Genomic DNA, 247,195 nt, shown 5'->3' on the forward strand with positions numbered 1-247,195 from the left:
AAGCCCCGATGCCAGACTGCCTGGGGTTTCTTTTTAGACCAGCACTCACCAGTTCTGTTTCCTTGAGCAAGTAACTATCCTCTCTGGGTCTCAGTTCTGACGTCTGTAAAATGGGATGGTATTCAGGGCACCTACATCAAAGGGCTATTGTTACTCCACCACCTGAGTCAGCTAAGCTTTGTGCGGTACTTGCACTGTGTGTGCAGCAAGAACTCAATAAACACTGTCTTCTTTACGACTGATAGACACCTCTACAGCTAGGGGAGGAGCTGTCCAACCAGAGCCCCACCAAACCAGTGGAGGGACTTCTTAGACCCCACAACCTGGTGAAGCCTGAACACAACCACAACACTTGTCATCATCCCAGTCCATGGGAAGCCCAGACATCAGGACCTCAGGATCCCAACTATTCTACTCCGTTCTATATCCCTAGGTAGACAGATGTCCAACAGAAAGTTACATGCATGACCACCATAAAACATACATGAGAATGCCCCAAAAGACTAGAATGATTGATTGAGGTGTGTGTGTGTGTGTGTGTGTGTGTGTGTGTGTGTGTGTGTGTGTGTGTAAGAGAGAGACAGGCAGAGAGCCAGAATGAGACAGAAAGAGCACACTTCCTCAGCAGTGGGAATAAGTGAATTAAAGCTGCATGCAACCATGCAGGATAGGTAAATCTCACACAATGCTGAAGAAAGGAGGGAGCAGTCACTGATGACTCCAGTTACATAAAGTTCACGTCCACAACCAGATAACACTAATTTATGCTGTTAGGTGAGAGGAGAGGCCAGTCTTTGGAGGACATAGGAAGAACTCCTGGGTTCCTGGTGGTGGGTGGAATGCAGTCCTTCTCATGCTGAACGAGGGCTCCAATGCTAAGCTGCATCCCTAGTCTTTAGACTCTGTTTCCAGGTGTGGATGACTTCCGAGGCACAGTCTCTTGGTAAAAATTCATCCACAGTTACAGGTAGGTGTTATGCATCAATACTTATTTTTGTAATGGCTGGAAATGTAGGCTCTTGATTTGCTCATTTCCAACCAAGTTATTTGCTCTCCCCCGCCCCCAATTAAGTACCAGGCATACCATTAACTATAGAAGGGTCCTGCGGGCTCCAGACACAGCCCTTGTTTCTGCTGGGCTCTGATAGAGCCTCCAAATTTGGTCCAAGCTCTCCCTGCAGGAGCAACAGTTTAGAGCTGCTGGAGCAGACTGTTCTGGAGCAGGCTGTTCAGCCGCAGACATCGCAGTCGCTCCAGACATCCTCTATCTCCTGGTGTCAGCTCCTTCCCTCTCCAGCTTCCTGGGGCTTCTCCCACAAGCTCTGCCCTCCTCCAGCACCTTGTAGAAGGGCAAGAAGCAGATGTTTGGCATTACACAGACGTGCCTTCATGTGAGGAAGAGGAAATCTCGTTCTTCCCTACCCCTCAGTGTTGGTGGGAGCCCAGGAAGGGCTAAAAGCTCAAGCATAGGGCCGGACACAGAACCAGGGTAGTGACAGCTGTTCAAGTGCCCTGAGTATACAGAACCTCACGTTTCACCGGGGGTGTCTCAACCAGACAGCCTCGTGATGAGAAAAGTCATATTCAGAGACTGAACGAGAAAGAGGCGGAGAGCGAACAGGGGCCCTCTGTGGGTCTCTGCCCTCTGCGCCAATAACGCGGGGAGAAAGGCACTCATGGCACTGCTAGCAGACTGTGTGAGCACTCTGTGACTGATGGACGGTATCCAGTGATGCTGGGTACCCTGTGAGTCAGTACAGGGGCCCAAAGACCTGCAGGTGTGTCTTTTCTCTTAGTAAATAAAGTTTTTATTGGAAAAGCTATGCATATTCATTCGCACGTAACCTATGGCTGCCATTATGCAACAACCACAAATCTAAGAAGTTGTCACCGAAGTTGTATGTCCATGGAACCAGAGGTATTTTACAGAAAGTGTGCTGGGGCTGGAAAGTTGGCTCAGCGGTTAAGAACATTTGCTATTCTCGCAGTGGGCCCAGGTTCAATTCCCAGTACCCAAACGGCAGATCACAACCATCTGTAACTCCAGTCCCAGGGGTTACAGATCTTCTGACCTTCATGGGCATTAGGCATAGTACACATACATATACAGAGGCAAAACATTCATAGATAGATAGATAGATAGATAATGGTGATCATGATGAGATAGATAGATAATAAATAGAGAGGAAAAGAAAAGAACAAAAGAAATAGAGACAGACAAAGGAAGGAAGGAAGGAAGGAAGGAAGGAAGGAAGGAAGGAAGGAAGGAAGGAAGGAAGGAAGGAAGAGTGCTGATCTTTAATCCAGGACCTGCTTCCAGGAGAGAATTCCTTCCACTGGCCTGCAAAAGGGGTGCTTGTGACTTCATTGTGGACAAGTCATTAGTGCTTGGGGGATCAGTAACTTCAATGTAAGCAACGCATCCCGTGGGATACAGTTTGTGGCCCAGAACCAGCTGCACACACGGCAAGCAGCACGTGTGGCCCTGGACAGCACTGCTGACAGAGCAAAAGGAACTGCCAGAGTGGGCGGAGCCTTCACTCCACGCGGGTTGGTCCTCTGATGACTGTTCAAGTGTTAACTCTGCGTCGCTTCATTTCCTCATTGTACAGCCCGAGGGAAGAAAGACTTCCTTTGGCTCATGGCTGGAATCCAGATTGGAAGGTCTGGTGGTAGGAGCCTGTGCCAGTGACTGTTCACGCACCAGCATACCAGGAAGCAGCAGGCAGACAGAACCAGAAGCCCTTTCAAAGGTCCCGCCTAGAGGCTTGCTTCTGCCAGCTAAGCCCTGCCTCATAATGGCGCCACAGCCTAAAACAGTGTCAACTTCTGGGGAGAGGTGTCGGACAATCATTCAAAACAGGAAGATTCCGATCATAACCAACTCACTTAGGCTTCTCATTTAGCCAACTCTATGAAGTAGGAGAAAATTTCCCCCCAAACATGGGGAAACTGAGGCACCAAGCCTAAGTAACTTCTAGCAAGTGGCAGAGCTGGAGTTCTGACCTCAGATGAGACCTCAGCCTGTGTAACCTCTTAACTGTTATCTCCAACACAATCCAGCTGATGGGCTCCAGGGTCCCCTGCAGATACTGAGCTCCAGAACCTTGCACTTATAGCTCATGCATATTCTCCCAAGGGCTTCGAATGATCTCTGGATGACTTACAATACACTGTGTAAATAATTGTCTGTTCAAACACAAACATCAAACACTTTGGGAGGGGCTAGAACTAAAGCAGGGACCACGGAAGAATGGTAGTTAGTGGCTTGCTCCCCATGACTTGCTCAGCCTGCTTTCTTACACAACTCAGGACCACCTGCCCAGGGGTGGCACCACCCAGAGTAGGCTGGGTCCTCCCACATCAGTCTTTGATCAAGAAAGCGATACCACTTCCCATTCTCTTTCAAATTCAACTTTTTTACTAATTGTTATTGCATGCATACATGTACATACATATATATTTCTAAAGATAACCTGTTTGATCCATATAAAGTTAGTGTGTTGTTTCTCTTTGTTGTTGTTGTTTTTGGTTATGTATTTTTTTAGGTATGAGTGCTCTGTCTACATATATGCCTGCATGCCAGAAGAGGATATCAAATCTCATTATAGATGGTATGAGCCACCATGTGGTTGTTGAGACTTGAACTCGGAACCCAGAACCTCTGGAAGAATAGCCAGTGTGCTTAACCACTGAGCCATCTCTCCAGCCCCATAATGTGTTATTTCTTGAGAGCAATACATCAGCGTGTGTGCTGCAGGGTGTGTGGAGTAGTGAGATGCTGGATCTTGGGTATTTTGGTCCTGGGTTTCTTACCTTCTTTGTTTAAGGGCTTTCTGGCAACATATTGGCAGATATCATCTTTAAAGAGACTGAAAAGCTTCCAGATTCTTCTTGCTCTTTTAGGCCCCAAACTACTGAGGTCAATACAGGAATATCCTTCTCTCCTTATTTACTTATTTATTACAATAACTGTTGGAGCCCACTAGGTTTCCTAGTGGCTATACCCAGCAGGATTGCATGGGAGGTTGATTGGACCACAGGCCTGGGTACCAGGTGTTTGTAAGGTCTAACTAGCAAGGGGGAGGTCTTTTGCTCCATCCCTTGGCATTGTTATAAATAGACCTTTGGAATAAAGTTCTGGGCTGGTGGATAAGGATCCAGGCCCACCTGAGTCTGTCCTGTGTTTCTCTCTGTTTCTCTCCCCTCTCAGTTTCTAACTAAGTTTCTTATTCCTCATTCCTCAAGAGTCCTGGGGTAAAAAATAGTGGGATCTGGTCCCCCACAAATAACCAAGTTAAGAACACTCAGATTGGCATCCATGATGCATCTGTGAACAAACTTCCTCTCTGCAATTCTCCTTGGCCTATAACAAGAGCACCCCTTACTCAACACCAGTCCAAACACCTTGCTTTGTGGAAAAACTTTCTTTGTGATCCAGACTACGGAAACCATTTTTCACCCACAGCATCAGCAGCTGCTTCTGTGGCCATGAGCTTCTCATAGAAAGTACGAAGCTTATGTTCATCATCCACTTCAATGAGTTTCTGATAGCTGGTGTCTGGGAGAAAGATATTCAGTTTCATCTTGACACAGCCAACTGCCTAGGAGGCACCACAAAAAAAAAAAAGAGTCATTTTTCATTTTTATTTTTTAATGCATATGGGTGTTTTGTCTGCATGTATGTATGTATGTGCACCATATGCATGCAGTGCCCAAGGAATCCAGAAGAGGGCATCAGATGCCCTGGAACCAGAATACAGACAGTTGTGAAAGCCTTGTGAGGACTCGGACTCAATTCCAGCAGCAACTGGCTCTTCACTGTGGAGCTCTCTCTCCACGGTGTTTTGTTTTGTTTTGTTTTGTTTTGTTTTGTTTTGTTTTGTTTTGTTTTGTTTTGTTTTGTTTTGTTTTGTTTGTTTTGTTTGTTTTGTTTGTTTTGTTTGTTTTGTTTGTTTTGTTTGTTTTGTTTGTTTTGTTTTGTTTTTAAATGCCATAAGTGTTTGGTTGAGTCTGTAGTCATGGAACTCCTGACTTAGAAAGGACCAGCTGTCCCTTTCTATATATATAAAAAGGTAAGTGGTATATGTATTTTACCACAATCAAAACGATACATACAGGGTGAAGATGTAACCCAATTGGTATGGGCGGCCAGCTCCCACCTTTTACAGGGTTCCTATGAGGAAGAGAGAGGAATAAGGAATTTGTAGATAGAAAGATAGCAGAGATGAGACAGACAGAAACACAGATAGCTTCAGGAGGACCTAGATCAAAATCCATCATCCCCTTCTAGCTCTTCAAAAGGACTTTTTATAACAATGCCAAGGGGCAGGGCAAAAGACATCTCCCTTGATAGATCAAAGCACACCACACAGCCAAGTGTAGACCCTTCCAAACACCTGGTAACCACGCCCATGGTCAAATCATCCCCTTATGCAGCCCTGCTGGGTAAAGCAAGCTCAGATCTCACTAGGAAATCTCTGTAGGCCTCCACGGATTGGTAGAGCACTTGCTTGACATACAGAAAGCCAGGGGTTCAGTTCTTAGCACTCCATAAAACCAGATGTGGCGGCAAACATCTGTTGTTTCAGTACTCAGGAAATAGAGGCAGGAGGATCAGAAGTTGGAGGTTGTGACTGGGTATGTGGCAAGTTTGAGGTCAACATGGGCTATTTGAGATTCTGAAATAAATACAAAAATAACACTCATTCACATCTATGTTCAAAGCCACGTTGTGTATTTAAGGCTGTTCCCCTAATGCATTGGAGGGCTGGGAGGATGGGGGAAGAAGCAAGGGGTGTATATGAAAGCAGACAAATGGCAAGGAACCAAGAGGGTGGCAAACTAGTCTGAGCACCGGAGTGTCATATTCTTCAACTTCAAAAATCCTCACGGCTCAGCTCAGTGTCAGGGTGCTTGCCTAGCATGTGAGAGGCCTTGGGTTTGAACCCCAACACCATAGAAAAATAAAATAAAGGAAAAAAAATGAAGTTGCGTACAATTTTAACATGGCTAGTCAGGTGAAACTGGCCCATCCACAAAAATCATTTTAAAATCAAAAAGAATCTTAAAGAAAATTCTGGCACGCCAAGCCCAACACAGGGGTCCAGCCCAAGGTTGCCACCAGCATGGCTGGCTCCATGCCTGGCCTTCTCTGCTCTCCTGCAGCCAGCAGCTCCGTAGGTATCCCTGCAGCTGCCGGAAACCATGGGCCCGGCCGGGCACCACAGGCTGGCCGCCTTATCACACCGGGTAGAAGAAGCAGCGTGGGGCCTGCCACGGGCCCTCCCGTGGCCGCAGCGGGGCAGCTGGCTTCCTTTCCCCCTGACCATCTTTGAGCTGGAGATCAGACACAGGGAAAGATTAAAACAAATATGAATTTAATCAAGGGATTCTGCTGTCCTGGGGTGGAAACAGGAGCCTGCTGACATAAAGAGGGGCCGGAACGCTAGGGAGCCAGAGCGGAATCAAAGCTGCTTGCTTACCACTAACCGCTCAGATGATCCATATCATAACAACAAAAAAGAAAAACAATTATTTATTCTTTTTGATGTTGCAGCTCAGCAGCAACTTGCTTTTTGAAGAGAGCAAGGTCAGAACCAAGTTATTGTTTTTGCCTGAAACTTTGACAGGGACTCTGAGTTCTTCTGTGTGACTCTCGGACAAGAGATGAGAGAGACTTGCAGACGCATTTCTTCCAGGCCATGGAGCGGCTCCTTTAGTCCCCCTCCTGCCCTCCCTCCTCCTGGCCATTTCTCTCTCCCTTCTCTTCCTCAAGGACCTGAGGGCACAAAGGCTACCAAGCAGGAGTTCTTCCTCCTCTGGATCGGAGTTCTCTGATTCACGCCTGTGAGCGGACTGGGGAAAGTCTTTTAGCCCTCTGATAGACTCCCCACACATTGGCAATGCAGCTCAGGGATGAGGTGTTCCGCGACTGGTGTGTAGCACAAACACCATCAGTCGTGACTCGGACCTGTGAGTTTATCGTTCAGCAGAAAGACACGATTAACCATTCAGGCCCATCCCAGCAAGCACAGGCCATGCCCGGGGCTTCAGGAGAACATGGGATTCAAAAGCACCTGCTCCATGGAAGTCACATTTAAGCTAATCTGGGTAGATACAACAGAACTTGCCAGGGGAAGAAATATGTCGGAACAGAGGGAAGAGACCACACAGCAGCATGGAGGTAAGAGAGCTCAGGTTCAAAGAACCAGAGTAGTTGGATTCTGCAGGTAGGGGAAGGCTGTTGGAATAGCAAATCCCTGAGATCTACAGGTCCAGCTCCTGCAGGCTCTTGTGGAGCCACAGGAGTCAAGTCCCTCTCCACAGCAACAGAGCCACCGCTAAGGCCTTTCAGCCGGGCGTCACATGATCAAGGTGCTTCCTGAAGTTGGTAGAACCACAGACAGCACCAGCAGGGACCAGAGACGTGTCGGGATGCTGGAGACGAGAGGAAAACTTGAGAAAGGTTCACACTGGAACAACATAGGCTTGTGTGCCACTGGGCACGAGCAGAGTAGAGGCCAGAGCCTCTCTCCACACCTGAGAACAGCCATGCAGGAGAGGTAGCCAAGGATGGGAGGAATGGTCATCTCACAGATGGGGCTCAGGAGACAGGGGCCAGATATGCAGATATGCAGATAGATATGCAGATATGCAGATATTCAGGTATGCAGGTTCCTTTCTGCCTTTAGCGCCTGCTTGCTGGTTTTGGATTTTTACAATCTTTGATTCTTCTCCCAGATGTTAAAACTGATAAGCCCTTCAAGCTGTACTATACTTAGGGGTAGAAGATGGGACAAAAGCCACCACTGGTAGGACATCTAGCTCAAAAGCCAAAAGGGCTGACATACTGTGTGACATATTGAATCCAAATCACCTCCAAGGCCCTATCTCCAAAGACCACTAACACTGGGAAGTGAGGATTTGTTCACAACGTGGAGTCTGGGAGAGACACTGAAACCAGAGGAGGAATCCTAGAAGCAGGTCTTTGGGGAACAGGCCCAGGAGGAGTAGAGGAGATCGAGTCATGGGATGGTAGCCAAAGGTGTCGTCACTACCTCCACGAGGAGGTTAGTATATGGGTGAGACAGGTCCATCCCTACGGAGCCTCAGACATACCTGAGGAGCATCCTGCCTGGCCGATTACCCACCATTGCCTGGTGCTCAACCTAGAGGGCCATTCCTGTCCCTGACACATCAAGGCTGGCCATGCTCCTATGTCCCGAAATGAGTTCAACAACCATAGTTCTTCATGTTAGTGAGTCAGGACACCAGAGGCAGGAGCAGGATGCAGGAGGGTCAGTGTCTATGCGACACAGCAAGCCACCAGTCGGCAAGTTGTCAACTAATGACTGGAGTTGAGTTTTTAAAGAAAACAGAGCTGAGCGTGACAGTACACACCTGTGATCCCATCACACCGGAGGCTGAAGCAGGGTGCTCCTGAGTTCCAGCCTAAGCTACACAGAGATCCAGTCTCAAAAAACAAGCAAAGCGCAAGAGCAACAGAAAAGAACGTTTTCTCTGGAGCCCGTGGGAATTTAATCCTGCAAAGCCCATCGTGATATGTCCCTCACCGCTACCCTTACATAACTGAGCGACCTGGAAGAAACCCCACAAACCCAGAGAGCAGAAAAATGGCATTGGAGTGCTAAAGAGGCTTTCTCGCCTCACAGGAAGGCAGACCTGGTGGAGACAGCTGTAAGATGCTCAGAAGGAAGACCTTGCCTGCTGCTGGTGAAGTCCAAGGACCCCACTTCCTCCCACTCTGACCCAGCTTGCCGGCTAGCCCCCGTGTCTTTGTCTGGCAGAAACAGCCCTGGCCTGGGGAAGAGCCTCAGTCCCTGACATGGGGGCTCAGTGGGGATCTGCAGTCCAGCCCATGGGTGGAATGACGTAAGTGTGCATCCCTTCCACTCCCCATCAGCATGAAGCCCCAGATGCTCACAGGTGATTGGCTCAATTAGCACACCCCTTCTGACCACCTTCCTCCCTCCCCTTTCTTGCTTCCCAGGATGTGCCAAAGCCAGCTAATACCAGTGCATGGGAACCATCTCTGTGGACCGTCCCCGAAGACCCCTGTGCTAGAAGCCATTCTAGCCTTGAATATTCTGTTATAGCCACAGAAAACAGACCATCATGCCCTACATCTCTCCTAATTCTTCACTCAACTAGCCTACATTAGCAGCTTAAATCAAACATGGTGGGACCACTGTCATCATGAAAATGGGAAAACATTTTTAAAGGGCTAGTTCCCCCCTTTACTAGCACATGTCTGTTCATCTTCCTAATCTCTTAGCACGGTTGCCTGGCATTATCTACCAAATAAATTACCTTGTAGAGGGCTGATGGTCCTGGCTATTTGGAAGGCTGAGGCAGGAGGGTCACCAATTCAAGGCCTTCTTGGGCTATGGAATGAGTCTGAGGCCAAGGTGTATAAATTAGTGAGACACTGTCTCCAAATAAAAAGTAAAAATAGGGGGCTGGAGAGAGGGTCAGTAGTTAGGAGAGCTTGCCGCAGGAGAACTGAGGCCCCAAGTTCAGATCCCAGCACCCAAACCAGGCGGTTCACAGACAACTGTACCTCAGCTCCAGAGGAGCCAATGTCCTCCTCCAGCCTCCACAGGCCCTGCACATGCATGCCGTGCGCACACACACACACACACACACACACACATACCACACACATATACAGCACACACACACACACACACATACCACACACATATACAACACACACACACCACACACACACACATACCACACACACACAACACACACATACACACCACACACACCACACACACACACATACCACACACATACACACCACACACACACACACACCACACACACCACACACACACCACACACACACCACACACACCACACACACACACACCACACACACACCACACACACACCACACACACACACACACACACACACACACACACACACACACACACACGAAAATAATGAAATAAATAGATTTCTATTTAACGTGAAAGCAGGACTGGAATACAGCTCAATTGTAGAGGTCATGCCAAAAACAGACAAGACACTAGCTTCGACCCTGGGCACCACACAAAAATTAAAATTAAGTCATTAGTTACATTAAATCCTTGCTCAGTGTCAGCTCCTGAGGGTGACTAGCCCACCAGGGTGATGGCCCAGAGTCCGAGATTGTCCTCACCCTACCCTCTAGCCTCTCTTCCCACCAGTCCGTGTCCTGGCCCTCATCCCTCCCTCACACATTCCCAGCTCCCACCCACTTACAGTCCACCCCTGCCTGGCCCCTTCAGTGACAGTCTTACTTACACCTGTCATAGGGGCTCCGTCCTCAGAAGGGGTGGGTGTTGGTCTAGTGGAATTCTAGGAAGTACAAAATGGGATTAAAAAGACCAGACCCGAGGCCTGGGAGGATGGCTCAGTCAGAAATTCAGCCAGGATGGAGCTTGCTACTAGTCAAGTCCTCGGGACCAGCATAGCCTTCTGGAATATTTACTTCTTTCTCCCAACAGTGGGGAGCAGCCACCATTGGCACATCCAGCTGTGAGATTCTAGTAGGGTCCACACTCCCTGTAAAAATGGCTTCTCTCATGTGCCTGCTAGCAAAATAATCCTTCTTTTGGATACTCAGGCTTAGACATGTCTTTCTACCATGGCTCTCCCTTTCCCCTTGTGGACAGCCAAGACCTCATGAGTCTCAGGACCCTTCACAGCAAACAAGAGAAAGCTCAATCCATAGTCATTGCCTCGGGTGCCTGAACTGCCCAGGGAGAGACCTAACTCAGGAGTTTCAACAGTGGCCTCGGGCCTGGGTCTCACCTCTTATCTATCACAGTTTTCATCTGTAGACTCTATTGAGCCTTGCAAGAGCCCCAGAGGCCCCGGCCTCACTTCCTGTCAGGCCCATACCCACTAGATCACAGAATTCCCTTTCTATAGCTCACCTGACCAAAACAGCTGGCCTGACTGCCATGGTCCAAGTGGACACATCATTGCAATAAGCACTGAGCTGGAAGGGTGGATCTATGGTCAGCTCATTCTAGGGTCATAAGCCACACTCTTTGTAGGTGTGAAGTCCGTCCCACTCAAACAAACCACAAGGACTGAGGTAGAAGAAAGGGGTTCATTGAGGAAAATGGAGTGATTCCTCCAAGAAGCAAGCTCAGCTGACATATGACCAACTCCTGTGAGTTGGAGATTCCCATCTCCAACCAAGACCACCATCCAAATCACACCACCATGGTTTCTTCTGCCCTGCACATCAGCCTCCCCATCTTAACCATCTTCTAAAGAGCCCTGACTCACTTCAACTTTGAAACAAAACAAAGCTGGGCTTGAGAGATGTCTGGTGGAAAGGTGCTTATGGCATAAGCCTGGCCACCTGGATTTGGTCCTCAAAACCCACACAGAGATGGGAGGAGAGAACCAAAACTCCACGGAATTGCCCTCTGACCTCCACACACTCACACACGTCATACACGTGCACACATAAACACACACAAAACGTTAAAAAAAATAAAAGTACCTCTGTGGCACCTATTGTCCAGCCCATAAAACCCAAGATACAAGAAACTCAATAGCTCTGTGCCCTGATACTATCATTATTCACCTGCCCAATTCACCTTTCATCACTCAGTTGACTGGCATTTCAGCTAGGCAAGCCTGGCTACTGCTCTTCTCTAGTCTCTCCTTGGAAGGCATCTCTAGCCAGAGTTCCACCGTTTCCTGAGAATGCCAGCCTCTCCGTTATCTATTCCGCATGCCAGGAACCAGCTCAACACAGTGACTACACCCTCAGGAAGACCTGGTGCCACTGCAGCCACACCAACAACACTGAACACCACTTCAGTGCAGCAGATCCCGTGGCTGATGCCACTCTCTCGTGGTGCAGCTCGTCCGAGACTGGAAGCTTCTAGGTAAGAAAGAATTGTAAACATGATTAAAATGGGTGAGCCTTGGTCCTCAAGCCAGTCTCTATAGGTAGATCTGTAGATCAGGACCCTTTGAACTTCAAGCATCTCAACCGGGTCCTCTCTAATGCACAGGTGTTTGGATCTGCCAAGGGCATGAACAGGGGCCGGGCTCCTTCCCACCATTCTTCACGCCTCCCCCACCTGATTTCACTTTCTTCGTAGACCATGGTCTCAGTTGTTCCTACTGTCAACACTGCCTTTACAAAGCTGGAGAAGATGGCATTGCATCTCTGTAGACCAGACCGACCTTGAACTCCAGATGCTCCTGACTCTGCACTGAGTGCTGGAATGACGGGCGTGCACCCCCCCCCCCACGCCAGCTTGGAAGTATATCTTTTCCAATACTCTGGCACCAAAATTCTGGGAAGATTCGCTTGGCGTGGGTCACAGATCTTCCTGAGCCAATCACTGTGGGCTGAGGAATGGGGTCACGTGGCCACAGTAGGCTCAGCCCCACTTTAGAACTGTAGGAAGTCTGTAAAATTGGGGTGTGTGGCCAGAGGACAAGGAAGAATGAGAAGCAAAGAGTCTTTTACTGGAGGACCCTCCCAACACTCAAGCCTGGCCTGGGGATAGGATCTCTGGCAGATGGTCAGCCCTGTTCTGGCAAACATTGCAGCCTGAAAGCTCCACAGGGCACAGCACTGACCACAGCCAAAGCAACTCTGGCTGTTAGGTACCCATTCAAGATACTGCTATGCAACACATTTATTCCCATGACAACCCTTGAGGAACGGGAAATTATCAGTCCCTTTTCATGGATGAGGAAAATGAGGTACAAAGAAAGGGCAATCCATTTGTTCAAAGTTCCCAGATAAGAAGCTGAGGAGCCAGGATTCAAACCTCAGGAGGCATTGGCAGTACCTGAGCCTCCCCACCGCACAGTACCGCTGCTTTCAAGGCCCGCTTGATCAGGCCTATGAGCCCTGTAGAGGCGGGAGAGCATGGGCAATGTGCCTCCCCACAGGGTCACAACCTGAAGTCTCCCCCACTCAAACAGCCCAGAGCTGTGACAACCTGGCCAGAGCAGCCAGCTCTGACCTCTGCCCCAGGGGAAGGGTCGTGATGCGAACCCAGACCTCATCACCTCAGAACCCTATCCCCGCAGCTGGCCTCAGGTCCTTAGTCACCGTGGGGTCCTCCTCTGCTCCACATCACAGCTCCCCACTCAGCCATGGGTGCCCCAAGAAATGAGGTACCTGAAGAGTTAAATCATGGGAAACAGGCAGTGGGCCCATGACCTTGGCACCCTGCAAAGTGGCCCCGAGTAGGGGAGGGTGCCAGACCCCTCCATCTCCCTCTCCTGCAGGACGTGAACCTTCCTCTGACCACACTTTACACAAAAGCTCCCCACACTCAGCATCTGAATCCTCCAGTACATTTATTACTATGTCCCCCACCAGCTGTGTGGCCTTGGTTAACCCTTTCCCAGCTGGAGCCCCAGACTAAGTACTGCTCCATACTACAGCCCTGTGGGGAGGCACATCTCAGTCCTGGGATTGGTGGTCCTCACCAACTTCCAGACCAGTGAGTGGAGCCCTGACAAGGATGCTCAGGGGCCAGTCTTGTCCACCCGACTTCCTCAGGAAGCCCTCATCCTGTCCAGTTCCACCTCTCCTGCCTGCCTGCCCATCAAACCTTGCCATACACAGGAATTCCCATGACTTCAATGAAGTGGGAGGAGGCGGACACAGGAGGGACCCCCTGAGCTCTCCCAGGTTTCTTAGGCCTGCCATTTTGGTTTTAAGACATTACTGTTTCAGGAGCTGGAGAGATGGCTCAGCAGTTAAGAGCACAGGCTGCTCTTGCAGAGGACCTGGCTTTGATTCTTAGTTCCCACACGTGGCTCACAACCTTTTAGAACTCCAACCCCAGGGGATTCGACACCCCCTTCTGGTTTCTTCCAGGTACTGCATGCATATGGTGTACAGGCATACATGCAGACGAAACGCCCATACATGTTAAATAAATAAATGAAACTTTATTTAGGGGGGGAAAAAAGACATTACATAACCCAGATAGACAACCAGTAACTAAAACCAATGGCTTTCCTCCTCTTCTCCTCGTACCCAAGAACAAGAGGGAAGGCTGGGGTTGTGGGTCAGACAATTCTGCCCTGGGCCTCTAGACAAGGACCTGGAAACCCTAAAGCCCGCAGAAGGAGATCCATCCACATCCAGCTCACCTGTGACAGGGTATTGGCAGTCCCCAGGGGGCACTCGGGCCCTAACGTGGCAGAGAGGCACAAGGCACATTATTCCTAGCCTGCATCCAATGTCAGTCACGTTGCCTGGTACCCCACCCTGTTCCCGAAAACCAAAGGCGCCCCTTCCAGAGAAGAAAGGAGACAGCCTCTTCATTAATAGTGCTGGCGGCAAGGTAAGGCCGGCCGCCCGCCCCAAGCCCGCGCCCCTAATTATGACACGCGCCTTTCATCCCCACGCACACACGCGGAAAGTTTATTGTTGTATTTCGGCCTTTCTTCAGTCTCCTCTGCCTTTCATGCAAGGGGAAGGGTGCTGAGGGGTCAAAGCTTCCTCCCCCAGCGCCTCTCCCTGCTTCAGTCCTTTAGAAAAACACCCAAAGCCATAATTTGTCTTAGAATTTCTTTTGAAACAGCTACAAGAAAGACTAACGACTGCTCTTTTCCCTCTGTTTCTGATTCCAACCATCCCTTTATCTGGCTTTCATTAGAGCCTGGGCCGCGCCTCTTTTGTGGGAGAGACTTGAGGGAGCCGAGGCAGTTTCCCGCCGCTGTGATGTTGCTAAAGATTAAAAAGGAGCTTTGAAGCTGCACCCGCTCTGCCTGCGCCCCCTCGGAACAGGACCTCAGAAAGACCCGCGCCATCTGGCAAACCTGACATAAAGACAAAATAAAGTGATTGAAACAGTCTCTTCAAAGCCACAATGGCAGATTTGTTGATTTGGGCGTTATCTTTCATGCGAGGCCCTCAGAAGTCACCAGAACACCTAGGTAATCTCGGGCAGGCCTGACTGGAGTGGATGGAGCCTTCCAGGCTGAATCTTGACGAGCAAGTGGACTGGCTGTAGCTGGTGGGGGCTGAGGGACAGACTGATGGCCACCGGAGGTGGCTTTGAATGAAATCACTCAACAATTGAATCTAGAGGTCTGCTCACTGGGATTCCTCCCCACCTGTGCGTCCCCTCGGGAGGAGCACCTGACACCCGCCCGCGCCAGCCGAAGTAGAGCCCAGGCAGGAAGCTGATGCAGGGACGTCCTGAGCAGGTGGGGACTGGTGAGAGATGAAAGGCCTCTGCCCCGATGGCAGCTGACAGTCCATTAGCAATGCCATAGCACTGTGGTCAGTGACGATCCCGGCTGGGCAGGTGCCTGTCTGCTGGGTCCCTCTGGAGAGTCGCTCTCAGCCAACTGAGTCCAGCTACAGTCCTGCAGAGGTACCGCTGAGCGTCGTTCGCATACACTCCGGCTGGAATCTGGCTCCCTGTGTGCCCGAGCCTGGGCTCCTTCAAAGGAGAAGTCGCTGTCACGATCAGACACGTTAGTTAATATTGTGTTAGGTGGCTCCCGGTCTCGGATCGAGAATGTTTGGTTGAGCTAGTATGGTGGTGGACACCCGTGAGGCCAGCACTTCAGAGGAAGCGATAGAAGAGCTACGAGTTCAAGGGTCTCTGGAGAACATAGGTCTCTGTCTCCAAAAAAACAAAACAAAATAAAATAAATTTAATTTAAAAAAAAAACTGTCTTGGACAGCAGTCTGGAGAGGACAACATAAATAGACCCTCCTGCACTGAGTTTCAGGCCAGGAGTTTGGGGTCACCATCCGCATATCTGTCACCCGGGTAACTTGGAGTGAGAAAATGCCAGGGGTGGAATGGGAGGAAGTAGAGCTCCATAAGCACTACTTAGGGAGCTCAGGTGGAGTCCGGGGAGCAGAACAGATGCCCCCCTCTTTCCTCACCTGACTGCCTCAGCTGATTTGTCTGTCTCCACATGGGACACCTGATTCAACCTCTGGCTTTATTTTAAGGCTTTGCTAGCCAAACATGTGCACAATGTAAAAGGTTAAGGCCTGGAGGCCTCCAATCCTTCTTCCTGGTCCCTTTAAATCTGGGGTTCGGGCAGATGCTGATGAACTCAGTAAAAAATGAATTGCAGTCTACCATGTTTTTAGCAAAATTGTCAATTCACAAACAATCTGGCTACTGCTCAGCCTCCGATAATCTATTGAAGACCTACTGCACACACGCACACAGGCAGAAGTGATGCCTAGCTGTCCTCGGATCCCAGGCACAGAGGGAGGCGCACCAGCGGGAGGCGCACCAGCAGGAGGCGCTGGTGAGCCGCTTCTGCATTCAGAACCGAGGCCGGGTCCTAGTCACACACACAGGCTCTAGAGGCAGCTTTGCCTCCCCACGCGGGCCAGAAGCACCGCTGCCTCAGCCGCAGCCCTCCCTGCTCCCCCGTCCTCTCCAGAGAAAGCGTCTTGTCCGTCACAGGTGGCCCACACCACCCTTCCTTCCTCTCAGAAGCACAGCTGGCTTGGCATAGGGCTTGGGGAGGGGCTCACAACACATTTCCTGGCGTGAGATTAGGGTCCTATCTGTTTCCTCCCAAAGGGAAGCGAGAGTCATCTCCCCTGAGAGGCAGCACGGCTGAGGAGAACAAGCAGAATCGGCTCCCGACTCGCCAGTTCCTTCAGAGAACCTTCCAAATGTAAAATCCGCCCTCCTTTGCTGGCTTCCATGTCCTCACTGTCTGATGAACTCCTACTCACCCTTGGAAACCCGCGTCTAATGACCCTCCTCTGAAGCCCTTCTGAGCATCCTTCTCTCTCAGCTCACATGCCACATCTCCATCTGTCTTCGGGGCCTCTGAAATAAAAATTATAATATTTTTCCAGAAAAAGTATGCATGTCAGAAGTCAGAAAACTTAGACCAGATGTCAGCTCCCCTAGCCATCAGCTGTGACATTTGAGCAGGTCACTTAGCCGGCTTGGTCCCCAATTTCCTCACTTGTGAGTAGAGAAAATAAAATGTGTCCTCCTGGGTTGTTTTGGAGACTAAATGAGGTAATATGGGGCAGGGGAGACGGGTCAGTGGGCAAAGAGTAGAGGCTGCTCTTGCAGAGGACCTAGGTTCAGTTCCCACCCCTCACACTGTGGCTCACAACTGTCTCTAACTCAAGTTACTGAAGGTCCCATGCCCTTTTCTGGCCTCTGCAGGTGCCAGGAACACACAGGCGGATAAAACATCTGTACACATCAGTTAAATAAGGTAGTATGTAAAAGAGCCTGAAATGGTAGCTTACACATAGTGGGACTCCAGGAATGTGAACTCCACTTCTTCCTTGATAGAACCCAGGTCTCACTCACTCAGTCACTTCAGTAGTCCATCCAGCCTGGGCCCCCCGGAGCTCTGGGGTCTGAGCTCCCAGCCATGAGCTGGGTTACACAGCAGGTCACAGTACAAACTGTGTCCCAGTGCCAAGCCATCCCTTAGATGGTTCTTTTTCATGCAGCCTCAGCACCTGCTTGGACTGGCACTGTTCCTATGGCCCCATGACCCCCGAGGGGGTTGGCAAAAGTCGGTCTTCACAATCCCTAGTAGTGCATCTGGTCAGAGCAAAGAAAGATGGGGTAGACAAGTCGTTTCCAGGGCCTGTGACCAGGACTTGCTTTGGGAGTGGATGACAATGTCTCTCTGGGTCCCACTGAGTATACTATCCTTTAGGCATCTTTCCTGTGCCTAGCGTCTGAGGACAGGCAGTTACTACATTTTTCTGTGTGGGAGCACACAGTAGGTGTTCAGAGCTGAACCTTCCACCCCCTGGGGTGGTCAGCAACCATCTCCCTGAGTTAAGCATCTGTTTTTTCAGTTTGCTTACCTGAGAGAAAGACCTGGGGGGGGGGGTTGTTTTACTCAGTTTCAGCACTTTCGACTCATGGTTGACTCCATGGATGTTAGGCTAAGTAGACTTATGGTAGCAGAAGGCCATAGTGGACAGCAGCAAATCTGAGGACAGACAGGAGGCAGAGAGCAGAAGAAGGTCCAAGGACAAGACACATCCTTCAGAGACATGCCCCAGCTCCCAGTCTGCTATGAATTATTACATAGATTATCCATTGAGGATATGAGCATCCTCACAACCCCAACATCTCTCAGCATCAGCGGCAACTGAGGACCAAACCTTTGGGGAGGACATTTCATATCCAATCTAAACCAGCATCCTTCAGGAAGCAGAGCCTCATCTGAACCCTGGAGAAGACAGAGAGGGACCACTATCCACTCTTTGGGAGCTCCCAATCTGCTGGAGACGATGCTCAGTTCATCCCTGGAGAATATGACACAGATAGAAGACACAGGCACATCATTCTCAGTCTTGAAACCTGACAGCCTTGGGGCTAGGACTGTAGCTCATGAATAGAGTATTTGCCTAGCATGCAGAAGGCCCTGGGTTCAATCCCCAGCACAACATTTTTAGGAAAAATGAAACTAAGGCTCTTGCTTTATTTAAACCCAAAGCTGAAATGTTTTTAATTTGAAAGAAAGAAAGGAAGGGAGAGAGGGAGGGAGGGAAGGAGGGAGGGAAGAAACAGCTGATTTGATGGAAGTGTCGTGTTTTCCAGATTGAAGAAAGTTCCAGTCTGACAGCAGACAGCAGTTTCATCCCTGACAGTGTTAACTTGCGACCTGAAGGAGAAGACATAGTTTCTGACTCTGGCCCAGTTCCTCACTATGCGATAGAATTGCTCCTATCACAGAGGACCCCTCCTCTGATGGAAGAGACAGCCCTGTACTCATAGGTAAGCATGTATAGGAAAGCAATCCATCCCACATCCCTCTGAGAAGCTAGGTGTGCAGCATCTGTGTGAGCGCAGAGAGATGTACCATCCTGAGCCACACGCTGGACACAGGTGACCCAGGATCACGTTCCTCTCGGGCTCCCAGCCAAGTCTTCTCACTAGAGAATCAAACCGGAGGAACGGGCCTGGGGCCTCATCCCTGGCATCTCATGCCAGCCTAGCCAGGGGAGGCTTTCTCACGATCAGGGACATCTGGGCTGGCGCAGCTCCCAGAGGCCACTGACATGAAAAGCAAGGGGCTTGGCGGAAACACCATCTGCACATCATAAAGCTGCTGGTAGTTCCCAGGGGCTGCCTCCAGCTGCGCTGGGCTGCCAGGATAGAGGAGGGGGCAGGGTGAGAACAAGGGTGACCAGAGCGGAGCAGGAGGAAACTCCCCCACCTGGCATCCCGGCACTGTGACAGCCAGTGCACCAGGTTTGTCTCTCTGTGGCAACAGGGACAACCCTGGGAGTTTCCTGTCCCAGAGGGTAACTTGGTCATGGCAGGCAGTGACCAGTAGGGTGGCTTGGCACTCTGTCCTAGACTGCACTTCTTGATTCAACCCCTAGACCATTCCTAGGATGAGTGGATTGAGTTCTTCCGTGGTCACGTGTGTGCAGATACATCTGAATGACTGCAGGCTTGCCATGAGGATCAAAAGTAACACAAGCATGGAGCGCACTTAACATCGGAGCATCGGTTATACTCCGGGGAACCTCATTACCAAAGAGGTCACATGGATGTGAAGGGGGTGCCCCATCACTGTGGGCTCTTATTACCTCCCTTGCTGCTGTCTTGTCCCATCCTGAAGCTGCCAGCAAGCTTAGCTCGCAGAGCACTCGTCTGTGATGGGATTTGGGGAGTGGATAAGAGACGTCGAGGCTATCTCACTGGACCTGCTGTCAATCACCTGCCACCGCACCAAGGCTACAGCTGATCGGGCAAGAGGCTGGACCTGGTAAGTTCGTCTCTTGGCAGCTGAGCAGAGCCCAGCAGGTTCTTTGTGGAGAACTTGAGTGGGGGTCAGAGCATTTGAACTGATGATTCTGCTCGGTTCTGAAGAAGCAGAGAACGGAGCCAGGAGGAGGAGGCCGCCCCCATTCCTCTTTGGGCTCCCACGTGAGTTCTATGTGGGACAAAGCTGTACCTGAGAAATGAGTCTGGCCAAGAAGCATAAACCCAAACACATGTCCCTTCCACCCACGGCCAATCATATTTACATATAGGAACTCTTTCTCTTCCTTTACATCCCAGCAACTGAACCACAGCTGAACAGCTTCCAAAATAGAGAACCCCAAGGGAGAGCGACCGGCGTGAGACTTAGAAGCTCTGAGCATGCGGACTAGCTGTGGACAAAGGGATTTCTGGAGGGGTGGGGGTGGCGGCTGTGGGAGGAAAGGCACAGGTGCGCAGCAATTGCAATTCTATTGAGCATCTGAGCAGAGGTGTGTGGTCCTTAGAGAGCATCAAAATCCTACCACCTGCCACCTCTGGCTTTGCTCTCCCAGCCTGGCTCGATTCCCCCAAGTGTGTTACTCCTGACAGCTAATGAGAGAGGGGGTAATCACATAACCACAGACAACAAAAGGAGTCCCATGTCTTTGTCGGGGCTCCCCTCAGGAAGTCCTGAGTCAAGGACTCAAATACAAGCAGTACACCCCCTGGGAAACGATGACAGAGCATCAGCAGGATGAGGATGTGGGCCAGAGAAGATCTGGTGCCAGCGAGGGGTGGTCTAACCCCACCAAGAATCTGGGAGGTCCAAGGTAGAAGATGTGTCTCAGAGGAATTGAGGTGCTCACCACCACCCTCTTTAACTGAGGGGAACCCCAAGGCCTGAACTAAGAATTCCTTAGATTTTTCAACCCTAGGCATCCTTACACGCTCTTCAACTCCCCTGGCTGCTCCCCTGTCGCACACATGGACAGAACAGGCTCCAGTTGCCTGCAGGTGCCCTCAGGCAGAGACCAAGGCTGAGCAGCTGGAAATTGAGTCAGCATGAATGCAAATGGAAGGTGTCAAGGGGCTGCCACGGAGCCCGATCAGCGGCTGCCACACAGAGCAAAACCTCCTCCCACCTGTCCAGCCCTGGACTGACCTCTGAGGCCAGAGGATGGGATATATGTGGACTGAATTGCTCATGGAGCAGGATGGGAGAGCAAGATGATGGGAGGATGTGACGGCCCGGGTGTGCTCCTGCAGCCCACCCTGCGGCAGGGAGGAGGGGGGCAGCTCCAGCAGAAAAAGACATGCAGTGACCACTCCTTAGCCACAAGCTTCTCAGTTCCCTGGCAGGTGAGAGGATTGGGTTGGACCTGACAAAAACCCTTCCGGGGCTGGCTCTGTACCTCAGTGGTGGAGCATTTGTCTAGCATTTGTGAAGCCCTGGGCCGGGTCCCCAGCACTGCAAAAACAAAATCAGATCCCTTCAACCAACTTGTCCTAATCAGAATTAGAAGGAATTATCGATGGTTCTCAACCTTTCTAATGCTGCAACCCTTGAATGCAGTTCCTTATGTTGTGGCGACCCTCAACATGAAATTATTTTCCTTGCTACTTCATAACTGTAATTTTGCTACTGTTGTGAATCATAATGTAAATATCTGTGATTTCAATAATCAAGACCTACAGGTTGAGAACTGCTGGGTGAAGTCCTAACACTGTACCAGGATCTGAGGGCACAAAGGAAAAGGTACCATTTCTGTTCTCTGGAAGATGAGGGCGGCGTGCTCTCTAGAAGCTGACATGGTCATGACAACCATTTCTATTCTCATCCCACCCAGGCTGTGGGTGAGGTGGTACTGACTGCAGAAAAAAACGTACCCAGAAAAAAACGATAAGTTGCTAATGAAATACTGTTACACTGTAGATTACAAAATTCAACCTAATTTTAGAGTTATGAAATGTAAAAAATAGATGTATTTTAGAACATATGGATCATAGCCATACTGTTATAGTTTATATTAAAAAAAATCCATAGGCATCGTCACATTTGTTGCTCATGGCAAACTTGCTGGAAGTTATATTGCACCGCCTGGCATGTCGCTGCATGCAGCTGCATCGATAACCTGCCTGAGGTCACTGAGCTCCTAGGTGGACAGAGGGGAGCTCAACATCACAGAGCCGTGACTTCACTGTGGACCTCTGCCTAGCTCCGCTTCTCCTAATCCCCTTGAACCAACTCGGAACTCTTCCACATCTGTTCTTCTCCCAGCTGCAAACAAGAAGCCCACTGAGCACCCTGCTCACTGCCCCCGCATGCCATGGGCACCCATGTGAGGTATTTCTTGTTCCGAGAAACCTCTTCCTTCTAGGAAAGGCATTTCCTTTTTAACCACAAGAGAGTACAAGTGACTCCTTCCCTTCTACCCTCCCTCAAGGCCACAGTCACCTGAGTCTTCATCAGGGATTTGAGATGGGCTAGGCACACAGTCCCGAAAGTACCTTCACTTAGGCCTGTTTGATAATGGCTAATATGATAATCCTCTCACGTATATGCCTAACCAATCCCAAACTGAGAATCCCACCGGTGTGTATGTATCTGATGTGTGTGTGTGTGTGTGTGTGTGTGTGTGTGTGTGTGTGTGTGTGTGTGTGTGTGTGTGTGTGTACTGAGCTCTCCCTGGACCTCTTTTTACTTTTTCTTTTTTTAAAAAGAGATTTTACCATTTACTTTTTGTCATGCAGTGTGTGGGGAGGTACATGTGTGTGAGTCCAGATGCCCACAGAGACCAGAAGGTCGGATTCCCTGAAGCTCCAGTTACAGGTGATTGTGAACCGCCCAACACGGGTGCTGGGGACTGAACTACAGTCCTCAGTAAGAGCAGCAAGCATTCTGGCTGTGGTGGTCTCGTTGGCCAGACCTCAGTCACATGGCTACTCATGGACCAGTCAATCATAGGCAGTTTTGCTGCCCTTACTGACTGACTGTGGCAGAGGAAGAGGGGACCGCGCTGGATGCTCAGAACACCAGTGTCAGGTGGGACCCCTAGAGTGGGGAGCAGAATGGACGAACTGATACAGCTCAAGTGTCTGGAGCAGGGACCAGAAAAACAGACATAGTTTAGGCAACTAGAGCAGAGTCCATACTGCAATGTGCTATTTAAAAACAAAGCAAAACAGGAGGAGCTGATGATGTAGCCCACTGGTAGATCACTTGCTTAGCTTATACAAGGCCTGGCTTCCATGCCCAGCACAGCAATCAATCAATCAATAAGAAAGGAGAAGTAAAGACAGCAGAACAAGGCAAGAGTGTACAATGCTGAGGAGCCAGAAGAGGACATACTTGAGCAGGTTGCACGGATGCCTTCCTGAGATAGTGAAAGATGGGAAGGATCTGGAATTTCAGAGTGAGGAAGCAGCACTCCAGAGCCCGGGAACAGCATGCATAAAGGCCTGTGGTCAAGGGAGGCTTGTTCAAAGACTAAGATTAGACAGAGTAAGTCTAATCATGGATGATAAGTCAAGTCTATTATGAAATAAGATGCTTTCGGGGAGCCAGGCATGTGTCCAGGGCATCCAGAGCTTTGTGAACTGTGGGAAGAGGTAGAGCCTGGCCTGAGTAAGATGGGAGATCCTAGAAGGGAGTGACCAGGCAGTGGTGTGGTCTTCTCCAATGAATGTTTCCAGGTTACTCTGACTGTGGTGGACAGAGTACATGGACAGTGGGAGAGAGTAGATCCCCCCCCCCTTTTCAATGGTGTAGTGGCTCTTACCAAGCCAACACCAAGGGTAGACAGAGACAGGTACAATTCTGTCCTTATAGGGCATCAGGGACACCTTTGAGGAGGGAAAAGTTGGACTGCTGAGCCAGAAGCAGCCATCATTTCCCCCTCAAAGATTTTTCCTCCTGAGAAGTGGTGAGATTTGGTTTTCTTTCTTATTTTTCCCCTTCTTTGACAGTTAATCATGATTGTCATCTTGGCTGGGTTAACAAACACCCCGGGGATCATTAGAGCAGAGTGTTGTGAGAGTGTTTCCAGGGAGATCAGATCACAAAGATTTGGACCTAACTGGTGATTGGTCCTGTGATGGATTCAAAATCTGACGGTGTCCTTGGGAGGTAGTGGGAGAAAGGAGGCGGAGCCCTGCTGGAGGAAATAGGTCACTGGGGCCAGTCCTGGCGGCTCTACCTTGCTCTTTCCGGTCTCCCCTTCTCTCTACTTCCTGCCTTCCATGAAGATGTTCTTCCACCATAGGCTTTTGCCAAGCACACAGGTTCAAGTGACCAGGAAGTGAACCGTCTGAGACTGTGAACTGAAAACCTTGCTTCTCTCAAGTGTTTGCTCACAGAAGCAAACATCATCTCAGAACAGAACATGAAAGAGCCTGAGAAGCTAGAAGGAAGCCCCCACTCATCTGAGCCTTCCCATATGCACATGTGTAGGGCAAAACAATTCTAACAAGCCACCCACAGTCACAAGTGCCAATAACCCAATGATTTTGCCCAACTTGGCCTAAGTAGATCTGGCTGAGCCAAAATAGATTGAGTTGACAATGTCAGCAACTCCAATTCTGGCCTTCTGGGCCTCAAAAAGTCACAGGGGAGAAGGGAGGAAAATGCCTCCCTGCCTCACTCATGATGCCACACTCACAGTGCCACACTTACGGTACAGCCTCCCTACGGCTCTTTACTGTGACCTATCTCATGAAGAGCACTAGTCAATATTCTGCCTCATATGGTCCAGGCTGGCCTCAAACTCATTATATAGTTGAGGATGACCCTGAACTTATGACTGCTGCATCTACCTCTTGCGTTCTGAGATTATAGGTGGGCACTACCTTACCCAGTTTGTGTGGTGCTGGGGATCAAACCCAGGGCTTCATGTATTCTGGACAGACACTCACGAACTAAGTTACACCCCAGCCCATGAGTTAACATTCTATGAAGCATGTGGTATTTCTTACACAAACTGGGTCTCTAGTTAGCAAAGAACTCGCCTGTCAGCCTTTATTTGAGTAGCACCAACCAGGTACCCACGGATCCCTCTCCTTTCAGGATAGATGTCCCATTGTTCCCATGAAGATCATCTAAAGATCATCCCCTTGGGCAGATACAGAACCGAGTTTAGAAACCGTTTTGGTTGTGTTTGTGTTTGGTTTGCTGTCTACTCAGCATCCATTCTCCAACCTTGAGAGGTCAGCACCCTATGTTTTCCTGTGAAGCCCGTGTAGTTTAAGTGGCACTTGCCTCCCCCAGGTTCTGGGACCTGTGATTTAGGTTTGACTTAGACCTGGATAATGCAGGGATCTAACAAGGCAACTCCACGTAGCTTATCTGGTAGTTAAAAGGAGGTGTATTTTGGGGTAACTTACAACCAGTAAAGGGATTAGTTATAGGATCCGGGGAAGGTGAGGTGCAGTCCAACATGGTTCTCTGGAGAACTCTGAAACTCTGGCTTGGTCTGCAATCCAGCATCCAGGATCACGAGGAGCCAAGAGCACCAGCATGTAAGGATCTCAGGTCTTAAGGGGTCCCATCTTGGCCACGCCCCAGAGGCAGGTCATATGTAGGTGTGGTAGTTAATGGCTGCCTCACTAGGGGCAGTGCTTCAAGGTCAAAGCTGAAACAGCTACCCACTACACTGGATTCTATGGCTACCACTCTGGCCACTCTGCTAACCCCACTATTGCCTCTTAGTGGTGACTGGTTCTAGGAAAGCATATGACCTGAGACAACCCCATGAGACAACCCCATGACTTTTGATGGCCTTTTGGGGAAAGAAACGCTTGTTTCTCTGGACTGGGATTCATGAGGAGGTCACTGGAGTTGGACTGATGCTAGAACAATTGAAGAAGGGGCTTCAACAAGGAGAGAACCTTGTGATATTAGCTGAGCTGCTGGATGCATCCCTAACCAAAGCTCACATCACCCAAGATGAGTTTCTGTCACACGGGAGCCTAGCAATACCAGGATAAGAACCAGGTAGGTAAGTAGGTAGGTAGGTAGTTTGTTGGCTGGTTCAAGAAATGAGCTTAGGCCAGGGAGAGGGGTTAGTAGGGAAAGGCATTTGCCGCCAAGCCTGATGACTTGAACTCAATCTCTGGGATCCACAGGTAGAGAGAACCAACTTCTGTACATTGTCCTCTGACATTCACACAGCATAAATAAATAAATGTCTTTTTTTTGTTTTTTTTTTTCAAGACAGGGTTTCTTTGTGTAACATTCCTGGCTGTTCTGGAACTCACTTTGTAGACTGGACTGGTCTCGAACTCACTGAGATCCTCCTGCCTTTGCCTCTTAAGTGCTGAGATTAAAGGCATGTACCACCACTGCCTGATGTAAATGTCATTTTTTAAAAAGAGAAAGAAAGGACCTCACCCTGTAGCCCAGGACGGCTTTGAATTTTTGATTCTCTAGTCTCAAGTGCTGGGATTGTGTGTATGTACCATACACCTAGCTATCATCATTCTTTTAATAATCAGAAGTATTTGAAAATAAACGAAAAGACCCCTGGCTCCTCTCCATCTTTCCTTGAGCTTGTGAGTAAAAACAAACTCATCTGAGACTGTCTGCCCTTCAGAGTTCCCCTGTGGGTGTCCAGTTGCTCTGACTTAACAGAAAGGCTCTCCTTCTCTTGTTCAAGAAAACAGAGTCTAGGAGTGACCTAATGCTCTAGAATGTTACTTCTCAAACTTCAATACCTATGTGTGCATTGCTGTGGGATCTTGTTGAAAACATGACTCCAGTCCCACAGCTCTGAAGTGGGCCCTGCTATTACCCAGTTCTCAGGGCACGCAGACGGACCTGCCCACTGCTTTATACCTGTCCATAGAAAGCCAGGCTCTAGAATATTCCATTAAGGAGCATTATGGATATATTGCCAAGGCAGAAAGAGGAAAATCACTACTAAATTCTAGTGTGGGAAAAAAATTGGAAAGTCTCTGGAATGACATATTCCAAATATTACAGAAAGTGGTGAGGTTCTGAGCAATTTAAATGTTCTCCCTCTTTCTTGACTGTATTTTCAAATCTATAAGGAGCGTGTACTGCTTAGGAGGAAGTTTAAAACTGTTCCAGCTTGAATCAGAAATGTTCCTAGGTCATGTTTTGAATGGATGTTCTTCAGCTGGTAGAACTTTCCTGGGAGGGTATGAAAATCTTGAGGAGGTGAGGTCTGGCTGAGGGAAGGAGGTCATTGGGGGTGGGACTTTTTTTGGGGGGGGGGTTTGAGACAGAGTTTCTCTGTGTAGTTTTGGTGCCTGTCCTGGATCTCACTCTGTAGACCAGGCTGGCCTCGAACTCACAGAGATCCACCTGGCTCTGCCTCCCAAGTGCTGGGATCAAAGGCATGCGCCACCACCCCAGCATGGAGATGGGATTTTGAAGGTTCCTGTCTTGAGCGCTCTCTCTGTCTCTCTGTCTCTCTCTGTCTCTCTGTCTGTGTGTGTGTGTGTGTGTGTGTGTGTGTGTGTGTGTGTGTGTGTGTGTGTGTGTTGAGCTCCCTGTCTCTCCCTTTGTCTCCCTCTTTCATTTTGAGCTCTCTGCCTTCCTCCTTCTCTCCCTCCTAACTTCCCTCTGTCTTTCTGCCATGCAGTGAACTACCTCCACCTCAGGCTCCTGTGGACCTTCTCCACCACAGTCCCATGGAGTACCTCCACCACAGGCTCCCGTGGACTACCTCCACCGCAGACTCCCGTGGACTACCTCCACCACAGGCTCCCGTGGACTACCTCCACCACAGGCTCCCGTGGACTACCTCCACCACAGGCTCCCGTGGACTACCTCCACCGCAGGCTCCCGTGGACTACCTCCACCGCAGGCTCCCGTGGATTACCTCCACCGCAGGCTCCCGTGGACTACCCTCACACAGGCTCCCACTGCCATGCTTCCCACCATGATGGACTAAACCCCCACAAACCCATGAGCCACAAACTGCCCCCTCAAGCTCTTTCTTTCAGATATTATGGTCCAGCAATGTGAACGTCACCAATACAAAATCTAAATAGCTAAATCAAGGGAAAAAATCTAAAATACACACAATTTTCTCTTCTGAGACCGGGTCACGGCAGTCCAAGCACTCCTCAATCCTGCTGTGTAGCCAAGGATGAAGTTAAACTCCATACTATTGGAGTTTTCTCACTTTACACAAGGAAGTCCACCCTGTACCCGCTAGCTTCAAACCCCTCAGACCCCACTTCTGCTTTTCTTTCCCGGACCTCCTCTCACCCAGCCTCCTGCCTCAGTGCCCTGGCATACATGATTCTGCTTGCTTGGACCAGCCCTGAAGACTGGTCCTGCGCTCTGAGTCCTCTCCACGCTCCTAACTGGTCTTCCTCAGCTTCCCGGGATGACACCTTGTCCTTCTCTGACCTGTCTGCTCCCTATGGCCCCTTCTCCTCTGGTCGCTCTCCTCTCTTCTCCTCCAGTCTCACTCCCTCCTGAGGTCCCGAATTATCCCTGTGCTAGCCTATCAGCACAGCTGGCCTCTCCTCCAGGCCTCACCTCTAGGATCATTCCTTTGCCCCACCAAACGCCCCGTCCTTTATGACTCAATTACCCCATCGGACCAAGCCATACTCCCCAGCCCCTTCCCTTCGGGACTGCACCAGCAACATGGGTCCCTCCGCCATGGGTCCCTCCACCACGTCTCCAAAGCACCATTTCTTACATTGTGAAGCTGGCCGTCATCCCCGGGCCCACCTTTGTTTCCTACGAAATCACAGACCTGAGCCATGCCTCCCGAGGCTCCGTCCAGCCCAGTCTGGCCTCCTTCCTGCCTTGACTTTGCAGAAGGACATAGCCAGTAACCGAGAGTGTTGCCTGCTCAAGGGAGGGGCCGTAGCCACCTCCAAAGTCCTGGGACACCTGCGTGGACTCTGTTGATGACCCAGGGCAGACCTCACTGTCTGACTGGGGCTGTGAGAAACCAGCCCTGCCCCTTGAGGTGACGTTTATTCTCTGCACCCCATCACTGTGCCGCCTTGGGGCCTAGCCAAGCCAAACCCGCCTCACTCTGTGTCAGCCAGCCTCTCTCACTCCCCTTTGATTTTCTCCTGGACCTCAATTCCTCTAGGACACTCCCCTCTAACCCAAGCCTCTTCACGTCAAGAAGGGCTTCCTCAGGAGACCTTGCGGGAACCCCAGGCTGAGACAAAGTCCCATCCTAGCTGCTCTGGGTTCTTCGTAAGAGCGGGGACAGCTGCAGCTGACTGGTGACCAATGCCACCACTCATGAGGCACATGTCTCCCTCTTGGGCTTGCCAACTCCATGAAGCCAAAGCCATTCTAGTTCTCCCAGCATCCTCCTCATTCCTAGGGGCACCTGGGAGATATGCAGTGAACGCTAGGTGGATGCACGGGACAAAGGGGAGGGACAGAGGGAGTCCTTGTGTTGCCTTTCATAGTGGGTCCAGGGCTCCACATTTATCTGTCTTGGCGGGGACTGAGGCTGGCTGTGGCCTTCAGGTTGGCAGCAAGGAGCGTTTGTGTGCAAGCTCGTGGCACAACCCCACCCCCAAGCAGCCCCCGTAAGACCACACAGTAGAGGTGGCACAGGATCCCCATGTAGACAGCTGCCACCTGCTGCCTCCTCTCTGCGCACTCAGAAGCAGGAGGCTTGGCTGTTCCACCAGTGACTGAAAGCCCTGGAAGCTGCAGGGCCAGCTGCAAAGTCACCACACATCACCTCAGGCTGGTGCGTTTCCAAAGAGATGCCCGTTAACCGGCCTCAGCCCCTAAGCCTCGGGGTCTCTCCCAGCAGAGATGGCAGGCTGGCACCAAGAAGACACCTACCCTGTCAAACTGGGACACATACTTAGCTATTTCCTGGGCTCTGGAAAATGCTACCTTTCTCCCTCTGTGGGAGACAGGACTCCCTAAGAAAAGTATGCAGGAAAACCCGGCCTTCCCCACCCATCCTATTCCCTTACATCTGGAAAGGGCCAAGAACGCTCACCCCTCCTTTTGCCCATCCTCAGGCTGGTCACACACAAGTGTGTCACTCACTCCTCAGATGAGCAAACTGAGGTGAGACCAAGGAGAGGAGACACAGCTAGGAACGGGAACTCCCAAGCTCTAGAGCTCCTCACCTGCCTTCCTGCCACAAGAGCGAGCTTTAAGGAGCAAGGCAGAGGTGAGGACAGGGGCCACACTGTGCAGAGCTTCGGGTCCTCAGGAAAACCCAGGAGGGCTCCATAGGATCTCCCAGAACCAGGCCAAGGAGTTCAGTCCTAGCTACAGGAGACGGAGGCCATCGTCTATCCCAGGATCAGGTGGCCAGGACAGCAGATGTGGCCTGAAGGGTGCCCTCCATGGGAGCACAACAGCTGAAGCCCTCAGGCCAGCCTCCACACAGCAACTCTTCCCCAAGGGGCAGGGCACAGGGTGGAGGCTGAGCTGGGCAGATTTTCTGGGAATGCCACGCCCCCCAGTGGCCACCTGCACAGTGCCTCTCCCCTTCACAGGCTCCCTTCCTAAGATGCTCATAGCCCGTTACCCCAGAAAAGACCCCAGGCAAGGAAAGAGGGAGGGGTTCATAATCACAACATGGGGAAGCTCAATCATTCATTCATTCATTTATTCAACAAAGATGGCCTGTTTTCCACCCAGTTCTGCAGAAGGTACAGGGTCCCTGTCCTGAAGGTCCTCATCCTCAGGATGTTGAAAGTCCAATGGAGCAGAGACAGTGTGCCAGAAGCAAGTGAGGAGAGGAGGCCAGTGTGGAGGGGGGGGGCAAAGAGGCTGGAGAGACAATGGGGTAGAAGTAAGTGAGGAGGCCAGCGTGGAGGGCTGAGATGATGGGGTGGGGTGGGGAGTAGAGAGACAATGGGGTAGAAGTGAGGAGGCCAGCGTGGAGGGGCTGAGATGATGGGGTGGGGTGGGGAGTAGAGAGACAATGGGGTAGAAGTGAGGAGGCCAGCGTGGAGGGGCTGAGATGATGGGGTGGGGTGGGGGGTAGAGACAGTGGAGTAGAAGTGAGGAGGCCAGCGTGGAGGGGCTGAGATGATGGGGTGGGGTGGGGGGTAGAGACAGTGGAGTAGAAGTGAGGAGGCCAGCGTGGAGGGCTGAGATGATGGGGTGGGGTGGGGGGTAGAGACAGTGGAGCAGTTCAGGCCCTAAGAGCCCGGATGTGGATCTGGAATTGACTGGGACAGAAATAGTGACGCAGCACTGATGCCCCCTGAATTACATTTTGAAAGGACCACAAATATTTAAAACGTAATGTTAGCGGTGACATTTCCCAAGCCCTCTCTATATATTAGGCGTTGCCCGTGGTGCACTGGCCTCATTTTCCTTCATCCTTACACCCATCACATTGCTGTGGCAAGCCTGGCCACTTCGCCTTTGTTTGAGGAGACAGAGAGGTCCAGAGTCAGGGAGCACTGGATGTACCCAAGGTCACACAGGACGTAAGTATGACGCCTGGACTTGGGCCAGCTCTGTCCCTCCCCAGAGCTACTGTAGGATCTCCCTGGCCCGAGACTCATTTCTAACTCATCATCTAAGTAACTGCTGTTCAGTATATTCTTCCAGGGCTGGGGATGAACCCCAGGCCGTGTGCATACCAGACGCTCCACTGCTGAGCTACAGGCCCAGTCCTGCTCACTACTGTCACCGTCACAGCAAGGTATTCTCAACCCTACAGAGGGGACCTGTAGGCAGGTCCATCTAGATGGCTTTCAGGAGGTACTGCCGATACCGTGTCCACCCTCAGCAAGACGGAGGTTCTGCCCTCCTGTGTTGTGTGACAAACTTTTCCTGGGGAGACACAGCACACATAGATAGAAAACCCATGAGAGATCAGTACTGTTACCACTAAAGCCCAACCTGGTAAACCAGTCAGTTTTACTGGGATGACTTACAGGAATATGGATGAGGAGTAGAGATGACCCAGAGACAGCTGCATCACCAAAGCCCACCCCAGCATGGGTGAGAGTGCACAAAGCTGGGAATCTGGAGCCCACTGCACAGCCTGCAGGCAGCTCCAAGGGTTGGAGAGCATCCTTTCCAGGTGACACAGTCGGTCTAAACCTCTTTTAGGCATCTGAGCTGGCTTCTGTTTCCTCCTGGCAGCTGGTCTGGTCTCGGAGTTGAGTCTTCTCAGCTTAGCTTCTCTTCTCTGAGAAGGACTCTCAGCTTTGTTTTCCCTGGCAGGGTGGGGTCTGGTGAATCTGATCGGTTGCAGGGACTTCCTGAAGCTACTTTGAGATGCTGGCCTTGCTGTTGAAAGAGCTTCCCTGCAAGGTGGGATGTTTCGATTTTGGAGGAAACTGTTACACCACATCCTGGAGTCGAAAGAAAACCGGGCACAACCTCTGGGCTGCCTGTGGGGACACAGTAGATGCTCTACAGAGTCAAAGCAGTGACTGGGAATCTGGCCAGCTCAGACCACCTGGATAAAGAAGGCATCCCTCAGCCTCCATGTTGGATCACAGAGGTCAGCCAGCTGCAAAGGAATAGCCAAGGCCAGAGATGGAAGCTGGAGCTAGGAGATTAATGAAAGCCTGGGGCTGGGCTGAGCCCCTCCCAGAACTGCCCCCTTGCTCGTCTGTAAGGTAGTACTTGGAAACGGTGAAGTTGCCTTCTCCCTGTCTCCAGAAAGCTTCCGTTTCAGGCAGATCAGAATCACGGGTACCATGAGATGTCACCAGAGCTGACATCCTGCCATCACAGAATTACTCCAGTGAGGAAAACAGTCCCCTTCTCTCAGCACAGGTCCCTTGGTCCATTTTCCTTGTCTACAGGGCCCACAAAAATCTGTCGATAGCACTACACCTTGCACCCCTCACACTGTCTTCCACTGCCCCTTAGCAGGTGTACACCAGCATATGCATCCTCTTCCCAACCTTGCTTGAGGCTGGGAAGGTGTAGAAGCCCAGCTGACCCTGTCTGCAAAGAGCTGTGTGGCATATAGTTTAGGAAGTGGGACTTGGGAGAAAGCAGACACAACTCAAGTCTCAGGCAAACAAGTTATGCGACCTGCAATAAGCCACCTGACTTCTCCAGACCTTAGTTTCTCCACCTGTTAAACGGAGATGAAATAATCTTCCTCCTGCTAGGTCAGAATACAAGTGGGAGGGAACCATGTGTACAACAATTTCGAGCATCTCCCATGTACCATGACAATGTTCTTTTAATTCGTTTTGCAGATCCAGAGCAGGCATGGAGCTTCCCTACTGGGGATATTACTTTATTTAGCTGCCTGCTACATAGCAAGTTATCCCTAACTTAGTGGCTTAAGAAAATATAAGCAACACCTCCAAGTTTCCTTGCATCAGGAGTCTGGACACAGCTGTGTCCTGTGCTTCTGGATCTGTCCAAGACTATGATTGGGATATTGGCCAGGGCTGAGGTCTTATCTGAATGTTCTAAGCAGGAAAATTCAGTTTGACACACAACACAAGTGGTATGTGCCAGGTACAGGGTTTAAGCTAGGAATTCTAAAGTGGATGCCTTAGGGTTCTGATTTATAGAATTTTTTGTGTGTGTGTGTAAGCAGTGATTTCTGTTTTGTGCTCTTATTTCCCCTACTGTGAAATGTGGAGGATCGTTCTCAAAAGAGGAAGCTACTAACCCCACAGTATAAATGAGGCAAGCAGGTCCTCTTCCCCACCACAGGTGGCAGAGTGGGGAGGGAGAGGAGAGGAGAGAGGCCTCTAAGAAACATGGTGGTTGACTTGCATATGTTCCCAGAGAACAGAGCCATCCCTGCTCTCAGAGAACATGGAGAGTACAGAGCAGGCAGGAAAGCTGAATCCAGCCTGGAGGAGGAGGCATGCCAGAGGTGTGCTGGCAGAGACTCATCTTCACAAAGAAAGAGTTGCACCCAGCAGCTGGGGAGTCTGAGCTCTCTTTAGAGGGTCCTGGGGGCTTGACTTCACTGTACCAGAGTCCCCTTGCCCCCACAATGCCCAGTTTTCCAACCTGTGACTTCCACCTCACAGATGCCAAAGAGGCTATGGCTGGCTATAAAGTAAAAGAGTCCGATTTGGCTTTTGTGAAAATGCAGCTGTCACTAGAGCTGGGGAGTCACCTTCCCTGGCCCAGCCCCAGACCCTATTCCTTTTGGCAATAAGACCAGACTTGGTACCTAAGCTGGATCAGTCTCCTGTTCCCTACAAAACCATGTCTCAAGTGAGCCAACCACAGTCCTTCCCTGGAATTTTTTTTTTTTTTCTGGGTGAAACTAAGATCTCTTCCCCAGCTGTCAGGACACATCAAAATCCTAGAGACAGCTGGTGGCCATGTCTCCAACTATACGGGGTAGGGGTGGGCAGAAGCTCAAGGAGAGGGGGGACAACAGCACCCAATTCCTGTTTACCACCCTCCCCTGTCAGTTGAGTAGATCGATAAATGCTTGACACCATTCCAGTTGGGTTTTCTATCACTTGCCAACAGAAGGGGCCTAAAATATCAGCCCTTCATCTCACCACTGGAATTCCAGACCAAGCTACAGGCCCAGAGGTGTAGCTCAGCAGTGGAGTGTTGTTGCTTGTTTTTACTCTTTGGGGGGGGGGAGCGGGGGGGGGGGGAGGAGCGGGGGGGGGGCCGCGCGCGCCACCCAGCTCCCAAATAAATCACATACGGAGGCTTATTCCTAATTATAAATTCTTGGCCTTAGCTTGGCTTATTTCTTGCCAGCTTTCCCTAACTTTAAATGATTCCATCTACCTTTTGCCTCTGGGCTTTTCCCATTTCTTACTTCAGTAAATCTTACTCTTATTCCGTGACTTGCTGTGTAGCTGGGGGGCCCCTGATGTCCTACTCCTTCTCTGGCTACTTTTTTTTTCTCCTCCCAGATTTCTCCTTCTATATATTCTCTCTGCCTGCCAGCCCCGCCTATCCTTTCTCCTGCCTTGCTATTGGCTGTTTAGTTCTTTATTGAGACCATCAAGTGTTTTAGACAGGGACAGTAACACAGCTTCTCAGACTTAAACAACTGCAACATTAACAAAAGTAACACACCTTAAAATAATATCCTACAGCAGTAAAGCAGTTACTTAAAATGCACAAAGCTGGGGTCCTATCCCTAGCAGACCATGCACAAAGATAAATAGACCTTGGGAGAGATCATCTAGGATTCCAAGTTGGGTTTTTTTAAATTTATGTGTGTATGACTGCATGTATGTATATGCACTGGATACATGGAGGTGTCCAAAGAGCTGGAAGAGTGTATCAGGCCGCCTGGAACTGGACTTACAGGCACTGTGAGCTGCTGGATGTGGGTACTGGGTCTTCTACAAGAACAGTAAGTGGTCTTAACTCATCACCATCTCTGCAGTCCCAGATCCAGCTTCTTACAGTAGAAATGATTGCTTTCAGATTCCTTCTTCAGGAAAAAAAAAATGGAATTATAAGCTTATTACAGAACATATAGGGCACTATAAGGTTAAAAGTGCAGTAAAGACGTCTTTCACTGTGTACACTAATGAAAAGGATTTTGACTCTAATTCAGGCCTGGATTTCGAATCTACATCTGCCCTACCTCACCTCTCTGGGCCTCCACTTCCTCATCTATAAAATGGGAATACAAATACTACCCACCCTTCATATTTTATAAAGATCTCTCTCTCTCTCTCTCTCTCTCTCTCTCTCTCTCACACACACACACACACACACACACACACACACACACACACACCACAAAACACTGACACAGCTTTGTTATGCCTGGACATGCAAAAGCAAACACTATTTTTAGATTACTTCTCACTATGTAGCCCTGGCTAGTCCAGAATTCAGTCTTCCTGCCTCAACCTGAGTGCTGGGATTACAGTCATGCACTACCATACCCAATACAAGGAGATCTTAACATGGCATATCTGGGAAATGCCAGTGGACGAAGCTGTCAGTGAGCCACTGCCCAGAAGGGCTGGGCATCCAGAGATAAAGGAGCAGGAAGGGCATTGGCAGGAGAGAAGCAGACAAGGGCTACAGAGTAGCTGTCAGTCGGCGCCTCCCTTTTCCGACTTAAGTGCTAGCGAGTTTCTAGATTTTTATCTTTCTTTCCTTTCCAGTTACTTTAGTATACGAGTTAAACAGCAGAGAAAAGCATAAAACTAAAAGAATCCACCCCCACTGGGTTCTGGTCACCAAGATAATCAAGTTAAGCCGTGCTGTGTGTTTCCAGCCTTCGACTGCAGATGCCACCTTCACCTCAGGTCTCACTTTTAAAAGCACTGCTCCATGCTTGGTGGGTTTTATTTAATTAACACCTTAGGGGATGTATCCCATCATCAATAAGGCTTTGTTTTCCTCCCTCCCTTCCTTCCTTCCTTCCTTCCTTCCTTCCTTCCTTCCTTCCTTCCCTCTCTCCCTCCCTCCCTCCCTCCTTCCTCCTTCCCTCTTTCTTTCTTCCTTTCTTTCTTTCTACATTTATTTATTTGCATAAGGGACGTGTGTGGATATACATTAGAGGTGTCAAAGAACAACTTTTCAGAAGTCGATTCTCCTTCATTCATGTGGGTCCCAGAGATTAAAAGAAGATCGGTGGACATGGCAGAATAAATGTTTCTTGCGTTTTCCAGATCCGGTACAGATGGAGTTCAATAATATCGTTAAAGAGAAGAAACAAAAGCAAAGGAAAGTGAAAAGGAGTCAGGAATGTGGGGAAGAAAGGAGAGGACACAGGGATGGGGAAAAAAAAGTCAGAGACCCAGGCTCCGCCTCCGAGCCCGCCCCCAGACGAGGCCCCGCCCTCGACCGCAGGCTGCAGCGCCGCCTCCGGCCGCCAGGAGCCGCCACAGCGCGGCAGCCTGCACCCGGCGCGCTCCGCGGCGCCTCTCTCCCGCCGGTGCGCCGGCCTCCCGCCCTCCCGCCCTCCCGCCCTCCCGCCACGGCTCTCGCGCTTCGGCCGCGGCTCGCGCGTGGTCTTCTCGGGAGGGGCGTCGCGCCGCTGGGCGCGTGCCGTCCCCCTGCCTCGCGGCGCGGGCTCTCGCGGGCCCCGCTCCCGCCCTCCGCTCGCCTGGCCCGGACCGGAAGCGGCGCCGCACGGCCTGGGCCTGGCGCGGGGGGCGGGCTCTGGGGCCCGGTCGGACATGGGCAAGAAGCACAAGAAGCACAAGTCGGACCGCCACTTCTACGAGGGTGAGGAGCGGCCGTCCTGCCCGCTGAGCCGCGCCGCCCCGGCCCGCAAGGCCCCGGCCCGCAGAGATGCCCCGGCGGGGCGGCGTTCGACCCGGGCCTGCCGGCCCCGGCGGGTGTTCGTGGGGCGCTGGGAGGTGGGGCGCCCGCCCTCGGTCTGCCCCGCGTCAGCCCGCGCCCTGCTGTTGTTTCAGAGTACGTGGAGAAGCCCCTGAAGCTCGTCCTCAAAGTGGGTGGGAGCGAAGTCACTGAGCTCTCCACGGGCAGCTCCGGGCACGACTCGAGCCTCTTCGAAGACAGAAGCGACCATGACAAACACAAGGACAGAAAACGGAAAAAGAGGAAGAAAGGGGAGAAACAGGCTCCGGGGGAAGAGAAGGGGAGGAAACGGAGAAGAGTCAAGGTAAAGGTGGCCCCGTCAACAGCTCCCAGCCTCCTTGTCCTCGGTCCAGGGGGGACACCAGGGCGCCTGGGGAGTCTGGCTTTGTGGAGAAGTAGGACAGACGAGAAGCCTGAATCACCCGGGAGCTCAGCGAGTCTTGCCTTAATAATTCTCTTGAGCACTTGTGCTGCCCCCACACATCACATAAGCAGCTGAGCCCTGGTCTTTCGGAGCTGCTTCAAAGGATGCTTTTATAATTGTTTTGGAAGGATAAGAAGTCATTCCCCAGAAAGCCGTGGAGGTTTGGCCGGCCTAGCCGTCTTTCAGAAGTGAATGGGATCCACGGGTGTTCAGATGTTGTTCTGAAATAAGTATTTTAATACCAAATTGAGCTGTGACGAGATGGCACGTGCCTGTAATCCCAGCCCTCAGGAGACTGAGGCCTGTGTTGCTTAATGCAACTGTCTCAAAGAAAAAAAAAAGTTTGAGTATGTTGAAGAGAATGATTAGAAGCCTGAAATATACCAAGAGTAAAAACAACCAACCATTTTCACTTAATAAGAAAGAATAAGTAGCTGATGTCTTTGATTTACAAAATAGGCTGAATAGTAAGAACTTCCTTCGCAAAGGTGAGCCCCTCCGTATCTGGAATTGTCCTAGAATTCTGCACAAAGTTTTAGCTGCCTCTAAGTGGCTAACTAAAATTGATTGGCGTTACTTGAAAGTGATACTTTCCGTGGTTTGGTTCTAGAATTCTTTTGCTCTGTACAGCCAAAGTGCCCTATTCCTTGTCAGTAATCACATTGGTGAGTAACCAAGCCTTAGAGATTGGCTCTTGAAGATGTCTTAGATTATTCAGGGGAAGGAAATGTCAAAAATGGATTTCTTTCTGACCAGGTTTTTATTGCTTTTAGGTAGACTGTGACAATAGTCACCGTCTTTGGTCAGACTGACATTTTCTTTTCCTAAATTACAAAAACCACAGAAGCATAGTCTTTTTGTGTTAACTGAGAGCTTTGGAAGTGAACATGTTGTCAATTGTTTTACCTGTCAGCTCAACAAGTCTTGTCTTGACTATGTTCTTGGGCACTTGGACATCAGGCAAGCAGCCGGCCTAGAACTCAGAATAGTGTGATCATCCTGTTTTCATCCTCCCTATTGCTAGGGTTGTAGATGCCTGCCACCAACCCTGGTTAAGCCTTCCACATTTAGAAGTGTTTGCCCTTGGGTAGAATTCTCATTCAGATTCAGAGTTTGAGTCAATATAGAAATGTAAATTGAAAAGTATTTTCTCTCAGAATTTGGAAGTGTAGCAGCACATGTGTGTGCATGGTGCATGCAGGTCCTTGTGGAGCCCAGAAGAGGATGTGTCCCACCCCTTGGAGCTGGAGTCCCAGACCATTGTGAGCTGTGCAATACAGGGACCAAACGGGTCCTCTGGAGGGACAAGGGCTCTTCATTGTTGACCACCTTTCCATTCCCCTTCTCTCGGAATCGTAAAAGCATTTTAAAATTAAACAGATTTCAGATGGTGTCTGGCTGTCGTTCAGAAGTTGATCTGCTGCATTCGAATTGGTAGTTCTTAGTTTGTGACCAGTATATGCTTTCGTGCGATTTTGGGGATTGACCCCCTTTGTTGTGATTGTTCTAACATTTCACAATGCATACCTGTACCTTCAATTCTGAGGCAATTGCTAAAGTATCTGTGGTCATTTTCTTCCCTCTATTTCCTCTTCCTTTAGAACCTCTGCCATGTAGATGTTGGACTCCTAGATTGAAACTCTCGTTTGCCTATTTTTTCTCTCTTTTTTTTTTGAAACGGGGTTTATCTGTGTACTTTTGATGCCTGTCCTAAATCTCGCTCTGTAGACCAGGCTGGCCTTGAACTCACAGAGATCCACCCGGCTCTGCCTCCCAAATAGTAGGATTAAAGGCATGCACCAACCACTGCCTGGCTAGTTTTTTGTATTCTTTAAGGAAGAACTCAACTTTATCTTTTGAGCCTGAGAATGTGCATATAAAAGTTTCCAGGTTACCTGGGTATTTCTGGTATAGGGGGTCACTTTGGGAGTCACTGATAAAAAGCTTTCTGTCTATTCTTAGGCTCTACTTTGTATCATGAGTAACTCTGGGGACCCTGACTAGCCACCTCTGTTTTAACAAGGCCTTCAGATGATTCTGATGCACATGTCAGCTTAAGAACCATAATAGGAAGCCAGGCCTGGTAGCACACACCTTTAATCCCAGCACTGGGGAGGCAGAGGAAGGCAGACTCTTGTTCAAGGCCAGCCTGTTCTACATAGTGAGTTCCATGACAGCCAGGACTACACAGAGAAAACCTGTCTTGAAAAACCAAAAAAGAAAAAAAAAAAAGAAAGAACCATTCTATGTATTTCTCTATATATCATGTTGTGAAGTTTCTCTAGACTATATATGGACAAAGGAGTAGCTGAGAATGGGGTGAAAGCTTCTGCAAGCTTTGTAATTATAATTGCTCTCCTAATTGTACCTACTCAACTAGCTGGAACACAGTGGTTCTCAACCTGTGGGTCACAACCCCTTTGGGTCAACTGACCTTTTCACAGGTCACCTAAGACCATTGGAAAACAGATATTTGCATTATGATTCATAATAGTAGCAAAATTACATTAAGAAGTAGCATGAAAATAATAGTTGTGGGTCACCACACCATGAGGCACTGTAATAGAGTCACAGAATTAGGAAGGTTGAGAACCAGTGATTGAAAGGTATTAGAGTCTTATTTCTCTACATTTTTATTAAAACTTGTTCAGACATTTAAGTTTTGCCCATCAGAAAGACTATCTTCTAAGTTTTTATTTTATTTTTTAATGTGGGTGGGTGTTTGTGTGTGTGTATATCACTGCGTGTCTGCTGCCCATTAGAGGTAGAAGAAGGCATTGGATATCCTGGATCTGGAGTTGTGAGCCACCCTGTGAATCAAAGCCAGGTCCTCTGGAAGCAGTCAGTCTTCTTAACTGCTAAGGTGTCTTTCTAGCCCTGTCTTGTAGTTTTTAAGTTTATAATTCCTGAATCTTAGGGAGCCTGAGCTAGTTTTCACATCCCTTCTGTGAATTTCCTGTGATGTCCTTTTTCTTTTGGTTCTTATTCTCTTTCTATGATTTTGTAAATATTTTGCATCTTGCTCTCCCTTTTATGATTTTTTATGTTTTAAGTACTTCACCCCAGTCTATGGCTAGATATTTTAGCTTGGACTAATTATTGGCTTTATTGAGGTACTAAAATTTGTAAGTTAAATTTCAAATTTCTACTGGAGAGACAGCTGTTAAGAGACTTGTTCTTCTGAGGGACCTGAGTTCTGTTCCTAGTACCCATATCAGGTAGCTCACAACCACCTGTAACTCCAGTTCCAGAATATCTATCCAATTCCCTCATCTGGCCTCCATGGGCACTGTGTGCATGTGATGTACATCTATATACCCAGGCATACATGTGTACATAAATAAGTCCTTATGTCAGATTTATTGAATTTGTCCTTTAAGAATCAATCTTTTTGTGTTTCACTTAAGGAAAAATTTCCTTACTCTTGGGCCTCCAAGAACCATTTATGTGACGTTCTGAAGGTTTGCTTTGTACAGTTAAGTCTTTGGAGTTGGCTGTGTTGGTTGGTGTCTGGATTCAGAGTCCATTCTGTTCTGCTTGTCTGTCTCTGCGTCCACATTGTCTTTACAGTCACACTGTACTGATGCTTAGTGCCATGAAGGCTTACTGTCTTTTATAGCCTTGCTTCCTTGCTTGTTTGGTTGCTAGTTGTTTGGTGCTGGGAATCGAACCTAACCAAGCCCTCTCAGCTGGTAGGCAAGTGCTTTACCAGGGATCTACATCCTTGGTTCCTCATGATCTCACTATGACCTTTTCAAAACTGTTCTGCTTTTAATCATTCACTCTTTAAGAAAAAGTATATAATTGGTTTGCAGATTTAATGAAAAACTGATTTACAGTTTGAGTGGCATTACACTGAATTTGAAGACTTTGAATAGAACTGACTGACTTCATGGATGTGGTGTTGTATCTCCTTTAGTCAAGTCTTCTGTTTATTGGGTCACTAATGTTTCATGGTTTTTCCCAGAAGGTTATGGGAGTCTTTTAGGTTTGCTCTGACATATTATTATATTGTGTGTGTGAATAGTATTATTATTTTTCTAATCAATTATTTCTGGCATAGAGAAATGCAGTTCTTTTCCTTGATGAACATGTTCTCTTTGTCCAGTAGATGGCAGCAAAATACACTAGGATTTCTTAATTTAGAATTTATTGTTTTCAGTAGTACTTTTTTCCCTTCAAAACTAAAATGATATGTATTTAAAGATGTTGATTATGAAATATTTCTAAATTTCTTTCCTTTGTTCACTTTAGGAGGATAAAAAGAAACGAGATCGAGACCGTGTGGAGAGTGAGGCAGAAAAAGATCTCCAGTGCCATGTCCCTATGAGATTAGACTCTCCTCCCGAGAAGCCTCTCACAAGCTCTCTAGCCAGACAAGAAGGTTGGAGTTACTCTGAGCTGTCTGTCCTGAGTGAGGAGGGAAAGGGACTGAGCATTAGCTTCTGAGTTATAACTAAAAGACTTGTCCAGTTGATTCTAAGTTCTCTATGTCTCTTGCTGCATAAGAGCTCTGAGTTAGCCTCAGTGTTGATTTGGTATTCTCAGCCTTTAATATTTTTGTGAGAAATGGAATTCCTGTGTGAGATGTTTGAAACGTAGATAGAAAACTGAAGTGCTAGATTATGCCTTTTTAACACATGTTTCCTATTTGCTTTAGAAGTAGAACAGACACCCCTTCAGGAAGCTTTGAATCAACTCATGAGACAATTGCAGAGGTAAATGTTTTCCAGCTTTCTTTAAGATGGTAATTCAAAGGGTAAACAGAGAGATCCAAACCGTGTCTGTTTTGGTTATCTAAAGTCATTGTATGGCCTAAACGCAAGCTTACTGGATTTTAAAGTAGACAGTAAGTACCTTTCCTGGCAACAGAAGTAGTCCCAAGAGGGTGACACGTACTCTACTTGGTTTGTTTGAACTGGCAACTGTAAGGGTGTTAGGAAATGTCTAGTTCTCCTTTCTAAATTAGTTTCTCGTGTTAAAACTTGAAACTAGGAATAACAGTACAGATACTCCCCCAACCCCCACCCTCACTAGTAGTGCAGGACAGTCTTTTCTGTGTGTTTGTGCGGCACCTAGGCCCTGTGTTCAGCAGTGATTAAGTCTGGAAGAGAAAATGAAGTACTGTAAGTTTTATGCCCCTTATTTGAGTATGTTGATTTAGAGACAGGCTGTCAGAATCTGAGGCTAACCTGGAATTCATCATCCTCCTACCTCAACCTCCCGAATGCTGGGATTGTAGGTATATGCCACCATGCCTGGCTTTATGTTCCTTTTAAGTGTAGTGATTGTTGTCTAAAACATGCTGGTAGGTAGAGTAAACCAATTTAAGTTCATAAGAAGAAAAGAGCTTAGCTGTGACTAAAACTGTTATTTTGATGCATCTTTTTACTCTAAATTTGAATTCCAACTCAAAGATATTTACATTACTTAAGAAGATTGACAGTTGTGGGACTTGCATTCTAATAGGGAACTTTTCTCCTAGCTGTATTACCTGTTACCTGCAGAACACATCCTTTTTTTAGCCAAAGTCTGATACGGTTTGTAGTCTCAACATCTGTCTGGCTATTCAATGAAAATCAGCAGTTACTAGCCTCTTTGGGTTTTTTGAGACAAGTAGCTCTGGCTGGCCTGGAACTCACAGAGATCTGCCTACCTCTGCCTCCCGAGTGCTGGTATTAAAGGCAAGTGCTATTGTACCAGGCTTTGGTTACCTTCTTTTTAGTTGTTGGACTAGCTAAGAAAATGGTATCTCTAATCTTTGCATTTGAGTAACTCATCTGCTTGTCGGTCCAGCAGAGAAGAGTCAAGTATTGCTGTTGTATACCAGTTGGGTGCTGTGACTATCAAGTGTCTTGCCTTTGTAACAAAAGAGCAGAATATTTGCCGATAATATCACCCTAAAAAATAAAGTCTACTTCAGGAAATATTTAAAGTCAGAGAAACTGACATTGATCAGAACATTTAGAACCCAGAACCACATTCTGGGACTAGCCTTAGTTATTAGATGATTCTTCATCCTTAAGGCTCAGAACTACACATGATTTTTTAAAAATGTATTTGATCAATTCTGGTGGTGCCATTTTTGGTGGTCTCTATATTAAAATGATTGATTTAGATTTGTAGCCCATACATATTATTCGTTTCTCTTTCTTTTTGATTTTTCAAGACAAGATTTCTCTGTGTAACCCGGGCTGTCCTGGAATTCTGCCTGTAGACCAAGCTAGCCTCGAACTCAGAGATCCTCCTGCCTCTGCCTCTGTAGTGCTGAGATTAAAGGCTTGTGCCACCACTGCCCAGCTACAAATTATTCTTACTCCTGAGTTTCTGTCATCATCTATCCGTGAGAAAACCACCAGTTTGATATGCCAATTCTGTCAATGGGCCTGGCAAGATAATAAACAGGTTTTAAAAATTGTTGCTGTAACATATTATGTTTTTAATCACTTACTATGGCTGTTATTTGAAGTTAAAAAAAAAAAAATCTGATATGCCAAGTTTGCAGGGTAGTAGTCAATTTAATGACCTAATCTTATAAAGAAGGGCTTAAATTTTTTTTCACTGAAGAAATTTTTATGTAGTCTCAAATGTATAAGAACATAAGGTAGATAAATAGGTCAAACATGCAAGCATAAAAATCCATGGAATTTATTTATTTATTTATTTACTTATTTATTTATTTATTTATTTATTTTTTAGTTTTTTGAGATAGGGTCTCTACACACCCCTAACTGTCCTGGAACTCACTGTGTAGATCAGGCTGGCCTGGAACTCAAAGAAATCCTCCTGCCTCTGCCTCTACCTTCAACCATGTTGGTCCTGGGGATTGAACTCAGATGTTCAGTATCTAGTCAAGAAACAGTATCCCTCCTTCCATTATATTTATATAGCATTCATAGGCCTTGCTCTGTGATGAGATGCTCTGATGATTAGAGTCCCTGAAGGCACTGTGTGCACATGTCAATATCACCCTTTTCATTGAGTTAGGATGTCCTCCTCCATTTGCCTCTCATGTTGTGTGCTCTGACCTCTTCAAGCCTGAGCATCTGCAGCTGGATGACACAGGCAGGCCAGGACCTATAGGCTATGGCTCCTAGTCAGCACAAGGCTGACAGCACAGGAGGGTCACACAGACTGCCTCCAGTCCCTTTCTGGAGGGGACAACAGACCAACCAAAGAAATGCTGCGGCAGAGTGAACCCAAGCAGGCTGTCCTTGTGCCCAGTCCCAGCCCTGCCCCATATCCCATCAGTTCCCACCACAATCCAATAGGAACTTTTTAAAAAAAGATTTGTATTTATTATATATATATATATATATATAAAATGTTCTGCCTGCAGGCCAGAAGAGGGCACCAGATCTCATTATAGATGGTTGTGAGCCACCATGTGGTTGCTGGGAATTGAACTTGGACCTCCAGAAGGGTAGCCAGTGCTCTTAACCTATGAGTTATCTCTCTAGCCCCCCAATAGGAACTTTTTAAATGTCTTTTGGAAGCGGGTGCTCCACATGTATGTAATAGAAAGTGATTGGGAAAGTATTCTTTTATGGACCAGGAGTGAGTGCAAACCTGTTAGGTATAGAACCAGAAAGAAAGGTTGCAGGTATGTATTCATAGTTAAACCAGGCTGAGTCACTGGACAGTTAATCTAGATTACTCATAGAAGCTACTGATAGTTAGGTGGCTTCTCTAAAAGAGAGGTTCTGTGTCTTAAGAGTACTGCTGTTAGCCAGGTGGTGATGGTATTCGCCTTAATCCCAGTACTTGGGAGGCAGAGGCAGGCAGGTAGACCTCTGAGTTTGAAGCTAGCCTGGTCTACAGAGTGAGTTCCAGGACAGCCAAAGCTATGCAGTGAGAAGAGGGGTTGGGGGTGGGAGGGTGTCACTGTTTAAAGGATTTGACCCTTATTAAGTTAGCTGGTCTTGAAAATCATTTCTTCAATTTTTAATGAAAATCATGTATAAATTTTTTCTGTACATGAGAGTTTATTATTCTGACTTTGGTTCTGTAACAGTAGGTTGTGGTAGACATAATATAACATTACCTTTTATGTGTGTACACAGGAAAGACCCAAGTGCTTTCTTTTCATTTCCTGTGACGGATTTTATTGCTCCTGGCTACTCCATGATAATTAAACACCCAATGGATTTTAGTACTATGAAAGAAAAGATCAAGAATAATGACTACCAATCCATAGAAGAACTAAAGGTAACTGTAATTAGTAGTTGCATTTTATTTTATGATAGGATCTTATTTAGCCCAGCCTGGTCTTGAACCGATCCTCCTGCCTCCACTTACCAAGGACTAGGATTATAGATGGGTGCCACCAGATGTGGTTCACTAGCTATTTATTAGAGAAGTAGACTAAAGTATAATGCATTTGAATGGAGAGTCAAACTCTTGGATCCTGTGTAAAATAGAAAATCATGTTAAAAGTTTGCAAATATGTGTTAGATTCCCAAGATCACCATGATGGAGGAGAGAACATACTCCACAGAGTTATCCTGTGACTTCTACATGTGCTGTAGTGGGTGATGACGTGTGTGTGTGTGTGTGTGTGTGTGTGTGTGTGTGTGTGTGTGTGTGTAAATACACACAAAATAGGTAAATGTGATTTTTTAAAATGTATTTAGTTGCCAGGCATGGTGGTGCACATCTTTAATCCCAGCACTAGAGAGGCAGAGGCAAGTGGATCTCTGTGACTTTAAGGCCTACCTGCCTACATAATGAGTTCTGGGACAGCTGGGGCTATGTAAAGACCCTGCCTCAAAAAAAAAAAAAAAAAAAAATTATTGGGGGGGCGGGGCTTAGTAATCTGCAAATCTGTACCACCAAGATGACTAAGCAGATGAAGACACTTGCTCCACAGGCCTGGTGACCTGAAGTCAATCTCTGGAACACACAGAAAGGTAGAAGGAGAGAACTAAGTTCATAAAGCTGTCTTCTCAACTCCAGTGCACATGCCTGTACTTACGGATCATGCAAATACACAAGTATTTCAAAACCTAGTATTTAGTCTTTTTTGTTTGTTTTTGTTTTTCAAGACAGGTTTCTCTATGTAGCCCTGGCTGTCCTGAAACTCACTCTGTAGACCAGACTGATCTCGAACTCAGAGGTCTCCCTGCCTCTGCCTCCCAAGTACTGGGATTAAAGGCATGCGCTGTGCTCCACTGCCGTCACCTAGCAATCTGATATTTAGTCTTTATTTTTAACTTCATTTTAAAATAATTTTACTTATTTTGAATGTCCAAAAACTTCAGAAACTCTTGGGCTGGCAGAGTGGATCAACGGGTACTTGCACAGACCTTGATCGCTAAGGTCCCATAAGGGATCAGGAGAGGACCTACCCCCTAGAGTTGTCCTGGCTGTCAAACATGAACACATAAACACATTATTTTATTAATAAATTAAATTAAAATATCGAAAGTTTCATTGTATTCTCCAGTTTGATGAAAGTGAATTGTTCCCTGAGTTTACTCTGGCTGTTAATAAATTCTCAACTTTTGAAGAGAAGAGGGCTGAGAGTGCATGGCTTAATGGTAGAGGAGAGCTCTCACCTCACATACCTAAGGCCCTGGATGTGACCCCAGTGTGCGGGAGGAAGAGAGGATAAAGATGACATGTGGGGAATCTAGGGCGGTTGGGTAGAAGTTTCAGTGGCTGAAACACTTGCTACACAAGCAAGAGGACTTTGAGTTTAAATCACTAACACCTACATAAAGCAGGTAACTGTTTACCTCAGCACTTTGTGGGAGGGGCTGTGTGGAAAGGGCCTGTTGGCCAGCTAGTCTAGTGGAAATAGTGAGCTCCCAGTTTAGTGAGAGAGCCTGTCTCAAAACCCAAGGTGAGAAAGAAAGACACTGACGTCTACCTATGACCTACACACAGACCCCCCCCCCAAAAAAAACAACCTAGAAGCCACCAGGACAGTATATGTGTTTCTTGTTTTAATTTTTTTTCCTCTTCAAATAATCTGAGTATATATTCATTTCAGAGATGTGCTTTCATGTTACTCTTGTAAATTAACCTTGTGTGATTAAACTTTGCATTAGACCACACACACATACTTAACCTGGCTTCAGTAATTTACCTTAATTTTTGGGCAGGGGGGTCCCACATAGTTGTGTTCAACCAACCTAAAAGATGGACACTAATCAGTTGCAAAAGGAATGGAACAGTAAACAGCTTTATTTAGTCCTGTTCTCTTTTAATTCACATGTTAATCAACTAAAATTTATGCAGACTACCAGCATAGAATTCTCTTCAGTTTTAGTTTGAATGTATAGGTAATAATGGACTTAGTTGGAAAACCTGGATTCCACCATCTTACCTAAATAGACATTTTTTTTTTTCTGACATATTTTCTTTTTTTCTTACAGATTTTTAATTAAAGATTTTTTTTTTTCTTAAAGATACAGTGTTCTGCCTTCATGTATGCTTGCAGGTCAGAAGAGGGCGCCAGATCTCATTACAGATGGTTGTGAGCCACCATGTGGTTGTTGGGAATTGAACTCAGGACCTTTGGAAGAACATCCAGTGTTCTTAACCACTGAGCCATCTCTCCAGCCCCGACATATTTTCATCTAGTGAAAATTTGTATGAAAGTTTATTTCAGACGTTATTACTCAGTAGAAAAGAGTTTTATAGTTGTGGGTTTGTTTGTTATTGGTCTTTCTCTTTGGTCACAGGAGAGAGCAGAAGTTTGTCCCCTTAGTATGTTTTAAGTAAGTCCAAGCTTTTCAGCACTTAAATGGGACATTTTAGCCTTCTGGAGTTTTCCACAGGAAGAAAAGTGTACAAAAAGATTCAGCCTTTTGAGTGGCCAAGTGCCATCACACAAAGTATAGTAGTGCCGGCTTACCACATGACAGCTACAATTTAAGGAATCTGAAAATCACCTAGGGCTGGAGATAGAGCAGGTTCCTAGGTTTAACCCCAACACCACAAAGAAAATAAAAATTAATTACTTTAACAGACAAGACATAGAATCATTAAAGTGATCTGCTGCCAATTCATAAATCCTGATTCTCTTGTCAGATGAGCCAACTGCTCGTTTCCTGAGGGTACAAGGCAGTCTAATGTCTCACTCACTGCATTCCTCCTTAGCTCACCTAAGATTCTGGGAGGTCCAGAATTTAGGAAAGTCCTTGACGAGAGCTAAGTATCCACATACACTTCATTCGATTTTAACTTGATAGCAAACTTACTGTGGACTTGGAATCTGCTTATAAATTTTTAAAAGAACTTTGCCTGTTTTGATTTCGTTGAAGTGTTCTAAACTGTCATCACTATAACAGTGAGATCTGAGTGGTTTGGGTTGGGATTTGGAAGTTTGTGGGGCGTTTCTTTCCATTTTAATAGTAAGGCAGTGGCATGATCATACATGATACAGATGTGAAAATGTCTCCCCAGGAAAAAGTGCAGGGCTCATGCGTCAGCACATACACATCTTTGAAATGTAATGTAAGCCCCAAGTACAGTTCTGATAATTTAGCTACTCCAGTTACATGTTGTAACTCCTTGAGGTTGTATGGTTTATTTCATGTTGACATGATTTTATAATATCTGAAAATTATGTTTAATTTATGGAAGTGTCTATAAACACTTTTAACATAGTGTAAATATTTCAACGTTTTTACTCAGTTTATTTGCATTTGATAGAAAAAAGTTATAACTTAGCTCTGGTCCCAGTTTTTAATTAAAATTTGAAATGAAATATTTAACTCATAAATACAAACTTAAAATTTGTCTTAAAAACTGAGGGTAATATTTGTAATTATATGAACTACCTAGCTTGGATTATTAAATTTGAAATAAAAATATTTTCTCCAAAATTTTTGTGGTTTTGCCTGTACTGAAAAAACTTTAAGTTTATATTCTAGATTGAAAGTTAATATATAGATACTAAAATGCTTAAGAATTTATAAACAAATTAACAAGTATCTATTTTATTAGTCTTAAATTGTTGTTGTAGTTATTTAATAAATGGTGACAGAAAAAGATGTCTTCTTTTGTTTTTGTTTTTCAAATTTTTACAGGGCCTATATGGTTTCAGATAAAGAATTAAGAGTTTGATTCTAATGCATTTTTCCTCTTGATATTCTCTTTGTAGGATAACTTCAAGCTAATGTGTACTAATGCAATGATTTACAACAAGCCAGAGACCATTTATTATAAAGCTGCAAAGAAGCTATTGCACTCAGGGATGAAAATTCTCAGTCAGGTAAAGAAACTATCACAAATTAATGACTACTATAAAATCTATATCTTTGCTAAAGTGATACTTTCCTCATTGGCAAATCATATTGAAGTAGTGAGAACTTAGGAGAAAATTTCTATCAAGAAAAGATAGGAACTGTCAAATGTGAATGGACTAGACATTGTTAATGTAATTCTTGACTTTATTATATATACTTTTTCTTATTTGTTATAACTTTTTTATTTTAAACAAAAAAGGGGGAAATGTGGTTGATATATTGTACACCCAATAAACTTATCTGGGGGTCAGATAGCCACTATATTAAACATAGGTTTAGGCAGTGAGAACACACACCTTTAATCCTAGCATTCAGGAGGCAGAGATCTGTCAGGATCTCTGTGAGTTCAAAGCCACACTGGAAACAGCCAGGCATGGTAACACATGCCTTTAATCCCAGAAAGTGATGGCAGGAAGCAGAAAGGTATATAAGGCGTGAGGACCAGGAACTAGTTGCTTTTTAAGCTTTTTAGGCTTTTAGCAGCAGTTCAGCTGTAATCCATTCAGATGAATACACAGAGGTTTCCAGTTTGAGGAAACAAGATCAGCTGAGGAATTGGTGAGCTGTGTCTTGTTCTGCTTCTCTAATCTTTCAGTGTTCACCCCACCCCCACCCCCCCAAAAAAAAGAAAAGATAGGAAGATGCTCACATTTCTCTTTATTTTTTCTTTTTTTGTTGTTTTTATTTTTGTTTTTGAGATAGAGTTTCTCTGTGTAGCCCTGGCTGTCTTGGAACTCCCTCTGTAGTCCAGACGGGCCTCGAACTCATCGAGATCCGCCTGCCTCTGCCTTCTGGTGCTGGGACCACTGCCTGGCCAGTCATTTCTTTTTCAAAAGGTATACAGTGTGCACACGTGCACCTGTTCACCTGCATGCCACAGCATGTGTGTGGAGGTCAGAGAACAGCTTGTAGGGAGGCAGTTCTCTCTTGATACGTGGGTCCTGAAGATTTAAACTCAGATTGTCAAACCTTCTGAGCCATTTCATAAGCCTTTTTGTTGTTAAGACAAGATTTTCTGTAGCCAAGGCTAGCCCTGAATGGACCATTTAGCCAAGGATGATAGTCCTCCTACCTCCACCTCCTAAGTACTAAAATATAGGCATATGCTACCACTCCCAATTTTATTCAGTGCTGCAACTCAACCCTGGGGCTTTGAGCATGTGTAGGCTCTATCAACTGAGCTACTCCACAGCCCCTTCTTGTAATTATTTCCCTGAAGGCTCTTGATAGACTTAGTTTGCAGTAGGAGAAACAGTGGCCTGAATTTCAGAATATAATTGGATGAAGTATGAAGCCTTTTAGGAGAAAAGTGCCGTTTCCTTTAGTGATGGAATCTAGTGTTCTGATCAGCCCTGTGCTTCCTATTGAAGTACAGGGCTTGTAGTGGTAAAAAACTAAATATACAAATGAGAAAAAACTTGGAATTTTTCAAAGCTCCCTCTGTGCAAGAACAGTCTCTTCCTTGAAGGGTGATAATCAGTGCATAACAAAGAATGTAAGCTATCATCCAGCTGCAGGAAAAAGCTTAAACTGCTGCACATAGGGACTATACAAATAACTGAGTTTAATATGACAGAGACACATGTAGAAGGAGAAAGGAATCAGTGAAGAGCTTCAGCTCAGGCTTGGGGCAAGTAAAGGATGGCAGAAATTAGTCAAGTATTAGGTTTTCTGAATTTGTCTGCTGAGTACCCGTATTAAATTTTTACAGTTGAAGACAGCTTTGGTGTGCAGCTGTCTGGGTGTCTGTATGCTTGGCACTGAGAAATTCTTGGATCAACCTACCCAGGAAAAGGAAAACATTTGAATTGGTGGTCATTCTTACATTCCTAATGTTTAGACATCATTTCCTAAACTCACTTATGTTTAGCAAAATTTGTAAAGGAGAATGTAAAATGTTTGTTTCATTTCTTGCAGACAGACTCTCAGAATCTAGAATAAAACCATATTCCACATTTAAATATCCACATCTGTTTGTTGTAAAAGTACATCGAGCAAATACAGTCTTCATTCATTCCAAAATAAGTATGACAGTGGGAAAGAGGAGGCAAGTGTGTGTTTTGTTGTTTTGAGACAAGGTCTCACTATGTAGTTCTGGCTGTCCTGGAACTTGCTCTGTAGACCAGGATGGCTTTGAATTTACAGAGATCTGCCTGCCTCTGCCTCTTGAGGGCTGGAATTAAAAGTATATGCCACCACCACACCCAATGTGTAATGAATTTTCAATGAAAAGTCTAGTGATGTTTTCTTTTTTCTTTTTTTTTCTTTTTAATCAATTCTGATTTGCCACTATTTTCTCTAAATACTGTAGTCAGCATAACAAGCAAAACATTTTAATGTCTTGTAAAGTTTACTGGGACAAGTAAACTTGACCCCCTTTCTACTTCTCTCTTCTTGTCTTGCTTTTTAAAGATGTCTTGGAGCTGTAACCCTCTGGTCTTCTAGCCTCCTTTTTGACTCTAGATGGAAGGGATCCTTACAACAGTGATTTATAAATCTTTAAACTTTCTGAGTTAACACGACTTAGTCTAGCAGTGTAGACTCCCAAGAAAGTCTACACGCCTTTCCATGAATGGTATCTTTTCAGAGGCAGATCTTATGAGTAGTCGTTGAAAAAATGGTAGCAGTCGTCACTTTTTCCATTACTCTCAATATTAGTACTTAGTACATGTGTTATTTTTATAAACTGATGGCCAGGAATGGGGATATCATCTCAGCACTTGGGAGACGAAAGGATCAGGAGTTTGGGGACAGTATGGGCTACACAGTGATGTTCTTGTCTCTTAAAACAGCAGAGAATGCAAAGGAAAGATCATCGTAAATACTTGAGTAGAATGCTGCATTCTGGTACACGTAGTAGTTCAGTGGCCTTGGAATCAGACTAATGGCATGCCTAGTTCTACTGCTGCTTAGCAGCTGGCTGACATGTAGGTAGGGTTGTGGCTTAACTCAGAGCTGTCTTGTATAGAGGAAAGCACTCCATCAAGTGTTGGGACTCTAAGGCAAATGGTGTCTTGAGCCCAGGATTTAGTGAGACTTATCTTGGAAGGGAGGAAGGCTATATTAAGCAGCATGTCTCCCCCTCCCCCCCCCCCCCGCAAAAAAAAATGCATTACTTTCATAGTAAAATTAAACTTTTTCCTATGACATTTCTAAATTTAGAAATTTTTTTATACTTTAGTGTTATGTACATTATGTTTAACAATATCCATAAATGTTTTTATTGTAGTTTGTGCTTTACAAAATAATGGTATGAAAATTTAAAAATTATTGAGAATTTTGTAATCTGAGCCTGTTTGTCTAGCTGTTTATTAAGTGGCTACAGTGTCAGCCTATTGTTAGTACTATGGATCCACAGATAAATAGACATGACCTAAGAGATGTATACAATGAATAGCCAAATTCACTACTGTTCAGAAGTATGGAGTAAAATAGCACATTTTTTAAAATAGCATACTGGGTGGGATTTTTTTTGTTTTTGTTTTAATAATAATGTTCAGTTTGGCACTGATTCAGAGAAACTGTCGAATACTAGTGCAAACTGATTAAATTTTCCTGGGAGAAAGTTTGACAGTATCTCTTCACCCTCCACTGTAGGAATTTGCCCTGAAGGAATAAATAAGAGGCTCCTAAAGAGATTTATTGACAGTGTTTAGTGGAAATTTGAGTCTAAATGTCTAGTCATATGTTTTTTAGTTAAATAACTATTTATTATACATTGTAATTATTAGCATTCTAAAGACTATAATGATATGGAGGACAAGTGCTGGGCTTAAAGGTGTGCCACGCCACACCCATCTTTAACTACTTTTCTAATCCAAATCCACAAACAGTCCTCCAAACAAAAGCATGGTTAGGCCTATGCTGACCCCAATCCTTGGTACCCCAGTCCTTGGTACCAGCTCCTGTCTTAGTTAAGGTTTCTATTGCTATGAAGAGACACCATGACCACAGCAACTCTTCTAAAGGAAAACACTGAATTGGGGCTGGCTTACAGTTCAGAGGTTCAGTCCATTATCATGATGGGAAGCATGATGGCGTGCAGACAGACATGGTGCTGGAGAAGGAGCTGAGAGTTGTACGTCTGGAACTGCAGGCAGCAGGAAGAGAGACTGCTACACTGGGCTGGCTTGAGCACCTGAGACCTCAAAGACCTCCCCGTCCCTCCCAATGACACGCTTCTTCCAACAAGACCACACCTCCCTCTCCCTATGGGTCTTTGGGGACCATTTTTATTCAAACTACCACAAAGGCCAAGTAAGGGGCTGAAGACAGCTCAATTGGCTGAGTACTTTACAGAGCGTGCCTGAAGCCCTAGGTTCAATTTCCAGTATGTACCACATAAAGGGGAGACAGGAACATCAAGATCTTCAGCTACATGATGAGTTTGGAGCCACCCTGAACTGTTTGAGACCCTGTCTCAAAAACACAAAAATGTTCAGTAAAAACAGGAGTCATGTTCTTGGGCACTGTTGTCTGCACCCCCAATAATGCAGTGAGAGGCGGCATTGTTTCTTTGGCCTTGGGGGTCACTCATTTCTGTTGTTATTTGACTCCTGGTCCTTTCCAGTCTCTGTTATTGCACAAAAGCTTTCCATGCCGTTACAGTGCAGTGCTCAGGAGGTTGTGTTTCAGTTTATCAAGTGGGAATTCTTAGAGCTAAAAGGCAGAGTAGTCTGTGGGGACAGATTTGTCCTTTTTATACCCCCAAACCTCAAACCCCTAATGGAATTTTATAGCACATTATTGCAGTGGAAAATTGAGCATATGCTTCACAAAATAGCTGTCTTTTCTGTTTAGTAAGCACATCATGCACTATGAAAAAGAAAGTATGCTAGCAACCATTTATTTCCCCTATTGCATGTTTCTCACAGCAGAATGCTGGTCATTGGTGATCACCATAGGATTCTGGAATATGACCAGAAAGATCCTTTGGGTGTTCCAGATTTTAAATCCTCAAGTCATTCTTAATCTTCAGGAGATAAGGCTGTCTGAATTCTTAGTCCCACTTCCTACTTTGTGCACTGTTGACTTTCTCCTGTGCTTACATTGGAAACTAAGAGGTCTGAGTTAAGTGGACTCTGCTGTCCTGGTTCCTTTGGTGGACTTCCACCTGCTTTTCTTCCCTCCTTAATAAATGCGGGCTCTCGTAGCAGAAAATGTATTGCTCAGTGGCAGGCAAACATTATTTTTAATACTTTTAGGAGAGAATCCAGAGCCTGAAGCAGAGTATAGACTTCATGGCGGACTTACAGAAAACCCGGAAGCAGAAGGACAGAACAGATGCCTCTCAGAGTGGGGAGGACAGTGGCTGCTGGCAGCGAGAGAGGGAAGACTCTGGAGACGCTGAGGCACAAGCCTTCAGAAGCCCCACTAAGGACAATAAAAAGTAATGTACTTTAGAATATGAAGATTAAACTTTTTCTTGTTTGTAAAGCCAGACAGGACTATTGGCTCAAGTTTGACTTGGGCAAACCAGTCCCCATATGTCAGTGCTGCCTTTCTTGACATAAAAGTCTGTTTTCATGGTCTGATTTCCCTCTTGTCATACAGAGCACTGTGAAGAATTAACCAAACAGCTCACAGAACAGTTCCGAATCGACGCTCTTATTAGTTGTAAGACAGCAAATGAAGGAGGTGGAGTGTCAGGGAGTTTGTTTCAGTAGAACTAGTGTAGAGCTAGAATATAGTGTGTTCCATACCTGCATTCCATAAAGGACATGGGCTGGCACTGAGGTGTGTACATGTCTGCCACTGATTACCCAGCACCTCACTGCCACCCATATGGAAAGTTAGAATTAACAGTAGGGATTTCTGCTCTCGTAATGCAAAGAAAGTTTAAGTTGTATACTTCCCCTTCAAAATAATACCTGAATTAAAATTTATTTTCATGACTGTACTCAAAAAAAAAAAAAAAAAAAATGTGGGCCGGGCGGTGGTGGCGCACGCCTTTAATCCCAGCACTCGGGAGGCAGAGCCAGGCGGATCTCTGTGAGTTCGAGGCCAGCCTGGGCTACCAAGTGAGTTCCAGGAAAGGCGCAAAGCTACATAGAGAAACCCTGTCTCGAAAAACCAAAAAAAAAAAAAAAAAAAAATGTGTAATACAAGTAACACTAGGGCCCTTTGCCAGGTTGCTGGGGAGTGATGTTTTAATTGGTGACTGGAGGACAAGTGTCTCCACTTACTATATTCAGCTTTGGGATGCCTTTTAATAGTTTTCATCTTACTTATTTAGATCCTTCTTTTTAACTTTGTGTTAATATGTGTCTCAGGAAAGACAAAGATGTGCTTGAAGACAAATGGAGAAGCAGCAACTCGGAGAGGGAGCATGAGCAGATTGAGCGAGTTGTCCAGGAGTCGGGGGGCAAGTTGACGAGGCGGCTGGCAAACAGTCAGGTGAGGGCCCTTCTTCCCTCCACCCACTGGCCTGTGTCTCTGAGGACAGGAGCTTTTTGGTTTCTCATGTACTTTTAATTTTGTGTCTGTCGTAGACCATTCCATCCCTACCATATGCACAGAAGGGTCTATAAAGTATGACTATCCTGGTCTCTATTACTGGGGGTTTTCTTCGGGTGTAGGGGGAAATAACATTATTTTGTTTTTTGAGTTGGGGCATCACTATGTAGCCCAGACTGGCCCTAAAGTCATAATCTAATTGTCTTAGCTTCTCAGAATGCTGGAACTACAGGTGTGCATTACCACGCCTGGCAGGGGACTTAAACATTTTGAACTGACCCTATTGATTACATTGGTTTTACAACCAAGTAGAGTTATACATGGCTTTGGGTAAGTTTCCTGCCCCCTCCCGTACCTCATCCCCCAGCAGTCGTGAGTCTGTGGTATTCAAGCCTATGGTGTTCATTTGGTGGCTATGCTCTCTATATATAGACTGTTAAACTTTACTCCACCTGATAACTTTGGTCGTTTCAGTGTGAATTTGAAAGAAGAAAACCAGATGGAACAACAACATTGGGACTTCTCCATCCTGTTGAGCCCGTTGTAGGAGGTAGGATCAGTTTCAAGACTCTGTGTGAGCCTGGTACTATTTGCAAAGAACAATAAACTGGTGTGTTAGTCTGACAGCTCACAGGAAAAGGACTTCTTATTACTGGGTACACAGTTTGAGAGGGTTCTGTCCATAGTTGTTGGCTTCATTGATCCTGAGCCTCTACTGAGGTAGAACAGGTGGTAGGAGAGTGCAGTGATAAATCCAACTGTTAGCCACTAAGAACTTGTCTGGGTGCTGTGTTTCGTGGAACAGCGAGCTTAGCTTCTGCTTCTATTTACATTATTTTGTTTAATAAATAATGCATTTTCATACTGTCATGAGAAACATAGTAGGAAAGTAGAAATGGGTAATAACAGAATTCCTACAATTAGGAAGCAATGTCCACTAGTCATTGTTTGCTGTGGGCTTTGGAACCCAGCATAAGTTAAACAAGGTGTATGAAGGGAGCAAATGAGACAAGTCCCTTACCCTAATACCCTGGAGGTTAGGGTCAAAGGAACACATGAAACATCACAGAAAGAGAGGTCTTCCAGAATTGAGTATTCCTTAAATACTGTCTTCCATTGTAAGTGCCCCAAAGGACTAGTTCAGCCATAATTATAGCTAAGGGAGGTGTGCCTACCTAGCATTTGATAAGAAGAGTGGGCTTCCGTAAGGAGATGATGTTTAGGTTGATGCCATAAGTGAGTTAAGTGGTCAGGGAATAGCTGTAGGACCCCGGCAAGAATCCTGGAAGCAAAGGAAGAGCTTGATGCATTTGGAGACTAATCGGTGAGCCTACATTCAATGACCAGTAATAGGACTAGCTCAGTTGATAGACTGCTTGCCTGGCATGAGCAAAGCCATGCCCAGCACCATAGAAATTAGGTGTGGTGGCAAATATCTCTAATCCCAGTGCAGGAAATGTGGAGGCAGAAAATCAAGAATTTAAGGTCATCCTTGGCTACACAGCAAGTTCAAGGCTAGCCTGGGCTACATGAGATCCTATCTCAAAATGCCTCAGTTTTCTTAAGTGTTGGATTATAGGTACATGCCAGTCTGTCAAGGGGACTATTTTGATAAAAATCTCACTTTTAGATAAAGTGTAACATGATGATGGAGAATTCCACAAAGCAATGGAGTATACTGAAGAGGACCAGGTTTATAGTCTAAGCCACATACCTTTCTGAGTTCAAATTAGCTTAGCTTAGAAATGGGTAGAGTAAAATCTTCCCAACCTCCTTCATATCGCATTGATAACATCTCTGTGGATCACTGCCATGTGTACCTCCTTCATTGTGCTGGGTTCTCTGTCCTAGAGCCAGGCTACTGCCCTGTAAGACTGGGAATGACAACCGGAAGACTGCAGTCTGGAGTGAACACCCTGCAGGGCTTCAAAGAAGATAAAAGGAACAGAGTAACCCCAGGTGAGTCTCCTACCTATTTAAGGGAGTTGGGAAAGGAAAGTGCAGTTATATTCATTGCTTCATTCACTGGCTTTCTTGATGGTATTTTTGCAATAGCAGTTCATCATTAGGTTCAAAAAAAAAACTGAAAAATTGGCTATTAGTAATGCAGAGTTCCTTCCTCCTTCCTTTATGGTAATAACTCATTTGTGTCGATGCTCCGCAGTGCAGGTGGCCCTCTGTATCCAACTCCAACATACTCATACGAACCAATCGGAAATAGGGCAGAGTAACACAGACTATCCTTATCTCTTAAACAATACAGTGTAACAGTTATTTATATCCCACTGGATTCTTCAAGTTGCCTAGATATGATTTGATGTGTAATGGAGGACATGTGTAAACTTCAGGCAAATATATCTGTGGGGACTACAGTCAGTCCCCAAGTCTACTGAGGAATAGCTGTGCCTGTTGGGAGTGTTTCTCAGATTTAAATACAGGTCGGTGAAGTTAGAGAATGCAGTCTTTTAATAAAACCAACAAGTGTATTAACAATTTTAAATGATACTATAGTATTTAATTTTTTAACAGTATTATACTTGAATTATGGACCCTATAGTTCTTATGCCCCACATTACGACTCTACATTTGCCAATATCAGCAAAGATGATTCTGATTTAATCTATTCAACATATGGGGAAGACTCTGACCTTCCAAACAATTTCAGGTAAGCCACCAGTTGGTACGATGAACATGCTTTTTTCTGAAATATTAATATACAATGTGTGATTTGTAGGTAGACCTATAAAGTTATCCAAATGACAGAAAATGTGTTTGTAGTCTTTTAGAGAGAACATATCTTCTTGATACTGGCCTTTGTAGTATTTTCTAATAGAAATACCTTTTCTTTGTAGATTGATTTTATTATTTCTTTTATTAGCACTATTATTATGTGTATGAGTGTTTATTAGCACTATTATTATGTGTATGAGTGTTTTGCCTGCGTGTATGCATATGCCTGGTGCTGGAGTTGGTCACAAGGGGGTATCGGATCCCCTGGGACTGGAGTTACAGACAGTTGTTGGCTGCCGAGTGGGTCAAATCCAGGTTCTCTGCTACAGCAACAAGTGCTCTTATCTACGGAGCCAATTCTCTGATCTCAGAAAGACCTTTTTGATTTGGTTTGGTTTTTGGTTTTTTAAAACAGGGTTTCTCTGTGTTGCTCTGTTCTTGGAACTCACTCTATAGACCACGCTGTCCTCAAACTCAGATTTCTGCCTGCCTCTACCTCCTGAGTACTGGGATTAAAGGTGTGCTCTACCACTGGCTGGCTACAGAAATACCTTTTTAAAGATGCTCCTGATACTCAAGTTTAGGATCTTCTTACATCAGAACCTGTTCTGCTGTAACATTTTTGTCAGTTATGTTTCAGACTTGGTCAGTTTAAGAACTCACAAAGCATTTTCCTAAGCCGCGGCGAAATGTAGGCCATGATGACTTAATTGCTAAAGCAGCCCACATACAGGACAGATTGACTGTTATGTGCCAACCAAACCACTGTAGTCACTCCCAGCCATTCCCTGTACATGTCTCAGTGGGTGGGTAATGTCTGTATTCCTCTTCAGGATGCTGAGTACTTTTTATCTGATCAGCTTAATGAGACACTGTCCTAGTTTACCAGGACCATGGTGGGTGGGGGGGACACGACACATTGAACCTGAATTTTCTCTTCTTGGCACTGGTACCTTTTAACTTTCATTATGTTCAAGAATTTAATCCAGTAGATAAACCAGTCCCCTGGTTTTGGGGTTTTGTTATTGTTTGGGGTTTTTGTTCATTTATATTTGGGGTGGGGGTATTTAACTCTACTCACTCATATGTTAGTGTGTGTGCTTGTGTTGTGTTTCTAGACGGGGTCCCTAAATTAAGAGACTGGCTCTGGTTTCAGATTGAGCAGTTCTTATCCTTGGATGCACAAAATGGAACACGTTGATTCTAGATTACTCATTGAGGCCGTCCACAAGTTAGCAGTGTATGCCCGCTGTGTGCCAGACATTCTTCCAAACACTGAGGATTCTGTAACAGAACCATGCCCTCCTGTCAGTTAGTGACAGAGCTTTGGAGCAAGACAAGGTTGCCCAAGCAGAGGTAATGCTGGGTTCAGGAAAGTGACAGGACAGGGGACCAGCAGTGCTCCTTTCTGAAAGAAGGGCGTCCTGGCTCTGAAGTAGCTGAGCAAGGGACCTAAACTGAGAGTGTGCCCGACCCAGCCAAGAGTATAAGGAAGCAGAACAGGTAGAGGGGAAGCAGTGGTCACAAGGGTCACTGTAGGAGACAGTGCTCTGAGGACTTGGTGTTCTTGGTGCATCAGGAGCTGGTCGGTGGCACACAGACTTGTGACCCAGTCTGGCTTGTAATTCAGAAGGGACTACTTGGACAGGTATACAAAGCATGGGCTACAAGGGCAGAAACCAGGACATGAGCAGTAGACCAGGGAAGCAGCCATTGTGGTGTTGAGGGTTAGTAATTAGTACATTACTGGTTTTTAACTGGAGGGTAAGAGAAGCCGGGATGATATCAGGGTTTTCAGACTTGCAGTCTACTAAAAGAGGGATGATTTTAGAACGTCACTTGGGCAAAGTAGCTGATAGTTCAGTTTGGAGTATGGTAAGCTTGTGATACCTGTTTATGCAAACAAGGGTGTGATTTTTGAGGTTTTGGTACATAGGAAAATCCTGAGTTGAGTAAGATTATTAAGGAGAACTAGCAAGAAGCCCCAAGACTTACTTGAGCCCCATCTTTGACATCTTTGTTTTCTTTGGGATCCTCAGGAACATTTCACTTTTGCTTCATTTTTTTGTGTTCTTTCATGATGGTAAATTATCACTGGTAAGTATGTAGGTACAATGTTGTTTGTGAACAGAACGTTTTATAGTATATATAAACCAAGGGTATCTAATGGGAAGAGGTGGCTGTACTAGGGACTAAGCCATGGAGACTACTTCTATAGAAGTGATTTATCCCAACTCTTGTTTTCCAGCATTTCTGAGTTTTTGGCCACATGCCAAGATTACCCATATGTTATGGCAGATAGTTTACTGGATGTTCTAACCAAAGGAGGACATTCCAGGAGTCTACAAGACTTGGACGTGGTAAGCACACTGCTAAAACAGCAGGCTGTTTATAAATGGCTTTGAAGCCCTAGACAGTCAATGTTATGAGACCAGGGATTAACCAGTGTGACAGCTGAACTCCATTCCCCCTGAAAGGACGGCCTGCCGTGGGTGGAGGACAGTGAACGGAAAGGAATAAGTCAGCTACCAGGATCCAGGAGAGCTAGAACATGGCCATTCTCTACTGATTTTGGTAAGACTCGGAAGTAGGGTTCAGAAGTCAGCAGGTGCTGTGGAGCCTAGTGAAATGAGAAGGAGTCTTGCTGCTGAGCTGGGAACGAAGCTGGCTGACAGGATGGCAAGTGTGCTTTTCCTTGTGTGGAGTCATAGCCCCACACTAGGAGCCTCAGGAAGGAAACCCTTCCCCACTGATTCTGTTGTGAGCAGTTTGTATCTGGAATCATTCAGTCCTGACTCAGAAACTAGACCCCGGAAACATTCCTATTGATGTCTAGAATGTTCTGCTCACCAAATTAAAGGAGTCTTGGAAGTCTTTTTTTTCCCGAGACAGGGTTTCTCTGTGTAGTTTTGGTGGCTGTCCTGGATTTCGCTCTGTAGACCAAACTGGCCTCGAACTCACAGAGATCTGCCTCTGCCTCCCTAGGGCTGGGATTAAAGACGTGTGCCACCGCCGCCTGGTGGCAGTCATTTTTTTTAATGTTTAGATTTATTTATTTTTATGTGTGTGGGCTGCCATGTGGGTGCGGGCCAGCAGACCCAGGCCCCCCCGCAAGAACAAGTGCTCTTAGCCCCGGAAGTCATAACTCTTCATGGTGGCTATGGCCCCAGTGCCTTATCCCCTGGCTGCGACTGCACAGATGGTGATGGTCCCTTGGGTGACTTAGCAAGTAGTCAGTACCTCAGACTCAGCGGCTTCTGCTGCAAATTCCTACACATGAACTACTTTCCTTAGATCCTAAAAGATACCTTTTCATCTGTTCAGCGATTAGATGGACTTAATCCTTCCCCTTAGCTAATTAGAATTCGTGGTTACCTAAAATCGGATTGCTTTGATTTGGTGGCTATAGTAATATATTTAAAATACGGTCTTTCTGCCCTTTGATCTAGCAGTTTCTCTTCTTAGAATTTATCCTAAAAAGTAAAGCAAGGGCTGCACAGGCAAAGAATATATGGCTTACAGTTTTTAGAAATTGGAAATGGGCTAAATCAGAGTATAAACCTTCAAGAAAAGGTAACACTTTTTTTGATGTCCATGATGCATTTTTTGTTTTTTTGTTTGTTTTTTCTTTTTTGTTTTTATTTTTGTTTTTTTCAGAGATAGGATTTCTTTGTGTAACAGCCCTGGCTGCCCTGGAACTCACTCTGTAGACCAGGCTGGTCTCAGACTCACAGAGATCCACCTGCCTCTGCCTCTGCCTCTCTAGTGCTGGGATTAGAGTGTACACTACCACACACCAGCTAGATGTGTTTCTTTTTTTATGTGTGAATTATACTAATGTGCATACAGTCATGGGGGATCACCTACATTCTGTGGCATTTGTGTTTTACAGTAAGCCTCTGTTTCTTTAATGCCTATTAGACTCTAAAGTTTTTTCCTATCCTTGTCAAAGACTGTATATTTAGGTATTTATATACTATTTACCAAATATATTCTTGAATATATAACAGTGTTCTAGAAAAAAATTTTTTTTGAGGCAGGGTCTGTGCAGCCCAAGCTAGCCTCAAACTCATTATACTTCTTCCTCTGTCTCCAGTTGCTAGTTTATAGGCATGTACCACCACACTTGGCTGTGTATAATCAGACATGGGTCTTAGCATCACTAGCGACTCACAAAGACTCAGAATGCTAATAATTAGATTTATTAATTTTGGTTTAAAAAATGTATTCTTGGGGCTGGAGAGAAGGCTCAGTAGTTAGGAACACTGGCTGCTCTTCCAGAGGACCCAGGTTCAGTTCCCAGCAACCACGTGGCGGCTCACAACTGTCAGTAACTCCAGTTCCAAGTGATTCAACACCTCACACTGACATACATACAGGCAAAACACCAATGCACATAAAATTAAAATAAATAAATCATTTAAAATATGTGTATATATATATATATATATATTCTTATAATCTGCATACTTTTCTCTTGCCACAAAGTTTTGTATTTATTTTGATATTTGCATTTACTGCCTGCATAAACAAGTCTTTTCTTTATCCATACAGTCATCACCTGAAGATGAAGGCGGCCAGACCAGAGCCCTGGACACAGCAAGAGAAGCAGAGGTGCTTACATTCCATTCCTTAAATGGAGAATAAGTTAGACCTAAATGATTAGGCATTATTTATTTTAAGATGACAGTACTACTTGGGACTGGTGAGATGGCTCAGCAGGTAAAGATGCTTGTCATATGAGCCTGGGGATAGAGTTCAATCCTCGGAGTCTGTATAAAGGTAGAAGAAGAGAAGGGACTTCACACAGATTCTCTTCTGACTTCCAAAACACCATTATGTGCCATGGCATGTGTATAACCCACCTACCCACACACACACACAAAAAAAAAATTATCTTTATAAAAATGTATTAATTGAGTATCATCTGGAATAAAAGAAGTAATTTGGGGAGTTTAGAAGTAGCTCATGTCATAGACAAGCATTTAAAGAAGGGAGCCCAAAGACATTACCACAGTGTAACTGCCCATCATACACCCTCAAGGTTGGGGGACTCATTGTTCTCAGGAGCAAGAACAGGGCTGGAAGATGCGTACAGGGACACGTGCATACAGGACACATACTCATTGAGCTCAGGGGGCAGGTAACTCAGGATTCCCAAGAAGAGGAAGACAGGGAGTTGGACTGTGTAGGTGGGAACCCAATGAGGAGTTCCCTGTGCAGTGCTAAAAGGCTGAGATTTTCTCCTAGAAGATAGAAAGTGGGCTACTGTGATAAATTATGAAGAGAGGGACCATTAAAAAGCTGTGGTACTTGCTGGGCATAGTGACACATGCTTATGCCTGTACTCAGGAGGCAAAGGTGAGCAGATCTCTGAGTTCAAGGCCAGTCTGGTCTACAGAGTTGAGTCCCAGGGCTACAGGGCTATGTAGAGAGACCCTGGTGTGTGTGTGTGTGTTTGTGTGTGTGTGTTTTTTTAAGGCTTGTGAGACTTCTCTTAAGCAAAAATAACTTAGCTTATCAATATAAAGGAAGAGAATCTGAACTTGGGAAATATACCAGAAGATTCCTCAACTATACAAAAGAGAGACATAATAAAAAATTGACAAAACCTGGTGGGTTTATTAGCTCATGGAGGATGTGCAGGGAAAAGGACCTTTGAGAGAAAAGGCCCAGAGAGTATCTGTTTTGATAGGTGTATTTGGGACATTGCTGGAGGTATGGGCCTGGAAGTCCAAAGTGGGCTATGATATGAATCTGACAGGTGTGATTCAAAATTAATTTTATTTCAGTCATACAAGTGAGACTCTTCAGGGAGAGCATGGAAAGGTTGAAGGATAGAACCGTGGAGAAGTCCACAGTTGAATAATGTATGAATCCCAAGAAAGGATAGTTGGTAGAAATGGAGCAGGTTCGGCAGGATTGAAAGCTGTAGATAAGGCAGTGAGGGGCCCTCGCGAGTGTCATTCATAACCTTGATCAGCGCATCTCAGTAAAATAATAAAGGCAAAGGGTAGACCTCAGTAGGTCACACAGCTTGAGGGCACTGAGCTATATAGCGTGGTCTAAGATTGGACAGACTCTAGCCAAGCCTTAACTGGAGGAAAGAAAACTTGTGACGTGAGGTCCAGATAAAGTAGATGGTACTTAGGTAGCCATGTCTTCCTCAGGGAAAGTGGCTCCTACGAGATCTTGTGTTCAGTGAAAGGACAGGAAAGGAAGTCAGATAAAAAGACGGTTGGGCAGAGTTGTAGGAGCCCGGCTGAAGTGCTGAATCACAGGCACACACTTTTTCTGCACTGCACCCTCCTCAGCCCTGTGTAGGCAGCCGGGGCTTCAGACTGACGGCACTTGGAGCCCAGTCAGCGCCCGAGTAAAAATGGAACCATGAACTTTTGGTTCTTGTTAATTGATGCATTCTTGAAAAGTTGTGTGGAAGTTATGGAAACTGTGAGTCTTAGGATTCCAAAAATAAAATTCTACTCTTACAACTTTGTTCTCTCGTGCAGTCCTGATGATCTAGCTTTGGGGCTTGAGGAAGACCCAGGGAGCTGCTGAAGCTATAGATCTCTAGAAACGCAAGTGGCAAGTGTGGAGTGGCTGGGCTGAAACAGACCTTTGAGGGCATTGCCATCGTCACCAAGCACCTCAGTTTAGACAGTGACAGGCTCTTAGTGCTTTGTCTTCAGAATCAAATGATGCAGATTGCCTAAGCTGGCGTGTCGTTACAGAAAAGTGGATTTATGCATGCTTGCAGCCAGGGTTTGAGAACAACATTTTTAAAAGAGTTCTTGGAAGACATGATCAAAATCATGATTGTAAGGTGACTAGGTGGAATAACTGCTTGTAAGCGCAAGCTATCATACTGATTGTCCTTGGCACTGCCATGGTTTAGCAAGCTCCAGTGATGAACTTTTTTTCCCTTTTGAGCAGATTACACAAGTAGAGCCACCAGGCCGTGTGGAGCCCAGCAGTCAGGACAGGCTCACAGCACTGCAGGCGGTGACAAACTGTGGTGCTCCAGTGGAGGTCTTTGACTCCGAGGGTGAGTGTCGGGGACCACAGACTCCTGGGGACTGTCCGACACAGGCAGTAACCTAATGCTTCCTACAGGAAGAGCTTGGCCATCTGGGTGGAGATACGAGTAGAGCGTAACTCTACTGTTGGTCTCAGTTGGAGTAGAAGCCAACCGTAGCAGAGCCTGGGACCACAGATCAAACAGAGGCTGCCTTGTTTTCTTCAGTGTTGTCTTCTTACCACAGAGGCTGAGGTGTTCCAGAGGAAGCTTGACGAGACTACAAGATTGCTCAGGGAACTCCAGGAGGCACAGAATGAGCGGCTGAGCACCAGGCCTCCTCCCAATATGATCTGCCTCTTGGGTCCTTCTTACAGGGAAATGTACCTTGGTATGTTTGTCCCCGTGATGGGAAGTGGAGCAGGGCTGGGTGTGTGAAAGAAAGGCTTCCAGCAAGTGGCAGGTCTGCAAAGTAACCGCAGTGAACGCCAACCATGAATGTAGTATTCTGCATTTACACATTGACAATTCTGTAGGCATTTTCTTTCTTTAATTAGCAGCAGTTAGGTAAATGGCCCAGTCGGCAAAGTGTTTGTCAGGAAAACATGAGGGCCAGAGTTCGGATGCCCAGCATGTGGAGGTGCAGTGGCATGCACCTCCAGCCTTAGTGAGAGGTGGAATGGGCAGATCCCCTGGAACGCACTGGCCCGTCTAGCCACGTCAGTGTACTTTAGGTTCAGTGAGAGACCCTGTCTCAAAAATAAGATGGACAGTAACTGAAGAAGAGAACTCACGTTAACTTTCAGCCTTCACATGCATGCACACATCTAGGTGGCATACACTTAAAATTCCACCCCTTTGGGGGTCTGAGGCAGAAGGGTTTCTGTGAATCCAAGGCCAGCAAGGGCTACATAACAAGACTCTTTTTAATAATGTCTTAAGGGCCAGGTGGTGGTGGCTCACGCCTTTAATCCCAGCATTCAGAGGCAGAGGCAGGTGGATCTCTGAGTTCAAGGCCAGTCTGGTCTATAGAGTGAGTTCCAGGACAGCCAGGACTACTCAGAGAAACCCTGTCTCGGGGAGCGTGGAGGGGACAGACTGTCTAAATGAACCACTTTGGTACCCTGAGCTTTTCTTGCCCCATTTTTCCTAGCTGAACAAGTGACCAATAACCTTAAAGAGCTCACACAGCAGGTGACCCCGGGGGATGTTGTGAGTGTCCACGGAGTCCGTAAAGCAATGGGGATCTCTGTCCCTCCCCCCGCCGTGGGAAACAGCTTCGTAGATTTGACAGAAGGTAGGTGCCCTGTTTCTGTGGGTGGGAGATGCATACGAATAAAAGGAAAATTGACCCTTTTTCCCTTAATATGAATTAAGAACCCTTATCTGGTTTGATTTTGTTTCATGTAATTTTTGAGATTAACATTCTAAGTCATAGGTTTTATCCTGGCTTTTTTTAGTTTTCTCTCCATCGTGTTTAAAGATTTGATACATTGGTCAACAAGCTACGGCAGTGACTTACCGCCAGGCTTCCCTTAGCTGTGAATGGGACGTGGAGGGCTGGCACGCAGTGCTTCTACTGAACACTAGCTCCCCTTTCTAACCCAGTGGGACAGAGTGCTGAGTGCTGTCTTCCTCCTTCAGAGTGTGAAGAACCTAAGGAGACGCGTGCTGCTGAGTGTGGGCCTGACGGGAGCTGAAGTTGCCTGGTATTTGATTATACTGTGTACATACTTTTTTCATTCTGAACTTGGAGGTGCTTTTCAGAAGATATTAACTATTTGTAAATTGTGTTTTAATTAAGCTTTGGAACAGTTCCTTTCAATGTTCCAGAGATTGGACTTGTATTAGGAAATAAAGCTGAACCTGGGACTGTGAGGCTTGCTGATGTGTCAGCTAATTAATTGCCCCTTGACTTGGTCTGACTTGGGTCTAAGTATAGACGCCTGGAACACACACCAGCCTTTTTTATGATCATCTTTCAAAGGAGCAAGTACTCAAATTAATTCCCCATTTTTCACATTTTCCACACTCAATAAAGAAATTACAAGCAGGTAATTGTAAGATCTGCCTTACCAGAGCTCATCTAAATAACATTCTGAAAGTAGTCTTGTGAGCAGGCTGTATAGTGGCCTTTCAGACTGCCACTAGTGCTGTTTGATTTAACTGACAAAACCCAGCTTTATTATTGTGGTGGTTGTTGTTACTATTGCTGTTGTTGTTGTTGTTGTTATTTATTATTATTATTATTATTATTATTATTATTATTATTATTATTATTATTATTATTGGATGTGTGTTGTGTATACATTGGGCGCATGCATGCCCTGGTGCCTGTGTAGAGGTCAGAGGACAACCCTTGGGAGTTGAGTTTCTGCTTCTGTTGTGGACACCATGGATTAAACTTAGGTCACTAGACTTGTCAGAAAAGGCCTTTTTACTCACAGAACCCTCTCACTGGCCCAGGACCTGGATTTTTAAGCATAGTCCTGTCCAGTGAGATTTTTGTAGTATCACACCATGAAAGTGAACACACTCAAGATTATGTTAAAATTTCCTGGTATGGTTCTGCCCTCTGTGTACCTGGTGGGAATGGTGTCCTCATTTATGGTTATTAGGTACTACAGCTGACCCCAACATACAAAAAGAAAACAAAAAAAGTGGGCTAGGAGATTCATGGTGATAAAACATGTCTAGTGCTGCCGGGCAGTGATGGTACACGCCTTTAATCCCAGCACTCAGCGGGCAGAGGCAGGCGGATCTCTGTGAGTTCGAGGCCAGCCTGGTCTCCAAAGCGAGTTCTAGGAAAAGGCACAAAGCTACACAGAGAAACCCTGTCTCGAAAAACCAAAAAAAAAAAACATGCCTAGTGGGTTTTTATTGTGGGTTGGGTTTGTTTGTTTTTTAGTTATTTGGAGCCATAGCAAAAAGACACACAAATATGACCAAATCATCCTTAGACACATTCGAGTTTAGAGCTTAAAGGAGAGCTTGCCTCTGCTCAGTCTCTCCAGGGCACCTGTTTCACGTGTGAATCATTTCCCTTTATCTGAAATACAAAGCTTAAGTGACCAAGCAGATGAAGTAGGAGACCATCAGATATTTCCCCTTCTATCACTCATCACTGGGCTGAGATGAGTGGTGATTTTTCTAAATCTGGATCAAGATCTAATGTGTTTGAAAAGCAAGCTGGGTATGGTAGCTCACACGTAGAGTCCCAGTACTTGGGAGGCTGAGATAAGAGGATTGCTATGAATTTGAGTCCAGCTGGGTTACATGAGACCCTGCCTCAAAAAAAACAAAGTGGGGATAGGAGCGCTGGAGAGAGGGCCCAGCAGCTAAGTGCACGCACTGCTCTTGCAGAGGACCTGAGTCAAGTTCTTGGCATCCTCATTGGGTAGCTCAAAGACTCCTGTAACTTCAGCTCCAGGGAATCTCATGCCTTTGGCCTGCTCTGCCAGCACTGGCATGTGTGTACATACCCACATGCACACACACATACACATGATTTTAAGATAAATAAAATTTCAATGTTGATATACCCTAGTTTAGTGAACAGATGTAACACCCTTTTACAGAGCCTGTCTGCAGAATATTTAGACCAGAAGACATACCTAATTTTCTTGATCTGAAATCATTATTAAGCCAGAACAAGGAAAGTAAAGAAAAGTTGATTCTCCCAAGAAATTATAGAAGCTGGGCATGGTGGTGCACACCTTTAATCCCAGCACTCAGGTGGCAGAGGCAAGTGGATCTCTGTGAGTTCAAGGCCAGCCTGGTCTACAGAGTAAGTTCGAGGGCAGCCAGAGCTACACAGAGAAACTCTCAAAAAACCAACAAAACAAAAGAAATTATAGTGTGACTCTTTTGTAGATTATTATGCTAATAGAATAAAAAATCAATTCAAGTGTGTTTATATCAAGTCTTTTAGATTTTGATTTTAGTTTTTTTTTTTTTTGGTTTTTTTTTTTTTTTTTTTTTTTTTTGGTTTTTTGAGACAGGGTTTCTCTGTGTAGCTTTGCGCCTTTTCCTGGAACTCACTTGGTAGCCCAGGCTGGCCTCGAACTCACAGAGATCCGCCTGGCTCTGCCTCCCGAGTGCTGGGATTAAAGGCGTGCGCCACCACCACCCGGCTTTGATTTTAGTTTTTAAAATAGAGTTTAAGGGCTGAAGGGTATAAGTCTGTTGGTAGACTGTTTGGGGGTTAGCATTTGTGAGGCCTGGAGTCTGATCCCCAGCACCACAAAAATTGGCCATAATAAGCAGCAAGTGGGGGGTACCTCGGTGGTTAGAGTGCTTGTGCAAGCTTCACAGCCTGAGTTTGGATCCCTAGAACCCAGGTAAAAAGCTGGATGCAGTGGTGTGCATGTATGCAATCTGCAGTCCTATAGGAAGGTGGAAGGCAGAGACCAAGGAACCTGGACATAGGGCAGCTAGCATGAAGCTGGCAGAAGAGAGAAGCCCTGACTCAAGATACCCAAGGTTGTCTTCTTGATTTCCTCCTGAGCCAGCAGATGTAGGCCTGCACACACATGAGCGTGCACACACAGACAGAGACTGGCTTGTGGTGACACGTGCCTGTAGTCCAGCACTCTAGTAGATACTGGGAGATCAGGAGTGGAAGGTTTAAGGACAGCCTGAGTTACAGGAAACCTTGCCAGCTCAAATATGTAGGCAATAAGCCACAATTCACCAGTAGATCTACTTGCCACAGGTCAGTTCCTGGAGACTCAGAAATACTTTAACTCAAAACCCCTTAGGACATTCAGGTTTTTAATTGACGGTTGGACACATAAAAGAGCCAGGCACTGGTTTCTGAAATTGAAACAAAACACTGAGACAGATGTTACAGAGCTATAAATATTAAACATACAGAACAAACCATAGTTATTTGCTTGCACCTGCTCAAGGCATTGACCGTGTATCCATGAAGTACACAGTAATGATCTTTTGTCGGGAAGTGTCCTTAAGTAAGCCAGAAGACTTGGGGTATTACTTCTGTAGTTGGTGAGGGCCACCTTAGTGGATATCGCAAAATGAATCCTTGACCCACAGAAGGGTTTAAAAAAAAGAAGTTCCTATGACAAAACAAGACACTTGTGAAGAAATCACTTGGAAATTAAAAAACAAGTATGTGCATAACTCCCAAGTGACCCTTTTTTTTTTTTTTTTTTTTTTTTGTCAGTTACACTTTTTTTTTTCTTTTTTGGTTTTTTGAGACAGGGTTTCTCTGTGTATCTTTGCGCCTTTCCTAGAACTCACTCTGTAGTCCAGGCTGGCCTCGAACTCACAGAGATCCGCCTGCCTCTGCCTCCTGAGTGCTGGGATTAAAGGTGTGCGCCACCACCGCCCGGCTGTCAGTTACACTCTTAAGACCTGAACAATAACTTAAAAATACTCCTAGCACAGTGCTTCAGATGAAAATAAAGAACAATGTGTGAACAGTAGCCAATTATTTTTCAAGCTAGGATTTCTGTTGCTGGAGGGAACAAGTAACTTGGATGTTGGAAGAGTAGAAGTGTGTCAGCCTCGGGGAGGCTCACTCCTCCTGCTCCTGCTCCTGCTGGATGTGAACTGCATCAGTGGACTCAGCAGGACCCTTCCTAACCCCAGGGGAGCCTTGCTGGGAAGCCCTGACCACTGCGAGATTGCTTTGTGCAAACTAGAGCCAGCCCTCTTCCCTGAGCTCCACAGGACACATGCTGGCAGATAGGTCCTTTCTCCTCCCATCTGCATCCCTGACTCCGCATCCTTGGACTGAAGTCCCAGGTAAACATGGCTAGTCACACACCCAGGCTACACCACTTATACCTTTGCAGACTCCTCTGTGCATCATTTTCTGTACTGGATGTCGGAGGCTCCTTGGCACCTTCTAAGAATACCATGGTGTAGTCAAGTTCTGTGGCAGTCAAGTCACTTCCAAAAAGGAGTGGGATGTTTGGTCATCTCTCAGTTTGAATGGTCTGGAGCTAAAGCACACTAAGACACCATCACACAAAGATGGCTTTTGCCTTGACTCGTTTGAGTGAGAATAACTTGGCATTGGTTGAGGGGCTCAACTCACAGGCCAGGGACCTCAACACAACACATGTTCCTGCCAAGTAGATTGTAGCTGCAGCTCTGCTGTCAGCTGAGAAGATTGGAGAAAGGGCAAGAGGTACAGATTGTCCAAGCCCTCTCTACACAGTCTTTCCCAGGAAAAAAAGCTGGCCATGGTAGTGCACATCTGTATTCGAAGCATTCAGGAAACTGAAGCAGGAAAGTTGAAAGTTTGAGGCCAGCCTAGGCTGACCTTGTTTCCAAAAAAAATAAAGTGCAGACAGAAGACCTGAAACATTATACCTCATTTCTAGACTTTCAGCTTCCTGAACCTTGTCCCAAAAGACTTACATCAAAAAAGCTTGATGCAGATCCAAGGCTTCACTGCTCCTTATGTCTTGCTGTGAGCCCCATTCCTCAGACCTCTATCCTGCAGCCAAGCTAATCCTATAAACTGACACTGAACAGCAGTCCTATTTACATGTAGTCAGTGGTTAAGAAGAGAAAATATACTGGAAAGGAGGTTTTTTTGTCTAGCATCTAAGAGTCCGTAGTAAAGATAAAACTCCATTAATGACATGTCCATTTCTAACATAAGCCAGAGTTGGTAAAAAGTAACATGTCGATGAGAAATTTTTCTCGACTGTTTGAGACTACCTGCCAGTATGCACACTGTTTTCAACTCCGTTTACCAGAATGCCTACAGGAGAGATTACCTTCCATTGTGGGACTGATGGGAAGAGGGAGGCTTCAACCTATGCAAGACAGCCTGGCTGAGCCTGCTGGAACCAGGAGAGAGTTTGTCACCCTGTGTATGCTCTTCACTGGCCACCAGGTGGGTGTTAGTCTTGGTCATGCTCTAAGCTCTCTTCCCCAACACCCGGGAACAACGCCAGCCTGCAGTGGACCAGTGATCTAGCTAACTGGGAACTGCAGAGGCTGAAGCGCAGAGGTTCTCTGGACAACTTAGTAGCTGCTTCAAACAGAATCTGACGCACGTGTCAAAGCCATCCTGTAGTGCAAATCCAAAGAAGCCACACAGCCATCTGCAGCTGGCATAGGCCTGCATTCTTGGCTCCCTCAGGGGAGGAGACTGACTACCAGACACCTCAGTTCAGCCCCAGCCCTTGAAACTTGGCAGTGTCTGTACAAACAAAGTAAGTCCGCAGCTCTCCTTTGCCTTTGACGTTGATCAGCCCTCGGCACTCACAGGAATAGCCTAGTCCCTGGAGGATGGTGCACGTCTCCTCTGTAACCTGACATGAAAAAGAGCAGGCTGTCAGTTGTCTGTTCCTAACAGTGATGGCCAAAGCCACACAGCCAAGTGAGAGAAGGGCCAGGTCCTAAAAGGATACCTCCTTGGAGCGTTTCTTTTCCCCAAGTGGATGCTTCCCCGTGGACTTTACCTGTATTTTCCCAAGCTCTCCAGTGCTCTCCATTCGGCTGGCAACATTGACTGTGTTTCCCCAGATGTCATACTGAGGCTTGCGTGCTCCAATCACTCCAGCAATCACCGGCCCATGGTTTATGCCTAAAGATGGTTTACAGTTAGCCATTTATAGTAACACCGAGGGAGCAAGTTCCCTTGGAACTGTTCTCCTCTGCAAGTTATGCCCCTGAGGTGTGAAAGGCCCCAGCTGTCTCTTGTCCATACTCCTGGACTCATTAGCTCTTCCCCTAGTATCTGCTAATTTCCTTTTTTAAAGCAAAGTAAATAGGTGTTAAGTGCCTACCTGTAAAGCTGACTATAACTGGTTAGTTTAATCTGTTTTCTCTGTATTTTAAGATATTTTATGTGTAGCCATGATTCTGGCCCACATTTATATAGTTATATATTCTTAAATTTTTCATAGGTAAGGGTTGGTGGCTGGCAAGATGGCTTATTGGGTAAAGAAAAGTCTGGTGATCTGAGTTGAATTCCCAGAACCCACACAATGGAAAGAGAACCAGCTCCTATTAAGTTGTTCTCTGACCTCCACACGTGCACTGTGGTATGTCAAACACCAAATAAATGCAATTTTAAATTTACTAATAAGGGGTTGAAGAGATAGCTCAGTTTGTCACACACACACTGGGGACCTCAGTTGGATCCCCAGCACCCTGTGTAAGAAGTGTGATGAGACCTGCAGTCCTAGTATTGGGGATGTGGACACAGGCAGCCTAACCTCATTAGCAAGCCCCAGGTCCCAGGGAGACAGTCAAGAAATAAGATAGCTCCCAAGGTACCTGGCCTCCATACATACATGCTCCCACCAACACATGCACATTTTCCCCCAAAGGTAACTAACTACATGAGCATATGCAAGGGGGGGTCAGTGTTCATGATAACATCAGGGTCTGCTGAAACCTCGTAGCAGAGGACCCAGGACACCCTCCAACCAAGAGAGAGTGCACAAGGCTGAGCTGCCCATGTGTGACCTCACCAACTCGGAGGCGGAAGGAATTGAAGGAGTGCCTGTTGATTCCATCCAGCTTGCTCATCAGGGCCATGCTGAACTCCACCAAGACACCAATATGCACATGCTGCCGCTCCAGGTCCTGCAGGACATGCATTGCATACCCACTCTATGCAGCCTTGACTGAGGGCACACACATCCCGTGGGGATAGGGTTCCCGTTCCCACCATGGGTTGCCAGGCTGCCCCAAAAAAAGGCCTCTGCTGCCTGACATGGAACCTTTAATATAAGGGTTAGGACAAGGGATAGCCTGGAGTACCTGGTTCTCGTGTCCTGAGGGGACACTGAGCCCTGCTGCAGCCATGTAGGTGCTGCCGATGGTTTTGATCTTCTCCACGCCACTGAACTTGGGCTTTAGCAGCAGCTGCAAAACAAAAAGAAGCCACTATAGCCTTGAGAAAAGGAAGAGAGGGCCCACCCGCCTTCCCCTGATGGACAATGCAGACACATCTCATGCATAGCCTTGTCCATCTGAGCTCATGCCTGCAGATGGGGACTCCCGTCATCTCATCCCTTCCCTTCTATGCACTCTGGTCCTTTCTCCTTTTTGTTTTGTTTTGTTGTTTTTGTTTTTGAGATGGTTTCTCCGTGTAGTTTCGGAGCCTGTCCTGGGTCTCGGCTCTGTAGACCAGGTTGGCCCCGAACTCACAGAGATCCACCTGCCTCTGCCTCCCTAGTGCTGGGATTAAAGGCTTGTGCCACCACCACCCGTTGCACTAAGATCCTTTTAAGAGCAACCTATCTAGCATTATTTACTTAGAGGTGGGTCAGTGTCTCCCACAAACCAGCCCAAACTGACTTCCTGAAATGGTTGACAGCATGGGCTCAGCCTGAGTCAAAGTTGTTCTGGAAGGACCTAAATCTGCCTGTTGTCACCTGTCCAATAGAGAGTTAATAAAAGTTCACTTACTCAATAAGAAAGAAAGAAAGAAAGAGAACCCTACCTGTGTCTTGGTGTTTAATGTAATACAGTTCCTAGCCCGCTGGCCTCGTGTTTTCTTTAACTACCGTTTTACAGGACTCAGGATCGAGCCGGAGTCTCACACATAACTAAGCTTGCATTCTACCATTGAGCCCGCCCTGCCCTCCTCCACCACAGGTGACCGGCTCTACGCCCCTTGCAGACTGGCCAGGCGTACCTCGTCAAAATCAGCGATGATCTCATTCAGCAGGCGCAGGCACTCCAGCCCTTCTTTGTTGACATCGCACTCGGTGTAGAACACTTTGAAGTCCGGAACGGATGCGAACATGACGCACACACAGTCATAGGACTGATGGTACCAGTCCTGCGGCAGGGCAGGGCAGGGCAGGGGAGAAACGGACCTAAGCCCACTAACCCAGGGCTGCGGGTGCGGTGGAGTGCCGCTCCAGGCCGGTTAGCTGAGTGAGTGATGACAGCGTGCGTGCAGTGAAGGCGGGAGGAGCCCAGTCAGGAGGGGTTACACTGAGCTAGCTGTCACTGGGCCTGTTTGTCAGAACGGGTCTGCTGTATGCATGCACCTTATAGGAGTACAGGAGTCTTCTCAATGTAGAACATCCAGGTGACAGACACCTCAGCATGTGTCATGAGCTGTTTTCCAGGGCAGAAGTCAAGGCCAGGGTCTTGCCCACAGCCCCTGGTACACAGAGTCCTCTGACTTGACTGCAAGCCTGCATCTAGCACACTCTGGGGGTCCTATGCTAGCACTGGGCAGCTCTGCCCACAGACTAGTACCCCGCCTTCACATACCTCAGCTGCCTTGTCACCAATGAAGTGGGCAGCCACGTGCGCCGGCAACACGTTTTCTAGGAGGAGGCGGTTCACGTTCTCCATTGTTTCAAACTCCTCGTGCTCCTTCTTGAACTTTTTCTTCCACAGACAGTCCAAGCGGCAGTAGTAGTCGATCTGCAGACCAGGGAGCCAGTGTCGTAGCTGTCGCACCTGACCCACCAGCCAGGCCTGGACCTAGGGTACTGCCCAGCCCATGCAGAACAAGACCAGCACCTCCACGGCAGGCCTCTGCCATGTTGGTATCTCAGACCCCAGCCGTCCGCACCCATGTCTGCTCAGCACAGGCTGGGCAAGGAGCCTACACACCTGTCTAGACAGCAAGATGAGGGTGGCATAGAACAGGACCAGGTAGAAGTTGATCATAGTCTTCAGGTCTCTCTCTAAACATCTGCTGGGGAAGGGGGCAGTCGCCTGGGCCCCCAGAGCAGGGGTGTGGCTGTGCGTGCCTTGTGCAGCAGGCAGGGATGGAAGTGTCCTAAGGGGTAGGAAGTGAACAGTTGCAGCCGTGCAGGGAAGCCGAGGGACTGAGGGGGCAGCCTCAGTGAAGGGACTTCTGGGTCACTCAAAAGGCGCGTTTGCTGAGTGAGAAGCCACAACCGTGACTGTAGATTAGCATAAGGAAGGACCTGGCCAGAGGAAGGCGGACGATTTTTTTCTAGGTCCTCAAGCTTCTAACCACATGGACTGGAAGAGATCCAAGTCCTTGAGGGCTGCAGGCCCCTATTCAACCCACAGGAGTGTGCCCCTGCCCAGGAGGCAACAGGCATCAGACTGAGTTGGCTCAAGGCTTCCTTCTCCAGGGGTCTTCACCCCTTGACAGGCTCAGAAAGAGAAGGAGCCTGATTGCTAGGACCTCCCCAAGAACCCATCAGTAAGCCATACACCCAACTCTCGGGACCGGAGACCTGGAGCCTGGACCAGTCCCTGTGGTTCTGTAAAGCAGAACTCCATTTGTCCACAGTGCCTGGTTCCGTGCGACCAGGGACAGAGATGCACCATGCTCTAGCCAGGCGCTAGGTCAAAACAACCGGCTTGCAGGAGCGGACTGCAGAGACACCAGCCCCGCATATGTGTACTGTAGACATAGCCCCACCTGTGTGTACCGTTGGCTTCAGTGCCGTTGCCTGGGACGTGCCAGCATGGGGAGAGATTGAAGAGCAGAAGGTAAGCCACCAAGGCCACTGTCAGCAGCACGGCCTTCAGTTCCAGACTCATCCGCAGGAAGACGGAGCACGAAATGAAGCCCAGGATGCAGCTGCAGGTGTAGTACTGCGGTGGGACAAGGTCCTGTGTCAGTCACCAGGAGGCATGCCTGCGGCAGGCTAGCATTACCAGTCCATGGCCGGCTCCCTCCTGCTGAGGGGCTCCAAGGCCAGGTGTCGGTACCGCCCTCGGCCCTTTCCAGCAGAGATCAGCAGGGGACTGCGTGGCATGGGTGTGAGGGGCAGCCCTAGCCTCACCTCTTCTCATGGCCCCTGTTCTCGGCTTGGGCCTCTCCAGGCACAGACCTTGGTTTATGGCAGCTGCCCTGGGCCCAGCCCTTCATTCCTTTAAGGCCTCAACCTCTCTGAGTGCAGAGACTCTGACTGCACAGGGGGAAGTGACCCAGACACCCTCTAGTGCAACGGATGCTGCTCTGCAGGCCCTGCCCACCCCAAGGCTTAGAGCAAGCCGCTGAGACCCAGGGTCCTGTTTCCCTGGCATTGGGGCAGGCAAGGAACGAGCTTGGCTGCCTGGCCCTCCTGGCCTTCTCCACTTACGCTGGGAGACATCGGACTCATTCTTCCTCTCCAAGGCCTCAGGATGCAGACCTTCGAACCATGAGTTGTACACTCTGGCCAGAGAGGCCCAGCAGCCCCAGAGGACTGGCCAGGGGCTGGGTGGTGCTAAAAGCCAGGATGAGCATACTCACCAGGAGGAGCTCACAGGGGGTCCCAACTCCATTCCTGGAGTGGCTTGTCTCATTGCCTCTGGGCTGCTCTGGGCCTGGGTTAAGCATCAGTGGCTGAGGGGAGACAGGTTGCCATTAGAGTGGATCCAGGGATGAAGACCTGCCAGGCCCAAGGCGGGTGACCCAAGACAACTGTGGGCACCAAAGGTGCCCTGAGGCTGGGTGCTAGGCTCTCAGCTGAGCCCAGCAAGTGGCTGTATCCACAGCAACCACCAGGTATAGAGTACCTGGGATGGGGAGAGATACAGAACAGAAATGTTGAGACAACAGCAGCCCAGGGCAGGCATGAGAGGAGGCTAGGATGGGCCCTCTCAAGAGCCCCTTTCTCCTGGACCCTGAGAGAAGGGCATGAGAATACATTCCCAAAACTACAGCCTACAGTGTCAGGGGCAGTGTGGAGGAGACCTGTTCTAAAGGAAGGCTCTGGCATGAGGCTGGGTTGGGAGTTCCCACAGGCTGCTCGGCGTGTGGCTCAGAGCAGACGGTAAGTCTTACCCCTTACTGAGGAAAATGAGTTCCAAAGAGCGTGGGAAGGAGGAACTGGCGGCCAGCATATGTCTGCAGAGTTGCTGGGCACCCCAAGCCCTCCCTTGAAGGGATGAAGAGCTCTAAGCCTGTGATGGGGACTCCACAGACCACTGCAGGGCTATGGAGCGGTCACACCAGATGGAACTGTTCATGCAACAGGCTGCAATTCTAGAATCTGGCTTCCCCGGGTCTAAGATGGTTCCTTTCCCCGGGAGATAGACCCTTGGCGCGGCCTGCTGGGGCTTGCCGTCCCGACCCCTAACTCACCATGTTGATGATGGCAACAGTCAGCAGGCTGCCAACGGTCAGCACGACCAGGGACAGCCTGAGCAGCGGCTGCGTCTCCACACTCTCCGAGACGGCCTGGAGTGTACCTCGGGCTGGAAAGCACCTCTGTGGGGAGGGATAAGTCATGCAAAACAGCAACTGGGACGAGGACTAGCCTTCTGCGGGAGGACGGAAGGTACTAACCAGCCTGGGAGGCTGGGGACTTGGGAGTAGTCTGTAGAGACTCAGTTGTCCCGGAGGTAAGATGGAGCCCCCAACCGTTGCCCAGAGCAAGACCACTGGTGAGGGAGAGGCCATAGGGGACAGAGGGATGCGCTGAATTCAGGGACCCACTCACCGAGAACTCAGTAGCAAAGCAGAAACTTAGCACCAGCACCAGCAGGCAGGCCACCAGTCCAAAGGACACACCCAGAGTGGCCATCCTGGAAAGGAGGGAAAACTTGAGTCCAGCCCCCCCCACCAGTCCCCAACCTCCAGTCGCTCCCCAGCAGATATTCTGCATCCAGCAAAGGAGATTTTGAAAAAGCAACTCCCAATGTCCCACAGACAATCATGAAGATCAAGGTTGCCATCAAGTACCCCTAGAGGCCAAGTTTATAAGAAGTGAGTCACATCAGGAACCATGTCTGGCATGTAAGACACAAAAGCATCCATACAGGGGCTGGAAAGATGGCTCAGGGGTTAGGAGCACATGTTGCTTTTGCAAAAGGATCCCAGTTCGATTCCCAGCACCCACATGGTGGTTCCCAACCACCTATAACTCCAGTTCCGGGGGATCCGACAGCCTCCTCTAGCAGACTCAGGCACCGAGCACACATGTGGTACAAATACATATACGGAAGCAAAACACACAAGTACAATAACAAATTGTAAGCATCCATATATAATTTGGTTTGATTTGGTTAGTTTTGGTCTTGTTGTTGTTTTGGTTTTTCAAAACAGGGTTTCTCTGTGTAGTTTTGGAGTCTGTCCTGGATCTCACTCTGTAGACCAGGCTGGCCTTGAACTCACAGAGATCCACCTGGCTCTGCCTCCTGAGTGCTGGGATTAAAGGCGTACACCACCACTGCCTGGCTTTAGTTAGGTTTTGATACAGGGTCTTACAGCTCTGATTGACCTGGAACTTACTATGTAGACAAGTCTGCCTCAGACTCGCAGCAATCTTCATGTCTCTGTCACTGAGTGCTGTGGAATCACAGGCCTAGGTCACCATACCTGTTTTTAGCCTGTGTGTGTGTGTGTGTGTGTGTGTGTGTGTGTGTGTGTGTGTGTGTGTGTGTAGGCACCTACATGCCATAACATGCATGTGGAGGTTAGAGAATAAGCCTGGAGTCAATTCTCTCCTTTAACCGTGTGGGTGGCAGGGATCGAACCCGAGCTCTCGGGCTTATTGGCAGACGCCTCCGGCTGCTGAGCCATCTCACCAGCGCTACGTAGTCTATTAAGCACACCGGAGCCACAGTGCCGGCACAGCCAGGCTCTGTTTTAACTGCCTTCTGGAAGCTCTCGGTTCCTTCTGGCCCCTTGTCCCCGTCCACAGCAGCAGGACCCCAGAACCTGAAGCAGGGATTGCAAAGCTCTTGGGTCCAGGCTGGGTGCTGCTGTCCCTGTAAGTCTCACTGTCCCCACATGAAAGGAAATGACAGCGCCCACTGTTTCCAGAGGCTGAGACCACACAGATAACAGGACTGGGCAGCAGACAGGGAGCCTGGGACAGTTTCGTACCCAGTCACGAGGGGCCACTAACTCCAGCTCTGGGGCTGTAACCCCTGCTCCAGTGTTGGGGGATCCAGAGCTGAAGTCACTGGTCCCTTCCAGCTAGCCATGAAGCACCTTGCCAGTTTCTGCTGGGTCCTGCCAAGGTCACCTCCTCCGGCTGGACCCCAGTGGGCTTGCTCATCACCCCCCCACACACAGGCTGACCTGGGCATCACCAGAAGGTGGACAAGCAGGATGCAGACGAAGACCAGGCTGGCACAGGCGAAGTCATAGCGAGCCCGGGGGATGGGCACCAGGCGGTACTGGGTGGGGGGACATGACCGTGAGAGACAGCTACCAGCAAGGTCCCTTTAATGCCCACCCCAAGTTCATAATCCTAAAATAAAATGCCTGGCACCACTCCTGGGGTTCGAGGGAGTGCTACACGCAGTCACTCCCCTGCCAACATCATACAGTTCCTCTCTGCATGGGCAACGCTCAGCGCCCAGCAATGTTCTTGTTCTCACTTCTCAGGCCCCATGACGGGAACCAAGCTTGAGCTCCTGGGGCTGTCCGTAGGCATGACCTCACCCCTTACAAGGAGTATGACCTGGGCCTGGGGCCCTGGACAAACAGGTAGCCAGGACAGAGGCCATCCCTGGGGCTGCCCCTCCACATGGCCCCACTCTGTTACCACATCATCATGCCCCGATGGTAGAGGAGCATCCAAGATTCAGGCCATGTGACCCACAGCCAGGGGAAGCCCCGTGCACTCTCTTCCCAGTAACTGCTCGGAGACCCCCAGGGAGAAGGTTCCTCCCCTCAATATTGGACACCAGGCCATGAAGGCCAGTACCCTCCTCAGATGGCCACAGCCTAAAGCTAAGGACAACCAGCTTCAGCACCTGTGGGCTGCTATCTAAACTGGACCTGCCTGGTTGCTTGGGGGATTCGATCCTGATATGGACCCAAGACTTGCAGGGAGCCATGGGTTGCTCTAGACCTATACAGTCATTAAGGCACAGAAAGTGTGTCACAGCAGCCAGGCAGGAGGTTCCACGTTATGCAATCAGGAGCCTGGATTTGGGGTGTCTTCCTCCTGGAAGTCTGCAGCACTCACTCACCTCAAACCTCAGGGACAAATCTTTAGGGAGGTGTCAGGTAAAGGGGCGAGGACAACAGAAAGAGCCACTGCACAGAACCCTGTCCACCCCAACAGCCAGTTCAGAGAGCCCCACGGGCCTCCCCACCCTGTGGGATCTGCTGGACCCAGCAGGTCATGCCCCGCCCCCCAGGCCTAGACCTGCTCCTCTGCGGTAGCCGCCCCAACCTCACCTCACGCTCGAAGCCCTTCTCCAGGAAGATGGGACCAAAGGTGTGGAAGTCATCAGACTTGGAGCAGCAGGGCCTGGGGAAAAGAGCAGCACCATGTGCCCGCCCACAGAGCAAGAGAGGGCCACACTCTTGGGAGCAGCCCCAGGGGAAGGGAGAGTACAGACCGCAGCCAGGGCTCAGTATGCAGCAGCAGGGGACCGGCCCTGCTGTGGGGGGGAAAGAGGTGGGGAGAGATCACAGGTCTCACCTGGTGGAGCTGAGCCCCTCAATGGCTGACAGCATCTCGTCATCACAGTCATCATCCAGGCGCCCCTTGGGGGATGCACTCCTGGAATTAGAGCCCCCAACTGCATCACCCTGGGAGCCTACTTGGCCGGAGGCTAGGCTATGGATGTTGGATTTACCAGTGGGATTACTAGTATCAGGTGGGGTCCCTGAGTTCATGAAAGGGGGTGGGGTTAAGTGAAGGGCCAGCAGCCCAGCAAGAAGCAGAGGACACATCCCTAACCCCCAGACCAAGGCCACCTCAGCTAGGGGCAGGACCAGCACAGAAGCCCAAGGGACACCTTTCCTCAGCACCGACACACAGCAAGCCGCCACCCCAGCCCTAGGGTAGCATGCAGCAGGCATCCCATCCCAGCCATTCAAAGAGCCTGGGACCTGGGAGTCCTGCACCCAGAGAAGACAAACCTGAGCCCTGGCAAACCCAGGGAGGCCCGGGCTGGGCCAGGAGGGGCTGCCCCAGACAGAGACTGGTCAGAGCACCCGCCTGCAGGAGGAGACTGGCCCAGCACCACCAGTGAGCAGTGTGCTGGGCGGGCAGGGCACCTACCTGTCAAGGGCACGGTGGCGGCGCAGAGAAGTGGCCTGCAAGGGGGGAGAAGGAGAAAATGGCCACCCCCTGCACACTGACACCCATTCACCGTGGGCCTGGCTTTCTTTCCTCAGACTGGAAAAGGACCAGGAGATTCTAGGACATTCCAGACCCTGCTGGAGCATTCTCCAAATATTCCAGAAGCGGGGTTTGGCAGAGACTACCCACAATGCAGCTAGAGGAGAAGGGCGGGGCAGAGCCTTTTGCTCCCTGTCCCTTCTCAGAGAGGTCCTGGTGGGAGGGGAGCCTACCTTTGGCCTCCGTCCATTGGGAACGGGGGTCTCACTGCTGCTCACACTCTCCCGGTGGTTGAGGTGTGCAAAGGGCCGCGCTGCCCCCCAGGACTCGAGATAGCGGGTCACACGAACGGAAGCCCGCATCTTCAGGGTGGCATCCCCCTTGGGCTTGGAGAGGTGATGGCTGGGTGGAGGCGGCTGCTGGCTCTGCAAACACATAGACAGGACCCATTCCACATGTTCCCCTCGCGTGCATGCACGGGAGCATGCCTGGAGCGCTGGCTGCTCTGGTACAGGGGAGAGTGGCAGGTTTCTGAGCCTCTTCCTGAAGCAGGGGGTGCCCTGGGGACTGGCTGAAGCCCTCAGTTATCATCCCTGCCCCAGGTCGGGAAGACACTGGTGGCCACACAGCTCAGGACCCCTCGAGGAAGGGGTAAGCAGGAGCCCTGCCCACCCACATGTGGCTCACACATGCTCCTTCTGGTGAAAGCAGTGGGAGAAAGATGGGTGCTGGCCTGAACCCAGAGTGCCAGCCCACTCCAGGACAGCCTTTGCAGGAGGGCCACGCCCAGCCTCAAGTTCAGCTCCTGGCATCTCAGTGGCTTGGCCAGACCCCGAGTGAGGGTCCAGCTCTGCCCCCCGGTTCCGAGTGCCACTGAGCCCCAAGTCCCCTTTAGCCCATGCCTGGGTCTTCTCCAGCCAGGTGGCCAGGTATGGCTGGAAGCAAGAGAGGAAAAGAGAGCCCCAAGGCCATCAGACACAAGCATGGCCTACTTTGTGTCTGCTGAGGCTCTTGTTCCCTCACCGCCAGCATCCCAGACACTCCCTCCAGAACCACCTCCTCAGACTTGCCAACACCAACAGGCAGCAGCCCACCTACAGCCCCAGACCTGGCCAAAGAACAATGGCAAATTTACCAGAAACTTCCAGTGTCTCTGGGCTTTAAACCCTCACTTTAAACCCTCACTGCCCACCATCTACTCAGCCCAGGACCAAGATGTGGAGTGTCCCCCCCACCTCACCCCCACCCCCGCAAAGGTCCTAGAGTCCATACAGAGGGCAGCCAAGCCCCGCAGCGAGCCAGAGCTGCCGGGTCTGGAGGTGTCTGAGCCCCCTCTCCTGCTGGTAACCCTGGTCACACGCTGGCTGGAGATGAGAATGAAGAGGAACTCCTACAGGCCCCTCTAAACTGCCAGCGACGTGAATGAGCGTAGGAGCAGAGCTGGAGAGAGGGACCAGGCGGAACCACTGTTCCACACTGCCAGTGGCGCACATGCCGCCGCTCCTCGGGAGCTTGGCTGGAGTCTGGCCAGCATCCTGCAATTCTGCTGCTCAAGCTGGCAGCCCTGGGGGTGAGCTTTGGAACCATGCCTGCAGAGGGAGGCCTTGGAGGCCGGGGCTTCTCCATTTCAAAGCCACTAAATGCATGCTTAGAGCGGAGCTGGATGATCCCGATCTGCAAGGCTGGAGGGCCAGTGGTCTTTGGCAGCCGGTGTGACAATAAACAAGGACAAAGATAAATAAACAGGACCACACGGGGACAGTAAGGCCAGGAGCAGGCATCTTCCTGTATGTGGTGGCTACCCTGCATGTTAGCAAGGTAAGGGGGACAGAGTGAAGCCAAGGCATGCAGCGGAGCCTAGGTGGGTTCGCAGGCTGCCCCCAGTCAGAGCCAAGGGCCAGGACCGAGGGAGCTGGAAAACGCTCCTGCCAGCATTCTGGAGCAAACTCCAGGGATGGTTCAGGAGGTTAAGGCCACAGAAAGCAACAGACTGCCAGCTTGAGCAGTCAGCAGGCAAACCCAGCTGCCTCTCCTGTTGGGCCACCAGGGCAAGCTGGGCTCCAGGACAGGAAGCAACTTGAGTCACCTGAGAGCCCCCCGACCCGCAAGCTCCAGGAGCAGGCTGCCTGCGACCTCACAGGGGTGAAGAGACCTCCTGCAATTAGCGTCACGGAACTCCACTAACACCACGCTCTGTGCCCGGAGCTGCCGACACAGCCCATGCTCCCCACCTCACAGAAACACAACAGGTCGCTCCTGGGTGCCTAGAATGTGCCCAGGTCAAGGAAGTGCCCTCCTACTCTCTGCTACCTCCCCACAGTCTGGAGGGTCAGTTGCTAGTAGTTGGGACCCTGCTCCCAGGCTGCCCAGCCCCCACCCACCCCCAAGCCCTCGTACCCGAGGGTCGATCACCAGGTAGGTTCGGATGTTCATCTCTTTCAGATAGGGGTCGCGCTGCTGCCCGTTCCCATCCTCCACCTCGTACGCCTTGTCCAGGTGGTTCAGTGTCGCCTCTGTGATGTGCACCCGGCTGGGGAGACCCAAGTCAGACAAAGCAGCATGGCCCAGGCGCCCACTTGGAGGTGCGCAGCAGCGGGGGTTGGCTCCATCCCCTGCCTCCACACCTGGTCCCACCCTGATCACCCTGGCCTCTGCCCCCGCCCTGCTGAAACTCACCCAGGGACTCCAGCGGCCTCCATCCTGTTGGCCAGGGACACATCATGGGACCACACATCATACTGCCACTTGCGGAGCCCGATGACCCCACACAGCACATTCCCAGAGTGGATACCCACACGCATGCTGATGTCCACTCCTGTGGCCTCACGCACCTGCCTGGAGCAGAGCAGTCTGTCACCTACAGCAGCTCAGGGCCACAGCAGAGGTCTTGGGCATGGCAGGGCTTCCTCTTCAGAGAGGCCAAGAACCCCATCCCTGGGAGTGTGCAAGCTCACACCCAGCTCAAGGGTGTGTAGGAAGAGAAAGGGACTTAGGATGCCATTTATGCTGATGGGCTACATCCTGTCCCTGGTATCTCTTGCCCAGCACCCTGGTTGGCTCTGGTAAGGCTTCCAGGATATTGAGGATGCTAAGCCCTACCTAACACCCAGCATAGACAAGGACCCTGGGGGCTTCTCTACTCCAGCTGCAGGAAGTGAGGGCCCTATTCAGTACAAGGAACCCCCAGGGTGGAGCCTCCCAGGATGTGGCACCCACCCCCATTCCCCAGGCCTGAGCAGAGCTCTACACTCCTCAGGCAAGCTGCTGGTTAGGGACACAGGAGCCACCAGCACCTGTGTCCACCACTAGAGCTGGGGGCGAGCTGGTCACCAAGGCTAGAGCCAGCAGAAGCCAAAGCCGCCTCTACACAATGCAGAATGGGGACCCGCTGGGTCCCATGGCAGGCATCTTGGGAGTTCTGCACTGTGGACTACCTTCCCACCTAGGGGGAGTTCTGAAGGCACAACAAAGTGGTACTGGATGGAGTACCTCCTCTGCTGCCTAGACAGACCGCCTCCTCCACCTCATGATTCTTCCTGCACACCCCTGAGCACCTCACCAACAGACTGATGCTCGCTAGCAGAAGGACCCAGAAGATCCAGGCCTCCCTGTCGCTAGAGTAAGCCCTCTGGCACCAGAAGCTTCCCAGAGGAATGGAAAGCCAATGGAGTCCTGGAGCTGGGCCTTGCCTCTGGAAGGCCTTCCTGTTATCTGCCCTGAGCTCTTCCTGCAATCTCAGTCCTTGGAAAGGTGGAGTCCAGCTGCCCAAGCTCAGCTTTTTAGTTATTTTGTTTTGTTTTTTTGAGACAAGGTCTCTCTACACAGTCCTGGAACTCACTTTGTAGACCAGGCTGGCCTTGAACTTGCATAGACCCACCTGCCTCTGCCTCCTCAGTACTGGGATTAAAGGCGTACACCACCATGCCTGGCCTAACAGCTTTTTAGATGCTCCTAGGGCTTGAAGCCACAGGTGGCCCAGAGGAAGGGAGGCCAGCAGGAGTTGGCCTCCTCCACGAGGTGCGCTGAGAATCGGGCAAGCCTCACACCCCACCCACCTCAGCATGTGGTTCGGCAGGGGACATGCTCCTGTGCCCTGGCCCACCCGCACCTACTTAATGGCCTCACATATGTCCAGCCCCATCTTGACGCAGTTGCGGGCGTGGGTGGGCAGCGACACAGGCAGGCCTGACACACAGTAGTAGCAGTCACCCAGGATCTTGATCCGCATGCACTCGTTGGCCTGCAGGGTAAGCAAGCAAGGGGTGCGCTCAGGGCAGGTCCCGGGCCAGCTGCTCGCCGCGCTGCCAGGACCGGCCTTCAGTGCCGCCGGCTCAGCTGCCGCTGCAGAGCCCGGCAAGGGGACCCGAGAGACCCAGCCAGCTACGCAGGAGGGACTGGACTGTCTTTTTTATTTGTCTGTGCAATGTTTGAGTGCCTACTGTATACCTGGCCAGGGACCACGACACAGCAGCAAACTCTGATACAAATCTCGCAGCTGTGGAATGAGCACACGAGCAGAGGGCTGGGACTAAATCAATACAACCGGGAGATGCACCCAGAAGAGGAAGAGGACTGGAGAGAGGAAGGGCCCAGGAGACCAGAGCCATCACAGCCCTCGAAGAAGGGCATTCTAGGGGCTGGAGAGATGGCTCAGCGGTTAAGTACACTGGCTGCTCTTCCAGAGGACACAGGTTCAATTCCAAGCATCCACATGGCAGCTCACAACTGTCTGTAACTCCAGTTCCAGGGGGTCTGACACCCTCATACAGACAAACGTACACATAACGTAAACATAAGTAATTATTTATTAATTTATTTATTTTGGTTTTTCGAGACAGGGTTTCTCTGTGTAGCTTTGCACATTTCCTGGAACTCACTCTGTAGCCCAGGCTGGCCTTGAACTCAGAGATTCTCCTGCCTCTGCCTCCCGAGTGCTGGGACTAAGCCTGGCAATAAAATATTTTTTTAAAAAAGAAGAGCATTCCAACATGTGCAAAGGCCCTGAGGCCAGGAAGCGACTTGAAATAAAACGAGGGCAGTCAGTGTAGCCGAAGCAGAGTGAGTCAGGCAGGACTTATAGCAGGCGTCCTGAGCAGAGAGCAGCAGCAGTTAAGCCCAGAGACGCCAGGCTGCCAGATGGGGGGCGGGAGGGAGCCAACAGGGGTGAGACGGGGTCCCCACAGGAAATGCTCAGGGAAGGAGGGTCCTGGATGGGAGTCTACAGCCCCACCAGAGACTGCGCTGAGGCCTCCTGTGGGGGTCTGGTGTGACCAGCAGCCTTTGCTTTGCAGCGTCTCGAACCCTGCTCATCACCCACCCCAGGTGCCCCAGCAGCCAGCTGTGCTCTGGCTCTCCAGGGGGGGAGCGCAGGGATGGAACAAGGACATCTAAGTAACTGTGCCCAGGCCAGCCCTGCCCTGTGTCCAGCCAGCGCTCAACTGGCCCCTGACGCCTGCGCCTCTCCTCAATGCTGGTAACTCTTGGGTCATGAATGCCCGAAGGGCGCCCCCCGCCCTCCCCCCCCCCCCCCCCCGGTCACACGGCTCAGCACCAAGGCTCAGGAGCCACGGGGAGATTTGTTAAGGATGAAAATCTGTTCCTGGGGGCTGGAGAGATGGCACAGAGGTTAAGGGCACTAGCTACTCTTCCAGAGGACCCAGGTTCAATTCCCAGCAACCACATGGCAGCTCACTATTGTCTGTAACTCCAGTTCCAGGAGATCCAGCCCACCCACCCCCAACACAGACATACATATAGGCAAAATACCAATGCACATAAAATAAAAATAAATTAATTATTGAGAGGGGGAGGGAGGGAGGGAGGGAGGAAGCGAGGAAGGAAGGAAAGAAGGAAGGAAGGAAGGAAGGAAGGAAGGAAGGAAGGAAGGAAGGAAGGAAGGAAGGAAGGAAGGAAGGAAGGAAGGAAGGAAATCCTGTTTGGCACTTGCCAGGCTTCTCAGCGACAGAAGGACAAATCCCACTCTTTGCCTAGGCCACCATGTCCTTGTCTGTCTCCCTGATACTCTGCTCCACACACACTGAGCTGTCTTCACGTCACATCTCTGTGTCTGCTCCCCTGCTCCCCTGCCCCACAGGCTTCTCTTCCCTCCCTGGGTCTGGGTCTGAGTCTGTCTGCCCCCCGACACACACACTGCTGGCCTCAAACTCACAGAGATCAGCCAGCTCTGCCTCCCAAGTGCTGGGTTAAAGGCGTGCGCCATCACACTGGCCATGAGTTTCTTTGGAAGGCTTCTCAAGCTTTCTTATATGCACAGTTCACCTGGGAATTTGTCAAGCTGAGTGTGGCTGGACATTCTGGGTGCTCCCAGATCCCCAGGTAAGGCAAGGCTGCCAGACTGGAAGCCATCTTCAGGTTGCAAGTTTAAGCCCCCCACCTGAGCTGGACCCATAAACACCCCGGGCATGCACTCATAACTTGGTTCTCCTCCTGCTGAGGTGGGAGCCAGCTCCTGCCCCTTGGAATCCCACTCACATGGAGCACGCAGAAAGCACCTCCTAGCCAGACTCTAGCACTGAGCCCCAGCCTCCCACCCACTCCCAGCTCCTGCAGCACGGGATGCCCCGTGACGGCAGCAGCCGGCTGACAGCATGCCCAGGCTCACCTTGGCAATCTGGTCAAACTTCCCGAACAGTTCATTGAGCACCACCACCAGCTCCTTGGGGGAGCAGTCGCTGGCCAGCCGTGTGAAGCCCACGATGTCTGCGTACAAGATGCTAGTCCGGGCGGACAGAGCTTGGATCAGATCCCTGGAGGTGGCCCTGCCTCGGCCCCCATCAGCCCCAAAGGCCAGAAGATTGCTCCCAGCCAGCTTGACCCATCTTAGTTGCAAAGGCCTCTCACTAAAGCAGGACAGAGCACACTACCTACACCCAGCCTGTCACTGCTCAGCTCCCAGCACCCTCCACCTCCTGCACCCGCACCCAGAGAGTCGAGAGACCTGAGCTTCCAGAACACAACTTCCCTCCTTCCAGTCCTCCCCAGGCCCTGAAAGAACCACAGTGAGCAATCAGAAGTCCCAGGAGGCAGGCGACAATGCCCTCAGGCCACGCTGTGTTCAATGGCCTGTAAGACCCCAGGCCGACAGACGGAGCCCTGACTTGTACTAATAGATGTCTGCTGGTACATAATGCTGGCCCTCGGGCAGATACCAGGTGGTGCTGAGAGTGACCACACTACACCTCACAAGAGATCCTGTCACGTCACTAAGGCCAGGTAAGGACAGGGGCACCGGGGCACCTCCTTTGGGGAGAATCATGGGAAAAACCCTTTCCCCGCCCCCGAGTGTCTGGCTAGTTCACATGGACTGCCTTGATTATGAAGGGACACTGGGTCTTCTTCCCCTAATAGCACCCCAGCCCTTTAAGAGCCTTCATCTGATTCACCCCGTGAAGAAACAGGAGAGGGGTTAGGGATTTAGCAAGCGCAAGGCCCTGGGTTCAGTTCTCAGCTCCAGAAAAGAAGAAGAGAAACTGAGGCCCAAAGAAGGGCCTGGCCGCCAACCCCTGTATGGACTGAGGCTCGCGACAGAGCACTGTCCGCGCAGGACCAGGGGAGTGGTGGCTGAATTCTCAAAGGATGCCATGCACCATGCATTTCCCCAGCCCTGCCCACCTGACATTCTGGTGGCGCTTGACATAGAGGCTGTGGAAGTTGTTGTCAGGCATGTGGCGGTTGTCACCACCCTCTTTGAGGCGCTCGATGATGGCCAGCTTCATGCCCATGGATATGTGGGCCGGGAGCACCGAAAGCAGCAGGTTCTCCTGGGTACAGGAGGGCAGACCAATGGGAGGACCGGCGGAGACAGGCAGAGCATCAGCAGGCCCTAGGCTGGCCACCTGGACATCGTTCTTCCCACTAATGCTGCCCATGATGCCACTGTTCCCGGCGGGGTTACATGTACACAGCCTCACCCTGGTGGAGCCCTCCACCCTGTCACCCAGCTCCCAGGAGTAAGGCCTGCAGGGGACCAGCCACATGGGCCACATGTGCAGCGCTTGGCCCAGGGAAGGGAGAACAAGGTGGGGTACATGGCAGTGGGGGGAAGCGAGGAGGGGATGCAGGTCCCTACCTGCTGGCGCTTCTCCACACGCAGCTTCCGGCGGATCTGGATGCACTTGACGGTGTAGGTGAAGAGGTCCCGGGAAGCATCCTGCAGTTGGTGCTTGTGAAAGGCCCCCGTGAAGTTCCCACCCAGGAAGATAATGGCGTTGGCCAGAAGCTGAGGGCAGCCAAGGGTAAGCAAGGCTCAGCGTGGGCCAGCCAGCACACTTGCTCAGCATGAACCCCACAGCAGACTTGGTGGCATTTGTCCCCATTGCCTGACCCAAATAACCTTCAAGTTGTCGTTTTCCTGGGTTAGGCAGAGAACTGAGGCCCAGGTGGCAGCTGACTCCCTAATGAGTTGCTATGACCGCAGGACCAGGACTTGGGCCTTCTTTGCCGGGCCAGACGCCTGCCCTGTCTGTGAAGGCCAGGGTACCAGAGTCCAGGAATGCCGAGTGCTTCCAAGGAGATGGGGGCTACCTCACTGAGCCCCAACCCCAGTCACCGAAGGTGCAGCACCCAGCTGGCTGCCCAGAGCTCTGACCTCTCCCCCAGAAGTGGACATCTGGGCCAGATAGAAGGAAGTCACATCCCTACACCCCAGTGATGTGACTTGGGGGGCACACTTACTCAACAGAGTTACACACACCAGTACTGGGGTGCTACCAAACTAGGTCAGAGGCCTGGGGAGAGATGCTCAGGGCAGGACCTTACCACAGCAGGGCCCTGAGCACAGTGAGGGCCCGAGTCCACAGAGTATCCTAGACCAGCATCAAGACAGACAGGCCAGGGCCCTGCCTGCTGCCACAGGTCTGCAAACACAGTCCCCGAGCTCAACCTCCACCAGGCCAGAGCCTGCCCCCACCCAGCCTCTGTCACCCTCACCTGCAGCCCAAGCTGTGCACCGGACATGGACATCCTGAAGGCCCCCGTCACGGCTCCGAACACCAGGAGGTGGGAGACAGTGGAGACCACGCCCACGGTGATGGCTGCCCGCGTGCTGAGGGGCAGCAGTGCGTACACCACAAAGACGATGAACAGGAAGAAGGGCACCTGGGGACAACGCACCCAGAGATGCAGCATGGCCCAGGACCAAGGAGAACAGGTCCGCGGCCTGTTGTCACCTGGGACATGGTGAGGCACAGGGACAGACACACGGCAGGACAGGAAGACCTAGAGCGCTTGCTCGTCATCTGAATACTGAGTTCCTGTCTGTGTCGGAGCTCTCAGCTGTTGGCCCGGTAACCACTGGAAGGCTGGGATGGGGCCAGATCACTTGTTGCCTCCTTCAGGAAATGCAGCCTCATCCCCCCCCATCTGCCCTTCAGTCTGCGGTTTCATGAGCCCGACCACCCTACCTCAGCCTGAGCCCACCCTACCTCACCCAGAGTCCACCCTACCTCACCCAGAGTCCACCCTACCTCAGCCCGAGCCCACCCTACCTCAGCCCGATCCCACCCTACCTCAGCCCGAGCCCACCCTACCTCACCCAGAGTCCACCCTACCTCAGCCAGAGTCCACCCTACCTCAGCCTGAGCCCACCCTACCTCAGCCCGATCCCACCCTACCTCAGCCCGATCCCACCCTACCTCAGCCCGAGCCCACCCTACCTCAGCCGGAGCCCACCCTACCTCAGCCGGAGTCCACCCTACCTCAGCCGGAGCCCACCCTACCTCAGCCCGAGCCCACCCTACCGTAGTTCGAGCCCACCCTACCGCAGTTCGAGCCCACCCAATCATAGAAAAAGGCACACTGGCTGTGATCGGTGTATGCCACTTCCTGGCAACTGTGACTAACCAGGCCAGGCTGCTGCAATTCAACCACGGTCTCCAGCGTCACCTGGGATGGCTAGCCTAGTGAGTGAGCAGCCATCGCAGACTCCATCTGGGGACAGGCTGCTGAGGGACAAGGGAACACAGAAGAGACAGAGTCCAGAGTGGCCAGGCTGCGGGAGCCAGGGCCAGCCCTACTCAGTTCTTCCTGGCACTCGAACCCACTGGTGCCTTTTTGTCTCTTTGAGTTAGAACTCTGCCATCTCTAACCAAACAGGTTCTATCCAAAATGCCAGATACCCAAGGGGACACTCCGAGAAGAGAGTCAGCTTGGGGCCATCTTAAATCCAGTGTCATAGCCTGCAGGGAAGCCACAGCACAGGCCTGCGCTGGCCCACTCCCATAAGCCCCGAGGCCTCAAGTGGGCAGAAGCTGCCGACTGCCTATTCCAACTGCTCGCACCCAAGCCCGGGGCCACCGGTTCCCACCATTACCTGCTCCCACGCACAGGCTTCGTTCTTCCAGGAGTCCCACACCAGCACGGAGCCTAGCATCATGAGGCAGGCCCAGGTGAGGAGAGCCAAGGCACGCAGCCATCGCCGCACCAGGCACTCAACATAGACCAGCGCGTAGAGAGCCAAAAACAGCGTCAGCATGAAGAACGCAGTGCCCAGGAGAGCCTGGTGTCTGGGGGGATCCTGGGTAGAGCAAACAGACGGAGTACCCTGACTTCCCTCTGTGGAGCACCCACTCCTCCAGGAAGTCTACCCAGAATCACTTCCAGCACCTTCCACACAGCAGCGTTGGTCTCCCCGTAACCTCAGGCCTGCGGGTTACGCCATCATCTCCACTATCACTCTATTTCTCAGTCTCTGCAGCAGCTTGAACACCCCCCACCCTGCCCTAAGAGAGCATTGCTCTCCTGTGGGGGACAGGGAGGACCACTGGAGCCAGAACAGGGCTCTTCTCAGGCAAAGCCTTGCTTAAGTCCTGGAGGAGAGGAATTCGCGGACCGGCTTCGGAGGGATACAAAGAGCAGGCACCCCACACAGAGGTGCCTTGGAGTAGAGGAGCAGGTGGGGAGAAAGGTCCTAAAGACAGATGCACCCAGAAGATCCTGGGTCCCCCACAGAGGCGAAGCGTCATGAGGGCTGAAGCACCAGCCACCTCTGGACAATGACAGGAAAGCGGTGCCTGTGTTGTAACTGCGAGGTCTAGCTGTCCCTCTCCACTCCCTACAGGGCCCTGGCTACCGACACAGAACCCCTGCAGCCTCTGATATGACTTTGGGAACTTCTGATGATGTTTACAACAGTCAGCAAGAAAACAAATAAGAACAAAAAACTCTCAGCCATGTGCTGAGTGACCGACAACTGCCTATGGCGAATGGCTGCTGCAAAGCAAGGACACAAGTCAGGAGTGATGCTGGCCATGTCTGCCCTGACAGTGGTAAGGATTCTGCACCAGCACTTAGGCTGTGAATTCAAGGCCAGCCTGGGCTACATAATGAGACCCTGTCTCAAAAAAATAAAATAAAAATAAAGAAAAGAAAAAGGAGGATGAGGATGACAAGGAGGAAGAAAAGGGGGAAGGAAAGAGGAAAAGAAGAAAGAAAAGTAAGGGAAGGAGAAAGAAGATGAGGAGAAAAAAATCTGAGATCACAGCCAGATTCAGAAAGGAATACAGGGATTGATTGGTGATGTCTGCCATGGTCAGACAAGGGAAGGAAGTGATATACAAGCCTTGACTCAGAGCTTTAACAGATTGAATTTCATGGTGAAAAAAAACCAAAAACTGAGGGTGATTTCGTACAATTGATATAATAGCTAAAACCAATCAGACTTCAAGATCAAATTCAAATTGACTTGTTTTCCACCTGCCTAGCAGTTCACAAAGAAAGAAAATGAAGCTTCAGGCAGGCAGGCACCACCGTGCTAAAGCTTTCCCATCAGATCAGGAAGGCCAAAGTGTCCTAGCCCAGGGTCTTACGTCATGGCTGAAGGCGATGCTGATGAGCGCAATGCAGGTGGCCACAGCCACCAGGAGGAGCAAGAGCAGCAGTGGTCCATGCTGGCTGGTGAGGCGGTACTTCTCATAGAGTGCTGCCTGGTTGGGGCCTTCATCACCCTCATTTAGGAAGTAGCGCCCCTTGGCTGGCATCTTCTTCCCCAGTGGCCCGGTCCAGCAGCCTGCTCAGGAGCCCCACAGCCTGAGATGCATCTGTCTGCTCACACTCTTGTATGTTGCCTAGGCCTCTGGCTTCTCTGAGGCTAGCAGTCAGGACTGGACAGAGGCACCCAGAGCCTGTGGCTCCATAGGCACATGGCACCGGCTCCAGCCACTGGGTCTTGGTCACTGGTGTCTTCAGGGTGTCTAGGATGGGCTGACAGGACCTTCCAGGTCCTCAGATCTGTGGAGACAAAGCAGACCAAAAACATTTGATATCCAAATTAGGGAAGGGCAGGTGTGAGGAAAGGTGGGCCAGTTCCATACAGTGTCTGGGCATGTGTGATTCAAAGTCATTAGAAATGGAATTATGGAAGCTGAGGCAGGAGGATTGTGAGTTTGAGGACACCCTGGACCCTGTCTAAGTAAATTCCCAGCCCCCTCAGTCACACTAGTCACTTTCTAAGGGCCACAGGAGCACACAACTTGTGGGTGCTGCAGTGGATGACACAGACCCACAGCACCTTTATTACCCTGGAGACTGGCTCAGCACACTGCCACTCAAAGCCTGCCTAAGCCACTTCCTGTTTGGTGACTGACTTCCCAACATCATCTGTATGATGTGAGGCTAGACCACAAACATTTCTTTTTCTAAGCAGATCTCCAGTGATCGCCCCAGAGCCCAGAGCTCAGCCTTCCTTTGTTCCCTAAGCTTCAACAGAGCCACCTGCCAGATCAGATGAGCATGGTGTAGGATCTGGTCTAACCTGTGCTCTATTCCCAGGGTCCCTGTGTGAACAACATACTCTCTGGATGCCTGGAGCTCAGTCTGTGTCTTCAGGTCTGCAGGGTCCCAAACTGAGATCCTGCCAGCCTGGGATTAAGGCGGTCTCAGGATCCAGGTGGTTTGGGGAGGCCGAGGGGCCACCGGCTCAACTTCCACACTGCTAGATTCAATGGGGGCAACCCCCTGTACCTGGGCTCTGCTAAGTATCCACGTGAGACATTTTATTTTATTATTTTACTTTATTTTATTTTATTTTATTTTGAGACAGAGTTTCCCTGTATAGCCCTGGGTGTCCTGGAACTCGCTCTGTAGACCAGGCTGGCCTCAAACTCAGAGATCTGCCTGTCTCTGCCTCCTGAGTGCTAGAATTAAAAGCATATCCCACCACCACCCAACTTATTTTTATTTTTAATTATGTGTATGTGAGTGTACATATGCACATGTATGCAGTTGCCCACAGAGGCCAGAAGGCATGAGATGCCCTGGAGCTGGAGTTACAGGCAGTTGTGAGCCACCCACCATGGGCTATGGGAACTGGACCCGGATCCTCTGTAAGAGTCCCAAGGACTCTCAAACACTAGCCATCTCTCCAGTCCCAGACGTGTTTTTCTTGTAGGTTTGTTGTTTGTTTGTTTGTGTTTGAGACAGGGTCTCACTATGTAGCCCTAGCTGGCCTAGAACTAACTTTGAGGACCAGGCTGGCCTCAAACTTAGAGATCCACCTGCCTCTGCCTCTCAAGTGCTAGGATTAAACATCACGCCTGGCTTGAGATGTGTTTTCTTAAAGGGACCACAGACACACGGGTTTCTTCTGATACCAGGAGTTGAACCCGGAACCTCACATATGCTAGGCAGACACTTTTGTGGAACTGTAGCCCCAGGCCTCTCTTTCTTTTCATTTTGAGACAGGGTCTCACTAAGACACCCAAGCTGGCCTCGAACTCATTCTGTAGCCCAAGTAGGCCTTGAACCCGCCATCCTTCTGCTTCGGCCTCCTATCTGGCTGGGATTACAGTATGTGCCAGCATGCCTGTCCCACTGACACAGGTTTATGAAGTTTGCAAGCCTACTCACAGGACAGAAAGCAGAGGGAGGGAGGGACCAAACAGCCTTCACTACGAAGCTACGGGTGGACTCCAGGCTGGCCGTGCTCACCATAGACCCCTCTACGCTTGGGTCATCCATCCATCTACACAACTGTGTATTCCCAAAGGGCTTCTCAGCCACACTTCTGATGTGGCAGCTCGAGAGACTATGAGGGTATTCTTGCTTATCAACGTGACAACATCCGGATTCAACTAAACCCCAAGGCCTGGGCACACCTGTGAGGGACTTGTCTTAATTAAACCATTTGAAGTGGGAAGACCCTCCTTTAGTCTAGATCTTGTGAGGTGGGAAGATCTACCTTTAATCTGGTCCACACCTTCTGGTGGCAGCCTATGTACAGGACATGGAGGAAGCAAGCTTTTGCTTTTTGCCTGCTTGCTCTCACTCTAACTAACAAGGCCCTTCCTTCACTAGCATTAGAGCCTACTTCTTCAGGATCCCAGAGCACACGGAGACCAGCTGAGACCAGCTGAGACATCCAGACCTGTGGACTGAACAGCTACTGTTATGAATCGCAATGTAAATATCTGCTGTGCAGGGTATCTGATACGTAACCCCTGTGAAAGGGTCATTTGACCCTAAGGGGTCATGACCTACAGTGACCCTAAGGGGTCCCGACCTACAGGTTGAGAACCACTGTTCTGGAGACTCCAGACTAGTACACAGGCTGACCTTCCCAACCTCCAAGAGGAGAAGTACAGACCGAGCGACCACACAGAATCCACCTGGAGGCAGCTGCCCCTACCGCAACAGAGGCCTTGTATAAAGAGCCTGCTCGCACCAGGAACTGGTGACCCCTTTAGATAGGCTTCACTTTGGGGTGACAGGGTGGAGGGCACAGGGTAGGTAGGCTGCAAGAGGTCACAAAGGGCAAACTGCCAGCCGCCATTAGAAACGTCGAAGAAAAGTATCCAGGAGGGAAGAGAGCCCTCAGCGGCTGATGCGCAGGGTCCTGGGAGCCGACTCAGTGCCCACTGCTGAGACATCCCTGGGTACTCCTCCAGCTCTGCCTCCCTCTGCCCTGAGCACAGGCCCAGAAACAGAAGGACGAGCCTAGGGACTTAGGACCGCACCCAATCAGCTGTCCACAGTACCTATCTACCAGGGGTCCTGGGCATGAGCCCAGGCTTCCCAAAGCCTGCAGCAGGAGGCATATTACCAACTGCTACTAGGAGAACCTGCCTCTGCCAGGCCGGCGGCTCTGTTAGCACGGACCTCCCCCGTTTGCCTCCCCTCCATCTGGGCAGGCCATTCTCCATCCGCGGAAGTGCTGACTAAGCACCGGCCATCTGTGCCCAGCCCTGTTCTGTGGGCGGCAGAACAGGACCAGGCCTATCCCTGAGCAGTGCCCAGCCAGGGCAGCCTGAAGAGGCTCCTCAGCTCCCGCACACACATTCAACCACTTCCTAACAGAGGCAGAGCTGAGCCCAGAGAGGCTCAGTAGCTCGCCTCACATCACACAGCGGGAGGTGCTTGCCAGAGCGCTGGGATTCAGACCACAGCTCCTGGGCCCAGGCTTCTCCACTGCCACTTCAGGGGACAAAACCAAATGCCACAAGCACACAAACAGCAGTCCTGCCTGACCCTCTGGTTCAACGCCAAACACCAGCGGGCTAGGACTGCTGGGCCGAGAAACCCCAGACACCAGTGGTTGAGACAGCTCTCCAGGGACACTCCTCCAGGCAAAGCCAGGCTGTGGGCCACCAGGACACAAGCGTGTGGTGTGAGGGCACACACGTGCACGCTCCAGCACATGCTCATGCCTCCTCTGGTCCCAGGCATGACCTATCTCCCCAAGCACAAAGCCAGGCTGAGGAGCTGCTGCAAGAGCCCCCACCCCACCCCCAAGCCAGTGGGGAACATTTTTACTTGTGGATCTGATCAAGCCACTTCCCGGGCAACAGCGGCTGGGGATGGAAGTGGACAATGGGATGCAGCGGGCATAAGGGTTCAGCCCACCCAGGGCTCTCCTTGGGCCCCTGGAGCAGCTGAGCAGAGGAATGCAAGGCTGCAGCTGGGAGCAGAGTTCCTGCAGCTGGACCGAGGAGACGGGTCGGTGGGTAAGAGCATGCGCCGTGCAATCACGAGGACCTGAGCTTCAGCTGGTGAAAAGCTGAGCCGGGTCTCGCACGCTCCTGAAAACCCAGCACTGGGGGCTGTGCAGAGATGGGTGGATCTCTGGGGCTCTGTGATCGCCAGCCCCGTCAAAACAAACAGAGTGCTCCAGGCCCAGTGAGCAGCCCGTCCTTAAGTCTTGCACACCTGCCTGTAGGCCCTGCTGTCCCTATTTCCTGCCCGCGGGCAATGAGTTAGTTACAGAGAGGCTCAATCATTGGCCACACAGCTAATGAGACAGAAGACTGTAATTTGAACTCAGGCCGTGCACAGCCCACTCCTCACCCTGCCTCTCACCCTCACAGAAGTAACAACCCGAAAGGCCCTGACACCTCAAAACGCCGACCCGACCCCTTTCCTGACCCTATCCCGTAAGGCCAAGACAACATGATAGTGAAAAGGGGTAGGAGCTGAGTGGAGGCCATCAGACACTTCCCTCTGCCCTACAGGGGCAGGGGCAGGGGCAGGACCAAGCAACAGGATCCAGGAGGGGGCCTCATCCAGGAAGCCCTCTGCGCTATGCACTTATTCCTTTCCGGTGTCCCAGGCAGGCCTGGGACCTCCTCACCTCTCCTGACCAGTGGAGTTCTCGTTCCTGAGTAAGACAGTGACAGAGGCAGGCGGCTGGGACTGCACAGACTGGCACATGGTTGGACCTTCAGGCTGCCTGGGAGACCCACCCCGGGGGAGCCAGCAGCCGAGTGTTCTAAACCCACCCATACTCATACTCACTTCCTTACCCAGACAGAGCCAGCAGGAACCCCAGTCCAGCTTCCTCAGCAAGCATGGAGCTGCAGGAGCCTTGGGGCCCTGGTGCCCTCAGAAAAGGGAAGTGGAGCCTTGAGGCATGAGGGCCCCTCTGTAGGCCTGTGAGGAAGAGAGGCCCCACCCCAGCCTGGCAATCTACCGCTCCGGACACACCCACAACAGACCCTGCTCCCAGGCCTCCGTGGGGACCACAGTGTCACCACCGCCAGCGGGCTCATTTGCTGAGAAGGTCTCATGCCTAAGCCCTCTCTTTCAGAGGACCCTGAGCTTCATGCACACTCTACTAGAAGGGGCAGGAGCACCCAGGAAACCCAAGGAAACCTTGATCACTAGGACCAAGCGATCCCACCCTATGGCTTCTCTCCTTGTGCCTCCCCAGCTTGGTCCTGGCCCCAGAGCCCTGAGGACCACGGCTTCCATGCTTCCTTCCAGCTCAGTATGTGCTGGTCAGACCCCAGTACCAGCCTCCTCCCAGACAGGATTCCTTTTTCTGTCTGTCCTGCAGCTGGTCCCAGCTAGTCTTTGAGAAGTAAGCCGCAACAACGCAGGGTGGGGATGGGGGGCCTGCGAATGGCCAGGGGAAACAGAAAGCAGCCGTGGGCCGGGAGGCAAGACCACAAGGGGCTGCCCTTAGAGTGGAGGAGCCTGCGGCCTGCTGTACTAGACGGCTCCCGGGTGCTGGCGTTCTGCCAGCTCTGTACTGGCTGGTGGAGGGGCAGTGTTGCCCATTCTCTGTAAGGGCTCTAACTTCCTCTGGATGGACAAGGGGGTCTACAAAGTTACAAGCCCCCTGGGCCGAGCTTGCAAGATCAAAAGGACATGTGAGTCCCAAGATAAGTGCCAACCTAGACCAAGGAAGTCCTTCAGGACCCAAACCGAGCAGTGAGGCCCAACATGGAGGGGTAAGTGTGGTAGGGCCAGCATGGAGGGGTGGCGTAGGACCTGGCCCCAATGTGTCTTCCACCTCTCCACATCTCCGGAGGACAGCCTGCCAAGCCCCAGGCAAGCAATCATTAGGCACTCCCAGGACAGCTAGCTTCAGACTCCTGTTTCCTCCAGGATGGCTTCATCTGGTCCCGGAGCCACAGCCGTGGTCCAGACTGTCACACCAGTCACCATCTTGAGGCCCTGGCCTGAGTTGGGCCTCAATTTCCCCTTTTTCAAAAATGCAATATGCCAGATCTCTGAGGGCTCAGCTCTGACCTGGGCTCTGCTGGGCCTTGGGTGGAAACTTTCTCACTCAGTGAAGTATCTGAAGGCTGAGGACAAACCAAGGCCAGGTTGGTACCACACCTGGGCTGAGGGAGAGCGTGGTCCTGGGCAGTGCGATCCTCCCTTCTCCCAAGGCTAAGCAGGGGGCAGCCTCCTCAGCCTCTCCCCTACCCTGGTGCTTTTTTTCTGTGTGTGGGGGGTAGGGTTTGGGGTGCCTGTGGAGGCCAGAAGAAAGCCTCAGATCTCTTTGCAGCTGGAGTTGCAGGTGGTTGTGAACAACCAGATGCAGGGCCTGGGAACTGAACTTCGGTCCTCTGGACGAGCAGCAAAGGGCCCTTAACCACTGAGCCATCTCTCCAGCCCCTCATTGTGTGTGACAAGGTCTTACTATGTTGCTCACACTGATTCAAACTCCAGATCCTCCTGCCTCAGGCTCAGAAGTGCTCAGTGCTGAGCTCACAGGAGTGGGCCAGCACAGCTTCTCTGTAAGATGCAAATACAAGAGCCGGGCAGCGGTGGTGGCGCACGCCTTTAATCCCAGCACTCGGGAGGCAGAGGCAGGCAGATCACTGTGAGTTCGAGGCCAGCCTGGTCTACAGAGCGAGATCCAGGACAGGCACCAAAACTACACCGAGAAACCCTGTTTCGGGGGGAAAAAAAAAAACTAAAAAAGATGCAAATACAAGAGATGTGTCCATCAATCTGGTGAGGGCTGGTGGACCCGCCCCAGAAGAGCTGGTCATTCCTTCCTTCACTCATCCCTCGGCATGCATTCCAAATACAGTAACAACACCTGTGTGCCAGGCACCTGGCCAGGGCCAGCAGAAGAGGGCCCAGGGCCTCCATACCACGTCTGGGGACTCTGCACATGGTGGGAGCCAGGCCATGTGTTAACTGACACGTGGTCAGCCGCCCAAGAAACATCAGCTTTGCCCCCTCCCTTCTTTAACTTTAAAAAAAAAAAAGATGTATTTATTCACGCGTAGGCGTGCTCTATTTGCATGTATGCCGGCATGACGGAAGAGGGCATCAGATCCTGGGAGAGGTGGTTGTGAGCCACCGAGTGGGTGCTGGGAATGGAACTCAGGCCCTCTGGAAGAGCAGCCAGTGCTCTTAACCGCCATCTCTCCGGCCCCTTCTTGAACTCTTTTACACTTCTTTACTTTGTGGGTGGGTACACTCGTGTGCAGGTCAGAGGACATCTGGGGGAGCACTGCTCTTCTTTCACCCCGTGGACCCTGGGATTAAACCTACATCATCAGACTTGGTGACAAGTGCCTTCACCAGCTGGGCCATCTCACTGGCCCTGGCCCCGCCTCGTGCCCCGGTTCCACTCACTATGATTCACTCTTTCAAAGGCTGCCCTCTCGCTCTTCCCACCCTTTAGAATGGAAACACTTTCACACCCACGCCGGACAGAGTTCTGATCCCCTTTCCCTTGATAAGGAAGAACAGAAAGGGGAAGTCTAGCCGGCCTGGGGACCTCACTGGCGCCAGGCCCAGCCCACACAGCAGTTCAGGAGGCTGCCTGTTGGCTTCGCACTGCACAGGGCCTCACCCAGACAGTCGCTGCGATGGATAGAAGCTAGGAGAAAAGCTGTTTCCCTAGTCATCCAGAGAAGAGCAAAACTGAGCTTGTGAGTCTTTAATGAGGCTGGCCAGAGTCCCAACCGACACACGACGGGTTCTGAAGAGGGCAGGAAACTGAGCAAGCAAACCGTGTCAACACTCATGTACCTAAGGCTTTTTTTTTTTTTTTTTTTTTCCAAGGTAGGGTTTCTCTGTATAGTCCTGGCTATCCTGGACCTCGCTCTATAGACCAGGCTCAAACTCAGAGATCCACCTGCCTCTGCCCCCTCTTGAGTGCTGGGACTAAAGGTGTGCACCACCACCGCCAGGCTGGCTAAGGCCTTCCTAACCCAATTCAAACTCAAGAGCCATAAAGAGAAGACGGACAAGCTCAAGCATTTAAAATAACAAAATTTACTACTTGATCTGAAAAAAAAATCTTACCAAAAGAATAATCAACAGAAGAACTACACATGAAATATATTATTACAACCCCCATCACTGGGAGCTAATCTTCCTCATATGTAAAGAACACCTACAAATTAAAAAGACCAAGAGTGAGAGAAGATCATAAACAGAAAGGCCAGAGAAAAGTCAACGCAAATAGCTTTTAAACATTTGGAAACAATACTAGATATAGGAACTGCAAAGTAAAACTATCATGGAAAACTATGTTACCTGTCTGATTGGCAAAGATGAGGACGCATCATGAAGTCTGAGATGCGGGCACTCACGTTCACTCTTGGCAGGAACGCGTGTCCACTACCCACACACACAGAGCCCTTTTGACTTTAAGATCTACTGCAGTAACTGATTGTGTACATTCCCTTGCGTGTGTGCAGGGACACACACAAGAGCCCATGTTCCATTGCTGGTGCAGCAGATGACCGAAAGGGTGGTTACCTCTCTGGGCTGGCACAACACATCTTTGTGGTAGAACAGGTGCAGCTGTTCATGGTGTGCCCCGCTTCCTGTGAAAACCCCAGAGTCAATGTCATGCCTGGTAGATACACACACATAGGAACATGCCGCCCCCCAAATATCCACCCTGGTCCCAATGGCTAAGTCTCAGTTCTCATTCTTACTGTCTAGTCCTGTTGCTTACGACCTGTGCAGTTATAAAGTCTTAATAGACTCCATCAGACACAGCTGCATGACTGCTCTATGCCTCAGTTTCCTCTTTTGGAAATGGAGAAGAGCAGTCTGACCACAAGGTTTAGAGAGGGCTCCACGGGGTCATTCAGGCAAGGTGCTGAGGCAGCATCAGGCTCAGTGAGGACATCACGTGGCTCTATTACCACAGCAGCAGAAGGCATCAGGCGTGTGAAAAGAGTGAGCTGGGAAGAACCCCCCCCCATCCTGTCTGAAAACCACAGCACTGGCTTCTGGGGAGGACAATCCAGAAGTCACCTCCTCAAGCTGCCTTTTGGGGTCCCAGGCAGCAGCAGAGCTGATCCCTTGGGTCAGCTGCTCCAGCTGGTCCTTGTGGAAGGAGCCATACAGTGACTGCAGAAGGGGCTGTGGGTGCTGGTATGGGCAGGGGGAGCTGGCAGGTGACATCCCAGGAAGTGCTGGACCCTGCCCTATGCCTCCCATTGCTGACAGACCGGAAGTGCTCTGCAGCCTCTGGACATGGCCATGAGAGAAGTGGTCTGCTTTCCTCAGAGCCTCCAGATCTCCAGGGGTCACTGCTAGCCTTGGCACGCACCTCTGGGATCCTAGCCCACAATCCAAAGCTCACCGCCTGGGATGGCTGAGATTCAAACTCAGGCCTGCCTCATTCCAAGGTCTAGGCTCATTCTCTCTCTCTCAATTTACTATTTTTTAAAATAATTTATTTTGACTTTGATATGTATGGGTGTTTTGCTTTCATGTAGTATGTGCACCCTAAGTATGCCTGATCTGAGGAGATCAGAAAAGGGCACCTGATCTCCTGGAACTGGAGTTACAGATGGTTGTGAGCCACCATGTGGGTGCTGGGGATTGAATCTGGGTCCTCTGGAAGAGCAGCCGGTGCCCTTAACCTCTGAGCCAACACGCCAGCCCTAAATTCAATGTATTAATTTTATTTTAAGTGTGAATGTTTTGCCTGAATGAATGTATATATGTGCACCACGTGCATGTGGTAGCTTCAGGTCAGGTGTCAGGTCTAGAACAGGACTTATGGAGGGTTGTGAACCACCGTGTGGATGCTGGAAATCAAATTCGAGTTCTCTGTAAGAGCAGCAAGTGCTCTTAACTGCTGAGCCATCTCTCCAGCCTCCAGGCCCATTCTTAACTTTTCACCTGATTTCCTTGACGTACACTGTGCCAAGCAAGATGGTCACAGAAAGCTATCCACACATCCACAGTGGTCCATCACAGGCGGTGCTGGGTTCCGCTCTTCCTCGTCCCTTTAAAGCTATACATGTGAGCAAGCCAGTGCCCTGCAGGGAAGCAGCTGGTTGAGGGGCCTCTCTCTGGCCTGCTCTAATGAACTTCCTTCAGGAAATGCTAGCTTTGGAGTCTCCCAGACCCAACTTGGAGCTCCTCCCCCAGAAAGTCTCCCCAGGCCATGGGGGCAGCTCCCTTTCGGGCAGTGAGGATCTCCTCAAGGCTAGGGTCCCCACTTCTGCCCGTTCTACCTGAGCCTGGGTCAGACAGGGTGGGGAGACCTTCCAGGGACCACCCTGACTTTGCCCTCCCGGGTGGAGGAAAGGGAGAGAAGGGGTCAAGGGCCTAGGCCTGGGCTCTGTGGCTCTCGTGGGTTCAGCAGTTGACCCCAGGAAGTTTCCAGGGAGGAACACCTTCTTCCCTGGGGAAAGGAAGAAGATGGCTCCCAGTGCCCATGTGCCTCAGTTTCCAGGCCAGACTGAGCCCATGTGCCTCAGTTTCCAGGCCAGACTGGGCCCATGTGCCTCAGTTTCCAGGCCAGACTGGGCCCATGTGCTTCAGTTTCCAGGCCAGGTTGGGCAGAGAACAAAACACACACACACACACAAAAATAGTTCTTCTCCACATTCTCCTACCCAGCTCCATGACCCAGTCCATTCTTAACCCCTCCAGGTCTGGTCACTCCAGGGCTCCTGAGCCTCTGTCTTGCTGTTCCAGCAGAGGGTTCATAGGGAAGAGTGAGCAGTCTGCCCCACCAGAACCCAGCGGGCCACCTAGGGAGCCCAGCAAGGCCTCTGTCCCAACAGCAGCCTGAGGCCACCACCTGTCTCGCCAGCACCAGCTGTGGAAAGGCTTCCCTAGCCCCAGGTCCTGAAAGCCTCACTTCCCAGGCTTCCTGAGAACCCTATCAGAGCCCCAAAAACCTGTCCATAATGGGGGAGGGGCAAGCTTGAGAGCCGGAAGAGCTAGTCTTCAGGGAACGCAACCCTGGTATCCCCTAAACCACAGCCTGACTTCCGGAGCCACACCTACCCACGGGCTCAGAGGCCCTTCCCACAGCTACCTTGAAGCCTGGGCACCCTCATCTGGTCCCCCAATCCTTCCCCAAACTCCAGCCTTCCCGAGCTAGGCTGTAGGCTGCAGGCTAAGGACTCACGTGGAGGCTCTGTCTCAGCAGGCCCTGCTCCCCAAACCCGGGCCTCCCCTGAGAACAGTCTTACAGGGTCCCTGGTCGGAACACAAAGAACACCAAGCCCATCCCCCTTGCTTACCCCAGCCCCAAACTCAGCAACTTCTTGGGCCTTCGTGGCAGCTGTGGGGTTTGACTGATTTTGCTTCCCCAAATAAGCCCCACCCTCTCAGTGCTGGGTCTGGGTGGCCTGAAAACGCTGCCCATCACCCACCTCCCAGCGCATCCACCTGACCAACTCCTGCCCTGCTGAGCCAGCTCCTCCAGGAAGACCACCCAGGCCCTCCCACATGGCTTCAAGGCCCATGTTGGCTTCCCGGGTGCTGCCCCACCCACAAGTGCCTCCTCCACGGCTCTCCACGGCTCAGCATCTTGGGGAGCCTACTCCACACTGCATCAGAGGCAGTGCCCGCGGGGCAGTGGAGGCAGGCCCAAGTGTGAGGCAGGCCCAAGCGTGAGGTCCCACTTGACCTCCAGAGAGCCACCTTATCAGTCTACATGTGCTGAAGAGGGAAGGGGTCCACCCTGCCGTCCAGGCCCCCAGCCCCGTCACCGACTACTCTCTGGACTCCTGCCCTACACCAGGCCCAGGGAAAGGTGCCGAAACCACAAGAAGCCAAATAGCGCAGGGCTCCTGGGCAGCAACACAGTCACAGAAGGAGAGGGAAGCCATGTGATGAACTTACTAGACGGGGAGAGGAAATGGGAGGGTGGACAAGGTGCAGCTTGTGCCCACAGTGGAAACAACAGAGCCCCAAGGCTGAGAGTGCAAGTTCTGAGCCCCAAGTCAGGGCGTGGATCCCACTCCACCCAGAGGGTGCTGTGTGGCCCTAGACACGTTTACGAACCCCTCTGGGCTTCAGTCTCCTGAGACAATGAACTGGTACTGGTACCTAACCATTAGTGGCTTCATATAAAGAGAGTGCACAGTCAGCACATGACCTCACGGGGTCACGCCAGCCTACTCTAAACATGAGGCTGGCAGCCTGAGAAACCTTGATGTAGAAGGACCAGGAATATCTTCCCAGGGGTGTCCATCTCGCTGCCCGACAGACCCTGCCCTCCCCCAAGCAGCTCTTCTCCCTAATTCCCCTGAGGTACGGGTTCTGCTCCCCGAGCATCACCATGCATCCCCCCAAGGCCTGAGTGATGGTTCCAGGGAGTCTGGGTATTTCAGAAGAGGCTGCCTCCCATCAGTCAGGGCCCCATTAGCACAGCGCCTCCAGTCCACTTCATCGGGGACCTCCTTCCCAGCCAGATGGGGTCCTGAAGACAGGTGTGGGAAGCAGGGCCAGGCTGCCTGTCCCAGAAATGGATGGACTGAGGCCCGGAGGAGGAGGTGACCATTCCTAGAGAACGGAGACCAGAACAGACACACCCACCAGATGGGCCCCAAGTCCATAGTCTTCTGAGCACGAGACCGGGAGACAGGCCCATGGACAGAGCTGCGCCCTCCACAGTGCGCACCAAGGAAATTCACACTAGCCTGGCCTGGCTGCAGAGCCTGGTGGCCCTCGGTTGTCCCACCTGTGATCCAGAGCCCTGTGCTTCTCCCCTACTCTGCCAGTGCGAAGCACTGATGGAAGTCACCCGAGCCGGTGACATGAGACTAAGCCACTTTCCAGGTGGACAGCAGGGCTGGGGCCCTGGAAGACGGGGGCTTCAAACAGGGCCCTGTGGACCAGGTGACCATGCAGGACCAGGGCTCTAGAAGCACCACTGGCACCCCTTCCCTCCTTCGAGGAGTATCGTGCTCCCCAGATCCCAGCCTGCCATGATGCAAAAGGGGCATGAGCGCCTTCCAGGAGCCAGGCCTCTCTCTGTCCCAGGGCCACGGCCACTCTGGTAGGGCCAGCTGGGTGCTGATGCCCAGGGAGGGAGCAAAGACGGTGGCCCTGGAGGTCCAGAAAGCACTGTCAAGAAACGGGGTACAGTAGCAGAGATTTCAAAGAGGCCTCAATTGCAGGGGATTCCTTCTAGTGGCCAGCCATGGTGGGGATGAGGGACAGGCACGGGGGCATAAGGAGGACATAAAAAGGGAGATGTCCAGTGACCACAGGGGCCTGCAACAGAAAAGGGGGTTGACCAGAGTCAGAGGAGGAGGCAGCTGCCACAGGGATGGACTTAGGGCAAACACACTGATGCCTCCTTGGTGGACCCCAGAACCCCTGAAAGGGGTCCTCGCAAAGGAACACCAGCCAAGCAAACACAAGCACGCAGTGTGGAGGCTGTGCTGCTGGGCAGGGGACTGCACACAACACAGGAGAGAGCCAGAGTTGTGAGCAAGTCAGGGGGCGGGCCGAGGGAGAGTGGCCAAGGGAGCAGGGATGGTGCCGAACCGAGAGAACGGGATAGATAGAATTTATTTTTATTTCGTGTGCATTGGTCTTTTCCCTGCATGTGTGTCTGTGTGAGGGTGTTGGATCCTGGAGTTCCAGATAGTTGTGAGCTGTCATGTGGGTGCTGGGAATTGAACATGGGTCCTCTGGAAGAGCAGTCAGTGCCCTTAACCGCTGAGCCGTCTCTCCAGCCCCTAGAGAAGAGGCTTTAATGGGAGGCCTGGGAGGCTGACAGAGCTCACAGTGACCTCTGCAGAGAAGAGACCGGCCTTTCACTATTAGAGGTCGCAACACTGTAGACTTCTTCCTACTGGGTCCAGGCCGGCCACCCCTCATCCTGAGCTGACTGCTAGGTTCCCTCAGTTCTACCGAGCCAGCACCCAGACCACAGGACGTACAGCCTGCAAGGCCAGCGGACGCTAGCAGGAAAGCCCTGTTCTAGGTGTCCCCGGAGAAGGCCAGCTAGCGAAATGGAGCTCAGGGCCAGGCTGCTTCCCATTCCGCCCACCACCTAGCAGAAGAATCGAGGAACAACAGGCCTTTCAGCCAGGATGGGTCTGACCCAAGACTGGCGAAACCCAGCCATGACGCAATGCTGAGACACCGTGTAGCAGCAGGTCAAGCCGGATGCCTGTGGCTAGCTGGAGACTCCGAGCCACCCTCCATCAGAGCGCAGAAGGCCAGTGGACAAGAGAAAAGGCCATGAACTATCCCTCCCCCAAGCGGCCGAGGAGGCAGAGGCTCCGCAAGCCGCCATTGGTGCGTGCATCTGACCCTCCCATGTACCTGCCTGGCACCCTCGGCCCCACCTTACAAACGAGAAAACAAGAACACAGGAAAAAACGTGACCAGCACGAGGGACACCGGCCATCCTAGAGCTGCCCCCTGGCCCTGTCTACCCTCGCTGCCTACCACCCAGGCGGGGGAGAGCAAGCGATTCCACAGCAGAAACAGACTCCACTCCTTGCTGGTCGCGTACAGTAGGGTTCTGCTGGAATGAGGGGTGTGGAGCCTGATGACCTCTTCCTCTGGCCACTGATCAGATGGGGCTGACTTGCAAATCAGACTCACGCCCCCAATCTAGTTCTGCACAGGCATGTCCAGTTCAGTGAGCGCTTCCCCCTTGAGGCCTGAAAGGCTTGAGCAGGGCTGGCTGGCTGTGACATGGGCCGGCTCAGTGACCCCTTTGCCTGGCTCCCAGGATATCCAAGACCATTCTCCAGCTGGGCTAAGCATCACCTTGTGCCCAGCAAAGGGGCAGGGGGGCGGGTTATCTGCTTAGTATGAAGGACCCCACAGTTTTGTCTTCCAGGGCGGAAGGAATGGGAGGCCGCAACGAGGGACAGACCACCTTGTCACTCAGCAAGACGCCACCAAGCAATAGTAGAGTGGCAAGGATGCCCTATCCGAGTCCACCTCTCCGCTGAAGCTGGACATGACTGCCCGTCCCAGAAGGCTGAGCCCAGCTAAGGCCTCGGGTGGTCAGGCATACAGAAAGTCCATGACATCCGGCCGTCTCACTGCTCCAAAGACAGCAGTCACACTGCACAGGGACCTCTCTTTGAGGAAGCTGACTCTCCAGATGGCGGGGGGCCACCATTAGTCACCTCCCCCCCACTAGTCCACAGCCGAGCCCCTGTTCTCTGCTTTGACCCTGGACCTCACCAGAAAGGAATCGGCGTCCTGACCCCCATTTCACCCTCCAGCATGGTGGCCACTACCCTTGTAGTGCCCAGGTGGGGACTGGTGGAAGGGAGACCTGACCCAGGACAACAGACCATGGCCCCCGATATTTTTTGTAAACTGGGTAGTGAATGACTTCGACCACCCAGGGTCAAAGCAACAGTCCCAAACTGTAAGGGTGCTCACATGTCCCTCAGACAGTGTCATGGACCTCTGTCCTCCTTCCAAGAGGTAACTCCTGCTTTGTCCCTTACCACGTCCACCTCCATCCCCGAGAGCCCCAGGGCCAAGTCCTAGCTAGCACGGAGGCCTTTCAAAGCCACTTCCGAGCCTGGGACACAAGCACTTCTTCCACACAGCGGGGCCTTTCCTCCTGCCGCCCCTCCCCCGCAGACACCTGGAACAGGGAGCCCCAGAACGCTAGGTGCTCTAGCTCTACCGAAACGAGAGACCTCAAGCCCGGACTTCCTGCAGCAGCAGCGCGCCTTGCTTCAGACTTCCTATGAAGCCCAACCCTTCCCTGCGGTCTCTCCACTCTCCGAGACAATAACGCATTCCATGCCAGACCCAGTATCTTTCTACATGGGGTTTTGTTTTGTTTTGTTTTGTTTTAACACAACTCACTCAAACCTTCACTACTTAAACTTTAAATGTGTTCACTCACACACAGGCTGAGACCTGAGCAACAACAAATGACCCGTGCCGTGGGACCCATGGGTCTAGCCCGCCCCTCACATCACGGCGGAGAGCTGGGGACCACTCAGTTATACAGAGCCTTCTAGGCAGAGCCAGCCCATATTGTGGCCTCCAGTCCAAGCCTTTGAAATCTGTGGTGGCCCCACATCCAGACACCACGCCACCCTCTCCCGGTGGCTGGCCAGGGAGAATGATCCCTGTGCCTGCCCCTGAACGGGGAAGAGACACCTGTTCCACCTGGGGCCATGCACATGGGACCCCCTCCAAATGGCCCACCTTAATCCTGGGGCCTTAAAACAGAGGGAAAGAGGGAAAGAAATTGTTCCCTTTCCCTTAGACATTTTTGGTTTTCTGTCTCTTAAGTGTGTATCATTTTCAGAATATTGTTTTAATTTTTTTCTCTCTTATTATTGGTGCTGTGGATGCAACCCAGTGTACCTCAGGCATGCTAAACAAGTACCCTGCCACTGAGCTACACCCCAGCCCCCACATTCAGAATTACTTTTTGTTGCTTTGTTTAGTAAGTTTCTTTGATAATTTTTATTTTCTGTGAGAAAAAAAATGAGATGCACGTGTGAATGTAAAATCACAATCTTGAAAGAAACACGGGCATTTAAGAGTATGCAGTTCCCAGAATTCCAGGTAACAGGGCCAAGTGAAGAGCATCACCGCCTAAGACCCGGCAGCACCGGTTTGCCAGACTGGGAAAAGCCCGGCCCAAACTGTCTGGGTTTCCCAGTGAGGAGCCGCCTCCAGGCTGTCTGCCCAAGACTGAGGAGCCCCGACTCCCCACCAGCCTGCCCAGGCCACCAGCAGCCAGGGCTGGGCTCACCTCCCTCCCACAGGCCTGGGACCCAAGGCTGTCTGTCCTGCTGTCCCTTAGGCCCCGAGCCAAAGAACAGACGCCAAGCCAGCCCATGCCCAAATCACACTTTACCTGGCGTTTCCGAGGCACTGAAGCCGCCCAGCCAGGCTCTGTGGCTGCAGGGAGGTGGCAGGGCCCTCAACAGCCTGCTCCCAAGGCGTCCAGCCTCACACATGGGAAGGCTCCCTCCACCGGCTACCTAATGAGAGTGAGTCACATCTGGGACCCACCACTTCCTGCTCGGCAGTGGTAACGGCAAAGGCTAACTAAGGCTAGGCCTTCAGCTCAGCTCAGCTCCTGCTGTGGTGGGGGTGTGAGGAGGGCCCCTCTCACAGCCTGTGAGCCTGCCACAGGAGTGGGGGAGCTGCCAGGCCAGGCTCCCAGCTCCAATGACTTCATGGAAATTTGAAGCTTGAAGCTGGAACAATTTTTTTTTTTTTTTAAATTATAAAACATGAAGTGAAAAATCTCCATTAGCAGCCCCAAGACGACTGCTCCAACCGGAGAGCAGACGCATCCTTACTGAGCAATTAAGCTGACAGCCTGACCGAGCCTCCAGCTCAGCCGCTCCCAGACAGCCCCCCCCCCCCCCCCCGACTCATTCCACTGTAGTGATATGGTGGCCTGGGGTGCCCACCTGAGAGGTCACAAATCTTTCTGCCCTCCACATCTGTCCCCAGTTGGGGCTAGGGCAGGAGGAAGGTCTAGGCTCAGCCTTAGGATTCTGATTCCAAACCAGCAGCGCCCCTGCCTGAAGCCCCTTGGCAGCTGGCAGCCGTGGTCATCAGGAGCCCAGGGCTCAAAGCTGGCTTCCCTTCTACCGAGAGCCCGGCCTCACTTCCCCCTGGGGTCATGGGGAGCCCAGCAGTAACACAGCACACTGCAAAGGGCTGGGAGGCAATGAGCTGGCCCCTCCTGGCACACACACACACACACACACACACACACACACACACACACACACACACACACACACACAGCACCACCTGGTCCTCAGGCAGCCTCCCCTGCACGGAACCTAGAGTACTGAACTTTCTTTTCCTACCTCTTCTCTAGATGCCCCAACTCCATGTGAGCTCCTCAAAGTGAGGCATCTCTCCCCCTCCCACAGTGTGGGACATTCCTGGTGTAGCCTCCAGCCTCTATCCTTTTCCCCTTGGGGCTGTCTTCCCACAGGCTACATCCTTGCTGAGAGCTACATCCTTTTTTACCCAGCATCCAGAACACACTGGCCAAGTACCGGAACACAGTTGGGATTTCAGAGCCGGTCCCTGTGCTGGGGGGTACGAGGTGGCCTACAGGAGGGCAGAGGGAACCTCACAGAGAAGCCAGACGTTGGTATACCCTTCACTGAGCAACTCTTTCCCAGGCCTGGGTGTGCTGAAGCAAAGACGAAAAAGGTGTCACCGAGGAGGAGAAAAGGCCAAGGCCTCTGCTACCCGCACAACTGGAATGACTTCAAAGAATACACAGGGATCACCCAGAGAGCCAGCAAGATGGCTCAGCGGGCAAAGGAGCCTGCCACCCAGCCTGGCAACCTGAGTCAAGCCTGGCAACCCACATGGTAGAAAGAGACCCACCCCCCACAGGCTGTCCTCTGACCTCCACGTGTGCATGGTGGTATATGCATGTGAACACACACACACACACACACACACACACACACACACACAATAAAAATGCAATAAAACATTTAAAAACTAGATTACCTACAAATCAGTAACAAAAAGACAATCGGCCTGATGTAGTGATACACGCCTTTAATCCCAGCACTTGAGAGGCAGTGGCAGGAGGATCTTTGTGAGTTCAAAGCCAGCCTAGTCTACAGAATGAGCTCTAAGCCAGTCAGGACTATATAGTGAGACCCTGTCACACACACACACACACACACACAAAAAAAAAAAAAAAAAAAAAACACAACAAAATAATAATAATAATAATAGTAACAAAAACATTGGTCCAATTAAAAGACAGGCACAAGCCAAGCATGATGGGACACACTTTTAGTCCTAGCTACTCAGGGGACTGAAGCAAGAGGATTGTCTTAGTTCAGAAGTTTCAAGTCTGCCTGAGCAACATAGTGAGACCCTGTCACATGCACACAGTAATAATTAAAAAAATAGACAAAAGAATTAAACAGGTGTTTCAACACAGATGCTCCTTAAACAATCAATAAGTGCCTAAAAAGGTACTTAGTACCACGAAGCAGCAGAAGATTAAAGCCACTCAGATTCTGCTGTACCACGAGGTCAGTTAAAGGACAATACCATGTTGACAAGAATGTGGGGCAACGCCAGTTCTCGATCCTGTGAACAGGACCGGGAACACTGGAAAGCGGCTGGGTGTGCAGACTCAAGGTAACCAGACGCTTCCCCATGCAGGTGTTCCACATTAAAGGTGCAGCGTTAACCACGCTCGGCAGACTGAAAACAGCCTGCCTGGCCTGCAACCGTGGCACAAGCCTTCATGGACCTGCACAGCACAAGCTACTCCACGGTAAGAAGGCGGACCGCTGGTAGAGGTAACCACACAATGAACCGGGGTAGACAGTGAGAACCTTAGTGCTCCCTGGGCAGTGCCCCTAGGGAACCTGCTGATTAGAGGACACAAGGGACCTTCTGGGATCCAAGGGGCTCTCCCCCTCCCTCGGGTGTTAGCCACCTTGGTGTGCAGAAGTAACTCTTCCCCGTCCTCTTCACACCAGTGTCCTTGACTGAATCACACATCTTTCTCTCATGGTCACATTAATCCCTGGGCGTCCATTTATTCAGGAGGCTTGGTGCTGGGCACTGTAAGACTCACAGGTCTGGCTTACACCAGAGGACAAGACTCGAGCGGGGGTGGGGGGCTGGGGGGGTGGGGGTAGCAAAAGGAGGATGCTGCCAGGAGGAGAGGTGGACCCAGGCTCTGAGTGGAGGTTATGGGGGCTTGGAGCTTCTAGCAGGGAAGGCTCACGGGCCTGGGGGTTCTCAGGCTAGTGGAGGAGGGGCCCTCTGCCCTGCTGCTAATTCTGAGAGGTGACCCAGAAGCACTGGTCATGGGAGAGGACGCTAGCTGTGGGAGGGAGGAGAGACACCAGGCTGGACCACCCAGAGACGGCAGGAGATACGTGATAACGAATCCAGCAATGCCTCCTGCCTACCGTCCTTGAATAACGTGGCACCCCCAGGCACACTCGACTCCTCTCACCCACACCTCACCCTCCTCTGAGGTCCTCTCAGCGCAGAGGTTGGTGGCCCCTGTGGTCACATCTGACACTTGGCTGTGTTCTGGGCGGCATGCTGACTTCACAGGCACAGCTCATTAATTCCCCCATTGTCCAGCCCCACTGCCCTCCTCAGAGGAGGATGTAGGTTAAGAGGATGTAGCACTCGCCAGTATACACAGCTCTGAGAAGCTGTACCTCAGCTACTCCCCGGGAGTAAGGAGGTCCTCAGGACCTCCAAACCCTAGCCCACAGGACTCCCAACCCTTCTTCGAGGGATCCTCCATCTTCCCCCGGCTCCCCTATCTTCCTGCGACTCCCCCAGAACCTGATGTCCTCAGGCCTGGGAAGCAGAAGACAGGTAGACTGGTTCCTGCAGGTTCCACCGCCGCTAAGCTTTTCTGTCAGGACTCCACCCAGTCTCCTCTCCGGGGTTAAAGACACAAACTGATTTCGAGTGCCCAGGCCAGGAAGAGGTGGGACGGAGAAGGCATCCACACTAGAAGCACACAGACCTGAAAAGCTCTGCTCTGAGATCCGGGGTCCCAAACTCAGGAAAACAATCTCACCCTTGCCAGGAAATGTTTGCTCCCTACAGAAAGGGGTCCCAAGGTGAGGCTGGTGCCACATGCTGGGTAGGCAAGGACAAACCAGGTACAATTGTCAGTCAGCCAGCCAACAAATAATACTGAGCAAAGAGCAGGACCAGCTGACAAGCCCAGTTGTGGTGTCCCGCCCCCATGGAGAAACCCCATAGCACCCCAATGCCTTTCAAACGATGGGCCGTTTCTGCAGGGGCAGGAAAGATGTGAGGAGAGAAACCGCCCTGACTCTGTCTGTTAGCCTCACAGCCACGGGCTTCCTCCTCTGCCTTGAGGGCTCAGGACCCTCACTGGGCTGACCACAGTCTGAGCAATCGGCTGGCCACTCACGCCAGCTCAATTCTTGACCTGGGGCGATGAAGGTCCACAAACAGAGCTTCCGTGTGTGTGACCTCACCCAAGCCACAGCATTCCAGCGAGCGGCGGTAAAGTCTGGGCAATGCTGCACTCTGGGCTGAGCCTCTGTGAGGGCTTAGGTTCAGTCAGTTAAAGAGACAGGCAGGGTGCTGGCTGGGCTGCTCCTCACAGTTCCAGTCCCGAGAGTCTGGCTCTGCTTCCTGCCTACTGTCCTCACAGACTTTACGTGACTAACCTGTGCCTCAGAACAAGTCTCCTCTCTCGGCCCTAACACTCAGGCCCAATCCTTTTTCCACCCCGTTTCCCTGATGGTACCACCCAACGGCCTCACTCTTCCAGGCCCCTGCTCAGACCCTTTTACTTCCGGGTCATGTCAAAATACTATGGATCCTGTCAAGTCCGGTGCAGCAAGCCTTCCTCCAGGCCCCAGGCTCACGGCCACAAGTCCCCCCACAGAGAACAGGCCGTGCAGCTCCCCAGGCTTGAGGTTAAGCAGCCCCAGGTGCGCTTGTGACCAAAGAGAGCCAAGGAAGGGGCAGGCGTGGGACTTTTAGGTGGACCACTGTGACCTATATGAGGGCAGGGCTCTGCTGTCGCAAGGCTGTTGGCAAGTGAGCCTCCGGGGACCCTGCTTCCTGGGATTCATACCTGACACAGCCTGGACTCCCTCCCTGTGTGACCAATGGAAAAAAATATTACTGAAATCACATGACCTCTGAAGTCAGGCAAGACCCCGGGGCTTCTCTCTTGGATTAACCCCTCTAAGGGAAGCCATCTTGGGAGCGGATCCCCAATCTTTATCAGGCTTCCAGATGACTTGGAGTCAGCTCCACGGGCAGGTCTGGCTACAACCTCAGCTGACCCCAAGTCAGAGCCACCAGGCTTGAAGATCAGACGGACCACTGCCACTGAGGGAAAGCTGGAGTAGTCGATCATTTCTCAGCAACAGACAGGGAACGCGCGAGTACTGTGCCCGAGAAGTGTCTCAAAATAAAAGAATCGGAGAGCTAGACAGAGCAATCTTCGTGGCCATTGGAGCCCTGGGTCCAGCCACAAGTGGCTTGTACCAGAGTTCCCCCGGCTTTGAGTGCAAGCCTTCTTTCCTTGGGTTGGAGCAGAGTGTCTAGCACACCTCCCAAAACTGCTCTTTCCCCTCTTAGGTGGCAGCCCTGCCTGTTCAGAAGGGCCCAAAGCACCTCTCGTCTCTTGCCTCAGAGGCCCCGCAGAAGGTTTCCCTGCAACAACAGGGATTTCAGGACCTCGTGGTGTTCCTGCCAGACTGAATTATAGCACATCCCTCCCTAGACAGGGCAGCACAGGCCCACAGAACCCACCCTGCCGCCAGCAGCAGAAGCACTGTGGGGGTTCTCCTCCTCTAGAGGCAGGGCAGGCTGGCTCGGGTCCCCCCAACCCTCTGCAGCTCTTCCATGCTCTGGCCAGTCAGGGGTGCCTTGTCAGCCTTGTGGTCCTGTCACTCAGCCTCCCTGGAGATGGATTTTCCCCGAGGTCCGGGGAGCATTCCAATGCTTAGACTCAGCTCCTCCCAGCCTGGGCTCAGGGACACGCAGGGATCTCTTCCTGTCCAGGCTGGGCACACAGACAACGTCCTGGTCACACCTTCATTCCATAGGCAGACTGCAGGGTTTCCAGAAGAAAGGGACTTACGAGGGCCATGCAAGCCATGACAAACAAAGGGAAAGCTAGGGCCTCATGGAGTCACTGTGGCCATCAAGCTGCTCCAAATGCCCATCTCACTGAGCACTCCACCTTCCCCCATCCAGCCCCCACCGCCCGTGCCTGTGCAGAAACGCCAACCTGCTGCTTGGCCTAGTCTCATGAGAGCTAAGAAGAGTCCCGCACCCGTGAGTGCTGCAGCCTGCCCAGAGGCAGGAGCTGGCTCTGTGGTTGCCAGATGTTGGCCAGGCCGGGGAGACGGGGCTTTTGCAGAAGGGAGAGGCCAGTCCAGGTCACAGTATGTTGAGTAACAGCAGAGAATCCTAAAAGAACAGATGTGAAAGCAATGGTCCTGCCAGCCAAATGCTTGATTTCCTTTGAAAGGCTTGGCAGTAGGGCCGCACCGAGTGCCTGTCTTTTCCTGTCTCCAGCCTGGAATGACCTTGGGAGGGCAGGGAGGAAGACCACATCCCTTCCAGCAGAGCCTGGGGACAGCTCAAGCAAGGAACACAGCGTGGTGCGCACCCGGCCCTGGCTTCACACCCAGAATCACATAGGAAAACAACAATCAGGAAGAAGATATTCCAGGCCTTGAAAGTTACTATCGTATGACAGCATTCAGCCTTTTCATTCTGTCTTTTGAGAAAGGGTCTCTAGCCCAGACTGAACACGCCACACTGCCAAGTGTGGCCTGTGGCACTCCTCACCATACCCTGTTTATGCTGTGATGTAGGTAGAATCCAGGACCCCCTGGGTACCAGGCAAGCATTCGACCAACTGAGCTGCATCCCGGGCCCTCGCACATTTTCACTACCTTTTTATTTATGTCTCCGGTCTTAGCTAACGAGAGAAGGCGAGGGCTTGGTAGCAGAGCACCTGCCTCGGTGTTCTGGAAGGAAGAAAGGAAATATAAGGAGGGAGGGGAAGAGGAAAGGAAGGAAATATCAGGAGGAAAAGTCGCGTGGGTAAACTGTGAAGGAAAGAGGGGAACTAGAGAGATGCACCACACCTAGCAGCTGGAACCTGGTTAAGAACGAAGGTCTTTCCTCGCTGGAAGCCTTGGAGTGAGCACTCCACCAGAAGGACCCAGCAGATACCTCCCAGAGGCTGCACAGCCAACTTCTCCACACGGTCTATGGAGCACAGTCAAGCTGGATTGGATAAGCCCGTGGGTACAACCACCTGACAAGATTCAGGGGACCAGGAACACCGTGGGAGACTGGTGTCATGGAAAAGGCTACATGGGAGACGCGCAAGAAATGAGTATCAACCACACATATGCAACAAATGAAAAATGTAACAGGAACCTCCCAAGGCCCATTTGGATCTGGATTTTTGTTTTGTTTTTTTGAGATAAGGTCTCACTATATAGCTCTAGCTGTATTGGAACTCACTCTGTAGACCAGGCTAGCCTCAAACTCATAGTGATCTGCCTGCCTCTGCCTCTGCATCCTGAGTGCTGGGATGTGCCATCACACCTGGCTTGCATCTGGATTTTTTTTTTTTTAAGGTTTTTTCGAGACAAGGGTTTCTCTGTATAACAGCTCTGGCTGTGCTGGAACTCACTTTGTAGACCAGGCTGACCTTGAACTCACAGAGATCGGCCTGCCTCTGACTCCCAAGTGCTGGGATTAAAGACATGAGCCACCACCACCCAGCTGGATCTGTATTTTTTAAATACTGAAAAATAGCTATTTTGTTTTTTGAGACAGGTAGTCCAAGCCGATCCTGCCTTGGCTTCCTGAGTGCTGGTGCATGTATACCACAATCCGCTCAACATTTGTTGTTTTTCCTGATAGAGAACTTGAAAATCCCCGTAAGTTGGACCTATGCATTACGAAAAATAGTCACCATACAGGGCCACTGAGCTCCTGGTAAAGTGCTCCATCTAATCAGAGCTTGTCCCTTTGGCTTGCCTCTTCCCCGCCCCCCACTCCCCTGCTTCTGCATTTGATTACCTTATACCTCACACAGATGTGAGAGCAAGCAGGATTTGTGCTTTTTTTCTCCATTCATCAGCATTGTTGTAATAGAATGTCCTCCTTTCAGAGGCTCCATAGCGCTTCACTGTGTGACTTGCCACATTTTCTCCACCAGGCATCTGCTGTTGGGACCCAAGGATGCCTCTCTACGTTGCTATGTTGGATGGAGTTGCCAACAGCGTGGGCGTGCTGGCAGTGTCTCTCCAGCAAACCAACGTGGAGCGTTCTGGCTGTGTACCTGGTGCTGGAGCATGTGTTAGCCCCGTTCCTAGTTTCCTGAGAAGCCTCCTCTCCGTTTTCCGTAATGGCTGCACCGGCCTCATTCCCACCAGCACTGTGCCAGGGTTCTGCATCTCCACATGCTGCCACCAGTCATCTCTCACCATTCTGCTAACAGCCGTTCTGGCGGGTGGGACGTAGGCTCGCCCTGCGGTTTTGCGTGTGCTTCCCTGACGACTAGCAAGCATGGATGTCCGCTGCTTACTTGTAGGACTCATGTCCGTGCTTGCACTGTGCCCACTTCAAACAAGGCTCTTTAGACTCCTGCTGCAATTTTACTATCTCACATGTTTGGGATATCAATCCCTCATCAGATGCTCACCTTGCAAATATTTCCCCTAGCTCACACGCCCCCTCTTTCCATGCTGCCTCCTCCCCCATGAAGAAACTTTAGTCTGATGTGATCCCATAACCTGAGATTTTAGAATAAAATCCAGATTATTTTCCAGAGCAGTACCACAGGGATCTGTCTCTGTCTCTCTCTTCAAGAAGTTTTGTAGTATCAGATGACATGCCTTTAGTCCTCTTGGGCTGGGGTGTGCATGTGTGTGTGTAAAATCTGCGAGATAGGAGCCTAATTTCATGTTCTTGTAGGTGGATCCCTGCTTTTCACTGTCCTTTTCCCTTTGTGTATTTTTTGGCATCTGGTTGGAAATCAGTCATCAATGCACAGGTGAGCTGGATCTCCCTACCCTGTTCCATTTTTATGCCAGTACCATACTGTTTTAATTTCATAAGCTTTGTGGCATAGTTTGGGACCAAGATGTATGGTATCTTCAGCCGTGGTCTTTTCACTTGAGGTAGCTTTGGCTATTTGGAGTCACCTGTGGTTTTGCATGAATTTTACAGTTATTGTTTCTTCTATTTCTGTGAAAATTGTCATTGGAATTTTTATGGAGGTTACACTCTGTAGATCAACTGGGTGATTTGGACATTTCAACAATACTAATCCTTCAAAACCATGAATATAGGATGTACTTCCATTTATTTTTGTTCAGTTTCTTTCATCAGTACTTGATAAATTTCAGTCTGCAGTTTTTCATCTCCTTTGGTCAAATGTATTGCTAAGGTCTCTTCTGGGCTGAAGAGATGGGATTTATTTCTTCTCTGGCTAGTTCCCTCCAAGTGTGTAGAAACATGGCTGATTGCCCTGTATATGGATTCTGCCCACGAACTTCACTACATTCCGTTATCAGTTCTAACAGATTTTAGTGTTGCGTGTGTGCTCCAGAACTATTATCTGTTCGTGAAACAGAACAGACTCCAACTTGTACGGATGAAGTGATCATGCTGTCTGGAGGGGGAAGTGTGTGGGCAGCAATGACTCGAGGCTAGCCAGGATGTGGAGGCCGAGGATGAGTCTATGGGGTAACCATACTGCTCTGCACACGTCCATTTTTCCACAATGAAATGCTAAAGCACATCCCCGTGAGCCCTGACTGACACCTGTTGTCCCCTCCCAGTGACTTTTAGCCCCTTCTACAGTGAGGTCCTCAGAGGAAGGTGGCTCCCTAGGGTCTCAGCCAGTGTGCCTTACTCCCAGCTGGAGAAAAGACAGGCTGATAGCCTCCCCTAGTCTACAAGAGCCTCTTGCTGGAAGCCCAGCAGGCTGCAGGGCCTCTGCCTCCCCGGCACCTGTCAGTCAGAGCACACTAGCCACCTTCCCCGTGTCTCTGCACCTCACCCACTGGACTCAGACTCCAGGTTCCAGCCCGGACAGCATCTCATGCCTGTCCTGGCAGAGCCCTCTCTGGAGAGCTCCTCCCTGTCTCATCCCCGACCACAAAGGAGCTTACCGGGTAGCAGAAATCACCCAGAGCCTGCAGGGTCCATACCCCAGACACAGCTTAGCACAAACCTGTGCTTGTCTGCGGCCACCACTGTGTCAGGAAATGGACCCACGTTAGCTTAGCCTAAAATGGTCTTCCCACTGCGAGCAAGGATGCAGCTGCTTGCTGGTTGTTTGAGCGGAGATATAACTACAAAAAACCTGAAAAGGGGTCTGGAGAGATGGCTTAGCATGTAAGAGTGCAGGCTGCTCTTGCAGAGGACCTGCGTTTGGTTCTCAGCACACACGTCAGCAGCTCACAACCGCCTGTAACTCCAGCTCCAGGGGCCAGACGCCTCTTGCTTCTGCAGGCACCCGCAGTCACATGCTCAGTGGTTCCTCCTCCCCATCACCACCACATATACATAAACATAGTTAAAAATCATTTTTAAAAAATTAAATATTGAAAAACACTGAGAACACGCTTAATGTCCAGGTACAGGGGTCAGGGGAAACCAGCGAACTCCCCTGGTTGAATGCTGCTCTGTCTGAAAGGCCTTAGTTTCCAGTCCCCAGCTCCACAAAGAGCAGGGTCACATGACAGTCTTCTTGGAGAGCAGTCAAGAAAGCCTGGATTCTCTTTTCCCTTTTCTGTACTAGAGACTGAACCCCGGGGCTCACGCATGCTAGGCAAGCACTCTGCCACTAAACTGCATTCCCAACCCTGGTTTTGATTATTTTGTTTGATTCGTGTATGTGTTTACACATGTTCACGTGGGGAGTGCACATGTGCTTGCTGAGTTTAAATTAATGCTATTTCATGCACACATATGTGTCCACCTATGGGAGGCTGAAGGTTGACACTGAGATGTCTTCCACAACCATATTTCCCACCTTATTTTTCTGAGACAGGGTCTCTCACTGAACATGGAGCCCACTAATGTGGCTGGACTGGCTGGCCAGCACCCCTGAGATCCTCCCGTCTCCACCATCTCCCAAGTGCTGGCATCACAAGTGTGTACACTGGCCTGGCTCATCACAAGTGCGTACACTGGCCTGGCTTTTTATGTGGGTCGAGAGATCAAGTCCCATCCTTATGTTTGCACAGCCAGCACGTGACTGACCTTTATCTCTAGGCTTGCTTCCGATTTTGATTTGAGACAGGGTTGCACTAAGTTACGCAGACTGCCCCGGAACCCACTGCATAGCCCAGGCTGCCCTTGAACTTGTGGTCCTCCTGCCTCAATCTTCTGGGCAGCCACGACAGGATTTGTGTGCGTGTGTGTACAAATGCCAAAGTTAAGAAAAAATGGTCTGGAAAAAAAACATACCCCAGTATCCAACATTATACTTTAAAGTGTAAAGATCCAATCAAGGGGTTAGGGATTTAGCTCAGTGGTAAGGCTCTGGGTTCGATCCTCAGTTCCCCTCCCCCAAAAAAAGACCCAATCAAGGTGTGGGGGCACACACCTGTAATCCCAGTGCTTGGGAAGACTGAGGCAGGAGGAACAAGAGTTCAAGGCTGACCTGGGATACATATCAAGACCCTGTCTCAAAAAATCATCCCCAGGACTGGAGAGATGACTCAGAGGTTAAGAGCACTGGCTCCTCTTCCAGAGGTCCTGCGTTCGGTTCCCAGCACCCACATGGTGGCTCACAACCATTTATAATGAGATCTAGCGCCCTCTTCTGGCCTGCAGGCAGAACACTGTATGCATAATAAATAAAATCTTTTTTTTTTTTAAAATCACCCCCAAAAGGAGAGCGGAAGGTGGCTGTAAGGTTTTGTTCCCACATTATCACTGTAGTTTCTGATTCTGAGTTTAATAACAAACTGGGATGTTTCTTGAACTTAGTAATGAAAGCCAGCCTAAGAGAAGGACCATGATCCAAGCCTTGCAGGAAGCAGCAGCTCTGCCATCCACTCACAACTGTGGCCTGGTTGACCTCCAAGGGTCATATCACCCATGAAACCTCAGTTTCCCTATCTGTCACACCCCACACCCACCAAGTTAAAGCCCCTTCCCATCTTCACAGAACCTGGTCCCTCCTCTATGAGGTAGAAACTGTAATGCACACCCATAGGGTCACATATACCATGCCCGTGGCCACTACCCATAAGCCCCTTTCCTGCCTAATGGCCCTGTTTCCAGGCTGTTCTGACCAGCTGTGCCCAGAGCCATTCCGTCCTCATGGGCAGAATGGTCCTTGATGGAGGCACCAGATGTACGTGTTCACATTTTACAGAGAATAACCCAGAAGCTCGGAAAAGAGATAGCTACTTCCTTTGTAAGCAAAGGTAGGGCAAAAACCCCAGCCTGGACCCTCTGAGAGCCCCACCCTAGCCCCACCCATGGTGAGGGACCAGGGACCAGCAACCTTGCATGCCTCCTATGGAGACAAGTATACAGTTCAGGGCTGTGGGCAGGGCAGAACTGGGAACACACTGCAACAGAAGCCCCACCTGCCCTGCAGTCCCCAGCACCCCTCCCAGTCACAGCAGGTGAAGGAAGACAGCCCCTGGACGGCCCCCAGGCCAGCAAGCCTAGAGTCCCTAGAGGCCACCATACAGACAGGCCAGCCAGGAGGGGACTCTGGCAAGCTAAAGCCTGGTTGTAAAGACTGCCACTGAGCTACAATGGCTGCCATGTCCCAACATGGCCAGTGACACTGACCTTCTGGGTTGGCGAAAGAAACTAGAGACTGGTGGGTTTGTGTAAAATTGTGCAGCAGTCATCCACAGGAAACTCTAAGTACTCCTGTGTTCGGGCTGGGGATGTCCTGCCGTGTGGATCTGAGCGGACCATGTGACCTCGCTTTAAGAGCTGTGGTCTGCAACACAGAACTAGACCTGTCCCTCCGTTATTTTGACAACGAGACACTTAGCCGAGACTAGTGATAACAAACAACACTACCAGCTAGTGTCCCTGCGTTCAAATGAAGGCTATTTCATTCAGACCACAGTCTCGTACGACAGGTAATGCTTTAAAGTGTATACTGCCATGCTGGTGCACGTCTGGAATCCCAGTATTCAGCCGGTGAAGCAAAAGATCATGAATTCAACAACAAACCTTGGTGTTTTAAAATTAAGGAAGAGAAAAAAAAAAAGCCTTCGGAAAAGTCTTAAAAACAAGGAATTCTATATTCTTTCTCTGGATTTGTGTAGTCGCCCTAATTTGCTCTGATTTCTTGTCTGTCTGTACAGATCTCTTTACTAGTTGTGTGTGTGTGTATGTGTGTGTGTGTGTGTGTGTGTGTGTGTGTGTGTGTGTGTGTGTCTGTTTGCCGTGCTGGGATGGAACCCAGGGCCTGGCACAGGCTAGACCGTGCTCCACCACAGTGCTCTCATCATGGAACCCCCGTATCTCACTCCCAGCGACACTGCTTCCAGAACCTTCCCAGCTTTCTCAGTCCTGGGCTCCCCACCTGCAGCTCAGCTCTCAGGTCTCCTGTGGACCCTTCAACCCCGGGCTGGTCCTTGGCCTTGAGTTCTTACTGTCTTCACTGAGAGAGGCTGAAGTGCCCACCCAGTGTCCCCCTCCAGGGAAAGGTGAGTGGGGGGGGGCCCCCGCGGCGGTTAAGCTCAAGAAGGGTCCCCTCCAGGCTGTGCACTGGCTCCAGGCCTCAATGCCAACAGCAGCCTCACTGGCAGCAGGTGGGGGCCGGGCTCCCTCTGCAGCAGGTGGAGGCTTCACACAGACACCTCGTTCAGCCGGCGATTAGCAAGCACCTTTCTGTGCATACTTCCCGGGGTCCTGCTCAGCTCCCACATGTGGCTATGGCCCTGGCGGTGTGCCACCCCCTCATTCTGTGGCCCCAGTTAGCCACTGGAAGATAAACAGTGGGCTGGGGCAGAGAGTTCTCCCCGCCTCTGTGTAAACGGGGGACAAAGGGGACTGGGGATGGGTGGGGCCAGAGGATGGATGAGGCCTTTTCTTGTTTGTGTATGTGTATACGTACATATGTGCACATGTAAGGGCCAGAAGTCAACCTTATGTGTCCATCTCTCAGATCCACCTTGTTGTTTTAAACGGATTTCCCACTGGCCTGGAACTCAGTGGTAAGGCTGCACCGAATGGCCAGCAAACCTCAGGGACCTGCCTGTCTGCCTCCCTTGTGCTGACACACCACTCACACTTTCCGTCTGCCTGTTTTGTTTTGTTGTTTTTTGAGACAGCATCTCTCAGCTGAGTGGTGGTGGCACACGCCTTTAGTCCTAGCACTCTGGAGGCAGAGGCAGGTGGATCTCTGAGTTCAAGGCCAGCCTGGTCTACTGAGCATGTTCCAGCAGAGAAATCCTGTCTTGAAAACCCAAGTGTGGGAGTGGGGAGTTTCTCGGCACAGCCCTGGCCGTCCTGGAACTCCTATGTAGACCGGGCTAGCCTAGAACACACAGAGATCCACCACCTCTGCCACCCAAGTGTGCCAGCACACCTGGTCCACCCAACTATTTTTTTTTTTTATGAGTCCTGGGGATTAAACTCGGGCCATCATGCTCAGGCGCATTCCTGCCTGGGCTCTCTCCCCAGTCCCGGCCTTTTCTCTTCTTAGAACAGCAGCAGTCTAGGCCACTATGTTCAAAAGGCAAAAGAGACAGCCTAAAGGCCCAAGAGCCCCAGGGCATCTCCCTGACCCACAGACTAACCAAGCTGAAGGGAATGCTGAGGCCAGCGCTGTGGCTGGGGCCTGAACACTCTCCAAGGCAGACCCCAGCTGCCCAGCGGGAGAGGAAGAAGTACCACAGCAAAGGCCGGGAGGCAGAGGCGGAGGCGGGCACGGATGACACTGCAGATGGCATCGGAGGTCCAGCCTGCAGTATCTGGGAAGAAAGAGGGAGTCTGGGGGCTGAGCCCACACATTCAGCCTCCTCAGAGAGGAACTGTGGGCCACTGCTGTCCCAGGACAGAAGAGTCATCCTGGAACTTCAGCCAGAGCCCCCACCCACCATTTTGAGGAGCCGGAAACACGGGCGTCCAAATGAAAGCTGTCACTGACCTTGTCACCTCCATCCTTGGCCTACTGTCCCCATCCCCCAAGCCCCTCTGTCCAGCCTCCGCCCAGCAGGGAACACAGCACACGTCTCAGATTCGGCAGGAGACCCTCCGGGGATACCTTCTGCCTGTGTTCCTCTCTGCTGGGACCGAAACGCCTCATGACCTGAGACCTCACCATGGGAGGTCACGGGAGATGTAGCAGATACAGCAGCTTCATGCAAAGCTAGTGTCACGTCCCCAGGACGGCTGTTGGAAACTCACCAGAATGAACATAGAAGGAAAAAGATCGGCCTCTCCTCCCCACTGACATTTTGAAAACACCACGTAACAAATAAATGACATCAACAAACTCCTCCAAAGATTCCTCCACAAAGACCACCCTCCACAGATGAGCTACTCTGCAGGACCAGCATTTGGGGGCAAGGACAAGACGCCCTGTTTTCCTGTCATCCAGTGGCCTCGAGGGCAGGGCCACTGGAGTCTGACTTAACCCATTGGTCTGCCCTGGCCGGACACTGTCAGGCCACCGAGGGGTTTCCCACTGGCTCGTCAGGGGCCAGCATAGGCCACAGCTACTGAAGAGAGATGACGGGCATGGGAGACACAGGAAGAAGGGAGAGGTGGGCAGGCACTGGGCAAGCAAGGCCGCCTTTCTCTCCACAGGTGATCTTAGGCCCACTGGAGACTCTGCCTTCGGGCATAGGGGCTCGGTTCACAGGCAGGTCTGACACATCAGAACCACGTCAGAACTGGATGAGAAGGCCAGAAGATTAGGCCTAACTCCTAGCCCCTGGCCTGACTTACCTTGAATGACCTCAGCTTTCCCAACTGTCAATGAGGCTGCTGATTCTAACCTGGCCTAACTCATGGTAAACTGGTACAAGGCATGTTCCGGACCCTTTGGAACTGGAGAACCTGACCTCCCTCAGACTTCCTTTGTAGAAGGCCCCAGAAGAGCATCCACCCCCAGAAGCCCAAGGCCGTGGAACACCAAGATAACCTGGTGCCTGAGGTGCCGAATTCAGCACCACAGGAAGTGGTCCACACAGATAATGACCCCCAAGTCATCTAGGGGAGGCTGCTCGCCAGTCTGCATAGGCCCAGCGTCCACTCCCAAGCAGGCCTGTCTCCTCACAGATCTGAGGGCTGAGCTTTCTGGTCAACCAAACCCCAAGTCACCAGTGCACAAGCTGCCCCTACCCCGTGAGGCCCCTGCCACCTGTCAAAGCAGCCCCTGCTCCAACCGTTCCCTCGCCTGGGGGCCTAGGGGACAGTGCCCTGGGCCACACGGCAGGCCAGGCAGCCCCACTGGTTGGATCCTCCGTCCAGCACCAGCACGCTGCTCCCACTCTCCTCTCCAGCTTCGGCTCGGGGCCCGGCCTCTTGACTCTAGGAGAGCCACTACCCTGAGAGGACGGCATCCAGGCAGCTAGCCAGGTCCTCAGCACCCTGCCGCTTCCTTCCTGTGGAAGGCATGTGGGGGCCTGTGGGGGTCCCCGCTCGGCTCCTTCCAAACCCCAGCCCCCCCTTCGCGGGGTCCAGCTGCACGGTGGCTCTTTCATGAGCTCGGTCCCTCAGTCCCTCTAAGCAGACCACCTGGACCCCTGGCTACCCCGCAGGCACAGGGCAGACCCGCCCCGTCACCCCGTCACCAAGAGCCCAGCGCTCTCCAAGGGAGGGATGCGCGGGAAGCAGGGCGGTGGTCCAGAGCCTCGTGCCTCCCGCGTCCCCCCCAGGCCGGGAAGGAAGCTTCGGAGGGGAAACGCGGGGCGGAGGCGGCCGGCCTGGATCCCGCGCCCCGGCCGGCCGGAGAAGGGCGGGCCGAGGCGCCCGCGGCCACCTCGTGCGTTCTGTCCCGCGGGAACCGGGGCGAGGACCCCACAGCCACGCCCGTCGCCCGAGCCCCAGGACGTCCCGGCCCGCGTTCGCGCTCACCTGCCACCGCCGCCACCGCCACCGCCGCCGCCGCCGCCGAGGGCCCGGGCGCCCCCGATTCCCGCCCGCGGCTCTCAGAGCCCGGGCGCCCCCAGCTGGCCGTCCTGAGCGTGCGGGGGCGCGGGCCCGGGACCTCGGGGCGCAGGCCGGGAGCGTCCCCACCCGGTCCCCGCGGAGCCGCCTCCGGCTCGGTCACCAGCAGCGCTCGGTCCACTCCCGTGTCCCTGAGTCTGCAGGAGGGAGCCACGCCCGCAGCCCTAGGTCACCAGACAGACCGCAGCTCCGGGGTTCCCAAAGTACCTCTCTCCCTCGTGGTCCCCGGCGCCCGGCCCATTCCCACCTCGGAGGAGACTAGGCGGTGTCGTCTCGGGGGCCGCCTCCCTCCAGATCTCGGCTGCCCTCCGGCCACGCCCCTGTTTCTGGAAGCCTCCAGGCTGCAACTTAGGCTCTCTTGCCAAATGTGGATGTCCCGATCCTTTGTCACCTAGACCTTGACAAATTAGGACAATCTGAGGTGAGAGCTACCCACCCATCTGCCTTACAGGAATAACCCTATTCGCTTGGAGGACAAAGCCAGCCTAAGAAAGTAAGTGTGCAACCTCGTGGTAACTCCTACAATCTGGGGTGGGGCACCAGAGTTGGAAAAACAAAAAACTACCCTTTAATTAAAGCACACCTTTAATCCCAGCACTCCGGAGGCAGAGGCAGGCGGATCTCTAAATTCTAGGGCATCCTGGTCTACAGAGTGAGTTCCAGAACAGCCGGGGCTACACAGAGAAACCCTGTCTCAACAAGCCCCGCCCCCAAATCTACTCTGTTTCTGAGGCTGGGCAAGCAAGAAGGTGCTACCCTGAGTCACCATGAAGCCCACCCAGCAGGGCGTTCAGCTAGGGCCTCCCCAGGCCTTCTGTCCTCGCATCCTGTATCTATGAATGACTTTCCACATTGCTGGAAGTGTCGGGGGATCTGCTGTGCACGTTTTTTCAGGGTTAACTCAAAGTCTTGGTGGGATCTGCTCAGGGATGGCCTGAGCATCAGGTCTCAGACACACAGGTGACCCTGGGACAAGCAAAGGGTCTGTTCTAGTGGGATCCTGGGGCCGGCTACCCTTCTTACAGGAGAGGAGACTCCAATGAGTCGTGACTCTACTCCCCACAGAAGCCCTGGGTCCCAACCCAGAGATCATCCTGTTACAATCATCTGGAAGGTAGTAACTGACTTCCTCTCCAGGTGGCCAGTCAGGGCATATACCGCCGTCTTCAGCCAGACTGCCCAGCCTTCCTGAGATTGGCCAGGCATCACTTCTGGCACGCCACCGTGATGGCCAAGGTGACACTTGCTGTCTAGACTGAAGCCTATTGGCTTCCCGCTCTAAGAGCTTTGGCCTCAGAGTTTCCAAGAGATGAGCCCCCCGGCAGTGGTCAGATGGTAGCCCTCATCAGAACCCCAGCATCCCCACTCCATCAACAGAAGCCAGGACACAGGTAGGCAGCCTGTCTAATTGGAACTCCAAAATGGGGGGGGGGGGGGAGCGGGGCCGAGAAGTGACTTGGTGCACATCCTCTGGCTTTTCCAAAAGAAAAGGAAAACTGCAAGGACCCCTCACCCTTCTGGTGTGGGTCGGATGGGAACGATACAATGACTGTGGTCTCTGTCGTTTTTTATGTCATCGGCCAAGGCCTGTGACCAGTCTACCAGCAGACAGGAAAACAGAGCTGAAGAAAGGGAGCAGAACAGGATGCCTGCCTCAGCACATGCTGCCAACCCACAAGACGCCTTTACAATCCTCCTCTCTGCTGTGGATACCCCTGCGGCAGCCTGGTGGGACGCTCTGATGTTCAAGCTGTGGCCAGCACTAGGATCTCCCCCAAAGATGCAGTGGAAGCACTCACTGGGTGGGGTGGGCCTGTACCCAGCACAGTGGGGCTGGGGTACTTACTCGGCTTTCTAACTTTTTGGGTTTTTGTTTTTTTTTTTTAAAGATTTTTTTGTTTTGGTTTGGTTTGATTTTGGTTTTCGAGACAGGGTTTCTCCAGCCCTGGCTGTCCTGGAACTCACTCTGTAGACCAGGCTGACTTCAAACTCACAGAGGTACGTCTGCCTCTGCCTCACGAGTGCTGGGATTAAAGCAGAGTACCACCACCGCCCTGCAGTTTTTGTTAAAGATTTTTATTTTAGGTGTGTGTTACCTGCATGTATGTCTGTACACCACGCGTGCTCAGTTCTTGGAGAGGCTAGAAGAGGGTGTCAGCCCCCCTGGAGCTGGAGTTACAGACAGTTGTGAGCGGCTGTGTGGATGCTGGCAACTGAACCCTGGTCCTCTGAAAGGGTAAAAGCACTCCAGCCCCTGTGTGTGGATGCTTTGCCTATATGGACTTAGGTGCCTGCAGAGGCCAGAGGAAGGTATCAGATCCCCTGGAGCTGGAGTTACAGTTGCGAGTTGCCATGTGGGTTCTGGAAACAAAACTCAGGTCCTCTGTAAGAGCAGCCAGTGCTTTTGAGTCCTAAGCCATCAATCTAGACCCTTTACATTATTATTTTTTTTTTTTTTGAGAAAGGGTCTCTCAACCAAGTGGTGGTGGCACACACCTTTAATCCCAGAATTTGGGAGGCAGAGGCAGGCAGATCTCTAAGTTCAAATCCAGCCCTACAAAGTGAGTTCCAGGACAGCCAGGGCTTCATAGAGAAACCCTGTCCCCCCGCCCCCCCAAAAAAAAAGGAGGAGGAGAAAAGGAAAGGAAAGAGAGAGAGAGAGAGAGAGAGAGAGAGAGAGAGAGAGAGAAAGGAAGAAAGGAAGAAAGGAAGGAAGGAAAGAAGGAAAGAAAGAAAGAAAGAAAGAAAGAAAGAAAGAAAGAAAGAAAGAAAGAAAGAAAGAAAGAAAGAAAGAAAGAAAGAAAGAAAGAAAGAAAGAAAAAGAGAAAGGATCTCTCCCTGAATCTGGAGTTGTTTGTCTAGATTAGCTGGCCAGTGAGTGACAAGGACTCATCTGTATCCATCACCGTCCCCTCCAGTGCTGAACTTCGGGGGTGCACAGTCCCAGCCATTCCACAGCCTGGCTGTGTGTGGTCTGGGAAGGGCTGTTAGGAGGTGGAAGGCTGACTGAGTTGGAGGATTCCATCTATGCAGTTTTTAGATTATCCCCTGAGCAGCTGTTGTTTGGGGGACGGGTCACCCACACTTAAAAGTAATCCTGTGGTTCACCAAGCTGTGCCAGATGGAATTGTTCCTTTGGTCTGCTGTTGGCAAACCTGTCTGGGACAAGCAGAATTCGTTCATCTGGAGCTGGAGTGATGGCTCAGTGGTTAAGAAAACTGGCTGCTCTTGCTAAGGACCCAGGTTTGGTTCCCAGCACCTACATGGAGGCTCACAAACCATCTGAAATTCCAGTTCCAGGGGATCTGACACCCTCTTCTGACCTCTGCAGGCACCAGGCACTCATACATACATACATGCATACATACATACATACATACATACATGCAGGCAAAAAAAAAAGAAAAAAAATTAAATAATTTGTTCACATCTTCCCAGGAAAAGTTAACCCTTCAATTCCACAGCTCATGTTTGGAGCACTGTTTTCAGAGTCTATGGAGCATTTAGGAGGCGAGGCCTCCTCCTGGCAGAAGTGAGGTCCTGGAGATGGGCCTTTGATGGTCATAGCCTCTTCTGGTTCTAGCCTGGCCTGAGTATTTTGCTTCCTGGTCCAGCAGGACCTGGGCGAGCTGCCATGTTGTTTCTGTCCCCAGCTCCCACCACAGACTGAGCCGTTCCCTCTGCCTTGCCTTCTTCACAGTGACGAACTGAAACCCTGAGCCCAAATCCTCTCCCATGAAGTAGCTTCTGTTTGGTCAAAGCACTGAGAAAACTGCCTCGTCCCGGAAGTCGGGACTGAGAGGCGGGGCTCTTGGTGTTATACTCTGACCGTGGGTTTCATCAGCCTTCAGGATTGCCTCATAGAAGAGTTGGGAGCTGAAGGATGAAGCTGTAGGCAGAGCTTAATGGTCCTTCTGGTGGGAGCATGGAAGACCAGCATGCCAAGAGGAATGTGGGCATGGGAGAACATACCCAAACCCTCTAAGACAGACGGCAAACCCTAAACCGCGTGTGAGCTCCAGCTGCCTTAGGATCCCTGGATCTGCAGGCCTGCCTCCTGGGGCACACATGGTCTCTAGGACCGCCCTACCAACTGCCCACAACTTTCCTCAGCGGACATCCCATCTTCCCGGGGTCGACATTTCCATAGCAGCTTTGGCTTTCCCTTCAAGGCTATATGCATGCGCAGATGTACACACTTGGGCATGGAGGACGGAGGACAGATTTCGGGAGTCGGTTCTCTCCGCTCTGAGTTCTGGAGATCAAGCTCAGGTTGCAGGTTTGCAGGTGAGCGCCGTTACCTCCCGAGCCGCCACCTCGCCGCTCAGGCCCGGTTTTTCCTGGCTGTCTTCCCATTCCCTTTTGGAATCAAAATGTTTACCTGGTGACACTGAATATTAGAAGTTTGTAACTTTGCCAGGCGTGGTGGCACATGCCTTGATCTCAACACTCTAGAGGCAGAGGCAGGCAGATCTCTGTGAGTTCAAGGCCAACCTGGTCTACAGAGGGAGTTCCAGGACAGCCAGGACAACATAGTGAGACCCTGTCTCAACACCGTCCTCACCCCAAGAAAAGGAAGTTTGTAACTTTCAGATTATTATAAGGGCTCACACTGAGTTCTCCTTGAATCTCAGAAGATACTTTGGACTTTTGAAGAGTGTTGGGATTCAAAACTGGGGACTTTTTTTTTTTTTTTTTTTTTTGGTTTTTCGAGACAGGGTTTCTCTGTGTAGCTTTGCGCCTTTCCTGGAGCTCACTTGGTAGCCCAGGCTGGCCTCGAACTCACAGAGATCCGCCTGGCTCTGCCTCCCGAGTGCTGGGATTAAAGGCGTGCGCCACCACCGCCCGGCCCAAAACTGGGGACTTTTGATATTGTACTGAATTTTATTTACATTATGAGATGTCCATGAGGATACAGGGAATCAGGAGCAGAATGTATAATCTGAAATGTTACCACAGGCTCATGTCTCCAGCTGGTGGCACTGTTTTGGAAAGCTGTGGAACTCTTAAGGGATGGAGGGGTGGGGTGGCAGGAGCAGGGAACTGGGGGCCTTGGAAGGAAGGGGGTACTCAGTTCTGCTCCCTGCTTCCCAGCTCAGAGACGTGAGGACTTCCACTGCTGGGCATCCCCACATGATTGACACAAACCTTCCATCCTAAAGTGTTTGTCACAGTGATGAGAAAGATGACATACCATGAAACAATACGGATCCTTTGGTATTTGAGATAGGGCCTTCCTGTGTAGTCCTGGTTTTTCTGGAACTTGCTCTGTAGACCAGTCTGCCCTTGCACTCAGGGATCCTCCTGCTTCTGTCTCCTGAGTACTGGTGGATACTTTTCTTTTTTAATAAGTTTTTATTTTCCAATCCAACTGCTATTTCCCCACCTTCCTCTTCCTCCCAGCCCTCTGCCATCCCCCATCCACTCCTCCTTTGTTTCTGTTCAGGGCAGGCCTCCCATGGATATCTACCAGACATGGTGTATCAAGTTGAAGGCTGGACGAGGCAACCCAGTATGAAGATAAGGGTCCCAAAAGCCAGGGAAAGAGCCAGAGACAGCCCCTGCTCCCACTGTTAGGAGTCCCACAAGAAGACCAAGCTACATAATTGTAACATAGATGCAGAGGGCCCGGGTCAGTCCCATGCAGGCTCCCTGGTTGTTGGTTCAGTCTCTCTGAGCCCGGGTTAGTTGATTCTGTGGGTTTTCTTGTGACCCCTCTGACTCCTACAGTCCCCTGACAACCCTCTTCAGCAGGACTCCCCAGGCCCAGCCTGATGTTTGGCTGAGGGTCTCTGCATCTGCTTCCACCAGTTGCTGGGCTGTGCCTCTCTGATGACAGCTGGGCTCGACAATGAACTATGAGCAGAGCAGAACATCATTAGGAATCATGTCATTGATTTTTTAAAAATTTTTATTTCTTACCACTTGTGTTTGGTTCTTGTTGGAATTCTGCCCTCACTCCAGCTACATGACTGCACATGTGCAGTTGGGGGGGGGGGGCTTGCGTCTTACGCCATCAGTGGGCGCTGGTGACTACAATCTGTGCCTTAAAAGCCGGATGCAGACCCCACGCTCTCTCTGCCCTCTCTGCTCTGCTCCCCTCTCCCCGCCATCTTTCTCTCTCTCCAGGCCTGGCTCTTCTCTCTCCCCTCCCTCCCCTTTCCCTCCTAATAAAGCTCTGAAAACTAACACTGGGTTCTGTCCTGACCGTGAACTTTCCATGCAGTAACCAGCGCCGTCACCAGCACCGTTTATCATCCTTTCAGTTCTATCCTAGGTCTCCCATAAGTTTTCTTTCTTTTTTTTTTTTTTAAGATTTATTTATTCACGCCGGGCGGTGGTGGCGCACGCCTTTAATCCCAGCACTCGGGAGGCAGAGCCAGGCGGATCTCTGTGAGTTCGAGGCCAGCCTGGGCTACCAAGTGAGCTCCAGGAAAGGCGCAAAGCTACACAGAGAAACCCTGTCTCGAAAAACCAAAAAAAAAAAAAAAAAGATTTATTTATTCACGTATTTTATGTATATGAGTGCTCTGTCTTCGTGCACAAGGGAAGAGGGCACCAGATCTCATTACAGATGGTTGTGAGCCACCATGTGGGTGCTGGGAGTTGGACTCAGGGCCTCTGGAAGATAGTCAAGGGCTCTTAACTGCCGAGCCATCTCTCCAGCCCCCCCCCTCTTTTTTAAAAAGATTTATTTATATATGAGTGCTCTATCTGCATGTACATCTTTATGCCAGAAGACATCAGATCCCACTCTAGATGGTTGGGAGCCACCATGTGGTTGCTGGGACTTGAACTCAGGACCCTGGAAGAGCAGGCAGTGCTCTTAACCACTGAGCCATCTCTCTAGCCCCTCGGATATGTTTTCTTAACAAGAAACATCTGGGGACAAAAAGAAAAGACTTGAGGAAAAACATGAAAGCAGAAATGAAACCTCCTAGGAGGGTTAGAGATACAGAACAAAAAGCCAGAGGTGGAAAGGATGGAAGAAAAACAGACAACCAGTGGCTTTCTGTCCAGGTCGCCCAATATTTGAACAAATGTGGAGTCCCTGGGAAAGTGGAAGGGATGGGAGTAAATGAGAATTCAGGATTTCCCGGTATCTGAAGGATGTGTGCCACGAGGTGGAACATTTATTTAATGATGCAAAGGTGTGTTACACTTGTTTGATTAAATAAAATTTACCTGTAGTCAGGAGGATGCGTCAGCAACTAGCTGACAGGAAGTGGTAGGGAGGAGCCGGGGGAGAAGGGCTTTCAAGTGGGGGCTGGGAGCAGGACGAGGGGCTTTTTGGGAGAGGAGAGCTATTTGCTACTCAGCCTCTCTGAGGAGCAGAATTCCACCTCAACCTTTGAATCTTGAGTTCTTCAGAGGGACAGAGATTTAGATAAGTTCCCTTGGTGGCTTTGAAAGAGTCAGTGCCTGAGGGAACGGAATCCCCTCAGGCTGCAGCCCTTGCAGCCCAACTGCTGCTGGGAGCCGTGGAGTTGCAGTTGCTGATTAGGACAGTCGTGGCTTAAAAGGCAGCAACAGTTATAAAGAAAGACAACACCTACCAACGCTGAAAAAGATGTTTTCAGACTCTGAACAGTACTTCCCAGCCCAAAATTCTGTATCCAGCCAAACTATCAACTGAACACTGTAAGGATTATGTCCTTAATTACATCACCAGCCTGCGACAGCGTCCCAGCCTAAAAAAGCAGGTGTGCCCTCTATGCGTTCTCTTTTCTGCATCTCTCCTTCCGTTCTCTTCCCTCTGCGCAGTCTCTGTTTCTGTGTTTCTCTGTTTCTCTCTCCCCCCTCCCCCTTTCTCTCCCAATAAAGCTCTAGAAAGGTAACCATGGCTTGTGATTCTTCTGATCAGCACTCTCCTCTGCCGGCATGGCCACTGCTTAACCAACAAACACAAATGCAGAGCACTTTTCAGATGTTGCAAGCCTGTGCAGTGTTCCAGGAAGCTAGGTGGGCAGACACCCAGCAAAGACCTTATGAAGAGGGAACCCGGGAAACAGGATGAGCTTCGGAGTGGACAGGTGAAGGTCATTTCCCAGATGTAGAGGGATGTGAGATCAAGTGATGCCTGCGGGTCAAGTACACCTGGGCCCAAGCCTCCGGCAGCTGAGGTGACTGACAAGCACCTGGTGCAGCTAAAAAATTTGCAGGGTTTTCACACCGATGGGGCTCAATTACAAAACTAAAACTCCTAGAAAAATAAAACACTTACCCGGGCGGTGGTGGCACATGCCTTTAATCCCAGTACTTGGGAGGCAGGCAGGCAGACTCTCCGAGTTCAAGGCCAGCCTGGTCTAGAGGGAGTTCCAGGACAGCCAGGACTACATAGAGAAACCCTGTCTCCAAAACAAAAGAATAAAAATAAATAAAAACACTTGTTCAGAAAAAGAAATCAGGGCTGAGGGTGTAGCTCAGCAGTATAGCATGTGGTTCTATTGAGAGCTGCTGGTAGCAAAAGACCATGGGAGTATACAGCAGGTGACAACTAGTGTTCAGAAGGTCAACCTATCACAACCAAGGGTTCTATTGGAGGAAATCATCACACAAGGCACTATGGAATTACTGCCTTTTGAATGAATTGGCTGTTTCTTGTTGTAAACTTCTTGTGCAATAACAGCTATGGTATCTCCCCATTTACCATCCATCTCCATGTAATGTGTACATGTAATCTCACGATTGCATCTCAGTCTTATGGGCACACATAATTGTGGATAGTCTAGAAGATGGTTTCTTATTTAACTGTACAATTTTTATGATTAGGGACATACTAAATATGCTTCATAACTAGGTGTATTGTTCCATGTGGACTGTAGACACTTAGAGGTCTTGTTCTCCATCCTTAGCCATTGACAAGGCAAAGTTGGCCAGACACAGTGTCCTCGTAGAACTTTCACAGGGTGAAATTGCAAGTGCCTGACCTTGTTAGATCAAATCCCTTCAGAAGAATTGTAGTCAACCAGAAGTGATAGTGCAGGTGTCTGGCCTTGGTATATCTTAGTCCTTCAAGAGATCAATAGCACCTGTGTTACCCTAAACTTCCTCCACCGGCACCTCCCCACTCTGATTCAAAAAACAATTAACACTTTGTATTTATTTCTACACCAGTTTTTAATGCAAGATTTTAGGTTCAGTGAACTAATTATGTATAGGTCCTGAGATTCAGGTGACTAACAAAAAAAGGCTGTTAACTTACTAGTCATGTCCAGATATTATTAATCACATATTCTTTGCCTTTTCCTTAAATCTCTTGTTGGTTTAATTTCTTCCCTGGTAACCCTTGTGGCTCTCCCTTTAAGAGATAGCCAGAACTTTACAACCCACAGCTGCTGTCAGTCACCAATTAAGCTGACCAAGTCTTTGCCAAGTGTGATTCTTATCAGAATACTTGTCCCTGAGAGTTTGCTTTGTAGTTTTTACTAACTAGTTGTTAATGGATATATACACACATATACATATATATGTGCTTGGTGAGAACAAAGGAAGAACGAAGATAGAACAATGAGAGAACAGCAGAAGAAAGGACAGAGAGGAGCTAAGTATGAGAACAGCAAAGAGGCTGTGTAGAGAGAATTGATTTAGAAGAATAAAGTGAATGGACTAAAGAGCTCCGTGTGCTTAGATTCATTTGAGATCCCACAGATTAATTTCTTCGCCACTTGGTAGTGTCTATTGCGGACCCTGGGAGAAATCCACCCGCAGATAGCAGTGGCGAATTGGATATGACTCCAAGCACAACATCCTGGATTTAACCCCCAGCCCCCATGTCCCATGCCCCAGTCACTTTATCACAACAGCGTTTATAGTCATGGCATCGGAGACACCGAACATGGTGGCCAACAAACCACTAGGAGGAGGCATGGGCCAGAGATTTCAGGACATTGGGAAGTCAACAATTTCAAAACCTAACTGCTGAGAAGTGGCAGAATCATGCCATTGAGAGGCAGCATATCACCCCTCATTCCCAGCTAAAAAGAACTCGCCTAACTTTGGAAGTGGCTGCCCTAGAAGTTAGGGAGACATTTCGAATGTTTCAGTGTTATGACAACACTGGTGCTCTGCCCCTAACTATTTACACTTCCTTGGCAGAGCCCGAGACCCCCCCCCCCCCCCTTGCCCGCTGCCTCTCACCCGAGAAAGGCTTTTCCTGCCTCCTTGCCTGTGGGGATGTCCTGAGTACTTAAGCCCAGTACTTGGAGCACTGTTGTGCTGAAGTGGATTTTAAACAGAGAGGCCTGGTGCAATCCTCTTGATGGCATTCTGAAGAGTGCTCAAGAAAAGCCCCACTCCTGGTGCCCTAAGTGCCAAGCTGATCTGCAACCTAGGTCGAGTGGTCAATTTCTGAAAATTGATATGCCACTTAGAGAGGCCACTTCATTCTCTTAATAAGCCCCTCCTTTCCTTTTAATGTTCACATTAAACATTAAGACATCTTTCTAGGGGCTGAAAAGATGGCTCTCAAGGGACCTGGATTCCCAACTCTTTTTTAAGATGGCTCATAACCATCTTTAACTCCAGGTTCCGGAGATCTGATGCCCTCTTCTGGCCTCTTTGAGCATTGCATGCACACAGTGCATAGGCAAACAGAACACATACAACTAAAATTTTTATTGAAGAAAAAAAAAAGGCACCGTTCTATTCGTATCCATCCTTTGGGCAGTTCCTCTTTTAATTCCACAACTTCATTACTTACCAGCTTTAGATGCACACACTCTTATTTTAGAATGAACACTCTCCCTCCCTTCCTCTCTCTCTACCTCCTCCTTCCTTCCTCCCCCCCCCCCCCCCGCCCCCCGATGGATTATTTCAGATCCCTAGTTCCTTGGGTTTTGAAATTGTCTTAGACAGGGAATTGAAAACATTTTACTTCAAAGGCAAAAATGTTCCCAATTAAAAGCCGAAAAAGTTGCATTCCTGACTCAAACTGGTCAACCCAGACTGTCTCGCTCACTACCGCAAGAGGCATTGCAGCAGAAACTCCAGCAGCATGACTCAGGAGTGTGATCCACGGAAAGCAGCTTTCAAAATAGTTGTGCACCTAGAGCTTAGAGATCTCTCTGGAATTCCCCACAGCCAGGTTGACTTTTATTCTTTTTCTCAGATTTGACCCCCAAAAACCCAGGTCAGTTCTGCCTCTCTGCTTCAAATAGCTGGAACCCAGTTATTCCGTCCGGGGAGCCCTTCCTCCTTCCCCCCATCAGCTTTGCCCAAAGCAAATTGATTTTCTTTCTTTTGTTTGTTATGTTATTTCTTTTATTTGTTTTAAGATTTATTTGTTATGTATATATAGAGTTTTGCCTGCATGTTTCCCTGCAGGCCAGAAGAGGGCACCAGATCTCGTTACAGATGGTTGTGAGCCACCATGTGGTTGCTAGGAATTGAACTCAGGACCTCCGAGCAGGCAGTACTCTTAACCGATGAGCCATCTCTCCAGCCCCGGTTGATTTTCTTCAAAGTGGAAAGTGGCAAAAGGAACAGGGTGCTGTGATGCACTGTGACATTGAACTTCTAGGGAAGAATCACAAGATAGGCTGGGACATAGCGCGGCTGGCAGAGGGCTGGCCCTACCCTGCACAAAGCACTGGTGTGATCCCCAGCGACCAGCAAACTGGTGTGGCCGAGAGTGCCTGAATCCCTTACCAAAGCAGCTTACAAACATTCTCTGGAGAGAATGTTAATACTGAAGCAGGTGTGGAGGTACACACCTATAGTCCTGGCCCTGAGGAAATAAGGCAACAAGACCCCAGGTCAAAGTCAGCCTAGTCTACACAGGAAGTCTGCGTGGAGAAAACAGAGGCCTTTTTATTTTCTCAGAAAACTTGGTTCAAGAGGGTCACCATTAAACAAGGTAAGTTGAAAGCGCTGGGCATTGTACAGAGGCCCGCTGGTGCCTTAGTGTCCGGGCACTTACCATCCTGACTTCCTAAAGCACCCTCCGGCGGCCAGCCCAGCATACAGCAAGGACCAGTTCTGCACAAGTGCAGACAGCATGAGAGCTGTCTGACTGAAGAACCCCCAACAGACACTGGTTTGGGCATAAGCACACAACTCAGCTTAGGCTGCACCCACTATTAAGACTTAGCTCTTGGATGGCTAAGTGGGACTAGGGAGTCAACGGCAAATTGATACTCAGTTTAGATATTTACCTGTATTTCTTCACAATGGAACCTACATGTGCACACATTCACTGTCTAGGTAGACGGTGGAACTGCCCTGTCATTTTCTGTGATGATCAGCTGGAAAGCGGTCCAGTTTTGCTTCCTCGGGAAGCTCTCGAGTGAGCTGAAGGAATCTGCTAGCACAGTTGGCTTCTCCCAGCCAGTCTATACACTGCTGAACAGCTCGATGCCAATCAGCTTGGTTTTCTCAGAGGGGTCTGAGGCAGCCCAGGGACTGCTAGGTCCTAAAAAACGGTTGATAACCCTGCCTCCCTCTCAGACAACTGTTTCTGTCCCTCCCTCCCTCTCTCAGGCTGTGCCGAGACTCAAACCCTGGGCCATGCTAGACAAGTGGTCCATCATCGAGTCACATCCACAGCCCCTTTCCTCACTGTTCTGTCCAAACAGGCTGTGTACCTTGCTCTACCAAGTCTACAGCAAGTATTGCAATTCTTTGCAGCAGTAAGTTTACCGAGCAAGGTTAAGACTGGGCCGGGTGGGGCCTGCCTCTGATCCCAGCACTTGGGGAGTGGGTTCCAGGCCAGCTAGGGCTACCTAGTGAGATAATATCTCAACAAAACAAGACACTAAAACCAGAAACTGGGCTATCTGCAAATAACTCAATTCTCTTTCTAGCTTTGTACCGGTTATGTGGGCAGGGCATGGAGCACCCTTCGCTGAAAGCATTTATAAGAAAAGTGAGTTTGACCATCACACTGTATGAGCAAGGCAATGTCCACTCTAAACAAGGCTGTATTTAGAATTTGTCTTAAGTAGCTAATCAGGTTTTACATAAAAGCTCATACCAGTGGTTCTGAAGATAAATGAAAACACAAAGCCTTTATTAAACTGCAGATTGTGAATAAGCCCCGTGGGATGGGGGGTGTTTGCATAGAAGTGTAATTTATAAACTTTCAAGGTAAACAACTGACATCTTTGAAGACACTGTGAGCTTAGAAAAAGATTCCAGGTGTGAAATCCACTCAGTTCTCCATCACTGGTGCCCAGTCATATGGCCTCAGGAAATGTCGAGATTTCATAAACCATTTGTATCAAATCTCTTTCTGGTAAATTCCTTAGTGCCTCTGCAGCGGTAACTAGACAAGACTGGAGAGTTGAGGACTCAGACCTCCAGCACCTCATGGGCGTCGGCGTTGAACACTGAAGGCAATGCTATCGGAGAAGAAAATAAACAGAGCCGGTTAGACACAGACCCGCCGCACCGCACTTCTAAGCACGTGTCTACAGGATACACTACCGGGGAAAAATGTCCACCCCAGTGGCCTTTCCCACTCTACGTCCAGAAACGACACTGGCTGCTACACATCCTTCCCCTTTTAATGATGCACACAGGAAAATGTGGAGAGTCGCAGAATTGCTGGGCTTTCAGACTTGAAATTCAGTGTAATGTAACAGAGGCCAGAGACGGGCTGGAGAGAAAGTTCAGCAGTTAAGGGCACTGGCTACTCTGCCAGAGGCCCTGAGTTAGTTCAACTCCCAGCAACCACAGGGTGGCTGACAACCATTTATAGTGGGAGCCGATGCCCTCTTCTGGCATAAAGGTGTACATGCAGATAAAGCACTCATATACACAAATTAATTAATTAAAAAAAAAAAGCCAGACACCAGGGTTAGAGACTAAGTTTCACAATCCACTGCAGCTACATGTCAAAGGTTAAAGTGATCTGGAAACCCAAGGAAAGAGGAAGTGGAGTTTGTACTTCAGTCCAAGAATGAGGGTGACAACTCAGGTTTGGTACTAAGTCCTAGGAGACAAGCACTGCAGCCCGGTGGGTACTGGCTGCAGCATGCTTCTCCAAGCCCTCCCCCTCCCACCTAGGAACAACCATGATGAGCCCCACCATCTCCATAGCATTTCTGACATCAAGGTCCTCCAGATTCCCTAACAGAGACCTTCGCCATCAAGCTGCAGGAACACAGTCCAGGGAGTGACAGAGAGGAACTGAATGGAAATGTATGCCCGGCTCAGACAAAAAAAAAAAAAAAACAACCACCCATTTCCCCTTTTAAAAACCTGAAATGTGAAAATAAAGCTACCAACTACCAATAAACATATTCACCGCAATACACAAGCTCGGAGAAGCCTCCTGCCCCGTCCCCCAAAGTGGAGGACAGACTTAAGCCTCACCAGGGCAGCCAGCTGCGGCCACCTCTCTCTTGCCTCTTGTAGACCAGGGATTGGAGCAAACTCAGTAGATCACTTAAGCAGATGTGGGCCAAGCCCATTCTCAAAAACAACAAAGCTCTGACTGGAGTGAAGTGAGCAAGGGTTAAATAACCAGGCCGTCTTAAGCAGGCCTCCATGGAAAATCTGTCAGGTCTGAGCTATGAGCAATACTGAAGGGCATCCTCAAGTATGCTTGTCAACATTTGCTCCACCCAGGAACACTTTGACAAAAGGGCAGGAAACTAGTCTGGAGCTCTTGAGGTTCAGAAGAGGCAAGGGGATAATACTCCCAAGGACCCTGCTCCCAGATGTGCGCTGCATCTTCTCAGTATTGCACTAGACAACTGCTACTCGATGGAGATTCCCACAGTGACTCTAAAATGTGACATTCCCACTCAAGCAGCCCTACAGAAGCCTTGGCTCACAAACTGCTTCCTGTGGATGGGGCTTTCTCATTAAGACTGTTTCAACAGCGGGGCAGAAGCACACACCTTTAGTCCCAGAACTCGGGTGGCAGAGGCAGGAGGATCCCTGAGTTCGAGGCCAGCCTGATCTACCCCCATCTCAAAACAACACAAAGATTGTCCTATGGGCTTGGAGATCACCAAGATAACATTTCAGTATCTATCAGTGAAACTGGGGACATCTAATATCTTATTCTTAAAGTGAATTGTAGAAGAACCAATTCTCTATGAACATTCTTCATTTCTGGGCAACACACAAAGACCAAGCAAACAGGATGAGAGAACAGAGCAGCTCCAAATGACTCACCAGCCAAACTCCAGGACTGCAAAGAATAACCCAGGAACACATCATAGTGGTAATTTCTAGATGGCACTCTTTCAGCATATCAGGAAGGGTACCCAAAGAACACACGCCACAGCATCAGGGTCCTGCACTGCCCATTTCTACCTTTCTTCCGAATCTCTTGCCTTTCTGAAAGCCCCAAGTACTAGCCCAAAGGCTACGACACACAATTCATACTCACTATCACACAGCAGGGAATGAGAAGAGGACATCGGACACTGAACACTCCAGAGCAAAGAGTCCATTAAAGATGCCCTTCCCAAACAGAGCAGTCACACACACCTTTAGTGCTAACACCTGGGAGCTTGGGGCAGGAGGATCTCGAGTCTGAGGCCGGCTGGACTACAGCCCGTTTTAACTTCCCAGTTAGAAATTCTAACTCCACCCCCCAGGACAGCATACCCCCATGATCCATGGCATTATCCGGGAATATCTGGAATGATTCACACAACCTAAATGTGAGAGAGGCTCCCAATTTAAACCAAGGTAAGACACCCTCAAAACAGGACCAACATATAATGTGGTCAACTGCTCAAGACGGGAGGGAACGCACATAAAAACCACCACTCTAGGGCTGGATGCTGACACAGCAGCTAAGAGTGCTTGCTGCTCTAGCAGAGGACCCGAGTTCAGTTCCCAGCACCCCCACAAACAGCTGCCACTCTAGCTCCAGGGCACCCATCAGGCTCTTCCGGTCTCTGTGGGCTCCTGCACTTACACGGTACACATAAATTCAAGCAGGTACTCACACATGCACATAATCTTCTAAAAATATTTTAAAAGTTGAAGATCCTACAGCTGAAAGCTAGACTTGAGAACTAAGTGTAGTAGGCTCCTCAAACAAAAGACGCTGAAGTCCAGTGAACTGTAACTCCAGTGAACAGAAACTTTCTTCCAGGATCAATTTAGCCAGATCACACTGGGTAAACGCCTCTCCACCCTCTACAGAGTGGTATTTAAATGTTCCTTATGACAGATAGGCACACAAACACGACCACCAGAGAATGTCACCACAGGGAGGCAGTATTTGTAAAATTCCCAAGAATGCCAATGAATGCTACTAACGATTCATGGGTATGGAAGGACCGACCAGAATGATGAAGACACATTTCTGAGATAACTACACAAATCTTCATCAGAAGCACTGAAATTCAAAAAAGACAGATGGGAACCAAATACAAAGATAAAACGTACAAAACAAATGAGCAGGCAAACTAAAAGTTCTTGAAAGTATTTTACTTCAGATTGAAAACTGAACAGCTTCCATACTGTTCATTCCAGATACACAGTATTCACGAATACAATGCTGGTCATCTGAGGAAATGGATACACACCTCAATTCTCCTTCATGCTTTTTCTTTTAGAAAGATACTGTTTACCAAAAAGAAACGTCAGCAGTACAGGAAAAACTATTTTCCCAATAAATTTACGAAAACCTAAGATTCCCAATGGAATCAAGATTATCTTCCCGCTACCACCACCTTAATATAATCACATGCTTATTAGACACTAATATTCCCACCCTAAGAGTACATTGACTTTCAACAATGAGGGTGACTCTTTAAAAAAACTTCAGTGTGGTAAATGTAACACGGATCTCTGCAGGTGTTAAGTGTCTGAAATAGGCAGCTAATACTGGATTTAATATTATTTTATAAATAATTGTTCCCTTAGCAGTAAACATAAGTCTACACATTCACAAGCCCTACAAAATAAATACTGTGATTATGCACAATATGTTATGACAAACTAGTTTCAAAACAACAAAACTTCAACATCTTGATAAAAACTCTGATCAGAATAAAATGTGACTCTAAAATTTAAAACAGTCAAAATAATATCACATTTAAAATCTTCCACAGTTTACATAGTACTGTGAGTTTCCAGTTGTGGAACACATTTTCCCATTGTAAATTAAAATATGAACATATTGAAAATTGTTAATTTCAGCAATGACACTGGTTTTGGTCTTACTTTATAGCATTATTCTCATTACAGAAAGTTGCACTAAGTGTCCATTAATGGTCTGATTGGTCTTCAGTATTTCATAAGTGTATATAAAAGAAATCCCTAAAAGCCAACAGTACTTCACACATACACAGATAAAGGAATCTCATCTCGGAAATGGCCGTACTGAACAGAGCCACACACACTGATGCTAGACATGAGGGCTTTCACCTCCAAACCACTCTGATGACGAGCGCATACAATCCATTACGTTAAATCTCCCACCTGAGTCTCAGACTCAGCAGGCGATGAGTAACAGGATTACACGTTTGCACTCACAGCTGACCACAGTCAAAAGTTACAGGATGATTAAAACAGCCTGGGTTTACAAAGTTGAATTAAAGACAGCAATTCCATTAACGGAGAGGATAAAGAATGGGATGACAGAAGTATTTGGTCTTAATAAGGCAATACAAAATCGATCCATTATCAAAGACCATTTAATTTTTAAAGATCGACAATACCAAAAGCATAAAGTGGAGTATAAGAAAATAGTTTTGTATAAGTGTGATTTAATTAAAGCTGTTTACAGTTACTCTCTCCCACAGCAGTAAGCATGGACTTAGAAAGGACGAGAGATGTCACAAGCACAGAGCACACAGGGTCAGAGGAGCCAGCATGCGAGGTCTGTGGCTAGAGGTCGTCACACTGACAGGAACAGCCCAGGCCCAGGGTGGCCTCCTGTTCCCTTTGGAAGAAGAGGGGAGGGAAAGAGACTGCGGAGGAAACACACAGTCCTGCCACTGCCCAGTGCCCAAGAAGACAGCAGCACTTAGACAGCTGAGTTAGTTCTCGGAGATGACGAGAGAATGTTCAGTGTATACACAAAGTACATAGTACATTTTTTTCTTTTTTACAAAATAAAATAAACATCATTTGCCACCATAAACCTTTTCTTTAGAGAGGAAAGAATTTCGCAGCAGGTCACACGGGTTCAATGAAGTCATTTCAATGCTGAGGAAAACATATTGAGGAACAGAGCTAATCACTTCCCTGCGCATGAGTGTTAGAATGACAAACTCAGATTATTCTTCAAACTAATCCTGAGAAAAAATCTGTTTACAATTCAAACAGTAATGTTATGTAAAAAGTATTAACAAATCCACTATTACAAATATCAATTTCCTATATGGTCTTCTATATATACACACAATAAAATGGCAAATATATGCAAAATTATTTAAAAAAAAACATGCACAAATCACTTCCCCTCTTGGAATCTGACTTCCTATGAGATGCTCTTGTTGGCCTTCCCACCCATCTCCTTGAAACTGCTTTTTGTTCCTATCACCCTCCCCACACTGAGTACTAGTCCCTATAACTCTGCATAAAGCCAATGAGAAATATATTTATTTTACATTCAAGCTTTAAATCTTAAAATGACCCTGTTGTAGCACATGACTTATCAAATAAGCAGCCTTTTCCCCTTTTTTGCTTGCTTTTTGTTTTTGCAGTTGTCAATCTTCATGATCCATTCCGTGGCGAGCTGGGAAAAAACGCAGTTGCTAAATCAACGTCTGAACAGTGTGAGGCTCCTGCCGTCCCAGGAGTCCCTGTGCAACTGTCCTGAGCACGAGATCATTGCACACAGAAGACAGTCCGTCGCACAGCGCCGACTATCTACAAAGGTCTGAGAGGGGCGCGTCCCTCTTGTGTTTCCTCTTTTTGCCATGGTAATACTGGGTATTGGATTTGCCTTGATGCTGTTTGCTTGCCATCAAGGCACCATGGCTTGTTTGGGCTGTACCTTGGAAGCCTTTGCTGGAAGAACGGAAGAGCCTTGCTGATCCATGCTGCAGAAGAAGAAAGCAGTGAGAAATACAGCACGGCTACACATCGGCAAACCTGAAGCAGGGCAGCCCTCAAAACTAGACACGGGCATGCACGCCACTTACCACGGACCTTTCTATCCCCCACCCCGTGTCTGCCAATTTGAGACAGTCTCACTGTCACCCTGGCTGGCCTGGAGCTTCCTCTGTAGTCCAGGCTGGCCTCGAACTCTCAGAGATCCGCCTGCCTCTACCTCCCGAGTGCTGGGGTTAAAGGGGTGCGCCACCACACCCAGCTACCACAGACTTTTATAGAGGCTAGAAAAGGAGGTGAACTCTCTAAAGAAGAGACCACTAACTTCTCTTCCTGACAGCATGTGCACAACATGAAAGCTTCCCCAAGGATCCTACCACTCACACCACATGCTAAGCTTGACTACCAGAAGAGGCTGTCAGACCTCCACAGTTTACAGGCAGGTCAGGGGCAAGGCTGGCTGCTCCTTTCCTGTTCCCGGTATCGGCCCCTGCGGTTCCTACTGGCATTCTCTTGGACAGCCCTGTTACTACTCACTGCATCTGCATTTGGTGCCCATGCTAAGGCTGTGGATGGACAGTGGACTGGGCAAGTCAAATCTCTACCACCGAGAAGCCTTTCCCAGGGTCCCTGCTACATCTGAGGATGAAGAGAGAACTTACGCCAGAGACCAGTATCAAAGGCTTCTTCCCTTTGCCTGATTCATTACTTATGGCTAATTAGTAATACTGTTAGGTGACTGAAAATACTTAGAGTATCTCTGTGGCCTGTTTAAGTCAAAGCTAATGTTAATCAACTGAACCTGTCTCCTAGCTACCTGCTAATTGGCATAAGTAACAAGTATGAAATAAGAACAAAGGACATGCTGTTTCTAGGGATGCAGTAGACATTCTGAGCCAGCGGACTTCAAGCACAGCCACGAGGACCATTTATCAGCCTGCCCCATGTTCAGCTACACCCTCAGACCCAACACAAAATCTTTATGCTCAATTTGTAAAAGGGGGGCTTGGCTGGCACCAAGGTCTTTAAAAGTCCTGCAAGATCTATGTTACAATGGTATCTTACAAGGAACCTCAGGATATCTGATCCTGGAAGAACTGTCATGCTTTGGAGGCAAATGACAAAATAATTTGTTCTTTAACAAAGAGATTTCTTTAAGATCATGGTAGCCACTGTTCACATGTAAGAAATTCTAACTATATGACGTGATATATGCTAGACCTTTTCTAAGTGTTCTAAGCACTTTTGTAATAATTAGCATTCATTAGAAATTTAAAAATTTTTGTCATCATTTTATACAGAGGTAGGTAAAGAACTAAATCCATTCTGCAGATGGTAACACTGCAGACGTAACACACAGAGGGTTAAATGGAATGTTCAAGGCCACAGTCCCCATAGCTGATGAGCAGGAATTTACACTCAGGCCATCAACAACCTGAGCCCATGCCATCAGAGTACATACTATTCTGCCTTGTTAGGATTTCTGCTTTCTCCAGTTGTATTTCATTGTTTGCTCATATTATGCAAGAATTAAATTTTTGTTAACTAGGGTACATTTATATGTGGTTTTAAATCCATAGAAACACAACTGTTATCTGATCTGTCCACATCCATCAGGATATGTTAACAAGTGTTGATAAAATATACCCTGTGAAATATGAGTGTTTAGTAAAGGCATGAGAATGTGTGGGTCTGATGGAGCTTTATGACACAGAAAGAAGCAATGCCCTGGGAAATTTAAGTTTATCAACTGCAGCACGTATGGACAGGATATCCATCCTTGTTACAAATAATGCTTCAATAAATAAGCATTTTAAAATTGGGGGAAAAAAGAAATTCTACCTGACACTGACCACTACCAAGGACAAACACACATTCTGCTCACCTGTGATTTGTTGGTGCTGTTGGGTGTGTTAGTGGTTTGGGTGCTCTGCATTTTCCCAACTGTCTGTGAGACCTCCAAGGAGACATCCTGTGAGCCTACCCGATTGCCAGTGGGTGGACGGCAGAGCAGCTGTTTGGGGGTTTTGCATGGCGTTGCATCAGAATCCTAATACAAGTCACATGGGTTATATAAAGCAATATATTAGTGATTTTCATATTTAGTACTTATGCTGGGTATTGCAACTCAGGTCCTCTTGCAAGCACTCTCCCACTGAGTCACTTCCCCAATCCCTTCTCCAAACATCTGAATCGGCCTATTTTACCATGGGCTTTTATTTATGGCCAAGTCACTGACCACATCTAGCTAATTTGTTAATCAATTGTGAATGGGTCTACTTAAGTCCCAGTTGATGTGAGCTTTTATTTATAGTGAGTTACAGAACCATGAAAGACCACAATAAAGAGGGAGGGACTCAGGACCCAGGCATGGCCCAATACCTTCAATCAGTCACAAGATGACAAGTTTAAGGGGTTCAATCTGACATCTACGATGATGAGCCCTGTCTAAGCCCCACCTAGCTTCTTGACATGTCAGAGTCCCAGCTCAGTCCCTAGTCCCCTCTTCTCAAGGCAGTCTTCTCCTCTTGAAGACGTCTACTACCTTCTGCTCTTCTACCTCAAGTCTGTGCCTTGCTGTAGGATATCTACCTTGATACTCACTCCCTCTCCCAAAGGATCACTCCAGAACCCACAGGGAGATCCTGCATATAAATATTCATGACTCCATAATGATACGCCACCATCCATCAACAATGTGAAATTATATCTTTCTTTTGCATTGTTTTCTTTGAGACATGGTCTTATTTAGCCCAGGCTGGTGGCCTCCAACTCACTATGCATCGGAGGACGACTTTTAACTCCTGCTCCTGATTCTCTTGCCTCTACCCTCCCTAGTACTGAGATTATAGGCTGGTACCAACAATGCAGTGCTGGGGACCGAACCCAGAGAACATGTAAGGTAAGCACTGTACCTCCAAGACCCTCACAGAACTTTTGCAATCACATATTAAAGTCAAATTTCAAAGAAAAGGCAAACCCACCTTAAACTTTAATTAAGTAGATTTAAATTTTTCTTTGATTAAAAAAAAAAAAAAAAAAAAACTGCCTTTAGTCCCAGCACTCAGGAGGCAGAGCCAGGTGGATCTCTGTGAGTTTGAGGCCAGCCTGGTCTACAGAGTGAGTTCCAGGACAGCCAGGGCTATTACACAGAGAAACTCTATCTCGAAGGAAAAACAACAACAACAACAACAACAACAACAAAAAAAAAAAAAAACCCACCAAAAAAAAAAAAAAACCCTACTAAACTGTAATTTAAAAAAATATTTAATTTTGTGTGTGTATGCACATGCGGATCCCAAGAAGCCAGAAGAGGACCCTGACCCCGGGAGCTGGAGTTACAGGCAGCTGTGAGCTGTTTAACACTGTTGCTGGGAACCCTGAGTTGTACTCTTCTTAAATGGTGAACTTTCTGACAGGCAAATTTTATCAATTAAAAATCCACTTAGGGAGCTCAAAAACAAGTGAAAATAAAAACAAGCTTAAGAAAGTAAAAGAGCCGGGCGTTGGTGGCGCACGCCTTTAATCCCAGCACTCGGGAGGCAGAGCCAGGCGGATCTCTGTGAGTTCGAGGCCAGGCTGGGCTACCAAGTGAGCTCCAGGAAAGGCGCAAAGCTACACAGAGAAACCCTGTCTCGAAAAACCAAAAAAAGAAAGTAAAAGAATGGCAATGGTGGCACACGCCTTTAATCCCAGCACTTAGGTGGCAGAAGCAGGCGGATCTCTGGGTTCGAGGACAGCCTGGTCTGCATAGTGAGTTCTAAGAAACACAGAGAAATCCTGTTTCAAGAGAAAAAAAATAACAAAAAAGTAAAAGACCAAGAACAACAAAAAAGAATGTTTTATGCTGAGCAATAGGAAACTCTGTTTCAGAAAAACAAAAAAGAAAAAAGTGAAAAAAGCCAAAAAAAAAAGTGAAAAAAGCCTTACAGATACTATCATACATCATGTGATCACTTTTCTGTCAACTCCTACAGTAAAGTATGTTAGAAAATCCTTTAACAAGGGTGCCCTCTGGGGGTGAGACTGGGGACTGTTGGCTACGAGGCATCTTCTGGAGTGATGGGGACATTTTCTATCTATCTTATATTTCTGGGTAACACATGAGTGTGGGTGATAAATTAGTGAGACTATGACTAAGATTCCCTTTGAAAAGACACAAAGAATAACCAAATAATCTACATTCAGTTAACGATGCACACCAGTGAGGCTCAGGCGAAGGATGACAACACCTGTAATCTTTGAAATAGATCAAGAAAATGCACTAATTAATGGACAGAGGGGTAGGAATATAATAAGTCAATTTTTTTTTTAACTTTACTTTATGTGCACTGGTGTGAGAGTGTTGGATCCCTTGGAACTGGAGTTACAGCCAGTGTTCCTAACTGCTCAGCCGTCTCTCCAGCCCATAATAAGTAAATGTTAATGGGGCATGTAATGGCTAAAGATGTCACTAAAGTGCTTCTACTTTCACTATATTTTGAATTTTCTTTTTTGTTTTGTTTTGTTTTTCGGGACAAGGTTTCTCTGTGTAGTTTCGGTGCCTGTCCTAGATCTCACTCTGTAGACCAGGCTGGCCTCGAACTCAGAGAGATCCACCTGGCTCTGCCTCCTGAGTGCTGGGACTAAAGGCATGAGCCACCGCTGCCCGGCTGAATTTTCTTTTTAAAAAATGTTGAGAAAAAGTCCAAGAGTGAATGCTATTGAAATTTCCCCTGGTGGGAAGGGAGCAATCCTCTGAGTAGTTAGCCCTACACGGAACAGGCAAGGCATCCAAGTGCGGGCTGCGTGTGTCATACTTACCACGTCACTAGAGCTGGACTGCGTGGCGGAGGAGGAGGACACTGGACCTGATGAAGAGTTTGAAGAGTGTTTACTAAGAGTTTCCGAGGCTTTACTTCTACATTTTCCAAGGGCTTCATTTTCTTCAGACAGATTATTATTACACTTATCTAACTGCTGAGTATCTACTATCAAGGGAACACCATTTCCTGAAAAAGTGGCAAAAGATTGGAAAACGTTTCTTCCCATTAAATACAACACAGAAAAAGCCCTAAGCCCCAGTCCATCATCAAGGAAAAGGTCTTACTCACCATTGCATGATGGCTCAGACCTATTCTGCAAGCCCCACTGTTTGGATATCCAATCTCTATACGTGGCGACTTCATCCGTCACTCTAATTATTCTACCTAATATGCTGCATGGGGTTGAAAAAACAAAACAGGTATGTACATTAACTTGAAGACAAGAAGTGCCAACCACTTTTGACACAACGGGCTGATTCAGGCTAGTCTTTTACCTCTCTGTTTCGTTGTTGGGATAGTACTTTGCAATCGGTGACACAGCATGACTCAATACCACATAGGCATAATCAAAGGCCTGTTTCACCTGCATGGCCCCATAGGAACTCCTTCCAACATCATTACCTTTAAAAGGAATGGAGAGAGAGAGAAGTGAGCCTGGCTGGCTAGTAGGAACGAATGTTGATGAGCCTTTGTCAGAAGAGCAAGGGCACTGGCTGCCTACATGCACGTTAGCCCAACAAGGATTCTCCTGTCACACATACAAACAAACAGCTGGCTAGTCCCTCAAGACAGAGCCGAGCTAACCTGAAAACAGTGGGGTGGGAAGGCTGCCGTTTGCTTAGTTTTGTTTGGTTGTTCTTTGCTACATTAGCTATACACATACTTCCCACATCATAAGCAAATACATGTAACTTCTTTTAAGCCATCCCCAAAGCTAGCAAAGTACAGAAGGGCTACACAAAATTAGAAAGAAGCAGTCAGAGGAATAGAAATAAACAGCAATCTCCTGGCACCTTTCCGCCCATGCTCACTGCTACCTAAGGACCTCAGGCTTACCTCCCTTAAAGCCTGGCAGACAACTGGCTGGAATAATAGCCCACAGGTGTAAGATGCTACAAACCCACCCCCAAAGTAGACTCCTCTTCTACTTGGCATTAAAGGGGCCAAGTGGATTCTATCCACAACTTATCTGGGAGTCTGCAAAGTGTCCCCGACACCGGGGCGTGTGTTTGTTTATTTTAATGTGGTAAGAAAATATTTTGAACAAAAAGTTAAGTATAATTAGAAGTCATCCATTTTTCTTTTTGGTTGTTTCAAGACAGGGTTTCTCTGTGTAGCTCTGGCTGTCCTCAAACTCACAGATCCACCTGCCTCTGTCTCCCGAGGGCTGGGATTAAAAGAGTGCACCATTACTGCCAGGCTATGAAGCCCTCCCTCTCTGAAGCCCCATACATTCACCTAATCTCAATACCTGGTTGTAAAGGATCTTCAATATAAAGCATTGATGGCCGGTAGCCATCAAGCATATTTTTCTGTACTTCGTCTTTGGCCACATAGGAACCACCATCCTTTATCCGGATGCCAGTCTTTAAGTAATTGAAGTGCCGTCCATATAATTCAAAAAACTCTATTAAGAGAACACCATAGTTTGTATTGGGGATGCACGCATCTTCCCTGGGATGTAACTAGAACAGAAAAAAAGACAGAAATTGTGTTTGACTTTTCTCTGTATTATGAGGACAGGGATCTAGGTGAGATCCTAACTCCTATGAGCACTATTATTATTATCCAGACTTTGGTTTACAATTCCAGTTGACAGCTTTGCTGCTACAGAAACCACCCAATGCCCTATGGGTACAGACCTGGCAGGTAAGGCTGGCTGTGAACCACATCAGGGAATTCACCTTACTCAGCAGCCTTGCTGTTAGCAACCTTTACTAAGCAGGCAAAACTAGGACTCTTATCCAAATAGCAGTCTCCATTATAGCTGAAATTCCACGGCTGACTGCTTTTAAAAATATTCTTATTTTTGGTGTGTGTGTTGTGCATGTGCACAGTAAGGACAGCAGTTGACGAGAAGTGTCTTCCTAAACTTCCCACAATACCTATTCATTTACTGATTTATTTTGGTGTTTTGGGGGACAAGATCTCACTATGTAGCCCTGGCTGTCCTGGAACTCACTCTATAGACCAGGCTGGCCTTGAATGCACAGAGATCCGCCTGCCACTACTCCCGCCCAGCATAGCTATTTTTTGGGTGATAGTGCTAGGGAATTAAACCCAGACTTTATGCACAGTAGGCAAGTATATCATCACTGAGTCATGTCCCTAACTCTTTTCTAGCTCTTTTTGAAACAGGGTGTCACTGTACCTGGAGGTCACTTACTGGGCTACACTGGCTGGCCAGCAAGCCCCAGGGGTCTTCTTGTCTCCACTGCCTCTCTGGTGCTGGGATTACAGGCACCTGCTGCTGCATCGAGCCTTTTATGTGGATGGACTCTAGGGGTCCAAACTCAGATCTTCATGGCAAGTATGTGACTGACTGAGGCATCTCTCAGCCCGTTTATGCATGCCATTGTATGTGTGTGTGTGTGTGTGTGTGCTGTAGAGGGTATATATGTATTTGCACGGTCAAGTGCATGTCCAAGTGCAAGTGCAGGTGCATATGGGGGTCAAAGGTCTGACATCAGCTGTCTTCCTTAATCACCTTCCATCTTATATTCCAACATAGGTCTTTCACTGAACCCAGAGCTTGCAGACTGGCTAGTCTAACTGGCCAGTATGCTCCAGACAGCCCGGTATTTTTGGTTGTTATTATTATATTAGCATTCCCTTATAGAAACCAGGGCAAATATTGCATGTTAACACACACAGTGAGAGGTCCCATCCTCTTTGCTAGGAACATTTAAAAACTAATTTGTAAATTATACAAAGGCATCCAGTTTAAAGAGAAGCATTCTAAAAAGTACTGATTTCAAATTTTCTCCCCAAATGTCTTTCTCTACAAGTACTTTATCTTTTTTTTTTTTTCAGTGTACACTGGTATAGCACACCCATACAACTTACCTGAAGGAAACTGACTGCCATTAAAAAGAGACTATAAGAACCAATTCCACCTGTAAATACTTCATTAAGGTCCCTCTGTAATAAGAATTGTTTCAATACTAAAACCAAGTATGGCAATACAGGATATTTCTGAAAGAGAAACAAATTACATTTTCAATGAATTCCTATATTATAATAACCCAAAGCATCACCAGGGCATAAAATGGTCCTTGCATTACAAAATTTAGTAGATATACATAATAGATTCCATTTTCAAAGTAATCTTTCTAAGTAATGAAAGGCTTTCTCCTCATGGTGACATAAATAATAGCGGCTACATGCTCTCTGGACAGACACACAGACCATCTAACCATATGACCACGGTCACAGGACAGCCTCTTGTAAACAGATAACAGAAATAGCACAGAGGCCAAAGCCCCTAAACACTAAAGGCACTAAACCAGTAGGAAATTCAACCAATTGTCTGTAGGTGGCTCTCCCCTGCATAGCAAGGTCCCTCAATTCATTCTGCAGCAGCCCAGAGCACAAACAGCCTGGCCTGCATCATCCACAGGGACAGAGCACTGCCCAGGCCTTTTCTTCTCCCCTTTTTACAGAAGGTGGGTGGGGCTCTTGGAGCAGACAAATCTGATAGCTCACACACACACATCTCCAGAACTCTGAATGTTCCAGGCAGAGAACACAACACTTCCCAGAGCTGGTGGCTGCAACTTTTCATGTCATCTTCTATTGCTTGTTATTAAGCAAATGATGTTCAACTTTGAGTTTCTTTTCATGAAAAGCTAGGCACATATACACCACCCTCCAGAAAGGGTCATTTGTGTCCTTCCTATCCTCTGTTCCTGTAAGCCTGACAAGGAAAGGGAAGGAAGCAGCGTCCACCAGCAGGAAGCCATGGTGGGCACAACTGTGATCCCAGCACTCCTAGAGGCTGAGGAAGGAGGATTACAAGCTTAAGGCCCGCTGCAGAGCGAGACCCTGCCTCAAAAGAACACATACACAGAAGATATAACTAGGAGAACTGCTAAAGAGCTGTGAGTACAGAGACCAGATCCCAACACTTTTAGCTCTGGGGAAGCAGCAGCAGCTGTCTGGATATAGAAAATGTTCTTAAGATGATGCTGGCAACTTTAGTTTGGAGCCAATTGAAAGAAACTAACATTACCTCAAGAGAAAATAACAAAAACTCACAGGCACCTCCTGACAAAAGAATTTAGGATTAAAACTGAGAAAAGGCTCCCTAGGGAGGGTCTGAAGATGAACTTGGAGATTAAAAACGAACAAGAATCACCGTATAGCACCATCTCAGCCCCCATGCCACTCAGCCTAAGGATCCAGAGCAGCGGTGGCCTTTAGAACTATCTCCAACCTTTCATAAGCCCATTAAGCGGAAACACAAGAAATTGGAAGAGCCATCTGTCAGCAGCAGGCACACATAAAGCCAAGCAAAGGACAGAGCACAGCAGACGCCCAAGACGAACTTAGGTTTCTTAAGAGCTTCACCACACAGACTCACTCCATCAAGGCTCTGACCTTGGTAAAGTCTTTAATGAGGTCCGCTGCTCTCACACCATTCTGGACATTAAAGCTGATGTCAACTTTCACTTCAGTAAAAGAATCTGTTAATTTAATAATAGGAACCTAGAAAAAGAAGACAGAAAAGTTTAAAACAGTCTACCACATTAAGTGATAAAATCAGGAGACAGAATGTTACCAGCTAGGTCTGTGCTCTCTACCCTTCTCATGAGACCACAAAAACATGAAGTGTTCTCAGGACAAAGCACCAACCAACCGAGTGGGTCAAAGTGCCGGACATCAAACTTGATTCCCAGGGCCCACAAAAAGAGAGAACTAACTCCACCAAGTTGTCCTTTGATGCCCACACTTACTTACATGGAATGTACACGTGTGGGAGCACACACACACATAGATAAAAAGTAATGAATAAACTAATAAAAAGCATTAAGTACGATAACTTTTGTTAAAAAAAAATTGGTTATATTTTTGAAACAGAGTCTCTCTAGGTAGTCCTGGCTGTCTTAGAACTCACTGTGTAGATCAGCATGGCTTCAAAGTTAGAGAGATCCTCCTGCCTGCCTCCTAAGTGCTGGGATTAAAAGTGTGTGACATTATGACTGACCTCAATAAAAAGTTTTAAGTAAAAAACATGATGATTAATATATGGTATTAAGCCTTTTTTTTAAATTAGTTAATTTAGTTTTTTGAGACAGATTTTCTCTGTGTAGCCTTGGCTGTCCTGGAACTCGCTCTGTTGACCAGGCTGACCTCGAACTCACAGAGATTTGCCTGCCTCTGCCTCCCAATGCTGGGATTAAAGGTGTGCTCCACTGAAGCACTGTACATGCACTAGGAACTAGGAACTGGAACTGGGTCTCTAAATCAACGGCTTTTCATCAAGAAAAGCTACAACAGTCAGGCAGTAGTGGCCAAACTCTGTGAGTGAGTTCAAGGCCAGCTTGGTCTACAGAGTGAGTTCCAGGACAGCCAGGACTACACAGAGAAACCCTGTCTCAAAAAAACAAAAAGAAAAAAAGGAAAACCTAGAACAAGTATTCTGCTCTAAGAAAAAACCTAGTATGCAAAATTTCAGAACTCTTAAATGCATGTATCTGTTTCTAGCTGAGCTTCCATGGACGTTCTGTAAAAGCCAGTCTATCTCTGTTTAAAGCATGACATCAGAGGCTTGCAGAGATGTCTCAACAGGGAACAGCAGTTGCTCAGAAAACCTGAGTGTGGTTCCCAGCACCCCCATATTGTGGCTTACAACTGCCTATAACTCAGCTTCAGAGGATCTGAGGCCATCTGCTGGCTTCCTTCCACACATGGCAAACGTGTGCGCGCGCGCGCGCACACACACAAACACACACACACACACACACACACACACACACACACACAAAATAAAAATATATCTTTAAAAAAGGCCTTGATTTACAAGATACTAAATACAAAGTAAGAGAATATCATCTTCTGTGTAACTAGGATCTACTTAACAGAAACCTGTATTTTAAAAAATGATTTATTATTATTTTTTTATTTTATGTGCATTAGTGTTTTTCCTGCATGTATGCCTGTGTGAGGGTGTCAGATCCCCTGGAACTGGAATTATAGACAGTTGTGAGCTGCCATATGGGTGCTGGGAATTGAACCTGGGTCCTCTGGAAGAGCAGCCAGTGCTCTTAACTGCTGAGCCATCTCTCCAGCTCCCAGAAACCTCTCTTTTTTTACTTACGTATTTTTATACTGAAGTCTTGACAGTATTATGCATGAAAAATTGGCTACTATTTCTGAAAGAAATGTCTAGCCAGGACAAGTTACTTCACAGTCACTGTGACATTCACAAAATGATTCACTGAGTCACATACCAACTGTTCTAAGTAGACTGGAGTCTAAGTTTCTGGTGTAGGGACAAGACTTAGAGACACAACGCTAAGAACTTACCGTTGCTTTGTCTAGAACTTTCACGGAATCCTCATCGGCGACTTTGTGTTTCCGAAGGGCTTCTTCCAGGGTCCAGAGAGGCAGGTTCTCCCATTTCCCAAACACCACCAGATCGATGTCACTGCATTGTAATGACACATGTGAGGGGTGTAGAAGCATCAACCGTGCCCATTCTAGCTGACAATCAGGCCTAGCAACTTCACGTTGGCGCAATGAAAACCCATTCCCTCTGCCTCTGATGGCAAGGGGGTTCCGAAGAAAACGGGGAGAAGTGGAGGGCGTGAAGTTTAGCAACCCCACCCTCTCAGCTATTTCTCAGAACTCAGGACGTGGGTAATGTTGACAGAAAGGAAACCTCAAACAGCAGTATCAGCACGTTTTCCCATAAAGCGTTCTCGTATTAAACATGAGGTGTGTTGTCTCAACGAGAATGAAACTTAAAAATAAATACTAAACTCTATAAAATCTAGGTACCAAGCTTGCTCCCAAGGTGTAAATATATACACACTCACTTCCAATCTCCCTACTTTTGTGCCTTTTCCGTATCTAGATTATGATAACTGTTCTAATCATATATACGTGTGTTTATTTAATTTTTTTGAGACAGAGTCTCACCATGTAACTCTGGTTGGCCTGAAACTTGCTGCTATGTGTACCAGGCTGACCTCTACTCTCAGAAGATTCACCTGCCTCTGCCTCCCAAATGCTGGGATTAAGGGCACGCACCACCATGCCTAGCCATACTTTTTTTTTTCTTTTCCATTTTTCTTTATTGAGAAATTTTCTACTCACTCTACATACCACCCACAGATTCCCCCTCCCCCGCCATACTTTCTAAAGGAGTAATTATTTTAGGTTTTGTAGAAGCTTAGAGCCTAAATAAGGAAAAATATTAATGAACTGTAGTATTTTATGGGTTTTAGATGCCAAAAATAGCTCTGGAAAGAAGAGATATGGCTAAGATCCAACCACTGTAACACGATAACACACTCTAAGTTGAGGGAAGGTAGACTATACATCCACAGGGACAAGGTGGATGTTTGTAGCCAATGTATTAAACAAGCCTTCATTAGAAGGTCTGAGATAGAACAAGGGCTCTAAGTTAAATTCTGTAGTGGGATGCTGAGGTCACAGATTGACTGAGTTCTTCATTTAAAAAAAAGATCTCTCTCCCCTCATAGCACATGACAACCAGACATTTATCATGATACCTGGGATCCAGGCTAAGTCATGGGTTAAGTACTAGCCTGCAGGGCTATCCATGTTAAACTACGGAACTAACTGATTTCACTGCTACATGCTTTCTGCACATCCCAGCCTAGACAAATGGCTGAAAGCGATATTCTACTGTAAGGCAATTCAAATCAAGTATAAAATGATGAATTTGTTCCTAAATATTCCCCATTTTGCCCGGTGTGGTTGCATATATTTTAATCCCAGCACTCAGGAGGCAGCCTACAGAGCAAGCTCCAGAACAGCCAAACTACGTAAAGAGACCCTGTCTCCAAAAAATAAATCAATAAATCCCCATTTCTAATCTGACACGTTCAATAGACAGAGTATACAGCAATCCTTTCAAAGTTTCATAAAAATACTAACCTAGTAGGTAAATACAGGCCAGTCTTAAAACTTCCAAATATCTGGACCTGGAACAGGGAAGGAAAAAAAGAGAGAGAAAAATATCACATTAAGGTGCCTGTAAAGACATGTATGTTCTGCCCTCTACTGGTGGATTTTTAAAACTGCAAGTGCTACCCCCTCCACCCCCTCCCAATCTAGGCTTTCCTAGAGTGGACTGTGACTCACAGGCCGTCATTCAAAACATGGCATACAATCTGAATAGAGACCTTGAGGTCATCAAGATGGTTCCACAGTCAAGGAGGCTTGCTATGCAAGCCTGATCTCCAGAACCCATGCAAAGGTAGAAGAAAACAGACTCTACAAAACTGTCCTCTGACCTCCACACATGGGCCTAAGCATATAAATATATACATATGTACACAGTATACACTTCAATAATAACAAAAAATTTGAAAACAGAGAAGTTTCAAAAGTAATGTTCCAGAGGCTAGCATTCCCTTACAAAACAAGGATGGTCACAAATCCCTAATTCTGTTCTCTCTGCAGGAGTCCTCTCGTGAATTCAGAATGTTTCAGTTGCTGGCAATGCGCGGGTGTGTAGGCCAGCACAACAGAATACCAGGAGCAGATCTGCAAGATCCTGACATGCAATCAACTGAGAAAAAAGTCCATCTCAGCCTACAGAGCACAGTGGAACCCAGGCAATTTTACACGTGTCTGAAAGTCCAGCCAAGGAAAATGTTAAACCATTCTGGTGAAAAAGACCTGGGAACCTAAGCACATCCTTACATTCCTATTTGTACGAACACAACTGCCTCCCTTGGAAAGATGAAGGTTCAAAGACCAGGGCATCTTAACCTGGGCAAATCATTCCTTGCTGTAGGGACTGTGCTGTTCACTGCGCGTTTAGCGGCCTCCCTATCTACCCACTAGGTGTCAGCAGTGCTTACCAAATCCTGCCAGTCAGAGCCGGCTCCCTGCTTATGCACCGGAAACCCCCACACCTCCCCTTGATTCTCTCCCTACTGCCTCACACGTGAGCCTGTCTCTTACCCTGGCTTCTCCTGTCACGGAGGAGGGTCGAACAAAACTAAGACACACAAAGTAATAGAGTTACTCTTTGAACACATAGAATTCTAGAACCGACTTGCAAAGAAACCATAAAAAGTGAAGCCTGGGTGCCAATAACGGGAGATAAACACAAGCGGAGACCCAGGCAAAAATTCTGTCCACTGACTGGGGGAATCCCGAGAAGCTGGCCAGGGGAAGAAAGAGCGGTTCCGATGACAGGCGCTCCCTCGCCTGCATTTGCCTGAGACAGTCAACTCAAGCAGCACAAGAAATGCCTGCGGCGGCTGTAAGCAACCTGCAGTGTCTACACTGACAGGAGAGAATGAAGACCAAAGCGGGGCTTTCGGAACCCTCACCCAATAACCAATACCGTAATGAGTTAGAGGTAGCTTTTCCTTACGTCAGCCACCTAAACGGAGTCTACTTTCAGTAGGTACTGCTACTCAGAACTCCGAGAAAAATAAAGGGAAGGAAGGCATGAGTGAAGGAAGGCACCCGACCCCGATGTCTAACATTGGCCTGTAAATGTCATTTAACCAAAGTGAGGCATGGTACATGTCTGGGAAGCAGAAACAGGCTATTGCTGTGAGTTCAAGGCCAATCAGGGGTATGACAGGGTGAGACCTTGCTGCCAAGTAAAAGCAAAGAAGGCAGACTAACTCTACAAAAGCACTTACACTGCGGGTGAGGTCTTATGGGAGACTGACTCTGTGGCAGGCTTTGCCTGCAGCCCCAGGTCCCAGGACAAGTACTCACGTCAGCACTGGGCCAGAGCTCCTTAATCACACTCTCGATCCTGCTCACCACCTCCATCCGCATCTTCTCCTCCTCAGGCCTGGGAGACATGTACTCATAAAAATCACTGATCTCTTCATGCAGACTGGAGAAAAAGCAGAAAGGAAATGTGAGCAGGCCAATCCAGTAGGAAGTCAGCTTCCTGAATAATCTTAAGTCTTAGAATTCAGCTGATAGCCTTGTATTTGCAGATTTTTTTACCTTCATTTTAATATTATAACTCACACTAAGATAAATGGTAAAGTACAGAATTTAATTGAAACAAAGTAAGAAATTCCCTGTGCAGTCCACTACTGAGGGTGATGTTTTGCTTTCCTTTCCTTTTTTAAATAAAAACAAAGTCATGCAAGCCTGGTCTCAGACTCTGCAGCCACAAAGCAGGAAGGGAGGCCCTGAGCCTAGGCAACACAGGCAGCTTCCTGACCACCGCAGCTCTCCACAAGGAGAGGAAGAAAACCACTTCGATGGCATTTGTTTAAAAAATGAGTGTCAAATGAACAAGCTGGTCAGTGAACACGAGTGCCTTGATAAGAACAGCTGGCAGATGAGGACTCTGAGAAGGAGCTGTAGGCTGCTAGAGACCACAGTGTGCAAGGCAGGAAACCAAATGCGCAAGCACAGAGTGGACGGCACATCTGGACAGAGGTGCATTTGAAGGGGAAGGCAGGCTCTGGCAAACTAAGAAGTTCCGGCTGGGCTGAGGTAGAGTTCGGTAGTAGAGAGTGTGTTCAATGGTCTAGGTCCATCCCACAAGAAAAGAGAAAGAAGGGAGGAAGAGAAGAGAAAGAGGAAGACAGAGAAGACAGAAGAGAAAGGGAGAGAGAGGGGGAAGGGAAATTAATTCAAGCTTCCCGCTGCAGCATCAGGGAAGTTGGGGAGGCCCTGACAGATGCATCACAAGGGAGGACCTAGCGGTGGTGGCAGGGCAGGAACTCTAGAAACACTGTCCATGCATAGACATCTGGCTGGGCCTTGTGGGGTAGGCAGGGGTGAGAGCTGAGGGTGAAGAAAGTACTGGACAGGACCAAAGGACAAAGCGAGCTGGATAACAGAACTGAATCCATGCTGTGCAGCAGAGGGTGTGAAAGAAGCACTCCTTGCTTTCAGGTCCCGGAGACCCTAGAGAGTGAGTTACACTGGAGAAGGGGTGTGGGAAGAGACTCGGAGAGGCACCCACTCCGTGTTCTCGGGGATTCAGAGGCGGGAGGTGACCAAGGGCACCCTTGGGGTATCTGCAATTAGAAAGCCTATCTGGCTCCAGAGCAGAAACTCAAGTAGACCAAAATGGGCTTTGAGGAGGGAAAAAAAGTCCCAACTTTTGCTGGCTGTAACTTTAACCTCATCAACATTGATGACTTTAAAAATGTGACCAATTGAGCAATCAACTTATTGTTCCTGTCTCTTTTGATGCCCCAAAAAACAAACAAACAAAACCCAAGGGCTGGAGAGATGGCTCAGAGGTTAGGAGCAGTGGCTGCTCTTCCAGAGGTCCTGAGTTCCCAGCAAGCACATAGTGGCTCACAACCATCTGTAATGAGATCTGGTGCCCTCTTCTCGCCTTCAGGGATACATGCAGGCAGAACATTGTATGTGTAATAAATAAATCTTAAAAAAAAAAAAAATAGAATCATAAAAAAAAAAAAAACACCCTTGGCCGGGCGGTGGTGGCGCTCACCTTTAATCCCAGCACTCGGGAGGCAGAGCCAGGTGGATCTCTGTGAGTTCGAGGCCAGCCTGGACTACCGAGTGAGTTCCAGGAAAGGCGCAAAGCTACACAGAAAAACCCTGTCTCGAAAAAAACCAAAACCAAACAAACAAAAAAAAACCCCACCACCACCACCAAAACTAAGTCAAAAATTTTGAGTCTAGCGCAAGCCCTGCCCAAGAGCAGTCATGTCCCTGAACATGTGGCTCCAGTGCTTGATGCTCCTCAGACCACGTGTTCACATGAAGGAGCCAGGAGGAATGATAAACATGACCACATACTGCCTGTTTGCCATGAAACACTATTAAAACTCCCAGGGCCCCAGTGAGGCAGCCAAAACCACATAGTGAAAGTATGTCTCAGAAAGTAAGACAAAACTCCCAAGGGATATAGGGAGATGGCTCAGCAGACAAGGGCATTTGCCACCCAGCCGGACAATTTAAAGTCTTGAATTTGAACTCCACGATCCTCATGGTGGACGGAAGCAGAGAACTGACTCCTGCAAGCTGTCCTCTGACTTACACATGGGTATAATGGGAAGCACACAACTGTAATAAAACCATGAACTCCCAGCTCTTCTGAGGGAATCCAGAAAGCTATCCAAGGAGCCCAGTCAGTGCTCCTTGGTGTGTTCTAGAGGCCTTCAAACCTTCACCTTCTTTCAGGTTGCCAGCTTTCTGTAGGTTATCAACGTCTACTACTTACAGACAACAGCTGGAAAGGAAAGCTTACACTACTCCTCTACACAGGCCTCCAGCACAAAGATAAAGAGCAGAACACACAAGTTGGATCTCAGCTTTACTTCACAGTGTGCTATAGATTATGAGTTTATCTGTAGCTCTGAGTGCTAAAGCAGTTAGTTCTCTGCAGATCACTAGCATCCTAGCCAATGTGGGGAGAACCCTGAAAAATCAGACTACATCTACCCTCTATAGGCTCCCTTACATATTTTCTAATTCAAATGCAAGCAAAAACATTAAGTCTACCTGCCAGTTCAAGTCTAAGTCAGAAGACACTAGCCAGAATGGAGTCTGTTCTCTAAACACTTTTGAGTGTGTATACCAAGGTGTAGGATGAACAGGACTTGTCAGCCCGAGCCTTGCCAAGCCATCTCTATCCAAGACCACAGAGAAAAACTCATCCAGGCAGGTTTTGTACAGAGTGCTAGTGGTCTGTTCTGCAATGCTGCACAACAGACAGCTTTCAGACAGGGACCCAGGGTTCCTGTCACTACACGTGACAATAAACTAGACAAGCACGAGGCAAAGGTCCCACAAAAGGGATTTCTGAACACAGTGAAAAGGTAGAGAAGATTCTAAAATTCGCGTTCAGTGCTGGGATCCCGGGCTTTCTGCCAGCACATTAACTTGAAGGGAAGTTGTTCAGGGTTCTACAAGTTTTAAGACAGGATTTCCCTGGGGGCTAGGCTGCAGTTTAGCGGTAAAGTGTCAGCCTAATGTGATGTGCAGCGCCTAGATTGGATCCCAGTGCTACAAAAGAAAAGACTGCACAGTACTGAATACTCCACGAACTACCTTCTCCCTTCGGCTCCTAGCAGCCATTCTACTTATTTAACTCTTGAAAGTGCTCAAAGAACCCAGGGCCCGGGCATGCTAGGCAAGAGCACTGAGCTACATGCCCTGCCCCAGCTTTGTGTTTTCAAACAGGGTCTTGCTGTGCAGCCCAGGCAGGCCTTGAACGGGATATCCTGCTGTGTTGGCCTCCCAAGGGCTGGGATTATAGTCACGTGTTGACACCCATCTGTACTTCTATAACTGATGTGTTTCTGCCACATCAGAACAGATGAGGAGTGAGGAGGGGTAAAAGGCCAGGCTACTAGAGCAAAGTGTTCCTGAACAATAAGAAAAGGAGACCCACCCACTTCAGGCCTGGGAGGGTCCTCTACTCATGCAAAGCACAAGCTTGTCTTTTTCTAGGCAACTAGTACATGCACAATGCATACAGTGCTAATCTTCATACATTTTTCATGGCTTTCAAGGCAGACTTTTAATACTAAAGGCTCCTTGGCCTGCATGGTTTAGCTGCCACAGAATCACATGTATCTAGGTGCTACTGACTAGGTATTATAGGGACAAAATTCCATCTCTGAAGTACCTATTCTTGGTGGGTACAAGCTTGGTACTATGATGACAGAATAAAGGACAGAGCCAGCCAAGTTCTGTAAGCTTTCTTTCCCACGCCAGTGCAACTGCCTGCTTCTGGGACCATCCAACTATGCAGGAAAACAACTGCCCCTGGGTTTGGATCACAGTCACAACAGGGAGCACTGCAGAGCACCACACACCCAGTGCTACAGTTGTCACACACAATGATAAACTATGGCTCTTGCAAGCTGAGCTCTGCAACCGAGACTATGCTAGGCAACACTGCCCTAGCTATGAGAATCCCCGTTTCCTGAACTACCACCTTGCAATCTTTGGAATCATCCAAGTAGTATGCGCTTCTTTGTACACTGATGACTGGCTGATGGTGGGCACCCCGTGGGTAGCATCATAGTGAGGACACTCACTGCAAAGACCGGGGTAACACAGGAGGCTCAGGGCTTCCTGTTCTACCCTGCCACCTGGACTTGAGGGAAAAGAGCAGAGTTGATGTATCATGCCTCCTAGATAAAGCTTCTCACTCCCCAAAAGGCCTGGGACTGGCAGCGCTTGCAGATAGAACTTACTGGGCCTTCCCAGAAGGTGAGCAAGAGCCAGGAGGGTGCACATCTCAAGTCCTCTGGTTCAGAAGCTGGGGAGCCTCCAGACCATCCTGTGCACCCTTCAAAGGGGCTTTTACAATAGGACAACATAGTAAGTCTGTCTTTGAGTTCTCAGAGCCACTCTAGCACACTACACTGAGGAAGTGGTCACAGGATCCCTAGTTTACAGTCAACAACCTGGACCTTACGATTGGGCTGGGGCCACTGGTGACAGAGGTTCGGTTGCTATCCCTGGGTAAACAGTGTCAGCATGAACTAGAATGCAGGACGCCCAGCTGATGCCTGCTACAGAACTGGTAGTTTGCCTGGTGCAAATAGGAAACCCTACACATTTGGACCCAAAGGTAGTCTCACAAAGGTTTTGAGAGGCCAGGAGAAATTGGGTCTAATGGTTCTACCCAATTGTCATCCATTTGGTAACAATATTTTCCTTATACAAGTTAGAGATATCTGTACAAGGGCAAAGAATCACACTCCGTTAGAAGGGCACAGAATGTGCGAACACTGCAATGAAATGAGGTCTGATAGAAACACCATCCAGGCTTCTTAGACAAGGACCTCATGCTACATGAAAGCACTGATTGTATCTACCCAAGAACTATTAATGACTAGGCTGAATTAAGTCTAGGCTCAGAGCCACACTTTTGAGACGGGTACATGGAAAAGCACACACACTGCAGTGGGAATATGAATTACCACAATCCCTCCGAGGTTCATATCTTTTCCACTCCCACCCCCAACTCCCATCCTCCAGAAATATTCCACAGGGTTAAGGGTATAGGTACAAGGATGCAGAGCACATCACTCAGGATCAGAAAATGTTGTATTGATTCTTAACAAGGATCATGGTCTGCTAAGTGATATAAGTCCTTACACAGTCATAAGATGTGTCTTCTTTACAGTCCCTATGGGATACATGTGTATGCATGTGTGTATGCTTCTCTTGGATATGTGTGCATTTCCCTGTTCCCACAAGATCTGTAACCTGCTATTAACAGTGATTCAATTCAGCCAGTGACTTAGGAGAGAAGGGATTTACTTTTTTTAATCTATACATTTATATGACCCATATTTTTTTAAAAAAAATGTATGTTAATGGCATTGTATATTTTTTAAAACTAAATCGTTATAACAAGGAAATATATCTATTAAAGAAAACCGAGGAGAAAAATCAAATAATTCTAATAATCTTACCCTGCAGACCAAAAGGTTACATACACAGTTACCTCTGTAACTGAAGAGCTCGAGCAATTACAGAAGGGATTCTGTGGTCAGATGGTGGGCAGCATGGTCACCGGGGGGCAGGGGACCCCAAACCCAGGCCTCAGTGACAGCACATTGGTACAGACACCACTGGCTAAGAAGCTGTGGTCGGCCTCATGCATATTCAATGAGTGTTGCTGGTGTCAGTTCTACACACTCAAACTCCAGACAAAGTTCCAGAATTACTACAACTGCTGTGGTATTCTCCTCCAAGGCAGAACTGACAGCTAACATCAGGGACTCACAGCTTTCTACACCATTTCATTTTTCTCAACTATCCCAAGACACTACAGAGAACTGAGCCATGGAGCCCTGCAGAAATCACAAGGCAATGTGAGTGACTCCAGCAGGCTCCCGATTTCATGGTAGAAACTCAGGAATTCCAGCTCTCAGCTAGACACCTCTGCCAGGCCGTCACCTCAGATGCCACAGGACCTGAACCACAACTCGTCTGACTCCCAGTCCCAGCTGTCCCAGAACTTCCTTCCCCAGTCCACCTTTCCACACTCCGATCTGACAGCTGAAGGCAGGCTGGTTGGTTGTCAGCAGAGGAATGTGGCCCGAGCCCCTTGGCCACATGTCCTAGGCCCTCTCTCTTCCTCAAAGTAGCAATTTAAAGAACCTGAGCTTTATGCAGCCAGCCTGTGCTGCGGCAAGCACTTCACATGGCTTACCAGCCTCGGTCCCACCTGCAGTGAGGAGAGCAAGAGTACAGGTCTCGGGCAGCTTCTGACTGTACCTCTGTGTCAAATAAGACTTAACCCAAGGTTTACTGTTTGCAGAGCACAAAGCAAACCCTCGGGAACTACGCTGTTACTCTAACAGTTTCCAAAGACACTTCAGCACAGGTGTGATGTAATGGGTATACAGGTCTAATCCCAGTCACCATAAGCTGTGGTTTTGGTTTTGGTTTTCCCCAGTTTATTTTTTTACTGTGTGTGGGTATTTTGCCTGCATGTCTGTGCACCACGTGCATACAGTGTACTCAGAGACCAGAAGAGGGCATCTCAGATCTCTGGGGACTGAAGTTAGAGATGGTTGTGAGCCACCATGCAGGTGCTGGAGAACACAGGTCCTCTGGAAGAGTGGCCACTGCTCTAGCCCCTACAATCTTTGTGTTTAAACGTGTGCTTGTTTCAAAGCTTTGGGGGAAGAAAAAAAAAATGAAAAATATTTAAAAGAATGAAAAATGGGAAAAAATATTAATGAGAATAAGAAAAGCCACAGGCCAGGAGTGGTGGTGTATGCTTTTAATCCCAACAGAGGCCAGTGGTTCTCTGTGAGTTCTAGGTTAAGGCTACACAGTGAGAATCTGTCTTTAAATAAACAAACAAATAATTAATTAAAAAACGAACATGCTCAAACATATAATCCAGCAATCCAGGGAGCTAAACACATGCTCACAAAAGCCTATACCAGGACATATACAGCAGGCTTTTCAGGCTGCCCACACCTGGAAGCAGTTAACATGTCTGTCAGCAGATGAACTGTCCAGCAGTCCAGTCCATGCACACAAAGGAGTTCTACACAGCACCGGAAAGAAGTGAGCTACCAAGTCAGGAACACGATGGGGGGAGGACTCCAACATCAGAAGACACCTTGGGAAAAGTCAAACTGAAGACAGGGAAAGAAGGACCAGTGGCTGCCAAGGTTGAAAGACAGAGCAATGAAAACAATTCTATCTGATACTGTAACAGTGGATCCACCATTCCACAGAATGTGAAAAGTTCCCAGCAAATACTGACACATACCACAGCCCACTTGCTAACATGTCAATGCAGATTCAGTAACTGAACAAATGTGCCGTTCTGGTGAGGATGTCATGGTAGGGACTCAGGAGGGGCCAGGCCAGGGTTATACAGGAAATCTCTCTTCCTTCCACTCAATTTTGCTATTTGTAAAGCTAAATATAAATTCTACAGAAAAAAATTTTAAAGTATATTTTCTTCTTTCCAAGTATTCTTTCTTTCTCTTTCTTAACTAACACTCATTTGGGATTATTGTGAAAGACAGGAAAGTACAATAGTGTACTTCCATGGATCCATTCCAAGACCCCAGCAGACACCTAAAACCACGGACGGGTGCATATGCCAAGTTTTGTCCTAGATCTATACACCCATGATAAAGCAATTTACAAATTAGGCATACTCAAAAAGTAAAATGGGGCCGGGCGGTGGTCGCACACTAATCCCAGCACTCGGGAGGCAGAAGCAGGTGGATCTCTGTGAGTTCAAGGCCAGCTTGGTCTACAGAGCGAGATCCAGGAGAGGCGCGGCACAAAGCTACACAGAGAAACCCTGTGCCGAAAACCCCCCCCAAAAAAAAAAAAAAAAAAAAAGTAAAATGGAGTAATTATACTAACACAAGTTATATGACTACAGTTTTCTCTCCTCCCCATCTCTCTCTGGAAATTTCTTTACTTAGCTGGGCAAGGTGGCATATACCTACAATCCTCAAACTCAGGAGGCGGGGGCAGAGGAGTCTTGAGTTTAAGGTCAGGCAGGAGACAGTCCTCTTTGGTTTGGTTTGTTTTTTTGTTTTTTGTTTTTTTGAGAGGGTCTCTCTATTATGTAGCTCTGGCTGTCCTTGAACTTTCACAAAGTCTGCCTGCCTCTGCTTCCCAAGTACAGACAAGTCTTATTTAAGAAAAAAAAAATGTTTGTAATTCTTACAAGGCTGAAATATAGCTTAGCAGAAGAACTAATCATAGCATGGTTAAGCCCCTCAGTTCAATTCCCAGACCAGAAAACAAAATCAGTAATGCTTTTATCTTACCCAGGGATGCCCTAAGAGTCTGCGACCCAGACATTTGATATGGCAGCTAAGTGGCTATCTGCTGAGTAGCAGGCACAGTATGGACACAGTACACAGAGGCATGGTCCAAGTCCTGCCCAGACAGAGCAATTTCAACATGCTATCACAGCAGCATACAATTAAAAATGTAGAAATGATTTCTAACATTTCCCAGCAAATGTTTTCATCTTGGCGGACCACAGGAGAGAGAGCACAGAGGGGAGAATACTATCATCTTTTTTCCTGGCTAGTACCCCATACAGAACAGTCCATCTGTTTCTCAGCTACTGGGCACATACTGTTCCTTCTACACACACAATGGCCTGTCCCCTGCTTCCCTGATTCTACTACCAAACTCTTTCCTTAGGGAGACAGTTCTACTTCCAACTGGTCAACATGATGTTGACAAGACTATACAACAAAACCTGCTGGAGGTTCTAGACAGGAACAGTCATGGATGGTCCATTAGGGAAACATTCCTTGGTTGCGGCACAGGATAGGTCACAAAAACATAAGCTAAAGAACCAACAACTATCAGCAAAAGAAAGACCAGGAGAAGCAGAGCACATGAACTGCCTTTGGGGTCACCAAGGCAAGTATCATCCAAAGCTCAGGAACTACCTCTAGTTTGCCTTTAAGTTTGTCAATTTCTTTCCCTTGTATCTGAGTATCTTGATTCATACAAAAAAATTCTATTTATACATAAACTCATTTACATTCACTTATGGGTTAAATCTTGGATTTTCTTTCCAGTCTGTGGCTACATATGTTCTATATTCTAGGGCTTCAAGTATCCTTTAAAATTCTTATATAAATTGGGGCTTGGAGAGATGGCTCAGTGGCTAACAGTACTTGTTGCTCTTGCAGAGGACCTGGGTTCAATTCCTCATACCCACATGGTTCATAGATACCTCTAATTCCAGTTCCTGGGGATCCAACTCCTCCTTCTGATCTCTTTGGGCACCAGGCACTCAACATGGTACATATACATGCATGTAAGCAAACATTCATACACAGAAAAATAAATGTATATATTAAAATAACTAAATAAAATTCCTATATAAATCTAGAGAGTTATCAATACAAAAACAATGAGCCCTGAGCTCACCTTTAGTTCCCACAATACTATTCTTCCTGTTTCTTTTCCCAGATGCTCTTTATAGTCATCTTAACAAGTTATGACCTATACTCCTGCACAGATTGGGATTTTGTTTATTTGAATTACATTAATTAACAAATTCATGACCTGGTTTGACATCTTCCATTTTAGTCATCTATTGTAAAGGTATTTTAGTTTTAATTACAGTTACTTGGAGGGGGTTGTAGTAGCCAGTCCTTTCCTTCCAGTATGTAGGTGCCAGAACTGGACTCAGCAGCAAGTGCCTTAACCTGCTAAGCCACCTCACCAGCCTTCCGGACTTTCCTCACCTCCCAACTTCACTGCTGATTACCCAGGGCTGGGGAGTTAGTGCACACGGAGAAAAGCTATGAACTTTTACATGCACTTTAATAACCAAACGGACAATTTTCCTGCTCTTCACACTGGTTAGATAGCTAAGGTCAAACAGCAGTGGTGACAGCAGCACCCCCCGTCCTCAGACAGCAGTGGTGACAGCAGCACCCCGTCCTCAGACAGCAGTGGTGACAGCAGCACCCCGTCTCAGATAGCAGTGGTGACAGCAGCACCCCCGTCCTCAGACAGCAGTGGAGACAGCAGCACCCCCGTCCTCAGACAGCAGTGGTGACAGCAGCACCCCCGTCCTCAGACAGCAGTGGTGACAGCAGCACCCCGTCCTCAGACAGCAGTGGAGACAGCACCCCCCCCCCCCCCCCCCGTCCTCAGATAGCAGTTGTGCTGAAAAACTAAGGTTCACTCTCTAAGTGTGTGGCTTCCTCCAAAAGAAATCTCACAAACAAACCACAAATTTATTAACAAAAATATTTAAACTAAAACAGTAACCCACCACATTAATATATCAAAATTTTCTTTCATATTCCCAATGAGATAGCATCCTTCTGTTTTTGTTTTTTGTTTTTTTAGTAAGTTTTTCAGGAGAGAACATAGCACTGGCTTCCTAGAACTTCTCTGTAGACCAAGCTGGCCTCAAACTCAGAGGTTGGCTGCTACTGCTTCCCGAACGAAGTGTGTGCCCCCACTGCCCGGCTCGGACAGCATTCTTAACACAAAAATGGCAAACAAAATATAAATAAAAACAACATATCTGATACTTTAATTGAACAACCAAATAAGCAGATGGGAGACATTTTTCCCCCTAAATATACACACTACTTAAAGATTTCCTACAATTCTGTGATGATCTTGGACCAAATTTCTCTTCAATAAGCATGCACACCTTACCATCTAACTCATCTTGAACCTTGTCTATAGAAGGATTTTTATTTATACACAGTAACTTGTGAAGGCCGGCCGGCCTCCCTTCCTCTTTCCTCCTCTCCCCAGCACGGCCTGGCAGGATGAACACTGCAAAGGCAGTCTGCTGTGCCTACATCCCACACACACTATACGAAATGACTCCTCCTCAGCTAGCTCACACAAACGCCAGCAGTCCTTCTAACCTGAAAACAGGCTTAGACCTTTGACACCCATGGGCAAAGGGAGAGACTCCTAGACAGCTGTACAGCTTCCTTCTGAAATCTCCCCACAGGCTCATGTTTGAAATGCTTATTCCCCAGATGGGGGCACTATGTGGGTGGGTCTACCTAGCAGAAATGGGTACTAGGGCAGGCTTTTGTAGGCCCTGGAACCCCACCGTGCACCCCTGACAGAACTCTGCCATCCCCTTTCCTCTTTAGTTGTTTCTGTCAGGTTCTGTGGTCACAACAATGAAAAAATAACACAGCGTGCTAAATGGAGCTGGGGGGCTATATTTCATTTTATTCTAGTTTTTATTTTTTGGAGACAGGGTCTTATGTAGCCTAGTGTCTTAGTTACTCTTCTATTGCTGTGAAGAGACACCACGACCAAGAGGAATTTATTAGGAGCTTGCTTACAGTTCCAGAAAGTGAGTTCATGTTCATCATGGTGGGAAGCATGGAGGCAGGCAGGCAGGCAGGCAGGCATGGCACTGGAGCAGTAATTAAGAGCTTACATCTCACTGGCAAGACAGAGGGAGGGAGAGAAACTGGGCCTGGTATGTGCTTTTGAAACTTCAAAGCCTGTCCCCAGTAATATACCTCCTACAACAAGGCCACATCTCCTAGAACTTCCTAAACAGTCCACAAACTGGGAACCAAACATTCAAACCTATGAGCCTACAGAGGCCATTCTCATTCCAACTACCAGACTCAGCTTCTAAGTACTGAGAATACAGGCATGTGCCACCACACTTGGCTTTATTTTTTACTTTATACTTTTAATACATACATATATATATACATACACACATATATCTACACACATACACATATATTATAAAAATTCTGCAAGCACTTAATAACTGAAGACACCCATAATAATGGCCTCATTCAGTCTCAGTAGTAGAAAATAAAAAATTTAAGTATTGCAGAATGTTCTTCTTCATGTGCTAAAATTTTACTATTGATAAAAATATGCTAAATAGGCCGGGCGGTGGTGGCGCACGCCTTTAATCCCAGCACTCGGGAGGCAGAGCCGGGCGGATCTCTGTGAGTTCGAGGCCAGCCTGGGCTACCAAGTGAGTCCCAGGAAAGGCGCAAAGCTACACAGGGAAACCCTGTCTCGAAAAACCAAAAAAAAAAAAAAAAAAAAAAAAAAAAAAAAAAAAAAAAAAAAAAATATGCTAAATAGGTAGGTATGAGTGCATACCTACAATTCTAGAAATAGAAGCGAGAGTATCAGGAGTTTGAGATCACCCCCAGCTACATAGTGAGTTCAAAGCCAGCCTAACTACATGAGACCCTATCATAAAACAAAAAACCCTCTGTGACTATGCTAGACCTAACTTAAAGTCAACCACTATCAGTCAGAGCAGCTTGGGGATCTCAATTTGGGCTCTGCTATTATTGGTTCGTTTTTATTACATCATTCTGACTTCTCTTCTTCAGCTTCTGTTCTGCTCAATACAGTCACTAAAGGGACAACAAACTCACAGAGTATCTGAAGTTTTCACAGAAGAATGAACCCCATAATTCTGATGCAGACTCTGAGAGCTACATGGAGAAGGAGAATGCCTTCCACACTTCTGCCTGTGCTGTGCAGAGGCTGTGCCTGGACCAAGACTCCAGCTATGGAGAAGACTAGATGGTTCGCGGGCTCTTACCTGTTCTCTGGTTCAAGTATCCATAATGCTGTTAACATTAGGAAGACTCTGAGAAAGTTAATTTCTTTTTTTTTCCATGTGGAGAGTTTATTATAATAGAGATGAAGAGGCAGAAAGACAGAAGGAGACAGAGAGAGAGAGAAAGAGAAAGAGAGAGGGGGGTGCACACCTCGTGGGAGGAAAAGTGGAAGGAGAGAGAGGAAGGGAGTAAATTTCTTTTTTTCCTTTCTTTTTTTGGTTTTTCAAGACAGGGTTTCTCTGCCTCCTGAGTGCTGGGATTAAAGGCGTGCGCCACCGCCGCCCAGTGCAAAAGTTATTTCTAATCATAATAACTTTTATGAGGACCAGTCCATTTCCTCAACACAGAAAGAATAAAAGAGAAATAGATCTTTAGAGATTTCCTCATAGCAACCTAACTATTAGGCTTCTCTGCACATCAGAAGCCCAGGTTCTCTGGCCTTTGAACTCCAAGATTTACAGCAGCAAACTCCTGAGCCTGCAAGGCCTTTGGTCTGAAACCACAGCTGCATCTTTGGTTCCCCAACTCGGAGACCTCTGGACAAAGACAAGAGAGTTACAGAGTATCCGCCTCCAACACCTCCAGCTTCCAGGCAGCCTGCTGTGGGATTTCTTCCTAATAAATCCCTGGTCTGTCTCTGTCCTATTGGTTCTGCTCTGTGGAATCCCACTACAGACTGGGTACCGAGAGGGGGTTGCTGCTATCCATCTGCATAGGTGCCGGAACCCAGTATGGGCAGGGCTGGCCGAGGCTGGAGGCGCCGGTTAGAAAACGCTTCGGCTGCTGCGCCCCGAGCACTAAGAACGATTCTATGGGGCTGAGAGGGCAAGAGCAGCAAACAGCTCCACGTCTACACCAGCCCTTTGGCTCTGGACTCTCAGCTCCAGAGAAAATGAAAGAAACCTCTGTTCCTCGTAAATACCTGTCTCTAGTGAGCTGTTTCGGCATAAACAAGAAGACACCACCTCCCTTCATTTTCAGTCCCTGTGTGTGGAACAAAGCCAGGAGGCTACATCCACTGCCTGTCCCTCCATATACTTTCAAGTCCTCAAAGATCTTCCTGGGCTCACTCAGGCACAGGGCAAGGAGAGTGTGTCTCCAAGACAGGTCCACCAAAGCAGCAATCATTTAGCAAGGTAGCCCCCACCATCCTCCTTGTCCTTAGAGACAGCCTTCCTCCTCCCCCCATCTATGTATGTCCCACAAGGCACTTAATGGCAGGCAATGTGCTGAGCACTGTGCCAGGTCTTGGTCCAATCGCTGAAGCTTTGTTACATCAGATATACATCCCATCTGAAATTCCAGGGCCTTCTACTATGAACTTAGCACTTTTTGCCATCAGCTTGACTACTTAAGTACTGGGCCCTTTGCCTTAACCAGAAAATAAATCTCCCAAAGTTTTAACAAACCACATTCCTCACCACCGCCAACATCCACTAATCCCTGTAAAACAGAAGTCATACAGCCCACAAGTTAAAATGCTTTTACATTTTTAAATGGTTGAAAAGAAGTCAGAATTACACCAGGGCACATGAAACGTATATCTAATTTGGGTTGGACAGTTGGCTCAGTCGTTAAGAGTACTGTTGCTGTTGCAAAGGACCCTGGTTTGATTCCCAGCACCCACCCAGAGGCTTACTACCTCCTCTGGCACCGAGTATGAATGTGGTGCACAGACACACATGCAGGCAAAACACTTACACATACAAGTGTAAAAATAAACTTTAAAAAACGTTTTTAAAAAGTCTATATAATTCAAATTAAAGCATACATAAATAATGTTCCCAGAATGCAATGCCCCCGACTCCTTTCCATTCTGTCTCCAGAGTGAAGCAGCTGACACAGAGACCACAGGCCCAATAGAGAGTAACTACAAGTGACATCCGCTGACCCTGCAAAAGTAATGTGGCCGATCAAGTTACACTGTGTACTTGGCCTGGGCTGCCTTGATATCGGGAGTAAAGACAGCCAAAGAGGAGAGTGACGGGTGTCAGAAGTGCTGTAGTCACAACTGCCAACGTCCTCCACACTCCCAAGGGCCTGTGGTACTGATACTCAGCTATACATTAGACCTAAGATGCAATTACGTTTCATTAGTGGCTACTGGGATGACTTCTGAGAAATGACAAACCAGAAACGCGTGTTGACAAGGATGCGACCAAACTGGAACCCTTGCATGCTGCTGCAGGGAACGCAAAATGGAACTGCAGTTGAAGACAAACTAACAAACTTAGAATTACACACAGGTACACACTCTAAAGAACTGAACACAGGACCCTGAAGAGATTTGTTCACAGCAGCTTTATTCATGATAGCCGGAGGTAGAGCGACATTAAGTCTGACTATGAATGGACAGATGGAGGAAAAGATGAATGAACCTTGAGGGCATTGCTATGCAAAGTGAAATGAGCTGGATTCAAAAGGATAAATACTGCTTGAGCCCATTTGTATGAGGTCCCCAGAGTAGGAACTCTCAGGAACAGAGGTAACTGACAATCGTGGCTACTGGGGCAAGGATAGGGGAAAAACAACTGTGTTTAATTGATAACAGTGATTCAGTTGGGGAAGATCCTTTCTGGAGATGGACAACGGTGACAACATAAACTGTATGCCTTCAAATGGTTAGGTGATGGAATTTTGTATAGTGAATGTGTGGTTGTCTGAATAAGAATGGTACCCATAGGCTCAAATATTCCAATGCTTGGTCATCAGGGAGTGAAACTACTTGACAGGGATTAGGAAGCGTGGTCTTGGAGCAGGTGTGGCCTTACTGGAGGAAGTGTGTCACTGGAGTGGGCTCTGGGGTTTCAAATACTCAAGCCAGGCTCAGTCTCGTCTCTCCTCTCCCCTCCTCCCCTCTCCTCTCCCTCCCCTCCCTCCCTTTCCCCCTGCTGCCTGGGGATCTAGATGTAGAACTCTCAGGTCCTCTCCAGTACCATGTCTGCCTTTGTCCCACCACGCATCCCACCATGACAGTCATGGACTAAACTTCTGAAGCTGTACGCCAGCCCCAATTAAATGTTTTCCTTTATAAGAGTTGTGGTCAGGCCAGGCGGTGGTGGTGCACACCTTTAGTCCCAGCACTCAGGAGGCAGAGGCAGGCGGATCTCTGTGAATTTGAGGCCAGCCTGGGCTACACAGAGAGTTCCAGAAAAGGCTCCAAAGCTACACAGAGAAACCCTGTCTTGAAATAACAAACAAACAAAAAAACAACAGGAGTTGCTGTGGTCATAGTGGCTCTTCAGAGCAATAGAGCACTAAGACAATATATTTTATACATTTTAATGTAATTAAATTAACTACAAGATTTGTCATTAATAAAATGTGATATAGCCAACTAATGGATAAAAAAAGACATGCTACAACATCGATAAGCCTTGAACACATAAAGTCCACACACAATATGATTCTATTACATGAAATGTGAAGAACAAGGAAATCCACAGAGACAAAGAGCAGATTCTTGGTTGCCAGGGGCTGGAAAAGGGCAGAATTTCCATTTGGTGATAAATGTTCTGGAACTTGATAGTGGCAAGCACCACACAACATTGTGATTGTACTTAATGCCTCCCTGGTACCCAAGACTGAGACTAGCTTGGGCAACAAAGGCTCTATCTAAAATAATAAAAAATATAAAACATAATTTTATAACTTACACACAAAATTGCCATCTGACCTGACAATTTTACTCCTAGATATAAATCCAAAGGAGCTGAAAGCAGAGATTCAAATAGTTGTACATCAATGTTCAGCATTATTCACAATAATCAAACAGTAGAAACAACCCATATAGTGGAATGTGGTAGCACCCACCACCTTTAATCCCATCACTTTGGAGGCAGAGGCAGGTGGATCTCTGTGAGTTCTAGGGCAGCCTGGTCTACAAAATAAGTTCCAGGACAGCCTGGGCTACACACAAAAACCTTGCCTCAAAAGAAATTATATAAAAAAAAAAAAAAAGGAAAACCGAAAACAACCCAAAAATTTAAAAAGTAATGGATAATGGTGGGGCTTTGGTAGAGTATTTGCCTAGTGCATGCAAGGGTTCAATCCACAGCAACTAAAAACCACCACCGCCATCACCAAGGAAGAGGAAGAATACATCTCTATATACTCAGTACTCAGAGGGATAGCATACTCATAAAAAGATAGGACATTCTAATACACATGAGCAAACCTTTAAGTCTTCATGCTACATGGGAAAAGCCAGACACAAAAGGATAAATATCCTATGATTCCACTTCCATCACAGAGCAAGAATAAGCACATTTTAGACACTGGGAGCAGGAGAAAGACTGGAGAGGAATACTGTTCATTCGGTTGAACAGTTTCTATTGTGACGACAGAAAGGACTGTACATAGACAGTGGGGAAAGGTGCGGAAGGGAGCTGGAGCTGCGGCTCAGCAGTTAAGAGCACTGGCTGTCTTCAGAGGACCCAGGTTCAATTCCCTGTACCCACATGGCAGCTCACTACCATCTGTAACTCCAACCCTCTTCGGGCACTGCACATTCATGGTGAATAACATACATGCAAGGAGAACACGCATATACATAAAATAAAATAAAGATTAAAAAACAAAAGAAAGTACATAATGATGTAAATTGCTGAAGGCCACTGGATGATCCATTTAAAAATCAGGCTGTGGAGACGGCTCGGTAGGTAAAGTGCAGGCCATGCACGCATGAGAACCGGAGTCCAGACTCCCCAGCACCCACTGAGACTTACATGACAATATCTGTCTGCTAGAGAGCGAAGTGCCTTGAAGACAACTGGCAAATGTCAGCATTCTGACCCAACCTGCAAAAGACCTTATAAGCACCTGGGGCTCCATGCATTCCACCAGGTCTCACATGAATCGATTCCCTCAAGTTGTCCTCTGAACCATGTATCTGTGGTATATGTATATGAGAGAATGCATGCGTGCGCGCGCGCGCACGCACACACACACACACTCTCTCTCTCTGTCTCTGTCACACACACACACACTCTCTCTCTCTCTGTGTCTCTGTCACACACACACACACACACTCTCTCTCTCTCTGTCACACACATACACACACACACACACACACTCTCTCTCTCTCTCTCTGTCACACACACACACACACACACACACACACACACACACACATTTTTTTAAAGCAAGAGAAACCACGTGACGTCTGTAAGACAAGTTATGGCACATTCCTATGGAAAGCATCCCTGTCCTCCCTGTAGCAACAATCGCCTCCTGGAGAGCAGGAGTGTACCACAGTGTGTGAATAGATCTGAAAGCTGTAGTCCCTAAGGAGGGAAGGGGAGGAGAAAGTAAGTAGAAAAAGGAACCGGAGCTCCTTAAATTCAGTGGTATGTGCTCAAAATTCATATGTTACTCTGTATCCTCACCACATGCTTGAACATTTTACTTATTTATTTATTTATTTATTTTATGTTTATACTTATATGTGTGAGGGTGTCAGATCCCTTGGAACTGGAGTTACAAACAATTTTGAGCTGCCATGTGGGTGCTGGGAATTGAACCCAGGTCCTCCGGAAGAAAAGTCAGTGCTCTTAACCACTGAGCCATCTCTCCAGCCCCCTCACACATGCTTGAAATAGCATAAGTAAAATTTTAAATGCGGCCTGATATGGTGGTACATGCCTGTAATCCCAGCACTTGGGAGGCAGAGGCAGGAAGATGTCTGTGAATCAAGGTCACCCAGATCTACAAAGCAAGTTTCAGGCCAGCCAGAGCTACAATACTAAGACTCTTGTTGAAAAATAAACAGATTTTTTGAAATGACTAAAAATTAGACCAGTGAGATGGTTCTCCAGGGAGCCCCCACCAAAGCTAACAACCTGAGGCTGCTCCCTAGAACCTACACTGTAGGAGAGAACTGACTTCAGAACCTGTTTTCTGGTCGCCATATATTCATTACACACACACACACACACACACACACACACACACACACACAGAGTAAAAAAATAAAGTGTATTTTTAAAACTGACTAGGGACTGACGAGATGGCTCAATGATTAAGAGTACTGGTTGTTCTTGCACAGACTGAGGTTCGGTTCCCAGCAACCACATGGTGGTTCACACTTGTCTGTAACTCCAGTTCCAGGGAATCTAGTACCCTCTTCAGGTCTCCAAAAACATCAGGCACACACAGAGCACATTTACATACATTCAGGCAAAACATCCATACATAAACTAAAACAAATAAAAAAAAAAAGACTAAAGGAAAAAATTGAAAAAAAGACTAAATATAAAGTTCATATAACAAGGAATTAAAACTATTCTTAGAAAAAAAACCCAATAAACAAAACTAAAAGGAAAACAGAAAAAGACAAATCAATAAAATTTTAAAATAAAACTGCCCTCAGTCATTCTAGTCAGTAGTTCTCAACCTGTGGGTCGTGACCCCTGGGGTTCAAATGACCCTTTCACAGGGGTCACCTAAGACCATCGGAAAACACCAATATTTACATTACGATTCATAGTTTCTTTCTTTCTTGTTTTTAAAGATTTATTTATTATGTATAGTGTTCTGCCTGCATGTATGCCTGCAGGCCAGAAGAGGGCACCAGATCTCATTATAGATGGCTGCGAGCCAAAATGTGGTTGCAGGGAATTGAACTCAGGACCTCTGGGAGAGCAGTCAGTACTCTTAACCTCTGAGCCATCTCTCTAGCCCCACCTCCCATCCCACCCCTTTTAATTAAAGCAGATGTGAGCATAGTATATGCTAATATCATAAGGAATTCAAAAAGAGTACCAAAAGCCAAAGCAGGAATATCAATACTCCAAGACACCAGCCCAAAAATAGCTGAAAAAATATACAGGCATGAAATCCTGAATGAGAATGCTCCCAGACCTGTTATTCCTAACAGTCAAGAGCTGAAAACCTAAATATTGATCAGTCAATGAGTAGACAAACAAAATGCAACAAATCCAAATGATGGATTGTTCATGTAATATAACCTGAGTAAACTTTGAAAACATCCTAAATAAAAGAAACTAGACACAGAAGCACGTGTAAGTACAACTCCATTAATATGAAACATACAGAACAGTCAAATCCATAGAGAAAGAACACTGACTGGTGGCTGGTTGCCTAGGGCTGGTGGTTTGGTGAGAAATGAAGAAGTGATTCTTTAAAAAAAAAGGTTCATTTTGTAGGTGAGGGAAGTATTTCAAAACTTATTTTGGTGATGGTGGATAACTTATGAATATATTTATAAAACCACTGGAACTAGCCAGGCGGAAGTGGTACATACCTTTAATCCCAGCACTTGGGAGGCAGAAACAGGTGGATCTGAGTTCGAGACCAGCCTGGTCTATGGAGTGAGTTCCAGGACAGCCAGAGCTACACAGACAAACCCTGTCTCAAAAAAACCCAAAAAGATATAAAAGCAAATAAATAAACCACTGCAACGGGAATACATAGTATCTACTTCAATGCTATCATTTCAGGGAATGAGCAGAGTAAGCTAGTGGTCTAGCCAGTAAACAGGATGTGCAGACTACACCTTAACCTGCCACCTTGTGCGCTAAGACATCAGTAAGATCCCATATTGCTGACTAGTTATGTCAACTTTACACAAGGCTAGAGTCCTTTTAGAAGAGGAAACCTCAATTAAGAAAATGCACTCCTCACACTGGCCTCCAGGCAAGCCCTGAACATCTTCTTAATGACTGATTGATGGGGAGGGCCCAGCTCACGGTGGGTGGGGCCACCTCTAGGCTGGTGGTCCCGGGTGCTGCAAAAAAGCACTCCTCTATGGCATCTACATTAGCTCCTGCCTTTGCTGGAATAGCTGGAATAAACCCTTTCCTCCCCACATTGATTTTGGTCATCATGTTTTATCACAGCAACAGAAACCCCAATCAAGACACCAGGACACTGCCACTCAATTCAAAGATGTGTGTGTGTCAAGGGAATGAAGTACTTACACAAAGACAAATTAACTGTTATTTTATTTAACAGGCAAGTTGTTGCCGTTTCTGAAAACTTAAAACTTTTGCAAACAACTTTATGCTTTAGCTCCCGAGGTACTTAGATACCCCAGGATTACCATTAACTTAGGGTGTTAAGAGCTTTAAGGTGAGAACAACCTAATCAGAGTCCAGAAGTTTCCCTCCAAGTCTCTAGGCAGCTGAGCTCTCTTCTGCATACTGCTGCTTTCACAGGCTAAGATTCAATCACCCTCACAAGCTCAAAGCCCCTCTCAACCACTACCTCCCTCACCAAGAAACACTTATCGTCCTTACATTTACCCTGACCCCAAGAGCTCTGCTTCATTTTATGACAGATTATTCACTGAACGACAGAGCTGTTGGTTTTGGAATTAACAAGCTCCTCACTCACTCACTCACTCACTCACTCACTCACTCACTCACTCATTCACGTTACCGAGGCCAGAACTCAGAGCCTGGTATACAGTAAACAAGGTTCTACCACTGACCTGCCCCCACCACCCCGTATCTAATACCTATACATGGGATCTTCTTGCCAAGGACAGACAACTTTCTAATTTGGTGGTACCAAGTACCCTATTTCTTTACCTTCAGATAAGAGTGATTAATTAATGAAAAAAATATACTAGTCAAACTTCGAAGTAGAATGAACAGCCCAGGTAACTCATTCACACAGTGAAATACATACACACCAACAGCCCAGAAGGTAAAATCCGACAAGCACTACCCCAAGAAACAGAAAAGTGAAATTCTACTCTTTATGGATGGACAAGAGGCTCCCTCAGAGCCCCGAGTGTCAGCCCCACTCAATCACTGCTAGGTCTCACAATTTTACATTGGCAACATTCAAAAAGAAACCAACAAGTTTATTCTCGGCAACACAGACGGAATAGCTGAAAAGCAAATGCTTTGCATATTTCTAGAGCTTCATTTACAACAGACAAAAAGAAAGCAACTTAGATGTCCAACTGCAGGGATGCTTAAAGAACGGCACACTCAGCCAGGCGGTGGTGGCCCACACCTTTAATCCCAGCACTCAGAAGCCTGGTCTCCAAAGCGAGTTCCAGGAAAGGCACAAAGCTACACAGAGAAACCCTGTCTCGAAAAACCAAAAAAAAAAAAAAAAAAAAAAAAAAAGAACGGCACACTCATGTAGGCAAAGACACATACTCAATATTAAATTTTTATAAGTTTTTGCTTTGTACTTGTTGATGTTTTGACACAATCGGTCCAACTACGATCATCTGCCAACCATCTTCATATCACTATCCTAACCTAGCATTTTAATAAAGATTTCTAAGCTGGGTGGTGGCACACACTTTTAATCCCAGAACTTGGGAGGCAAAGGCAGGTGGATCTACAGTTCAAGGTCAACCTGGTCTACAGAGTGAGTTCCAGAATAACCATGGCTGTTACATAGAGAAACCCTGTCTCGGAAAAAACAATAAATACATACATACATACATACATACATACTTACATTTCTAAACTAGTACCCAACAAACCTGTGCTGGACCTGCAGACACAAATAGGATCTGAATGACCTGCCCTCCCCTACTCCCCCCACCCAAAATCAGTGAGATCTAGCAATTCCTGAGTGTCCCCTCACCTTCATCATCTCTGGAGCACAAGCCAGCTACAAGGCACTTAACCTATTGACCATTTCAATGTTTAGCCCTGTTCTAGAAGCACAGAATGACACAAGGAAGCACACAGAATGGTTGCAGCAGCAGGTTAGGAACACAGAAAACACTTTAGCCCTCGTCCACGGGAAAGTGCTTAAACAAAGTATAGTACCACAGGCCCCAGCCACCCTGTCCCGGGACCTGCAGGGTTGCCTTTAGTGGTTTCAGTTATCCATGGTCAGCTACAGTTTCAAAACTAAACAAGAAATTCCAGAAATAGGCAATTCCTAATTTTTAAATTAGTTGGCATTCTAATTAACAGTATCACTTTCTCTAGTGGAGCAAGGCACATGCAGATGCCCTGCCGCAGGCTTGCACTCCAAGAGCCTTCAATACACCTAACACTGGTTACAATAGAAGAGCAGCTGCCCTCTCATCAAACAGCCTTTCAGTGAAAAGGTAGGAAGTCTCTGGCTTTGGGAAAGAAAAGAACATCCGCTTGCTTAAGTTGCTAAGAGCTCTTGTCTGAAATGTGAAGAAGGAAAGAAAACTTACGTGGTAAATACTTAGGTCAGGAAGGGATTAGATTTGTGGGCAGAAGACGTGACTAAGCAACATGTTCCCAGAGGATGACATGCAGCTCAATGGCAGAATGACTGCCTAGCATGCAGGAGGCCCTGGGTTCAATCTACTGCACCAGCTACCAGGACGGAAGTGAGCACCTATAACCTAGCGCTGCAGCGGCGTCAGAAGAACGAAGTCATTTTCTGCTACACAGCAAGTTTGAGGCTAGCCTCGAAACCTGAGATCCTATCTCAAAGGAGAGAGAGAGAGAGAGAGAGAGAGAGAGAGAGAGAGAGAGAGATCTCGAAAGGAAGAAAGGAAAAAGGGAAAGGCATGGGGGGATTGAAAGGAGGCCAAGAGAAGGGAAGAAAAAGAAGTTCCAAATGATGGCAACATGCTGCATCAGAAAAGCTGAGACAACGGGATTTCTACAAAGACTCTCAGACAAGCCACTTACTGCAAGTGAGACATGGGCACAGGGATTCGGGAATAGGCCTGCACTGAACACTGGCTCGTTTTGATTTTTAAATTGTGTGTGTGGAGGGTATATACACAGGTGCCTGCTGAGGCCAGAAGTGTTGATCCCCCTGGAGCGGGAATTACAGGTATCTCTGAGTCATGCTACATGGGCACTGGGAACCAAACTTAGACCTTCCTCAAGAGCAGCAAGCATTCTTCATCTCTGAGCTTTTTCTTTTCTTTTCTTTTTTTAAAAAGATTTATTTATTTATTATGTATACAGCACGTATACCTGCAGGCCAGAAGAGGGCACCAGATCTCATTACAGATGGTTGTGAGCCACCATGTGGTTGCTGGGAATTGAACTCAGGACCTCTGGAAGAGCAACCAGTGCTCTTAACCTCTGAGCAATCTCTCCAGCCCCTCCGAGCTTCTTCTTAATCCCACTGTGCTATCCTGAAAGGCATCACAGCATGGGTGCGTTATGTATAGAAGAAAGCATGGAATATGGTATAGGGTTCAGCCATCAACCAAGAGTCTTCAAACATAACCCCACAAGGGAGAACTACGGCACAGCCCTACCACTGACGTCTACGTAGCATTCATACAACTTCCACACAGAAAAAAGAAAAAATCTTTTAAGACAGGTTACATGTGAAGAAGTTTAAAAACACCACATATATAAATTATAAAATAACACCTTTCCTTTGGATTCTGTTCAGTTTATCTGGCAAGGCTCCTCAGAACAATGGAAACAATTACCACCTCCCACAAACAGGCCACAACTTAGAACTCAGGTTATATAAGACTCCCATCTTTCCTTTTTCTGTTTTAAGTTTTTACAAAGACAATAAATTATAAAATGTATAAATTTAATAAATTTTAAGAAAAGTCTCCAGATCATCAACTATAGATAGGTAGCTTATCTAACAGTCCATAGTAAGGAAATGCGAACCACGCCTGGAGATGGGTTGAACTGCTCAGGAAAGGAACTCAAGGCCCATGGTAGTCAAGTGTGGACACCCAGGCACAACCTCCTCCTCTAAATAGTGTCTCACTTCAAAGCAAGCCCAGCCAAAGGAACAAAAGACCCAAGCCTTTGACTGCAGGATCTTGTTATATTCATTTTTTGGAGACAGAATCTCACTAGGTAGCTTTGGCTGCTTAGGACTTGCTTTGCAGACCAGGTTGGTCTCAAAACTCAGATATCACCTACCTCTGTCTGTCAAGTGCTGGGATTAAAGACGTGCCTTGCCTAGAGACCAAAATTGAGAGAAATCTCACAATATAATCTCAAATTCCTCAATAAGCATTTTTACTTTAATTTTAAAAACCACAATGTTGAGGCCTGAACCAATCCACTTCATTAAACCAGTCTCATTGCCCACATAAGTTTTGAAGTTAAAATCACTGGGTCTGTTCTTAGTACAGAAAATGAGTGCCGAGGGGAAGTTACGGCATCCTGAGGTGGACTCCTGAGCGCCTACTCCCAACCAACTCCTGTCACAGCAATGAGTCTGAGTCACCTCAGCACACCACGCGTTCTTGACAACTTCCTGTCTTTAGGATCCTTGAACGGTAGTTCTCAACCTGTGCCACATGGTTAGTTTACAGAATATGGTATCAGAACCACCAACTGTATACCACCTGCTAGGTCAGTCTCCTAGGAGAGGGTTCCAGTCATGGATTTCTTCTGACTTATACACATCCGTTAACAGACACCATTACCTGCATGACTGCAGAAAAGGCCATGGGCATGGATGGAAAATCTAGATGTCCTGTTTAGGTTGACAGGACCAGATCCCGGTGGTTCACAGGGACCCAGCAGCAGCTGGGATGAAGCAGCCAGCTCCAGGGAAAAATTATCAGCTGCGGAACTTAGTATGCAAAGTCACTTAACATCTCTGAGGCTTGTGTCACCTACTTTGGTGTTCTGTTTATTTGAAGAGGTGGGGATCAAACATAAGAGCCTTGAATGGTGAGCAAGCCATCTAACACAGCTATGCTCCACTGACCCCTAAAGATCCTTCAGTCTCAGACTCTATAATGAGTCTACCCTGTGCCTGAATAAGCAGAGCAGTGACGGTACACGTGTGTTCTGCGGTATCAAACTCAGCCCAAACATGCAACTGTGTGCTAATTTACATAAAAATCCTACTTACCATACCACAAAATGTCCTAACTGAGCATAACAAGGTTTATCGAAACAATGACAAATGAAAATTAAATAATGCAAAATTCTGAGAACCGGAAATGTAGCTTAGTAGCAGAATGCTAGAGGTCCTGGATATCATCCCCAGTTACTCCCGTTCAGAAAATTGTTTATGCCAGATGGTAGTGGTGCACGCCTTTAATCCCAGCACTCGGGAGGCAGAGGCAGGTGGATCTCTGTGAGTTCAAGGCCAACCTGGTCTACAGAGCAAGATCCAGGACAGCCAGGGCTGTTACACAGAGAAACCCTGTCTCAAAAGATTAAAAAAAAAATTATTTTTTCATTTGTTGAGGTTTTTCAATTCAGGGCTTCTTTGTGTAGGCTTGGCTGTCCTAGAACTAGCTCTATAGACAAAACTGGCCTCAAAATTAAATTTTTCAATAGTTTCTTTAAACGTTTTCCACTCTCCATACCATTCTGACCATAAATAATACATAAATAGATAAATCTGTCCAGGCTAAAGAGATGGCACAGCAATTAAGATTACATATTGCGCCGGGCGGTGGTGGCGCACACCTTTAATCCCAGCACTCGGGAGGCAGAGGCAGGCGGATTTCTGTGAGTTCGAGGCCAGCCTGGGCTATCAAGTGAGTTCCAGGAAAGGCACAAAGCTACACAAGAGAAACCCTGTCTCAAAAAACCAAAAAAAAAAAAAAAAAAAGATTACATATTGCAAAGGACCTGAGTTCTCTTCCCCATACCACATCAGCTGGCTCACAACTGCCACTGCCTGGAACACCATGAACATCAATGCTCATGTACACAGACATAAGACAAGAAACTTAAAAATATTTTTCAATCTTTCCCATTTTCAAAATTTATTGTGTGTGTGTGTGTGTGTGTGTGTGTGTGTGTGTGTGTGTGTATAAAAACAATATATAACAAAGTTTACCATTACAACCACTACTTCCCCCCCAGTACTAGGACTTGAACACAGGACCCTGGGTATGCTAACCAAGTACTGTGCTGTGAGCGGCACCTCCAGCTGTCAGCCATTTCTAAGCCTACAACTCTATGGCATTAAGTACACTCACTCAACCCTGGGGTGTAACTACGACCACTATCTACCTCCTGACCTTTCAATATTCCCCAAGTGAAATGCTACGGTTCATGATAAACTCTATTTCCTACTTCGCCCCGCCTTTGGCAACAGTCCTGATCCCTGTCTGTGGGCTTCGCTGACCCACCTGTGCCTAGGTGGTTCCTGTAATATGCCACACTGTGCGATACCTGGCCCTTTGCATCTGGTTTTTTCATGCAGCGTAATTTCCGGCAGCATGTGCCAGAATTTCTCTTCTTTTTCAGTCTGAATAATATCCCACTGTATATCTACACCACATTGTTTATTAATCCACCCATCAATGGACCGATGGGATGCATCATTCTGATTTTTTAATCATTTGGCATTTTGAAGCTATACAGACAAAAAAGAGAAACTGATATTGCTAGTATTTCTCAAGAAAAAAAACCATTCAGCTGTAAAACCTTAACAAATAGGCTGGAGAGATGGCTCATAGGTTAAGAGCACTAGCTGCTCTTGCAAAGGACCAGGGCTCAGTTCCCTGCACCCATGTGATGGCTCACAGGTATCCACGATTCCAAAGGATCTAACGCACTCTTCTGGCCCTGCAGGCACTGCATGACCATGGTGCACAGACATACATGCAGACAAAAAAACCTACAGACATAAAATAAAAATAAATTTAAAATACACATATGTTTTTATTAAAACAACAACATAAAAACAGTAAAATGAGCCATGGAATTAAACTAGAAATCATAACGGAAACACAGCTGGAAAATCCCAAAATACATAACTGAGGATTAAACATACCTCTAAAGTAACAGACAGGTTACAGAAGTCCTAAGAAATACTTCTAACTAAAAGTATCTAACTATAAGTTTGATACTCCTAACTAAAGAAAAATATAACATCAAAAGTTGTAGGGTCCTGAAAAAATAGAGAAAACATTTACAGTATTAAAGTATTAGAAGAGAAGATCTAAATAAACATCACAAATTTTATGTTTTCACTTAGGAAACTAGGAAATAATGGAGAAAATCAAAGTAAGCAGTAGAAAATAAATGTACAGTAGAAATCAGTGTCACTTCAGCAGCACATATGCTAAGAATCAGAATGGAACAGAAGAGTGAGACCTCTATAAAAATAATAAAGTAGAAACCAATGAAACTGAAAACAAATACAAATCAGAGAGGACAAAAACCTGATAAAAACTTATTCCTTAAAAAATATAAATAAAATCCATAAATTGGGCCAACAAGATAGCTCAGTGGGGCTGGCTGCACAAGCTTGATGTCCTGAGTTCAAAGCCCAGACCCACAGTTAAAGGAGAAAACCAACTCCTCCTATAAGTTGTCCTATGATCTTCACATGCATTGTATGGCACACATGCATGCACACACAAACACCTCATATATACACTATAATAATGGTTGCTATTTGAAAAAAAAAAAAAAGCTGGTAAGCCGGGCAGTGGCGGCACACACCTTTAATCCCAGCACTCAGGAGGCAGAGGCAGGTAGATCTGTGAATTCAAGGCCAGCCTGGGCTACAGAGTGAGTTCTAGGACAGGCACCAAAACTATACAGAGAAACTGTCTCAAAAAACAAAAAAAAAAAGGGGGGGGTTGGGGATTTAGCTCAGGGGTAGAGCGCTTGCCTAGCAAGCGCAAGGCCCTGGGTTCGATCCTCAGCTCCAAAAACATAACAAAACAAAACAAACAAAAAGCTGGTAAACATCTGGCCAAATTAGTCGAGAGAGGATATAAAAATTAGTAATATTAGGGGTTAGAGAGATGGGTCTGAGGTTAAGAGGACTAGTTGCTTTTGCAGAGACCCTGGTTCTGTTTCCAGGACCTACATGGTTGCCTTTGTCCCCTGATGCCTTCTGCTGGCCTCCAACGCCAGGCACTCATCTAGTGCACAAACATTCACATACATAAAAATATTAACTAATAACTAATATCACAGCTCAGCAGTGAAGAGCACATGGTGCTTTCAGTTCCCAGCACCAGATAAGGTGGCTCTGAACTGCCTGTGACTCCAGCTCCAGGGAACCCAACACTGTCTTCCGGACTCTGCAGACACAATACGCATCTTCACAAACCCATATAAAAACACACATTCATATACATACAACTGAAAAATAAATAATAAAGATGAAATGAAATGCAACTAATCAGCGCTGGTCCTACAGCCATTAGTGTGTCATGAAGAACACTATCCACAGATTTATTGGGCTAAATGAAACACACTAATGCTATGAAGCAAACTTAAGTAAAATGCTAGGCACGGTGCTGCACACTTACAGTATCAGTACTTAAAAGGCTGAGGCAGGATAATTTATGATAAACATAACCTTACTCTGATATGCAAGGTTAGTTCAAAACTCAAGAATAACATCCATTACAGCAACTAAGGAAGAAAAAGTCTATAATCGTATTAATATGCAAAAAAGATTAAAATCTAATATACCTTCACAAAAAAAAAAAAAAAACCGATCAAAGACCTGAACATAAATCCAGTTACACTAAACTTAATAGAAAAGAAAGTAGGAAGCACTCTTGAACACATTGGCACCGGAGACCATTTCCTAAATAAAACACCAACAGCACAGACCCTGAGCACAACAATTAATAAATGGGACCTCTCGAAATTGAGAAGCTTCTGCAGGGCAAAAGACACAGTCAATAAGACAAAAAGACAGCCAACAGAATGGGAAAAGATCTTCACCAACCCCACATCTGACAGAGGATTGATCTCCACAGTATATAAAGAACTCAAGAAACTAGACATCAAAATACTGAACAGTCCAATTAAAAAATGGGCTAAAGAGCTAAACAGAGAATTCACAAAACAAGAATCATAAATGGCTGAAAGACATTTAAAGAAATGCTCAACATCCTTAATCATCAGAGAAATGCAAATCAAAATGACTCTGAGATACCACCTTACACCTGTCAGAATGGCTACGATCAAAAACACCAATGACAGTCAATGTTGGAGAGGATGTGGAACAAAGGGAACACTCCTCCACTGTTGGTGGGAATGTAAACTTGTACAACTACTGTGGAAATCAGTATGGCGGTTTCTCAGAAAATTAGGAATCGAACTACCTCAAGACCCAGCCATCCCACTCTTGGGCATATACCCAAGGAATGCTGATTCATACCATAAAGATACATGCTCAGCTATGTTCATAGCAGCACTATTTGTAATAGCCAGAACCTGGAAACAACCTAGATGCCCGTCAACGGAAGAATGGATGAAGAAAATGTGGTACATATACACAATGGAGTAGTACTCAGCAGAGAAAAACAATGAAAGCATGAAATTTGCAGGCAAATGGTTGGAACTAGAAAAAAATCATCCAAGAGTTAGGTAACCCAAACCCAGAAAGACAGTCATGGTATGTACTCACTCATAAGTGGATTCTAGATATAAAATAAAGAACAATCAGACCACAACCCATAGAACCATGGAGGCTATATATATAGCATGGAGGTCCCTAGGACGACTGTACCTTATAATAAATTTCGGTTTTACTCAATTATTGAAAAAAATAGCCAAATGAATGGAAACATATGAACTATGAACCAAAGGCTGAGGGACCCCCAGCTGGATCAGGCCCTCTGAATAGGTGAGACGGTTGGCTTGATCAGTTTGGGAGGCAACTAGGCAGTGGGACCAAGTCCTGTGCTCATTGCATGAGTTGGCTGTTTGAAACCTGGAGCTTATGCAGGGACACTTGGCTCAGTCTGGGAGGAAGGGACTGGACCTGCCTGGACTGAGTCTACCAGGTTGATCGCAGTCCTCGGGGGAGGATTTGCCCTGGAGGAGGTGGGAATGGGGGGTGGACTGGGGGTAAGGGGAGGGGGTGGGAGGGGGGAGAATAGGGGAACCTGTGGCTGATATGTAGAACTGAATGGTATTGTAAAATAAAATTAAATTAAATTAAAAAAAAAAAAACCAGCAAACTAGAAAAGGGAAATTCAACTTTTATTTTTTTTAAAAAATCTACAAAAAAAAAAAAAGTTAAGTGATAAATCAGATGCTTTCCCACCATTAAAATTAAGAACAAGATGCCATGTAGTAGTGACGTGCCTTTAATCCCAGTACTCAGGAGGCAGAGGCAGGTGGATCTCTGTGAGTTCGAGGACAGCCTGGTCTACAGCTCCAGGACACAGAGAAACCCTGTCTCAAAAAACATAGACAAATAAACAAAAAAGACAAAGATTCAAAAGCCAGCACAACACTAAAGGAGAATGGAGTGGTAGAACAGAGAGTTCTTCACCTCAGCCGTTAATGACATTAGGGAGCTGGGGCCGGGACAGTGCAGAGCATTCAAGAGGTCATGAGCTCAGTCCCTAGCACCACTGAGCCCTATAACCCCAGCACCTGGGAAGCTGGATCAGGAGGTGAGTTCAGTTATACAGTGACCTCTAGGCTACCCTAGGATATTGATCCTGTTTCAATTAAAAAAAAAAAAAAAGTACTGTGACATTACTAAAAAAGAAAAAAAAATAAACAAAATATAGCCTAGAAACACACATACATATGGTCCACCAAAGTCTGACAAAGAAGCAAAGGCAATTCGGAGAACACAGGACAACCTTTCATTCCATCAAATAACAAGAGAACAAGGGAGCCTCACTAGAAAGTGAGTCTGGAGTCGTTAAGACAGTACAGCGGGTAAAGATGCTTACCACCAAGGATAACAACCAAACTTTGATCTCAGGACCTACAAGATGGAGAGATTCCTCCAAGTTATTCTCTGACCTCCACATATGTGCTCTGGCACATGGGCAAACACACATACATGTGCACACAATAAATAAGAAAAAAAATTTTTTTTAAGATTCTAAGGAGCTTGGCATGGCAGCAAATGCCTTTAATCTCAGCACTCAGGAGGCAGTAGCAGGTGGACTTCTGTGAGTTCAGGGCCAGCCCAGTCTACAAAGTGAGTTCCAGGACCGCTAGGGCGACACAGTGAAACCCTGAGTTTAGAGAACTTATCCATCTTAGAGAGGCCTGAGTTTGATTCCCAGCACCCACATCGTTTTTGCTGTGATGCTTCACAAAAACAAGAAAGGAAGAAAACAGACACTAAGCCTCATCTGGTGAGTCTTCTGCTCCCATGACAGGCACCACCTGGTTAAGACAGCATAGGAGAAGAAGAAAGTTCAACAAACCCACTCTCTAGACAGCAGTGTGAGGATGCTAAAGGGATGGATGGTTCAGAGGTGCAGTGCTTGCCCTGCGAGGGTGAAGACCAGAGTTCAGATCCTCGGAACCCATGTAAATGCCATGTGGGCATGGCAGCCTGTATGTAATCACTGCCTCAAAAGCCAGAGGCCAGGGATCCCAGAGCAAGCCTGCTAATGAGACTAGCCACATCAGTAAGCTAAGGGTTTGACTGAGAGACCCCGCACCAATAATGTGGAAGAATGATTGAGGATGAGTCTCAGCACCAACCTCAGGCCCCCACATATATGTGCACATATGTGCGCACGCGCACACACACACACACACACACACACACACACACACGTATGCATACTATATCTATACACACATGAAAATGGAGAAAGGAAAAAAGAGAACAGTAACATCAATCTAGTCATGAGGGCAGAGCTCTCATAACAACATTTATTTATTATTAATTTTTCATGTTGAGACAGAGCCTTGGGCTGGGATGTATCTCAGTGACAGAGCGCTTACCTAGCATGAGGCCCTGGGTTCAATCACTAGAACCCCCCCCCCCCACACACACACACACACACAAAAGGCAAGGTCTTGCTATGAAGCCCAGACTGGCCTTCAACTCACCACCTTCCTGTCTCAGCCTCCCCACATCCAGCTGTCAATCATCTCTTACAGGCCCCACCTTTCAACACTGATGCATTCAGATTATGCTTCCAGCACATGGACTTGTGAAGGAAATCAGAGAACCACAAATTAAATTGTTATCACTATTCATTTACTAGAATGGCAAAAAGCCAAAATAATAACCAGGGGGAAGACGTGAAATAACAAGAAACTCCATTTTCTGCTTTATGGATGAAAAATGATACAGCCACTTTGGAAGACCCCTGGGCAGTCTTTTTACAAACTGAACATAATCTTACCATGTAATCCAACAATCATGTTCCCTGCTAGAAGTACAGCCACACAAAAACTGGCACATGACCGTTTGCAGCGGCTCTGGGCACAAATGCCGAACTTGGAAGCAACAAGTGGATAAATAAACAGACTGGTAGATCTCTACCATGGGTGTAATTCAGCACTCCAGGGACATCAGCTGCACCAGACAGGAGGACACAGCAAGGGACCTCAAAAGCAGGCTGCCAAGTGAAAGGTAGGATGAAAGACTTAATGACGGCAACTCAGAATACAGCCAGGGAGGGGCAAGCTAGAGACAAAGAAGGAAGGACTGGTGTTTGCCAGGTGTTCTCCAAGAGAAAAAAGGGGAGGAAAGAGGTGGAGGAAAGAGAACTGGGGCGTGGGCACTAGGGTCATCTCGTCACACATTTGCCCAAGCTCTACCATCTGTCCCACCGAGAGTGAATCCTATTGCCAAACATGACTGTACTTACCATCAAGTTCAGCACTCGACTTGAGACATGAGTAATGGGGAAATCAGGAGCCCGGGGCACACGGAAACTGAACTTTCTACTCACTTTTTCCATAACCTAAAACTGCCTCCCCAAATATACTGAAATACATATGCCTTGGGGAGCTGTAGGAGTGTGTGACTGCCATCTTGCCCAGGATTGACTGCTGCCTCCCTAAAGAAACTCCTGCACGCTCCAGAAGAAACCAAAACTGACTTAGGGTTGGGGAGCTAGGGGCTGGGGACCAGAGTCTCCTCAGAGTCTTGCTCCCCAAAGGCCATCCTGCTGCCACACACTTACTCTACTATTATAAGTGGTGGCCTTTAAAGTGTCTGAGGGGACAGGGGACACCTGACAACTTTACTTCCTGTAGGAATTCTTTCTAACCGACCTATGGGTTCTATCAGCCTGAAAGCAAGAATGATTCGTCCCAAGGTTAAAAACATTAGCACCAACAAGGAAGTATAAGGCTAATTTGAAGAAAAACAAACAAACAGACAAACAAGCAAACACTGCTTCTGAATACTGAATTGAAGCTGTGTAAATGTCTCCTGGGCATAGCCTCACAGGCCACAGATTCCATATGGTTTTCCTTGACTGCCGCAGATCAAAAGCCAAATCCTTGACTGCCACAGATCAAAAGCCAAGGCAGGGTAGCCATGGACAAAGGGCTCTCATGCCATTTTCAACCACAGTGGAAAGAACTTCCTTCTCCTTCCTTCCTTCCTTCCTTCCTTCCTTCCTTCCTTCCTTCCTTCCTTCCTTCCTCCCTCCCTCCCTCCCTCCCTCCCTCCCTCCCTCCCTCCCTCCCCCTCTCTCTCTCTCTCACACACACACACACACACACACACACACACACACACACACCTTACACTTCTCCTCCCTCATGCAGAAGTCCTCCCTCCTCCACCCTCACTCAAGCTGCACTCCAACAAAGAACTGCACCCTCATGATGACCAGAGTCAGCCAGGGAAGGACATCTTCCCTCAGAAGTACCAGCTATCAAGGGGAAAGGATCCAAGTAGAATATGAGCTTACAATTCTAGTACATTAATACTACCAGCCAACCATCATTAATGGCTGCTAACATCACAAAAGACAGCTATTCAGTCTTTTTGTTGTTGTTTAATGAGACAGTCTCTCAACTTAGCCCTGGCTGTCTGGAAACCAGGACATGTAGAGGCCACACTCGCCTTGAATTCAGAGAGATCCACCTGATCCCCAGTGTTGGGACTGAAGGCCCACATTACTGAAATTTAGCTGGTGTCAGATCCCCTACTGGGACTGGAGTTACAGCCAGCTGTGAGCCACCATATGGTGGCAGGGAAATGAACCTGGGTCTTCTAGAAGAGTAACCAATGCTCTGAACCATCTCTTTAGCTCCTATCTGTCTTTTAAAAACATAAATCATTAAATCATTCACCTATAAAGCATTCATGAAAAAAAAAATAGAAACAAGTCTCTAGTTCCAATTATGAATTTAAAGAAACTATAAGACCAAACCAACTAAAGTGGCATAATGGAAATGCAATCAGAAGAAGGCAGACATCAGGGAAGTGTAAACAGTCACGGAGATGGCTCAGTGAGTGAGGGTGAGTGCTGCTGCCTAAGCTTGAGGATATGAGTTCAGGCCCCCAGCACCCAGGTGAGAGCCACACGTGACCCTGCACGCATGCGACAACCCCATGCTGATCGGAGAGAAGACAGACAAGACAGACCCCCACAGCTAGCTGACCAGCCTGCCTAGCCAAAAGATAAAAAAGGGGTGAGACCCTATTTCAAAGGGATACAGTGGAAAGCAAAGGAGCAGGGCACCTCGTGTCCTCTCGGGCTTCCCCATTTGCACACACAGGCACACATGTCCAAATAAATAAATGCACACAAACACACAACACATCCAAATTATCTCAACTAAAGGAGAGAGAAAAAAATAACCTAATTTCTTCAACAAATTTAATAGAGAGGAAAACAGATGGCAGAGAAATCTATAGATTAAAAGATTTAAATAGCAGAGAAAGAACCATATTTGGCTCCTGCTTTGAACAAGCTGTTTTTAAGAGGTTATTATAGGACAATTGGGGAGACAAACAGTGGATGTTTCATTCCACTCCATGAGTATAAGCAAGCGCAGTGGCCAACACCGGCAATTTCAACAATTAGGATGCTGAGGCAGGAGGATTGCCAGGCGTTCGAGGCCAGCCTGAGCTACATAGTGAGACTCTTATTCATTCTTTCTCTCTCTCTCTCTCTCTCTCTCTCTCTCTCTCTCTCTCTCTCTCTCTCTCTCTCTCTCCCTGTTATTAATTTATTACAAAAATAAAACCAACACTAAGGGTAGTGTTGTGGCATACAATTGGAGTTCTGACTAGTCAAGAAGCCCAAGCGGAGAGACCACCGCCCCACTGAAGACCAATTAATCTGGCAGACAAACATAGTAAGACCCCACTGAGAGGAGGGAGACGAATATTGCAAAGACCCCCCACACACATGAAATAAAATAAACTTTAAATGATAGAGCTCAGAGCAAAATCTGAGTAAGTCTTGGGAACTGAGGCTCCTTTCAACACCAGGATGGAACACAGGGCCTACCAGCAAGCTGCAATCCCAGATAAGGAAGACTGAGATGGAAGTGGGGAAATGGCTCACGAGGCGGAGTAATTCCTCCAAATCTAGGATGACCGCAGCACAATAAGCTGTCTGATATCACCTATTACAAGAACTGTACTGCAGTGGCCACAGCAGGTGCTGGAGAGATGCAGGAATCCGGACCCCTCACACAGGAACTTGGCATGATGCAGCCGCTCTAGAATGGCTTAGTATCCTTTTGACTAAAATCTAGTGTACAAAGTAGAGGGAGTCTAGGGAGATGTCTTAGTGGGTAATGTGCTTGCTATACAAGTATAAGAACCTGAGGTTAGCACCTAAATAAAAGGTGGATGGCAGTGCCTGTCTGTAATCCCAATGTCGGCAGGCACAGATGGATCCTGGGGGCTTAATGACCAATCAGTTTAACCAAAATAGCGAATTCCAGGTTCACAGAGAGATCCTGTCTCAAAAATTAGGTAGAGAACAAAATGAAGATATATGGTGTTAACCTCCGACCTCCAAATGCACGTGCACATACCACATGTACACACACACACACACACACACACACACACACACACACACACACACGAAAGTATAAAAAATGGTTAGAAGCTCTTTAAACTAAACATGTACTTACCATATGGCATTGGGCATTTATTCCCCCAAAATGAAGCCTTATGTTCACATAAAAAAATACACAAATGTTTATAGCAGCTTTATTTGTAACAGTCAAAAACTGGAAACCACTTTTCTGGAATATCCTTCAGCTGGTGCATCCATACAATGGAATACTACCAGGTAACAGAGGAAATACTGGCACTTAAGGCAAGCTGTATGACTCGAAAAGAAATTTCAGTGAGAACAGCCAAAGTTACAGATTATAGGATTCCATTTAATTCACATTCTCAAAAGGGCAAATTTGCAGAAATGGAGAACAGACTAGTACTTGTTAAGGGTTAGGGACAAGAAGGATGTGTGTTCCGATGGAGATCAGAGAGATTTCTGAGTCGATAGAATAGTTCTTTTTTTATTGTTCCTCATGAAGGAAACATGATGAACATCCAAGATGAAGATGAACCTGACCCAGTTCTCTATCTTGACTGTGGTGGTGGTACGAATCTACAAATACGGTAAAGCTGAACACAGCACACATATAGGCATGTGAAACTGGCAAACTGTGAAACGTCACAGATTATGAGAATGGTAGTTCTGAATTAACTAGTAATTGGGACGTTACTGCAATGAAACTGAGCAAACAGACTATGATGATCAATCACTCTACTAATTTCTGTAACTTCCTATTAATTTATCAGTTATCTCAAAAGAAAAAATTAATGCAAATACACACACACACACACACACACACACACACACACACACATATATATAGAGAGAGAGGTTAATTATGGTAACAAGTAGAAAAGTTTTGTTAAAGTTTTTGAAACATGGCAATAATGGTTTCTATTTTCTTGAACACTTCTACTTAATAAACTAATAGGAAAGCAAGTATTTCTGCACTAATTACAAACCACTATTTTAGGTGGGACTTGAACTAGAATTCCTATGTTTTATTATTAAATACTAATGTAATCTCTGAGCTAAATGGCTCCATGTTCAACTTTTTCTTAAAATCTTCAACTCAATTTCCTATGTGGCCCAAAGTTCTAGTATATATAAGTCTTTTATAACATCAATTTATCAGAATTTAAAGGTGAATGCAAATTAATGAAAAGCCTAGCTTAAAGCCATCTTCAACTTCAATACATAATCACTTATAAGAAAATCATTACGTGTAATCTTATAGTGTAATAAATGTGAAGCCGTTTTAGTGTTCCAGAGCAGCTAAGTCCTTAGCAAATACTCTCAAGTTAAAAGAACATTCTAATGTCCTCTCAACTCCTCAGGAGGCTTTGAGCTGTTCAGTCTTTTTTTCTGTAGAAAAAAAGAGCACAACCAGCTGCTAATAAGTGGACCAAAAGTCTTCAAAAACAGTGTCTTCCATGGCCCATCACCCTAGCAAGAACACACCACACCTATGTGTATGTGATTAGTAGTCTGCAGTGTTGTGGGTGTGATCCTGAAATAGTTCCCGCCACTAAATGCTGATCTTCCAGTCAAGAGAGCAGAAGAGAAAGCTGTGTGAAAGCATATGACAGCCGCTTTTCTAGTTCCCACAGAGGACGTGCCCATGAGTTCTCTCAGCTTCAGAAGGCATATGAATACCTACCTATTCATTGCTCTCATATCTACCCCAGTTTTACAATTCTCAGGTTGTCTGAGAAAGAACTCATCAAGAAAGACAGCCACCTGCCCAGTCCAGTGTCACCAAAGGAATCCATAACATTGCTTCCCAGAGGCTTCTGAGCTCCTATACTATGACAGGTAGCTGTTTCATGAAAGAAACTGAGATAGGGCCCCAGTAGACTAGGATCCTGAGGTCTCCCTTACTGATCTACCACCCTTTTCCTGCCTCTCTTTCCTCTACTGTCCCAAACCACCCACGGAAGCACAAGGTAGACTCTAGAAGGCTCTAGCTCTGTTTCCCTTTGCTTCTCAACAGCTAAAAATGCAAGAGCAGTTTTCAAAGACTACCCGTGCCAATGACCCCAAAAGAAACAGCACTCACCAGTCAGACCCTTCCTCAGAAGATGAAGTCATGCTATGAAAGCATAAATTACAGGTAGCACAGAATCCACAATGTGTCATCATCATCATTTTTTTTTTAATTGGTTTTTCAAGACAAGGTTTCTCTATGTAACAGCCCTACTTGTCCTGGAACTCACTTTGTAGACCAGGCTGGCCTCAAACTCAGAGAGACCCACCTGCTGTGCGCGCCGCCACCTGGATATCCAGCAAGACTTCTAAATTCTTTCCTCCTCAACCTGTGTTCATCTGCCTGATTGATCAGAAGCCCAGCAGGGACACCAATCCCATGACAATGCTGAAGAATAAGCCACAAGACCAACACTAAAGAGAAGCCATCAGCGCTGGTACACAGTGAACTGGATGATGGTGCTGTGCGAAGAATGCTGTGGCCTGGGAAAATAACACAGCCCTTAGCACCTAACATTCAAAACTGTGTGGTTATCAAGCCCAGCACTGAGCCAGGATCCTTTCTTAATCTGTTCCTCCCACTCACGTTCTTACCTCCTTAGCTCAAAAGCTGATTCCTTAAACTTGCGTTTTTAGGGTGCTGGAGTGCAGCTTGGTGAGAGAGTGATGACTCCCCAGCTCATGATGAGAGCCCAGGTCTAACTCCCAGAACTATCCCAACACACAGAAGTAAAGCCTTTTCCCCTGAAGTCTCCTTGATATCTCTTTTGTTAATGCATAGTCCCCAAAACATGACTGAGAAAGTCACTTAAGCCTCGACAAACCAGAGACTTCCCAGGACAGCCACACAGCCTCATCCTCATGAAGGTTGGAAAGTATCAGGCACCTTCCACAGAAGTTTCTAAACACCAGGTCAGGATGTTACCTTTACCATCCTTCCTTCTTTACCACAAGCACCCTTAAATCTCTAAGAAAAGAGCTTTCTGACCGGGCCTGGTGGCATACACCTTGGAAGGCAGAGGCCGGATGATCTCTGAGTTTGAGGCCAGCCTGGTCTACAAAGCGAGTTCCAGGACAGCCAGAGACAGAGAAACCCTGTCTCAGAAATACAGACAAGATAAAAACAAAACAAAGAGAAGGGCTTCTGGTTCATTTCCATGGGCAAGAAAGTGCTGATGGACAGCATCCTGCGGTGGGACCAGGTATGTGGAAACAATTGGAAAAGCAAATACATAAAAATAAAAATAAAAATAAAAATAAAAAATAAAAGGAAGCCAGGCCTGGTAGCTTAGGTATTATCCTTGCTACTCGGGAGACAGAGGCAGGAAAATCATAGGATTAAAGCTTGCCTGGGCTACAGAGTGAATTCAAGGCCAGCCTGGATAACTTGGCTGAGGCCCTGTCTCAAACAGTAAAAAAGAAAGGGAAAAAGCTCTGGGGATGTAGCTCATTGATAAGAGGTTTTTGTATAACATACACAAGGCTCTGGGGTGAACCTCTGGTACCTCCAAAATAAATAAAGAACAGAGCAAACGCAAATGCCCTCTGGGCTTGGTTTTGTGGCTTCAGGGGACAAAGGCTGGAGCAGTACATCCAGAGTAGTTTCCTTTTGAAGAGAAGACTTTAGGAGAAGACCCACGTACTCATTTTTCTTCTTCTCTCTCTTTTTTCTTTCGTGGCATTACTAAGGATTGAACCTAAAGTCCATACAAGTGCTCTACCCCAGCTACACCCCCAGTCCTAGTATAGTACTCTACATAAAGAACGTTCCTATCCAGTGAGCAGAAGGGAATTCATTCATAAGGGAAGGGTTAAACATAAGCTAGTACTTGCACAAATTAGGCAATCTGAGGAGTCAGGGTTCAAACTCTTAAAGTCTTAGGGGCACTCAGAGAGTCTAGTCAACCATCGCCACAAGAAATACAAGACATAAAGGAGGGCAGGGGACAGTCAGTCTCAGAGTTCTGATGCCCTGTCCACATGCTGTGTGTCCCAAGTCCCTAGCTGGAGAGTCAACTAGAGTCTAGGAACCATAATATGCTCATCTACCAGCACAGTTAAATCCCAAGAACACAGGAAAAAATGGTACGCGTAACACTAAATGTAATGTCACAATAGTGTTCAGAGTCTCCTGTGGCTGAAAGACTCCATCCTATAGGAAGCTCCTATAGCAGGAAGGTAAACAACTCGGAAGTCCCGGAAACCGACCAGATTCACTAAGCCCCTCCCTGCCAGAGTGAGCAATAAAAGCTGGGAGTCCCTCTCAGGGGAGACCCCAGCTGCAAAGTGGACTCTCGGATGACTTTGAGACAGACCAGCCTCCTGGAAGAGGTTTGGACCAACTGAGGCACCTGGGAAGGACACTGTCCAACCTGTTAACCTGCCTGCAGGCTGTGCAGTGGGTTCCAGGTTCTCAGCTTTGTGAGCGGTCCCCATGCTGGGGTGGGCTTTGGTGACACAGCTGTCTTTGAGTCATTTCTACTCCTGTAAGTGACCTTTCACCCACATTCCTTTAAGTCACCCCAATAAAACTCATAGTTCACCAAGTTGGACCTTGGTAATACCCATACTTTGATCTGTTGCGAGTATCTGGGGTGAGCAGACGAGTATGCTGTGCCTCCCCAGGGAAAGTTCTGTCACCTAATGAATAGCACGATACTGAGAAGTACACTCAGAAGTCCAACTGTTTAAATTCCTGTATTTTAAAGCAAATCGAGGCTGGCAAGATGGCTCAGGAGGTAAAGTTGTTTGCCATCAGTCACGATGAACAGAGTTCGCTCCCCAAGACCCAGAAGAACACCAGCTCCCAATATGTTGTCCTGATTTCCACTCCCTTACCTTGGCACATGCAGGCACACACATACAAAATAAGTCAATGTAATTTTTTAAGTAATAAAAAAACAGCAAAACGCCGGGCGTTGGTGGCGCACGCCTTTAATCCCAGCACTCGGGAGGCAGAGCCAGGCGGATCTCTGTGAGTTCAAGGCCAGCCTGGGCTACCAAGTGAGCTCCAGGAAAGGCGCAAAGCTACACAGAGAAACCCTGTCTCGAAAAACAAAAAAACAAAACAAAACAAAAAAAAACAGCAAAACTCCCTTAAAAGCTAAAAATAAGGCCCCATAAATCAAAACAAAAATCATTCGGAACCCAGAGTCTCTTAGTAAGCCTTCTTAGAACTGTTTGATGCACCTCTCATCACTAGGAAGTCTCAGAATGGAAAAATTAACTACTAACTGCTGGTGTCTTCTTCTGGGAGCGGGAAAGAATAGAAAGTCTGATGGCGTGATAAGCCGCTTAACAAGTTTACAATCAGTTTTTAAGCAGTAATCCCTCAGGGAAATGAACATTCCTCCCTGATCCTTCTGAGGGCAATACAACATCCGAAGCTTCTGTGTGTGAACCTCTTCAGGATTTACGTTAAACAGTAAGGAGAACAACTTCTCAGCTATCAGAGGCAGCAGCACTTTGGACTTATAGTATCTTTTCTAGAAACAAACGAGACTTCAGTAAAATGCAATTCGGGACCTTCCGGATATTAGTTGACAGTGATTACCTAAAAACTGCTAGAGCCCCCAGCAGCAATATGTTGTCACTAAACCACAAGTTTAGTTAGCCTTGCAAAGGCTAACAGGATGGAACCACGAGTCTTTAACAAAAGGTGATGACCATGGAGAGCGCCCTTGAATCAGGGGCAGAAATGACTGAGCCATGGAGGATCTCCTCTGGAAAATGAGGGCAGCTATGAGGCGTTCCCCAGCACCAGTCCTGAGCCACGTGACCGCACTTTTCCGTAGAAGGTGGGAGTTGTAATAGTAGCGTACAGGGCAGACACCAGCCCCCTGCAGCAGAGGGAGCCCACCAACTCATTTTACCAGAGCTCCGCACAGCCCTCTCTCCTGGCCAACCAGGGCCGACCTGAATGGGTGAGCTAAGCAAGGTTCACACGGGATTACTAATTGATTTCCTGAGGCCTCACTCACTACAGATCAGTACCTGAAAATGAGAAGCAATTTCCAGGCTGGTTTTCCATACTAGAACTACACAAACGACACACCATACTTCTCACACACACCATACCACAGTCCAAAAGCTTCATTTTATCAAAATAAAAATAAAAAAAGAAGGAAAGAAGAGAAGAGAGACTCGGCAACCTAATCCAGCCACCACAGGGCTCTTCCCAAAGGGAAACCAGGCTGGAAACATTCCCAGCTTATGTACATAATTCACTAGGGCTCAGGTAAGATTCCATTTTGTAAGAGATGAACTTTAAACACAAAGTCACTGCAACATTCACACATTTAGCACCACCATCACCCCTAAATGAGAACCACTGCCGCCTCTGCCACAGGGACAACCTCACAGCGAGAAGCTGCCAACCATGAACTCCTGGAAAGTTCTATCAGGGCTCGCAAGAGCTCACCATCTCTGCCAACCTAAACGTAGCTGCCACTCACTGCTTTCGTTCACTACAGTATGGGCAACACAAACGCAAGAATTTTTTTTTTCTTTTTAAATACACATAAAAGGTGGGCCAAAGGGTCAAGAGCAGGCAGTGTCTCTCAGGGCTGACAAGACTCATGTCGGGGGTTGGGGGAGGGGAAGGAGCATTCTGGATGTTTCTATTCTTGGCAAGAAGAGGACCTCCTGGTCCTAACCATCTAAAGACGCTAAGGCAAGAACGTTCTCGGGAAGTTACTACCAGGCCAGCGCTAAGGGATGAGCTTCATCTTGGGGTGTGGTGATGGGGACCAAGGTGTGGAGGACAGGAAGGGATCAGCGGGCAGGCTGAACTCTAGGGCATGGGAGGAGGCGGCGGAAAGAGCAGTGAGAAAGCATCGGGGAGGCATGGGCAGTCGGGAGCGGAGGGAGGTGGGGATGACTACGGAGGGGAAGTGGACAGCCGAAGGGAATTCCAAAGAAAGCTCCGCCGCCGGGGATGAAGGAATGAACAGCCGCTGATGCTCCCCACCCGCCAGCCCCCTGTGGGCGTGTGCCCCGCTGCGCGTGTGTGCCCACCCTCCCGGGCGGGCGCAGGCCGCAGCGCCAGCACTTACCCCACGACTCCCTGGTTGTAGTTCCTCCGCTTCCACGGGGTCCCGCTGTACACGCCCCCGCCACCGTCCGCCCGGCCGCCCCCGGCCGCGCGCCCTCCGCTGGGCTGCAGCAGGCTGTAGTTGAGTCCGTAGGTGCTGGCCTTGTTGTCGCGCTTCCTCTTGTTACTGCTGCCCGAGGCCGGGTCGGCGGGCTCGGAGGTGGGGAGCGCGGCCGTGGGACGCGGGGACGAGGGCGCCGACGGGACCGGCGACGCCGAGGGGCCTGCCGCTGCCCGCCGTGCCCAGGCCGCCGGCTGGTGGTGGTTGTTGTTGTTGTTGGTCGTCTCCAGGGGCAGGAAGTCCCGCTGCTCCGCGGGCACGGCGAGGCCGCCCAGCGGGCGCTCACCCGAGCGGAACATGCCGGCCGGAGCCGGGGCCGTGCCGCCGGGGCTACCGGGGCCGCTGCCGCTCCCGCCGCTGGCCGTGCCGCCGCTCGCGCTGCTCGCGCCGCTGCTGTGACAGTGGTGGTTGAAGTAGAGGTTCCTCAGCCCTTGGGTCGTCTCCCAGATCTGCATCCACAGACTGTTGGACGGTCCGAGCTGCTCTGGCTGGAACCAGGCGATCCTCGGATCCATCAAACGGCGGCGGCCGCTGCCCCCGCCCCTCCCGGCCGCCCGCAGGGCCGCCGCCGCCGCCGCCGCCGCCTCAGGCGCACGCCCGGCCTCGGCCGCCGCCGCCGCCGCCGCCGCCACCCGGGTTCCGCCACGGGCGGCGCGGTCGCGCAGGGAGCCTGGCCGGCGCCGGCGGCGTCGCTCCCGCCCTCGGGGCTCGCAGGCCCTCCCCCCTCCCTCCGCCCCTCCGCCGAGCCCCTGTCACCGGGGTTCCCGTGCAAATGGCGGCGGCGGCGGCGGCGGCTCCCGAGATGGGCGAGCGGCGGCGGCAGCGGCGGCGGCAGCAGCGGCGGCGGCGGCGGCGGCAGCGGGACGCGCCTGCTCCGTAGCGTCCGCGCTGCTCGGCCCCGGGGCGGGGCCTCCGCCGGCTCCGCCCCTCGCTCCGCTCCGCCCCGCCCCGCCGCCGCGCTCGCCCCGCCCTGTCCCGCTGCCCGCCGACCGCGGGCGTCCCGAGGCCGCACGGCGCGTCACAGAGGCCGCGGCAGGCTGCGGGCAGCGGGGTCGCAACCGCCCGGTCAAACGTCCCGCGCTGGCCTAGTCAGGGTCGCACGTACCTGGGCCTCCGGGCACCTCGGACGCGCGCGACGACGCCCGGCTCCGGTCCCTCTGCCGCACCGCCGAGGGACACGAGGCGGCCGCCGACTCCGCGGAAAGTGACTGGTTTGCGCCGCCCCACCTCGATCCGGATGGCCCGCTCCGCCCCTCGGTCCGGGCGCGGCCCCGGGGCTCCCGGCCGCGCGCCGCGCGCGCACTGGAAGGGCGGGCTTCCGCTCAGGGGCCGGGCCTGCACGCGGCTGCACGCGCACCTCGGTTCCGGAGCGGTCTCAGAGGCACCCTGGGTCGCGCGTCCTGGCACCACTGCCCGACTCCAGGGCTGCGCGGCACGGTCGCTCCATGATGCGCTTACAGGCTCAAAGCCCCTTCACTTTCGCAACTAAGAAAACTCGAAAGCCCTTTAAACCTAAAATGACTCTGCGGTTGCCGTTAGTGGATGCTCTCTATAGAGTGGTCATTTGTGTAGCTTTAGCGGGGCGCGAAAAATACCCTCCAAAAGGGGGAATTTTCAGTACTTGAAGTCATCAAGAGAAGAGTGGAACACTTGAAGCGCGAGCACGCTTCAAGCTTGCTGCAAATTCCAGAACAAGTCTCTGACACGGGTTTTGGCTCTGTGCCCAGCTCAAGATCCTGGAAAGTTTGGGTTGTTGTTGGTTTTATTTGTTTACTTATTTTGCAAAGGATAAAACTTGTTTGTCACAGAATGAAGCATTGATCTACGTTTTTTCTTGCTAAAAAAGAATACAGTGTCCACTGGCTGGGCTAATTGTAACTCAGTTGGTAGAGTACTTTCCTAGGACACAAGAAGCCCTGACGTTGATTCCAGATCTTCCAGCTACGAAGCATACGTTAAGACCTGGAATATGTTAAGACTCTAGAAACACACACACACACACACACACACACACACACACACACACACGCCTACTGTGAATACCCACTGTGAAGACAGTAAAATTGCTCCCATTCTCCCCCAAATCTCTGTACATGTCAAGTAGATATACTCAGTTATTCAGCACATTTCCCCAATGTCTGATAACAATTTAAATGCCACCACCACTGGTATCTTAAATTTTTGTGTATTTTAATTTTTTTCAGTTACAATAGTACCTACCAAAAGTTAGTATTTGTTGTGTTTGAGTGATTTCTTCTTTTAGAAAACAAAGAACTACTACAGTGTTGCTAAAATGACCAAATGAAATAATACATAAAAGTACTTTATATGGACTGGAGAGATGGCTCAGCATTTATGAGCACTGGCTGCCCTTCCAGAGGACCCAGGTACAAATCCCAGCACCCATAGGGCAGCCCACAATTGTCCAGTTCCAGAGGATCCAACACTTTCACACAGACATACTTGTAGGCAAGACACCAATATACATCAAATAAAAAAAATAAAATAATGTACTTTATAAACTCAAGTGTGGCTGAGCTGCCATACTTACTGATTTCGTGAGGCAGTAGGGAAGGCTGGCTGCTCACCCCTGCCAGGCCCTGCTCACCCCTGCCTGGCCCTGCCCACCCCTGCCACTCCCCCAGGCTGTCCTGTCTGGATGTCTACCCTTCATGCAGAGCTAAGTTAAATGACCTGAGAGACGTGAATCAGCCAGGGCGTTTGTCAGTTTTGCATGAATTTACTGCCTGGTTTGAGGAAGCAAAACGAGGTAAATATTCAAACTCAAATGGCGATTCATTCAATTACTTCAACAAATATGTCCTGGGCAGCTGTATGCCAGGTTCTGAGGATACAGCAACGAACAGCGCTGACCAAGTTCTTGCCTTCACGGACCTTGTATTCCAGTGTGTGGGGCATACAAAGTCAGACACTGGTCAATGCTGGGGGGGGGGCAGACTAAAGGGATGGTGAGAGCATGCTATTTTTAGGTGAGCTAATCAGGGAAGGCTGCTCTGAGGTAGTGATATTTGAGGAGGGACTTAAGTAAGAGACTAGGCCATGACCATCTAAGGGATGATTTATTAGATGGAGAAGCAAGTCCAAAGGCCCTGAGGCAGAAATCTGCTTTGTGTATCACATAATAAGGCAATTTAATTAAATATCGAATGTGTGGCATAGATTCATACAGTATATATTCTAGGAGAGTCCTTAAAAATCATCCAACCCAGAGATGGCTTGTTTGGTAAAGTGTTTCCCATGTAAGCATGAAGACTTAAATTTGAACCCCAACACCCACATTTTTAAAAAAAAGGCATAGTGGTTTGTGCTGATGATCCCAGCGCAGCTCAACCAACCCAGCCTGCTTGGCAAGCTCTGTCTCAAAAAACAAGGTTGAGCTGGCAAGATGTGTTGTGGATATTGCTCTGTATAAATAAAATGCTGATTAGCCAGTAGCCAGGCAGGAAGTATAGGCGGGACAAACAGAGAAGAGAATTCTGGGAAGTGGAGGCTGAGGCAGAGAGAGACACTGCCCGCTGCCGTGAGGAGAAGCAACATGTTAAGATACCGGTAAGCCACAAGCCACATGGCAACTTACAGATGAATAGAAATGGGTTAATTTAAGATATAAGAACAGTTAGCAAGAAACCTGCTATGGCCATACAGTTTGTAAGCAATATAAGCGTCTGTGCATTTATTTTATAAGTGGGCTAAGGGACTGCCGGGCTTGGCGAGTCCTGGAGAGAAAACTCTAGCTACAAAGATGGTTCAATGAAGTTGCTTGGATTCACATGGCTGAAGGAAAGGAACCACCTCCCTGAGTTGATCTCTGACCTCCACATGTGTGCAGTGGCATGTGTGACACACACACACACACACACACACACACACACACACACACACACACACAAAGTAAAAAGATGCTGCAAACACATAAAATTATCCAGCCTATACCAACTATAGCAGCACAAACTAATCCCAGATACTTGGGAGGCTATATTACCCAAAACAACCTCCATTATACTGACAAGGAAAGAAGAAAAACACACACAGCTATTACAAACCGGGGCATTTTTCTCCATGCTCCAGGATCCTGTTTGCTTTCAGCATACTTTTTCCTGGGGGGGGGGGGGGGTGTTGAGTTGATTGTCTTAACTTGGAGGATTTGTTGAAGCACTAAAGTCCCACACAGTCCAAATTGAGTCGAGAAATGAAAATTAGATGAGAATCAAACAAATTTAAATGTTTTTGCTCACTTATTGAATAAAATAGGAAATCACACATACAAACTGCCACATGATAATTTTGTCATTAATAATTGTCATTATAACTAATTCTGTGACAGTATGTGATTAAATTACTCATCTCTGGTTAATAGAACTGTGAGTGACACCTATATACTAATTAGTATCTTCTGTGTTTAAGTTGTGAAGCATTTGTTTCAGGTATTAATAATCTGAGACTTACCCCCATTTACATAATGCCGCCTTTAGTACAAAATATACACCATCATCACATGTCATTTTTCTCTTTCATAAATAAAAGGATTCCAAGCACAGAAATATTTTCCAATAGCTCTTCAAATAAGCATCATGAAAGCCTGTATCTTATTGAAGATAGTCAAAACATCTTCTACTATTCAAGAAACAAATCTTAAGTTGCTGCTACTCAGGGATCTTTGGTGAGTGGACATATTTCTGATGGTTAATTTTACATGTCAAATATTATTTCTGTGAGTGTGGCAGAGTGTTTCTCTCAGTGGAATAAGCATTAGAATCAGCGACTGAGTAAAGCAGATGGCCCTCCCAATGTGGGCAGGCCTCCCTCATCCAGTCTCCATCCATTCATAAGACCTGAATAGAAAGAAAAGATTTAAAAAAAATAACCGAGGGAAAGGAAATTTGCTTTCTATGCCTGATTGCTCCGGCTGGAACACCAGACTTCTGCTCTCAGCTGGGACTGAGGCCATCAGCCCTCCAGTTCACAGGGATGTACCACTAGCTCGCCTGGACCACCAGGGTGGAGATGGCAAACCATAGGGTTTTTCAGTCTTTCTAAGTATTTGAATCATTTCCTTATAATGCAAGAATGTGTGTGTGTGTGTGTGTGTGTGTGTGTGTGTGTGTGTGTGTGTGTATGTGTGTGTGTGTCCCCTATTCTGTTTTTCTGGAGAACCACAACACAGACTTTGGTCCTAAAAATGGCCCCAGAGAAACAATATGCACAGTGATCTCTAGTATTAGTGATGGAACCCTTAAAAGGTACAGACTTCGTAGAAGAAGTTGGATTACTGGGGACATGCCCTCAAAGGGGATATTGGAAATGTATTTGTTTTGACAGAAGTGATTGAGGAGGGAAGGACTTATTTAGTTCCTGATTTCAGAAGGTGCAGCACATCATGTTGAGAAAAGCATGGTGGCAGGGTCCACTCATCTTGGTCAGTGGGAACTTGAGGCAGGTGATCACGTCACAGATGAGCCAGGAAGCAGAGAACAAGCAGGCCAGAACCAGAAGACATAAACCTAAAGGTTCCATAACCTGCCAAAACAGCATCACCAGCTGGGGACCACGTAAATGTTGAAACCCATAACAAGCCTGTGACAGATGTCCCACATTCAAACCATAATGGGCTCTGGCCTGTTTGTCTCTGTCTTACTTCTGTTTCCTGGTCACCAATGAGTCAAGGGAGTTTGTTCAGCTCTCTTGTATGTCCCCAGCGTGATGTACTGCCTCCTGACAGGCTCACAAGCATTTGGCTAACTAGCAATGAATTGACCCCTCTGAAACTATGGGCCAAAGTCGATCTTTCCTCCTCCAATGCTGATTATCTCAACTAATTTGTAACACTAATGCAACATTGCAGTTGAGTTCTAATTTGGATCCAGAATTTTTAGAATTAGTATTGTAATCTGATTAGATATAAACAACTCTCTGTCCAGTACAGTGGCTCTCAACCTTCCTAATGCTGTGAATCTTTATACAGTTCCTCATGTTGTAGTGATCTCCAACCATAAAATTATTTTCATTGCTATTTCATGACTGTAATTTTCCTAATTTGTTTTTTGTTTGTTTGTTTAGTTGGTTAGTTGGTTGGTTGGTTAGTTGGTTTTAGTTTTGGTTTTTCGAGACAAGGTTTCTTTGTGTCATCCTGGCTGTCCTGGAACTCACTCTGTAGACCAGGCTGGCCTCAAATTCACAGAGATCTGCCTGGCTCTGCCTCCGGAGTGCTGGGATTAAAGGCACTACCTCCTGTCTAAACTGGAAACTAAACCACCCAATCAATGTAGGGTTTTCCACGATCCTGGGATTAATAGTCCCATGCTCTACCAACTGAGCTAGCCAGGCAACTTTTCCTACTGTAGTTAATCGTAATGTAAATATCTGTGTTTTCCAATGGTCTTAGGCAACCCCTGTGAAAGGGTCATTTGACCCCTAAAAGGAGTGAGGACCTACAGGTTGAAACCACTGGTCTAGCAGTAAGGAGAGTTCTGAGGGCCTGTAGAGTGATCCAGCTGTAAAGATGTATACAACATGAAGGGCTGGAGCCAGAGCTCAGTGACAGAGTGCTTGCCCAGCGCGCACCAGGCCCTGGGGTCATTGCTTAGCACCACATAAAGCAAGCATGGTGGCACATGCTTGTAGCTCTAGCACACAGGAGAACCAGATGTTCAAGACCATCCTCAGCTGCATAGTAAGTTCAAAAGCAGCCTGGGCAGTAAGAGACCCTCTCAAAGATGTGGGGAGGGAGGAGAAAAGAAAGAAAAGGAAATACAAAGTTGGATGTATATGGTACTTCCAAAACTTCAGAACGGAGCTGGAGAGATGGCTCAGCTATCGGATAAGAGCACTTGCTGTTCAGGCATGATGACTGGAGTTCAAATGCCCAGAACTCATCTTAAAAAGCTGGAGGCCGCTACACACACCTTAAACCCTGACCTGGGAGGGTGAAGGAAATACCAAGGCAGGAGAATTCCTGAGGCTTGCTGTAGTGGTATTTGCTCTTCCCATGACCTCGGGCTATATGGTCCAAAGAAGGCGGCACTTCCTGCCAGTGTAGGTGACCTCTTATAAGGAGTTGGAGAAGGGTCACATGCCCCTTCTCCCTGCTCCTGCCTGCGTGGTGGATTTGCTCCCGGTCAGAACAAAGGACGACTTCAGCTGTCTACTCCATTCTGTATTCGTGAGTGTATTTCCTCAATTTATATCTTAATAAATTCTGTTACCCATTTAATAGACCCACGTGGATTAATCATAATAACTTGCTGCCCAACATAGTTCCAGGTTCAGTGAAACACCCTGCTTCAAGGAATGAGGCAAATAGAACAGGAAACCCCACATCATCCTCTAGCCTCTCCTCTCACACATACATATTACTGTGCACACACTTATGCACGTCCACAAGAAAAACAATTCTGAAACCTAATGAATGTAATTAACTTACCCGGTTGCTGCTAATATGGCTGGACAATGCAGTACAAGACAAGGATGCTGTCACATAACACAACTTCCTGGGGAGACCCAACACACACATCTGCTCACCCCAGACAGGGATGGCACAGTAGACAAAAGTACGGTTACCACCTAAGTTCAACTTGGTGAACCAGTGAGTTTTATTGGGGTTACTTACGGGAGCAGAAACGACTCAAAGACAGCTGCATCACCAAGGCCCACCCCAGCATGAGTGACAGCTCACAGATCTGGGAACCTGGAGCCCACCGCACAGCCTGCAGGCAGGTTAACAGTTGGACAGTGTCCTTTCTAAGTGACTCTGGTCTAACTTCCAGGCAGCTCAGCTGATTTCTAGCTCTTCCAAGGAGCTGGTCTGGTCTCAGAGTCATCCTTGCCACTGGGCTCGTCTGAGTCTTTTTTGCAGCTTGACTCTGCCCATCTGAGCGGAACTCTGTTTTTATTGCTTACTATGGCAGGGAGGGGCCTAGTGAATCTGGTCGGTTTCCGGGACTTCCTGAAGCTATTTTGAGTAGTTTACCTTCCTGTTTAAAGAGCTTCCCTGCAGGATAGAATGTTTCAATCTCAAAGAAAACTGTTACACCACCCTCCACCCCTTTCTTTGGCTCTTTCATTTTCTTTCTTTCTTTCTTTCTTTCTTTCTTTCTTTCTTTCTTTCTTTCTTTCTTTCTTTCTTTCTTTCTTTCTTTCTTTCTTTCTTTCTTTTTCTTTCTTTCCTTCCTTCCTTCCTTCCTTCCTTCCTTCCTTCCTTCCTTCTTTCTTTCTTTCTTTCTTTCTTTTTTTCTTTCGAGACAGGGTTTCTCTGTGTAGTTTTAGTGCCTGTCCTGGATCTCACTCTGTAGACCAGGCTGGCCTCGAATTCACAGAGATCCGCCTGGCTCTGCCTCTTTCATTCTTTCTGCCCCCTCTTCCACAATGATCCCCGAGCCTTGGAGGTGGTGACTATAGATGTCCATCTATGGCCAATAAGTAGACACCATGTCACAATATTGTCACTTGTTCTCAGGAGCTTCACCAGTGGTTATGAATTGAGGCTGACAACAACAGCGATCTATAGGCATAAACACATGTTTAGAAGGCAATTGGACAGGCACATTACATTTATCTAAAATAAAAAAAAATACAAGTTCCTTTCCCATTGGGACCTACAACCGCCCTAGCCACAAGTTTTTGTCTTGGCTTATAGTACCGAAGGTGAACTCTTTTGTGGAGTAGGCTTTAAATCAAATTGGAAGGCTGTTATAGTCTTACCCACAATAGCTAACCCACCATTGCACAAACAGTCATATCCTGCCTAGCATGTTGGTAATTCAGCACTCAGGGTCCCCAGAATGTAGGTGACAGTTCTCCATCAGTAGCCTGCAATGCCCCCTCTGGCACTATGAGAGCCACTTAGCAGAGTAAGAGCTTCCAGTTGAGTCCCAGAATAATTTCTTCATGTCCTATAGTCAAAGCATGGACATGTGGCATCTTCAGAAATAGGATCTTATTGTCTAGTTTTGGCATACAATCAGCAGCAGTAGTGACAGCCTTTAGGATTTGTGGGCCCCAGGGGCTTCCCTGACCCTCACTGAGAGGCAGCCCACCCCTGGCACTGGGGTTTTTATTCAATAACTTTATGGCCTCGGGGGTGTCCTTTTTCACCCATGTAGGATATATTTAGGGTTTTGTTTGTTGTTTGCTTTAGTTAACTTAGCTCCAGTGGGATTGTAAGGTAAGTAGAAGTAACAGTGTACCTGGTTGTCTCTCCAGTGGTTTTCCAAATCTGCAAAACACTCAGAGGTTCAGCTATACAACAGAACCTTTTCCGGAGGGTGAGCAACAGGACAGGGCAACTTCCGGAACCATCATCCCATAACAGACAGCGGGTTACAAAGATACCCTTGGTAAGGCACTCTGAAAGTCTGTTGTCACCTGGTCTCAGAAGGGTCAGGTGACCCCAGAAGTTCACAATAAGAAGATAGTAAAGGGGGCTGGAGAGATGGCTCAGGGGTTAAGCGCACTGCCTGCTCTTCCAGAGGACCTGAGTTCAATTCCCAGCAACCACATGGTGGATCACAACCATCTATAATGAGATCTGGTGCCCTCTTCTGGCCTGAAGTGATACATGCAGGCAGAACACTGTATATATAATAAATAAATAAATCTTTAAAAAAAGACTTGAAAAAAAAAAAAAAGAAGATAGTAAAGTCAAGCACAAGCACTGTCTAATACAGCGGGGAAAGGCTCCACCCCTGTGTGTCGATTGCTTCCTCCACAGATAGATCATGGTTGGTAAAGAACAGGGATAGGTGGCCCTAACTCAGTCAGTACCCTGGAATCTTTGATCATTCTTTCTGAGCCATTATATTGGCTTATCCTAGAGCTCTTTCCCAGGGTCTCCCTGTACTTCTGCACACCTGAGAAACTCAGTGGGCCTGGCTTGCTCTGCTCAGATCTGCTCAGGGACAAAGGTGGAGGCGGCCCTGCTTCCCCTGCTGCGGTCACTGGCTCCTTGGGGTCCGAGTGGCCCTGAGCTGGCATGGTGGCTATAGCCTCCTCATTCACCACACCTTGCTGCTACAGTAGTTCCGGAGTGAGCAAACAATCCCCCCTAGCACAAGCATTTCTGGAGGGAAATGTCCTCATCTGCAGGCTGTATTTTCCTCTTTTTTTACTAAAGGTCAGACTTAAAGGCTCTCTTCTATTGCTTTTAACATCTCTTTCTCCTTCTCTCGTTTATCTAATATACCTGCCAAGTCAGAGGCTAACTGGGAGGACGCTCGTCTCCTCTCCCTTTCTGGTTGCAATTGTTCCTTTACATTAGCAAATTTCTGCTTGGCCACCATCTCGTCCTCAGATGTATTTCTAACCACACACAATGGAGGCCAGGCAACCTTGCTTGCTGACAGTCTTGATCCTTATGTGTGCTGATCTCAAAGACTGCAAGATTTCCTCTAAACCTTCAACTGTTTTCAGGGCATCTCCATATTCACTTGGGGGACCCCACTCATCAAGCAAGCATGCCAACCCACACCACACAGACAACTGCCACCCTGGGCTTCCTCCCACAGACACTGCCAACCCTGATGGCTCAGCCTTAGTTGCGTGTCTCACAACCCACAGCATGAACCATGCAACCGCTGTCCTAGGACAAAGGCACACTAATGCATACCATACAGGAAAAGGTAATTCTGTAGGAATTTCTTCCGTGGATGCTCCCCACCCACCTCGGGCTTCTCAGCCTCCATGGCATGTCTTGCTATCCATAGCTAGGAATCTGCACTCACTCCTCCCCAACTCATCTTTGGTTCTGTCATGTCCCTGGTCAGGTGCCAATTATGCTGTGTGACAGATCTTTTCCAGGGGAGATACAACACACACATCTACTCACCCCAGTTAGGGAACCCATGACAGACTGAAATATGGACCTTGCCAAAGTTCAACTTAGCGGACCAATGAGTTTTATTGGAGTTACTTACGTGAATATGGATGATGGGTTACTTACAGGAGTAGAAACGACTCAAAGACAGCTGCATCACCAAAGCCCACCCCAGCATGGGGGGACAGCTCACAAAATCTGGGAAACCTAGAACATACTGCACAGCCTGCAAGTAGCTTAACAGGTTGGACAGGACCCTCCGTTGGTCTAAACCTCCTCCAGAAAGTTCATCTGGTTTCTGCTGCTTCTAGGCAGCTGGTCTGGTCTCAAAGTCATCTTTGCAGCTTGGCTTGTCTGAGTCTTTTTTGCCACTTACGATCTTTGTGTCTGAGAAGGACTCTCAGCTTCAATTGCTTACTGTGGCAGGGAGGGGGGTCTAGTGAATCTGATCAGTTTCAGGGACTTCCTGAAGCTATTTTAAATGGTTTGCCTCTCTGCTTAAAGAGCTTTCCTGCAGGATAGAATGTTTCAATCTTGTAGAAAACAGTTACACAACAGATACCCTCAAGAACTCAACAGTTCCCAGGATAAATGGCTTAGCAGGGTTCTCAACCTTCTAATGTTGCAACCCTTTAATAAAGTTCCTCAAATTGTGGTGACTGCCCGCTGCCAGCATAAAATTATCTTTGTTGCTACTTATTGTAATTTTGCTACTGTTATGAATCATAATGGAAATATCTGATATGCAATCCTTGTGAAAGGGTCATTTAACTCCCACAAAAGGGTTTGGGATGCACATGTTGAGGACCACAGACCTACCCTGAAGGAGACTTACCTTCTGTTGGTGTAGGCCTGACCTGAGACTACTGCAAATCAAATGCTGGACCTTGTCCTGTGACTGGCTAAATTCTGAGGCAAACTGAATTCCCAGCCTCCAGATTGGGGAAAGAACAGGATGCTATAATGTGTTTGCGTGGAAGGATCTGGAGCAGGAGCATTGAGCCTGAAACACTGATGAGTCTTCATCACCAGAGGCCTTTCCACCCAAAGTAGAAAGAGTCCTCCAGCCCTGCTGGCCTCTCTGCCAACCTCCTCATCCTCAGTTCAGGGGAGTGACTGAGAATTGCTGGAGAGACGCTGGCCTCCCTTGAGGCAGATTCTGTCCGGAGCCTTGCTCACTCTCCTCAGGAGCTAGTCTCAGCTTCCTCTTTGCTTCTAGGCCTGTGACTGGACTGGACTGGAGTCCCAGCAGGCCACTGAAGGTGAAGTACAGCTTACAAACCATGAAGAGGTGTGCCGCACTTCAAACACAACAAAACAAAACACTTGAGCTTACTAATAAGCTGTACATAGACAGAAACGGAGGTATGTGTATGACGACGAATCTGGATTGTGAGACAAGGCCACAAGGGACACGGAGCTGAATGTATTGATCTGGACTCACCACACAGAGACTCTGCCGCCTTTCTCTTTCTCCCTGTCTAAGTTAGGGTTTCCATTGCTGTGAAGAGACGCCATGACCACAGCAACTCTTACGAGGAAAGATATTTAATTGGGTGTCTTACAGTTCAGAGATTTAGTCAATTCTCACCATGGTGGGACACGGCAGCATGCAGGCAGACATGGTGCTGGAGACAGAGCTGAGGGTCCTACATCTTGACTTGCAGGCAACAGGAAGTGGTCTGAGACACTGGGCAAGGCTTGAGCATATATGAGATCTCAAAGCCTGCCTCTACAGTGACACACTTCCTCCAACAAGGCCATACCTACTCCAACAAGGCCACACCTCCTAATAGTGCCACTCCCTTTGGGGGCCATTTTCTTTCAAACCTCTACCACCCCCTTCTTCCTCCTTTTCTTTCTTTGTACATGTGCATGAGAGTATACATGAATGTATTAGGGATTAGATCCAGGACTTTACACTTGCTAGAAAAGTTCTCTGCCACCAGCATATACCCTCCAAACTCATCCTACCTTCAGTGTTATAGTTCCAGGAATGAGAAAATGCCGTTTACTTGGGTGGTTCAAACATGGACCAAAATGAGATCCAGATGGAGCAAGCTAAAAAAAATGCCCTGCCTCAGTTTACTTTAAAGGAAAACACTGAAAGGCTTATTGAGATTGGAATGTTTGGCACAGGCATGTTTCATAGGTTTCAAATGAAACCCATACTGTAACAGCACAAAAGAGTATGCCAGTACTGGAATACAGTTGTGAAGACAGCCTAGCATTCTTGAAGGGCTCTGTATTTGCTCTTCTCTACAAACCAGAGCTTCTAAATGGGGCTGTCATCACAGAATTGGGAATCTTAAATGCAGTGAGCACAGTTGAATTCCTCCTTCCTACCCAGGTGGCAGTTTGGACACTTGACCACCAAAGGTGGAGCGGTTATGGCTTCCATAGTAGAAAACAGCCAAGACATTTATCAGGCTATTGGAACTCACACAGACCTTTGGTGTTGGCTGGTAGATCATGGTGTTTCTAGAAGGAAATCAGGTGGCACTAACATGTCCTGCACACATGTCCTGCACAGCTCTAGAGATTGACCTGACTGGGACTGCAAGGGAAGAAAGAAAAGGTAGACCCAGGGACACACATGAAGGCTGGGATAGGATGGTCAGCATGCTTATTGCATATGGAGGGGAACACGGAGGCAGGTACAGCGCCTCCTGGCGGCAGGTACAGCGCCTCCTGGCAGGAACAGACTCATCAGGGAGCAGTCTTCAGGCTGGGAACAACCCGGGGGAGAAAGCTACAGTGGACGTTTTCTACACACACTACCAACATTTGTATTCCAACCAGAGGAAGGCCTCACCTGAGGGAGGCTGTGACACTCTCTTGGGGCTGAGGCATGGGGGTCCTTGGTATGGCTGTGCCCATATTAACAGTACATGTTCACTCTGGATTTCACATCTCCCTACATGGATGACTAATCGTTAGAGTCTCTTTTGATCTGTAAAGAAGAAATGTTCTAGGTGAAATAACCACAAGTCTCACTTGAATCATAAGAACATGAAGTATAGCCCCTCAATGAATCCTGGACTTCAGTAGGCCCAGAGCCCCCTTGAGCAAAGTGGAGAGCTGGTCCCCTTAAGGAAGGATCCATTTCAACTGACAGTTTGGGGGCTGGAGAGATGGCTCAGAGGTTAAGAACACTTGTTGCTCTTTCAGGGGACCTGGGTTCGATTCCTGACACCGCTAAGGCAGGTCACAAACAGCTGTCACTCCAGTTCCAAGGCATCTGACACTGCTTCAGACCTCCAAAGGCACCAGGCCTACAGGGGGTCCACATACACACATGCAGGCAAAACACTGATACACATAGAATAAAATAAATAAATGAACTGAAATTTTATAATGTAACTTTTTCTCCAGTCTTCCTCAAAAAGACCTATGATCTTTTTTTTTTTTTTTTTTTTTGTGATATATATTTTTATTTTACAATACCATTCAGTTCTACATATCAGCCATGGGTTCCCCTATTCTCCCCCCTCCCACGCCCTCCCCTTACCCCCAGCCCACCCTCCATTCCCACCTCCTCCAGGACAAGTCCTCCCCCGAGGACTGTGATCAACTTGGTAGACTCAGTCCAGGGAGGTCCAGTCCCTTCCTCCCAGACTAAGCCAAGTGTCCCTGCATAAGTTCCTGGTTTCAAACAGCCAACTCATGGAATGAGCACAGGACTTGGTCCCACTGCCTAGATGCCTCCCAAACTGATCAAGCCAATCAACTGTCTCACCTATTCAGAGGGCCTGATCCAGCTGGGAGCCCCTCAGCCTTTGGTTCATAGTTCATGTGTTTCCATTCATTTGGCTATTTTTTTCAATAATTGAGTAAAACTGAAATTTATTATATGCCACAGTCGTCCTAGGGACCTCCATGCTATATATATAGCCTCTATGGTTCTATGGGTTGTGGTCTGATTGTTCATTTTATATCTAGAATCCACCAATGAGTGAGTACATACCATAACTGTCTTTCTGGGTTTGGGTTACCTCACTCAGGATGATTTTTTCTAGTTCCATCCATTTGCCTGCAAATTTCATGCTTTCATTGTTTTTCTCTGCTGAGTAGTACTCCATTGTGTATATGTACCACATTTTTTTCATCCATTCTTCCGTTGATGGGCATCTAGGTTGTTTCCAGGTTCTGGCTATTACAAATAGTGCTGCTATGAACATAGCTGAGCATGTATCTTTATGGTATGTATCAGCATTCTTTGGGTATATGCCCAAGAGTGGGATGGCTGGGTCTTGAGGTAGTTCGATTCCTAATTTTCTGAGAAACCGCCATACTGATTTCCACAGTGGTTGTACAAGTTTACATTCCCACCAACAGTGGAGGAGTGTTCCCTTTGCTCCACATCCTCTCCAACATTGGTTGTCATTGGTGTTTTTGATCTTAGCCATTCTGACAGGTGTAAGGTGGTATCTCAGAGTCGTTTTGATTTGCATTTCTCTGATGATTAAGGATGTTGAGCATTTCTTTAAATGTTTTTCAGCCATTTGTAGTTCTTGTTTTGTGAATTCTCTGTTTAGCTCTTTAGCCCATTTTTTAATTGGACTGTTCAGTGCTTTGATGTCTAGTTTCTTGAGTTCTTTATATATTGTGGAGATCAATCCTCTGTCAGATGTGGGGTTGGTGAAGATCTTTTCCCAATCTGTTGGCTGTCTTTTTGTCTTATTGACTGTGTCTTTTGCCCTGCAAAAGCTTCTCAGTTTTGAGAGGTCCCATTTATTAATGGTTGTGCTCAGGGTCTGTGCTGTCGGTGTTTTATTTAGGAAATGGTCTCCAGTGCCAGTGCGTTCAAGAGTGCTTCCTATCTTCTTTTCTATTAAGTTTAGTGTAACTGGATTTATGTTGAGGTCTTTGATCCACTTGGACTTGAGTTTTGTGCATGGTGACAGATATGGATCTATTTGTAATCTTTTACATATTGACATCCAGTTATGCCAGCACCATTTGTTGAAGATACTTTCTTTGTTCCATTGTATAGTTTTGGCTCCTTTGTCAAAAACCAGGTGTTCATATGTGCATGGATTAATGTCAGGGTCTTCAATTCGATTCCATTGGTCCGTATGTCGGTTTTTATACCAGTACCAAGCTGTTTTTATTACTATAGCTCTATAGTAGAGTTTGAGGTCCGGGATGGTGATGCCTCCAAGGGTTGCTTTATCGTATAGGATTCTTTTAGCTATCCTGGCTCTTTTGTTTTTCCATATAAAGTTGAGTATTTTTCTTTCCAAGTCTGTGAAGAATTGTGTTGGGATTTTGATGGGGATTGCATTGAATCTGTAGATTGCTTTTGGTAAGATTGCCATTTTTACTATGTTAATCCTACCTATCCATGAGCATGGGAGATCCTTCCATTTTCTGATATCTTCTTCAATTTCTTTCTTTAGAGATTTAAAGTTCTTATCAAAAAGGTCTTTCACTTGTTTAGTTAGTGTTATCCCAAGGTATTTTATATTATTTGTGGCTATTGTAAAGGGTGATGTTTCTCTGACTTCTTTCTCAGCCCTTTTATCATTTGTGTATAGGAGGGCTACTGATTTTTTTGAGTTGATCTTGTATCCTGCCACTTTACTGAAGGAGTTTATCAGCTGTAGAAGTTCCCTGGTAGAGTTTTTGGGGTCACTTATGTATACTATCATATCATCTGCAAATAGTGAAAGTTTGACTTCTTCCTTGCCAATTTGTATCCCTTTGATCTCCTTTTGTTGTCTTATTGCTCTAGCTAGAACTTCTAGTACTATATTGAATAAATATGGGGAGAGTGGACAGCCTTGTCTTGTTCCTGAATTGAGTGGTATCGCTTTGAGTTTCTCTCCATTTAATTTGATGTTTGCTGTTGGCTTGCTATAAATTGCTTTTATTATGTTTAGAAATGTTCCTTGTATTCCTAATCTTTCTAAGACCTTTATCATGAAGGGGTGTTGGATTTTGTCAAAGGCTTTTTCAGCATCTAGGGAGATGATCATGTGGTTTTTTTCTTTCAGTTTGTTTATATGGTGTATTACATTGACTGATTTCCGTATGTTGAACCATCCTTGCATCCCTGGAATGAATCCTACTTGGTCGTGATGGATGATTGTTTTGATGTATTCTTGGATTCGGTTTGCCAATATTTTGTTGAGTATTTTTGCATCAATGTTCATGAGGGAGATTGGTCTGTAGTTCTCTTTCTTTGTTGCATCTTTGTGTGGTTTGGGTATCAGGGTAATTGTAGCCTCATAAAAAGACTTTGGTAGTGTTCCTTCTGTTTCTATTGTGTGGAACACTTTGAAGAGGATTGGTATTAGTTCTTCTTTGAAAGTCTGGTAGAATTCTGCACTGAAACCATCTGGTCCTGGGCTTTTTTTAGTTGGGAGACTTTTGATGACTGTTTCTATTTCTTTAGGGGTTATTGGTCTATTTAAATGGTTTATCTGGTCTTGATTTAATTTTGGTATTTGGTATTTATCCAGAAAATTGTCCATTTCTTCCTGGTTTTCCATTTTTGTGGAGTACAGGTTTTTGAAGTATGATCTGATGATTCTCTGGATTTCCTCATTGTCTGTTGTTATGTCTCCCTTTTCATTTCTGATTTTGTGAATTTGGGTGTTCTCTCTTTGCCTTTTGGTTAATTTGGCTAGTGGTTTGTCTATCTTGTTGATTTTTTCAAAGAACCAACTCTTTGTTTCATTGATTTTTTGTATTGTCCTCTTGTTTTCTATTTCGTTGATTTCAGCCCTCAATTTGATTATTTCCTGGCGTCTATTTCTCCTGGGTGAGTTTGTTTCTTTTTGTTCTAGAGCTTTCAGTTGTGCTGTTAATTCATTGGTATGGGATTGCTCCATCTTCTTTATGTGTGCATTTAGAGCTATGAATTTTCCTCTTAGCACTGCTTTCATAGTGTCCCATAAGTTTGGGTATGTTGTACTTTCATTTTCATTGAATTCTAGGAACTCTTTAATTTCTGTCTTTATTTCTTCCTTGACCCATTGATGTTTCAGGTGGGTATTATTCAGTTTCCATGAGTTTGTGGGTTTTCTATAATTTTTGTTGTTATTGAGTTCTAACTTTAAGGCATGGTGGTCTGATAAAATACAGGAGGTTATTCCAATTTTTTTGTATCTGTTGAGATTTGTTTTGTGTCCAAGCATGTGGTCAATTTTTGAGAAGGTTCCATGGGGTGCTGAGAAGAAGGTATATTCTTTTGTGTTAGGATGGAATATTCTGTAGATATCTGTTAGGTCCATTTGAGTCATAACATCTGTTAGGTCCTTTATTTCTTTGTTAAGTTTCAGTCTGGTAGATCTATCTTTTGGTGAGAGTGGTGTGTTAAAATCTCCCACTACTAATGTGTGGGGTTTGATGTGTGTTTTAAACTTTAGTAGTGTTTCTTTTATGAATGTGGGTGCTTTTGTATTTGGAGCATAAATGTTTAGAATCGAGACTTCATCTTGGTGGATTTTTCCTGTGATGAATATGTAATGTCCATCCTGGTCTCTTTTGATTGATTTTAGTTTGAAGTCTATTTTATTAGATATTAGGATAGCTACACCAGCTTGTTTCTTAGGTCCATTTGCTTGGAAAACCTTTTCCCAGCCCTTTACTCGGAGGTAGTGTCTGTCTTTGGAGTTAAGGTGTGTTTCTTGTATGCAGCATATGGATGGGTCCTGTTTTCTAATCCATTCTGTTAGCCTGTGTCTTTTTATAGGTGAGTTGAGACCATTGATATTGATGGATATTAATGACCAGTGATTGTTAATTCCTGTTATTTTTTTGGTTGTGTTGTGTTGTCTTTCTGTGGTGTATGTTGGTGTAGGATTATCTATTGCTTGATTTTTCATGGATGTGTTTAGCTTCTTTGGGTTGAATTTTCCCTTCTAGTGCTTTCTGTAGGGCTGGGTTTGTGGACAGGTATTGATTAAATCTGGTTTTATCCTGGAATATTTTGTTTACTCCGCCTATGGTGATTAAGAGTTTTGCTGGGTATAATAGTCTGGGTTGGCATCCATGGTCTCTTAGTGTCTGCATGAGGTTTGTCCATGATCTTCTATCTTTCATAGTCTCTATTGAGTAGTCTGGTGTTATTCTGATGGGTTTGCCTTTATATGTTACTTGGTCCTTTTCCTTTGCAGCTCTTAATATTTTTTCTTTATTCTGTGTGTTTAGTGTTTTGATTATTATGTGGCGAGGGGACTTTTTTTTTGGATCCAGCCTATTCGGTGTTCTGTAAGCTTCTTGTATCTTCATAGGTATTTCTTTCTTTAGGTTAGGAAAGTTTTCTTCTATGATTTTGTTGAATATATTTTCTGTGCCTTTGAGTTGGTATTCTTCTCCTTCTTCTATCCCTATTATTCTTAGGTTTGGTCTTTTCATGGTGTCCCAAATTTCCTGGACGTTTTGTGTTAGGACTTTTTTGTCTTTATTGTTTTCTTTGACTGACGAATCTATTTTCTCTATCGTGTCTTCAGTGTCAGAGATTCTCTGTTCCATCTCTTGCAATCGGTTGGTTATGCTTGTTTCTGTAGTTCCTGTTCGTTTTGTCAGGATTTCTATTTCCAGCATTCCCTCAGCATGTGTTTTCTTTATTGTCTCAAATTCATTTTTCAGATCTTGGAATGTTTCTTTTATCTGTTTAATTGCTTTTTCTTGGCTTTCTTTGATTTCTTCCCATTTTTTGTTCGTTTTTTCTTCCATTTCTTTAAGGGAGTTTTTTATTTCCTCTTTAATGGAGTTTTTCATTTCCTCTTTAAGGGAAGTTTTTATTTCCTCTTTAAGGGAGTTTTTTTATTTCCTCTTTAAGGAAAGTTTTTATTTCCTCTTTAAGGTAGTTTTTCAATTCCTCTTTAAGGAAAGTTTTTATTTCCTCATTGAGGGAATGTTTTATTTCTTCTTTAAGGGCCTCTATCATCTTCTTAATGTCATTTTTAGGGTTGATTTCTTCTGTTTCTTCTGTCATGGTATGTTTAGGTCTTGCAGGTGTAGAATCACTAGGTTCTGATGTTGCCATATAGGTCTTTATGTTGTTGCCTGTATTTTTGCACTGGCGTCTACTCATCTTTTCCTCTGTGAGGTGCAGGTGGTGTCTGTGTCTGAGAGTGCCTCTCTTGTTCTAATTTTTAGTCTTGGTTTAGTAGTGGTTCTTGGTTAAATTGGTGCTATTGGGCTATTTCTTCAGGGGCAGCTGATTTCGATCGGTGAATTATATACTTATGATTCTGGTGATCTGGTTTGGTGTCTGGGTAGCGCCTTCTTCTGTGTTCTCAGGTCACTTTTTGTTCATTTGTCAACTCCTCAGCTGATCTTGTTTCTTCAGACTTTAAACTGTAGGCATCTGAATCCTCTCCCAGATGGGTTTCAGCTGAGCAGGGTAGTCTCACCAACACCTCCAAGTTGTTGGGTTTCACAGGATCAGCAGCTGGGCCCTGGGTTGTCCTCAGACGGAGTGTTCAGATTCTTTCTGGTTCTGACCCACGGAGATAGCTTCTTCCCCAGATGTTGGGGTTAGGGGCGTCCCTGTTCCAAGCTGCGTCTGCTTGTCTCCGTCCCTGGTCTGTTTACCTCTGCGGTCCGCCGCCGGGCCTGTATGTCCCTATCAGCTGCCGCTGGGTCTGTCTGCCTCTGGGGGCCGCCACCGGGCCTGAATGTCCCTGTCGGCCTCTGCCGCCGGGCCCGTTTACCTCAGCGGGCCGCCGCTGGGCCCGTCTACCTCTGTGGGCCGCCGCTGGGCCTGAATGTCTCTGCCGGCTGCCGCCGGGTCTGAATATCCCTGTCGGCTGCCGCTGCTGGGCACGTCTACCTCAGCTGGCTGTTGCTGGGCCCGTCTACCTCTGCGGGCCGCCGCCGCAGGCCTACCTGCGTCTGCTTGTCTCTGCCGCCGGGCCTGTCTACCTCTGTGGGCCGCCGCTGGGCCTGAATGTCTCTGTCGGCTGCCGCCGGGCCTGAATGTCCCTGTTGGCCGCTGCCACCGGGCCTGTTTACCTCAGCGGGCCGCCGCTGGGTCCGTCTACCTCTGTGGGCCGCCGCTGGGCCTGAAAGTCTCTGCCAGCTGCCGCCGGGTCTGAATATCCCTGTCGGCTGCCGCCGCTGGGCCCGTCTACCTCCACGGGCCCCCGCCGCAGGCCTACCTGAGTCTGTTTGTCTCTGCCGCCGGGCCTGTCTCTACCTGTTTTTACTGTTGCCTTTACATGCTGCTCCATTTGCGGCAGGCTGGCGTCCGACCTATGATCTTTTACCAGGGAATAATTACAAAGATAAAATACATAGATATTTCTGGATTGATTGAGTAAAATAAATAAACAAATACTTTTGGATTGACTGGACCTGGCTATCAGCTGACTCTGTTCCAGCATGCCAATGTATTACTGTGGCCACCAGTGAAGGGAAGAGCTACCAGAGGCCAGGTCATCGGTGGAATCTTAGCTGACATCTGCCTCATAGCTGGCCTGGCTGGGCCCTTAACCGTCTTGTTATTTGCCAGTTCTAGAAGGCAAAGTTGAAATAGACACAATCAGTACCTACCAGGATCCTCACGTTGGTTCCCATTCCTATACAGTAATGGTGGTTAGGGCAGGAAAAGCCGAGCAGAGGCCGTTAGAACTGCCTCAAATTAAGAAAGCAGTGGTTTGAAAGAAAAAAGAAAAAACAAAAACAAAACAAAAAGCTCTGGGCTGGAGAGGTGGCTCAGAGGTTAAGAGCACTGGCTAATCTTCCAGGGGTCCCAAGTTCAATTCTCAGCTACCACATGGCAGCTCACAACCTGGTGCCCTCTTCTGGCCTGCAGGTGTACATGCAGGCAGAACACTGTGTACATATTAAATAAATAAATCTTAAAAACAAGACCAAAAAAACCCCCACAAAAACCAAAAAACAGCTTTAAACCACTACTGACCATGGTAGAGACTGATCTCTTAGCCAGGGCCTTGAAGGTTCCTCAAGAACTGAGTGTGTTTGGGCCACCAACACGGCTGAGCAGATAAAGTCACCTGTTGCCAAGCCTGACAGATTGAACCCGCAAGGTAGAAAGAGAAATTTAAAGTTGTCCTCTGAACTCTACATGCATGCTGTGGAGTTCATCTTGCACCCACACACATAAACATGGACACAAAATAAATGAAATGTAGTTTTTAAATTATTTTAGGGCTGGAGAGATGGCTCAGAGGTTAAGAGCACTGGTTGCTCTTCCTGAGGTTCTGAGTTCAAGTCCCAGCAAGCACATGGTGGCTCACTACCATCTATAATGAGATCTGGTGCCCTCTTCTAGCATGCAGGCAAAACACTGTATAATAATAAATAAATAAAATCTTTAAAAAATTATTTTAAAGGCTAGAGAGGTGGTTCAGAGTTTTGGAGCACTTGTTCTTGTCGAGGATTCAGGTTCGATTCCCAGCACCCACGTGGTGGCTCATAACCATCAGTAATTTCAGTTCCAAGGGATCTGACACCCTCTTCTGACCTCCAAGCACTGTAGAACATGGTGCATTTTCATACATGCAGGTAAAACATTTATACACATGCTATAAAATAAATATACCATTTTCCAAAAGATATCGTTAAAACAAACATGAAAAAAATCTAGCTATGGGCTGGAGAAGTGGCTCAGTGGTCGAGGCACTGACAGCCTGAGCGCTGAGATTCCAAGACTGTGGCAATGTCTGACAGGAAATAAAACTCCTTTCAAGAAAAGACATGGAAAACGTCATCTTCTAGATTTTTCCAGACTTGGTTTAACTTATGATTTAAGGTGAAATGTGGAGACCTAAAGTGAAAGTTTTCCAACCCTTTCATACTGCTTTACCAGTTGGGTATTTATAGTTTGTTAAATTATAAATTAATGTACACATTAATTTAACTTTTTAAAAAGATTTATTTATCTATTATGAATACAGTATTCTTACCCGCATGTCTCCCTGAAAGCCAGAAGAGGGCACCAGATTTCATTTCAGGTGGTTGTGAGCCACCATGTGGTTACTGGGAATTGAACTCAGGACCTCTGGAAGAAACAGCCAGTGCATTTAACCTCTGAGCCATCTCTCCAGCCTAATGTACAAATGACAAATGTAATGAAAATAATTGCATGATATGGCATTATCCCTTCCTTCCTTTTTTTGTTTGGTGGGACAAGATCTCACATATCCTAGGCTGGCCTTGAACTCACTAAGGAGCTGAGCATGACTTTGAGCTCCTAATCTTCCTGCCTCTACTGTCTTGTGGATTATGGTTTGTTTTATTTTGTTGTGCTGGGGACTGAAGCAGGGCCTTACGCTTGCTGGGCAAGACAATTACCACTGAGACAAATCCCCGAGCCCCAGCCCCAGTGCGGGGATTACCAGGATGCCCAACCATGCCCAGTTTGCAGCTGTCTATGTCGTTGAAGGATGTAATGTTTTGAAAGACTGTCATAACTTTAAACTTAATATCCATTTTTGTACATTCTTGAGAGAAAAGAAAGGGGAAGGTGAAGATGACTCTTGGAGATAGCCTTGTGGAAATCTTTTCTGCTTCCTGTCTAGAGCTGTTCTGGGGATCTCAGAAATGAATTGGTTATTCCTTTACTTTAACAACATTCATTCAACAGCAGCAACTGGGTTCTTTTATGTAAGTGACTTGAATTGTGTTTGTGTTAAGCAAACTTAAGAAATTGCTTCCCACAAATTAGAGCAGGCACTGTGTTTCCCGCTCCCGTTCCTAGTAAATGGGAGTAATTGGAGTCAGTGGCTCCTTAATTCAAAAAGAATTTCTTCGTTTCATGAATATTGCAGAAAACATCAAAATTTTGGGTGACTGTGTTCTTGTAATTAAGATTCCTATGCAAGATTAGAGAGGATAAAAATACATTTAAGCAAATACTGGAAAGCACTTGCTTGTAATTTTTCACTGCAATGAAAAGAAGGAGGGGAGGACTCAATTAAGTGGACCAAACAGTTCCATTAAAGACATTATCTCTCTCTTATTGGATAAAATTTGAGGACATTCCCCTCTATGAAGACATGACTTCAGTTGGATGTGGTGTTGCCTTTAATGCTGTCACTCAGAAGTGGAGGCAGAAGGATCAGGAGTTCAAGGCCAGTCTCGTTATTTAGCAAGTTCAAGGCCAGTGTGGGTTACAGGAGTCTCTGTCTCAAATAAACATACAAACAAAAATGAATGACTTTTTGTAAGGTAATTAAAATAGTAGTATGTGCTTTTAACTCAAGGAGGCAGTAAGTGAAAACAGCATGAATGTCCAATGTAGTGTGTGGGAGCCCGTTCTCGGGTTCCTTGTGGCTTTACCCAGCAGGTCCACATAAAAAGGATGATTGGACCACGGGCCTGAGTGCAGGTGTCTGAGATGGTCTGCACTCGGCTGTGCTGGGGGAGGAGGTCTTTTGCTCCACCCCCTTGGTGCCTCTATAAATACCCTGGGGCAGAGACAGTCAGGGCTTGTTGAAATAGGTTCCAGGCCCTCTCGAGGCTATCCTTTATTTTCTATCTGTTTATCTCCACAATTTAAATCCTTCTATCTAATATTTCCTGCTGCTCACACTCAAGAAAACTCTGCAGAGCTGTGGGGTTGGTGAGTAAACGCCCCACAGTGGTGACACATGCCTTTAATCCCAGCACTTGGGAGGCAGAGCCAGGCAGATCTTTGTGAGTTCAGGGCCAGCTTGGTCTACATAGAGAGTTCCTGGACAGCCAGGGCTACACAGAGAAACCTTGTCTTGAAAAAACAACCAACCAACCAAAAGCAAACAGAAGCTGGAGAGATGCCTCAGCAGTGGAGCAGCTGCTGCCCTTTAGAGGACACAGGTTCATTTCCCAACATCCAAGCGGTAGCTCACAATCATCGGTAACTCTAATTTTAGGGTATCTGACACCTTTTTCTGACACATGTAATGTATTTACATAGAAACCGTCAAAACACTCATAAAAGTGTTTCAAAGAAATTAAGATTTTTGTATGCAGGGCTAGAGAATTGGCTCAGCCGTTAAGAACACACACTGCTCTCACAAAGGGAGGACCTAAGTTGAATTTTTAGCACCCATGTCTGAGAGCTCACAGCCACCTGTAACTCTAGTTCCAGGGCATTCAATGTCTTCCTCTGGCCTCTAAGGGCACATGTACATTCCCACCCCTGCCTCTACATACACATAACTAAAAATAAATCTTAAACCAGGCATTATGGCACATGTCTTTAATCCCAGCACTCTGGAGGCAGAGGCAGGAGGACCTCTGTGAGTTCGAGGCCAGCCTGGTCTACAGGGTGAGTTCCAGAACACTCAGAGCTATATAGAAAGACCCTGTCTCAAAAAGTAAAATAAAATTGCTATGCCTGTGTCATGAGCCCCCCAGAGACCACCAGCAGTCCGAGTTTGTATGCAAAGGCAAAGAACCTTTATTGCAAGCTCGAGCTTGGGTTCTCTGTCTGTTCCAACACAGCGGTTGGATCAGGGAGGGCCCTGAGCTCAGTTATGGCAGGGATTTTAAGGAGTAAAGAATTGTGGGGGTAGGGGAATTCTGGATATAAGTGGGGATTGAACTCCTGATTGGGCAGGAGTGAGGTAACAGAAGTGTTGTCAAACAGGAATTGGTACTGACGTTGCTGCAAGGAAATTGGCAACTTACATACAAGTTATATAAGCTATCCTTTATATTCTGGAGCATCTAGTACTTATTTGTCTCAATCCTGATTGGTCCCCCACAGGGTGCAGTTTGTAGCTTTTCCTGGTTATTGTAATGGTGAGGCCGAGTCCCAGTGTTGTTAGTCTGCAGCCTGTCATGGCTGCACTGATGTTAAGTTAGGCCTCTTCAACAAGGAATACTTAAAAAATGATTTTGTTTGTGAGTCTCCTTTATGTGAACTACAGGCTAGCTCTAACTGTAGCCTGTTTCTTATCTTAGAGAATAGACCACTGTTCAACTGGTGTCACACACGGGAACCCAGGAGCCATCTGGAGATCTTTCCACCTCTCCTCCTTAACCAATGCATCATGCACTCACTCACGGCTTAGTGAGAGAGGATGAACAGTACCACGCCTTCCTGCATCCACGGCCTCGACTTTTTTCTCCGTAACTTTCTCTGAAGACTGATCTATCTACCTGTTCTGTCTCCTCACTTCTCACACACTGACTCCCTTCAGCCCAGTTTCCCAACTGGTAACTCATGGACACAGCTCTTGCTGAATTACCAGCGACATCCCTGTCACTAGGCCGTCTCTCCTCCTGTCTTTAGCTTACACTTCACACTGCGTTTGTTTTCTGCTGTTGTGACAAAATACCCATGCCAATCAGCTGGGAAAGCGGAACAGTTTATTCAGGTGCACGACCTTGGGCATTCGGCCCATGGTGTGGTGGCTCGATCGCTCTTCTGTAAGGTAGAACATCATGCAGGGAAAGTATGCCGGAGCAGAGCCACACACATCATGGGGACCAAGACTCGAAAAGGAAAGACAAGAAGAAGTCAGGCCCCCAGGACCCCCTCAGAGGTCACTCCCCCAGTAACTCCACGGAGACCCACCCCAGAGGATCTGCCTCCTCCACAGTGCTGTGGCTGGGATCATGGTGTCAGCATGTGGACTTTGGAGGACATTCTTACATCATTGGTCCCTTCTACATCTGAGAACATTCTTGCCTCAAGCGGATGCTTCCTCTCATGCTGTCATTGTGTTTCTCTCAGGTGCCTCGCCCAGGCCATCAAACACTAGATTTCTTCAAGGCTCCAATCCCATCCTTCCTTGAACTTCGTTCCTCAGGGCGGGATGGAGCTCACCTTTAATCCCAGCACTCAGGAGGCAGAGACAGTCGGATCTCTGTGAGTTCGAGGCCAGCCTGGTCTACAGAGTGAGTTCCAGGACAGCCAGGGCTACACAGAGAAACCCTGTCTCAAAACAAAACAAAACAAAACAAAACAAAACAAAACAAAACAAAACAAAACAAAACAAAACAAAACAAAACAAAACAAAACAAAACAACTTTGTTCCTCTTGCTATACTAGTGGTTCAAATGTGTCCTACAGACCTTTCTAGGGAATACATGGTCCAGATAAGTTTCCTAAACATTTTTTAAAAAATGTGGCTTGCCTTTCTTGACTGCTTTTGGGCACCAAAATGGCAATGGGTAAATGGCCGGGAGCTGGTATGAATGGAGGCCCTAGCACAAGCTACACTAGCAGTCGCTGTGTTTCTCCCTCAGTGTATGGTGGGCACCACTGAAATATGTTGGGTGCCCTTAGAAAGAGTTTAATGAATTAGGGACCGGAGTGTAGCTCAGTGGTAGCAATATGTGCTTAGTATATATGAGGCCCTGGGTTCAATCCTTAGTTCTATACCAAAAAGTTAATTTTGGGAGAAAAAGTTCATTTGGGACTAGGAATGCAGGTCCTAGCATGCACAAGGCCTTAGATTTAAGCTTTGGTACAATAATCATAATAACAACAACAATAATAATAATTGATTATAGTGGCAGGTATATGGACATGCACATCTGCAATCCTATTATTTGGGAGGCTGAGGCAGGAGGATTACAAGTTGGTGCTGTGGGATGTCTTTTTGTATGCTGTGAATATATATTGTTCTCATTGGTTGATAAATAAAGCTGTTTGGCCAATGACGAGGCAGAATAAGGTTAGGTGGTACATTCCAACTGAAGATGGAGATGAAGAAGGGTGGAGTCAGGCAGACACTGCCAGCTGCCACCAGGAAAAGCCAGATGTGAGAGAAAAGGTAATGCCATGAAGCCAGGTAGCAAAACATAGATTAATAGGAATGGGTTCAGTTAAGATGTAAGGATTAGCTAGCAAGAAGCCTGAGCCATAGGCCATGCAGTTTGTAACTAATATAAGCCTCTGTGTGTTTACTTAGGATTGAGCAGCTATGGACCGATCAGAACACAGGAAAACTTCACCTACAAGTTGGAGACCAAACTAGGCCATAAATTAAGATTCTGTCTTCAAAACAAAAATAAAAAATGCAAATAAAAAACAAAATTCTTGGGCTGGAGAGATGGCTCAGAGGTTAAAAACACTGACTGCTCTTCCAGAGGTCCTGAGTTCAATTCCCAGCAACCACATGGTGGCTCACAACCACCATCTGTAATGAAATCTAGTGCCCTCTTCTGGCCTGCAGGCATAAATGCAGGCAGAACACTGTATACATAATAAATAAATAAATCTTAAAAAAAAATTCTTGGTTCTTGAGAACTTAGACGTTGTTTCTATTATGTTTATTTATTTATGTGTGTTATGAAACAGCGAGAGAGGCCTTGGTGGGTGGAGTCAAGGTGCCCCACCATGGATGAGAGACAGAGATATCCTGCAGACAGTGCTCAGTGGAGAGTTTATTTGGTGGGGGGAAGAGAGAGTAGAGAGAGAAAAAGAGAGATGGGGGAGAAAGACTAGGAGAAGGGCTGGGGGAGGTGTGCACTACCTCATGGTGAGAGGAGGAAGAGAGAGAGAGAGTGAAGGGGGCAGAGTCCTTTCTTAAAGGGAATGGGAATGTCAGGACACAGGGTGGGCCAGTGTATTATTTGCTTATTGGCCAGGATTCCAAGAAGTGGGTCTGAATGCTAACAATGTGTGAATGAATAGATTTTCAGAGGTCAGAGGACAATCTGTGGAAGTCAGTTATCTGATTCCACCATGTGGGTCTCAGGGATCAAATGCAGCCCACCAGCCTTGGTGGCAAGCACCCTTACCCACTGAGCATCTCCCCAACCCTACATGTTTTACTACCATTTACTGAAAAGAGTTATTTCTCTGCTTGCTCCTTAGTGGAAAATCAACTGACGATACAATCATTGGTCTATTTCTGGACTCAGTTTTGTTTCATTTGTCTATATTACTTTCCTTACATTAATGCCACATAGACCTGTGACTTTATAGGAAACTTGTAGATTACGATGTGGCCATGCTCACAGCCTGTAGGATTGTTTTCGGCTCACCTCTTTTTTGATCCCACCTGCAGAGCATGATTATAGAGGCTTCAGGTATCTCTGGGTGTTTTCCTACTCTCCACTGGAATGTGTATATATATAGACAGTTGCCAATCAGTCTCCAATAAGGGCCTCTCACCCCAAAGGACCTGTCTAGACCCAGCCTCCCACCTTTACTGCCCTCAGTGATCTCTGGCAAACCACAAGCCATAACCTTCTCTGAGATTCTCTGCCATCTGTCCATTTTCCAGATCAAGCAAGAGTGAGCTGGAGGTTCCAGCTAACACTCATTGAACACCATTCCTGACTCTCTCTCTCTCTGAACCATTCCCTCTCAGAATCTCTGAACAAAGAGAAGGCACCAAAAAGCCCAGTTCTGCCTTCTTGGCAGCTACGACAGCTTCTCCCCTGAGGTTGCCATCAGCCCAAGTCCCCACCCAAGCATTTGAGCTTTTGACCATACTTGGGCACAAACCCAGCTTGAGGACATACCATCACATCTTGCCTACAGGGTATATAAGCTCCCTGCTTTGGTTCAGGCGTGTGACTTCTTCGGCCCCCATCTCTGGGGCTGGAGGACTCACCCGGGAGTCGCTTTGCTCAAATAAACCTGTTCTTTACTTTTTAATTTGGCTTGATCTGGCTTACTGCACCAGTGGAGAAACCTATTATCAGGGTACAGAAAACCTATTATCCAGGTACCAAAACTAGGGAAGAGTTGAGTCTTCTTGCTGGGTGGACCGAGTCCCCAGCCAAGAGAGGGGCCACTCCTCTTCCTTCATCTTCCTCTCCACAGGACACGATGGACTTTGGACTCAGGGTAATTCATCATTTTCCAGCCACTACTTCCAGAGTACTGGGTACCTCTCTCCAAGTCCAGGATCCCCAGGATCCCCGGGATCCTTTGCCAAGCCATGGCCACCCTAAGGCAAGCCCAATATGTCAGAGCAAGGGTAGTCTTTGCTCCAGGGGACCTTTGTGTGAGGAGACGTCCTTCCAAAGGCTACCCCTACCACTCAGCCCTAGGCTATCATGGTGGACACCTTGCCCAAGTCTTCAGCCTCTGGCACAGTTTTGGAAATGGGCAATGTGGGGTCTAAACCCAAGCCTTCGTCACCCCTGGGGTGTCTGATGCAAAATTTATTCAAATTGGGGCTATCTCATGCCATACACCCACAACAAATGGTTTGAGCGCCCTTATCCAGGGTTTGTGAGCTCCACACTCCCGGCCCTCCCTCTGTAGCCAGTGCTCGATGGCCCAGGTTTGTTGGCCAGGGCTGTGGCAGTTCCAGAAGCCTTTTCACCCAGGGACTCACCCTGAGCCCTCTGCCCCGACTGAGCTGCCCAAGTCACTCACCTCTCTTCTTCCTCTTGGCGTTCTTGGCTCGTCCCTGTTCTGTCTATCCATCTATCTGCCTGCCTCCCTCATGTCTCCCCTCAAACGCAGTCTGTCACTCTTTTACTCTCCTCGTCCTCCCCATAAACCTCCTGCGCTAACTCTGTTGCGTGTGGTGTGTTCTCTTAGTGGCATGCCTTGGCAGGGCCTACTGAAAGGTACCTACCACTTTGCCTTTTTTTTCTTTTTAAATCTTTTCATTGTTGCCCAAACCTCCCTAGGCTCTCCTAGTGTTTGGTCTGGCCATGGTGGGATCCTGCCCGCGCCGCCCGCGGGCCCCCCCCTGCAGTCGCTCCTCTCTCCCTCTTGCTTCTGTCTGCCCTCCCACCCTAAACTGCGCGAATGTCCTGTCCTTACATTTGTTACAATGTGGGAGTCAGCTGGAGAGACCAGCTGCTTGGTGCCCAGCACATGCCTGGTTTCCCTCATGCTGTCCACTGATCTAAACCTCAAGAAGATAAGTACGGATCATTGAGTCTGACTCCTCAGCTCTGCCCTGCATTACCATGCATGTGGACACACGTGTGATTGTCTGGTTCCTGCAGCCTCTGCACCCGCAGGGACATCTCCTCTCCTGCTCTCTCCCCTCTCCCAGCCTCCTGGGAGAGTCACAGCTTAAACTAGGCAACTGTATTCCACATGGCTCTGGCTCTTTTGTCCTACTGACCCACATGGACACCTCCCTTTTCTTCTCCCTCCCCGTTTCCTCTTGCCTTGTGGCCAGCCTGACTACCCCAACAATGTTCTACTTTGATACCCCCTCTCTCTTCCTCCACAGACTCAGATTTCATTTTATCAGCTTGGCCTCAATGCAAATCAATGGCCAAAATTGGCAAACTTGATTTCCAAAATCTCACAAATTGTTAACTGCTACTGCCACAAAAGGATCCCCAAATACCTTACACCTAAACTTGCTCTGCCACATTTCCAAAGTCCCTTACCTCTAAAGCTCTACTTCCCACTCCTAAAAATCTTTTATCTCTATGATTTCTTTGCATGCTGTTCTATATCTTAAGATTATACTGTAAACTCTTATCTCAGGATTTATAAGTTGCTCATCTGGCATGGTTTAAAATTCATATAATTTGTAACAAAGTCTGTTTCCCGAGGAAAGTTTTGTTTGTCTGACTGATAGAAAAGTTTTGTCTATTTTTGTATGTGTGGATGGATCTGTGCCTGTAAGTCTTTTTGTGGCTATGGAGCCATACAAAATTGTGTCAGGCTCAATGAAGTGTGTAAATGTGGCCACTGCATGTTTGTTTCTGACTGGTCTTGGATGTAGAGTTTACTATGCTCCCTGAATAATAGCTCAGCTGTTACTGTTGAAACTAGCTGCCTGGGCTCAGAATTTGTCTCTGGGCTTTCTGGCCACTAAATCTGATGTACTAACAGAGATTCATATGTCATTTGAGTACAAATAATATTAAAGTCATTTTATGCTGTTCACCATTTTGACTGGTGAAGAGGGATGTCATGTGACTTCACCACCATCTTAATCAAAGGTGACCGTATGGAGTGGGCCTATCAAGAAGACAACGGGATGGGGGCTGGAGAGATGGCTCAGAGGTTAAGAGCACTGGCTGTTTCTTCTAGAGATGCTGAGTTCAATTCCCAGTAACCACATGGTGGCTCACAACCATCTGTAATGAGATCTGGTGCCCTCTTCTGGCCTGAAGGGATACATGCAAGCAGAACACTGTATACATAATAAATAAATAAATCTTGGGGGAAAAAAAAAAGAAGACAACAGGTCTTTAGGATATTTTGGATTAGGATGGATTTTGTATAATACTTGTCCTGCCCTGAAAACAAGGTTTATGAAAGATAGGATTTAAAACAATGCTTGTTTAATGAAGTATTAAAGCTGCACTTCTATGCACTCATGTTCAGGGACATCTTGCTAGCAGCCAGATTTTGTAACGTAAGAGTAATCCACTTGGGGTACCCCACCCATTGCAGGCCACCAGGCAGGACTCCTACAGGCAGGCCTGACCACCCCCGCCCCCACCGGACCCTATAACCTATGAGCCCCAATCTACCCCCCCCCCCAAACCCACTCATCCTCTGAGACTGCTGCTGCTCCCTGAGACACAGACTCCGGCAGCTCTTATTGAACCAAGAGAGCCTTCATCCAATAACTGATGGAAGCAGATGCAGAGATCCACAACTGTGCACCAGGCCGAGCTCCGGGAGTCCAGTCAAAGAGAGGGAAGAGGGATTATATGAACAAGGGGGGGTGGTCAAGATCATGATGGGGAAATCTACAGGGACAACTGAACCAAGCTCAAAGGAACTCATGAACTTTAGACTGACAGCTGTGGAACCTGTATGAGACCAGACTAGACCCTCTGCATACAGGAGACAGTTGTGTAGCTGGGTCTGTTTGAGGGGCCCCTGACAGTGTGCTCAAGGTCTATCCCTAGTGCATGATCCGGCTTTCTGGATCCCATTACCTATGGTTGGACACCTTGCTCACCCCTGATAAAGCAGGGAGGGACTTGGTCCTGCCTCAACTGAATGTACAAGGCTTAGCTGCTCCCCATGGGAGAACTTATCCTGTTAAAGGATGAGAGGGAGATCTGTGGTTGGTATGTAAAAAAAAAAATTAAAAAAGAGTAATCCACTTGGTACTGACTTTAGAGACACTGAATTGTTTACACTGTTGAAGCTTGGTTTTGCTTTCTACAAATTATAGTTGTATTCTATTCTTCATTCTTGAAATAAGAAGACTGCAGCTAGACACCAGAGACCGAGGTATTCCAATCTTATGATGCAGTGAGACAGTGACCTAAGCAGTCTGGCAAAGGGCCTCTCCTTACCTAAGGTCTAGTCAGGCTAACTAACAGAGACTGATTTAGGAATGTATGTCTAACCTTCTTGCTTTTACTAACATTGGTAAGCTGTAGCTAGTTTGGTAAACTAAGCCATACAGAAAACTGTTGTGTTCTATAATGGTGTACTATAAAAGGATCAGGGAAGATCCCAGTCTCTTTGTGGACTGTGTTTATGAGTTAAAAGTCTTATCTTGATATTAAAAGAGCTTCCATTCAGAAAGTGTTATTTTTTAAGACTAATCTTAACAGGGATAAAGTTACAAAATCCTAATCTCCCCGCCCCCCCCCCCACACACACACAGGGTTTCTCTGTGTAGCTTTGGAGCCTGTCCTGGAACTCACTCTGTAGACTAGGCTGGTCTCAAACTCAGAGATCCATCTGCTTCTGTCTCCCGAGTGCTGGGATTAAAGGCATGCACCATCACCACCCGGTCCTTAATAAACTCTTATAGTGGGTTTTGTTGTACCTCGTGACTTTTCTCGCAAGGTGAACGATGCTGCTTAATGAATAACATTGCACTGAATGAATAACCTGCATGTTCCTGGGGAAAGAGTGCTGCTACTGTATCAACAAATCTGGCCCAGTGGAAGCTAACATTGAGTCACCCCACAAACTGTCTGAAGAACTTCGTCAATACAACCAGGGCACATCTCCATTCCATTCTTTCTGGCAATCTTCACTCTTCCCATGGGCAGCCCTATTCATAGGGCCAGTGGTTAAAAATCTATTTTTTCTCCTAGCAACTTGCCTTCTCTGCTTCCTCCAGGAACAGACTCATGGGGTCTCCAGGGTGGCGGTTAACCAATGCTTCTTCACCCATACCTCCCGCTGAGCATGAACCCACTGACTCCAGACTCCCACTACCCATGTTGTTCCTTGCCAACAGGAAGTAGCCAGATTTGAACGGGCCCCAATATACCCAAAAAGGTTGGGCTGTTTGGTTGGAACCTCCGGCTCACTCCTGGTCAGTCCAGAAAGCCCTATTCCTGTCTCTTTCTCCAAACCATGCCCTCTCAGAATCTCTGAACAAAAGGAAGGCACCAAAAAGCCCAGTTCTGCATTTTTGGCGGCTACGACAGCTTCTCCCCTGAAGTTGCCGGCAGCCCAAGTCCCCGCCCAAGCATTCGAGCTTTGGACCATACTTGGGCACAAACCCAGCTTGTGGAGGACATGTCATCGTCATCACCCTTCCCCTACAGGGTATATAAGCTCCCAGCTTTAGTTGGGCCATGTGACTTCTGCCTCAATCTCTGGGGTTGGAGGACTCACCGGGAGTTGCTTTGCTGGAATAAACCTGTTCTTTTACTTTTTCAATTTGTCTTGATTTGGCTTACTGTGTCAGTGGAGAAACCTATTATTGTGTTACAGAAAACCTATTACTCACTTCTAGTTTTTTCCAAGCAAAATACACTATAAAGTGAGCACCTTATCTCTGTCAACCACCAGAAGATACTTATTCTGTTCTCTTCAACCATTTTATGAGCATTCTGTTTTGGCAAGTTCTTTCAAGATGCTTTTCTTTTTATTTCCTCTCTCTCTTGAGACGTGGTTTCCTCTGTGTAGCCCTGGCTGTCCTAGACCTCACTCTGGAGACCAGGTTGGCCTCAAACTCAAGAGATCTGTCTGCCTCTGCTTCCTGAGTGCTGGCATTAAAGATATGTATTACCATGCCTGGCTTTGAGATGTATTTCTTAGTAATAGGTCCTCTGTAATGTGATAATAAGTTTCTCTGCTGACATAGTAAGCCAGATCAAGCTGAATTGAAAAAGTAAACAAACAGGTTTATTTAAGCAAAGAAACTCCTGGGTAAGCATCCTTGGCCTCAGAGATTGGGCCAGAGAAGTCACATGCCCAAATTAAAGCCCTGTAGGTGAGGGGTGATTACATGTTCTCCACAAGCTGGGTTTGTGCCCAAATATGGTCAAAAGCTGACCGACCACTTTAGGTGGGGTGGTGGGCTGTGGGCAACTTCAGGGAGGAGCTGGGCTTTTTGGCACCCTTTCTTTGTTGGAGATTCTCTGAGAGGGTGGAGTTTGGAGAGAGGAATGGGGCTTTCTGAACAAGCAGGAGTGATCAGGAGGTTCCAGCCAAATACTCAGAAGCTATTCTGACCAGCTGATAATGTCCTGCTTTTCTCAAATGTGTGAGTTCTTCAGGATGTGTGGCATTGGGCTGGGGAGTTGGCTTAGCAGTTGAGAGCATTGACTGTTTTTCCAGATGACTCAGGCTCTATACCCGGTACCTACATGGTGATACACATTGTCTGTAACTCCAGCTCCAGGGGATCGATGCCTTCTTCCGGCCTATGAAGGCACCAGGCATGCATGTGGCACACATACATATACATGTAGGCAAAATACGCATACACATAAAACAAAACGTAATAATGATGATGAAATTATGTGTGGGATCTTGAAGCTGATCTGTGCTTGCTGCATTACTACCACAGGCTTCAAACCATGAAAAAGGACCTTTGAGCTTTTTGTTGCAGGGACAAAATCTTAGAAGCAGAACCTACATTTCTTAATTTACTCTCTAATTTCATTAAAGAGAACATCGTGCAGATCAAGAGGGCAGCAGCTTTCACACTGAGTCTTTCTTCTTCGGCAATGGTTCCTGGGATGAGTCAGTAGTGCCCTGCCTTTCTCCTTCTTAACAAAATCAATCAGGACACTGGCATGACCTTCTGCAGTTCTTCCCGAGCCATCGCTGAGTGCCAGAACTTGCATGGGCTCTGGTTCCATTCACCATGAGCCTCTATGTTTTCTTGTTTCCCTCCTGGCTCTTCCTCCTCTTCCTCCCCAGTGTGGGACCGCTGTCTCTGTCTCTGCCCTTTCTATTTTACTTTTCCTTCTTTCCTGTACCATTTTCACTATTCCCAGGTAGGATTTGAATAGTGAATTGAAGGGGTTTCGTGTGTCAAGCCTCAAGAGCCACAGGCTTTATAGGAACCACTTATTGCTTGCTTCTTGGGATTGACATACAGAAGTGTTATGGGACTCTTATTATGTATGTGTGTGTGACATGTATGAGTGTGGACCTGGAGATGTCATGTCATTTGTGGAGGTCAGAGGACAACCTTTGGGAGTCAGTTCCTTTCCATCATGGGTTATGGGGATTAAACTTAGACCATCAAACAGCAAACATCCCCGCCTACTGAGCCATATCACCAGCCTAAGGAAAATTATTTTTCTTAATTAAAAAATTTGTTTTAGCTGGGCGATGGTGGCCTACACCTTTAATCCCAGCACTCGGTAGGCAGAGGCAGGTGGATATCTCTGTGAGTTCGAAAACAGCCTGGTCCACAGACCAAGTTGCAGGACAGCCAGGCTACACAGTGAAACCCTGTCTTGGGGAAAAGAAAAAAAAAAAAAAGATGAACTTGCTAGCAACACCACAAATGATGATGAAGATTTGGACACACTATGACTGATAGTCATGGTGATTTTCTGAATAAAATGAAGAGCTCTTTGATTGCAACTTTTTGATGTCTTCTGTCTCGGGGAAATACTACATTGCTGCAAGAGCTCTGTCTCTGACAGGAAAAAGATTTCCTCCCGAGGCTGTAAACTTCTTGATTGCATGCTGCACTTCTCTAATACAGGTGTTAGTGACCAGCAACAGATTGTTTTTGTAAAATAAAAACATAAACTTGGGCCTACAAGATGGCTCAGTAGGTAAAAAGAGCTAGATATATTAGTTACTTTCCTATTGCTGTGATAAAACACCTTGACCCAGGCAACTTAAGAACAATTTCTTTTGGGTTTATAGTTTTAGAGGGTCAGGGTCTATAATGGTGGCAGGAGGCAGATTTGGCATCTAGAGATGGAAGCTGAAAGCTCACATGAGAAATGTAATCAGGAAGCAGAGAGAGTTAACTGGGAATGGTAAGTGGCTTTTGAAAATTTGAAGCTTGCTCCCTGCTGTGGGATGTTCTGTATGTCCTGTGGGAGCCCTTCTTGGGTTCTTTGTGGCGTTACCCAGCAGGTGCGCATAGAGGATGATTAGGACCATGGGCCTGAGTGCAGGTGTCTGAGATGGTCTGCACTTGGCTGTGCTGGGGGATGGTCTGTATGTCAAGTTGTTCTGATTGATCAATAAATAAAACCTGATCGGCTGTGGCTAGGCAGGAAGGATAGGCGGGACTAACAGGGAGGAGAAATAAAAGGACAGGAAGGCAGAAGGACTGACTGCCAGATGCCGCCATGACCAGCAGCATGTGAAGATGCCGGTGGGCCACGAGCCGCGTGGCAAGGTATAGATTTATGGAAATGGACTAATTTAAGCTATAAGCACAGTTAGCGAGAAGCCTGCCACGGCCATACAGTTTGTAAGCAATATAAGTCTCTGTGTTTACTTGGTTGGGTCTGAGCGGCTGTGGGACTGGCGGGTGACAAAGATTTGTCCTGACTGTGGGCAAGGCGGAAAACTCTAGCTACAGCTCCCAGTGACACACTTCCTCTGGAAAGGCCCCTGTGGCTTTGGTAATTGGCCCTAATAAGCTCATAGGAAGTGGCACTATTAGGAGGTGTGGCTTTGTTGGAGTAGATATGGCCTTGATGGAGGAAGTGTGTCATTGTGAGGGTGGGCTTTGAGGTCTCATATATGCTCAAGCCACACATAGTATTTCAGACCACTTCCTCTTGCCTTCGGGATCAAGATGAAGCTCCTTCTCCACTCTCAGCTCCTTCTCCAGCACAGTGTCTGTCTGCACATTGCCATGTCCCACCATGATGATAATGGACTAAATCTCTGAACTGTAAGCCACTCCAATTAAATGTTTTCTTTCATAAGAGTTGCTGTGGTCATGGTGTCTCCTCACAGCAATAGAAACCCCAAGATAGGCACACCTTCTAAGCCTCCCCTCAAAGTATCACCGACTAGAACTAAATATTCCAATGCCTGAGACTTATGGGGGTGCATCTCTGATGACCTGAGTTTAAATCCCCTGATGCCACAGTGGAAAGAAAGAACCAGACTCCTGAAACTTGTCTTTTGACCTCCATGTATGCACCTATCCACGTAATAATAATGTATTTATTAAGCTGGGCATGGTGGCACATACCATTAGTCCAGTACTCGGGAGGCAGAGGCAGGTGGATCTATGTGAGATAGATCCCCAGGACAGCCAGGGCTACACAGAGAAACGCTGTCTCAAAAAAACAAAATAATCAAAACAAAATAACATCATAAATCCAATTCTGTTTTCAGGGAATGGGAGGTAGAGGTGCTGGAACCATTCTGGAGCAGCCAGGCTGGTGTGGTGAGAGGCTGCTGATGCCTGCCCATAATAACCACAGTGCTGAGCCTGGCTACCTTTGGAATGTAGATTCTAATGTAGATATAGCTTATCTCCTATGATTTTACTCCTACAAACACTTTTGGATGTGATTGAAGCATAATTACTATCATAATAATTTCCTTTTTGGATTGTTCATTGCTGTCTTAGACACTGTCCTATTGCTATGAAGATATACCATGACCAGGGCAACTATTATGAAAATGAATTTAATTGGGTGCTTGCTTACAGTTTTAGAGGTTTAGTCCATTATCATCATGGTAGAGGGCATGGCAGCATGCAGGAGCTGAGAGCTACATTCTAATCCATAGACAGAGAGGCACTGGGTCTGATGTGGACTTTTGAAACTTCAAAGCCCACCCCCATTGACACACTTCCTCCAACAAGGCCACACCTCCTAATCCTTTCAAATAGTGTCACTCCCTGGTGACTAAGCATCAAATATATGAGCCTATGGGGCCATGCTTATTCAAACCACTATTGCTAATGTACTAAATAAAACTAATTTTTGGTAGTGCGATTGTGTTTCCTGTGGTCCTAATGGATGCACTTACTGGTTCTAGTGGCTTTCTTTCATGTCCCCCTGGACTTTCTGCTTCCCTACCAACATCAAATGAAGGCATTCTTTTTTTCCCACATTGTTTGTGGGTGTTTTGTTTGTTTGTTTGTCTTTGAGACAAGGTCTTGCTGTGTAGCCTTGGCTGGCCTCAAACTCTTGGCAATCCTTCTGCTTAGCTCCCAGAGTCTGGGGTTATAGGTGTGTACCACTGTATGCAGCTGGGTGGGTTATGTTTTTTGAACTGGGGCCTCACTATGTTGACCAGGTTGGCCTGGGTGTCTTTATTTATTTATTTATTTATTTAGTCTTTTTGTTTTGTTTTGTTTTTGAGACAGGGTTTATCTGTTAGCCTTGGCTGTCCTGGAACTCACTCTGTAGACCAGGCTAGCCTTGAACTCAGAGATCTGTCTCTGCCTCCTGAGTGCTGAGATTAAAGGCATGTGCCACCACCACCTGGCTAGCCTTATTTTGTAATGTGTGGGATACAATATCAACTCTATGACATTGACTGAATGTGGTGAGAATGGTAATTCTTTTCCTCCCGCCCCCCTCCCCAGTGCTGAGGAAGCCTGGACGTAAGACATACATACTAGGCAAATGCTCCATTACTGAGCTATATTTCCAGCCCAGAAATCCTTTTCTTGATATAGTCTCAAGCAGAAATGACTCAATGTTTGACCAGATGTGGTGGCACACACCTGCATTTTTTTTTTTTTTTCTGCATAGCCCTGGCTGTCCTAGAATTCACTCTATAGACCAAAGTTGGGCTCGAACTCAGAGATCTGCCTGTTTCTGCTTCCAGAGAGCTGGGATTAAAGGTATGTGCAGCCACTACCTGGCTTAAGGCCCTATTTCAACACCTCCCCCCGCCACCAACACACACAAAAAAACCTGGAAAGTAACCAGTCTTTCAGGTTAGCCTTTTTTGGAGACTGTCTTTGAGATGTTAAGAAGGTGGGTGCCACAGAACTTGCCACTCAGGCCTGAGGACCTGCGCTCTAGCCTCAGAATGCAGACAGGAGAATCTAGTCCTGCAAATTGTCTTTTGACTCCCACGAGTGTCACGCCATGCTATGGCAAGAAAACACAGACATGTGCATGCACACAAAATAATAAATAAAGAATTTAAATGGAACAAGTTGGGCCCTCAAGATGGCTCAGCAGGTACAGTGCTGGCAACACAAACTTGGTGACTAGAGTTTAATCTCAGGGACCTATGTAAACATGAAAAGAAAAAGTTAACCTTACAAGGTTGTCCTCTGAGCACCACACATGTGCTCAAATACAAACATACTATACATATATACAATTATAATACATTTTTTAAACTTAAAAAATGCAAAAGGTTATGGCACACTCTTTTAATCCCAGCACTTGGGAGGCAGAGGCAGGAGGATGTCTGTGAGTTTGAGGCCAGCCTGTTCTACAAAGTGAGTTCCAGGGTAGCCAGGATTGTTATACAGAGAAACCCTTTTGCAAAAATCAAAAAAAAAAAAAAAAAAAAAAAAAAAGTCAGGATGCATTATATACATGTAGCTGAAGTTTTCCTGTATCCCACTTGGCCCATGGTCAGGACAAATCCCTCTCACCCTCCAGTCCTGCAGCCACTTGGACCCAAGTAAACACACAGAGGCTAATATTAATTAAAACTGTATGGCCTAATGGCTGAGGCTTCTTGCTAGATAGATCTTACATCTCTCTCTCTCTCTCTCTCTCTCTCTCTCTCTCTCTCTCTCTCTATATATATATATATATATATATATATATATATATATATATGTATATATTGTATATATATTATTATATATATAATAATTATTATTATTATATATATATGTATATATATTATTTTACAATACCATTCAGTTCTACATATCAGCCATGGGTTCCGCTATTCTCCCCCCTCCCCTTACCCCCAGCCTACCCTCCATTCCCACCTCCTCCAGGGCAAATCCTCCCCCGAGGACTGCAATCAACCTGGTAGACTCAGTCCAGGGAGGTCCAGTCCCTTCCTCCCAGACTGAGCCAAGTGTTCCTGCATAAGCTCCAGGTTTCAAATAGCCAACTCATACAATGAGCACAGGACTTGATAGATCTTACATCTTAAATTAACCCATAATTTTTATTTATGTTAGCCACATGGCTTGGTACCTTTTCTCAGCTCTGCCTTTACATCTTGCTTCCTCTGTGTCTGGCTGGCGACTCCTGACTCAGTCTTCCTGTTCCCAACATGACGGTGGTTTGTTTACCGCCAGCTCTGGATCTGGGAACCATGTGTACCATCAGCTCTCAGAAGCAGTGGGTCTATGCTTCTATCAAAGCAGCGTGAAGCCCAGAAACCTCTTTTTTTTCAATTTTGTCTGTACTAGCAAAGGCTAAATCCACCATGCAGTGTAATGCGTGGATTGCAGACGCATCATTCCCGCCATGCTGCAGGTCAAGCCTGCACGCCACGAGCCCATCATAGCTGCGGCTAACTTGAGAGAGACAACTAGGAAGTTGTTTTTAGCTCCGTTTTAGAATCTTCTTTCTCAGATTTTAGGTGGAAATTCTTGCCCCATGTTGGGTGCCATTTGTAGCTGAGGTTCTCTCCAGTCCCACCTGGGCCCACAGCCACTCAGACCCAAATAAACACACAGAGGCTTAGATTAATTACAAACTGTATGGCCTAATGGCTCAGGCTTCTTGCTATCTAGTTCTTATATATTAAATTAACCCATTTCTATAAATCTATACCTTGC

General features: G+C 47.8%; 3 protein-coding genes across 13 annotated transcripts; 1 reads left to right on the top strand and 2 right to left on the bottom strand.

Moving 5' to 3' along the window:
- The first annotated feature begins 36,583 nt into the window (after positions 1-36,583).
- Brd7 (bromodomain containing 7) lies at positions 36,584-67,696 on the top strand. 3 transcript variants are annotated; one of them, XM_076571745.1, is made up of 17 exons: positions 36,584-36,840; positions 37,032-37,240; positions 41,615-41,744; positions 42,021-42,078; positions 45,424-45,568; positions 49,473-49,583; positions 54,822-55,006; positions 55,890-56,013; positions 56,548-56,623; positions 57,925-58,032; positions 58,603-58,738; positions 61,052-61,163; positions 63,358-63,417; positions 65,737-65,848; positions 66,066-66,209; positions 66,972-67,115; positions 67,427-67,696. In XM_076571745.1, exons 1-17 carry the CDS (start codon positions 36,792-36,794, stop codon positions 67,516-67,518), a joined length of 1,995 nt encoding a protein of 664 aa, XP_076427860.1. In that variant the 5' UTR covers positions 36,584-36,791; the 3' UTR covers positions 67,519-67,696. The 3 variants fall into 3 exon arrangements, with proteins under 3 accessions (XP_076427860.1, XP_076427859.1, XP_076427858.1); XM_076571744.1 differs by having other exon boundaries at positions 36,654-36,840; positions 67,279-67,696; XM_076571743.1 differs by having other exon boundaries at positions 36,655-36,840; positions 67,463-67,696.
- Positions 67,697-70,574: 2,878 nt separating this feature from the next.
- Adcy7 (adenylate cyclase 7) lies at positions 70,575-128,660 on the bottom strand. 4 transcript variants are annotated; one of them, XM_076571748.1, is made up of 26 exons: positions 128,578-128,660; positions 94,602-95,022; positions 93,107-93,310; positions 91,726-91,893; positions 90,866-91,015; positions 90,409-90,557; positions 89,399-89,510; positions 86,889-87,016; positions 85,453-85,611; positions 85,174-85,306; positions 83,010-83,201; positions 82,717-82,751; positions 82,132-82,212; positions 81,885-81,957; positions 80,775-80,872; positions 79,189-79,273; positions 78,831-78,956; positions 77,997-78,089; positions 77,178-77,353; positions 76,391-76,559; positions 76,043-76,198; positions 75,453-75,599; positions 74,573-74,677; positions 74,281-74,395; positions 73,264-73,388; positions 70,575-73,113 (listed from the first exon to the last, which is right to left on the bottom strand). In XM_076571748.1, the coding sequence occupies exons 2-26, from the start codon at positions 94,770-94,772 to the stop codon at positions 72,967-72,969; spliced, it is 3,297 nt and encodes a 1,098-aa protein (XP_076427863.1). In that variant the 5' UTR covers positions 94,773-95,022; positions 128,578-128,660; the 3' UTR covers positions 70,575-72,966. The 4 variants fall into 4 exon arrangements, with proteins under 4 accessions (XP_076427863.1, XP_076427861.1, XP_006971831.3 ...); XM_076571746.1 differs by lacking the exon at positions 128,578-128,660 and adding an exon at positions 128,278-128,376; XM_006971769.4 differs by lacking the exon at positions 128,578-128,660 and adding an exon at positions 111,554-111,839.
- Positions 128,661-141,349: 12,689 nt separating this feature from the next.
- Tent4b (terminal nucleotidyltransferase 4B) lies at positions 141,350-206,883 on the bottom strand. Of its 6 annotated transcripts, none has more exons than XM_076571749.1 (13): positions 205,541-206,207; positions 162,084-162,207; positions 160,275-160,321; positions 158,676-158,796; positions 156,747-156,854; positions 155,214-155,342; positions 153,619-153,832; positions 152,642-152,768; positions 152,436-152,539; positions 152,146-152,192; positions 149,228-149,392; positions 147,287-147,332; positions 141,350-141,710 (listed from the first exon to the last, which is right to left on the bottom strand). In XM_076571749.1, the coding sequence occupies exons 1-13, from the start codon at positions 206,152-206,154 to the stop codon at positions 141,661-141,663; spliced, it is 1,896 nt and encodes a 631-aa protein (XP_076427864.1). In that variant the 5' UTR covers positions 206,155-206,207; the 3' UTR covers positions 141,350-141,660. The 6 variants fall into 6 exon arrangements, with proteins under 6 accessions (XP_076427864.1, XP_042133282.2, XP_015862178.2 ...); XM_042277348.2 differs by having other exon boundaries at positions 152,146-152,333; positions 205,541-206,206; XM_076571750.1 differs by lacking the exon at positions 141,350-141,710 and adding an exon at positions 206,745-206,883 and having other exon boundaries at positions 144,754-147,332; positions 152,146-152,333; positions 205,541-206,127.
- Positions 206,884-247,195: the final 40,312 nt, after the last annotated feature.

The sequence above is a fragment of the Peromyscus maniculatus genome, chromosome 5, assembly GCF_049852395.1.
Source record: "Peromyscus maniculatus bairdii isolate BWxNUB_F1_BW_parent chromosome 5, HU_Pman_BW_mat_3.1, whole genome shotgun sequence".
NCBI classification, from domain to species: domain Eukaryota; kingdom Metazoa; phylum Chordata; class Mammalia; order Rodentia; family Cricetidae; genus Peromyscus; species Peromyscus maniculatus.

Coding starts and splice junctions, on each gene's coding strand:
- Adcy7 (XM_076571748.1), bottom strand. CDS start 94,772: ATGCCAGCCAAGGGGCGCTACTTCCTAAATGAGGGTGATGAAGGCCCC. Junction 91,894..93,106: donor AAGCCTGTGCGTGGGAGCAG/GTAATGGTGGGA, acceptor CGTTGTCCCCAG/GTGCCCTTCTTCCTGTTCAT. Junction 76,560..77,177: donor GAAGCCAACGGTACACACAG/GTGGGGCTATGT, acceptor CCTACCCCTTAG/GACACTTCCATCCCTGCCTG.
- Tent4b (XM_006971767.4), bottom strand. CDS start 206,154: ATGGATCCGAGGATCGCCTGGTTCCAGCCAGAGCAGCTCGGACCGTCC. Junction 160,322..162,083: donor AGCTCTGGCCCAGTGCTGAC/GTGAGTACTTGT, acceptor TCCCTGTTCCAG/GTCCAGATATTTGGAAGTTT. Junction 152,769..153,618: donor TGAAGATCCTTTACAACCAG/GTATTGAGATTA, acceptor TTCCTTTTAAAG/GTAATGATGTTGGAAGGAGT.
- Brd7 (XM_076571745.1), top strand. CDS start 36,792: ATGGGCAAGAAGCACAAGAAGCACAAGTCGGACCGCCACTTCTACGAG. Junction 58,739..61,051: donor GACCTTCCAAACAATTTCAG/GTAAGCCACCAG, acceptor CTTGTTTTCCAG/CATTTCTGAGTTTTTGGCCA. Junction 65,849..66,065: donor GGAGGTCTTTGACTCCGAGG/GTGAGTGTCGGG, acceptor TTCTTACCACAG/AGGCTGAGGTGTTCCAGAGG.